This window comes from Vipera berus (genome assembly GCF_964194415.1).
Source record: "Vipera berus genome assembly, chromosome: 3".
In the NCBI taxonomy this organism is placed as follows: Eukaryota; Metazoa; Chordata; class Lepidosauria; order Squamata; family Viperidae; genus Vipera; species Vipera berus.
In genome coordinates, this window is record NC_138204.1 from 124,606,656 (window position 1) to 124,842,711 (window position 236,056).

General features: G+C 39.9%; 2 protein-coding genes and 1 long non-coding RNA gene across 3 annotated transcripts; 2 read left to right on the forward strand and 1 right to left on the reverse strand.

Annotated features, from left to right (window-relative positions):
• The first annotated feature begins 20,681 nt into the window (after nucleotides 1-20,681).
• On the forward strand, nucleotides 20,682-230,477 carry SEMA5A (semaphorin 5A). Its single transcript, XM_081324008.1, has 22 exons — nucleotides 20,682-21,082; nucleotides 116,353-116,545; nucleotides 129,104-129,203; nucleotides 136,703-136,748; nucleotides 152,544-152,606; nucleotides 155,812-155,910; nucleotides 157,308-157,521; nucleotides 158,764-159,049; nucleotides 162,654-162,789; nucleotides 164,801-165,005; nucleotides 178,356-178,563; nucleotides 179,676-179,793; nucleotides 194,514-194,695; nucleotides 195,555-195,698; nucleotides 205,700-205,847; nucleotides 208,970-209,195; nucleotides 214,779-214,988; nucleotides 222,159-222,329; nucleotides 224,211-224,366; nucleotides 225,385-225,432; nucleotides 228,452-228,663; nucleotides 230,135-230,477. Exons 2-22 carry the CDS (start codon nucleotides 116,422-116,424, stop codon nucleotides 230,252-230,254), a joined length of 3,216 nt encoding a protein of 1,071 aa, XP_081180134.1. The 5' UTR covers nucleotides 20,682-21,082; nucleotides 116,353-116,421; the 3' UTR covers nucleotides 230,255-230,477.
• Nucleotides 93,673-95,882, forward strand: LOC308665791 (protein CDKN2AIP homolog A-like). Its single transcript, XM_081324022.1, has one exon. The coding sequence runs from the start codon at nucleotides 93,807-93,809 to the stop codon at nucleotides 95,202-95,204; it is 1,398 nt and encodes a 465-aa protein (XP_081180148.1). The 5' UTR covers nucleotides 93,673-93,806; the 3' UTR covers nucleotides 95,205-95,882.
• Nucleotides 213,443-230,587, reverse strand: LOC308665792. The gene is made up of 4 exons (XR_014025961.1): nucleotides 230,477-230,587; nucleotides 228,437-228,646; nucleotides 226,394-226,482; nucleotides 213,443-213,476 (listed from the first exon to the last, which is right to left on the reverse strand). It is a non-coding gene; the product is annotated as an uncharacterized lncRNA (long non-coding RNA).
• Nucleotides 230,588-236,056: the final 5,469 nt, after the last annotated feature.

The following is a 236,056-nucleotide window of genomic DNA, read 5'->3' on the forward strand; positions in this document are numbered from 1 at the left end:
CCTTATATTGGAGACAGCTAGCAGGGCATGTGCATAATTACAGATTTTATTATTTTCATTTTAAAACTATATTATATATTTCTGTAACAGAATGGTGCCATGGCTGAAGCAAGTCACCTATGGGAAAGAGAGAAGAACTGTAAAATAAATTTGGGGGAAACAATGAGGCTTAGTTCTGAGTGGATGAGTAGGGCTGAATGGTTAGGTTGCTTTATAAAATATTCAGGTTTAATGAGAAGTTATAGGATCTCATGGAAACAAGGAGCCAAGCAAATCCTTTGGAGACGTGTCAGAGATAGGAAGAGAATATGAAGGAAATATAATAAAAGCCCCAATTAAAAAATATAAAACCACTGGATGAATATTTCTTCTTTGACAGAGGTTTTCTAGTAATCTTTGATTCATCGGCTTATTCATAGTCTTATTTCTCCTTGTTGTATATGTAGGCCACTAGGTTAGCTAAAAGCAGAAAAACCTTGATCAAACCAAAATCATTTTCTGCCAAAGAACCACAAATGCGTTACTTTGTACTTAGCATAAAGATAGTCTGTTCTTATTGACTCCCATCAATGGCTCCTTTCGATATATTTGTATTAAAGTTTTACAAAACACATAAAAGCTAACACAAACTAATAAAAAGCAGAAAGAAGCAAGGAAAAAGAAAAACAAAAGTACAAAAATAAAAAAATAGAAGCTTCCTTTTTTTCTTTGCAGCAAATACGTGTATTTTTACATTTTCTCTTACTCTATGATTGTAAAAAAACACCCTAATTTTTTTTCTATTATTCATTTTTTTTCTAATCATTAAATACTGCAAGTCATAAGTGCATTTCAGGTTTTGCCCAAAAACGCCTTTATACCCATTAGCAAATGAAGTATTCCATAGGTAAGAAATTATAAGTAAACATAAATAATTAACCTACAGAAAAATATTAGAATTTTCTCAAGGGTATTGTAAAATGAAATCAAGTGAAGATTTGATAACAGAAAGATATCCTTGCATGATAAAATGACCTAAAACTTTCAACTATTGAACCAATGGGAAAATATCTGGTTAAAAGGATTGAAATTTACATTATGTTCTAGCCTTAAAGAGGCTAGAACAAGATGTTGTATCCTTGGTATTTGTCATCAGAGAAATTGTCTAGAATGTATAAAGGTACTTTGAATCTTTGCTGGAAATGTGAACAACCTGAAGGGACATTTTTATCATTTTGGATACAAATGCATTAATTCAGAAGATTTTTTATGTATATTTTATTAATTTTTTACAGTAGCAATCTTTAGTATTTAATAAGCAACACATTGTCTGATTTTATATGTTTAACATTAATAGCAATACAATTTCCATTCCTACCCTTTATTCTGTTTTTCTAACCATTTATAAAAAAATTACCCATGTTTGAAAGTATTCTGAATCTTGCTTCCCCTTCATTTTCAATGTGAGCCTATCCATTTCTGCACAGTCCAAAATTTTCTTAATTATGTCTTCTTCAGATGGTATTCTTCATTTTTTCAGTATTGAGCAAATATAATTCTCACTGCTGTTAATATATGTAATATTAAGTATATACATTTCTTATCATAACTTTCTGAAATTATGCCTGAAAGAAACAATTCCGGTTTATAGTCTACATGTACTCCTATTAATGCCCTGTTCTTCCAATTCTTGTTTAGTTTGTAGTTTCCCATCAGTATTCCAAATATCTTTATAAGTCACAAGTTTCTCATAATTAATTATGTTTGGGTGTACAAATGTCTCCATTGACGAAATCCATCCTGGTATTTTCATGTAAGTTCTTGATTTTACCTTTTCCCATGTCAAAAGCAGTCCATTTCTTACATAGTGTAAGTATGTAAGTATTTGTGAATTTTGTTCTTCCCATACCATAGGAAAGCATGCCATCCAAGTTGTAGATCATGCTCTTCTAGTTGTCTTTTATTTCTAAGAGTTATCCATTGTTTTAACCATGTTAGTGTGGCTGCTTGATAGTACAAGACCCAGTCTGGTATGCCAAAGCCTCCATTTTCTTCTTGTAACATTTTCAGTCTGATTCTAGCTTTTCCCCCATGCCAGGTAAATTTCAATGTCAATGTATTTAATTCAACAAAAAAATTGTCAATTTTTATTGGTATTGTTTGAAATAAAAAGAGTAGTTTTGGTAGAATGTTCATTTTCACTATTGTTCCCAGTATTGATAGTTGTAGATTTTTCCATTTTTCCAAGTCTAGTTTTATTTGTTTTAATAATTTTACCTAATCATCTTTTATCTTGCTGTTAAATATATCTCCAAGTATTTAACTTTCTTAACTACTTGAAGGTCTATTTTTACTAATAGTTGTTTTTTTAATCTGTGAGGTTTTTAGCAATGTTGTTGTTAGTTGCGAAGTCGTGTCCGACCCATCGCAACCCTATGGACAATGTTCCTCCAGGCCTCCAGCAATAACTTTAGCCTTTTCTCTATTGATTTTCAGTCCTGCTACTTCTCCAAATTCTTCAATCTTTGCTAATAATTTAGGACTTGTCTCTAACAGATCCTCTAATATAAATACCAGGTTATTTACAAATGTTTGTAGTTTGTATTTTTCATCTTTTATCTCCATTCCTTTAATTTCTGGATCCTGTCTAACATTCCTGTTCAACACTTCCAGAGTTAAAATAAATAATAGTGGGGATAATGGACATCCTTGTCTTGTGCCTTTTTTAATATTGAAACTCTCCGTGAAATCTCCCTTCACAATTATTTTAGCCATTTGTCTATGATAGTTTGAATTATATTCATAAATTTTTCTCCAAAATCCATACAGTTTAGTTGTTGAACCATAAATTGCCAATTGACATTGTCAAAGGCTTTCTGTGCATCTAAAGAAAATCAAAGCTATCTGTTTCCCTGGGTGCCTTTCATAATATTGTTATTATAAATTGTTATTTATTTGTCTCTGGTAAAAATTCATTTTGGTCTGAATGTATAAATTCAATCAAGTATCTCTTTAATCTTTCTGCTATTATTGAAGCAGATTTTATAATCCACATTTAGTAGAGACATTGCTCTGTAGTTCTTTATCAGGGTCAAGTCTGTATCTTTTTTGGGTATTAGCGTAATATTGGCATCTATCCACGTATTTGGTAATTTGGCTTTTAGTAATTACACACTTATTGCATTATACACTTATTGCATTGGTAAAATTAATGTATCTTGTAAACATTTGTAAAATTCTGCTGGTAGCCCAACTGGGCCTGGTGTCTTATCATTATTATTTTTTTTTGTCTTTTTATAGCTTCTGTCAACTCCATCACTGTTATTTTTCCATTTAGCACGTTTTTGAAATTCTCTGTGATTTTTGATAGCTTAGCATTTTCTAAGTATTGCCTTATTTTTTCCTGAGGAATTTCTTCTGTATTATAAAGTGTTCCATAAAATTCTTTAATTATTTTTACTGCATCATTTTGGCATTGTAGATCATCTCTCACATGTTGTAGTTTATCAATTTCTTCTCTTTCTTTTTTCAGCTTATTAGCATTTTCAAAAAAAGGTTTGTTTTGCTCTTTTAATTTGTTGAGCCATTTCTTCAGCTTCTATTAGATTTAATTTATGTTTTATTATCTCCATTTGTTTTTTAAGAGTATTTTTGGTGTGGATCTAATTCTAGTTTTGTGAGTTCTTCTTTAAGCTTAGTTTGTTATTGTTTTTTGTCTTTCATCTTTTTCAACATATAGGTTTTGCTTTAGCAGTATCCCAAACATTTTGGAGTGCTGTATCTTCTTTCTTATTTTCTTTGAAGAAAAATTCCATTTCCTTTACAGCTTTTTGTATGAATACTTTCTCTTTCAATAAGAATTGGTTTAAAGTCCATCTTGTTTTTTTTCTTTGTTCCTCTCCAAGTCATCTTTATTGGGTTATGGTCTGCCCATATGTTGGTTTCTATCTTGATTTCTTGTATATCTCTTCTTAATTCAGGGGATATCCATATCATGTCAATTCTAGACCATGATTTGTGGCTGTTTGAATAAAATGTATATTGGGATTTCTTAGGATTTATTTCTCTCCATATATCCTGTATACAAATTTCTTCTGCCATTCTGAAAAAAAGTCTTAGGCCAGGGGTGTCAAACTGCTGGCCCGCGGGCTGGATGCATTGCCGGCAATGGCAAAACAGTCACAAGTTTGACATGTCTGTCTTAGGCAAAATGTTCCTTCCTTTTCTCCCATTTTACTACTCCTGTAATCTAAGTTTCCATCTAGAATTGCAATAAAATCTCCTACTAAACTAATATTTTGGTACTCCATTTCCACTATTTTCTTGTGTAATCTTTGGTAGAATTCTCCCTTTTTGTTATTTGGTGCATAAATTCTACCATCAATGTCTGTTTTTGATTTATTGTTATTTCTACCATTTGTATTCTTCCTTCTTCATCTGAGTAGATTTGTTTAGCATTCATTGTTTCTTTGATATATAAAGCTACTCCTCTTTTGTTGTGCTAATGAGAAATAAAGTTTCCCAATTTTCAGGGACTCCAGAAATTTTAATATTTTCTTTTAATATGTGTTTCTCATAGGCAAACTATATCCATTTTTAATTTTTGTAATCATGTAAAAGGTTTTTTCCTCTTTACGGGAGAATTGAGTCCATTTATATTTATTGAGAGTATCCCATTGTCCTTTGCCATCTTTTTCAATTATATTTAGGATTTATTCTCCAAGTTGTTCTAGTTTGTATGTGTTCTTTCCGTTTAGCCCCTTCTTCTTGGTTTATGGTTTCTATTTCTTCCACTTCTCTTTGTTTGGCCACTCCTTCTAATGCTGTCTCTTCCCATTTTCTAAATTCCCCTTCCGGTTGAAGTTCTGAGTTTCCTTCTTCGAGAAAAACTCTATCTGTCATAAAATTCCACTGCTTTGAAGATAGAATCCAATCTGTATCTTTTTTGTATCCCAATTGATTAGTATCCCTTCCGGTATCAGCCATCTAAAGGTCACTCCTTTCTTAATTAGTTTTTTGGTCAAAAATTGATAATCTCTTCATGAATCCCTTATCCTCCTGAGTATCTGCTTCAGCACCACAATTTCTTTTCCCTTATATTGCAGTGGATCATCTCTCACTCTTCTCAATATTTCATCTCTTATTGATCTTTTCACAAATCTGACATGGATCTCTCTGGGGACTTTGTTTCTTCTTGCGTAGCTTGAGTTAACTTTAAATATTTGATCTATTTCTCCTTCCATTTCTTGTTTCCCCACTTCCAGAACACCAGCCAGCAGTTCTAACATCAGGTCAGTGAGGTCCTCCTCCTTGTCTTCCATTATGTTCTGGAATCTAAAGAAACATGATGCCTTTTCCATTTCTAGAACTACTACTGAATCCTCTAGTTCTTTACTTGTCTGCATCAGTCTTTGGTTTTCATCTTTTATTTTTTCCATCTTTTGATCGGTTTCTGCTGATTTGTCTTCAATTGTCTGGATCCTTTGCTCATTATTTTCGATCTTCTGTTGGAAGTTTTCCATTTGGGATTTCAAATCATGAATTTCTTCCTTCACTTTGTCAAAGGTATCTTTTGTTTCTTCATGGTTTCTCTTTGTATTTTCTTTAAGTGATGTAATTGCCTCCTGAATGCATAGTAATGTAGTTTGCATATCCTTCTGAAAGGTATTGTTTTTTTCTTGCTGTGGCATTGCATCAATTGATTTCTGATACACAGTGCTGGGGGTAGTAGAAGATGGAGCCGAGGATGGTTTTTTGCTAGCTTTAGCTAAATTTGAGACACTCATTTTTATTCCCATCCTCTCAAGCTTTTTCAATTCTAGTATTCTAGTATTCAATTCTAGTTTTGAGTCGCCGCTATTTCTAGTGGGAGTGGTGTCAGAAGGAAAAAAAACCCTCCACCTTCTTGCTTCTGGGAGTGTTGCTTTTGGGATTTTTGGAGAGAAGGTTTTTACAGTTATAGAGCAGGAGAGTTAGTCTCACCCAGTTCCAGACGCGATTCTTTTCTGCTTGCTCATCCTTTTTCCCCCGGCTGTCAACAGCTTCCAGCTGTCTGCTTGCTTGCAGGAAGTCTTTCACCTGTTGGTTTGGAAGCCTTCCTCAGATCCAGTGGTTTGGCTGCTGCCTTACCACAATCAACAAGGGTCTTCTCCTTCCTTTTTGTCGCCTCTCCAGGGTGACTTTAGGTCCTTTTCAAACCCCGAGCAGAGCAAAATCGGACGTGGGAGGCAGAGCCCTGCTTCCCTACGCCCATCTCACTGTGACGTGAAACCAGAAGTCCTCTAATTCAGAAGGTTTTAAAGTTTATAGTGCAGTTGAAACCAGAAAGGAGTAATGGACAAAGAACTTGAAAAAAATCATGTAGATTTTTATATATGACAATTGCAGTGAGACTGTTGCATGCTCAAAAGTAGAAAGGCTCAACACTGCCTATCACAGAGGAATGTTTGGTGAAGGTGATGGAACTTCTAGAGAGGACTAAATTAACCCCTTTGATTTGAGGGGAAAAAAATCTACATTTATGGTCAACTGGAAACCCCTCACAGACTTTTTGCATGAAACAGAAAATAAAATCACTTATGACTTGTGTTTTTGATGATTACAGTCCGTAAGTGGCTTCTGAATACAAGCCATCTTTAGCCAAGTTTCTCTACCTGGTATGTTGGATGATAAGCCCCCTCATTCCCAACCAGCAATATTTATGTCCTCTACTTGGAATAAGAACTATATCCAAAATATAGGCTTAAAACATCCTTACTTGGATGCGGGGGGATGAGTGGTGGTCTTCGATGCAGATAAGGATGAAAAGGAAGTTGGTGTTTTAATGTAGATAAAGAAGATTGTCCCTGCTTGGCCTCCAAACCTGCCATTTTCCCTTTCTCCCTTTCCCTTCTATTGGAATTGGGGTGAGAAGTAATCACATCAAAAAGGGTAAACTAGAAGTTCTCCAAGTTTGTGTTGTGGCAAAAATTTGTCTCAACTAATCGCTTTGAAGACACTGTAATTTTATTTGCATGCATACAAATATATCCTGGGCCCTCAGCAAAACTTTGCTGAGTGACCGTAAGAAAATGCAGAAACAGAATACTGTATACCTTTGGCCCACTATACTGCAAGGCAAAACAAAGAAAAAAGGAGACAGGGTGAAAATTACAGTGTGTCTTTCAAAATATTTTAGATAAATCATTCCGTGTGACCTTATTGTTGTTTATCCCTATTAGGTCAGCATACTCACCATTCTATCTTTTGAGATATGCTTGGTGAATAGAAACAATTTGGTTTACTAGCCACAAGTTTTTAATTGAATTTCCTCCCTGTCGCTATTCAGGGTCAATTCAGCTTGCTGTGAAAGGTTTTTTTGTTTTTGTTTTAAACAAGGGCACTTTTAGCAGTTCATATGCATGGGGGCGGGGGGAGGAGGGCTCGTCAAACATTGTAGCTTATATGTATACGGGGGAATATCACCACATTTTAAATAGTTGTTGTCAGAGATTCACCTATTGCATTAAGCCATTCCTTTCTTTGCCCTCCTTCCCAAAGTTGCCCATAATCTACATATGCATCCATTTTGTCTTAGCACAATGGATGAACCTAAACATTATACTTAGTTAACCTTGATTTATGACTTAGTGTTAAATATACCCTTATATTTAAACTCTGGGGAAAGGAATAATTTTAAAACTTCCTTGGGCAGACTCCTCTTTTTGAAGAATTCTTTAGTAAACGATAATTATGATAGCTGCCACTAAACTTCCTGACACACCCTAGTCTGTTTGCCAGGGGAATTGTTAGCTGTCCTACCAAGGACGTATTCTTTCATGCCCTAGATAGAAAAACTAGAAAGTTAAGTGTTTTGGATTTTCCAGCCAAAGCCCAGAAATACAGATCTGAACAAACTTTTTTTATCACTCCTGAACACAAGCAGTAGCTGTATATCGTTAACCCTTGACTTATGACCACAATTGAGCCCAACATTTCTGTTGTTAAGTGAGACATTTGCTAAGTGAGTTTTGCCCCATTTTATGACCTTTCTTGTCACAGTTTCATTGCAGTTGATAAGTTAGTAACCCGGTTGTTAAGTAAATCTGGCTTCCCCATTGACTTTGGTTGTGAGAAGGTCGCAAAAGGTGATCACACACATGACCTCGGGACAAAGTATGAACCAGTTACCAAGCATCTGAATTCTGATCACGTGCTCATGGGGATGCTGCAAAGGTTGCTAACTGGGAAAAAACAGTCATTAACCACATTTTTCAGTGCCCTTGTAACTTTAAGCGGTCACTAAATGAACTGTTGTAAGTTGAGGACTACCTGTAATAAGTCAGTCTTGCATGCAGTAAAGGTTTTAATGAGAATTCCCCTTCCAAGAATGAAGAATGAAGGCAAATCTAAAGATATAAAGGGGTTCATGGAGAAAAGGGAAATATAGGGGGGGTGGAGGCAAGGCAGCAAACATACACAACAGAATTCAGATAAAAAGCAATGCTGTCAGCTTTGCTCAACTAATACATAAGCCTGCTGAATAAGCTCTGGGATTTCCACACATATTCATGCTGGTTCAGGAATTCTGGGAGTTGAAGTCCATGAGTCATAAAAGAGCCAACGTTGCCTACCCCTGACATAAGGGTTGGTTGCAGAGAGAGCATTTGAGTCTCTTGCTTGGTTGTTCTTAGGCAATCCATTCTTGTTACTATTGTCCCTCTTGCTTTCCCATTCCTAAGGCAGTACAAGCCCCTTTTGCTGCCAAGGCAAGCATAATCCATAATGCTACAACTGTAATTTAAGTTCCTGAGGTGAAAGTGCTACTTCGGGTTCTCTTGTTTGCTGATCCCACAGAACGTTCGTGACAGGAGAGAATCTGTTAATAATATCAACTGTTTCATAACAGGACAGGAGAAGATGCAGGAAGGGAAGTGAGCGATAACAACAGTGGCCAAATGGAGCAGATGAAATCCAGCAAAGTGAGAGTTTCTCTATAATGTTTACCGAGATTTCCACACAGCTGTTCTCTTTACCCCAGATTCTTCCAAAGCATGGTTGCGCTACCCGACAAGTGTTCTCAGCACTGGGACTAGCACTCCCAATGGATGGCATGCCAAAATCAGCATCCAGCATCTGTTCCCTTCCTTTTCCACCTTTCATTGTCACTTGTGGTTTTGATAAAAATTGAGAAAAAACAGTCTGAGAGAGGCAGGATGAATGGGATGAATCAATTTCTTCCTCCCTTTGAGATGACAGTCACCAGCCATTGGTTCCCACTAGCTTATCTCCAGGTCTTGGACACCAGTTGGTAGTTTTCTGCCACCAAGCAAAAATATGTTATCTCTTTTTTTGTAGGGGGGGGCATTGAGATGGTGGGAGCTTAAAACGACTGAATCTGTGTTTCCGCCCCCGCATATAAACTATCCCAATTCCTACTGTGCTAATGCAATGCTTTTCCAATATTGTACGTCTCTGCTTTTGTATTTTTTTATTTTATTTTATGCTTGTCTTCCCCCACTTCATCAGCTGTTGAATTTTATGGTCTCTCTGACAAAAAGCCACATTTTTGCTCATCTTACTCTGTAAACTGCTCTGTGCACTGGCAGTTGGTTGCATTTATTGCCTAGTGACTTGTTTGCTCCTGACTTAGCATTTGAATAATTCCATTGTCTTTTGATAATTTGAATATTTATATCCATATTTATTGAATATTTGCTGAAAAGAGAATAAATATTTAAGCATTTGCTTTGCCACAATTCCAAACATATTTCACATATTTTGTGAATACTGGCCTTATTCTACTGACAAAAGCTTTTCTAAGCTGCTACTGTATTCATTTAAAATGTATAAATGCCTTGTTTTTCAATAATTGCTATTAGTTTTTAAATCCATACTTTTTGTTTAACAGTGCATAAATGTTACAGTTTGAAAAGACTGAAGCTGGCCCATATTATAACCAATCATTAACAAATGGTTGAAATCATGTTAAGGTTCTTCTTACAGTTTCAAAGTTAGGTAGAGCTCCTAAGTAATAAAATAAAATAAAACAGAACACATTATTCAATATACAACAATAGCAGCATTCTTTTCTGGAATGCCATATTTTAAGACTTCTATTTAAATAAGTCTGTCATTAACCTCAAGTAGAGAAAACGACACTCTTTGTCATAAGAAATTTGTTCCTAACTAGAATATTATTATTTCATATATTCCTTGAATATGTTCTACTGTTACAGACAACTGCTGAAGTACTTTCTCAGTAAGTCCTATATGGTAGCAGTAGTGTTATGGTTTTATACAGTGCTTTTTTTGTAAAAAAAAAAAACCCTGCCAGAACTCATGCACAGCTAAAAGCTGTTTACGGAGCCAGGGGGGAGGGGGGGGAGAAGAAACTGCTTTAGGGAGCTTCTGAGGCGCAGATCACTCACCTGGAAAAGGTCTGTCTCCTCTCTGCCCCGGTTCCTGCTGCTGCTCCTGATCTGAGGCCAGGGGACGCGTCCACAGCCCTCTGTGGCCCGATCCGGGCTCAGGAGGCCTGGAAAAGACCTTTGTTGCCCAGATCTATGGCCACGAAATGATTTTGCACCCCCCCCCAGCAGCCTGATCAGTCTTTTCCAGGCCTCCGGACCCCAATTGGGTCGCTGGGGGGCTGCAAAATGGATCTGGGCTCTGGAGGCTTGGAAAAGGCCTCCAGAGCCCGGACCGGGCTGCAAAATCGTTCTGTGGCCATAGATTTTTTTGCTAAACTTGACTTAGCACAGGCCTAACAGGAATTGCCAGTTGACGAGGCCACAGCCGTGGCTCAAACGATTGTGACTCACAGAGGGGCATTCAAGGTTAAACGCTTACAGTTTGGAGTCAGCGTTGCACCGGGTATTTTCCAAGGGATTATGGAGCATACACTTAAGGGTATTCAGGGCATCTGCCCTTATTTTGATGATGTTCTTATTGCAGGGGAATCCCCTGAAGTGTTGGCCAGTAGGCTCAGGGCTGTTTTGCAGAGGCTTCATGAAGCAGGCCTCAAATTAAAAAAGAACAAGTGTAGTATTGGGGTTTCATCAACAGAATTCTTGGGTTTCCGCATTGATGCTAATGGCATTCACCCCGCTGATTCTAAAGTGAAGGCCATTAAAATGGCTCCTAGGCCCAAATCAAAAGGAGAGCTTCAAGCATTTTTGGGTCTCCTAAATTTTTATCACACATTCCTACCTCATAAGGCAGCAATAACAGAGCCCCTCCACAGGCTACTAGACAAAAAAGGTCCTTGGAAATGGACTAACGTATACGAAAAAGTTTCCAGGACTTGAAAGCAATACTGTCAGAAAAGTCCACTGTAACTCATTACATAGTGTCTAAACCTGTATATCTTGCATGTGATGCATCTCCCTATGGGGTGGGGGCAGTCTTAAGCCACATAGAAAAAAAATGGGAAACAGGTTCCTATAGCATTTTACTCAAACACCTTGTCCTCTGCTGAGCGCAACTATGCCCAGATTGATAAAGAGGCTCTGGCCATAGTTGCTGGAATTAAAAAAAAATCATGATTATTTATATGGCAGGGATTTCACTGTCTTCACTGACCACAAACCTCTGTTGGGACTGTTCACAACAGACAAACAAACCCCCCATATGCTATCTCTAAGAATGTTGAGATGGTCTATTTTCTTGTCTGCATACAATTTTAAACTAATTCACAAAGCGGGAAAGGAAATGGGCCATGCTGATGGCCTCAGCAGACTATCACTGCCACTAATGGATCCAGATCCAGATCCAGCTGCTAGAATACTGTCTATACAGGACATACCTGAGTTTCCCCTCCATGCAGGGGACATTGCTGCTGAAACTGCCACAGATAAAACACTTAGTAGAGTGTTGTCATGGGTATACACGGGCTGGTTGGAAAAAAGTCCAGGTTCTGAATTTCAAAGCTATTTTGTCAGGAGGCATGAGTTGTCTGCACATAAAGGGTGCATTTTATGGCGGAACAGTCATAATCCCCACTTCCCTAAGAGACAGGGTTTTACACTCATTACATGAAGGTCATCCAGGCATTGTCAGAATGAAAGTTTTAGCTAGAAGCTACCTTTGGTGGCCTGGCCTTGATAAGGCCATTGAGGGTCAAGTCCATGGTTGTTATACATGCCAACAATCTAGGCCTGAAATGCCACAGGCCCCAGTTCACAGGTGGGAGGAAACGCACACTCCGTGGTCTAGGATTCATATAGACTATGCTGGGCCTTTTCAAGGGCAGCTCTTCCTGATAGTAGAGGATAGCCACTCAAAATGGCTGGAAGTAATTCCAGTTCCTAACTTGACTACTGCTAGGACCATCCAGGTGCTGCGAAAACTCTTTGCCACACATGGGCTGCCAGATGTCTTAGTTTCAGACAATGGGGCCCAATTCACTGCTGCTGAATTTCAGCCCTTCCTTAGAGCTAATCTCATCAGACATGCAACATCTGCGCCTATTCATCCATCTTCTAATGGTCAAGCCGAACGCATGGTGAGGACAATGAAGGAGGCACTCAAGTGCATTGTCACAGGTGACTGGCATCACAGATTGGCAGATTTCTTACTCTGCCAGCATTCTACGCCCTGCACGGCCACAGGTAAAAGTCCTGCAGAAGTACGTTGGGGGAGGCGTTTGATTACTAAACTGGACAGGTTGCATCCAGACAGAGTGGCAGCAGAAGCCTCTCGACCAAAACCCCCGAGGGGGCTGCACATGGGTGATTGGGTTTGGGCCAGGAACTATGGTCAGGGGAATTTGTGGGTTCCTGGTCAAATCACCAAGGCATCTGGACTCCTATGTTATGAAGTGGGGTTGGAGGGAGGGCGAGTTGTCAGAAGACACATTGATCAGCTCAGGAAAAGGTTTCCAGAATGGCCACTAAGCAAGGACTGCATCATAAGTCCCTCCCAAGGTCCTCAGACTTGCGGCCAAGCCAGCCCTCACATAGACTACCAGGACTTTTCCTTCTCAGTGGAGATGGAACCAGAGGGAGAACTGGGGAGCTTGGGAGTGCAACATGGACCCCCTGACGAAGGAAGCCAACCCAACTTCAGCAACCGCTGTGCCTACTCTGCTGAACAAACTGACTCTGGGGTGGGCCAACCTGGTGAGGCCAGCCAGAGTGTTTCGAATCCCCTTGATTCTGGAGCACAAAAGGACACAAATCTACCCAGCCCACTGGGTAAGCTGGTAGACCACAAAGTGATGGGAACTCCGAGACGTTCCTCTAGGGCACACAAGCCTCCTTCGTACCTTAAAGATTACACTGTAAAATAAACAGATATATATTGTTGTGAAACCTGATGCCACTAAACTACAGAAACTAGTGCTTTGTGTAACTGCCTATTACTGCAAATGGAAGCCAGATCATTTAGACATTGTTTAATCTCATTGTAGTCCACAGTGATTTTATTATTATTATTATTATTATTATTATTATCACTTTATTGTGTGTGTGTTGATTAATAAGTCTTGACAACTGTCAAGACTAAAAGTTATTGTCATAGTTTGATCTAAGAGGGGAGGGGTGTTATGTACTGGGCTCTTGTGTTACACCACATGGGTTTCTGGAGCAGCTAAAGGCTCTCCAGCAACCCAGACTAACTGTCTTCTGTCCTGCAATTGGCTAGCCCCAGGCGGCAATGGGTGGTTCAAACGTATTGGCTGCCGCCTAAGGGCTAGACTATATATTGCGGCTGGTTGCAGCACTTGCTCCAGTACAGTTTCCAGCAAAAAATAAAAGTATGAGTTTTCCTGTACTCAGCCTCGCGTCGTCATTCCTGCACCCAAGAACCCACTATTTAACAATGTGTCTTTAACGTGAGTTGGTGACAACAGTAGTATAGATCTATATATAGGATTGTTTTGAACTTTTGAAAACATATTACAAATATGATACGATATATATGATATTGTATATATTATGACAGCTCAGTGGCTAAGACACTGGACTTGTCAGCTGGAAAGCTGGCAGCCCAGGTTTGAGACCCAAATGCCCTTTGATGGGGTGAACTCCTGTCCTTGCCCCAGCTCCTACCAACTTAGTAGTTCGAAAGCAACTGCAAATGCAAGTACATAAATAGGCACCACTTTGATGGGAAGGTAATGGCACTCTGTGATGTCATACTGCCCACATGACCAAGGAAATGTCTTTGAACAGTGCTGGCTCAATGCCTTGAAATGGAGATGAGCTACACTCCCTATAGTCGGTAACAACTTGCAGAGTAAAATCCACCGGGACTCCTTTATCTTTTTTATAATATTATGTTACATTATGTTATGTTGTTGTTATGTTACATATTGTATTGTATCATATTGTTTTAATTATATATATCATATTATACTACACTGCACTACAGTACAATATTATACTAATACTATACATTATACCACACTACACTATTATATAGCACACCACTATACTATACTATACTATACTATACTATACTATACTATACTATACTATACTATACTATACTATACTATACTATACTATACTATACTATACTATACTATACTATACTATACTATACTATACCATACCATACCATACCATACCATACCATACCATACCATACCATACCATACCATACCATACCATTTGTTGTATTATATTAGTTTGCCACACAATCAGCCAGATGTTCAGACTGGATATGGCATTTTTAACCACCTATCAAGTCCTTCCCAAGGACCTGGGACAGGCAGATGTTGATGTTTTATGGTGTTAGAGGTATTGTTGTGGGATGTAAGCTATTCCACGTGAAACTGCTTTTTTCAATTGACAGATGCAAAATATTATGTGCATTATTATTATTTTATTCCTAAATACTTCTGAAAGAAGCAAAAAGTTCTGTGCTGATTTCATTAAAGCAAGACTTTGTGCACTTGGCATTATAATAAGTAGACAAGTAAGTAAGCAAATATATGCAGCCAATATTCCTTTTTTTGTAATATGACGTTCTAGTCTCATATATAATAAATATATCAGTATTTTATGTGGCTGGTTAATTGTAATCCACAAAGCCTATGCTAATAAGTTGGTGTTTTTATTACTCCAAGTTAGCATCATAATTTTACAGTATATGTTTCCCCTTAAGCATACTCCATTCTATCAACTGAGATGTAATCCAAACAGTTGTCTAAACAACCACTGCATTGTTAATCCTTTATAATCCAATCACAAAGTCCTCTGGGATTTAATTCAGTTCCTCTCATTAACTTATCCTTATAGTTTTCTCTCTCCTCCCTTCCATTTAAATCTATGGGCACCAATCTCTAAGGACATTAACAGCAGGAAGTCTGGAATGCTCACACTGGGTATTTCCCATATACCTGCAGGGTCTTCAAACTGATAAATTAATCTACAGGACTGATATTTTTTAACGTTTTTTGCTCTTTACTCTCTTGGTCTCCTGGGTTGGGAATGTTTTCATTGTTGGTCTTGGATGGAATAGCATTTCCCCATTCAAGACCAGAAACTAGAGGGAAATAGTTGGAGATAGGCTGGACGTACAGCTAATCATTGAAGAGCTGTGGCCAAGAAGGGCCTTTGCTGTAGTGTTCGGCCCTTCAAGTCCCAAAATATTTCTCCAGTGCCACCCTGAGATTAGAGGCAGGCCTGATGAAAGTGGAGGCTTGAAGGTGAGTGACCATACTCAACTATTGGCTCAAGACTATCCTTTTTCCTCCTTGGCTTTGCCCTATTAACTATGAGAGATGATTTTCAGTCCACATAGAAAAAGGCAGTAGCAACTAAAATCTCATTCTTGGCTGCTCTCCAGTTCTTCTACTCCACATGAAGAAATGATCGGGCCAAAGTGTTTATTAAAACAGCTTGTAGCAGGCACAAAGCACTAACTGGATCTAGAAAGGTCCCCCATCTTTTTTGCCAGTGAAGAGCAGGCACTCTGCTTCCCCAATGACCTATTTAAATAAACTTTAGCTAACAACTGGAATACCTTTATTTTGTCATGCCCTGCCTTACACTGTCCTTGAGGTCTGACACAGGAAAATTGCCTACCTGGAGAGACAATGCTGTGGTGGCGCAGCAGTTAGATTGCAGTATTGCAGGCTAACTATGCCCATTCCGAGGAGTTCGATTGTGTCTGACTCAAGGTTGACTCAGCCTTCCATCCTTCTGAGGTCAGTAAAATGAAGACCCAGATTGTTGGGGGTAATATGCTGACTCTGTAAACCGCTTATAGAGTGCTGTAAAGCACTATGAAGTAGTATATAAGTCTAAGTGCTAAGTGCTATTGCTAATGCCCCTGTGACTCTGGGCATACAACTCCTCCAATGCCTATATTACAGAGATATTTGTACTAGCCTCATTTTACCATTATTACATAAATACCCAAGTCAATTTCATACTACTATTCTGCTTTCAGATACTAACCCTGTTACAACATATGCTGCCAAATTCTATGCATCAGCTTTTAAATTCTGTCAGATGATGACCTGTGTGCCATAATCTAGTCTTAAAGAACATCTAGTTTGTTATTCTACAATGTTCTGTATTATGATAGTTTGTCTGTCGTGTATTAACCTTTATGTTTCCTATACCCCTCCTTTTAGATTTTTTTGTTTTTATATATTTCTTTAGTTTTTTATCTATTATTTTTATACTATGATATATTTTATGCTTTTTAATTGAATGTAACTCACCTTCCTTATGCTAGTCTTTGACTATAATAAAGATTTGATTGGTTTCACAGAAGACACCTCCCCTCTAGTTTCTTGGGCTATAAATAGGAGGGGGGGAAAGTACTTTGAGACATGCAAGAATGATGTCAGTCTTGCAAAGCAGAGCAGAGAAGAAAGATGGCTAGATGAGTTAATCCTACTTTATTGTAAGGTTACATTAACAAAACTCTGTGTAAGGATTTGTAAAGTTACATTAAAAAAACTTTTATTAAAACATTTTTATCTGTTTTGGCTTAGTGTGTGATCTAGCTGTCATTGGGTAGGACGCGCAACAGGTACTATGGAAATCAGCCACTGAATCTTTTGCCGTAACGGCTGGCTGAAAGAATCGAAAAATGGCAAATCTTTTCCCCACAATAAGCAGAGATCTTTGGATAAATTTTCTAGTCAGGCTGACAGGGACAATTACTTAATTTTCACCTTCAGTTATACAAACCTCTTAACCCGCTAAGCCTCTTAATCTCTGAGGAATGAAGGCAGTTGGGAGCCTGCCTGCAATCCTTGATCGTTCTTTTACAAAGACTTTACTAAATGTTGTACTAATTCGATTTGTTAAGTTAACCAGCCAGAAAATATAGTCCAGTGAAACATCTAATGAAAGCAAAAGGAATTTAATTTAAATGCAATCCTGGTAGAATGCCTAATGTTAAGTTTATTTTAAGAATAAATACAGTGATGAAATTTTGTTGATTGAAACTGCAACCCATTGGACAACCTCTTGGGAGCAGCATACCCCAACAACCACAGTGGGACTTATTTCTAAGTAAACATGCATAGAATTGCTTGTTATCAACTGGGCAATCAGAAAGTTTCAGACCATTAATATAACAATAACATTTGAGTTTATAAAGCTCAAAATATGTATGTCTTTTAGTCAGACCCATTAGAACTCTACACTTCCTCAGTGTTCTGACATATTTTAATGTGAACAATCATTTAGTATTGAATAACATATACAGTATATAAAATCATGCGAACATGATTTCCCCTGAATGAGGTCAGATAGCACAGGGATAGTTCAGCCTTTAATCAGAGATGGCGATCTGTAGGGGGAGCTCTTTCTTCACACTGCAAAACTGATCCCAAGATTTGATTAGTCTGGCTGAAAACCCAGAAAGCTTCTATTAGAGCTCAACAGATATTACATTAATAATCAAAATTGTGAACCTTTCAGAAATAGCAATTAAGTAGTCATCCACTGAGTGATCTAAATCAATCAAACCATCAGAAGGTACCTGCATATTCATGGCTCTTACTAAAAAGAAAAACCCTCCAAAAATGAAAACAGTCCACTTAAAGTTCAAGATGAAGAGGAAGCAATTACCTGTTTCTCAAGACTGTCACTAAAACTGGAAAATAGTTTAGCTGTCTGAATAACTTGGTGAAAGTCTAACAGGGAGACATGTCCCAAAATACTATGCCCACTTTTTTCCTTGACTAATATTCCTGCAAGAATAGAAATATATTTGCAGGAAACAATTGGTAGGAACTCAACGAAAGCCCAAACAGTATCTCAAGAAAATTTTGGATTCTGCATCCAGTGCCAACCCACCTATCTACTCTCTAGTTTTATGGAAGAACATGCATGCAGACCACGAAGATTGCTATTTCACCTTTTTTAATTAACTACTGTACATATTACAAAGCCTTATCATCTAATAAACCCTTCTTATCTTCAGTCATGGGAAAGTATGGGCACACACCTGGAAAAACTGAGGTCCAGAGAAATTGAAAGTGTATGAGCTGATAACCATGAAGGTATAGCAAATCTTACTGAAGACAGTGAGATGTTTTTCTAAAGGAAAATCAAAAGACCAAACTGACCAGAAGGCAAGCACCTTGCATGTATATAAGAGCCAACCTTTAGATTCATTACTGGGAACACATTGTCATCATGTGTGCATGGAATTCATAGGACCCTTTACATTTATTACCAGGAGCATTCTAACCACCCATGCATATATTTCTAAGGGCTTAGGTCTCACAGGCACAGCAACCTAACTCAATTTTCCATCCCTTAATTGTTGTTGTTTGCTGCGAAGTCATGTCCAACCCATCGCGACCCTATGGTCAACGTTCCTCCAGGCCTTCCTGTCCTCTACCATCTTCTGGAGTCCATTTAAGCTTACACCTACTGCTTCAGTGACTCCATCCAGCCACCTCATTCTCTGTCGTCCCCTTCTTCTCTTGCCCTCAATCTTTCCCAGCATTAGGCTCTTCTCCAGTGAGTCCTTCCTTCTCATTAGGCGGCCAAAGTATTTGAGTTTCAGCTTCAGGATCTGGCCTTCTAAAGAGCAGTCAGGGTTGATCTCCTCTAGAACTGACCGGTTTGATCGCCTTGCAGTCCAAAGGACTCGCAGGAGTCTTCTCCAGCACCGTAGTTCAAAGGCCTCAATTCTTTGGCGCTCAGCCTTTTTAATGGTCCAACTTTCACTGCCATACATTGCAACTGGGAAGACCATAGCCTTGACTATGCGCACTTTTGTTGACAGGGTGATGTCTCTGCTTTTTAGTGTGCTGTCTAGATTTGCCATGGCTTTCCTCCCGAGGAGCAAGCGTCTTTTAATTTCTTGGCTACAGTCCCCATCTGCAGTGATCTTGGAGCCCTTAATTACTGGCACTTAAACTGCTTATCTGATTCCTCTTTCAAGGGCTGGCTGAAGGGATACCCAAAACTCATAGGAGTTTTTAAGGCCAGTGGATAAAACTGCAGCTCGACTCACTTACTTGGTTCAGGTTATTGCTTGGTATTGCAATACCATTCAAAGGTTCCCTGATGGAGTTCTGAGAGCTAAAAAAAAAAAGAGAGAGAGAGAGAGATCTGGGACGAACTAGGGTGGGGAAGAGTCTGAAAGGCAGCAACAGACAATTCTCTTGGCTTTGCTCCTAACTTTTATAAGTCCTTCTTCACAGGCTACAAGGCGGAAAGTCGCTTTAGGCCAGACCCTGGGCAACCCTGTTTGGCTGCTAAGATGGGATTAGGCTGCAGCCTCAAAGATGCCTCAAGATCGAATGCTGTAAATTATCCTAATTTACAGTCTAAATGTTGGAGATGTGGTAGTTTAGAAGCTACCTATTTTCACATGTGGTGGACTTGTAGAAATATAAAAGCTTTTTGGATCAAAATTTGGTGGAACATTCAAAAGATTTTTAAGAGAAAGATAAAGTTTTCTCCGCAATTGTTTTTATTGGATATTGTGGTAGATTGTGATGTTAAAGAAACTAACTTGATGTTGAACATGATAACAGCAGCACGGTTACTGGTGGGACAATATTGGAAGAAGGATAGTTTGCCCACTATAGAAGAATGGGTGTTTAAAGTTTTGAATCTTGCAGAAATGTCTAAGATTTCTGCTTATTTGAAAGATCATTCACAGGAAAGATATATTTCAGTTTGGAGGAGATGGATAAATTATATTCAGAACAAATATGGGACTAAAAAGTTCCATTTAGCTTATGAGTAGATTTTAGTGGGATATTGTTATTGGTACTTTGTTTGTAGTTATGTTAAAGGGGAGTTAAAGCACATTATGAATTTGGTTAATTGTATATTATGCATAATTTTTATTTAGAATATGATTATTGTAACTATAATCCTGTATTTAGCTCTGGGAAGTGGGGGGGGAAGTGGGTGGGTTTGGGGTGGGAGGGATTTGGGGATATATTGTAAAATTTTGTTTTTTGTAAAACTCTTTAATAAAGAAATAAAAAAAAGATCGAATGCTGAAGGGAGCACGCTAGGTGGGGAGCCCGTCTGGGCCCCGTCGCCCGCTTTCTTTGCCTCGGAGCTCTCCAGAAAGTAGGCACAGAAGGGAGACGTCACGACTTTCCAACGGGGAGGGAGGGCTGGTAGTCGAAAGCTCCCCCAGCGGTTCTCGGACGTGAAGAAGCGAGGTGGGCGAGGCCTTCCCTCGGTGACTCCCTCCGCGGCGGGAGGCGAAGAGGGCTGGTCGGCTCCAATTCCACATCCTTCCCCGCGAGGGCTAGAGGAGAGGAGGAGCAACAACCGTGCCAGCAACTGGCAGCTCGCACATGCAACAGCTCCGGCGCCGCCTCCCCGCCACCTCCAGCGGGGACCTGCTGCTGGCGGCGCCGCTCTCCGCTCCCTTTCGCGTCCCGCTAATTTCCCCCGGAGAGTGCTGCCGGCGGGTGCCTTTTCTTCCCTGGGCAGGCTGCCGTCCAGAATCTGCCCCACCCGCCTGCAGCCGCACTCTTACTCCCCACCTCGCCGGAACCTTCCCGAGCGCTCCGGGTTGCCTTCTTGGGGTTGGCTCGGCTGTGCAAGTACTGCTCGACCCGAGCCCCTTTCGGAGGATAGTTCCCGCGGTGAGTACAGCCGCCTCGCCTCGCACTTCTGCCCTTTCCTGGAAACGGAGGTGTGCCAAAAGTGAAGCCTTCCCGACAAAGGTGAGAGTCGGTGGCGCCCTACTGCCTCGCCCTCTCCCCTGTTTACCGGAGAGGATAAAAGGCTCGCTCGATTCCGGTCGGTTTTTTTTACTTGTCTGAAGTGGGCAGGAAGGTTGCTCGGCGGGCAGGCTCACGAAGGTATATATAACTTTGAGTTCGGGAGGTTCGCTCCTCAGACTTTGCGTGGCACTCACTGCCTTGCCAGGCTTTGTCGCGGTTTCACACCAAAACAAAATCCGCGCGTACGCGGGATCGCTGCGTGTGTGGGGGCGCCTCGCGTTGTCTTCAGAAACTAAAAACACGGGACACGCTGGATTGTTCCGTGTGTCAGTCCGAAGAATGCGAGGGTAGATTGAGAAGTGGAGGCAGAGACGCGGCCGGGTGGTGGTGGTGGTGGTGGTGGTTATAAAAGAGGTATACTAGAGTTCTGCTTGCCCTGTAGGCAGAGGAACTTTGGATTTGGGTAGGAAAAGGGAGAAATTGTGACTTCACACGATTTTCCAAACGGTCGTGGGTGTATTGTAGCTCAACTTTGTATCGCGCGTCTGCTTTGAAACGTTTGCCTCCAGCATCTTGCAGCTTTAAGCTGGGAATTTGTGCCCTTGTCGGCAGGGGGCGCTTGAAGTGAGTCTTCTTCCCGAGGATAATAAATTCGCGGCACCTCCTCCCCCCAAAAATACAAAACAAAACAACAAAACAAAACAAAACAAAAAACAAAACCTCAGGTCGAAGAAGAGGTTAGCGGCGTGAAAAGAAACGGGAAGAAATGCAGGTAGTTCCATGAAGCAAAACTGCTCTCTGTGCTCCTTTGTATTCCTGATCTTTTTTTTAAAAAAAAAGGGGAAATGAGGCATTGGCTTGCTTGGCTAAGTTCTTTTAAGATCCACACGCAGCAAATAAAAACGGTTTCTAACTTGGCTTCAGCAGTGGCACCTAGATTTATATACTGCTCCATAGTGCTTACAGCACTCTCTCAGCAGTTTACAGTGTCAGCGCATTGCCCCCAATAATTTAGGTCTCATTTTACCGACCTCGGAAGGATGGAAGGCTGAGCAACCTAGAACTCCAAGGCTGTGGGCAGAGTTAGTCTGCAACACTGCATTCTTGCCACTGTGCCACAAGGGCTCTTTAATAGAATACTATATACTCCTTGTTCTCAGTAAAAGAACAGCCTTGTAGTGGAGTCCTTTGTGTGCTTACTAGGATGTACATGAACCTGAATTTAGAGCGTCTTAAAAGCCTCCCGATGACTTTGAGAACATATCTGTGTAGTTAATAGCACAGAAAGGGCTTGCTATTTTCTGGATGTTTTTTCAACTTCCCATTGTGGGATTTCCTAGTCTAGCGGGTGCTGATTCAAGTACTAACCAGGCTTAAGTCTGCTTTGTTTGGGAAGATTAGTCAAGATGGCTACCGGTAGTCAATAGTGTTGTAAACTAAGAAACCAAAAAGCCAAGATACGTTTTAAAATTGCTAAGCACATTGGTTTGTGCTTAAATTGTAAGCCGCCCTGAGTCTTCGGAGAAGGGCGGGATATAAATGGGATTAAAATAAATAAATAAAATAAATATATATTTTGCATCATATAGGAAGCAAAAAAAAAGACAGTAGCCTCTCCTCCAATATCTTCATGCATACTCCTTTCATATTGTACTGTAAAGTTAAATTACCAATATTTAAGTCAATTTATATTATTTTCTATTAAATATAAGAACTAGAATATGCAGCCTTGAACTCTGGTCAAGATCCCATCATTAAAGACTTTAAAAATCAAAAGAGGGAAATGTTGTTCAGACCACTGTGTAATTCATAGGTCTCATCCTACCCTTTCTTGCAATTATAGAAGTATACATTATCTCATTCTTGTTATTCTATTAATCACCAAGCTATTGCTATGTTATGTTAAAATTGGGCATCTACAAGAATCTCTTGGAACCGGTATGCAGTATACCCTCAGATTGTTGGAGCTCAGTTTTGTCCTCTTTAGATACAATGGACAAAATTCATTCACCATTTTACACATCAGTAGTGCCATTTTATGCATATGTAAAACCCTATTCACCATATACAGAATAGCATTATACAAGCAAAAATCTCATTTTCTGCTTAACATTTATTTCATATATTAGTCTAGTGAACCAGTGTACGTAAAATAACTTATCTTCAAAAGGGAGTACAAAAGTAACACAAGACTATGTCATAGCCACTAGTGTCATATTCTTAATACCTCATGAAGTTATCTGCATTTATCAGTTTCTTTCAGTAGATATGAAATATTTCTGTTGAAATAATACACTTAAATTTATAAAACTACATTAATGTTCACTTAGCAAACAATTCAGTTCTTCACACTAAGCCTCTGTATACTCTCAAATATCAAGTTAATGTTTTCCAACAACTGTTTATAAACAGTTATTATTGGCTTATTACTTTATATTGAAGTCCTGTAATACTAGAGGGAATTCTGGGCATGCTTAATATATATATTTTTTTATTACATTTATATCCCGCCCTTCTCCGAAGACTCAGGGCGGCTTACAAGTTTAGCAGTAGCCTTCATTCTATGTATATGCCTGCTTGTTAGGGCTTTCACACACACCCCAAGCGGCATTATTACAAAGTCAGCTTATTGCCCCCACAATCTGGGTCTCTACACATTACAGGAAATGGTTCTTGGGTTCTATCACAAAAAATAAATATAACCTGATTCGGTTGATAGTATATGCAATGTTCTTCATGCCACCATGTTGATTCTCTAACAAAAGGATAGCTTTGCCATTCTCCAGTTTGGCTTTCCCCATTTCTTAGCTAAGCATCATTGTAAAAATCAAAAGACAGGCAGGGTAACAAAAATAGAAGAAGGAAAAACTCTATAGTTTTCAAGGAAATTGGAATCTTTGGGGGAGCCAAATATGCTCATTCTAAAATGGACCATGAGGCCAGTTTTCCAGTACAGTAGATTAACACCAAGATTAATATTGGGTCAACAATCAAGTAGCAAACAATACCCAAACAAGGAACTGCCAAGCAAGCAAACAACAGTAAACAACAGACCAATCAACTCAATGAGACCACTTCCATCAACAGTGACAGGGCAAGTTACTACTAGAATATAAAATGAGAGCAAACTCCACTCCCTATTAGCACTGATAATGTTACATAGTTTGGTAATGAAACATCTGCAAGAAAACAACCAAGCTCAGAGAGTACCAAGGAACCCATAATTCAGCCCTGAGCTACTAATATTCCCTTCTATTGGTACAATGGATAGATCTTGCTATTCATTCACTTGAAAAAGAAAACATGCCTTCCTTAATTGATAGTTTTTTGAAAGAAAATGGGATAGTTTTGCCCAACAAACTTCTGAAATAGCACATGAAACCTCTGTATGTATATTTTAAGAACATATGGAGGCATATTATGCAAGTATGGTATACATTACCATGGTGAAGTATTCCTTTTTCTAGTATTAGTTTTCCACACATAATCAGTTTAAATGAAGCTCAGCTGCCTAAATCTATTACTGTTTTTAATCACAATATATTTATATTCAACTTAACCATCTGAGTTAAACTTGAGGTATTCTCAGTCCAAGATAAGTTATTGCCTTTGGGCACCATGAGGATTGTCCAGAGATAGTTGATTTTGAAGACTTGACCCTAAGGTATCAATTCAGATGTAAACCAATTAATATACCCAGAAAGAGTTTCTAGATAATCAATTAACTTTGTTGCTTTTGGTTTGGAATACTCAACTTTTCAATAAATACCAACATATCATCTAAAAATGGGGTTACTTTGCTTTCTATACCTGTATGAAATAGAACATGAATTTCAGTGTAGCCTTAGATCTAATCACAGTTGCTAGTAGTTCCAAACCAAATCAAACAGCAAAAGAAAGGAGAACCTTGAGGGAAAATAAAAAAATATTAAAAATTAAAAATATGCATTGCCAATACATTTTATCAAAGGCCTTCTCAATATCCAATGAAATGTTGACATTTGGATCCACCTTAGAATTATTTAAAGCCGTAAGATTTACTGATGTGTAAGCATCTCATCTGCAACAAATAAATCCTGCTTGATCAAGATGTACCAGCTGAACTAGTACAGTATCTTCTTGGGTTGGTTGGCAAGATAATAAATTTTCTAAATAAATAGCATTTCTCCATTTTTATTCATTAATGAAATAGGTCTATTTTTAGTACAATATACCTCATCCTGATTTGGTTGAGGAATAACAGCCCTGTAAGCTGGTAGAGTACCAGATACAAACATTCCGATAAATACTGAATAGCTTAGAAGCTGACATACCGCTATTATACTATTATTTATGTAAATCAATTTGGCACTGGCATTATTCTTCATACTACGGTACCATACTGTGCTTCATCATTATCACACATTGCCTGAATAAAAAGGTAACGATGTCTTCAAGATGACCTTGGCTCCCTGTGATTGTATCCATTCAATTTTCTTGCCATCATTATGGAAATATTTGCTCTCATTCTTGCCAACACTTTGCTATTGCCTTATTCCATGATGGTTTTTCAGTTTTCCAGTCTAGTGAACAGCCATGGAATTCCAAGTGATTTTCCATCCAAGTTTTAACCAGGCCCAAGTTGTTTAGCTTTTAAGAATCGCCAGTGTAAGCTAGACTCTTCTACCTGGTGTGGGCTCAGTTTTTTGACTCCCCCTACGCCACATGACCACGGAGACGTCCTCGGACAAGCGCTGGCTCTTCGGCTTTGAAACGGAGATGAGCACCGGCCCCTAGAGTTGGAAACGACTAGCACGCATGTGCGGGGGAACCTTTACCTTTACCTTTTTATCTAGTGAAAACTGAGCTAACAGAAACATTCATTTCCTATCAAATCCTTATGGTTTTTTTTGTAAATAAAAAGCTTGAAATATTAAATTTGTGTCTTCATGCGTTATGCAGCATTTGTCCTAACTATTGAAATAAAAACCTGAGCATTGTTGCTTTACTGAAAATGCCAAAAGTTTACATGATTATTGTCTGACTTTCAAAAATCTCTGCTGTATCTGTGTTACTCACAGTCTGCCTTTCCCGAAAGCAATTTGTTTGCTCTTATATTTATCACTACTTTCAGTGCAATGGCATCAGAGACTATGATATGTAGCTACTTAAAAATTCAATAACATTAAAGCCAGATTGCGTTGCAAGTGGATTCCAGGTTATTTTACTTGTTCTATCCAAATACTTCATAAGGACACATAGATCAAATAATCAAATATGAACATTGCAGTGTAATATTAAGAGCTAAGTCCCAGAATGAAAAAAAAGCCACAGAATTAGGAAGATAGGATCTTAAAAGGAAAGAATCATATTTACCCTCAAATAGTGGAATAAATCACTATGTAATCTAAACAAATTCACACTACTTTCCTTGGCTTGACAATGCCTTATAGCCATCAGATGCTGGAAGGTGGCAGACCCCATAAGGCCAAATGGAATTTTTGAAACTGAAACAGTCCTTAAGGGGTGGCAAAAATCTCTCCCTTTGGATTCAGCTTCCAGTAGGAACTATCAATAACTAGGTTATATCAAGTATATGTATATATCTAATTCCAATTATCTAGGACAGAGGTCCCCAGCCTTGTGGGCACCAGGGACCGGTTCGGTGGAGAGAGGTTTGTCCATGGACTGGAGGGGGCGTGGTTTTGTGTGCTGCCAGCATCCCATGGATGGGGGGCTTTCCTTGTTTGTACAACCCGGTTGACTGGGGGTTGGGGACCCCTGATCTAGGAAATACTGTAGTCTTTTCATGGTATGGCATGGCTTTCAGATTTGGCTACTTATTTGCATTGATCACTGATTTTATTTATATATTTGATTTCTATAGGTGCTCATCCCAGCAAACTACTCTGGGAAGCTCACAGTTCAGGATCACATAATTAGAATCTTTAAAACGTTTTAAAACAAAAACAATAAAACCATCAAAACTCTAAAAATAACCGTTAAAATTTGGATTTGTCTAAACTCATCACTTGACTTTCAGACTAATACTATCAGGGTTTGTGATTGTTTTGAGACATAGTATAGCACACAATCCATATAGCTGCTGATAGCAGCTTTTCTTTCCTTTGTTGGTGATGTTTGAGTTTCAGCCACGGAAATTCCATTACAGTATCACACAGAGGAGCTGTATGGGTAGTAGCAGAGCTCTAATTCTGATCCTGAGGTAAGGGAACATGTGGGTAATAGTGTGATTTACATTGACATGATTTCCTCCCAGCTCTGGAACAGGAGGAGAGCATAGCCAAGCAGGTAAGGGAATGAGTCAGGATTTCCCTGAAAAGTAGTTGTTTTAATTTTTATTTTTAACAAGGCCATCTCTTATCACCCTCTTCTTTTTCTCATACAGCCACATGAAAGAGGAGGGGGGGAAAGGGCAGAAAGGAATTTAGTATAGTGGCAACTATCTGTAGCTTGGGTGTACGAGGAGGGTACATTCTCTGAGCTTGTGGTCTGGTTTCCGAATGTTTTGTTACCAGGCTAGGTAACAACTTCTGGAAGATGTTACCTAGCCTGTTAATGAAACTTTTGGAAATCAGCCCACAAGCCTGGAGAATGAACCTTCACTCTCAGGAGTTTAGTAAACTGACCTTAACTCTAACCACGATAGCATGGGTTGTTTTTTTTTTGTTATACCAAATCTTTGAGATAGAACTAGGACTTCATGGTCAGCACTTGATTGTCTGGGTCATCTGCAGTCATGCATTACCGCCACATGGGAGGGACTTAATTTCCCCGGGGAACTGCTGACTTAATCATTTTTGCCATCTGAACAAGCCCGATGAGTATGAAGCCCAAGACATTATGTTGATTGATTAGCCTTTGAAGTTCTGGTAGATTCTCTTTGTTTCTTTTGTGTGTGGATATTTTGTGTACTACAGTTGAATATCAAGTTGCTGTTGAGGGTGAATGATATATTTAAGCGTAAAACAATCCTCCTGGTGATTTAATTCAGTGTTTTTCAACCTTTTTTGGGCAAAGGCACACTTGTTTCATGAAAAAAATCACGAGGCACTCCACCATTAGAAAATGTTAAAAAATTTAACTCTGTGCCTATATTGACTATATATAAAGTAATTCTCTTGAATAGGAATCAAATAAACACAAAGAAAGTATTTTATAATTACTTTTCAATTTTTCCCACGGCACACCAGGCAACATCTCGCGGCACACTAGTGTGCCGCGGAACAATGGTTGAAAAACACTGATTTAATTGACAGAAAATGTGCTGACTCAGAATTCTGAAAATCTGCTAGGTTGATTTCTGTACCTATATATAGTCAAAACCCTAACTTTTTACAGGGCCAAAACAATAATGATCCTGAGAAGCAAATGGTTTAGATGGGTTTGTAACAAGCACACAATTAAAAACACTTCAGCAGCTTTCAGTAGTGCTATATTAAGGGAAATGTTCTTTGTGGCATTTTGTTGTTGATAAGCCAAACTGTAGAATTCAAACAACCTGTTAAAATATTCCGTTGAGCATAAGGTTTATGTACCCTATTTTAGGAGAGGCAGCCGTTTAATGTTATCCTCCCATCTTTTACCCCCCAGGGCAGGCCTGTAATTACTAAACATGAGCATTGAGAAAATCTTTTGTTTTATGTCTTCTATTTCTTTCTTTCTGAGGTAGTGCAGCAATTGGTAATATATTACTTCTTTCAAATGCAACAGGATTCCCCCAAAGGAAGGCAGAATGGTACTGTAGGTAAAGAAATTGTGTTGCTTCTATTAGATGAACAGTTTTCTTAAAGCATGAATGTTATATGTAATTATAATCTGGCCTCCTTCTTGCTTTTTGCTGCTGCTTCCTTTCACTGTTTAAGCTGCAAATACAGTAACTACTGAGGCACTCAACTGGTCCGGCGTCTCCATTGTGGAGCCCTCCAGATGTTGCAGAAGAACAAGCCACACTACTCCTTATGATTAGCCCTGCTGGCTAGGACTGCTGAGAGTTGTGGTTCAGCAGCCTCCAAAGGCGTGAATCTTAGAATATAATATCCTCTAACAAGGCTGGTTGAACAAGAGTTTAGCTCAGCCATGGCAAGAAAGCCGCCTTTAAAACTTGCTGACCTCTAACGTATACAGTTTAGGGCTGACCTCTAACCTATACAGCTTCAGGCTGGAGTATTTTAGGCTCTACCTCTCACATTGAGAATCTGACCTGCTGTTATGATTTGAAAATGTTCCTTGATGTCCGAGGGCTGTTAATCTGGCATGTGGGAGGGCCACTTTCTGAGTTACTCCCAGGCTATAAATACAGTTCATACAGAGTTGTGTTTGGTACCATCATCTTGTAAGAATGCATCTTCTTATTAGTGTTGTAATTATCTTGCTTTTAATTCCCTAATTCTGTACCTTTAATTTTTTTAATATGCTTTACATTGTAAGATGCCTGGAGTCTATTTTTGTCATTCCTTAGATTACCGTATATCCTACTCTTCTAGGAGTTCAAGGTAGTATGCATAGTATGTCCATAACCACAACTCTGTGAAGTAGGTTAGGTTAAGACTGAATGAGTGGTTAAATCACCTGATGAAATCCAAGGATGAAGGTTCACTTGAATATGGATCTCCCTAGCTATAATCCAATCCCTTAACCAGAACATCACATTCAAAGGTGTTTGCAAACAGAAAGGTAGCAGAAACATTACATAAATAATATGGCTATTTAAATCACTTCTTTGCTGCCCTGCCAAAAATATATTTGGTTCATTCATAAGTAAGTATAGAAAGTCTCCGGTGACCATCTGCAAAGTTGTCCTGAGCATTTGGCTGTTCCTTATTGAGAAATCCCTTGTAAAATGGATCTCAGCAGATGGTAGCGTGTAGCTGGCCTTGTCTACGTATGGAAGCTAAGCAGGGTCACACCTGGTTTAGTAAATGGATGAGAATACTATATGGAATACTAGTGCAGGAGAACCGAAAAGCGAGTCTGGGAGAAGGTTATGATAAACATGTCTATGGAGATTCTGAGTCATCCAGGTCATGGTAGTCCCAAAGGTGCTTTTTTGGGCGGCTTGTTATGTTATGATTGTTATGATAAACAATTACTGTATTCTCAAGAAAATTAAGTGACGCGGTGGTTCAGTGGGTTAGGACGCTGAGCTTGTCGATCAGAAGGTCGGCAGTTTGGCGGGTTGAATCCCGAGTGCCGCGTAGCAGAGTGAGCCCCTGTTACTCGTCCCAGCTTCTGCCAACCTAGCAGTTCGAAAGCATGTAAAAATGCAAGTAGAAAAATAGGGATCACTACGGTGGGAAGGTAACAGTGTTCCGTGCGCCTTTGGCGTCTAGTCATGCCAGCCACATGACCACAGAGACATCCTCGGACAAGCGCTGGCTCTTTGGCTTTGAAACGGAGATGAGCACTGGCCCCTAGAGTCGGAAGTGACTAGCCTTTACCTTTACAAGAAAATCATATGGACATGTCTATGAAGTTAGCTTAACCAGGCACCTTTCCTTTTAGTATAGCAGTGTCGACTTCAACTCCCAGAATTCCCCAGCCAGTTATGCTGCACTTCAGGGGAAGGCAAGCCTCCCAGAAGCAGCTAATTTCTAATCCTATTCCTTAAATCAGCCAAGAACCCTAAAATAGACAAATAGTTTTCCTGGCTGGAGAATTTTGGGAGTTGAAGCCCACATATCTCAAAGCTGTCAAGGTTGAGAAACACTGTAGTCTAGTACACAGAGCAAAGGAACTTCAGAAACTGAAAATTTTATCTGATTGCTCTACTCAGCAGTGTAAATTGTGATTTGGCTGATTCACAACCTTCTCCTGGAATTATTTGTTTTACTCATTGCCACTTTCATCAGTAACATCTGATGAAACACAGACATCAGTCTCTGGCTGCAGGCCAAGCATCATAGTTGATCTGAATATTCATCTCAGTGTTTTTAGTATTACAAAATACTTCTGAACTATATTTAAAAGTATTGAACTGAGAGATGAAAAATACAGAGAAATTTGGAATGCTCCCTCAGTAAAAACAAGATTGATCGTGAATCAGTATTGGTAGATGACATAAGGAGAATATTAATATATTAAAAGACTAACCCCCACAATTATTTGATTCTTATCCCTAAGTAAAAGTTGTTTTTTTTAAAAAATCAATGCATAAGATACAACTTCGGTATTATTGTACATCTTTTACTGATATTCCTTGAGCCCCCATAGACCCTAATTGGGCAAAGGTGTGATATATCTGACATTTCTGAGTATATTTTTTTACATATGAGTTTTTTTTAAAAATGATGAAACGGAAAACGAGCATAGAGAATCAATTTATTAGTGCAGGCCCACCCCATTACCTCATTTAAGATCTTTGGTCTAAGGCTGATTACTTAATGAAGTGTTATTTTTATAGCCTACTTATCTTGTCCCCTTTGACAATTCAGGATCATTGTGAAACTTGGTTTCCCCTTCTAAGTGGATTCTTCTGAGGTCTTATTTTTTCAGTATCGGTCCTCTGTTGTGTCTCTTGCATTCTTCGGCCCCAGTGCATCTTCAGAGCTGCTAGTCAAGCGTTTACTGTCATTACTTTATTCAGCAACTGAAACTTTTATTTCATTGCATTGTTTCTCAAAATACTTCTCTTTAGAGTGGGAAACCCATGACCTGTGGGCCATTTTGCATTTCCTCCAATACTCTGAGATAGAGACACCAAGATTCACCAGTCAAATGGTTGGTTTTCAGTGGTGTGAGCTTGTCTATTTTAGGGTTCTTGGCTGATTTAAAGAATAGGATTGGAAATTAACTGCTTCTGGAGGCTTGCTTTCCTCTGGTGTGTAGTTTGTTGGATCCAGTTTTACTAATTCTGCCTTAAATCTACACTACAGTATGTCCTTGTAACATTTGTAATAAAGATGGTTTAGGCTTTTTCCATTCTTACTCCATCTTATGTCAACTTGGCATTCCCTTTCTATGGCATATTTGCTCTCTAGAGGTTGCTCTAAGCAGTATTCTATGGCTATGGAGTATAGTCAGTTCTTATAGTGTTTTTTTCTTTTGGAATTTTTGACATTACTTTTGTGGGTAGGTGGCATCTTACTGAGCATTCTGGTTGTCCTCTCTTGCATTTCCATATTCCTTTTGGCTCTATAGTTGCTAACCTTGTATTGAATTTTTGTTTAGAGAGAATAATAATGCTTGAATTGGAGAAAACATGCCTTCAAATACTAGCTCCAGGAGAACCTGAGCAGGGTATGTTAGAGCGTGCACAGTCTTATTTTCTGAGATAACCCAGGAGTAAACATAGTAGTCTACATTAAATGGTGGTTTATCTTACACTATCCACAATATCATACAACAGGAACAATATAAATACATGTGCTAATACAGCAGGATCCAAACCAGTTACAGCAGGAAACGGAAGAGAGAGAACACATTAGCGGAGCCTTCCCTTTATACAAAGGCTCTTAAAGAGATGCAGACCCTGCTGAGTCATTCCCATCATTACATCTTAAATCTTACATTATACAAGCTGGTTAGCTGTTTAATCAATACCTTGTCAGGGTAATATGCTTCCATCCCTTCCTTGGGAATTCTCCAAAGGCACATGGTTGACCATGGTGAGAAATGAAGTGTTGGACTAAAATGGGCTTTGGCGTGTTCCATTAGGATAATCTTCCTGTGTAGTGCTCTGTGAAAATTTTATCTATTTTAGTAAGGCTTCAGGCTGGCTGTAGTAACTTCAGCCTCTTGGCTGTAGGCAACCCTCCCACAGCTCATGTGTGGCCCACTAAAGTTCCCAAGATTGGAAGAAACTAAAATGTTGGACTTGTATAGCACCCCAAATTGGATTATTACCTACACTTTTTAGGCAGAAAATAATAGATTCATTAAACAAACATTGTGATGATTGCACGGTCTTTTTTCTCTGCAATGATGGATAGGGATAAGAAGGAAGTTGACAGAATAATGCATAGAAAAAGATGTACTACATTCATCATGTCCAGTTAATATACAACAAAAATGTTTATTAATAGATGGAGATTTGCACAATTATGTTATATAAATATGGCCTTTTAATTACTATTAAGCTATTAGTACATAATATACAATTACATCATTAAATATGTATAATTACCATTATTACATAATGCAGTATTTTAAAATCTAAAATGGAAGCAAAGAATTCCTGTTTTTGTGAAATTGCAGAAAAGGGTGGGGGTAAAAGACATTGGATACAGTGGCAAAAAAAGCCAGGCTAGTATTAGCACCAGACCAAATTAGGGGAAGCTGGTGAAAATTAAGTCATGTTGAAGAACTGTATTTTAATCCCTTGCCCCGCTTTCTCTGTATAGTCTGTCATCATTTAGTCACCCACAATTGGATAAATGAAGAATTTTCCATGATTGGTTCCCGATCTCGCACCAGAAATCATGGCCTGCCTTAATGAAATTTTAACCTTTAAGTTGAAGTCAGATGTCATGTGAGTATTGCTTTCAACATTTTCATTGCAGCGTATAATTGCATTGCTGCTACTGTTGGGCAACAAATCACATTCGCCTTTGTTATGCAAAACACTGTTTTTAAAAGAAAAAAAAACTTGGCTCACACAGATGTGATCTGCTTCCACTGTGGAAAGTAAGAAGATGCAGCCTCTTTCACGGTTCTCTGACCCTTCAGATGGGTTGGACCTGGAATCCCATAATCCTTAATCAGGATGGGCAAAAGCTGAGGATTGGGGGAGTTTGGAAGGCATCCAGTTGCAGGGGGGGAGGGGCAGAAGATTTTAATTTGAGCAAAAAAAAAAAGCCTATGTTTTGGTAATGAATGAAAATTTTCCCTGAAGCTCTTCTCTTTCTCCCCTATTTTCTTTTTTCAACCTCTGCAACCATGTTACAAAGGCACCTGACTGTGATAAATGGATAAAGTGAAATGCTGCAAGGAGGTATGCCATGGAGGGGGGCGGGGAGGAGGGAGTGATAACTAGTTCACCTGCTGTTTTGCTCCTTAACTTAGATTTTCTAACACCCACTGGCCATGTGATTGAAGCACATCTGGATTTAAATATTGTCACATATTTAATCCTATTTTTTTTTTTTTGCATAATTGCCAAGATCAGAGTGAGGCTAAGAGAAAGCTTAGCGTTAGATAATTATTTGTTTCTCCTGTTTACTGACGTGCGTGTGTAAATACTTGAAAGAGGAGTATCATTTTCTGTTCCTCTCTGCTCTTATCCATCCTCTTTCATATTCCCTCATGAAATCAGTTATAAACCACTATGCACACTGTTTTTGTCTTTTCCAATTTGTCTCTGTAAAGTATTGCTGACTTGAAAGAATGTGTGTTTTATCAGCCATGCCAAAACATATTTCAAACTGACCTCTCTGTGACATAGAGGTTTTGCCAGCTGTTCATGGTAGACTAGTTTTTAACGGTTTTAGCCCAGAGCGTTGCCCAGCCAAGAACAGGTGGCAGATTACTGTTTTGAAACTCCCTAGAAATTTGAGAAGCCCTTAGAGTCTAAACAGACATTTGCAGGTAAAATTAGGAATTGTAGCCACAGCCTTTCATGAAGCTTTCTCCTTTGGTAACCCAGGAAAGCAGCAATATAAAGCTTTGGTGGTAGGGGATTTTTCCAGGAGCAGAGTAGATTATGATGATGATGAGGATTCTTCTTCTTCTTCTTCTTCTTCTTCTTCTTCTTCTTCTTCTTCTTCTTCTTCTTCTTCTTCTCCTCTTCTTCTTCTCTTCTTCTTCTTCTTCTTCTTCTTCTTCTTCTTCTTCTTCTTCTTCTTCTTCTTCTCCTCCTCCTCCTCCTCCTCCTCCTCCTCCTCCTCCTCCTCATCATCATCATCATCATCATCATCATGACTACTCCTAAGGAAGGCTTTGACTTTGTTGTGTTTGGGATTAGCATATTTATGACTTTGTCTTCTTTGGAATCTCAAATTCTAGCAAACAAATACTGGTAATCCTTGACTGATGATCACGACTGGGACCAGAATTTCCGTCGCTAAGCAAGGCAGTCATTGAACATCACGCCTGATTTAAGATCCTTTTTTTGCCAGGATTGTTGAGCGAATCACTACTGTTGTTAAGGGATTCACATGGTTGTTAAGTGAATCCAGCTTCCATTGACTTTGCTTGACAGAGGCTGGCTGGGAAGCTTGCAAAGGGCAATTACATGATAAATACATCCCAGTTGCCAAATGCCCAAATTTTGATCATATGACTGGAAATGTTGCACTGATCATAAGGGCAATAACTAGTTACAAGTCACTTTTTTTCAGTGCTGTTGTAACTTCATGCGATCACTAAATGAATGGTTCTAAGACGAGGACTGCTTATAGCTGCATGTGTTAGATCAGGGGTCTTGAAACTTGGCCCTTTTATGACTTGTGGACTTCATCTCCCAGAATTCCTCAACCAGCATGCCTGGCTGAGGAATTCTGGGAGTTTTAGTCCACAAGTCATAAAAGGGCCAAGTTTCAAGACCCCTGTGTTAGATCAATGTAGAGCAAGGGTCCTCAAACATGGCCACTTTAAGACTTGTGGACTTCAACTCCCAGAATTCTTAAAAGTCTTAAAATGGTCAGGTTTGAGGATCCCTGATGTAGGGTCTGGAATAGCATGCCTTTGAGAACCTGGCTCAGATCAAGAGGAATACCAGAAGTGAGTTTGTAAGTCTTTAACACAAAAATCCATTTTGGGACTTCTTTTCTACCCCCCCCCCCCGCTTTTTTGATGTTATCAGTTTTATTTACAGGGTGGCTTTAATGTTTTTATTGCTGAACCATTGGTAATTAAAAACCCTCACATATATACTGCAGAAATTTCAGATCTATCAATTGATTCTCCTCTATATTTTGTTTATTTTCATTACAGGGAAGCAAAGCCACATTTGCAAGAAACAAAACAAAACACCTTGTTGTTTACAGTGACTTCTGAACCTGAGGTTCTTGGAGACTTAGCTATGAAACTATTAGATACAACAAATAAGTTTCTGTGAGGAATAAGATTGCCTATAGGCTTCCTTTTTCTATTACCTGTGGAGTATCACTACAACCTCAATTAGACATTCCTATTTTCTGCAGAGTGGGGGCTTGGTCTCTTTTGTGTGTATTCTAAATATATGCCCAAGAAAGTATGTTGAAATTCTTTATGTTTTTATCATTATTTTTGCTAGAAAAACCAAATTCCAGAAAAGACTTGGAAAGGATTTCTTTTAGAGCAGGGGTGTCAAACTCAATTTCATTGAGGGCCGCATCAGCATTGCGGTTGCCCTCAGGGGGCCGGGTGGGTGTGGCCCAGGTGGTCGTGGCCTACTGGGTGGGCGTGGCTAAAGTGCGTATGGCCTACTGGGTGGGCGTGGCCAGCTCTACATCGTTCGCATCAAGGGTGCCTATGGGGGCCCGGGCAGGAATGGGATAGATCTGAGGGTCTCTGGCAGAAGGAGGGTCTCTGGGCCAGGGCCAAGGCAGTGGGGGCCGTTCCCTCACTGTTTCCAGGATGGCTTCGCGGGCCACATGAAACCACTTCGCGGGCCGGATCTGGCCCGTGGGCCTTGTGTTTGACATGTCTGTTTTAGAGTATAACTCAATGTTTAGAGAACTTTCCTAAACAACGTAGAGCTTAATAATACTCAAGCGTTCATAGAGAAGAGGCTGCTAAATTTTCTTGCTGAGTATTGCTAAAGGAATTGTTGTAAAGATGACAGCCTTAATTTTTTCAGCATGGCTTTTAATCTCGAACTTCAAAAACCAGCTGCGTATGTGGGCTATTTTGTAGTTCTTATATTTTGATCCTATACTCTCCACTGCAAATTGTTGGATTAACTGGTTACAAATAAAAAAAATACACGATTGAAGTCATTTCCTGGGACTGAAAGAGAGTTTCCCTGCCCAGAGACAGGGAGGCAGTTGTTTTTTGACCCTAGCTCCTCAACTGAAGAAGACTTCACCTTCCCTATTACAGTTTTATTGATTTCTTCTTGGCATATGTAATTGGTGTTGCACAGAAAATTTTGGATTCAATCTCAGTTGGGAATGTCATTCAAACTGCAGGTGAAGAGTGAAGAAATTGGACATTGGAAGTTCCCATTACCTTCCTTTATATAATAAGCTTTAGCCTGTGTTGACCTTGAAGAAAAATGAAATGTGCAAGTAATTCGGTTGTTCATGTTTATCTAAGGAACTCTGCCATGATTTGAAAGCCATAACAGGAATTGGCAGTGAAATGTCACAAAGCATCTACATTTTTAACCATTGTTTTTTCTGCTCTTGCCTGCCTAGAACAAGGGCTTTGAATAATTAATGCTCACTTTAAAGGGACTGAAAGGAGGGGAAATGATTAAAAGGTACTTTTTGTTTTCCATTTCCCTAGTAACACAGGTAGTCCTCGACTTACGGCCACAATTGAGCCCAAAGTTTCTGTTGCTAAGTTAAACGTTTTGCCCCACTTTACAATTTTTCTTGCCATAGTTGTTAAGTGAATCACTGCAGTCGTTAAGTTAGTAACACGATTGTTAAGTGAATCCAGCTTCCCCATTGACTTTGCTTGTCAGAAGGTCGCAAAACATGACTCCAGCAACCGTCATAAACGTGAATCAGTTGCCAAGCCTCTGAATTTTGATCACATGACTAGGGATGCTGCAACATTCGTAAGTGTGAAAAACAGTCATTAATCACTTTTTTCAATACTGTTGTAACTTTGAGCAGTCACTAAATGAATGTTGTTGCGATACCTGTATAACACACCAAATGGGAGTGCTTGCTCCCATTTCTGGCTTAATAAAGTTAGATTCAATCTCCATGTCCATCACCCCCTTCCTCAAGCAGGTGAATAAACCAGATCATGCCGACCTCAAATCCAAGCAAGCAGAGCATATAAATTATAAATTATGATGAGTGAGTGGTACAACTACCAATCAAAGGATGGCAACACTGGCTATTTCTTAACAGGTTATGTTTCATGGGGAGGAGAGAACTGGAAGAGGGGATGTTGGGAGGTGCAGGTGAAAGGATGGATGTAACACAAGTGCTCAAGCCCTGCCAAGGCTTACTTCCCCATGTCAGGTAGACAGTGCTCTGAATAATTTTAAGGCCAAGGCTGATAGCATTGATGAGATATTACTCTTTTATGGCAATAAGAGAACCTTTTAAAAATGCATTTTGTAAGTTGTATAATTTAAAAGTCCATTTGTTCTTTTGCACCAATTTCTTCTCTCTCTCTCTCCCCCCTCCCTGCCTATTGCAGAAGTGTTTCTGAACCTTGGCAGCTTTAAAGATATTGTTCTGAACCAGCCCTCTTCTCCCAACCCCTAATTAAGAGACGAGTCTGGAAAGCGTCCAAGGCTAAAAGGCTTCTGCCAAGGTTTATTTACGCAGATAACAAAACACAAGAGCTTGTCTTCTCAAACGAAAAAGTTGCTTTCAGCAACTAGCCCCTCCCCAAACACTTCTTTTATAGAGAGCTCAGGGCGTGGTCTCCCTGTGCCTCCTCCCGAGGAGTCCCATAGTCTTTCTTTGTTTGTCCCTGCTCGTCTGCCTCCTACGTCGGGCGTCCTTGAACAGGGCCAGCTGTGGGTCATCATCCTCCGCACTCTCGGGCTCACACAGCTGAGAAGAGGTCCCCGGCTGAGGACTCTGCAAAGCCTCCAAATCATCATCAGCCGGTTCGTTTCCCTCCTCCCCCACATCTGAGTCCTCCGATACATCGGACCCGGCTGTCGGACCCACCGGCTGGCCCTGAGTCACAACACTATCCCGCACCGCAGGGCCCTTCCCTCGGGTCTGCCGATCCGGATGCGGTCGGGATGGAAACTGTTCGTGAAAAGCAGTCACCAACGCAGGGGCATGAACGGCGGTCGCGTCTTCCCATGTGAAGTCCTCCGGCCCGTACCCTTTCCACTCGATCAGGTACTGGAAGCGACCTTTCAGCCAGCGGGAATCCCTGATGCTGGTGACCTCGTACTCGGGGGTGCTGCCTCCATCACGAGTTCCTGATGGGGGAGGTTCCGCTTGGCGAAGTGGACAGGCCGGTTGTTCGGGGACCAACAAGGACCGATGGAAGACGGGGTGCACGCGCAGGGAACGTGGCAGAGTTAAACGATAGGCGACCGGGTTGATGACGGCCTCGACTGGGAACGGTCCAAGGTAACGGTGGTCCAGCTTCCTCGCCGGCCGAGTGGATGGTAGGTTCCTGGTGGACAGCCAGACCCGATCCCCCACCGATAGTGGAGGCGTATCCCTTCTCGACCGATCGGCGAACCTCTTGTAGTCGGCCTTGGCCTTCTCCAGCTGCCGTCGCACCAACCGATGGATCGCCTGTAACTCCGCCATGAATTCGTTCGCTGCCGGCTCCGGTGAGTCCACGGGAGAAAGAGGGAAGAACCTGGGGTGATAACCCACGTTGGCCAAGAACGGTGTCATCTGCGTGGAGGTGTGTTGCGAGTTATTAAAGGCAAACTCGGCTATGGCCAAATAGTCCACCCAGTTGTCCTGCTGCAGGTTAACATAGCAGCGCAGATACTGCTCTAAGATGCCGATGACCTTCTCGGTACCCCCGTCGGTCTGAGGATGATGCGCGGACGAGAGGCAAACCTTAATGTCCAACGCCCGCATCAACTCCTGCCAGAAGCGGGCTGTAAACTGGGCCCCCCTATCGGAGACGACCCTGTCGGGAAGGCCGTGCAGCCGGAACACCTGTTGGATGAACATGCGACTAGTGGCGCGAGCTGACGGTAAGCCGCGACAGGGGATGAAGTGCGCCATCTTGGTCAACATGTCCACCACCACAAACACTGTCGTGAAGCCGGAGGATGGGGGTAGATCCGTCAGAAAGTCCATGGACACAGCCCCCCAGGGTCTCTTGGGCGTTGGCAAAGGCTGCAGTAAACCAGGCGGGGCCCCTGTCGCTGACTTGGCCTGCCTGCATGGGACGCAAGAGGTGACATAAGACTGGACATCGTGTCGGACTCGGGGCCACCAGAAAGTACGGGAGACCAGGTTCAGAGTCTTGAACAGGCCAAAATGCCCCGCAGCCGGGTTATCATGACATTGGCTGAGGACGAGTCCCCTGAGTGGCCCTCCTGGAACATAGAGCCGGTCACGATAATACAGGAGTCCATCCGTGACCGACCAAGGCGAATCTGGCCCCACCTCTTCCTTCCGCTGAGCCACCCACGCCTCCTGCTGCTGCGCCTCCCGGATCCGAGCCCGTATATCCACCGGCTCCCGTACCGCAGCAAAAGACTCGACGGGGATCACTGTCCTGGGCGGAAGCTTGTCTTCCACTCGGGTGTACTCGGGCTTCCTGGACAGAGCATCCGCTCTCTGGTTGTGCCCGCTTGGTATGTACCGCACCCGGAAGTCAAACCTCGCAAAGAAGAGGGACCACCGGATCTGGCGTTGGTTCAAATTCCGAGCGGTCTGCAGGCTTTCCAGATTCTTGTGGTCCGTCCGGACCTCGATTTGATGCCGCGCCCCCTCCAGATGATGCCTCCAAGCCTCGAACGCCGCCTTGATGGCCAGCAGCTCCTTCTCCCAGATGGTATAGTTGCGCTCCGAGGGATTCAATTTCCGAGAGTGATACGCGCAAGGGAAAAGGGTACTGTTGGGCGTCGCTGCCTGGAGTAACACGGCCCCAATGGCAATGTCGGAGGCGTCCGCCTCCACGACAAACGGCCGTTGCGGGTCAGGATGCTTCAAGATGGGCTCCTTCATGAAGGCGTCCTTCAAAGCTTGGAACGCCTGTTGTTCGGGGGCGTTCCACTGGAACCGAGTCTTCTTCTGCAGGAGCCGGGTGAGGGGGGCTGTCAAGGCAGCAAAGCCAGGGATGAATGTCCGATAGTAGTTGGCAAATCCAAGAAGTCGCTGAACATCCTTCACGCGACGCGGGGGTTGCCAACTCTGCAACGACTCAACTTTACTTGGATCCATGGCGATGCCCTCAGGAGAAATGCGGTGGCCCAAGAAATCAATGGTCACCTGGTAGAACTGGCACTTCTCCAACTTGGCAAACAGCCGATGTTTCCGGAGGCGCTGCAGGACCTGACGGAGATGCTGATGATGCGCTTCACGCGACGGGGAGTAAATCAGGATGTCGTCCAGGTAAATCACAACAAACTGGTCCAACAGATCCCGAAAGATGTCATTCATAAAATGCTGAAACACAGCGGGGGCGTTGGTCAGGCCAAACGGCATCACCGTGTACTCGAAATGTCCATAGCGAGTACCAAACGCTGTCTTCCACTCATCACCCGGCCGAACCCTGACGAGGTTGTAAGCTCCACGCAGGTCCAGTTTCGTGAAGATCTTAGCCTCCCGGAGTCGGTCCAAGAGCTCGGGGATGAGGGGCAGCGGGTAGCGGTTACGCACCGTGATAGCGTTGAGTTTCCGGTAGTCACAGCAAAGCCGTAACTCGCCCGACTTCTTTTTGACGAAGAGCACGGGCGCAGACACTGGCGAGGACGAGGGCCGGATGAATCCACGAGCCAAGTTCTTTGTCAGGAAGTCCCGCAATGCGGCCAACTCGGGCTCCGACATGGAGTACAAACGCCCCACTGGGAGAGGCGCATCAGGGACTAGGTCAATGGAGCAGTCGTAGGGCCTGTGCGGGGGTAATTGGTCCGCCTCTGACTCGCTGAACACGTCAGCAAAGTCGGACAGTACGGGAGGCAAGGAAACCCCTGAGGAACCCTCCACCTGGCCGGCACAGATATGGCGGGTGTGGTCCACGCACTGCAAACTTGGGAAGGTGACCAAGTTCTGAGACCAATAGATCTGTGGATCATGCGCCCGGAGCCACGCCAGTCCCAAGACCACGGGGAAGTGCAGATCCGAAGTGACGTAAAACTGAATGGCCTCCACATGGGTACTGATGGCCATACACACGGGTTGCGTGGCGGCCGTGATAGGCCCGGACAGGAGCACTCGACCATCGATGGTCTCCACAAGCATGGGCGGATCCACCGGACACTGGGGAACAGCCCATTTGGCCACAAAGGCCGAATCCATAAAGTTAGTGGTAGCCCCAGAGTCAATTAAGGCATGGACCGGAATCCCCTCTGGCTTGCCAGGAAGGATCAGTCGTGCCTCCAAAATCAAATGCCGTGGAGGTTCACAGGCACCGTCGGAACGGCGTCGCTCGGCGTGATCGTTGTGGGTCGCCCGATCTTTCACACCGTCTAGATCGGGCTCGGGCCGTATTCCCGATAGCAAAGCAGGGGACTTTCTCGGGGCAGGCTTGGTCACTGACGCCCGCTGACGCTTCTTTGGGCAAGAAGCAGCCAAATGTCCAGGGTCCCCACAGTAAAAACACAACCCCTCCGATCGTCGTCTGTCCATTTCCGTCACCGATAGACGGGACCTGGCGGCACCCAGCTCCATTGGCTCCTCCCTCTGGACTGGGGGCTCACGCACAACAGGGGCGGCAGGGGTCTGTGGGGTGGCACGGCGACTCTTACGCTGCTGCAGCCGAGCATCGATCCGCAGACAAAGATGGATCAGCCCATTCAGGTCTGAGGGAATGTCCACGCGGGCCAGCTCATCCAACATCTCCTCTGACAAGCCATCCTGAAAGGCATCCACGAGCGCAGCCTCATTCCAGGCGGAATCCTGGCTAAGCAGCCGGAAATCGCTGATATAGGCCTGTAGGGGGCGCTGACCCTGCCTCAAAGCTTTCAGACGTCGGGTGGCGGTCTGCGCCTTAATCGGGTCCTCGTACATGAGGCGCATATGGTCACAAAACCCCCCAAAGTTATCCAACAAAGGGCTAGGCTGTGCCAACAGAGGCGTGCCCCAACGAGCTGCATCTCCCGACAGAAGGCTCAACACGAATCCCACCTTATCACGGTCAGTGGGGAAATCAGCTGCTCTCACGCTGATATAAAGCTGGCATTGTCCCAGGAAGGCAGGAAACAGTTCTGGTTTACCAGCAAACTTATCCGGCATAGCTAACTGACATTTCCTCCTGGGTGGGGGGGCAGCATGTACCTGAGCCTGCAGTTGTGCCACCTGAGTGGCCAGCAAGGTGAGTTGCTGGTTGAGCTGGGCATTCTCGGCAAGAAGCTGCTCCATCGTAGTATTAAGGGGTGGGTGGCTGAAAGCAAACTGTTCTGAACCAGCCCTCTTCTCCCAACCCCTAATTAAGAGACGAGTCTGGAAAGCGTCCAAGGCTAAAAGGCTTCTGCCAAGGTTTATTTACGCAGATAACAAAACACAAGAGCTTGTCTTCTCAAACGAAAAAGTTGCTTTCAGCAACTAGCCCCTCCCCAAACACTTCTTTTATAGAGAGCTCAGGGCGTGGTCTCCCTGTGCCTCCTCCCGAGGAGTCCCATAGTCTTTCTTTGTTTGTCCCTGCTCGTCTGCCTCCTACGTCGGGCGTCCTTGAACAGGGCCAGCTGTGGGTCATCATCCTCCGCACTCTCGGGCTCACACAGCTGAGAAGAGGTCCCCGGCTGAGGACTCTGCAAAGCCTCCAAATCATCATCAGCCGGTTCGTTTCCCTCCTCCCCCACATCTGAGTCCTCCGATACATCGGACCCGGCTGTCGGACCCACCGGCTGGCCCTGAGTCACAACAGATATGTGGACTTCAACTCCCAGAATTTCCCAGCCAGCATTGCTTAAACAATTTATAAACCCTGAAAGGAATTTAATGATGACTGCAAGAAAAAAAGCGTAATAAAAGAAAAGACCCCGCTCGCCCCAAAATGTATACATAAGAGGTAGTTCTTTCTTATACCGAACCATGGTATAGAATAGAATAGAATAGAATAGAATAGAATAGAATAGAATAGAATAGAATAGAATAGAATAGAATAGAATAGAATCTGGAAGGGACCTTGGAGGTCTTCTAGACCAGCCCTCTGCTCAAGCAGGAGAACCTATACCATCTCAGACAAGTGACTTTCTAGCCTCTTTTTAAAAATCTCCAGTGATGGAGCGCTCATGATTTCTGGAGGCAAGCTGTTCCACTGTTTAATTGCCCTCACTGTCAGGAAGTGTCTCCTGAATTCCAGGTTGCTTCTCTCTTTGATCAGTTTCCAACCATTGTTTCTTGTCCTGCCCTCTGGTGCTTTGGTGAATAATGTGACCCCCCCTTCTTTGTGGCAGCCCCTCAAATACTTGGTGTGTTTAATAACCTTGAAGGTGTTGCGGTATGCTTTTGTTGCATCAAAATGAGTTGCCAAATAGATTTCCGAAAATAGCTGCATCTAGAAACATGTGCAAAGAACAGATTGATCTTCCTAGCCAGCATAGGATACATATATCTACATATAAAATACATATGTCTGTCTGAATTCAGGCAGATTATAAATCAATATATGGACTAAAGATAAAACCAGCAGTTGTTAAATGTCCCAGTTTTAAAAAATATATTTTATTCATTTTATATATACAAGAATATGCCCAAATTGAGTTTCCAAGCTTTAGGGAAACTTAAAATGGAACAGAAGCATTTATTTAATAACAAAATTTACAGAGATTACTATTGTAAATAATATTATCTGCCAAGGAATTTCTTTTTTCTTTTTTTGAAAATTTTATTAGTTTTTGTAGGGTTAAAAAGGAGGGTAGGGAAATGGGGGTTTGGGATAGGGTAAAGGAAGAGTTGGGGGTGAGGGTTGGGGTTTCCCCCAGTAACATTCAAAATTTGGCAATCAGCATGTTGTCTGGGTAAATGTACGTAAATAAAGATAATAAAGCTAACAATAACACTGATAGGTATAATAAATTATCAAAAACAATACTAAATTTTCAATGTATAATATCATTCTTACTCAAATAAATTCAAAATTGCATATCACATTCCTTTCTCTCTAACTCGCTTATCTAGCCATTGATAAAATTTATTCCAAGTTCTATAGTAAACTAAATGTTCTTTCTGTTTAATCTATAAAGTTAATTATCCATTTCTGCACAATCCAGTATTTTCTTAATTAATACGTCTTCAGTCGGTAACTTTTCATTTTTCCAATATTGGGCATACATAATTCTCGCTGCTGTCAATACATGTAATATCCGCTCCCCTTGTCATAGTTAGTGTTGTGTCTGTAAATTAATTAAAAGGGGCCTTTCTGGAAGCGGGAAGCTCTGAGTGCAATTATTGGCTGATGCAACTTAGGCGGGAGTTTCCGGGCTGGGGATTGGCCACTGTTTGAATGTAGCTAACTATATAAGGGGGAGTTAAACGGTTAATTGCCAGTTGACTTATGCTTGTGTTAATAAACGTTCTTGCATTAAACCTCACGGTGTGATCGTCTATTCGAACCTAACAATTGGCGACGAAGGTGGGATAGACGACAGATCGGTGAAGGAACGGCGGAATCAGGTGTGCGCGAGGCGGGAAAATTCGAACGCAGTCAACCGAAGTACAACGCTGCCGAAAAATTCACAATGGCACAAGTTGGTTCATTGAAAGAGTTTGACCCGCGATTTCCAGAAGACTGGGAAGAATATGTAGGCCAGGTTGAAGGGTTCCTGTTAGTAAACGGCATTACGGACGACAGGAAGAAAGCCGCGGCTCTTCTGACCATTAGCGGGACGCCTGTGTATCGGATTGCCGTCGGCCTGTGTCAACCGCTGCCGGTCTCTAGCGTCTCGTATGCAGACTTGTTGGCAAAATTGAAGGTACACTTCACGCCAAAAAGGTCTGAATTATTTTGGAGACGGGATTTTGAAAAAAGGAATCAGAGACCTGGCGAATCGATTACACAGTTCGTAGCAGCGGTTAGAGAGGCGGCTTTGAGGTGCAAATATGACAACCTCGAGATCCGGATCCGAGATCGAGTGGTGCTCGGCTTGCGGGACGAGAATCTACAAAATCGAATCATCGCTAAGCCCACGGGAGATCTGCAGGAAGTCCTCGATGAACTATTAACGTATGAACCGGAATGCGAGACCCCCCCCGAAACAGCATGGCTTCTGCAGCCGAAATCAACCTAGAAAGCCATGTGGACAGCGGGGAGGTGGACCAGCAATGGGAGGCCGACATAGCTGAGATCTCCAGACGATTTGGTAAGATGGCAGCCAGACCACCGCGGACCGAAGCTCCTGACCAGGCCCGAAGACAACAACCACAAGCAGCGCAAAGAGTGCCACGAGACAGCCTGCCCAGATCTAGAGACCAGGACACCAGATGTGGTAGCTGTGGGGGCAACCACCCCAGATCAACATGCAGATTCCGCACAGCGAAATGCAGATCGTGTGGAAAGACCGGCCACATCCAGGCCATTTGCCGCAACCGGACGCGAGACAACCGAATCCACGAGTTGGACGTCTGGGCCGAAGGTAAGGTAACCCCCCGGGAGCATGGCATAGACACCCTTAGACCTAGGGCACAACAATCCAACCGCGGGGAGGGGGCGAGAGTCAACCACATAAGACAACAAAAAATAAATCACGTACTGAGGCCTAAATTAAAAATCGTAGTCCAGTTGCAAGGAATACCCTGCAAAATGGAGGTAGACTCAGGGGCCTCAGTATCAATAATTTCATGCGAAACCCTGAAGTACATTGAACGGGAAAGTGGTCACAAAATTCCGCTTAAACCGACAGGAATCCAGCTAGCCGATTTCCAAAAATCCCCCATAAGCATTAAAGGAAAAATCTCCATTAGGGTTAGTTATAAGGGGTTCAATGGATCATTGGACCTGTTAGTGACTGAGGGCCAAAGGACTAGTTTAGTAGGCCTTAATTGGTTCCCTGCTTTAGGAATTTGGGTAGGGGGAATAAATACAATTCAAAGTAAGACCCTCAAATCTGTTTGCGATGAATTCGCAGACGTATTTGATGGATCTTTAGGCAAATATAAGGGCCCCCCCATTAATTTTAATTTGGACCCCGCTGTAAAACCGATTAGATTGAAGGCCCGGAGGGTGCCTTTTGCCCTTAAACAAAAAATCGAGGCCGAGCTTGATAAGCTTGTAGGCCAAGGCGTACTTGAACTGGTCGAGGGAGGCCTGTGGGAGACACCAATCGTCACACCCCTTAAACCTAATGGGGATGTGAGGGTTTGTGCCGATTATAAAGCCACTCTAAATTTAGGAATGAAAAAACACGCTTACCCGGTTCCAACGGTGAAGCAGGTCCTTGCGACGATCCAGGACGGCGCCATCTTTGCCAGGCTCGACTTGGCGCAGGCGTATTTACAGCTTACCGTGTCTAAGGAAGCCGCCGAGGCCCAAACAATTGTAACCCACAAGGGGGCATTTCGAGTTCACAGGCTTCAATTTGGAATTGCAGCAGCTCCAGGCATCTTTCAAGAGGTGATGGAGAGGACCTTAAAGGGCATACCTGGTGTATGCCCTTACTTTGATGATGTCCTGATTGCTGGAAAAACTGAAAAAATCTTAGCTGACCGACTGGAACAGGTACTGGGGAAATTTAGAGCTGCAGGACTTAAATTAAAAAGGGAAAAATGTTTTATAGGAGTTAAATCAACAGAATTTTTAGGGTTTAGAATTGATGAGAAGGGCATTCACCCAACAACTGAAAAAATTAAAGCAATTAAATTGGCACCTGAACCAAAGAATAAGGCTGAATTACAAGCCTTTTTAGGATTAGTCAATTTTTATCATACATTTTTGCCACATAAGGCTGCCATAGCTGAACCATTACATAGACTCTTAGAAAAGAAAACCCCTTGGCAATGGCAGGAAAAACATAGAATCAGTTTTCAAACGTTGAAGGACATTTTGTCTAGCCATTCCACTGTTACACACTTTATTGAAAATAAGCCAATTTATTTAGCGTGCGATGCTTCACCCTATGGTGTGGGTGCTGTCATTAGCCACTTGGATGACAAGGGTCAACAAAAGCCAATTGCTTATTATTCGAGAACACTTACAAAAGCCGAAAGAAATTATGCCCAGATTGACAGGGAAGCCTTAGCAATAGTGGCAGGTGTAAAAAAGTTCCATGATTACCTTTATGGTAGGAACTTTACTATTTACACTGACCACAAACCCTTATTGGGATTGTTCACCACGGATAAGCAGACACCTCAAATCATGTCCCCTAGGATGCTTAGGTGGTCCATATTCCTCTCAGCATACTCATTCTCCCTAAAACATAGACCTGGCAAGGAAATGGGCCATGCAGATGCCTTAAGCAGGTTGCCACTGACTGACACTGAGAGGGATCCTGCTCCAGTGGGCCAGATTCTGTCATTACATGAAATACCTGAGTGCCCATTGACTGCAAAGGACATTGCCATAGCCACTAAGAAAGATCTCACACTTTACAGAATTTCAGCATGGGTTCAGGGGGGATGGCCCAATAAGAATCCAGACCCCAAATTCACACCTTATTTTAGGAGAAAAGATGAATTATCATCTCATTTGGGATGCTTGTTGTGGGGCAGCCGAGTGGTGATTCCTGAGATTCATAGGAAGTCAGTATTAGCTGAATTACATGATGGCCACCCTGGAATAGTACGCATGAAGGCTCTAGCTAGAAGCCATTTGTGGTGGCCTGGGTTAGACACTGCAATTGAAGAGTGCGTAGCTGGTTGTTACCTATGTCAAAGATCTAGGCCGGAACAGGCTCACATTAATACACACAAGTGGGAGGCGGCTAGGAATCCATGGTCACGTATCCATATTGATTTCGCAGGCCCATTTCAAGGCCTAACATTCCTAGTTGTGGTAGACAGTTTCTCCCGGTGGTTGGAGGTTGTGCCTGTTCAAACCATGTCATCAGCTAAAACAATTCAGGTTTTAAGGGGCCTCTTTGCCACCCATGGGTTACCTGATGTGATTGTCTCTGACAATGGGCCCCAATTCATCTCTGCTGAATTTCAGGATTTCCTCAAGGCCAATTGGATTAGGCACACGACTTCGGCACCCTTTCACCCGTCCACCAATGGCTTGGCTGAACGCAACGTCCGAACAACAAAAGACGCTCTGAAACGCATCATCCGCGGCAACTGGCAACAGAGATTGGCACAATTCCTTCTGTCACAGCATACTACACCCTGCACAGCCACAGGGAAGAGCCCGGCTGAGATGAGGTGGGGAAGAAGATTAACAACAAAGCTGGACAGACTTCACCCTGACAGACTACCCACAGAAGCTGAGGCGGCTATACCAACCCGGTCTCTCAACATTGGTGACTTAGTGTGGGCCAGGAATTATGGTCCGGGAGACAAATGGGTACCGGGAGTGGTCATCGATGTCATGGGGCCTTTGTCTTATTCTATTGAGGGGGAAGGGAATAGAGTAATGAAGAGACATATCGACCAATTAAGGAAAAGGGCCCCAGAAATTGATATTGTAAAAAATGATGTGGGCAAATACACACTGGCTCAAGATGTCATACTCAATCCTGACCGCCTGAGCTCGACAGTTACCAGGGACGGTGAGGGTGGAGTTGAAACACAAACCAGGCTACCTAACGTAGTGCCTCAGCTGGGCAATGATGACGGGGAGTTGATTCCAATGGGTAGCTCAAGTGCATCTCATAGAGGTCAACAACAACAAACTCAACAACAACAGAACACTAACATTGTGTCATCAGAGCCCTTGGCCCAAACATCTGGGACAGGTGCCAATAGCCAGACAGCAAATGAGACGGTTGCCAACAAGAGTAATAGATACCCCGCCAGGGTTCACAAGCCACCATCATATCTGAGAGACTATGTTAATAAATAACATTAGTGGGGGGGAAGGGGTGTTGTGTCTGTAGATTAATTAAAAGGGGCCTTTCTGGAAGCGGGAAGCTCTGAGTGCAATTATTGGCTGATGCAACTTAGGCGGGAGTTTCCGGGCTGGGGATTGGCCACTGTTTGAATGTAGCTAACTATATAAGGGGGAGTTAAACGGTTAATTGCCAGTTGACTTATGCTTGTGTTAATAAACGTTCTTGCATTAAACCTCACGGTGTGATCGTCTATTCGAACCTAACAGTTAGGGCCTATCATTCCTAAGAGAAACAATGCTGGTTTAAATTCTATTTGTTTTTTAATCATCATCTCTAACCATAAGTGTATCTTAAGCCAAAACCTTTTTGCTTTAGGACATGACCACCAGATATGGTAATAAGTACCTGGTCTTTGATTACATTTCCAACAAACATTTGAAGTATTTTTAAACATTTTAGCTAGTCTCACTGGTGTCATGTGCCATCTAAAAACATTTTATACAAATTTTCTTTATATGATACAGCTTTGGTTAATCTAATATTTCTATCCCATAGCTTTTCCCATTCTTCAAGCTCTATAGTATGTCCAACATTTTTTGCCCATATTACCATTGTTTCTTTAACTTGTTCCTCCTCCATCTTTAAGTTAAGCAGTAATCTATAGAGTTTTTAAATCAGCTTTTCATCTGTTTTTAGCAATGTAAGATCAAGTTCTGTCTGTTCCTTATAGAGCCCCAGTGCTTTCACATCTTTTTCATATCTTGATTGAATTTGTAAATATGGCCACCATGATAGGTCAATACCTTGTTGTTGTAAGTCTTGTCTAGATTTCAATCTTCCTTCATTGTCTAGTAAGTCTTTATATGTTACAAGTTTATCATAGTTAATTAAGTTTGGGTAAGCAAAGGCTTCCATTGTTGAAAGCCATTTAGGTATCTTAATATAATTTTTCTTTTATTTTTCCCCATTCTAAGAGAAGTGCAGGAATTTCTGCATGGAATTTCTGTCTATATATATTATCCTAAGAAAGTTAACTGTAGAGAAACAGTTGCATGCTGGTATAAAATTGTTCTCAGATGTTTTCAAGAATAGGAGTGTTCTATCTGGGAGAAGAGATAGGTATATCTCATTACAGCTGTCAAGTCATTAGTGGAGGTGTACTTCATAATGTTTATGACATCTTCTGTTTATATGTCAGAAATGTGTATACAGTATTTTTTCTTATGCGATATTCTAATAGCTACGACACCTTAGTCCATGTCACAATCTGTAAATTTATAATCATCTAATCTTTCACAGCTTCTGATTTCCCTTGTTCCTATATTTATCTATTTATCAAAGTCAGCAAATCACCTTTAGCAAATTTAAATAATTTCCCAAGGAGATATATATTACATATTTAATTATTCTAAAGTATTTTAAAGAAATAATGTTCCAAATTTAGCTGTGCCTTTAATCTGTTTTTATCTTTTGTATTTCAAGCCCTAGGAAAACTTTTTTTTCCCTTTTAGCTGTCTTTAAATCCTTTTGTTTATTTCTTTGCTTTTTATTTTAATCTGTCCTGTGAGTTGAAGGTGCACTCACTGGGTAGTTTAAGAAACTTTGCTGCTTGGAAGATCTCTGAAAACTTTAAAATGTCTCTATTTTAGCATGCTCTAAAAAATGGAGTAAGCAAACCTATTGTTCTTTAGACAGGCTTTGGATGAGGCTGTGGGCATGATGTTTTCTTCCATGACTCCCAGCACTCTATTTACAAGTTCCTCTGGATCCTGCAGTTTCCTCACAAGGAGCTGTCTTCTGGAGCTTGAGTGAGTGATCTCTCAACTTCTCCTTGTTCAGAGAAACTCCATTTACTTGGGCTCACTGCCCAGCTGCCAGTCTTTCCTTGGCATCATCTGCGATGCTTGGTGACATGTTACTTTGCTAAATTCTCCTCCCAGAAGAATGCAGTTTCATTGGAGCACTATAGTATAGTACCACTTTTCCTTCCATAAGACATTGAACTAACATTTAAGCTAGCCTGATATGTAAGTTAACTAACATTTAACTTGAAAGAGGTTTAAGATAATGAAACTGGAAAGTGTACATGAAGTTTGGTAACATAAGAAGGAAATTAGCATTACAGTGGTGCCTTGGTACTCAATTGTTTTAATACTCATCAAATTTGGTACTCAACACAGTTTGACACAAAAATTTTGTCCCAATATTCATTGTTTGGTACTCAATGCACAAGCTAGAACTTGGTGATGACAGCTGTCTTGTGACTTACTACATTATTCCTTATGGGAAACATTTGTTTGGTACTTATCATTTTTGGTACTTTAGGGACGCGGTGGCTCAGTGGGTTAGGACGCTGAGCTTGTCGATCGGAAGGTCGGCAGTTTGGCGGGTCGAATCCCGAGTGCCGCGTAACAGAGTGAGCGCCTGTTACTCATCCCAGCTTCTGCCAACCTAGCAGTTCGAAAGCACGTAAAAATGCAAGTAGAAAAATAGGGACCACTCCGGTGGGAAGGTAACAGCGTTCCGTGCGCCTTTGGCGTCTAGTCATGCCGGCCACATGACCACGGAGATGTCCTCGGACAAGCGCTGGCTCTTCGGCTTTGAAACGGAGATGAGCACCGGCCCCTAGAGTCGGAAACGACTAGCACGCATGTGCGGGGGAACCTTTACCTTTACCTTTACCTTATTTTTGGTACTTATCGTGCTTCCTGGAATCAATCAATGATGAGCAATGAGCTACCATTGTACATTTAAAAGTAAATATATCATATGAGCAGTGAAGGTGATGAAACTGGAACAGTTCTGCAACAACTCATGTTTCTTCATACATATATCTCTACATGCCCTGAAAACTTGTTTTCAATTTGTTTTTATTGGCAGAGATACAAGTCTGGAATGAAATAGTTCCAGGAACACAACTGAAAATAAATCTGCACAAATCTCTCTTTTCCTGACCCTAGCAATTATTGTGGTATGATGTGTTATGAACTGTAGATATCATAAGCTAAGGCTGGTATGGTTATACATAGTTCGAGTTCATAGTTTGGTCAGTTGAATCAAGTGGGTTTGGAAGCCCCATGAGAATGGATTGTTACAAGATATAAATATAATACTTTGCTTGTGGGGTGTTCAGTTAAAACAGGAGTCTTCAAACTTGGCCCTTTTATGACTTGTGGACTTCAATTCCCAGAACTCCTCAGCCAGGCACACTGGCTGAGGAATTCTGGGAGTTGAAGTCCACAAGTCATAAAAGGGCCAAGTTTGAAAACCCCTGAGTTAAAATGATGCCTGGATTTATTAGTCAAAAGGTAAAGAAGCCCTCAGTTGAGTCCAGCTCCTGCTGATTATATAGACATAACTATGTTGGTATTTTTGGCAATAATGTGAAAATATCTTGCTATTCCAGTCTTTTAGGATGTTTTTCAATTGCTTAGTTTAGCTTACATCTCTAGTATTCCATAGATTTCTCCCATTCAAACAAGGCACTCCCCTGCTTACTTTTGGAGATCAAGCAAGTTTTTAGTAGGCATATGTACTTTTTCAAATGGTCAGTCTAATGCCTCCTTAAGTAACACCAGCTGCCTGCAATTAGTGCAGGTTCGAGTCCCACCAGGCTCAAGGTTGACTCAGCCTTCCATCCTTCCGAGTAGGTAAAATGAGGACCCAGATTGTTGGGGGCAATAAGCTGACTTTGTAATAATGCCGCTTGGGGGGGGGCGAAAGCCCTAATAAGCAGGCATATACATAGAATGAAGGCTATTGCTAAGCACATTGATTTGTGCTTAGATTGTAAGCCTCCCTGAGTCTTCGGAGAAGGGCGGGATATAAATGGGATTTAAAAAAAATGGTTATTGTGAGAGCTAGCTTGGTGTAGTAGTTAAGGCATCAGGTTAGAAATCAGGAGACTGTTCTAGTTCTGCCTTAGGCACAAAGCCAGCTGGGTGGCCCTGGGTCAGTCACTTTCTCTCAGCCCTAGTAAGAAGGCAATGGCAAACCACTTCTAAAAAAAATTGCTAAGAAAATTGCTGGGACTTGCTCAGGTGATCTCTGAGAATTGGCCATGGTTGAATGGAAGAAAAGAAAAGTGGTTATTTAGCAAGAAGGGAGACTGTGGCATCAGTACAGCAGTCAGGTTTTCTGACGAACCAAAATCAAATCTCAGGAATGATTTGATGTAACCCGATGGGCTTTGGGGTACATGGATAAGCCTTCCCTAATGCTTTGAGATACTTTGGCTTTTACTCTGCTGGATAGAGAGACATGGCAGGAATGCTGAGTGAAAGATGCAGCCAAGCCCTTTGCTTCAAATATGCCATAATTTCTCACTTGGCTATGCTCAGTGTAATTATACTTGCACAGGAACAAACAACTCAAAATATCAAGTTGCACTTGCCATGCAATAAGTACTACTTCAAACATAAAAATCAATGCATGAATGACACTTGGGCATTGTAACATTGTCAGCAGCTGCATCTCTTTCCAATTTTTAAGGCTGGCAAATACTTCTTTTTCTACAGTACTACTAGATACTTTGCTATGTCAGTTGTTGCTACAATTATGCCATTGTATAGCATGATTCTGGGAGTAGGGGAAGATTTATGGTCTTCAATTAAGAAACTTGTTTGGAGATAATGCCTATTCCTGTGGTTCTTAAGAATGCCCATGTGAACTCTGTAGAGTTCACATGGGCATACAATGACATCTTAATTGACTGGTCCTTGATTCAGTAGATTTTTCAATGGGTCAAATTCCATTGCAGTTTCTACCATTTGTGTAATGCCCTCTCTGATGCAAGTGTGTCATTAGTCATTAGGCAAATGAAGTAAATCCTCATGATGATGTGCCATCCAATTTATAGGATTTTTGTGAATCATGGATCTTTCCTTCCCCACTAAGTTTATAAAAACAATATTTCTGTGTAAATAAATCTCTAAAGGTGCATGGCCATCACTGGAGAAAAATTAAATTACACACAGTGAATTCCTAAACAAGGAATTTAGACTTGAAAAATTACTTGAAACGCAGTGACCCTGGGTCTCTTCCAGTGAAAAATTATGCTAGGGGGACAAATTAATACCAGATTCCATATATTAATACTGCTATTAGCATGGAGGTTTATAGCTAATTGTGAATAAACTGGGTAAGCTAATAGCTGTCTTGATTTAGGGCAGTTAATATTGGTCTGATATCCTGATCCTACATAAACCCACAAAATGGATGAATTGCTAATTCAAGCCTTATCTATATTGAAATTGGTGGGAACAGGAATGTTAAGCAGCTGTGTGACTTCTTGGTATGACTGGAATCTGATTAGACAACTCAAGAGTGGGATGGAAAACAAAGTTACATTGAGAAAGTTAATTTATGCAGTAGAGACTCATCACCAAGAGCTAAAAGCTTGGCAGAGTATCACTATTAGAACATTATGCCTCATGTTTTGTCATTTCTAGCAACATAGTGTAGAAAACAATATGAAAAAGTTCAGCAAGGAAAACAATTTCTGTAATGTATTTATTGGCAAGAGAAGGTATTGTCTATGTTAAGGCTATGCAGATATCTTGATTTTGCAACAATGCATGAAGAAACACCAAACTCTATACAGTACTGGATGTAGAATTCTGATTTATAGGTCTTCAATCTTTATTTAGAAATTTATTCTGAACACAGAATATTTTCTATGTTCTGCTGTAATATAATCTGGGGAAAAAAGCTTGTGAACTCTAAAGGTTTGAAGCTAACACTGAAATGGGTAGTGGGGACATTTGGCAAAGTGGACCATTTTAAGGTAAAAGTGAAGAGTCCTTTGAGTCAACTTTAGTTCTTGGTGGTTTCATATCACTTGTCTGCTGATGGTCCCCTACAACAGGGCTTTTCAACCTTTTCACCCATTGTTCCACTTTTAAGATATGGCAACATCCGAGTACCACCAGTTGCCTAGCAAGGTGTCAAAAACTTGATGATCAAAAAAAATAAAAGGAAAAAAGTGATGAAGTACAGGTAGTCCTCAACTTACAACAGTTCGCTTAGTGACTGTTCGAAGTTACAATGGCACTGAAAAAAGTGCCCCCCAAGCCACAGCCGAGCAAGACACCTGCCTGTCTGCCCAGTGGCACTCTTCCTCCTGTCCGAGGTTTTCATTGTTGTGAGCATTTCTGTTGAGGATTGGCAGTGGGGGGGGGTGGGGGGGGTGTTTGGTTTTTATTCCCCCCCCAGGTGGTTGCAGCAGGTTTTGGTCACTTCACTTGACCCTGGGACACTGTGACCATCATAAATATGAATCAGTTGCCAAGCATCTGAATGTAAATCACAAGACCCTGGAGATGTTGCAACATTCCAGCTGATTGGCGCTTCTTCTGGGCTCAGAAGTGCCAGGATCAGCGCTGAGCTCCAGCTGGAGCCTGGCGCTGATCCTGGTGCTTCCACTGAGCCCTGACAGCCCTGCGGCTCCAGCCATCTCTCACTCAGGCTTGTGTGGTGCTGCCACCGGTTCAGCTCATTCCCCTCCCCAGCTACCACTTTTCTAGGATGGTTGCATACCACCTGATTTATACTGTGATCCATTTGTTTGTTTTCTTGACTGTCCTTGATATTTTTAGTGGCCTTCTCCTACATCGGAGTTGGGGAAAAACATCCATGCTCATTGAGTTAGTCTATGTCTGATGAACGTAGAATAATCTTGCAAGGTAGATGGAACTGCCTATCTTGATATGTAGTATGAGATGGGAAGAAAGTCAGAAGCTGAAATAATAGGGTTTTGCCTGGAGCTTTTAGTAAAATGGAATATTGCCCTACTTTATAGAACTGCTGTAAGAATTACTGACATGCACATTGAACGTCTCCAGCTGGAGCCTGGCACTGATCCTGGTGCTTCCACTGAGACCTGACAGCCCCGAAGAAGCGTTGATCCTGGCGCTTCTGCTGAGCCCTGACAGCCCTGCAGCTCCGGCCATCTCTTGCTCAGGCTTGTGCAGTGCTGCCACCGGTTCACCTCATTCCCCTCCACCGCTTCCACTCTTCTAGGATGGTCGTGTACCACCTGCCAGGTGCCAATGTACCACAGGTGGTACCCGTACCACTGGTTGAAAAGCCCTGCCCTACAACCAGGCTTTGGAGGTATGCTTCTCCATTTTCAAAATCAAGTCTTGATTGAGTTCTCAGCTCTAATAGCCTTACAATAGTCCCATGTCCCTGGAATTTCTCTATCCCTTTTCAAAGCCATCAAGGTTAGTAGCTGTTACTGTTCCAATGGTAACAAATTCCACAGGTTAATGATGCATAATATACAACAATACCTATTATCTTTAGTCTGTGCTCATTCTTATGTCAGTCAGCTTCATTGGCTTACCTCTGGCAGTAGTATTTTGATTGAGAAAAGCTTCTCTCTGACTGTTACCCTTTATTAATAATGGTGTGGGGTAAAAGGCCCATGAACCACCCTGTATCACCCACCACAATTTCTGCCAGTCCACTCCACCCTGAGGATCAGGCTCCCCCTGGGCTGACAAATGAACAAAGAGATCCCATATGTTGAAACATATGAGGCTGAAATTTACAAAGTTCTTCTCCTATTAAGAAATCAGCAGATTCCGGGGCTAACTTAATAAAACGTGTAGACACAAACTCTTTTAGCCATGCAAAAAGAACTCTAGACACAAACTCTTTTAGCCACACAAAAAGAACTTTCGCATTCAAGTGGTGGCTATATTGCACGTTATGGTGTTGAATAAAACCACTCACTTCAAACAGTTGTGACCTGGCTTGGATTCAAACTTAGAACCTTTTCTTCTATCAATTTGGAAACCCAGATGGGATTCCAAGGCTAACCTGGCCAATGGACCCAGTGTAGGTAAGAACTCTCACCCAGCCAGCACCAGACCACTTGTCCGGAATGTGCTACCCCAAAATTTGCCCATCACAACACAGATAGTAAGAGTTTTTGGGTTTTAGCCAAATGGCTGCTTGAACTGGAGGACCTAATCAGTGAGAAACTTGCAAAAAAAGAAAAGAAAAAAAGTGTTTGTGTGCCCACAGTGTGTGTGTGTGTGTGTGTGTGTGTGTGTATGAGGCCCACCCTTTCCTCCTGTAATCCAGAATCTACATCCTACGTCATTCTTGGCCATACCCAAACTCTGACCTTGAGTCAAGTTGTGACCAAGAGACCTTGGAAAGCAAGGTTGTCTTAAGTCCCAGCAGGCAGCAGAAGGCTTAGTAAATGGTCTCCTCTCTATGCAATTATCAGCCTAGTTCCTGACTAAGTCCAAGTAGAAAAGGTGGTACTTGTACTCTGTGTAGGAGTCCCACCCACAAATGCACAGCACTCAAAAACTGACAGGGGGTAAAGATAGGGAAGCTCACTAGGAGATCTTCCAGGATATGTGTGACGCCCCAAATAGGCAGGGACACACATGTCATATAGGGTCAATGGGAAATTTTGCATCAGAAATTTCACCAGCTTCCCCCTTAGGGAGATTGCTTATTGCCTGGGATGGCAGGAAACTGCCCAGGCGGAGAAGAAAAAGGACTATATAGGGTGTGGACGAAGATACCAACTCAGGACAAAATGGATCACTGAATAAGGCTAGTAAAGATGAGGATGGAGAGAAGGAAGAAAAATGTGTTTTTGAGAAACAAGGTGGTGATATTGAAAATAGGGAAAATGTAATTTTAGGATCATGGTAATTTAGGTTTAGCCTGTCGATCAGAAGGTCGGCAGTTTGGTGGGTCGAATCCCGAGTGCCGCGTAGCAGAGTGAGCGCCTGTTACTCGTCCCAGCTTCTGCCAACCTAGCAGTTCTAAAGCACATAAAAATGCAAGTAGAAAAATAGGGACCACTCCAGTGGGAAGTAACAGCGTTCCGTGCGCCTTTGGCGTCCAGTCATGCTGGCCACATGACCACGGAGACGTCCTTGGACAAGCGCTGGCTCTTCGGCTTTGGAAACGGAGATGAGCACTGGCCCCTAGAGTCGCAAACGACTAGCATGCATGTGCGGGGGATCCTTTACCTTTACCTTTAATTTAGGTTAACTGAAAAAGAAGATTCTTCATAATCTAATGGTAGAAAATGTACTCAAAAGAAGCTATAAATACAACTGGATAGGTTCTGAACGATTGTTATATTGAATGAAAACTCTTCCACAATCATGAAAGCATGTTTTAATTTTTTATATATATATTTTTGTACTTTCAGTCCCTGAGTGCACAATTGCTCCAGAATGTGTAGGGACTATGCACTTGAGAAGGTCATTGTGTTGTGTAAAATGAAGCGCAGAACCTTCACGGAAGCATGAAATCAAAATGATAGGATACCTTAATTATCCCATATCTGTTAGGGGACAGGCTCAGCCAAGCATTGTCCTAGCAGATCAGCTATCCTTGAACCTCATTAATTGGGAAGACTTTGCTGAGAAAGTAGAAGGAAAGTGATCACATATCATTGTTTTTTTAAAAAAAGTAGTTGATAAGAGATAAGCAGTGATAAGCTAGATCTTATGGCAGGAGAAGTTAATGGGAAAAGGAACTCCCACGGACCATGAATGTCTAAGGCAGGGATCTTCAAACTTGGCCCTTTTATGACTTGTGGACTTCAACTCCCAAAATTCCTCAGGCAGCGTGCCTGGCTGAGGAATTCTGGGAGTTGAAGTCCACAAGTCATAAAAGGGCCAAGTTTGAAGACCCCTGGTCTAAGGAGTGCCTAAAGAAATAGGCACTAAAAATGTAAACACAAATAGTTTCATTCAGGAGGGGGAAAAGGCAGGACAGCAAAAGAAGCTGAAATGGCTACACAAAAAGACTGGAAAACAACATAGGATATATACCAAATGTGGAAAGCGGGGTAAGTTACACAAGAAGAATACAATCAACCCAGAACTGTCAGGAAAGCAAAAGCTCAAAATAAAGCTAGCAGATAAATAAAACACTATAGATATGTTAAAAAAGGTGTCGGTGTGTGTGTGGCTGTGTGTGTGAGAGAGAGAGAGGGAGGGAGGGGGAGAGGAATTACAAACAGATGCAAATGGAAACAGATAACATGGAAAACTCAATTTTTCTTGTTTTCCAACAAAAACCCTGTGTTCTACAGAAAATTTGCAAAGAATCAAATGCAAGGGCAGGATTGAAACTTGAGAATGATAGAAATATTTCTTCACAGGGAAAGAGCACAGTTCTCCACGTTCAGATGAATTGCATCCTTGAAGACTGAAGGAACTAGCAATTGGTCTGCCTGAATTCCTGTGTATTATTTTTTATACCTTCTGGAGAACTGGGGAAGTGCCAGCTGGCTGGGAGAGAGTAAATTGTTCCTTTCTTTAGAAGGGGGAAAAGGGAGGCTCCAACAAACTGCAGACCCATCACTGTGTTGCTGACACTTGGAAAGATTCAAGAGCAGGTCATAAAAAAAATGTTTCTAAGCATCTTGAAAACAAGATAGTAATCACCAGAAGTCAGCATAAATTTGCTGGATGCAGACTTTTGCCAGACCAAACTTTACCTTCTATTTCTGATCTATTAACTTTCTTAATAGACTGTCAAATGCTTTGCTGAACTCAAAGTATATTGAGTCTATACTAGTGCAGCCCCACAAAGAAACCAATGGAAAGCTATTTAAGTGTGGGTTAGACAGAATAACTAATAACTGGATAGGCAGAAGGCTTTGTGATGTACCTCAAAGCTTAGTCCCAATTTGGGTGAAAAGATGGAAGGAATGCTTATCAGATTTGCAGATTGTACAAAACTGAGTGTGACAGGCAACACCCAAGAATTTAGAAACAATATTAAAACATGATCATAATAGGGTATGAAAATTAGGTTAGGAAAGTAGATTAAAGGTAGAAAACAATTTAAGATTAGGAAGGGCAAAGTTCATTACTTAGGGAACAAATTATAATTTGCACAGATACAGAAAATGGGAGAGGTACTGGGCTGAGTAATAGTATATACAAAAAAGTCTTGGAACAGTTGATGTGCAAATTGACTCCTAGCCAGTTGCATAATAGTAAATACAGTTTTAGGCTCCATCAACAGATAAATAACAAATGTTAAATCACAGGAAGTAGTAATTTCACTGTATTTTGCTTGAAGTAGTGTATTGAGTTCTGAATTTGTTCTTTAAGACAGTTCTTAAAAATGGAACAGATTCCAAGAAAGGCAGTGAAGATGATCAGGTACTATAAACTAACTGCTATGAAGAGGAGTTTCATATGCTTAGCCTTGAAAAAAATAGCTGAGCAAGCATATGATAATTCATTTCAAATACTTGAAAGGAAGTCTCATTGAAGAAGGTCAAGATCTGTTGTCTCTTGTTGCAGAATACAAAACTTGGAATAAGGGATTTAAATTACAGGAAGGCAGATTTTGAATGGTTATTACTAGGGGTAAAACTTTCTAACAATAAGAGCAGCTGAGCATAGAACCACTTATCCACAGAGGAGGTGAATTCTCCTTCATTGCAAATGTTCACATGTGGGATAGACAACCATCTGCCTGGGATACTTCAATATAGATTCTTGCACTGAATAGCGGATTTGATTTGATGCCTTCCGTCTATGTGATTCTTTGTAACTGTTCTGTGGTTATCCTCTCTTTTAATTTTGAAAAACTCAATTACATTTTAAAGCACATGTGATTCTTTCCCAAGCTAGGAATGCTGTTTCCTGCTAGGATGAAGAACCAGATTAGATTCCATTAGATGCTTCAGGGGAAATGTTTTGCCCTGTTTTGTAGGCAAGTAATATGAGTGACCATCTACTTAGTTTGTATAAGGTGTCTCTAGGATCCTTGTCAGGAGTCTTACAGCAGTATCAGCACCAGCTGATCTTGACTGACCTTGAAAACATAGACCGGCCATGTCAAATGACATCACGTGACGTCGCGCAACGTATCGGGACGGTTTTGCCATTGCCGGCAATGGGGTGGATGTGGCTTCCGCACGACGCATCCGGCCCATGGGCCGGCAGTTTGACACCCCTGACATAGACCTTAATAGAACTTGAATGGGTTGTCATTGGAGTTTAGGCAAGAAACCGGACTAGGAAATAAATGTTCCAAAACAGGTGAGGGCAAATCAGTTCCTTATTGTTTCTAACATGAGTCTTTACTTTTATGAGATTGAATATTTATAAGCAAATACAATGCATTTCTATGAATACGATGGCACTTTACACGTTTTCCTTGGGTAAGGATGTCTGGGGAAGAGCCTCAATTTCTAATGTTTCCTCCTTATGTGGCAGTTACCAGAAAATGGGAAATGTATCCAATAACAGGAAAGAGCTGGTACTGTTGTACCTTTTCACAGATCTGTCAATTATATTGGGATGCTAAGAGTGTAGAGCAGTAAGTGAAGAGGAATGCTGAGAACAGATTTACTATGCCCTGGCCCTTCTGGTGAGAATACTATGGGTTGCTTCATAAATATGTACTTAGGTATGTATCTTCAGTGCAGAAATGGGACTTCAATAAATACAAGTGTCATATACAGTTGTAAGGAGAAGCAATTGGCTTCTGGTTAAGTAGATAGTATATTTTTTATATTAACTCAATACTCAGTGAAATATAATTCAGGTTTCCCTTGGCAGTGAAACAGCTCTGAGCAGTGAAGAGAAAGGGTGAAGTCCTCTTTTGTATTTTTCACAGGATATTGGGATTGATTGCAGGTGGATTTGGGCACTGGAGTTGCTTTGGGCTCATATCCCCTCCAAATGTAGCATGAATATGCTCAACAGCCACTTATTTCTACAATGTCCTCACGACTTTGCCACAATATCAAGATGAAGCACCCCAATCACTTCTGACAGAACTGCTTGCAGCACAAGTTCAAGATACCACTTATTTACTATGGATTGCAAAGTCCTCCTAGCCTGTTACCCTTCAGCTGGGTAAATTTTGATGACAAACTGAGATTCTTTCAGAAAAATGTTAGGCACAATTTAAAAATAAAATCTGATTTGTAGGTCACAGATGAATAGGTGGGATTATGTCAAGCAGAAGCATCCCGCTTTGCTTACCTTCTTTCAATTTATCACCTGGGCTACAGTATTTGGACCATTTTTAATGTTCTTTCTGAACTGCACCAGAGCCATGTTCAGAAATTGATTGACAGGACATGGATAAGGAACACCTCTGTTGGTGCCCTATTCTGCAATCCAAAGTGGATTTCTCTAAGAAATAAAATCTTTAAAGCCTCATCATACAATCTTGATCAAAAATAAATCCCATTAACAGGTAGCAGAACACAACATATATCCAATGGATTCCCTTTATAAATAATCTCTTCCATTTTTCAAAAATCTTGACCTTTAATCCCATCAGGTAGTGTCCCACAAGTTGGTTTCTTTTCATTTTCTCTTTTTCCATAAACAGTCTGAGGAATTTCATTTTTGCCTCTTCTCAGAGAGAGTTTCCTTGATTCCAGTCATTCCTTTTGTAAATCTGAAGAAGGTTTTTCCAAGTCACTTTTCTGATTTATTATTTTTATGTCCCCTTTAATTATTAAGACATCAATTGGTTTCCTTTGTAAATTCATTTTGGCATGGTTTTCCATATCACTCATATATTTGGACATTTGAAAATCCATTTTCAAACCCACATCTGTTTCCACGTAACCTTTGTAATCCAGCATTTTTAAAGCTTCAAATCTACATTCAAATCGGTCTGTTTTATGTCATAAAATCTGTTCTTCTTCTTTATCCTCTGCTATAGTATCAAGCAATCTTGTAAGCAATTTCTGAGTAAATTGATACCAAACAGCCCTAATTTCTTTTATAGTCAGATAGAGTTACTCCATTGTATTAATTGGTCTGTTCTCCTATGAGAATAATTCTTTGGTTGTTTTTTTTCTTCTGATTCCCTAAGCCAACCTTTCAGTCCCCTCTTATCATTTTCTTATTTTCCAAGAACAACATTTTCGCTCAGGAGGATTTCTTACATTTAATTTCAGACTTCATATTCAGATAGCCCTTGACATCTGAACACCATTGGGACTGGAATCTCAATCACTCAGCAAAATGGTCATTAAGCAAGATGCCCGTGCTTTATTCAGTGACTGCAAACCTGACTCAGTTGTGGTCATTAAGTGGATGGAGCAAAAGAGCTGCCTGCCAAAGGAAGACAGGCAGTTCCTCTCCATCTGTGGAAGGGAACTCCAGCGGTGAAGTGCAGGAAAGAGCTCAGATCTTCACTAATGTGGAAGGGAACTCCTGTACTGGGCTGCAGATTCTGAAGATCCAAGTTTCATTTCTGCTGCTCAACAGATGTTTCCCACCCCCTGTGCATGAAGGAGAGACAAAACTCTTCAGCATGCACCAGCACCAGCTTTCAACCTTCCCTGAAGGCTTTCCCATTCACTTTCTGGGGAAGCTGGCAGAGAAGAGTGCAAATAGTGACCACATGATCATGAAGTGCTTGGCAACCAGTTGTAAGTGTGAACACATTGCCAAGCACCCAGGTTATATTACATGACTATGTAGCTGGAAGTGCTTTACGTAAAAAGTGTTATACGTTTGAATGGTTGTTAAATATGACTGTCTGTAAATTGAGGACTATCTATGCAACATGTCCAAATAAATCAATACTAAGCAGCTTTATAAGGTAATTGAGAGAGTAAGAAGGCATACCCAGTGTTTTTTTGAAAAGTGTTGAGTCCCTGGATCTCTCATAACTTTTGGAGAATGCTGTTTTGTGACCTTTTCACAGGGAGTATCTGTAAGGAGCCAAGCATGGGTGATCCTTGCCTTCTTCTTAACCTGGAGAGGAGTTCCAAGGAGCTCATGCCTGCACGAACTCCTGCATTTGTCGCTCTATAAAAAAGCAGTCATGCTCAGTCCGCTATGCTGTCACAGAAGTTGAAATTGCTCAGCTCCTTAATCACGTTGATTGCCATTTTCATCGTCTTTTTCACTGCTACAATATTCTTTTTGAATTGTAATAATATTGCAGTTTTATTTCGGTATCGATGCTATTTCTCATATCTTTAGAAAAGGAATTTGATTTTTTTTTACTGCAGCCACATGCAGGATCAATGCTTTTATTGAGTTGTCTCCTATAGTCTTAAGATTCTTTTCCTGATCAGCCATAATCAACTCACATCTCATCAGTGTACAGGTGAAATTGGGATATTTAACCTTAATATGTATCACTTCACTTTTTGTCTACCATGAACTCTGACCGTATTTGCAACCCTAAATATTTAGGTGTATTAGCTAACTTGGCTATTTGGTTTGCTCCTAATTTCGAATCATTTTTTTCAAAGTTAAAAATCATTAGCCTCAGGAAAGTTTCTTGATAGGCTCTACTATACAGGTCCATTTACTGCAAATTGGCATATACAGTATTTATTCATGTTCTTTTTTCTGCTCAACCAGTTAGCAATCTGTAAGCAAACTCATCTATTATCACGTCATTATAAATTTCCTCAGTACTCTCAAGAAAAACAAAAGTGTTTTAGAAGTCCAGATAAATTATAGCATCCAGGTCATTCCTATCTGCATGCTTATTAATTTTAGGAATTCTAACGGATTCCTGAAGCAGAACTTGCTTTTGCAGAAGCCATTTTTGTTCTTTCTTCCTTCAACACAAACTTGGCCTTCCATCTGCTTGTCAAGGTCACTTTTAATAATATTGCTCACTAATTCCTAAGGCAGTGATGGTCTCTTTTAGAGACCAAGTGCCCAAACTGCAACCCAAAACCCATCGGGTGGGTTTATCGCTGGGTGCTGGATGGGCATGGCCCATTGGGTGGGTCTGGCCAAGGTGGGCATGGTCACCTCAATATTGCTCATGGGGATGGACGCCTGTGGGGGGGTGGGCAGGGATGGAGGAGATCCAGTGGGTCTCTGGCAGGCCGGACGGTAGGCAGGAGGCTTGTCCTGCGGGGTGAGGGGAGACAGGGTGGGAGTGCCATTGCCATGGGGCAAGGCAAGGGCCAGGGCAGCTGCTGCCTGACACCTTCAGCCCTCGCAAACAGAGGCTAGCGAGTGCATGGGGGCTGACGATGTCCATCAGCAGCCACAGGGCTCTGAGTGCCGCCTCTGGCCCGCATGCCATAGGTTCACCACCACTGTCCTAAGGACTTGAATTTGCCCCCATGACTTCTGGATCCTTTTTTTTTTAAAAAAAATCCCTATAACCATAGCCACTTTTCAAGGCAGATGAGTGCTTCTAAAGATAAATTACATATTTTTGTCTGACAGCCAAAGTCATCAGTGTATTCCAGGGAACATAAGAGAAGAAGGTCTGTTAGGGTGAGCTTTGAAAGGCTGATGTGATGTTGAATTGCCCTGTTAAGTTGCTCTGATGCTCTTCATAGGAAAGGGGTACTTTTATGACACTCTGCGAGAGCTCCTGTCTCTGGAGAGTTTATGGCTGAATTTGAAAACTGCCTTTGAGTTATGGCAGGAGAGTCAGTTGGGAAGCGCTATGTTATGCTTTCAATTAATCATTGACTGTGTTTTTATTATAGGTCCTTTTGAGAAAATGCACTATTTTTCCCCCTCTGGTGTCAAAATATCATTAAGAACTTGATGATTAAGGGAGCAATTAGCACATCTTTTGCAGAAGATGGATGTTAGAAAGCTATGTGATGCTACACTATCTATATTGATAAGAATACACTCGTATCTTAAATAGCTTGTCATTGTTAGGATTTAATTAATCACACATGAGTGAATTTCTGAGCACCATTAGTAAGTAGCATACAGTGGTTTCCATACGAATATTCTTCATTTCATGACACTTTTTTCACAGATACTACACTCCAAAGAGCTCATTCTTATATTCCTTTGTTGCTATGCTGATTCCTTCTGTAAAATGGATATTTTTTATTGCTGTATGTAAATTTACCTGGATTGAAACTCACTACATAACATAGAAGTAAATCATAATTTTATGAAGAATAATAGCCAATACAGTTAATTTAACTTCCCACATGTATGCATTCTTTCATCCTTCATCCTCTGTTATTTTCCCTTTTTTTAAAAAAAAACTTTTTTATTGGTTTATCAAAATATAAAATACAAGGAGAAATTAAAAAAATAATAGAAAATTAAAAAAGGGGGAAGGGAAAAGAAAGAAGATAGTGTAAGAAAAGAAGATAAAAAAGGTATCACCTTCTGAGTCTCTTTAGCACAGTAGAAGATAGCAACATTATTGTCACAACTTATTCCTTTTACACAACAGTATGCACAAACCATTTTGACACCAAGCTGGCAGGAATAGCCAATACTCCAGAAGATAGGCTTAAGATACAGGAGGATCTGGACAGACTCGAACACTGGGCGCTATCTAACAAAATGAAATTCAATGGTGAAAAAGTAAGGTTCTACATTTAGGCAGGAAAAATCAAATGCACAGGTATAGTATAGGTGATACCTTGCTCAATAGTAGTAACTGTGAGAGAGATCTTGGAGTCCTAGTGGACAATCACTTCAATATGAGCCAACAGTGTGCTGTAGCTGCCAAAAAAGCCAACACAGTGCTAGGCTGCATTAACAGAGGGATAGAATCAAGATCACGTGAAGTACTAATACCACTTTACAGTGCCTTGGTAAGGCCACACCTGGAATACTGCATCCAGTTTTGGTCACCACGATGTAAAAAAGATGTTGAGACTCTAGAAAGAGTACAGAGAAGAGCAACAAAGATGATTGGGGGACTGGAGGCTAAAACATACAAGGAACGGTTGCTGCAATTGGGTATGTGTAGTTTAATGAATAGAAGGTTGAGGGGGTGACATGATAGCAGTGTTCCAATATCTCAGGGGCTGCCACAAAGAAGAGGGAGTCAAGCTATTCTCCAAAGCACCTGAAAGCAGGACAAGAAGCAATGGATGGAAACTAGTCAAGGAGAGAAGCAACCTAGAACTAAGGAGAAACTTCCTGACAGTTAGAACAACTAACCAATGGAACAACCTGCCTCCAGAAGTGGTGAATGCTCCAACACTGGAAGTTTTTAAGAAGAGACTGGCCAGCCATTTGTCTGAAATGGTATAGGGTTTCCTGCCTGAGCAGGGGCTTGGACTAGATGACCTCCAAGGTCCCTTCCAACTACTTCTTCTTCTTCTTCTTCTTCTTCTTCTTCTTCTTCTTCTTCTTCTTCTTCTTCTTCTTCTTCTTCTTCTTCTTCTTCTTCTTCTTCTTCTTCTTCCTATATTATTATTATTATTATTATTATTATTATTATTATTATTATTATTATTATTATTATTATTATTATAACAAAAAACAAAATCAAGTTTTCATTTTCTTTTTATTGCAAGCACAAAGTTTGGAAGCAGTTCAAAATAGAAGCTAGCTTAAATATATTCTCATATTTGGATAAAAGGATCAGTTTAACCATCTCTGCTTCCCATTGCTGTGGGGAATAATGTATACCTCCATTGACTCATTAATCTTTATCCTAATTCATATTAATACAGTTTTTTTAACCCTAAAGGGAGAAAACACTTTCCCTAGTTTTGATACTTTACTAACTTTAAGCAATACTCAAATATTATATATAGAAATGAAAACAAAACAAAAAGCCCCCCTTGATTTTAAACCCCAAACCCAAAACTTACATTAGGGCTTTCACAGTATTACAAAAAGAACAAAACAAACAAAATAAACAGAAAAAAACAAACTCCAGAGGACATGCATTTACAAACATATTTTTTTTAAATTCCATTTATATCCCGCCCTTCTCCGAAGACTCAGGGCGGCTTACAAGCTTAGCAGTAGCCTTCATTCTATGTATATGCCTGCTTATTAGGGCTTTCACACACACCCCAAGCGGCATTATTACAAAGTCAGCTTAATTGCCCCCAACAATCTGGGTCCTCATTTTACCTACCTCGGAAGGATGGAAGGCTGAGTCAACCTTGAGCCTGGTGGGATGCGAACCTGCACTAATTGCAGGCAGCTTAAGGAGGCATTAGCCCACTGCTCCACCAAGGCTTAATGCTTTCTTTCAATACATATGTCAATGCTTATAAAAATCCATCCTAACTCATTAAATCATTAAATTTAAGTCATTCCCTCCTCTGCTATTTTTCCTAACTCTTCAGTCCAAATAAGAATGCCACTTAAGGAAATGAAAGGTCTCCTCCTCTCTCATATTTTAACTCTCATTATTTTAGGCAGAAGTACTTATCATTTCTGGCTATTTATTATCCTCCCCTTCTGAGTGATTATTTCTATATGTTGTACATCTTTTAGAGGGACCCTGAAGAACATCATAATTTACGTAGGAGTGACTATATTAAATGCCAGAACAATTGAGACACTTAAAATACCAACAGAGTTATTTTCTGTGTGAACATTCATAAGCTACTCTCACCTCTATTAGATGAAGTTGGGGAACGTATAAATTCAAGGTTTAAGTTGGAGGTAGTAACCAATAGAGATATGGGGAAACAAAATACAGGACATGTGAAAAGTAAGAATAATGTTGTTGAAAACATTAGGCTTCATAGCTTACTTCTTTGTCCTGTACAATACATGGTTTCATTTGTTAGAAGTGTTCCACCTGACTCTACAGCACAAAAGGTCAAACTGTCCAGTCCCTTCAGCAAGGATAGATGTGTTGAAATTTTGCCATGCATATTAAGTATTCCAAAATCAATGAGGAAAACGCTTTACTTGGATCATTCTGTCATGACCTCATAGCTGACCTCCTTAAGCAAAGATTCTACAAAAACTAATCTTATGAAATTGTTGACCTAAAATCCATTAAGAATGTCAACTTTAATTTCTCATGGATTAAATGGAAGATAAAGGTTTTTTTTTATCAAATATGGTTTAGTGCGATATGTGAACCCATTTATTAATCCACTGATCAGTGTAACAACATCTACAAATATTAGCACAAAGATGAAATCGTGTCATCCTTCAATGTTATTGCTTTATTCCCATCCATACCTGTATTGAAGAAACGTGTCTGCAAACTGCCACACAAGTATACAACACAGAAACAATATAACAAATGTTTAATTCCCAACCTAATGAATTTATTAAAATTCAGACCCATTACCTACTTCTGATCTAACAGTTCTGTATACCAACAAATCACAGGAGCATAAATGGGATCTGCCATCATTGGGTGCATAGTAGAAATATGCAACAATTAGAAAGCATGGCCCTTTTTTGACATTCTTATCACAAAACTGAAGGATGGCATGTTGTAATCCCAAATTTATTTTTTTTTAAAAAACATGCAGGAACCAAATTTTAAATTTCTGCAGGAACTCCCCCTCCCCCAAACTCATAAGATCAGTTGCATCTCATCAACAAAGTATATCAACACCAACACTCAATAAAGTGGAATTTAATTTCCTCCAAAATACATTAAAGAAGTTACACAGTTTTATTAAACAAACATACTAGGAAATGAATCAACATAGGTAGTCCATAGTTTAGCAGCTACAGTAAGGAGTTACAAATTTATAGTTAAGCAAAGCAGTTATAAAATTAAACTGCACTATGCTTACGGTTTTACTTTTGCTTTCCTTTGGTTTACAGACCTGAAAAGAACATAAATGTGAGGATGTGTCATAATCTTACTTTTTCATCTCTGTTGTAACTGTGTATAGTTACTAAATGAGGCAGTTGCTAAACAAGGGCTATTTGTAAACAGAAACATACCACAGAACTATTATAATACTGGTATGCACAAAAATGCATTTAGAAAACATCAGTTGGTACTCCAGCTATGAACATCCTACAAAAACAACATAGAATTCTGTACAAACCAAAAGACTGCATACATGACCAAGGCTAATGTGATGTTGTTGTTGTTAGTTGCGAAGTCGTGTCCGACCCATCGCGACCCTATGGACAATGTTCCTCCAGGCTTTCCTGTCCTCTACCATCTTCTGGAGTCCATTTAAGCTCATGCCTACTGCTTCAGTGACTCCATCCAGCCACCTCATTCTCTGTCGTCCCCTTCTTCTATTGCCCTCAATCTTTCCCAGCATTAGGCTGTTCTCCAGTGAGTCCTTCCTCCTCATTAGGTGGCCAAAGTATTTGAGTTTTAGCTTCAGGATCTGGCCTTCTAAAGAGCAGTCAGGGTTGATCTCCTCTAGGACTGACCGGTTTGATCGCCTTGCAGTCCAAGGGACTCGCAGGAGTCTTCTCCAGCACCATAGTTCAAAGGCCTCAATTCTTTTGCGCTCAGCCTTTCTTATGGTCCAACTTTCACTGCCATACATTGCAACTGGGAAGACCATAGCCTTGACTATACGCACTTTTGTTGACAGGGTGATGTCTCTGCTTTTTAGTGTGCTGTCTAGATTTGCCATGGCTTTCCTCCCGAGGAGCAAGCGTCTTTTAATTTCTTGACTACAGTCCCCATCTGCAGTGATCTTGGAGCCCAGGAAAATAAAATCTGTCACTACCTCCATTTCTTCCCCATCTATTTGCCAGGAATTGAGAGGGCCGGATGCCATGATCTTGGTTTTCTTAATGTTAAGTTTCACTCGCAACAAGAGACTCTTCAGTTCCTCTTGTATGTGATATACAATCTTAACTTCCTGGATTATAAACAATAGCTATTATGGTAGACAAAAAGGGCACCAGTAGCTTCAGTGAATGATGGAATACAACATTGGCATAAAGAGCCAAAATTCTAAGTACCTGACAGCCACCCATGCCCTTAAAACTGATCATGCATTTGATTGGGAGATTACTGAAGTCCTAGACCACGCAAAGAAGCAAGAAAGCAAGAAAATGTCTAGAAGCTTACTCAAGAAACAGATCCATTGAGCTGGATGCCACTCAAGCAGCCATCTGATCCAAAACACTCAAAACAAGCAAAAGAGAACCAATCAAAATGGAAACCTTATTCCCAATAATCTATTATTGGATGTTTCCTGTGAGGTGTAAAAATCACCAGTCAGCCCCTGCTGAAAAGAGCAGAGGGAATGGCCTTGGGGGGACAGGAGGAAGAGAGAAAGGATGGCAACGGTCAGATAAAGGATGTCTGACAATGGGGCAAGAATGTAACGTGAGTAAAGTTCTTTTCCTAGTTCTCATGAAGATAAAGGGACAGAGGGGGAAAGAGCATTCAGACTTGCACGATTCTATTACTGAAGCTTTATAATAAATGTAGTACTGACTATATGATGTTGGTTTTTTAGTCTGATCTACCTTGAATGGTTGACACATACCCCCCCCCTTGAACCTTTTTACTAAGTAAGACTTGCACAGGCAAGAGGTGAAATTTCTACAGAAAACCCAGTTAATACTTTGGCATTAATCTCACAACACCTGGAGTACCTAATCACAAGGTATAAATATCTACTTGGTGAATAACGTCTACCTAAAAGTCATTTTCTCTAATTAAAGTGCCTTCATTTCATCTTCCTTGTCCTGTTTATTATTATTATCCCCATGCATATAATAATCCATGCATCTCATGAAGAAAATAGTACTTGCATGTATGCCATGGTTAATTTTAAAATGCCATGAAAACAAATGATCTTTTTTTATTATTAAAGAGTTTTACAAAAACAAAATTTTACAATATATCCCCAAATCCCTCCCACCCCAAACCCCCCCACTCCCCCCCCACTTCCCAGAGCTAAATACAGGATTATAGTTACAATAATCATATTCTAAATAAAAATTATGCATAATATACAATTAACCAAATTCATAATGCGCTTTAACTCTCTGTTAACATAACTACAAACAATGTACCAATAACAATATCCCACTAAAATCTACTCATAAGCTAAATGATACTTTTTAGTCCCATATTTGTTTTGAATATAATTTATCCATCTCCTCCAAACTGAAATATATCTTTCCTGTGAATGATCCTTCAGATAAGCAGAAATCTTAGACATTTCTGCAAGATTCGAAACTTTAAACACCCATTCTTCTACAGTGGGCAAACTATCCTTCTTCCAATATTGTCCCATCAGTAACCGTGCTGCCGTTATCATGTTCAACATCAAGTTAGTTTCTTTAACATCACAATCTACAACAATGCCCAATAAAAACAATTGCGGGGAAAACTTTATCTTTCTCTTAAAAATCTTTTGAATGTTCCACCAAATTTTAATCCAAAAAGCTTTTATATTTCTACAAATCCACCACATGTGAAAATAGGTAGCTTCTAAACTACCACACCTCCAACATTTAGACTGTAAATTAGGATACATGTTGGACAGCTTCTTGGGATCCAGACGCCATCTATAAAACATTTTACAAATGATCTTGTATACATTCACTACATTTCTGGGATCAACTTTTTGGTCTTGTGAAGAATACAAAATTGTGGCATTATTTTATGGGTTGCAATATTATGATTGTTCTCTCTGAGACACACATCTTTTAAAGTGTTTTTTAAAACCTAGATACTGTTTTGATGTTCAAGGATATGTATACATACACTTCAAATGATGAACAAATATAAAACCAGAACATTCAGTTATCTTGTAGATATTTACTTAAAACACTTAAAAAACAACAACAATAACTCAGACCTGGAATATGGAAACAATATAAACAAACAGTTAAAAAAGGTAAAGGTAAAGGTTCCCCCGCACATGCGTGCTAGTCGTTTCCAACTCTAGGTGCCGGTGCTCATCTCCGTTTCAAAGCTGAAGAGCCAGCGCTTGTCCGAGGACGTCTCCGTGGTCATGTGGCCGGCATGACTAGACGCCAAAGGCGCACGGAACACTGTTACCTTCCCACCGTAGTGGTCTCTATTTTTCTACTTGCATTTTTACGTGCTTTCGAACTGCTAGGTTGGCAGAAGCTGGGACGAGTAACAGGCGCTCACTCTGTTACACGGCACTTGGGATTTGACCCACCAAACTGCCAACCTTCTGATCGACAAGCTCAGCGTCCTAACCCACTGAGCTAAATTCCTGGTAATTTTGCAACGATTAAATTGGGATGAAAACAACACATCCCATTTTAGTTTAGTGATTTGTTATTGTTCCCAACCATTTGATTTTTTTTGCTTATGAATTAATAAAAGTTGAACAATATAACTATTGGTTGAGTTGAATTTTTAATTTTCCATAACAATCTCTAGTTACAAGAATTAGATCGCGTGTTCCAAATTACTTTTTGTTTCTGTTTGAAAAAGAGAGAAACTTTCATTGTTTCCTGTGGTCTTCTGTATATTAAGAAATTACTGTTTTCTTGTAACTCCAGTAGTAAAAAGAATATTATGTCTTGGACAGTGCAGTTGTCCGACTTCCGGTAGACGTTGCCCCAGTTTATCCTTATCGGCAACATTAGAAAACCAGCAAGATTCTCCTCTCTTCTTTTTAACTTACATCATTGCAAAGGCTAAGCATATGTGCACGTAATATGAATCTATGTCAGGAATTATTTTGATACTTATACATATAAATAACTTCCTCTACAAGTATTTTATTTTTAACATTATGGTAATATGAAGCACTGCAAGGTGATAAATTGAGACCAAAGCCTGTTACGTGCATTTTAACATTTGAAGACAGGCTGGCATCAAACAACTTAATGACATTTGATAATACAGGATGGATTAAAATCTCGAAGTCTGGAAAATCTGTCAAGTACCTGGTCTCCTTGTTACCCAGAAACCTGTTGCGTGTACCTGAGAAGCTATTGTGCTTTCTATCTGTGGTAGTACTTTTGTATGTTACCATCCAGCGTTCAACCTACTGTTCCTTGGTAAAATGTTTGAGAATATTAATGATCTCCAACTACAGAAGGTCCTGAGTGGAATGGATGATCTAGAACAGACATGTCAAACATAAGGCCCAGGGGCCGGATCTGGCCCGTGAAGTGGTTTCATGTGGCCTGCGAAGCCATCCTGGAAACAGTGAGGGAATGGCCCCCACTGCCTTGGCCCTGGCCCAGAGACCCTCCTTCTGCCAGAGACCCTCAGATTTGTCCCACTCCTGCCCAGGCCCCCATAGGCACCCTTGATGCAAATGATGTAGAGCTGGCCATGCCCACCCAGTAGGCCATATGCACTCTAGCCACGCCCACCCAGTAGGCCACGCCCACCCTGGCCATACCCAGCCGGCCCCCTGAGGGCAACCGCAATGCTGATGCGGCCCTCAATGAAATTGAGTTTGACACCCCTGATCTAGAACCTTTTCAGTCAGATTTAGGCTTGGCAATGAAATGGAGACTGCATTTGTTCCTCTTCTGGATGAACTTCAATTAGGTTTGGAGAGGTGCCTCTTTCCTGACCTTGTCAAAAGACCTCAGTGGTATTGTTGTGTATGTAAATAGTTGCAAACAGGGAAGATTGCAGATTGCAAAGGTAGTGGGGTTTGAGCGGGAGATTCTGTTGCAATCATTGGTTGCCATAAACAAGAAGCGGGAAAATAGTCTCTAACGATTGGTTACAGTTCAAACAGTTCCACTATAAAAAGGTTGCAACATTTGACAGTTGCCAGTTGACTTTGTGTATTCAATAAACTCATTCCTTGTTAAAACCACTCTGAGTCCTCGTCTATCAGAACCAAACAATTGGCGACGAAGGTGGGATAGACAGAAGACCAGAGAATTGGCGGAATTGTCGCGCAAAGGCGGCAAATTCGAATACGTGTCAAAGTCAACCGAGCGGCCGCGGCAGAATAAGAAAATTCTCCGAATGGCGCAGATTGGGTCATTGAAGGAATTCGACCCAAACTTCCCCGAAGATTGGGAAGAATACGTCGGACAGGTCGAAGGGTTCCTGCTAGTGAACGGAATCACCGACGACCGGAAAAAAGCGGCAGCATTACTGACGATTTGCGGCACACCGGTCTATCGAGTCGCTGTCGGTCTGTGTCAACCGCAACCGGTCTCAAGCGTGCCGTATGCCGATCTCCTTGCCAAACTAAAGGTCCACTTTACACCTAGGAGATCCGAACTATTCTGGCGGCGCATCTTCGAGAAAAGAAACCAGAGGCCGGGAGAGTCCATACAAAAATTTGTCGCTGCCGTCAGGGAAGCCGCAGTACGATGTAAATACGATAATCTTGAAATAAGAATTCGTGACCGTGTAGTACTGGGCTTGAGGGACGAGCAGCTACAAAACAGAATTATATCCAAACCCACTGGCGATCTGCAGGAGGTGATCGACGAACTTCTAACGTACGAATCAACCGGGTATCGCGACCCCCCCCGCAGTAGCATGGCAGCATCGTCCGAGATCAACCAAGAGGGCTATGTGGACTGCGGGGAGGCGGACCAGCAGTGGGAAGAAGATATCGCCGAAGTCTCCAGGCGATTCGGAAAATTGGCGCCAAGACCACCCAGAAGCGAAGGGCCCGAACCTAACCGACGTCAACAACCCGCAACTCCACAAAGACAAGCGACAGGGCCACAACGACCATGGAGGGACACCGCAACCAGACCGCGCGAAAATGAACCACAGAACCGGTGCGGCAGCTGCGGCGGCAACCATCCCCGCGCATCTTGCTGATTCCGCACCGCAAAGTGCAGGGCGTGTGGGAAGACCGGCCACATCCAGGCCATCTGCAGGAGCCGTGCTCGAGACAACCGCCTCCACGAAGTCGATGTGTGGCCCGAAGGTAAGGTAACCCCTAACGTTAGTGGCAAGGAGTCCCTTAAACCCTGGGTAAAAATTCCAAAATTAGGGGAGGTGGCTCGAGTCAACCGCAGGAGAATTGGGAAAAATGGCAATTTTCCAGAAGGAAAATTAAAAATCATAGTCCATCTGCAAGGGGTTCCTTGCAGAATGGAAATCGACTCAGGGGCTTCAGTATCAATAATTTCCAGTGAAACCCTTGATAGGATTGAACAAATAAGTGGAAGAAAAATTCCACTTAGTTCAACAAAAATTCAATTAACCGATTTCCAAAAAAGCCCAATTAAAATAAAAGGGAAAATTAGTCTTCGCGTAGAATTTAAGGGATTTAAGGGGAATTTAGATTTAATAGTAACTGAGGGTCATAGGACTAGCCTAATTGGCATTAACTGGTTCCCTGCCCTGGGCATTTGGATCGGGGGAATAAATTCAATAATTAAAAATAAGACCCTCGAATCAGTCTGCAATGAATTTGCAGACGTATTCGACGGATCCCTCGGTAAATACAAAGGACCCCCAATTAAATTCAATCTAGACCCCTCAGTAAAACCTATCAGGCTTAAGGCCCGCAGGGTGCCTTTCGCCCTGAAGGAAAAAATCGAGGCCGAGCTCGAGAGGCTTGTAGGCCAAGGCGTGTTAGAACCTGTTGAGGGTGGTTTGTGGGAAACGCCGATTGTCACACCCCTCAAACCCAATGGGGATGTGAGAATCTGCGCTGACTACAAAGCCACCCTGAACATTGGAATGAAAAAACATGCTTACCCGGTCCCGACGGTGAAGCAGGTCCTCGCCACGATCCAGGACGGCGCCATGTTTGCCAAGCTAGACTTGGCGCATGCGTACTTACAGTTGACTGTTTCCGAAGAGGCTGCAGAAGCACAGACGATAGTTACCCACAAGGGGGCGTTCCGAGTCCACAGACTGCAATTTGGCATTGCAGCAGCTCCAGGCATCTTTCAAGAAGTGATGGAGAGGACCTTAAAGGGCATACCAGGTGTATGCCCTTACTTTGATGATGTCTTGATAGCTGGAAAAAATGAAGAAATGCTAGTGGAGCGGCTGGAACAGGTATTGGGAAGATTTAGAAGGGCTGGTTTAAAACTAAAAAGGGAAAAATGTTGCATTGGGGTTAAGTCCACTGATTTCTTGGGGTTCAGGATAGACAAGAATGGGGTCCATCCTACCCCTGAAAAAATAAAAGCAATTAAATTAGCTCCTGAGCCTAGGAACAAGGCTGAACTACAAGCCTTCCTTGGCTTAGTAAACTTCTACCATACATTTGTACCCCACAAGGCTGCCATTGCAGAACCTCTCCATAGGCTCTTAGATAAAAAGACTCCTTGGCAGTGGCAGAAGAAACATAGAATTAGTTTCCAAACGTTAAAAGACATTCTTTCCAGCCAATCAACTGTAACCCACTTCATAGAAAATAAACCAATTTACCTAGCGTGTGATGCTTCACCTTATGGTGTAGGGGCCGTGATCAGCCACTTAGACAACCAAGGAATGCAAAGACCCATTGCATATTATTCCCGGACACTAACCAAGGCAGAGCGAAATTATGCTCAGATAGACAGGGAAGCATTAGCAATCGTGGCTGGAGTTAAAAAGTTCCACGACTACCTGTATGGAAGGAACTTTACCATACTGACAGACCACAAACCCCTGTTGGGACTGTTTACCACAGATAAACAGACTCCCCAAATCATGTCACCCCGGATGCTTAGATGGTCCATTTTCCTCTCAGCATACTCATTCTCTCTTCAATACAGACCGGGCAAGGACATGGGGCACGCAGATGCCCTTAGCAGACTGCCCTTAAACATCACCGAGGGTGACCCTGCCCCAGTGGGACAAATAATGTCCCTACAGGACATCCCTGACTTGCCTCTAACTGCTAAAGACATAGCTGCGGCAACAAATAATGACCACAATTTAAAGAGAGTAATGGCCTGGGTCCTGAGCGGGTGGCCAAATGCCAACCCGGATGAAAAATACATTCCCTATTTTAGAAGGAAAGATGAACTATCAGTTCATCTGGGTTGCTTACTGTGGGGAAATCGCGTGGTTATTCCTGGGATCCACAGATCAGCTATTCTATTAGAATTACATGAAGGACACCCAGGAATAGTACGGATGAAAGCGTTGGCTAGGAGTCACTTGTGGTGGCCAGGTCTGGACAACGACATTGAGGAATGTGTCGCAAATTGCCATTTGTGCCAACGTTCTAGGCCAGAACAACAACACACCCGTACGCATAAGTGGGAGTTAGCTAGAAATCCTTGGTCCAGGATTCATATTGACTTTGCTGGACCTTTCCAAGGGTTAACATTCCTGGTGGTGGTTGATAGTTTCTCTAGGTGGCTAGAGGTAGTACCAGTTAGTTCAGTAACTTCTGGAAGAACAATACAGGTATTAAGGGGCCTCTTTGCCACTCATGGGTTACCGGATGTCATCGTGTCTGATAATGGGCCACAATTCACATCTATTGAATTCCAGGATTTCCTCAAGGCCAACTCGATTAAGCACAAGACATCAGCACCCTTCCACCCATCCACCAACGGCTTGGCTGAACGAAATGTGAGGACCACGAAAGACGCCTTAAAAAGAATCATCCGAGGTGACTGGCATCAAAGACTGGCCGAATTTTTGCTGGCCCAACATTCGACCCCATGCGCTGCTACAGGAAAAAGCCCAGCTGAAATGAGGTGGGGAAGGAGGTTAACCACCAAATTGGACAGATTACACCCTGACAGACTTATACCAAGCGCCGAATTGGACATGCCAAATAGAACATTTAAAGTGGGGGAATTAATCTGGGCCAGGAACTATACCCAAGGGGACAAATGGATTCCAGGGGTGGTTACTGAAATCTTGGGTCCCTTGTCGTACATTATTGAGGGGGAAGGGAATAGGATCATTAAAAGACATCTAGATCAGCTGAGGAAGAGATCTAGTGGATGCTTGCCAGAAGATGGGGACCAAAATATATTGGGGGGAAACAGTACATCCAGGTTCAGTAATAACATCATGCCAGAGAGTGAGGGAGAGGAAAGGCAAAATAATTCACCCCCTGGTACTCAACAACAACCATTTAGTCAATTTGACTGGGTAGCGCCCCTGCGAGGTAGGCCAGTGACCACTAATCTTCAAGCACAAACAAATACACAAATCAGCAACAGGGAAACATCAGAGTCGGGTAGCCAAGAGCCCAGGTCCAACAGAGACAATCAGCCAAGCATAAATTCTGGAAAGGGGGTCCCTTGCAGCCAGAGCAATAGATACCCTTCTAGAATCCATAAGCCACCAAAATATCTAAAGGATTTTGTTCAGAAATAACAACAACTGGGGGGTAAGGGGTGTTGTGTATGTAAATAGTTGCAAACAGGGAAGATTGCAGATTGCAAAGGTAGTGGGGTTTGAGCGGGAGATTCTGTTGCAATCATTGGTTGCCATAAACAAGAAGCGGGAAAATAGTCTCTAACGATTGGTTACAGTTCAAACAGTTCCACTATAAAAAGGTTGCAACATTTGACAGTTGCCAGTTGACTTTGTGTATTCAATAAACTCATTCCTTGTTAAAACCACTCTGAGTCCTCGTCTATCAGAACCAAACAGGTATATAGTATCATTGACCATAGTATCCTTTTGGACTGCCTTCAAGGGCTGGGGATGGAGGCACAATTTTGCAATGGTTCTACAAAGGTGCTTTCAGTGGAATTTCTGGGAGGAATAGGTCAAGTCCTTGCCAACCTAAGTGTGGGGTGTCCCAGGGCTTGTGTTTCTTCTCATTTGGTTTAGTATAAACCAGTGGAGAGGTCATCTATCAGTTTGGGATCAGGTATGATCAATCCGCTGATGATATCCACATTTACATCTCTACCTCAGGCTTAACAGGAGATGTGTTAAAATTCATGACCGGGAGACAGTAATAAACTGGGCAAAATAAACCCCAGAAATATGGAGGTACAGTTGGTATAATTTTCTAGGAGTAGAGATGTTCCATTTACTGCTATGGATGGGATTGTCTTTTTGTGAAAGAACTTCTGCGTAATCTGGGGTCTCTCTCTCTCTCTCTCTCTCTCTCTCTCTCTCTCTCTCTCTCTCTCTCTCTCTCTCTCTCTCTCCTTCTGGGAGAGCCTTTGGCTACCTTTTTTATTGACTCATGCGCTTGTCATCTCTGTAACACAGCTTATATCAGGTTGCATTTAAATACTTTTTGCAAGCTGCAGCTAGTACAGAATGCAGCTGCCAATTTGCTGACTTGTGTGAGTCAGTTCAGCAGGAAAGCATCTGTTGATTGCTAGTAGACTTCTGAATTTAATTCAATATGCTCACAACGCCTGTAAAGTTTTGTATAGCTCTGTATAGCTTAGTCTAGCTGCTTCATGTAGAATTGTGCCCTCTAGGTTTAGCAGAGACAGAATGCTTTGGATGTTGATTCTAAAAAAGATAAGGAGGCTTGGAGTTTGGGGATAGCTGAGGTAGTTTTGTGGTAGGAGGATTTCCCAAATGCAAAAATTATTTTTATGAATGGCTTTGTTTTATATATTTTTTTTAAAAAAATGTGCTCATCATATGTTTCAAGGAATAGGTCACTTACAAACGTGGGCAAATAAATTACGTTAAAATTCTCCCTCAAAGAAATAACTGGAATGTAAGAACGTGAAATTGTGCAAGTTTTCAACACATGATTTCTAATGAGAATTAATCACCAAATGCATCTATTACATACTGTATTTGCATCCCCAAAATGAGGAAATATAATAGAAAATCAAGTTAATGAGAAGAATACTAGTGTAAAGTGAAAGTCACGTCATAAGAATGTTGCATAAATAATGTAAATGTAATAGTTGTGATCAAAGTAATTATAACCATGTTCTTGTTCCACTGATTTAGACAAAAGAATTAAACTTATGCATAAGTTTTATAAGTAGAAATGGCAACCATGGCAGATGATTGATCATCTCTCTGGAAACTTCTTCAGATTATAGTACCTTCAATTCCTCCATCAAATGACAGAAAGAAAGATCTAAATTTTTTGTACTTCATTCCTATGTAAATGAAAATGGTAATTTTATTTTATTTTATTTTTTCATCAGTAAATTACAACATCCTTTTCATCAGTAAATTACAACATTTTATCTGTGTTTCAGTTTGGGGAATAATCTATGGTAATAAGTTAATATGGTAACTTCTTCAGACGTTATTGTCTGTGCTTTAGAAAAATTAAAGATAAGATGAACTGAATAAATTAAAATGTAGTTGTAAAAAACTTTGAAGGCTTACCTGAACTTCAGAGTTGTTATATTGAGTCTTATACTAAGAAATGGGGTGGGGGGGAGAGAGAGAGAGAGAGAGATGAAATGAGGGCAATCATAAAAAATGGAAATTATGTTGAAAAATAAGTATGTAGATAAGTAGTGGAAGGCTTAACCTGGACAGTATATTTAACAAGTTGCATTATTTTGATCTTTTAAGAACTATTTTATGAAAATATTTTTCAGGGTCGCTTTGGGGTGATTTTTTTTGTGTTAGGAAGGAATGCTTTGTTCTCTCTGCTGCTAATTCAGCTAAAAAGTGAGATTCTAATGTGAAACCCCTAGATTAATATCAACAAATACAATTCAACTCAGTTGGATTTAGTTAAGATCGTGGATTACTGTCTTACTGAAGGTGCTAAATCAACAGAGGCAAAACTATTAGTAAATTTTATTTCTCTGTGACACTTTTGGGGAATAGGAATTACTCCTCTGTATTGTTGTTTGCAGAATAGTATAGTCCTAGTGTAGCTCTTCTATTTCTGCTATTTATTTATTTATTTATTTATTTTATGTTAAAAAGAAGTTTGGAAAAACAAATGAGAGAGATGAAGTGGGCAACACCTTGTAACTGGGTAGTTTTCAATCGGCTTCTCTAGAAGAGATACATCACATTGCTGGCACTTAACTCCAACTACAACAGTCATTACTTAACAACTGGTCACTTAGGGACCGTTCAAAGTTACAGCGGGCTCCTGCAAAGTTACTTATGACCTGGTTCCAGATTTCCAATGACCTCACACGCGGTCATGTGATTGCATTTTGGGCACTTGGCACCCAGCTTGCATGTATTGCCATTTGCAATGTCCTGCAGTCATGTGGCTGCAATTTTGAGCAATCAAGATAATGGCACATTATCAATCAGAGGTATTAACTATTTTTTCCCTTTTAACTAAGCAATAAGTACGGTAAATAATTTATTACTAGAGCGTATGGGTATATAAATTTCTGGTTTAAAATTTTCTGGGTTAAAAGGAAAAAAAAAATATAGGATTTGTAACCAGAATTGTTAGAGCTGGGGAATTTAGTCCAATCTTTTCCTTTGCTTTAGAATGAATTATGATACACTCATCTCTTAAAAAGCAAGCAGCAAAAGTGGCTAGTTAGATCCACCTCCTTCCCCCTCTGGTCTCCTCCCTCCCCTCCTCCCCCCCATTGAGAAGCTGCAGCAGAAATTGATTAACATGTTTTTAAAAGGAGACCCAAAATTAAGCTTTTTCCTATATACTATAGGCTATTCTACAATATCTTATTGCAATTAGATAAAATTTAAAAACAGGATATTGATATGTATTAGTGAAAATATATTTTAAATTTTGTTGATTGACTAGGTTATAACTAGAAGTGTACTAACTTGTTTATGTACTAACGGAATTAGAGAGGGCATCTCTGTTGATGTAACCTGGACTATTTATAACTGGTTATTTCTTATTTTAACTACCCAACCACCATATTGTTTCACAAATACATGTTTATGTAAATATTAAAAAATCAATAAAACTTGCATATATATATATATATATATATATATATATATATATATATATATATATATATATATATATATATATATATATATATATATATATATATATATATATATATATATATATATATATATATATATATATATATATATATATATATATATATATATATATATATATATATATATATATATATATATATATATATATATATATATATATATATATATATATATATATATATATATACATACATACATACATACATACATACATACATACATACATATAGGGGGGGAAATATAGGATTTGCAACCAGAATTGTTAGAGCTGGGGAATTTAGTCCAATCTTTTCCTTTGCTTTAAAATGAATTATGATCCACTCATCTCTTAAAAGGCAAGCAGCAAAAGTGGCTAGTTAGATCCACCTCCTTCCCCCTCTGCTCTCCTCCCTCCCCTCCTCTCCCCCCCCATTGAGAAGCTGTAGCAGAAATTGATTAACATGTTTTTAAAAAGGAGACTTTTAGGATGGAAATCAGCAATTTTCTCTGCTGCTTTTTTGGGAGGCATTTATTTACTTATTTATTTTCTTTGTGCTGTAGTCTGACTGCCACTGCAATTTACTGGAAGATTCTGGAGCAGAGTTCTAGGTGTCACAAGTTAATCTTTGTGCATTTGCAGGTGAGCTGCTGATTGTGCTCCTTGAATTTAAATAGTCAGTTATGATCAGTTCCTGGTCTGGAGTTCTAATGTCACCTGTTTATGTACCAAAGTAAGTCTCATCCTACTTGCGGTCTAGATATCTATTTTCAAATACACTGTCATGTCTAACAACCAGACAAGGTATGCCATACATTTGAGGACAAGACCAGATAATGCAATATAGCACAAATGCAGGTAAATATTAAGGCATTGAAAAGACTACCTAGGTTAATAGAAACTTCCACAACCTGAAGACAACGTGAATAGCTGTAGTACAGGTTCTCTGCTTCCGGATGTCATATATTGAATAAGGCTTCTTATTATTTAACACAGTTGCTAGCAATCACACACTAAAATTTACTTACAACAGTATTTCAGATGAAGAAGTAGTATTGTGAGTTGCCAAAGGATATTGTCAGTAAACTTGCAGGAAAGATGTGTAGGTTGAGACTAAAGGTTTCAGACAACTGAACAAATGATGATAAAACATATTGGTAAAATAATTACCAATAAATTTAAAGTGCTTGTTGTCAAAAGAATATAAAAATCTTGAAAACAGGAAACTCTTTAAAAGTAAGATTTTGAATTCTGCTTTTGGACTCTATACGTAAGGCAAAATTCACAAAGTTGTTAATGCAGAATATTCTATTCTCTCAAACAACTACGCCTACTGGGTGGATCTTTCTGTTGACTTTAATTCAGACTTATTTTCATCTATCCAGGATGGGTGGGCCTGAAACTACTCCATTCCAAATCTGGGCATATTTTGGTCCCAGTCTGTTTCTTTAGGTTTGTGACACATCATGAATCATAGCACTGTGACGGCTTCCCCCTTACTCCCAGTATTGGTTGCTTATAATGGAGAGGTTGCCCCTAGCATGCATCCACAATAATTCATTCTTTGGATCTTGATGGATTCACAGGAAGATAGAGAGTTTATATCCAGTAATTGACAGATTTGCTCTCAAATCAAAGAAGACTTGCAATCAAGCCACAGTTGATTCTCCCAATATTAGAAGGTCAACAACCAACATTTCGAAAACATCCATTGAAGAATCTGAATTCTGAATTTCTTATATATTATCTGTATTTATTTTACTTACATTTAAAAATAAAAAAACCAAATGACTGGTTTACTATCTTAAAACTCTTCGTCAAATACATTCAAAACTGTAAGTATTTCTGAGGCAACCTATATATCTGTCTGAATACTTTGCAAAAAGAGATCTCTGACTCAGTAAAAATGGTGATAAGAGAAGAAAATTGAGATACATAACCTTAGATACTGTGCTGGGCCATGGCATGCCAGTAACTGGGCCGTGCAAACAAGTGCAGAGAAGTGAAGCCCCATATATGAGATGCAGGCAACACACAAAAACATGCCCCCTCCTGTCCATGGCACCAGTCCCCGGTGCCCAAAAGGTTGGGGGCCTCTGCTTTAGCATTTCCTGGCCTCAACATGGAAGGTTTTATTCGGCATCTCATAAACAATCATTATCATCCTTTGGAAAATTCTGTCCAAGGACTGACAAAGATTTTTGCTTGGTTTAGGTGGCTATTGGTAATTGGGCATTTTTAACTCAAACTTTGTGGAAGTGCATAAAGATGAATTTCCACCTGCTGTGTCTTGAATCATGTGTTGAAATTTTATGTGGGAAAGGATGTAAGCTGGTGCATTGACCTTCAGCTTCTATCTGTCCGTATCTCTCCCAGTCAAAATGGCTTGTGACGAAGGCTAGTGGGAAATGTAGTCCAAACATTTGGAAGATACCATTTGTCTCCCCACCTATGCTTAGGACAGTGTCTATGCATGCCTGAAAATACTAATATTTAGCCATCCTGGCTCCAGGGATAATCTTTGTAGGGGGTAAGGGTTTCTTCGTCTGGATTTTAGAAATCTTGTAATTTTCTTACCAATCTTTAGAATATTGTAACATGAAAATTAGGAACAGGTTTTCTGAGCTGTAAACATATGTCCAGTGCAACTGTTCTTTCTCTTACTTCCCTGTTCCTCTTCCTCTTCCATGCAAATATTAAAGGATCTACAAATGGATATCCTTGTGATTAGTTATAACCAGAAAGGGATAAACAGGAGATAAATGAAAAATCGCTGCACCTCGTTTATATTGATATGGTAGACCATGAGCTAAAGCAGGGGTGTCAAACTCAATTTCATTGAGGGCCGCATCAGCATTGCGGTTGCCCTCAGGGGGCCGGGTGGGTATGGCCAGGGTGGGCGTGGCCTACTGGGTGGGTGTGGCTAGAGTGCGTATGGCCTAGTGGGTGGGCGTGGCCAGCTTTACATCATTCGCATCAAGGGTGCCTACGGGGCCTGGGCAGGAGTGGGACAGATCTGAGGGTCTCTGGCAGGAGGAGGGTCTCTGGGCCAGGGCCAAGGCAGTGGGGGCCGTTCCCTCACTGTTTCCAGGATGGCGTCGCGGGCCACATGAAACCACTTTGTAGGCCGGATCCGGCCCCCGGGCCTTGTGTTTGACATGTCTGAGCTAAAGAGTACTGATGGAAACGGCCAAGTGTACTGATGGAAGAGAGGGTCACCAGGGCAGTTTCTTAGTTAATAGCTAGTTAATATTAATGAGTAATGTGTTTTTGATAAAATCCTCTCTCAGATGGTTTGGGGAAGTAAGTGTTACAATGATCAAGATAAGTTATACTTAGGAAAAAGTATCGAAAGGGTATTTTTTAAAACATTTGAACAGATCTTAGTTCTCTGCCTTCAGAATTCTTTCTGAACTAAAGGATACTTCTAGGATCTCATGAGCAGACATGTTTCTACCAGCTGTGTCGCGCAAAATATGTTGGGGAAATTGTGGATGAATATAAAAAGGGGGATGATATTGAGACAGATAGCTCTTTTTTTTCTTTCCAAAACTCATTAGAGGCATGTTTGTTTTGGTCACAAGAATATTTCTGATCTCTTTATTTTAAAACAAGATAACATTCAGCAGGAAAATGACTAGTGCAAAATTCAGAGCCAGTTGGGACATTGTAGTTGTTATTGCCAATGAAAGCAAGCTTACAAATGGGAGCAAAGGCTGTTGTCCATCCAAGCTTGTCGGCCCTTCACTCCCACTATTGCTTCACCACCATCTATTTTGGACTAGATACAGGGGTAGGCAACCTTTGCTCTTTTATGACTCATGGACTTCAACTCCCAGAATTCCTGAGCCGTCCATGAGTCATAAAAGAGCCAAGGTTGCCTACCCCTGGACTAGAAGCTCCTTGGAGTCCGAGATATCAGTGCTGCTAATGTAACCCTACATGGGTGATGGCAAAATATAAATAATAAGTAAGCTAGGGCATCTAAGGTTTAAATACAGGTAGTCTTCGACTTACGACCGCAACTGAGTCTCAAATTGCTCAAAGCCTCAGATGCTAAGTGAAACATTTGTTAAGTGAGTTTTGCTCCATTTTACAATCTTTCTTGCCCAGTTGTTTAGTGAACCACTGCAGTTGTTAAGTTAGTAACCCGGTTGTTAAGTGAATCTGGCTTCCCCATTGACTTTGCTGGTCAGAAGGTCACAAAGGGGGAATCACAGGAGCCTGGGATACTGCAACCGTCATAAATATGAACTGGTAGCCAAGCATCCAAATTTGGATCGTGTGACCATGGGGATGCTACAATGGTCGTAAGTGTGAAAAAGGTCATAAGGTCACTGTTTTAGTGCCATTGTAACTTTGAACAGTCACTAAATGAATGGTTTTAATTCGAGGACTAGCTGTATTATTTTTTTCTATTTCATCCTAGAGTTCTAGGGCTGGCAGGTTTATACAGTTAGGTCTCAATGTATGACCATGGTTGAGACCAGAATTTCTGTTGTTAAACAAGGCAGTATTTTTTGCCATGGTCGTTCAGTGAATCACTACAGTTGTTAAATGAATCGTGTGGCTGTTTAAGTGAATCTGACTTCCCCCATTGAATTTGCTTGTCAGAAACTGGCAGGGCAACAAATGGCGGTCACATGATCCTGGGATGCTGCAACTGTTGTAAATACATGTTGGTTGTCAAGCACCCAAATTCTGACCATGTGACTGTGGGGATGCTGCAACGGTCATAAGGTTGAGGACTGGTTGTCACATTTTTCAGTGCTGTTGTAAATTTGAATGGTTGCTAAAGTAACGGTTATAAGTCAAGGACTACCTGTATAAACTAAAGCAGGGTCTCCAACCTTTCCTACTCTGCAGACCGGTGTTGGGGGGCAGGGTGTGGTTTCACGTGCACGCCTGCCACTTGTAAAAATGGAACTTTGCATGATTATCTACCACTTGTGTGGCCTGATTTCCAACGGGTGGCGAATTGGGGGTTTAGGACCCCTGAAATAAAACAATTAAAGTATTATTGTAATGGCTTAGTCCAGGGGTAGGCAACCTTGGCTCTTTTATGACTCGTGGATTTCAACTCCCAGAATTACTGAGCCAGCTTGGCTGGCTCAGGAATTCTGGGAGTTGAAGTCCATGAATCATAAAAGAGCCAAGGTTGCCTACCCCTGGCTTAGACTTATCATTTTGGGGCTAAGGATCATTCACGAGAACTTTCTTTATTTCATTTTCATCCTTTTCATCAAGCAGTATAAATGTCATGCTCTCATAACTTTATAATATCTTGTGAATATTTATTTACTATGGAAGTTTCAGGTGTCTCTTGTTCTGGAGATTGATACTGTACATCTTACTTATGTATAAGCGTCACAATATTTTTGCTAGGAAAGTAAAAAATGTTCCTCTGTCTAGTATATGCCCTTACTGCTGAAGTGATCACTATGTGCAATAAAATGTTTAAGGCTTCAAATGGTTAGTGATTACTTTCTGTGACTAAAATAGAAATTGGGGAAAAATGCAAAATATTTTTTCCTGGTCTAAAAACTAGTTATTAATATTTTCCCCTGAAACGTCTAGCAGACATATTGTTTCCCAGTGAAATAAAACAAAATATCCCTGCTGCATTCCCAGATGTATTAAATGAATGTTTGCCTGGCCTTTGGCTTCTGTTGAAATAAAAGTTCTGTGAATTTCATGGTTGCTGTGGATACAGGTAACTGCCTTTGGTTGAAGGGACACTTGCACAAAGCTTCCCTTGTCCTCTAACAGATTCCTGGACAAATAATTTCAAAAAAGAGGTAGAGTTATTTGTATAGGGGAAACTGGTTTTCCTATACTCATGTAAATGCAGTATCCATTGTGCTTGCGAGGGCTAAAGGAGACCTACATCACTGCTGGAATTGTGACTTTGAACACTGCTAGTTCTAAAGGCTGACTTCTAAGAGAAATAGTCATTTATTCTGTGCCATGGCTGGCTTCTTAGCAGGGTGCTGTGGTTGAGCTGGAAACATTTAAAAGGGTTTGTGTGTGTGTGTGTATGTGTACACCTACATATAAGCATTCTGATGTACTTCACCAGCTTGTCTGATTTTAAAAGACAACAAGGAGATGTTTACAAGACGCCTGAGAATAACAGACTGGCCAATAAAGAGATTTTTCTATTCCCAAGGTGTTACAAAGACTTGTCCTCATAATCCTTTGAAAGGTGGCGGGGGTGGGGGTGGGGGAAGGAGAGTGGGAACTGAAAGAGCAGCAGTTCTTTTGTTTTGGAGTCACTCAAGGGACATAGACTGAATAGGAAAACTTGGGTTTTTTAAAAATGTCCACCTTTAATTATAAATCTTCAATTATAGATCTCAAGCTGATTTTGCTCTTTAAAAGGAAGTTGACATTTCTGGAATGGATTCCTAGGGGGATAGTGAGTACGGTGGAAACACTTCGCTTCTGACATACTGATGATGCATCTGTTTCATTTTGCCATGCTAGCTGAGAATTCTTCATGCCCAGCAGATCTGAGAGGCAACAGGCTGGAGAGGTCTGCAATAATGCAAGCACTGGCGTTTGTAAGTACAGACATGATTATAGATACGCACGATCAGTGGCAATAGAGTTTTTCAAATGCATTTTGAGCTGCCACTTCTTTGATACAGCTAGACAGTTTCGCATGTATACATACACTTCAAATGACGAACAAGCGTAAAACAAAAACATTTCAGTTATCTTTTCTATCTAGCTTTCCCCCCACTAATCTGCAGTTGTAAAAATCATGCTGAATATTTGCATAGAGAACACCACTTGAAAAATAAATAGAACCACCTAATAGCCGCCTAAACTATTTAAGTGACCTACTGTTTTCACGCCATTAGGATGCTTTAGATTTTAAATGATTCTGTAATAGCTGCTGGCTGCTTTGGGGCAACTTAATCACAGTTTATCATAAAAGCTTCCCACCTACCAGAACTGCCAGGCATAATTGGCATGGCCATGAGGAGAAGACAGATTAAAAGTATTTACTTAGACTAATTTTAACTTGCTTCGTTCTCCAAAGCCCAACAAATTTTAACGGAGTGCAACAAATCAACCAAATGATAGCTTGCAAAGATGACTTGCCTCTACGACCTGTAGTTAAAATTAGCTAGTGATTAAGAGGCAATGTTAAAGTGGTTAGTCAAAAGTGAAAGCATTTGATTTTATTGCTGCCATGCTAGTAAAGAGTTTAGTGCCATAATTAATTGTAGTGCCCTAATTATGAGGAAGATAGTTGGGCTTGTTTGTTTTATAATGTGCCCTAAATTTATAGGGTGCGTATATAGGCTACTTGTAACACTGCAGTAGCAGAAGAAATGGAATGTCACTAGTTCGTATTATGTTGTTTTGAAATATTAACAACATACATTGCTTGGTGTGAAGTCTCTTTCTAGTAAATTTCATTTAGGCTGTTTTTGATGTTGCTAGTTTTAGAAAACATGCAGTTTGGTATTGAAGAGAAACTTCAGCAATGAAAGTCAACATAAAAATATTTGGGGCAAAAATGCAAATACTGAATAGCTGGAGAGAGTGTCATGTGCTACATTAGGGAGGAAGAAAAAGTAGTGTGGGTTACTCCTTGATTAGATTTGAAAACGTAGAATACTTATGCTTCTTTAAAAGGGAGTTACTTTAGAACAGGTGTGTCAAACTGCCGGCTCGCGGGCTGGACGCATCATCCCAAAACCGCACCCACCCCATTGCCGGCAATGGAGAAAAAGCTCCGATACGTTGCGCGACGTCATGTGATGTCATGAGTTTGACATGTCTGCTTTAGAACATCAAAGACATACTTTTGTGTCCTATCTTATTAGATCTCAGATTCCACGTAAGGGCAAAATTATTTTCAAGTAAGGATGGAACAATTAGTTATTTGAATAGAGTACAATAAACTTGTATTAATTACTCTTTCTATGTCACCATGCTGTTTAAATTTGGGAAAGTACTTTATTGGCCCTTTCCATCAATATTTGTTTTAGATAATATTGTTACAGTGTACTCTAACAATGGCTCATATGTTCATCTTAAAATCATATATATATATATGTATATATGTATATATGTATATATATATGTATATATATGTACATATATATATATATATATATATATATATATATATATATATATATATATATATATATATATATATATATATATATATATATATATATATATATATATATATATATATATATATATATATATATATATATATATATATATATATATATATATATGATTTTAAGATGAACATATGAGCCATTATTAGAGTACACTGTAACAATATTGAGCTTAAATGGACTCCAGAAGATGGTAGAGGACAGGAAAGCCTGGAGGAACGTTGTCCATAGGGTCGCGATGGGTCGGACACGACTTCGCAACTAACAACAACAACAATATATATATATATATATTAACAAACAAATGAACACTGGGATAGAATTAAAAACTAAAACAGTTTTTATTGCTGAAAAATCAAGCTTTCGTTGGCCAACTGCCAACGTCATCAGGATGGAGATGCTGGGGTGGGGAGATTCCGTTTATACTGTTGGTGTCTGCACTCTGCTCATGGAGCATGCTCAGATCTGTTTGTTGAGGTCTGCCGTATTTCTTTGAGTTGTCGCGCATCCGTTTTTGGGATGTATTTGTCTCTGGGTATCTGTTGTTAAAAGTGAATTGTTTATAGCTCCATGTGTTGTAGCCATAACCCTGGTCATTGTCCGTGTTCTCATGCCAGGGATCTTAAATGGTTGTTGCTCTTCTTCCTTGTGTTCGACATTGCAGAGTGGTTGTGTGCTGGTGCAACCTTGGATTTGATGCAATGAGATAATTTGTGAATTCTTGCGCTGTTTGTCTTCATGTCGCGCACGTCGTTGCTCTTCCCAATTTTTTAGTGCCTGGTATGCAGGGGGGAGGTCTATATGCCGGTTGATGGAGGAATGGTTTGAAAACCAGGCTTCCTTAAACAGGCGGCCGCCTTTAGTGTTGTCACTGGCAATAGCCTCAGTCCCTGCTAGATTAAAGGCATGGTTGTGTGTAGCCATGTGCGTCCACACCTGTGAACGTTGTTCTTGTCTTCTAATAGCAAGCTTGTGTTCATGCACCCTAGTCCAAAACGACTGAGGACTAGGGTGCATGAACACAAGCTTGCTATTAGAAGACAAGAACAACGTTCACAGGTGTGGACGCACATGGCTACACACAACCATGCCTTTAATCTAGCAGGGACTGAGGCTATTGCCAGTGACAACACTAAAGGCGGCCGCCTGTTTAAGGAAGCCTGGTTTTCAAACCATTCCTCCATCAACCGGCATATAGACCTCCCCCCTGCATACCAGGCACTAAAAAATTGGGAAGAGCAACGACGTGCGCGACATGAAGACAAACAGCGCAAGAATTCACAAATTATCTCATTGCATCAAATCCAAGGTTGCACCAGCACACAACCACTCTGCAATGTCGAACACAAGGAAGAAGAGCAACAACCATTTAAGATCCCTGGCATGAGAACACGGACAATGACCAGGGTTATGGCTACAACACATGGAGCTATAAACAATTCACTTTTAACAACAGATACCCAGAGACAAATACATCCCAAAAACGGATGCGCGACAACTCAAAGAAATACGGCAGACCTCAACAAACAGATCTGAGCATGCTCCATGAGCAGAGTGCAGACACCAACAGTATAAACGGAATCTCCCCACCCCAGCATCTCCATCCTGATGACGTTGGCAGTTGGCCAACGAAAGCTTGATTTTTCAGCAATAAAAACTGTTTTAGTTTTTAATTCTATCCCAGTGTTCATTTGTTTGTTAATTTTAACATGCCTGGGATTCGTATTTTTAATCTTATCAAGGAATATATATATATATATATATATATATATATATATATATATATATATATATATATATATATATATATATATATATATATATATATATATATATATACGTTAAATGCTTGTTAACAATTTAGATTACCTTGCTACGCCCCAAACATGGGACAAATCTTTATATATATTATTCTATGAATTCATGCTCTATCTTTCTTTCATAGAGTCTGTGACTATGGCAGACCTGCGCATTTTACAGCCCACAGACCATATCCAGCCTACAGGTTCTCTCAGTCCAGCCTTTGGCAGCAGGTGGCATTTGGGGGGGGGCAGGGCATTATCAGAGACAGGGGTGGAGTATCAGCAGTGGTGGAGGGCAGGATGGCGATAGCCCTCCACAACCATCCGAGTTTCTCATGTGGCCCCTTGGGAAAATTAATTACCTGGACAAAGGGATCGAATAGGAAGGGTGGAGATAAACTGAATAAATATATAAGGTGGCATCATATAATTCCCTCCAGATCTTATTTATATTTAATTTCAGTTTATCTCATTATATGTTTATATCTATTTGAAGTTTATATAACTTGTGTAATTCCTCAGTTTTGTAAAAGAATATCGTTTTTGAATCCATATGTATATACTGATGTATATACATAGTCCTTTTTAGCAACCACCTCATTTAGCAGTTACTAGCAGTTATGAGGATCACCTCCGGGGGATGGGGGCGATGTTGAGCGGTTTTTGCGCTAGGGCCGGTTTAAACGGGAAGCCAGTTCCTATAACGTAGGCCGGAACTAAATATTCCTGTGTCAGAGAGCGAGCTGCAAGCTGCCGGTTGTTAAGTGCTATTTCCCTGCGGCCCATGGCCGAAGGGGAGGCCGCCCCGGTAGCGGGGCCCGCCGCGGCGTCTAGCCAGGGGGACGAGGAAACGGGAGAAACGGGCGATACCGGCGTTGATTGGGTAGAAAAGTTGCGCGACGAGTGTGAGCCTGAGCAGCACTGGCAGTACCGGCGGGAGTTCTTGATTCGCAATGCGGAGGGTCTGTCCGTAAGCCGAAAGGACGACGCCGACCACGCGGAGCTCCGTCGCCTGGTCTCTTTCTCCAGGGTGTGGGCCAACCACGTCTTCCTGGGGTGTCGATATTCTCCGCAAGTGATGGAAAAGGTGATGGACATGGCTGTAGGCATCACAGTGACCAATGCTCCAACCCACACTGTGAGAGATGAACTGGTTGCCAAGGTGAAACGAGGCATATCCAGTAGCAATGAAGGTCCTTGCAAGAAGCAGGCTGTTGGTGCTGACAAACCGTTTGAAGTTAATAATGAAAAGTCTACAAAGGCAGAGTTGAGGGTGGAAACAGATAAGGAATCTCTAAAGAATCTAGAAAAAGATATATCAAAAACCCCAGAGAACTCTCAGTCTTTGCCTACAGCAGCTTCAGCCTTGACCCAAAAGGTAGAGCCTACAACAGCTTCAACTGTATCTCAGAAGACAAAATCTGCTTCAGCTTCAAAATCAACTCCCAATGTTGTGCCTGCAGCAGCTTCTGCTGTGACCCAGAAGATAGCTCCTGCAGTATCTTTAACTGGAGGAAGAATAGAAAGCAAAGCTCCTAATTATGAATCTACACCAGCTATTAAGCACAAATCTGAAAATATCTTACCAGTTGAAAAGAAAGTTGGCTTGGAAAGTACTACAGTATTAGCTTCAAAAAGTAGTTCACATACAAGTGTAGCCCCTATTAAAGTGCCCTGCAAGTTGTTGACAAATGAAGATGCAAAAGAAAGGCAACCATTTTTCAATAGACTCTACAAAGCTGTTGCTTGGAAGTTAGTTGCTGTTGGAGGATTTAGTCCAAGTGTCAACCATGTAGAACTCTTAAACTCATCCATTCAGTCTGTAAAGGTAACATTAGATGTTGAATTTATTCCACTGAAAGAGCTCGCAGATTTACCTCAAAATAAAAGCTCTCAGGAAAGTATAGTTTGTGAACTGAGATGCAAATCTGTATATTTGGGCACTGGCTGCGGGAAAAGTAAGGAAAATGCCAAAGCAGTTGCTTCAAGGGAAGCACTGAAACTATTTCTCAAGAAGAAAGTTATTGTGAAATTTTGTAAAAGGAAATACAAAGGAAGAGAAATTGAAGATTTGGTGCTTCTTGATGAAGAATCAAAACCATTAAATTTACCTCCTGCTCTACGAAATCCTCAAGAAATACTGCAGAACAGTGAACCTGTTACAGCCTATACTAGCAAATGATGTTTTATCACAATTAACTGAGTTATCTTTGTACAGTAAAGGAGAGTCCCAGATATTTTTTATTTCTTGGTTCTGTTTTGCAGAATAAATACCATTATTATTTTCACTTGGTAGTAAATGTAAATAATTCTTTAAAGATGTAAAGTGTGCAGAGATACGCCTTAAAATTTAGCACACTAGTGTGCTGTTTTATTTGCTAAATAGACTACTGAACTCTTATATTTTTTAACTAATCAAGGTACAGTTTGCTGGTCAATGCAGTCTCATTTTGTAACTCCTACAATTTGATAACAGTAATGCTCATTTTTGAACCCTGATCCTATAAACCATTAATAAAACACAGTCAATAACCATTGTACCTAGATGGTAAAATGTTATTTAAAAATGGAAATATTTAATCACCTGCTTCATGTGTTGGTCATACTGTTCACATGCCTGTTTAAAAAAGCAAAGTATTGATTTGGATTGTTTTAATTAAGTAGTAAGTAAGGGACGCGGTGGCTCAGTGGGTTAGGACACTGAGCTTGTCAATCAGATGGTCGGCAGTTTGGCGGGTCGAATCCCGAGTGCCGCGTAACAGAGTGAGCGCCTGTTACTCGTCCCAGCTTCTGCCAACCTAGCAGTTCAAAAGCACGTAAAAATGCAAGTAGAAAAATAGGGACCACTACGGTGGGAAGGTAACAGCGTTCCGTGCGCCTTTGGCGTCTAGTCATGCCGGCCACATGACCACGGAGATGTTTTCGGACAAGCGCTGGCTCTTCGGCTTTGAAACGGAGATGAGCACCGGCCCCTAGAGTTGGAAACGACTAGCACGCATGTGCGGGGGAACCTTTACCTTTAGCTTAGCAGTTATGATGGTGATGAAAAAGTAACTTTACAACCCATCCTTGCATTTACAAACCTAGCATGTCTATAAAACAAAGAAAAGCTAAAGGAAGATCATGAGCACAGTCATGGTTTCACCTACTGACCACTTTGCTTAGTGACTGAGTTGCTGGTCCAGTTCTAATGGGTAAATTAGGACTACTAGCATTGTGAATTGAACCGAGAAGATCCTAATTGTAGCTTGATACATCATAAAGGCTAAGTAATGAGCTAAAGATCCTATAAGAAAAGCAAATATTGCAGCTTTATTAATGTTTTCAAAGGAAGTTGTCATAGCAGAAGTTTTCTACGCCTTCGGATTTAGATACGAAGTTTCCTGGATTGTGGATCGTGTCCATTTTATCAGATAAATGGAAAGTACTGTGAAAAAGGATTTTATAAGTAGATACAACGGAAGGACAATAAGAGAAAGAGATCAGAACTTAGCAGACAGTAATTGTAAGTAATACAAGGCTTTCTGGAGTTTATCTGAAATATCCATTATGTGAATTTTTGGTTTTCAGACTATTTGTCTAATGAAGTAGACATGATCTACAAAAAATTATGCAAAAATAAATTGGTCAGCATTATTAATGTAAGTTTTTAAAATTATGGTCCAGACAATGTTCACTTAAAGGGTCTCCTGAGAAATTATTTTTAGACCCCCCTCCACCATAAGCTAATTAGTATACATAGACTAAAACAGGGGTCCCCAACCCCCGGTTCGTGGACCAGCACTGGGCCGCGGCATTCCAGCAACTGGACCACACAAACAAGCGAAGCCCCATCTGCCGGATGCAGGCAGCACACAAAACCACGCCCCCATTGGTCCACAGAAAAATCTTTCTCCATAGAACCAGTCCCTGGTACCCAGCAGGTTGGGGGCCTCTAGACTAAACCTTTGTTGTAAGCATTCATTAAGTACAGCCTGGCAGTAGAACTTTGATGGCTCTATACATGGACAACCGATAGGTTAGTATAAACATGTAATCCATTTGGCATGAAGACTGTTGAATATTTCCTATAGCACCATCTCACTATCATTTCTAGAGAATAAATAGAATAATTATATAGTTTTACTAGTATACATCTCCTTCAGATATACTTGAGGGGAAAAAAGCAAAATAGCAGGCAGTACAGGAGGAGCTGTAATTGGGCCACGCAGACCAGTGAAAGGGCTCTTAAATTTTCTAATATGCCTAAGAGGATTTTACTTTAATTAAGAACTAGCCTTTGGCAGTAGCAAATGAAATGAGCTGGACTGTTCAGGGTTTGAAATACTCCAAGGAACTTTAGCTACTTAAATAAGATCAACAGTTTAAACAATTCTAGCAAGAAATACTTGTTGCAAAAAAAAAAGTCAAATTCACAAGATAGAATTAGAAATGGAAAGAAGTGCTAGTTCTTTCAACTAAAAGGAGATTTTAGTTAAGATACCAAGTGCTATAAAAAGTTAGAGGTTGTGTTCACATATCATGCTATACCATAATTTGCTTTAACTACAATTTATTATTTATTTATTTATTTTATGGGATTTATATGCCGCCCTATCTCCCAAAGGACTCAGGGTGGCTAACAACGATAAAAACACAAAATACAAACATTAAAAGGTATTAAATCAAATTAACATAAAAACCCCCGTAACTTCCTCTTTGTGCCATGCCACCTCTCGGGGTCCCAAGACCTGTCATTAAGAAAAAGGCGACACAGGTCAGAAGGCCATTCCTGAGAGAGGGGGGACTCCCTCAGGGCTAGCAATTCAGCTGCAGAATAAACCCATGTAAAGGCCAGCAGTAACAATCAGACAGCCGGGAGGGACGAAATCGGCAAAAACAGATGGAAACGTAAATGATGGAAATAAGCCAAAGAACTGGACAGTGTAATCCCGAGCATGGTCGCTCTCTCACAGCAACCATGTGCTGTTCCAGCTGAGTAAGGTTGTCGTTCTCTCACCACGGCAAACCAGATGGCAAAACTCAGCGACCCCTGAAGAGACACCAGCAACAGCTCAATGTACTATCAAGTCAGCGTTGACCCTTAACCACATGAATATATTTTCCAAATGACAATCTATCCCTAACCTGCTCCTTCGGGTTTTCCAAAAGCAAATCCATTGTCACTGGAATTGAATCCATCTACCTTGCTGCTTGCTTTCTTCTGTTTCCTTCCACATTTCCCAATATTGTAACCTTCTCCAGAGAGATAGGTCTTTGCATAATGTGTCCGAAGTAGGATAATTTGAATCTGCTAATTTATCTTTTCAGTAGGAATGAAAACATAATTGTTTGTTTGGTGGCCATTTGTTTGTTTTCTTGGCTGTCCAATCTATCCTCAGGAGTTCTCTCCAACACCAAAGTTCAGAAGTCTTAATATGCTTCCTATCCTGCTTCTTCAGAGTCCAACTTCTTCTTCCACAGAACATCACAGGGAATACCATGGCTTTAACCAATCTGATCTTTGTAGGTATAGACGTATCACAGTATCTGAGTATTTTTTCCAAGGCCTTAATGGCTGCTCTACCAAATGCTAGTTTGTGGCATATTTCTTGACTGGTTCTTATTTTACAGTTGATAGTTGATCCTAATAGGCAGAAGTTATCTACCACTTCCCTGTGTTGATTGTCAATTCTAAGGCTGATTATTGTCATTAGTTTCCTCTTCTTTATATTTAACTATATTCCCATTTATTCATGTACTCCTTGACTTTCATAGTTTATTACGTATAACAAAAATGAACCGATGACTATATATTATTCACTTGATGTGGCAAATTAGGTTCATTTCTTATGGATCGCTCTTTCCTATGAACAAAAGTGGTATAGAAACAGCTCTCTCTGGCTTGTTTAGGACTTACTGCATCATCCCCCAGGGGCTTCATACTGTGAATGTCTCCATAAACAAACTTCATACCATGGAGATATTCTCCCTCCCACAGATGAACTGCATTCATATCTTATATAAGCCTTAAACAAAATGTTAACAGTTGTTTCCAAGCTCTGCTACTGGGAGGGAAAGAGTGATCAGACAGGTGTATTTGTCAGTAAAGAGGCTTGTATCGTCAAAAAATTTTTTTTACAGAGAAGTAAAAATGGCTAGCTTAACTACTTCTTAATTGGCATTTCCTCTTTTTTCCAAACTCTTCTGCCATGGACTTCTGTGGTTTGTGGTTAGCTGAGGCTTTGTCCAGACTCCAACCCAATATAAAATATGTCAAGAAATTGCATGTAGTGCCAAGTTATATTCAGATTTAGCAAGCTAACAAACAATGGTTTCAAACTAAGTTCTGATCCTTTGTTGATTCAATGACCTCACTGACGTTCATGATAAAACACATACATTCGATTATGGCTTAGCATGATTTGAATACCCAGAATAATAGGACTATTGCTTGAACAAAATGGGCAAAAAGGAGAGATAGACACTAACATTCAAGTCATGTTTCAGAAATATGCGTAGCAGCACAGTTTCCGTTTCTCATTGTTTTTATGTCTTTTGCATAAATTGTATATCTCATTGGAACATTGAACGTGGTGGGTAATGGTAGATGACAGCAGCAGTCAGCAGGTTTTTCCAACCAAAGAGACTAAGAAGAATTTTGGATTTCAGAGGCAGTATTCTAAGAAATGCCTTTAATTTTTGTAGTGCCAGCCTTGCAAGGTAGTCCATACAGGAAGCATCTCCAGATGAACTAATCCTATCCCATATTCTTGGGAAGAGCTGGATAAGTGGGGAAGAATGCCAAATTCAGTCTAAACATCTGGCTGATTATGTAAAGAATCATGCTAATAAATAAGATAAGGGAGAAGACGTAGGGATGTCCCCCGCCCCTTTGTTTGTATCATTGTAGTATATCTAAGTATAGCCTTTCCTCTACAGCTGGTAGGGAAGAGGGTATATAGAAAATGGATATGTACAGAGGTTTGAGCCAGACTGCCATCAAAGTACTGTTTCTATGGTGAATATTGTTGCATGCAATTTCTGATATTATTATAAATGCTTAACTAGAGCTACTGTGTCCTTCAGACTCCCTCCTTCTTCTTTCTGCTTTATTTTTCATAGAGAAGGGAAGACTAGATCTCCTACAGAGGAAAGAAATGTTTCTCATTAGGAAATTTCATTATGAATCTGACACACCTTGAATTGGCTGTTCATATATTCAAGATCCAATCTGGAAGGAAGAGAAACTGACTGTTGTCTTGTGGTGTTCACATATTGTATCCTCTGGGACAATGTTTGGCGTGGTCTCTCTGTATGTCTGCTTGTGACTTGGTCTGTTCTTTCTGGGTTGGCATTTGACTGCTAAGGAAGCAAATGCACTGGGAAACAAGAGCCAAGAATGTATTTCAAACAGATCTTAGCGATGTCTTTTTAAGGGAATCAGCCTAGCCTAGACTACCATTTCATATTACAAGTTTCTAAAACTGTTTTTTATTGAAAGAATGGTAAAGCAAGCAGTGTACAACTGCACTTTACAGATAGCTTCAGTTTAAGAGATCCTATGCATATTTTCATGGGGGCGCATTGGCTCATGGTTAAGGATGCTGGGCTTGTCAGACAGAAAGCCGACAGCCTGGGTTCAAGAACCGAGCACTGCACTAATTTTGTTTCTATTTGGAAACCACTCTTGGACTTTGTGCTTGAGGTGGAAAAAAATTAAAACCTTAATAATAACAATAACAACAACAACAACAACAACAACAACAACAACAACAATAATAATAATAATAATAATAATAATAATAATAATAAGTTGGAAGGGACCTTGGAGGTCATCTAGTCCAACCCCCTGCTAAGGCAGGAAACCCTATACCTTATTTTTGGGTTTTGTTGATTACATAAATTTGTTGTTATAGAAATGGCTAGTGTATACTATTATATAAAGTAAAATGTTGAGCGTTTTGTGTTACTGCCTTATTCTGCTGCACCAAAAAGGAGTTGGAAGTCAATGTTTTTTTTCTTTTTACCCTCTACCCCTACACTTTTCTTTTTTCTCCTTTTCCTTCCTTATTCTCCCATTATTTTCATTTTTCCTTGTACTTCTGCATTTTATGTTTTGATAAACTAATAAAATAATCTGTTGTGATTCAGCGTCAAGCCTGTGGTTCCGGCAGCTGGGTCGGATGATTCTGAATAGGAGGAGGAGGAGGGGTTTGGAGAGCCTTTGGTGTCAGAGGGAGGTTCTGATGCACTGCAGGACTCTCAGCCTGGCCCCTCCCATCTTGTTCAGACTCAACCGTGTGAGCATGAGGGATTGGAAGAAGACGATCCACAGCTGGCTCTGCTCAGGGACGCTAGGAGCAGGAGGCAATCTAGCAGAGCAGAACAAAAGAAGGCAATGAGGCAACTCGGGAGAAGGCAATGAGAAGCCACGCCTTGGGACTGCTGATAAAAGGGGAAGGTGTGGGAGGTGCTGGCTGCTGAAGGCAACCCTTTGAAGATCTTCTGCTGGAGTCCTGGTCTGTTATTCTTGTTTAACTCTTGTTTAACCTTTTGGTTTAAGTCTTGTTTGAACTTTTCGTTTCACTTTTGTTTGAACTCTTTGGAAATAAATTTGGTTGGGTTTTTTCCAGCCTGTTGATTATAAAAAGGGGTTGTCCCTGACATTCAAACAGGGCCGGTCGTAGGCTGGACCAGAATATAATCTCCGGGCCATGGACCAGCATCTGGAAACTGATCCATGCAAACAAATGAAGCCCTATCCGCACACACGTGAGATGCAGGCAGTGTGTGTAACCATGCCCCTTTTGGTCCATGGAAAAATCTCTCTACATGGAATTGGTCCCTGGCGCCCAAAAGTTTGGAAGCTGCTGCTCTAATGAACCAGGGCAGCTTTTGCCTAAGCTACTTCTGAGCATTATTTTCTTTCTTAGGACACAATAAATGTTTCAGGTAACAGTTCTTGCATATTTCTGTCGAGGTCATCTTCCTTACAGTCTCCAACAACATTGCTCCAGAAATTCTGAAAATGAGGATCAACATCTCTGGGAAGCATCAGATTTGAGAAGGCTGTTTTAGCCTCCCACAGTCACTTCAGTTTCTTAAAAAAAAATAGCTAATCAAAATGACTAGTAGCCGGTAAAAGCAAGATCTTCATGTAATTAGCATTTTAATGGTGAAGGAAGGTGTTGGAGATTAATGAGAATATTTAAAAGAGACACTAAATTGGTTGAACTGCCTTTCCATTTCTTACAGTGCTGCATGTAGTCTAGCATTGAAATGAACTACCTTCTTATTTCTTCATAATTGCTCATATCATATTTTGGGATGACACTAAAGAAATTAAAATATAAATAACCGATTCCTATGGGCAAAGTTCCTGTTCCCTACCATCCCATCCTTGTTCCTGGGCTGACATTTGTTTTGGAAATTATGCTTGTGTTTCTCAAGAGCTGGAATGGTTTGTCTTGAAGGCATCAAATGTAGGAGGAGACTCAGCAGACAGTGTACCTTTCCATTGGTGCTGTCCTGTACTTATGCCAGCTCGTTAATAAGCCATCTTTAAAAGATTATTTTAAGACATTTTGGCAACTTTCAGTTTGGACAACACAGCAGATTGCTTTTCACAATAGTCTGGCAAGAAAGCAGTGGGTGTAATGCCTAGAGATTGTTTTAATGGTGGGTGAGTGCTGAGTTCTGGGCAACGCTGTCTGTGCCTGCCTGTATTGGTGAAGAAGCAACCTGGCGGTTGCTTAGTTAATTGGCAAGTAGTGAAGTGAGGGCATCATATGGAAAATACTGAAATCTGTTTTTGATTTTACTACTGGTGTAATGTTTATGGAGATCTGGGTAGGTAAGCCACATTCTGCATGTGTTCCCAACTCCTTCCATAGTCTTCAGAGCCCCAAGAAGTGCTACTGAAGTCCAACAGCAAACTGCCTATAGGCTTTTTGATTTTCCATGTCAAATTAAATAAAGTATGTTCATTTTCTAAGCTTAATGATAGGATACATTTATTGAAAATATTGAAAAACACAACCTAAGTGAAAGTGATTACTTTAGCATTCCCGTTCCTTGGGGTCCTTGGCTACTAGAAGAAAAATCTGAATAGTGCAGGCTCCAATTGCAAAATGATTAACCACCCCTGATTGTGAGCAGAAATTAGCCTTTATCCACAGAAAATGAGAATTAGAGGAAACATTGTAAAGTGTCTACTTTAATCTCTGGGCAATGCAGGAAACTAGCCAGGTCTACAGATGATTATGCAGCTTCTGCTTAACCTCCTTCAATAAAAAGAAGGCCCTTCATCTTTTCAAGCAGCTTGCTCTATAGCCACTAGTTTTCACTGTTAGGATCTCTTTATTAATATTTAGTATAAATTCAGTTTCTTTGTTATTTCTACCCATGGGTACTAGCTGTGCCCTCTGGAACAACTCTGGTCTGTTTTGCATAACTGCCTTGCAGTTATCTAAAGATTATGGTCATATCTCCCCAGTGCTTTTTTTGTAAAACAAAAAGGTGCCGGAACTCACACATGTTATACAACCTGCCTTGCCTACCCTACAAAGTTCCATCCAAAAAAGGTGCCGGAACTGCGTTCTGAGCGTTCTATGAGAAAAAAAGCCCTGTATCTCCCTCTTAAATCTTTTCTTCCCAGGCTAATCTTACTCAGCTCTGTCAGGTTTTCCTCATATAATTTGGTTTCCATACCCTCTGTCTTAATTGATCTTTTCTAGGTATATGGTTCAGTCTTCCTTTAACTGTGGTGCCAGGAACTGAATCCAGTTCAAAATATAACCTGGTTAAGACAAAATAGTACATGGCATATTCAGACGTCCTGATCTAAGTAAATAGTAGTTACAAAACCTGATGGATAAAGAGTTTCAGATCACCAAAAATAATCTAATTTACTACTACTACTACTACTACTACTACTACTACTACTACTACTGTATCTAATAGACACCGCACTGAATGTGATACATCCAACTTACATTAACATGAACATGAATAATTTGTTTCATAAACTCCCTTTGAAATTATCTCACATGATAGTTGATGAGTGATTCCTCAGTTCACACATGTTTATAAGCCTTCTTTCTTGAATAACCCACAGCATGCTACAAATGGTGGTTTACAAATAAAGTGATTGGGATGGTACAAAATATTAAGTTAAGGCCATATCTGCTGTGTTACACTTAGCAGAGAGGTTCTCAAAGTGTAGACCAAACCACAGCAGTTAAAAACGTAAAGGGAGATCACTGAAAGGAATAAAAGTATTATTCAGAAATTTCTAAAGGTTGAAGCAGAAGCCAACTGAAGATCAGAAATAATATTTTATCTAAGTATTGATAGGTACAAATGTGAAAATCAGAAGTTACAAATTGTAAGAGGAAATATCAAAACAACTATAGGAGACAGACTGTGGTAACAGAAAATTAGATGGTGAAAGATAGGATATGGACAAAGGGGCTTCCTGGAACATGGGAAGGACAGTGGTTTTAGGCGGTCCAGAAAGTTTATCAGATGATTAGGGAAGGGGCGTTGAGTGCGATAGGGGAGGGGGAATCTGCATCGGGGATAGGATTTAAAAATGTGTCAAACAGCTCTGTAAGGTGTGGCTGAACTCCTGTGTGTGTTTCAGTCCACCAAGCCTTTGCAAACGCTTCTTTTGAAATAAAACTTTGTTGCTGGAATTCCAAGTGAGTTTGTTTGTTTGGGATCTTGAGCCACATTCCAAACATCACCATTTTCAAAAAACCTGATCAGTCTTGCGTCAGTTTAAATTTGCTTTGGGCTTTGCTCTTTATTTTTGCCTGTGCAGGCCTGCAGAATGGAGTTGTACAATATAGTACTGTATTGTAGAGTTTAAGACACCCTGGGATATGTAAATGGAAATGTAACTATTGAAATGAAGTGGTATATTCCTTTGTTGCCCAGCTGTAACTCCGATGAACCATTGGTTTTATACATGGGACCACAAAAAAAATATTTATTGTGTTGTATGCTATCAGGCCACTGCTTAAGGAATAGTGCTGTCCAAAGCTTGTAATTGTAGAATGAAGGAGATGTATATGTCTCCTGCCCAAATTTGGGAAGCCAACTTTTCTCAAATGATAAACTATGAAAGGATGACACTATCAAACTCAATAGGTAGCTCAGACCAGGAAATCAACTCCACGGGAGGACTAAAATTGCTTTTATTGAGATTGGCTATAACAGACATGTCAAACACTAGGCCCGGGGGCCGGATCCAGCCCGCGAAATGGTTTCATGCGGCCCGCGAAGCCATCCTGGAAACAGTGAGGGAACGGCCCGCACTGCCTTGGCCCTGGCCCAGAGACCCTCCTTCTGCCAGAGACCCTCAGATCTGTCCCACTGCTGCCCGGGCCCCCATAGGCAACCTTGATGAGAACAATGTAGAGCTGGCCACGCCCACCCAGTAGGCCATATGCACTCTAGCCATGCCCACCCAGTAGGCCACGCCCACCCAGTCCATTCCCACCCGGCCCCCTAAGGGCTACCGCATTGTTGATGCGGCCCTCGATGAAATTGAGTTTGACACCCCTGGGCTATAACAACAGAATTTTCCAACTTGGATTATACTGGACCTACTTCTCATTCTACTGTGGATTAGGGAGGTGTCTGCCTGAGCCACATTAAAATATTATATCTATTCAAACAGCTTAAAAATGTTGCAGTCCCCTTTGCCCAATTAATGGTTTTTGCTTATTTCTATTACCTTCCTTACTCCCTACAGGTACCGAGATAGCTATTCAGGCTGGTTTCTGGTCTCTTCTGTCTCTCTTTTTCCTTTCTCCCCCCTCAAAAAAAATGTTTTGAGTGAAATTTGCCTGAACAAAGTTGAAGCTACACTAAGTTTGAATGGCCTTACAAGTAAAATCAGGATTTTCTTGCAGGGTTAGGCTTTTTTTAAAAAAGCTCAGTGAGAACTACAGGTTACAACCATTTGTTTAGTGACTGTTTGAAATTGCAATGGCACTGGAAAAAGTTTACAACCATTTTTCACACTTACAACTGTTGCAGCATCCCCAGGTCATGTGATCAAAATTTGGATGCTTGGTAGATGGTTTATATTTATGACGGCTGCAGTGTCTTGGCGTCATGTGATCACTTTTTGTGACTTTCTGACAAGCAAAGTCAATGGTGAAGTCAAATTCAGTTAACAACCGTGTTACTAACTTTAACAACTGCAGTGATTCACTTAATAACTGTGGGAAGATAGGTAGTAAAATGGGGCAACATTCACTTAACAAATGTCTTGCTTAGCAACGTAAAGTTTGAGCTCAAGGTCATAAGTCAAGGACTACTTGCACCTGTTCCAACAAAGCTGTCTTAATCACTTATGCCAGTAACAGAATATATATAGCCAAGAACTAAACAAAAGTTCTCTCTCTACTTGTCAGGATGTTAACACCTTTCTCATAAAATGTGCATGTTCTTCAAAAGTTGATAATTCATAAGAAAATGCTTTAAGATGAGCATGACTGAACTGAGATATTGTTTTTTCCCCCCTTAATCAGCTAACTTGAGAAACATTTATTTTGAAGGAACTCTTCCTAATTAAGATAGGCTTATATCTGGAGTAACAAATAGTTAATATGATTGTTGATTGATTTTTCTTGCCTCGCCTTTTGACTTTGTCATGTCAGCATTTTCTAGATTGGGAACACCCAAGAAAATGCTCCCATGTTAATGTGTTCAAATACGAGCTGCTGCTTCTGCCTCTGTTATTTCCGAGAGTTACTGTCTTACATGTTTGTGCATCCCTTCTATTTTAAGTGCCGTATACCACACTGGAAATGCACCCTCCAATTTCCTAGCCTTTGAACTTTTAAAATTGATTCTGAATTGCCGAGAGTACCACCAGTACAATACAAGGGTTGGTTTTATTTCTCTAATCAGTCTGTGCAATTATGGTAGCTCTTGTTAAGTACGGGTTTAGTTTTCCCTCAGAGGCAAACAGTGGAAAAAGAATTCAAACCAGTGTTGATATCAATAGTTCAGTGCTGTAACGTATTCCTTTTCTTTTTCAGAATACATTGGCAACACTAAGTTCAGGCTGTGTTAATTAAGTAGGAGCTCTGGTTCAGTTCAGGCTTTATATCAAAACATAGATGACACTCAAAAAGCAAAGTTTGGTTTCAGGTTCCAAATCTACAACAGGTTTAGTTTTACTTGAAGCTGATTTTGCTGCCATTTCTGATCCAGTTCCGATCCAGCTGAAAGGTTTCCAAGAAACAGCTACTATAAGAAGCAGTGATAGCAAATATGATTAGTCTGTACCACAGGCACCCATCAAACTGTAGTTAAGATTATTTTAACCAAACCTCAAGATGATCTTTTAATTGAGCCCTAGACTCTACCTCCTCCCCACAACAGGTTATATCGGTGTGTGAAATATTTGCCCAATGTTACTGCCATTATAAAGGTAAAGGTTCCCCTGCACATGCGTGCTAGTCATTTCCAACTCTAGGGGTCGGTGCTCATCTCTGTTTCAAAGCCGAAGAGCCAGTGCTTGTCCGAGGACGTCTCCGTGGTCATGTGGCCGGCATGACTAGACGCCAAAGGCGCACGGAACGCTGTTACCTTCCCACTGTAGTGGTCCCTATTTTTCTACTTGCATTTTTACGTGCTTTTAAACTGCTAGGTTGGCAGAAGCTGGGATGAGTAACAGGCACTCACTCTGTTACGCGGCACTCGGGATTCGACCCGCCAAACTGCCGACCTTCTGATCGACAAGCTCAGTGTCCTAACCCACTGAGCCACCATGTCCCTGCCATTATATCTCTATACAAATCTTGGATTGTGTTATGTATTGTGGTTTAAGCAAAATACTTAAATTGGAAACCAAGCAATATAATGCCAAGTCAGCTACAGGTACTCCTCAGCTTACTGAGCCCAAACTGACTGTTGGTAAGTAAGACATTTATTAATTGAATTTTGTCCCATTTTACAACCTTTCTTGCCACAGTTGTTAAGTGAGTCACTGCAGTTGTTAAGTTAGTAACATAGTGGTTGAGTGAATTTGGCTTCTCCATTGACTTTGCATGTCAGAAGGTTGCATGATCCCAGATCACTGCAACGGTCATAAATTTGAGTCAGTTGCCAAAGCATCCGAATTTTCATCACAAGACCATGGGGATGCGGCAGTGGTCATAAGTGTCAAAACAGTCATAAGTTACTTTTTTCAGTGTCATTGTAACTTCAAGTGGTCACTAAATGAACTTGAAAGTCAAGGACAACCTGTACTTAAATTTGATCAAGAGAGGGATTAACTCAGGGCAGGGGTAAAGCAATCTTGGCTCTTTTATGACTCATGGACTTCAACTCTCAGGAATTCTGGGAGTTGAAGTCCACGAGTCATAAAAGAGCCAAGGTTGCCTACCCCTGACTTGGGGGAAAGAAAAACAGTATTGACACATCTGTTCATTCATTTATCTGCTGGGCTTGTAGGTTACTCCAGTTGTGAATAACTCTTTTTTTGGGAATGGCTGTTGTCATTTTCATAGATTGTTTTTTTTAAAAAAAAAACATGCAATGAAGAAAAAAATCAAGAACATTGTACAACCTGGATGTATTTTATTTATTTCATCTACTAATTTAAAACATTTGTATAGCTGCTTATCTTAGGTCATGTTCTGGGCAGCTCCCGAGCAAGAAGTAAAATAATATCAGTAAAAACAGTATAATAACATAAATCTATTACAACTAAAAACATTAAAAACCTGATGCCTTACCCTATCCCAGTGCTTTGGGGAAAAACCAGATCTTAACTGCTTTTTGAAAGGCTAGATGGGTAGTGGCCTGCCAAACTTCAAGTGGAAGCGTGTTCCACAGGGCAGGGGATGCAGGGCAGGGAAATCTCACAATTCCTAGAGTTCATAAAATGGCAAAAAGGCATCAACTAGGAGTGTGCCCACCCTATTTGGGATGGGTAGATATCCTTAGAGAGAAGCAATCCCACATACAGGAATGCTGTGCCATACAGGACTTTAAAGGTAATAACCAGCACCTTGAATTTCACCTGGAAGGAAACTGGAAGCCAGTGCAACTCACACAACAGAGGTCTTACATGAGTAAACCTGGGGACGCCTGTCACTGAGCACCACATTCTGCACCAGTTGTAGCTTCAGGATGGTTCTTCAATCCAAACAGGAGGTGATCAAGGCACGAGTGACTGTGAGCAAAGCCGCCAGGAAAGGGCACAATTGGCACATCAGATGAATCTGTACAAGGCCCTCCCACAGCCACCTCAGGCAGGAGAAATAAGAACCACCACTCCCAAATTGCATACCAACTTACTCCAGGGAGTATACCCTCGATCCGGAGCTAGAGGTGGAATATTATATGGCCCTGAGTAGGAGCACAAGCCTAGAGTCACTGTCTTGCCAGGGGTGAGTTGAAGTCAGCTCTTCCCCATCCTGACTTTTATAGCTTCCATGCACTTGGCCAGCCCTGCCACAGCCTTATCTGTCGGGCTAGGGATGGAGATATATAATGGGATATCATCAGCATATTGATGATACTGCACAGACCCCCACACCAGTGGATGACCTCTTTCAGATGTTTCATGTAGATGTTAAAAAGGAGAGGGGAAAGCTTCAAGTGCTAGGGCACCCCACAATACAGGGTCCCCAAACCTGACCTCTCCCCTTCCACTAACATTGACTGCCTCAAGAGAAGAACCACTACCGACCCCAAAGGCCAGTCCAGAAGGATGCCATGATCAATGGTATGGAAAGCCACTCAGTGGCCCAGGTGGGCCAGAATGGTTGCACCACACAACACTGCAATATTCATCAATGTAACCAAAAATCAAAAAGCATCGTAATTAGCGGAGGGGAAAAGATCACAGTTTTAAAGTCTAGTGGAATAACTATGATTTAATTGTCTTCCTTTTTAGATACATTTTAAAAGAGGAATCATTTGGATATATGGCAGAATTCTTTCCCAGAAAAGAGACAGAGATTGAGGGAGAGTCAGGATTTCTCATTCCAGCTGAGGGAATCAATACTATGGCAATTAAATTTTGGAGCAGCATTTGCTTCTTCCAACACTTCTGTCTTTTTAGCAGACTTCTGTATCCAGTCTTCGTAGACAGGATTGGAAAAGTTCTTAAATTAAAAAACAAAACCCAAAATTTGTGACAACAAAATGGTTAAAAACTTGACAGATGAAATGTAAGAGCAACCCCCCACCCAAATAACAATATACAGTACTTGTTTCACTTTAAATGCACTGTCAACGTAATTGCTTTTTTTAAAAAAATACATTTTGTGGGAGACAAAAAAAAGCCTGAATGTGATTAATTGGTGAGTTCTTTATGTTGCTTTAGTGTTCCTGTACTGAAATACAACAGAACTGTAGAGCATTTGAAAGAAATAATTTTATACTTTTATTTTTACGTTGCAAAGAAAAAGAGTCTTGATGCTCTGAGTTCCTAATCAATCACAGGTTACAACTTGGTAATGGGCTTAGCCCTAGAGGGTCCTTTAATAAGACTGTAGAAGTCCTTTGAGACCTGTTAAAGAATATTGGAAAAGGTTGGAGTAGAGAACAATCAGCTTCTTTTATGAGCTTGCTTGGAGGAGCTTGTCAGAATGGGCAGGAGCAATGGTGAAATTTATGGACCATCCATTGATGCAAATGATATTAGTATGTTAAATGTCACTATACTTTATGGTACTAAACAGGCTGCAGTCTATATTGCTTTTCCACCACTCTACAAGTGGTGAAACTAAAAAACCTAGCATTTTCCTTCTATTTTTATTCTTTTGAAAACAGAACATTTAAATCACACATGTCCAAACTATGATTTGTATTAGTTTACTCCCACCTTTTTCAAAGGAGAAAAATTGGATAAATATTTCCAATTTAAACCTTGCTTGTTTTTGGCTGCATGTCATGCTTTTGGTTAAATAATTCTAAGAGGGAGCATTAACTTATTTATAACAAATTTGTATGCTCTCCAATTCCAAACAGCTCGGCATTGCTTACAGACATACAATACTAAAGGCATACAGTCATCAGCATAACATAATATTCTAAAATATTCTAAAAGCCCTTGTATGTGTTTTAACACATTTGTAAAGATATTTTTGTTTGTGAAAATGACAGTTGTAGAATTTAAAAAGCCTTCTTCAACCCGACATATCGAGTCGTTTGTAGTCACTAGGTCTATACTGGGCAAGATGTTGATGACTTAAGTTCAGAAATATCAAGTGTTTCAACCTGTTTCTATTACAATGGTTTCTGTCTGTGGTTGAGATGAGGCAGTAGGAAAGTGTCTCTTTTTGTTTGAGCTCTTAGTAGCTTTTGATATTATTAAATATAGTATTGTTTGGGTTCAGATGGAGAGCATGATAGTTTATTGTTTTTTTGTTTTTCAGTCTTTTCTAAAGAATAGGTTCCAAGTAGACTTTATCTCCTGAGTTTCGACTTATGAGATCTTCCCCCAGCCGTTTCTTTTAACCTCTTCATGAAACTATGAGAAGCAACTGTCCAGGGTTTTTAAATTCAGTGTCTACCTCACTCTAAGGAGATATGAATTATTTGTTTCTGAATGCAGTAATTATATGGAATAATAGATTGAATCAAACTCAAAATTCCTTTAAGAGAACATATGATTGCAGGATAATTCTGTAACTTTGATGCGTTTGGATTGTTCACTTCTTAAAAGAATCAAATTTGCCATTGTACGGTTTTTATTATTTAGTTATAATTTATATGGTTGCTAGTCATTCTGTGTAGTTTTGAGCCAGAAAGATGAGGAGCAAAAGCTTTTATAAATAAAAGTAGCACATAGAATTAATGTAATAACAAAACTCCAGAGCTATCCAATTAAATGAATGAATTGAATTACAAGCCATGCATTAATGGATTACAATTTTTAAAAATGTAGCTTTGACCTATTTCTCAATGTTCAATTAAGTTGTGTGGTCAACCTATGGTAACTATTGCATTTTCTCATCTACCATTATTACAATCCAGAGACAAAAAAGGGAAATAAGAAACCTTTTATAAATTCATTAGTATTATCAGTGCTTTTTTTGTAAAAGAAAAAGGTGCCGGAACTCACACATGTTATACAACCCGCCTACCCTACAAGGTTCCATCCAAAAAAGGTGCCGGAACTCCGTTCTGAGCGTTCAATGAGAAAAAAAGCCCTGAGTATTATTATTGTTGAATGTTGCACATTAAGGTTGGTGTTTTATCATTCCTATCATCAATTGTAAAATATGAATGGTTTTAAAGTTGATTCATAATTCAATGGCGATGTCATTAAAATAATATGAGATTAAATAAATAACTACTCAACTCCTTTGTTTTGATTTATTTGTTTATAACCTGATCTTCCAAATTAATAGCTGGTAATTTGCTTGAGGCTCTTCATTCAGTTTTCATAACATGAGCTATAAGCTCTGTGATGGTTCTTATATGAACAGTCATTTCATCTGCAGAAATAATAGTAGGGAAAACAGCAGGAGTAGTAAGATGATATATAACCAAAGGAAACAGTTACTTAGAATATTTGGGCATATGGGTTTGTACTCCATTTTTATCCATTTAAGAAAATCTATGATGAGGTAAAGTTAAAAAAAAAAGCAAATAAGTATGTTTTTTGTAAATGTCACATTTTGAACTTTCTCAGTGGCCATAAGGCATAACTCTGTGCTATTAGGGACCCTTCTTATTCAAAGGTCCACAAATTTCAGCTGCGTATTCTAACCAAACACTGTTTTTTCTCATAATGGGACAACTCGCCACGGCCAACTTGCCATGGGACATCTTGCTGAGGGACAATTTAACAATTTAATTTTTTTAAAAAAATAATTTTTTTGTCATTCACGTTTCATTTTGTCCCTCCTTTTGTATCCTTTCTTTAATGATTCTATTCCACCATTTCTTTGATATTAGTGTAACTCTTGTCCTGCAGCAAGTTGTTGCATGATGAGTTGGCTGAGGTAAGCTGGCTGTGGCCAGCTGGCTGTGGTGAATTGGCCATGGCAAATTGTCACAGACCTGTTTTTCCTTGGGATACTTGCTCATCATTTCTCTGGAAAGAGGGCTGAGAACACAATTGGACATGATAAAGATTTTGGAGAAAGTACAAAGTAGCCTCTGTCTTGGTTCTTTCAAATTTCCCCAGTGGCTGGTTATATAAGAGCCACTTGTGCCAGATTTGAAGGAAAGATTACTGAGCGACATATGATATGTCAGTTTATTACTAGGAATCAATGAACTTAGCAAAACCATTTTATGGTTGCCAATGCTGGCTGGCCAACTGTGGTTGTTAATCCCATACTTTTGTTTGTCTAGGGATGTTCTTTGACAAATCATTTTCTCCTGCTGTTTTTAGTGTTGTAAGATCATCAAGTACCACACATAATATTTTTTGCGTGTATTTTTCTTATCTGGGGGAGGTTAACAAAGAGTCATATGAAGTCTAAACTCTGATTACCTTTGAAAACGCTCAGTTTATGACTTTGGCAAGAATTAACTGACAAAATATTGTTACTTTCAAATAATTTGTAGAATGAATGAGTTCATGTGAATTAAAATCTGAACCAGTCTGACTTTTGAGATGGCTAAATATTCATGAAAGTATTTACATTTTTTTAAATATTCTCAGATTATTTACCTAGGATGTTATCAGAGTGATGCTGTAATGGACTTTAGTAAGCTTTACTTTATGCCAATTTATAGTTTTGAATTGGAGCAGTATCAGATGATAGCTGAATATCTGACAGTCATGTGGATTCACATGACTCTTGACACATAAGAATAACTTAAACCAGGGCTTTTCAACCTTTTCACCCATTGTACCACTTTTAGGATATGGCAACATCCGAGTACCACCAGTCGCCTAGCAAGGTGTCAAAAACTTGATGACCAAAGAAAAAAAAAGGAAAAAAGTGATGAAATACAGGTAGTCCTCGACTTACAACAGTTCACTTAGTGACTGTTTGAAGTTACAATGGCACTGAAAAAAGTGCCCTCCAAGCCACAGCCGAGCAAGACACCTGCCTCCCCGCCCGGCGGCACTCTTCCTCCTGTCCGAGGTTTTCATTGTTGTGAGCATTTCTGTTGAGGATTGGCAGCTGGGGTGGGGTGGGGTGGGTTGGTTTTTATTCCCCCCCCCAGGTGGTTGCAGCAGGTTTTGATCACTTCACATGACCCTGGGACACTGTGACCATCATAAATATGAATCAGTTGCCAAGCATCTGAATGTAAATCACAAGACCCTGGAGATGCTGCAACATTCCAGCTAATTGGCGCTTCTTCTGGGCTCAGAAGTGCCAGGATCAGCGCTGAGCTCCAGCTGGAGCCTGGCGCTGATCCTGGTGCTTTCACTGAGCCCTGACAGCCCTGCAGCTCCAGCCATCTCTCGCTCAGGCTTGTGTGGTGCTGCCACCAGTTCAGCTCATTCCCCTCCCCCGCTACCACTTTTCTAGGATGGTCGCATACCACCTGATTTATACTGTGATCCATTTGTTTGTTTTCTTGACTGTCCTTGATATTTTTAGTGGCCTTCTCCTACATCGGAATTGGGAAAAACATCCATGCTCATTGAGTTAGTCTATGTCTGATGAACGTAGAATAATCTTGCAAGGTAGATGGAACTGCCTATCTTGATATGTAGTATGAGATGGGAAGAAAGTCAGAAGCTGAAATAATAGGGTTTTGCCTGGAGCTTTTAGTAAAATGGAATATTGCCCTACTTTATAGAACTGCTGTAAGAATTACTGACATGCACATTGAACGTCTCCAGCTGGAGCCTGGCACTGATCCTGGTGCTTCCACTGAGACCTGACAGCCCCGAAGAAGCGTTGATCCTGGCGCTTCTGCTGAGTCTTGACAGCCCTGCAGCTCCGGCCATCTCTTGCTCAGGCTTGTGCAGTGCTGCCACCGGTTCACCTCATTCCCCTCCACCGCTTCCACTCTTCTAGGATGGTTGCGTACTACCTGCCAGGTGCCAATGTGCCACAGGTGGTACCCGTATCACTGGTTGAAAAGCCCTGACTTAATACTTTTTCAACAAACATACAGTGAATTGGTTTCGTTAAGCCTTGTAATTTTTTTTCTGAACTGGTGGCTTTAAAATGTTTGTGTCTAATGATGAACAGCTCTACATTCACCTTGTGTAGGTGTCTGGGAAATGTTCTTAATATCTATGTAGCTTTAGAAGATGCAGTCCAAACCTGGTGAATCTCATTATTGTGCTTCCTAAACTAGAGAATAATTGAATAAGCTTTCTCACAACTGGGCATTGTAAGAAAATGTTATTACCCAGTGAAATATATCTACCAGAAGCTTTTAACAAACTTCCAACTAACCCAGGGTCCTCTGAAGCACAGATCAAAAGCCATTGCTCATAGCAATTGTCCTTACTAGACACTAAGCAAAATAAAGTATGTTGAATCATATCCTACCAAGAGTTAAAAACAAGCGTTGCTGTGATGCAAATGGTAGAATTCTTTAATAGGTCTCATTTATTCTTATATTTCCCTTGGGCAATCTATATAAACTGGATGACAACAATGCCAGGTATCTAACAGAGATATATAAAAAGATGTTCTCCCAAAGAAACTCTGAACAGAGCTTCATAGAATATTCATATCAAACATGTGCTAGCCTAGAAATGCAGACCATTTGAAATGGATATTTTTGAAAAGAAAAATAATGATGATTTTAAAAAGAAATGATGGTGATTTAAAGAAAAATATCATGATGCTCTTGAAAATAAAACATTATGGATAAACCACAATTTTAACGATTTCTTTGCAAAAAAAATACCATGTAGTGTCGCTTTCTTTAGCGTCATTTTCTGCTCCCAGCATTCCAGATAACATTAGTCTTTGTATTCCAAATATCTGGCAGTTCTGGAAACAAAATCCCATCTTACATAATACAGTTTAATATTACGCATTTCTGTAAGATGCAAATACACTATCTCTTAATAGTTTTGATCTGTCTGACTGGTAGCTTCCAAATAAGGACAGAATGGTATTATGGTCTTGGCAAAATAATTGTTGGAATCATCATCAGAAAAAAGACAATAGTGTCAAGTGTATATGTGAGAAAGAAAGAGGCGGGAAATATTCTTTGTATCTTTTGTATCTTGTATCTTTTATATACAGTATTATGTAACATACAACATTTGTATGTCACCAGAAGTGTTTATTGTTTATTGCTTGCTTGAATAAAAGAATTGGGATGCTTTAGAGCAAAAATCTGGAAAATCAGATGTGTGCCAAGAATAAACAAGTTGATAAGCCCTGGTCCAATGGTAATTCTGGTGTTGTTTCTTTTACATTTTGCAGGCTGTTTTTGCATCTGAATACCTGAAGCATTTCTGATTAAGGGAGATGTGATTGGTGCACAGGATCAATATGCAAGACACTATTCTGACAGCAGTTTTGATGGTCACTAGTCTGGAAATAATATGTTTGGGAAGTGTGGCAATGGATGATTCACAGTGCCAAAGGATTGAGCATCCTATTATTACAAGTGAAGGTAAGTAGCTGAGAAAGAGCTTTTCCAAATAATTTGGTAGGAAAGAAGATCAAATTTGGATCTTTATATACTAAGACAAATGTCTGATCTTTTGTGCATCTTATTTATAGATATCTCAGAGCTGTAGGGAGCTCTGTTTATAATCCTCTAGAGTTTATGGAATTGTCAGTCAGCATTTATGGAATCATTTGGTAGAAGCCATTATCAAAATCTTTCGGTTTGCTTTTGACTGCCATAAGGCTAACAGAGTTGCCCTTGAGCTAATAGTCATTCTATGTTGTTGTTGTTGTTGTTGTTGTTGTTGTTGTTGTTGTTGTTGTTGTTGTTGTTATTATTATTATTATTATTATTATTATTATTATTATTATTATTATTATTATTATTTAGTTTTCCACTCATCTTCAAAACTCCTTGGATTTGTTTTTCAGGACACTTTAACTTCTTCTTTTTGTCTTGATGAAAATTATGCAATAAATATTTGTAAGTGCTGCTAGGTGTTGACCAACAAGCTGATTGCTATGATCCACATTTGCATATGGATCTGGGACAGTTTTAAGGGTGGCAAAATCTGAAGATATTGTAGGCCCCTTCTTTTTATCCAGGTCATTGACTGGTGTCTGCAAAATTGTCTAGCAGTGTCCTCCCTTTGAAATTCAATTCTTTGTGTCCTGCCAAGAAGCCTACTGCACACTGATCAACACAGAATAAACAGTCTGTTAAAGGTTCAGTAGTCTATTAAGAGTAAGTGGCCTATCCATCTGATTCCAGCCAGGAGAAAAAGGAAATGGGATCCTTATTCATAGTTCCAGTTCCAGCAATTTTGAGTTCCTGTACATGGTGGTGTCCTTGAAGTACGCTAACATTGGTTCTGTTTTGACTGTCCAGTTCTTACCAGCTTAGTGATTTTGGATAATGAGAGTAGAGCTGCATCTCTTTTAGACGTATCTTTGGACTGTCTTGTTATTCATCAAGACAATTGAAATCAAGGACTTTCCCTTCAGCTATCTTAGGATCACACAGCTTTGGTTACCTCATGCCCACTGCCCTTCCAAAGAGTGTCTGTCTCCATTTCAACCATTTCCATGCTGTCCTGTGGATGGGTAGTGGAAACCTGCAGATTTTGCTATAAGCGGTCTAAATATATGTCTCCATTTCCAAACTGTACTTCCTCCCCAAGAGCAGTGATAACACCTGCAACCTTCCTCTTCCAGTGAGTAATCCTCTACTGGAGGTATGCTGGGTAGTTATATGGGTTCACCTTAACCCAGATGTGTAGACTGTAAATTTGTAGATATTTCAAAAGATGCAGCTTTTGGAAAAGCTGGTTATCATATGATGGCCACATCCTCTGTTTCCTATTCAATTTGCTAATCCACATGTGAATCACAAAGATCATTATGAAGAACTGGTTACTATTTGAAACTACAGATAGGTTATGATGCCAGTTGGGACTTGGGTTTACTGTTGCAAAGTGATGTGATCATACGTGATCACATCACTTAGAGGTGGAAATCCTGTCTGTCTGGTTGCCATCACAACCAGACAGCCAGGAGATCCTAAGCAGGAAGAGGTGGAAGGGGTAGAGTCTATGGCACTCACTCCCCATACCTGAGATGTGGTACAGCAGGCTCCTTGGGAGAAAAACCATGGAGCTGAGCACTCTCTTTCTAAATCTAACCTGTAACAGAAATGCCACTGTTGCATTGTCAGATTACGGTATTTGACAAAAATCTCAGGTGTTGTTTTTTTTGCTTAGTGATAGTTAGAAATAGTTTATATTCTGTCAGACCAAGATTTGATTAAGGCAAATTTTAATGCATAGTTCATGCTAATTAAGGAAAATATTCTTGTGGAGGAGGGTTGATTATCTGTCTAAGCTTATCTAATTTCTTTTATAACTTATTTGGTAGTGTCCTCAGGAAAGATACTATATCATCTGAGAAGTGAAAGGCAAAGGAAGATAGCTAGAAGTACTTGGAGCAGCAAGTATTAGTGTGAGAGTGAACATCTAGAGCAAAAAAAAATGGAGCTTCCTATGGGTTGGAGTTGGGTTATGGTTTGGGACCAGTTATGAGGTTTACTTAAGTCTCTGTCTTTGGTTTTGACCACCTCTCATTTTGTTTAGACTGCGGAGGCACCTGGTTTAGCCTTTTACTGTACAGGGCCTTCCTTTGTTTGTTTTTTTTCCTCCTCTATTTGCTTAGGCTGATAAAATATTTTTACACACTCACACACACACACACACACACACACACACACAGAGAGAGAGAGAGAGAGAGAGAGAGAGAGAGAGAGAGAGAGAGAGAGAGAGAGAGAGAGAGAGAGAGAGAGACCCCACTGAAAATTCCTCTTTTAGATCCTGAGGTTGTTGTGGAGATTTGACTAACTATGTCGTATAATTTGCCCCTTTGCCTCTGCTTTTGGCTTTTGTCTCTCTTTGTGCTTGCTTGAGCTTGCTATTGTGGTTGTAGGGTGCGTTTGCTCTATCTCTCTAGGCTACTTTGTGAGCTGACTCAGCAATCAGGCTGGGCATCCACAGGCTTTGTGTAGGAACAGATAGAGAAAGCAAGTAATGGCGGAAGTGCAGAAAAATGCCATTTTCATTGCGGCATCCAAGGCAGATGTCAAATTTCCGATGTATGGGCTTTTCAAGTGACTCTGAGGCATTGTTTACCTTAAAAGTCCTTTATTTAGCCTAATAGACCGGCAAATGTTTGCTCAAAGGAAGCTGGAATCTGAAATCTCCGCCCCATTGCGCAATATATTAAACACAATTCTCCACCTTTCTAATTTTGTCATTAATCATATTCTCCAATTAATTTAAAGAATCAGTTTCCCTTCCGTTAGAAAACCCGCCAAGTTCTGATCTTCTTTAATTTCATATGGCCTTGAGGCACAATCTTCCTCCTCCCTCCTCCCAGCCTTAACCCTATCTCTTAAAGCAATACACAAGGTTAACGTATGAAATAGCTGCTTCTTCATCTCTTGTCAAGCAAGACCATTCGATGTTAGCGGCATTGACAGCAGATAGTTGTTCAAGTGACCTGCAGAATTTGTATTAGCCTTTTTTTTTACCCCATGCCTGAATGAGAAGCGCAACAAGTGTGTGCAACTGGTTATTTTAGAACAGAAGGTGGAAAGGTTGGAAGCGTGTCATTCCAATTTATCAGGGAGGGAGCATGGCTTTGACATGAAAGACTGGAGTTCTCTAAATCAAAGCAATAAAAAAAGAGTAAGAGGCAGAGGAATGAAAACATGACTAATAGGACCAAGAGAAAGGAGACCTTCCAGAAATGCAGTAGAACCCACAGCTGTTATTTAAACTTTTGACTTAAGGAGTGACACTGCTAAGTTAAAAGAAGAAATTTTAAGGAAAACACTCAGAATCCTGTGGATGGAAAGTACTTAAGTGCCAGCTTAAGAAGGAGCAGGCGTATGGTTGTCAGCAGTGCTTTTTTTGTAAAAGAAAAAGGTGCCGGAACTCACACATGTCATACAACCTACCTTGCCTACCCTACAAGATTTCATCCAAAAAAAGGTGCTGGAACTCCATTCTGAGCGTTCTATGAGGAAAAAAGCCCTGGTTGTCAGACATTTCCTTTGGAGAGGAACAGAAGCACCTATCTCTAACTCAGGGGTCTTCAAACTTGGCCCTTTTATGACTTATGGACTTCAACTCCCAGAATTCCTCAGCCAGGCACGCTGGCTGAGGAATTCTGGGAGGTGAAGTCCACAAGTCATAAAAGGGCCAAGTTTGAAGGCCTCTGCTCTAACTTGAGACCTTTGAAAGAGCATTGCCTTCCTGGACCTTGTATTCCAGATGCGACAGCAGAGGCTCTTCAGAATAATTGGTTACTGTTTTCCCTTGCTAATTCACATGGGACAAAAGATCCAGTCAGAGGAATTGTTGAATGTATCTCCAAAGACCGTAAAGCTCAGGATAAGAAAATGAAGAACTCGGGAGCAAAATGCTGTTTGCATCAGTGCTTACTGTTAAAGGTCAGAATGCTGGGAGGAAAGACCAGAACATTACAGAAGAACAGTTGGCACCTGAGCCTAGACCAGGGGTGTCAAACTCAATTTCATTGAGAGCCGCATCAGCATTGCGGTTGCCCTCAAGGGGCCGTGTGGGTATGGCCAGGGTGGGCGTGGCCTACTGGGTGGGCGTGGCTAGAGTGCATATGGCCTACTGGGTGGGTGTGGCCAGCTCTACATCGTTTGCATCAAGGGTGCCTATGGGGGCCTGGGCAGGAGTGGGACAGATCTGAGGGTCTCTGCCAGAAGGAGATGGGACCGGGGCAAGTGCCAAGGCAGTGGGGGCCGTTCCCTCACTGTTTCCAGGAAGGCTTTGCGGGCCACATGAAACCACTTCACGGGCCGGATCTGGCCCCCGGGCCTTGTGTTTGACATGTCTGGCCTAGACAGTCTCATCGGCAAGAGATTAGGGTTTGTAAACCTTGCTTTATAGCTTTATACCAAAATGGAAGTGCCTTATAGCTGACAGGGAGGCCTATCACAAGATGTTTACTAGAAGCTTAGTCAAAAAGGCCTGGAACTAAATCTTGGGGTTTGGGTAGGTGAGTATAAAATTTTGGGACAAGAGAGATTGCAGGAAGACACTGGCACTGGAAGCAAATAAATTACAGGCAACAGAGATCAGTAATTTACAAGGTAGAAGGATAACATTGATGTATATCATTATATTTTTATGCTTTGAATCCTAACAGTGTAATAATACAATCTGAAATTTATTGACATGAAACTACTGATAAAAATATTGTAGGCAAAGGATATACTTTGCTTCAGAGAAATAGACTTCACAGCAAGGAAAAGGGGGGCATTATTTGTAAAGAATATGTAAATCTGTGCAGAATTCCCTTCTGAGAAAGCATCTGGGTAAAAATGAAGAGAGTCACCATAGCCTTGTTACAGAAAATCTACTCACCCAACCATCCAACCGGACAACATATAGATGATACTTTCCTGGAGCATAAGATAAGATAGACATGTCAAACACAAGGCCCGGGGGCCAGATCCGGCCCGCAAAGTGGTTTCATGTGGCCCGCAAAGCCATCCTGGAAACAGTGAGGGAACGGCCCCCACTGCTCTGGCCCTGGCCCAGAGACCCTCCTTCTGCCAGAGACCCTCAGATCTGTCCCACTCCTGCCCAGGCCCCCATAGGCACCCTTGATTCAAACGATGTAGAGCTGGCCATGCCCACCCAGTAGACAACACCCACCCTGGCCATACCCACCCGGCCCCCTGAGGGCAACCGCAATGCTGATGTGGCCCTCAATGAAATTGAGATTGACACCCCTGAGATAAGACTTTCACATGGATGAATTTTAGTTGAAATCTTCCACTTACTACTATCTTAACATCTCCTTGAACCTTAACCTTAACCTTTACAACAGTAGAAAGCTTGTTTATATTGTCTGTTTGATTGATTGACTGTCACCCTGTCTATCCTCCAGCAGCTCAACCAGCATAGTACTTCTTTCCTCAGTTTTCTATAGCAAGAATGAGGTATGATTCTGAATCTGTGCGGTAGTTTCAGTTGAAAGATAGTAATTAGCTCAAATTCACCCAGTGAGCTTCTATGGATGAGGGAAGTTAACTGTCTGTTTTGCTTTTTAAAGGCCTCATTTATGAACAAATTATTTCCTTGCCTTGATTGCAATTTCATTTCTGGAAAAGTGGAGGAAGAAACAAGGGGATTTGTTGCCCTAGCCTAGACTTAATGTTAACAACAGAAAAGCACTTGCTGATGACGTAGAAGAAGCAAGAATATTGGAGAGAAGAATTCATCTTTTGTGTAAACAAGATCTGTGAAAAGATACTAATTAAATGTATCCCCTGGACAATAGGAAAAACTGATTTTGAAAGCTTGGAGAGAGAAAAATACTATTCTGGACAACTTTCATCCAGTTCCCTACCTTGGAAAGCTGTAGAAATGATGGTTGTGCTTCAGCTTCAAAGGTCTCTGGAAAAAGTGGATTATCTGGACCACATCCGTCAGGGTTCAGGCCTCGGTGGGAAACTGAGATGGCTTTGATCACAGTCTTGGATGTCCTCTGGTGGGAGCATGATGGGGGTGGAGGATCTGTCCTTGTTCTTCTCAAATCTCTCAACAGCCTTTATTACAGTCTGTTATGGTATCCTTTTGTGCAGTATTTTAGGGACTGGAGGAGTTTTTTAAAAAAAATCAAGGTGCATATGCTTTTCTCTTTAATTTTGGAATTAGGTGGCCTTTTAAATTAATCAAGTAAGTGTGATTTATAACTGCTGACCCAGAGAGCTAAGCAGATGGTTAAGCAGTCTGCTTTCTGAGAGCTTCTGTTTGGGCATAAACTGCTTAATCTCCTGTTTTAAAGATTTTGTTGGGGAGGTTTTTGGCTGTTAATAATCTCTTTTCTCTTAGAGAATATAATTACTACTAGTTTGTTTTGGATGAACAGTGGTGAAATATAAGTTCAGTTTTAGTAACTTAAAGATTTAATAATGGTGCCAAGGAAAGGAGAATCAGAATAGATGAATGAGGGCAATAAATAGCATTAAGAAAATAGTAATTCCTCAATGGCAGATATTAAATGTGTAACACCGATGGAGAAATAAAATCCAACTTTTTGTCTCCATTCATGAAATCCAACTAAGTTTATTTTGAATACTTTTTTTTGAGCACGAACGAAGGCAAATATACATGTCCCCAGATAATGTTGTAAGATCCAATCTGGGTCGGTCACTGGGACCAGAGGTTATTTTGAATAATTGGTTAAGAAACTAAACCATAAAATGTTGTTGACAGTTGCGGTGTAGCAGCTCATGTTCTCTTGGTTATTGATTCATTTATTTGGCAAAGGCTGAAATTGTGAACTGAATGGAGGCTGCAGAGCTAAAGGAAGAATTAAGAAAGGGATGATTTTCCTTTCAATAATCAACATTTAATGAAGAATCAGCAGCCACTCTGAGGCCATGGTTTCTGCAATCCAGACAACAAGCACAAGGATGATGTTTCCTCAAGTAGCAGGATTTTGATCAACTCCAAAACAAATGGCAGAGTTGCTGCTGCAGCAGAAGACAGCAGTTGCCTTAATTGTCTGGACTTAGAAACTGCATAGGACAGGGCTTTTCAACCTTTTCACCCATTGTTCCACTTTTAGGATATGGCAACATCCGAGTACCACCAGTCGCCTAGCAAGGTGTCAAAAACTTGATAACCAAAAAAAAAAAGAAAAGAAAAAAAATTATGAAATCCAGGTAGTCCTCGACTTACAACAGTTCACTTAGTGTCTGTTTGAAGTTACAGTGGCACTGAAAAAAGTGCCCCCCAAGCCACAGCCGAGCAAGACACCTGCCTGCCTACCCGGCAGCGCTCTTCCTCCTGTCCAAGGTTTTCATTGCTGTGAGCATTTCTGTTGAGGATTGGCAATGGGAGTGGGGTGGGGGGTGTTTTGTTTTTATTCCACCCACATCTGCTGGGTGGTTGCAGAAGGTTTTGGTCACTTCACATGACCCTAGGACACTGTGACCGTCATAAATATGAAACAGTTGCCAAGCATCTGAATGTAAATCACAAGACCCTGGAGATGCTGCAACATTCCAGCTGATCGGCGCTTCCTCTGGGCTCAGCAGATGTGCTGGGATCAGCACTGAGCTCCAGTTGGAGCCTGGCGCTGATCCTGGTGCTTCCGCTGAGCCCTGACAACCCCGAAGAAGCGCTGATCCTGGCAATTTCGCTGAGCCTTGACAGCCCTGCAGCTCCAGCCATCTCTCACTCAGGCTTGTGTGGTGCTGCCACCAGTTCAGCTCATTCCTTTACCCCACTACTACTTTTCTAGGATGGTTGTGTACCACCTGCCAGGTGCCAATGTACCACAGGTGGTACCCGTACCACTGGTTGAAAAGCCCTGGCATAGGAGACCTCCAAGGGAGGTAATGTTGCCTGAGAAGTTAGAGATGACAAGACAGTAGCCATCCACTTCTGTATTACTGCCAAGAAAACTACACATTTATTTTCATGAAGTCACTGGGAATTGAGCATTACCCAAAATGTATGCACGAGGAGCTTTTGGGTGCCTCCTGCTGACAGCAGTTTTTCTTAATGCCAATTCCTTCCTCCGCTTACAGCGATTCTCCCCAAAGACTTCTCCAAAAGCTGTTCATAAATTAGGGTAATCTTCAGTGTAGCATTAAATATAGCACAGCAGGAAGGCTGTTATAAAAGAGACAACAGACACTCACACACACTCACACACCCACATGCATGCCTTCGGATACACACATCATGTTTATGTTAATATTTAAATTTCAGAGATTTCAATTTTAATCAGAGTGTTATGTATTTTTCAGTCACTGTTTGCAGTTTAACATAGTGTACATTAACAAAAAAGAAGCCCAACACAGATCGTGCTTGACTTACGATCACAACTGGGACTGGAACGTCAGTCACTAAGCAATGTAGTCCTTAAATAAGTCATGCCTGATTTTACGACCTCTTTTTGTCATGGTTGTTAAAGGAATCTGACTTCCCCCATTGGCTTTGCTTGTCGGAAGACCCCTGGGAAGGTTTTAAATAGAAATCATATGACTAAAGGATGCTGCAACTAACCAACCAACCATCCATTCATCCATCCATCCATCCATCCATCCATCCATCCATCATTCATTCATTTATTCATTTATTTATTACTCAAAGTGGCAAACATACTCCTTTCTTCTCCTGTTTTCCACACAACAACAACCCTGTGATGTGGGTTGGTTTAAGCCAGTGTAACTATCCCAAGATCACCCAGCTGATTTTCATGGCTAAGGTGGGAATAGAACTCAGAGTCTCCTGGTTTTTAGCCTGGTGCCTTAACCACTAGACCAAACTGGCTCGAAATACATACGTACTGGTTGCCGAGCACCTGAGTTATGAGCACCTGAGTTATGAGCACCTGAATGTGTGGACACTGCTATGGTAATAAATATGAGGACAGGTCCTGAGCCACTGTTTTCAGCTCTGTTGTAACTTCAAATGGTTGTTAAATGAACAGTCATAAATCAAGGACTACATATTGTGGGACATTTTGAAAACCCATACAGAGTTGAACTCGAGATAATCTAGGACAGTTTCCAACCTGGGTGCCTCACATTGTATACATTTTGAACAAAGGCTGAGAAATCAATGTCACTCTGTGGCATAAATGTAGATTAATTGAAGGAGGACTCCTGGATCTGGAAACAGAACAATTTTGCCACATTTTTCAAAGACTCCTGGAATTACCCTGTTGACATATGGAAAGGGAAAGCATTTTGTTTCACTGCTTGTATGAAACTGTAGTTTTGATTGAGCATGTAGACTAGTGAAGGTGACAAATATGTCACTTCACATTGAAGCTTTTGGGTAACTGGGGAACATTCTGTTATGCTGGAAGGGAGTTGGCATATTTCAAAGCGTTAAGTGTTAAATGTTCCACTTCACTTTTCTTTCTTAGCGTAGCAGACCATTTGCTTTCAGCATCAAATCTGAGTTGAAAAACAATAACTGATAAGGCAAGGAAATGGAATAGAAATGGAAATTGCAGGGAAATTTGTAGGTAAACAGCAGATTGGAAGGGCTGCATTCACACCCTGCAGTGCTACTTGTGTACCATATGTCTTTAAAGACTGTTTGGAAGCTGCACTTGGTGCAAAACATCACTTTATCTTCTCTCCAGGGTGGAAACCAAAATAAGGGAAGACAGTTTCTTAAGCACCAATAGCAAATAATTATTTATTGTCTAGAAACACATGTTTTGGACTGTTCCTTCATCAAGGGCATTCTACAAGAAACCTTTACAAACAGTTTATGTGGTTTTATCCATGTAAAAACATCTGGGTCTAAAAGCAACATGCAGTACATAATAAACATGTTAAATAACCAGATAGCCTCTTGTGGAGAGGCAGGAATCTGAGCAAGCCACTGCTGAAAAGTTACCAACCCATGAACTAAATTAAGCCTCTTAAGAGTAATTACCCAGAGTTTTGGGCTGGAGACCATTACTATCCTGACTTCTTAGGAGAAGTTGAGCTTATTCTGAATTTATATCCAATGTAGCAACAAAGTATATGAGGATAGTAAACTGAGTTTGAATCATATCAAACAGTCCTGGTTGGGTGTGTGGTTCCCAGTTGGACAGTTTGCCTATTAAATTAGGTGTATTTATTTTAGATTTAGATTTATTTTATCATATTTAAGAAAGAACCACCTATCCCCCTCACAGAGCTGCATTCTCTCTCTTTTTAAATAGTATGGTATAGTATGGGGGTGGGTGGGGATTATCCTAAAATTATTAGCCTCACTGGAGTCCCAAATGGCCAAGTTAAGCTGCACTGTTAGTCTCCAGTTTAGATTATGAATCTGAATATAAATAACCAAGGAGGAAGTTCTACAAAAATAGAAACGACGATGAATAATTCTACAATTTCTCACATTGACTTTATCAAAGCTACAACTCTGTAGATAATTATAATGTACATTCAGGAGGCTATCTGAGTGCTTTAACATGCTTAATCTAGAGCAGGGGTCCCCAACCCCTGGGCTGCAGCCCACTACTGAGCCATGAGCCATTCGGAACCGGGCTGTGGAAGTGATGGGCGAGCGCACATCCTCACTGGCGCAAGCAGTGGCTGATCACGCACATGGTCCATTTGCACAGACAGTGGGGAGGTATGCCCACTGTTCACACAATGGAGCTCTACACACGCACATGCTTGCCCACACCCCTCACAGAACCACCCCCTCTTCCCTTCCTTCCTGCCAGTCCACAAAGCCAGAAAAGTTGGGGAACTCTGATCTAGAGGCTACAGCTGGTCCAAAATATGACGGACAGGTGCTGAGTCTGTCATATCTGTGCCCTGCCTGCAAATAAACTAGTGAGCCAAAGTTGCGGATTGGCTTGAAGGCCTTGAAGAAGTAATTCCTGACAGGATACCTTCTTCATTACAGCCCTTATTAGTTGCTAAGATCTGTATGAGCAGAGAACTGCAGAGAAGCATCTGGTGATTGCTTGTGGCAAATCCTCCCTGTGGAATGTCTTCCCTGCTGACATCCAGGGAGTTTCTTACTATTCTATATCCGAGGCATCTGTTGGAAACCTATCAGTTTACCACTGACTTCCCTTTATGAATGCCAGATGGGTCTTCTGATTTTGTCCCCCTGCCTTTTAATGAGCAAATGTTATATTGTTTTAAATCATTAGCTTTTAGTACTGCATGTTATGTTTTGAAAATTGCTCTGAAATGCATTTCCACAGGAAATGGTATAAAGATGAGTTTGGCAAATTCTCAGTATTCCAGATGTGTCTACCCACTCAAAAAAGTTGGGATTCCTGACTTAGAACTTCCCTGTTTTCAAAGGAGGCTCTTCTGAAAATGGATCTTTTTTTTTTAATCCCATTTATATCCCGCCCTTCTCCGAAGACTCAGGGCGGCTTACAATCTAAAGCACAAATCAATGTGCTTAGCAATAGCCTTCATTCTATGTATATACCCCCAACCGGCATTTTTACAAAGTCAGCTTATTGCCCCCAACAATCTGGGTCCTCATTTTACCTACCTCGGAAGGATGGAAGGCTGAGTCAACCTTGAGCCTGGTGGGACTCGAACCTGCACTAATTGCAGGCAGCTGGTGTTACTTAAGGAGGCATTAGCCCACTGCTCCACCAAGGCTCTTTTAGGCATCTAGTTTTGCAGGGCAGTTTATTGAGCAGACATGAGGCAGTTTTCCCTAGCATCACTCTTGAGCTAGGGCACAGGTCTGCAACCCGCGTCTCCGGAGCCGCATGCGGCTCTTTCAGCCGTCTCCTGCGGCTCCCAGTCCTCTGCCATGTGCAGTCCAAAAAAAAAAAAAGGTGGGACTAAAAAAGTTCAACCAATCAATTCAAATATGCAGAGTAGGTGCATATCTCGCCTTGGCTCCACTCTTCAGTCAAACCCTGTTCTGTGCATGCGCACATGTACGCGCATGTGCACACATTTTTTGCGGCTCCCAGTTTTTCCTTTTGTGAGGGAACCGGTTCCGAGTGCTCTTTCACTGTTTCAGGTTGCTGACCCCTGAGCTAGGGAATGCGGAAGTGGAAATGTGTATGCTCCTAAGATGGTCAGAAGTATTTCGGATCCGTCATCACCTCTTTGCTGCTTGTCTCTTTTCAGTGCAAGTCTAAAAGTGTTATCTGTTTATTAAAGTTAACATTAATATTAATATTACTTAAAGAGTAATCTTGTTCTATAAAGCAGAGGATGGAGGGGGGAAAGGTTGTCAAGATGGGGTTGAGCACCTTATAATTTCCCTTAGGTCTTAATTCTGATGCTGACAATATTTGTATTTATTAAGAGGCTCAAAGAAAAGAAATAAGAAGGAAGATAAAGTCTGGGTCTACAGAAACCCAGAACAGAATAGAAGCCATTAGTCACTTCTTTTAATTTTACAGAACTGTTGGGACAATTGGTATAGATAAAATGATTTGATAACACCAAATGAAAATAAATGCTAATAGTATGAATATTATTATTACTATTTTCTTTCTGTTCTTGTAGAACTTGCTCCTTGGTTACATGTGTTCAGATCGAAAAGTGCTGTTGACTTCTCTCAAATAACATTTGATCCAAGACAAAAAGAACTGATTGTTGGGGCAAGGTGAGATGCTATTTTAAAAATGTACCTTTTATTTTTCAAATACGTTTGTGATAACATAAGTGGTTTATATTTCTCTGTTATCCTGTGTTTTTAAGGCATGGGTAAGCAAGCTGGCAGTTTCCTGAGGTTTTGGGGTTTTAAGTTTCCATCAGCCCTGTGTGGTTGTTACCCAAAATGTTGGGGGGGTTATATTAGCTGAATTAAATTTGATGTATAAAAAAATGGTGACTCTTGTTATTTATGATTTTCTACACTCGATATATGACAAAGGTCCCTTTCCAATTTTAGTATGTAAATTCAGGCATTTCTCTGAATACATAAAGGATGAGCCTGCATGTGCTGCGTCATCTCAGTGCTTCTTTTGTCTTTTATTACCATGGTGTAAATTGCATTATAGATTGCATTATTTCAAAGTAGTTTTCAATGCATTGTTTATATAGTCTGATTAAAATGGTTAACACATTATTTGAAAAGGTAGGGCGTGCGACGGCTCAGCAGTTAAAGACGCTGAGCTTGTCAGCTGGAAAGCTGACAGCCCAGGTTCGAGATCTCAGCACTGCGCAATGGGGTGAGCTCCCGTTATTTGCCCCAGCTCCTGCCCACCTAGCAGTTCGAAAGCAGGCAAATGAGAGTAAATAGGTACCACTTCAGGGGGAAGGTAACAGCATTCTGTATGCCTTGATGTATAGTCATGCTGGCCACATGACCACAGAAACGTCTTCGGACAGTGCTGGCTCCCTCAGCTAAGAAACGGGGATAAGCACCGCCTCCTAGAGTCGGACACCGCTGGAGAGGGGAAACCTTTACCTTTTGTTACCTATTTGAAAAAGTTACAGGATTGAAAAAGAAAGGAGAAAGGTAAAATTCTTTACTAACTCTCAGGAAGTTAAGAAAGTAATTTTGAAAGTTTCATTTCCCTCTTGGCTTCCTGACTTTCAATGCCTGAAAATAATTGCAGGCTTCAGGGTGAGCTTAGAAAAATAACTGCTTTAGAAAGTCAATAGAATCTAGTTTTCTTAGAAATGTGTAGAACTTCAGGCAAAGCTATACAATCAGGTGAATTACATGACGTAGTAGTTCTGGCTAGAATATGTCCATTCTGACTGGTAGCATTGAGTAACAAGTTTGAATGCTCCCTTGCCCCCTCCCAAATAATCAGCCTAGCTTGAACATGTGGCACCTTTTATTACTTTAGCTGAGAATCGTTTCTGCTGACTTAGTAGCTTTCAGAGAATATTTTATAAAGGAAAGTTGTGAAGCATCTCATCTTATTTTAAAGCAGGGGTGTCCAATCTTCTCAACTTTAAGACTTGTGGATTTTAACTCCCAGAATTCTCCATCCAGCCATCCATGCAGGCTGGGGATTTCTGGAAGTTGAAGTCCATAAGATTGGGCACCCCGAGTTAAAGTGAGGACAGATATGCCAGCTTAGAAAGATTCACATCATCTTCAGTGAGTACCAACTTGCCTACCTCTCCTGAGGTGATTAGTGGAAACCAGACACATCAGGTTTGAACCTAGTTATAAAGTACACACCAGTGCTCTCAAAATAGTTTTGAAATTGTATTTTAAAAGTTTGCAGTACTTTTAAATTAAGTGAATGTGGATTATAAAATGGATTATAAAATGTGGATTATAAAATGTATTACTGATCTGAAGCAAGGGATGAGGGATCAGAATAATGGATGAGTTAGTATTCTCCTGCTAGTATTTCTACACATATAGTAACTTGCATTGTGAAGCTGGCTAAAATGGTAGAAAAACCTACCAGAATTGTGCAAGTTCTTTTTTTAAAATTATTTTTCTCCTCCCTCTTTCTAAACTGGCAATTTCCGTTGGGGTGAATTCTACCATTCTGCTCTAAATCTTAGGTTCTTGCTAGGTTTAATCAACCCAGTGAATGAAAGCTGCAAATAGTAACAGAGCTACCTAAATCTGCAAGGCAGAATCTTAATTTATGATTCAGTTCATGCGGATGTCAGCATGCTGGTGTCCCCCTCTTATTATCCTAGCTTTGGTTTGAACTGTCTTCAAATTCTACCTGTTGTCCTAGAGGTTTCAGGTCAAACTGAATTTTAATAATAGTGCTTTCAGGAAGTGGCTTTGGCTTCAAGATGATTGAAGGTTTGCTTTGCCAGTTGGTTGATTTCTTTCTTTCTTTTTCTGTTCCTTTTTTTGCAAAAAAACCCAAGAGTTTTTGCAGACAGACAAACAAACAAACAAACAAAGACAAGAGTTTCCCTGAAATGTTTTGATTTAAATAGAGTTTGTGGTATCATCAACAGTAGCATGGACAGACCGAAAGCCTTAATTGCATATGTTAAAATTGTAGTTCTAATGAAAATTTTACGTCATCCTAGAGACATTACACATAGACCTCAACTTACAACCTCAACTGAGTCTGCCAATCTTGGTCATAAATTGTAATGGTTGCAAAGTGAGTTATCCTGTGACTGTCCTGATTTTACAACCTTTTTTGTGGCAGTGATTTGGCAAACATGGCAGTTGTAAGGGAAATGCGTCAGTCCTTAAGCAAACCCATTGTTTGCTATGGGGCGTTTTTGCTGGAAACCAGAAGTAAATATTGGTTTTCCTCAGAAATTTTGTAAATTATGGTCCCAGGACTGTGGGATGCTGCAAATGGCCAGAAATGTGGACCAGTCGCTGGGTGCCCAAAATGGCATTGCATCATAACTGTGAAAGTCACTAAGTGACCTTGTTGTAAGTCAAGGACTTACCTGAACAGTTATGAAGGAAGACAGCAGAGGGAATTACTTTTTAGCCTAGTCGTGTTTTCAAATGCAACCTCACTTTTAAAATACACTAAGAAAGAATTAGTTTAAACTTGTAAGCAAAATAATAATAATAATAATAATACAACGATCAATCTATATAGTCAGTGTAGTCATAAAAATGTCTAACTTTATCCCAGTGAATAGCTCAAAGCCCCCATGAGAAACTGGAGGATGAGAAGAGACTGTTTTGCTGTTAATGTAAGAAAACCGTATGTTTTGACTTTCCAATGGCAAAAACATCTATAGATCTGCTTTTTTTTGACAGCTGCCTCCCAGCAACCCCTGTTAAAGGAAGCCAGAAACAGCTCTTGCAGACTGCTGGATATCTCCTCTTTCAAGCTTCCTGAACGGGCGGTGAACCTGCCTGCCCTGATCCTCTTTTAATCCTACTTGGCTCACTCATCTATTCCCTCTCTGTTTGTCTTTGGCTTTAGCCCAATCTAGCTTTAGCTCTGCTGCCCTGGCTGGCGACCTATACACAAATCAAAACCGTCCAAAATAACAGGCTATAAAAATGATTCTTTTGAAATAAGTGTCCAAGCCAAATGCTCACAAGTATAAAATTGGACACATTTGCAGCGTAAATGGTAGGATATCAATGCTTGTAATAAATACGGCTGCATATATTCTCACTTCCTTAAAACAGTGGCAAGTTTCAAGAGCAATTCTGTTGAAAATTTGCATTGTTACTTAGCCTCTTTCATATGTAACCATAGAAGGAAGAGTATTGGTGGGCTTACCGCTGAATTCTGGATTATTGTGTGTCTCTTGAAAAGGTGAGATCAGAAAAGCAGCTGAATGATGAATGTCCAGCATGAGTTTGCCTTGTAGTTTTAACACATTACAGATTTATTATCCTTGGAGAAAGAGTCCAATTGAAACAGAAAGCAGAGTTTTTATTCCAAGTTATGTTGGACATGAAACTGGTCTTCAGCTGGATATGACTAGAGTGGTTTGAGGGACAGAAAAGGTGAAGATTGGGAAGACAATTTTTGAGACTGAGAAGTGATGAGAAAAGTGCTTTTCTTCTCTGACTTTGTAATGTTTTCCCAGGTGCAAAAAAACTACTGCAAGAAAAAAAAATCTAAGTAAGATTTTCAAACTGAAATTAAATCTTCCTATTCACAATTTTATAAACAGTCTTTGTTCTGTGCAATTGAGGATTGGTCACCTATCGGAGATTCTTTAATCAGTGGGTTCTACACTGAGCAGAGGGATGGACTAGATGATCTCTAAGTCATCTGTCAAAGCAAAAACATCCAATGTTTGCCTGAAGATCATTTGAAGTGTTTCGTTAGTCGGAAGCATGACATCATCTTTTGAAATGGATAATTATTTGATGCCTGTCTAAGAAAATGTTTAAATGGCTGAATAAGAAAATGCTTAACTAAATAGACTAAATTAACTTGAACCAAGCTAAACCATCCATGTGCAATGATTTTTCATGCTTGTTGTCCCATAGATTGTACCTAATAAAAAAAAATATTAAATGAATTTTTAAATGCTCTAACACTGTGGTAGTTGTATTACAATCTAGGAGCCACACGGGATTGTATAAATAATGCAACTTTACATTGAACTGGGACATAGATACTTTTAGCCAAGTTCTTTGTTTTCTCCAATTGACAAAAAGGGCCTATCACATTAGTTCCTGAAAAAGAATCATAGCTGTGTGGTGAAACCTATCATCTGCATGCAAAGAGTCAGACTGAGGCTGGCTATTAGCACTTAGGAGAGCAGGTGGCTGGTAATGAGAAATACCCCTGCTGCCAATCATAGTAAGACATGGCAAGGACAGACGGGCCAATAGTTTCATTTGGTGGAAGGCAGCTCTCTAAGCATCTGACAATGTACCCCTGGAACAGCTGAAAATTGAAATGCGCTGGAGCACATGCATTCATCACTTAAATGTAAATCTACCAATGAAAACATACTTATCACTGAAAAATGTTAAATGTAGACTTTTAATTAAAACATTAGATCTCTCCTTAATGTTTGGTTTCATCACATTTCAGTGTTCTGTATATGTTAGTAGATAAAAGTAGAAGCCTATGTAGGTATAGTTCTATAGAATTATACACTCAAAGGGAAAGCTCAAATTAAAATCTGAGTTTGTAGAAAATAATATGCCAGAGCCATCTTAATTTAGGGTTTTCCTGTCATTATAAATTTTATACAACTGCTATCTGATTTCATCCATATACTGTGTTTCCACCCTTACATTCTATGTCAGTGATGGCGAACCTATTAGAGACCGAGTGCCCAAAACCCACCTTACCCCTGCCCCGCCCCCACCTCTCCTGCCCACAGGGCCACCCACCACCTCCATGGCCCACCACACCAGATCGCCCAGGCGGTCCAGCAGCGTTATGGCGGCCATACCCTCTGTCCACGCCCCACAGCATCATCTGCACACGATGGGATGCGAGGGCAGAGTCTTGTCCTTACTTCCCGGCTGCCATGTCCTTGACTGCGCTGCTCCGTGCAGGCTGTGCCCAGGGCGACTCTCCTCTGGGGGGGGCTGCTGGTGAGGAGGGGGCCACGGGGTGGTGGAGCTGGGGTGATGGCGTGCGTGCCCACAGAGAGGGCTCTGACTCCCACTTCTGGCACGCGTGCCATAGGTTCACCACCACTGTTCTATGTGAGAATGTGCCACCACTGTTCTATGAGAATGTTGATTCTCATATCCCTATCGTTCTTAGCTCGGTCTTTTCCTGTATTGACTATTTTTTAAGCTCTGAAAAGTTCTTACTTGCTCATGTCCTCAGCTCTTGCTGCCAAACACAGTCCACGTACACGTGAAAACTCTCTAAGGACTTGCAGCATCTGAGCTTTTCCTCTCCCCTCTTGTCACATTCCCCCCTCCAGCCCCCCGGTCCTTTCTTCCTGGAGCTGGCTTGTGCACCTCTGTGCTGTTGCGCTCAGAGTGGACGGTCCATTTTTGCAGATGTTAGTTGGGCTCCGCCCTGTGGGTCTGGCTATTGGGCAGCTGTTCCAAGGAATGGCATTCCTTGTGATATCCTGGGAGCCCACCAAAATTGAAACTCCAGATCTCGGGAGAGAAGAAAAGGGCTTGCATATTTTGAGGCATCTTTTCACACCAGGCTGCCTTTTTAGTGGCTACCATTTCCATGTGCAACTAAGTCCTGTGCATTCCAGTCTATAACAGTGTTATTAGCAGAAACCTTAGAGCTGAAGAATCTTTGCGCATCTCTTCCTTCCCATTCTGTTCTCCTTTGACTTTGTATTGCCTCTTGTCCTGTGGCTGCAATCTCTAAATTGAGGTTTAGGGTACTTGAACAAAGGGTGGAGCAGGGACTGACTTCTGTTTTAAGTAACTATTCTTCACCTCATGTTGTAAATGAGGGCAGAGGGCAAATTTGTACCAGGCTTTTCAGTGGCATGACATGAGCAATAATAATGAAAATGTTTATAGAATGGCTCTTTTTCAATCCTAATTGCAATTAAAATGTGGATGAATTGTCTGGAGTTCTCTTCCTCTCCACTACCCCACAACTGAGTAATAAAAGCGAAAACAAAAAGCCATAACTACACACTTTCAAAATTCAGTCATTTTGTTGGTGAATTTTCTGCTCAAGATATTGGAGAGCTTTGGAGACTGGGTGTAGACCATGGTTCACAGCTTCCCCACTGTTATACTTTGTTATATATTAAGGATGTGGGGGTTTCCATAGTCACTTTGTTTCAGTCTTCTATAAATGATGGCTTAGGAAAGGAGAGGAAGAAAACAAAATAAATGGAAAAGCAAAAAAAAAAAAAAACAAACCACTATCTCTTTACTTTGTAAGATTAGGACCTACAGTGAATTAATTTCTAAAACAATTGGTGTGTGTTTTCTAGAAAGCCAGGCTCGTTCTCTGAATTAATATAGTTGTGGAGAATTGCAGGAAAAGAAAAAAAGGTAGAGGTGGGGAATGGAGTGAACCGTCAAGGAATTTATTTTTAAATCTGCGTTCCTACAAAACTGTGATGATCTGCAGGTTGTTGGAGTCTTAGAAAAAGCAACCTGCAATAACAGCATGACTTACTTACATCTCCCACACTGCTGTGATGAAATTGGCTCTGGGTATGTCCTCATTATATTAATGCAAATGAGAAAATACCTGTGATCTTTCAAACTGTGCCTACTTCCTTTAGAATATAACGGTGTATCTCACTAGGATCTGTAAAAAGTACAATAAGTACTGAACTGCAGCAATCTTTACCAGTAAAGTGACAGTTGTATTAGGAGGGAGGGAGGGAGGGAGGGAGGGAGGGAGGAAGAAAGGAAGGAAGGAAGGAAGGAAGGAAGGAAGGAAGGAAGGAAGGAAGGAAGGAAGGAAGGAAGGAAGGAATCCAGAGTAGGCTCTGTACTTGAGAAAATATGGGGCTCCTAGTCATGCTTCCATCGCTGGGAATAACAAGATAGGAGCTGGTCCATTCATAATGCTAACTTTCTTTTTTTGCTAATGAGCCTCAGGTATTGAGGTCACATATAGAGGGATGAAACTCGATGGCTCTGTGGGATTGTTAGCAAACAACAAAACCAGAATTCTCTAGAAAATTGCCTTACTTTTTTGTGCCAGTCAAACTACTCTGTAGAGGGCTTCAGTTTCAGAACCAAGAATATCTTTATTTCTTATAATTTCAGTTATATAATCTGCACAGTTTGAATAACTGCTATTTCCCTCTTTTTCACTCTAGAAATTACTTGTTCAGGCTGCATAGTGAGGATCTTTCTCTAATCCAGGTAAGCTTACCCATATGGTAATTTTAAAAAGTACAATTTTCATCTTTTTAACTTCATCTTTATTTATAAAGTCAGTTAAAATTTCAGCCTATGATTTGACTTACGATGTATATTGGGGTGGGCAACTAGGGCTACTTTAACTACCTGTGGACTTCGGTTCCCAGAATTCCTGAGCCAGCCATGGCTCAGTCCAGGAATAAAGAACTTGAAATTCTGTTCCTGTTTCTTCTTAGTTTGATTCCTTTCCATGTAAATCGATTTTTATTTTATGATAGAGAAGCTATTTTATGATAGAGAGGCTACAGTAACAGTCATATATAGCATGGAATTGGTATAGCTCAGAAAGCGTAAAGGTAGTAAGAACAGATTCAGTTTCCCTTCTAATTTCATTCTATTGAAAAATGAGGGGGGGAAAGCATCCATTTCAGTTATTTCCTTGCCAGGTAATGAGGAAGCAGGCCTCCATTTTTTGTAATTCCACTCCAGAATTTGAGATTGACAAAGATTCACTTTCTCATCGTCACCACAATTCCAGATGATCCAGAATGGATTGGGCCAATTTATGGAAGCATTGATTTGACCCTTGAAGTGCATTGTGTCGCCTTTGCATAGTCCCAATGATAATTTAAATGAAATTGGAAAGGCTGTAACTAGACAAGCAGTTTAACACTTTGTCTGCTCTCCAAGAGTAAAGTGTTAATGCATAATTTCAAGGTCTCTGCTCTCTTTTCTTCTATCTCGTTATATTTACTTTAGATTCAGATGGGCAACCCCTCAAATAGATGGGTATCTTCTTTTCCACATAAGACCAGCATTTTATTCATTCATTCTTCTTTCGAACTGTGGGAGGCATGAGGTTTTGTTGAATATAATGGAGTAAGTGGATTGAGAGTGATTGATCTATCCTCACCTGCTTACTCCATAAAATGCCAAACTAGACTATGGGTTTGTCTTAGTTTGCTAGTGGTCTCAACTTCAGACAATATAACAGTTACTCTGGATAGAATTGAATTTGTAGTATCTCCAATATTGGGATTGGATAATCTTCTGTTAAAGTTTAGTATTATAGCTGTTTTCCTCTGCAGGGCCGGGGGGCTGATATAGACAAAAATGGCAGTCTCGGTTGCATTATTGTGGCCACATTGTTCACTTTTGTTGAGTACAGCCTTGCAAGGTTCATTTGATAGTTTACTTCATGAGCTGTCCATGCCTTGATTGGTTGTTTAGAGCTTTCATGCAAGGGGTGTTAAGAAAAATTTGGATTTGCCAGTATGGGGAATCAATTTTGACAAAGCCAATATAAGTGTCAATTGCCAGGGAAATCAGGAGATTCAGGCAGTTCAAATGAGTTTAAAGATTTATTGCAAGCTTAAGCTCTCTACAAGAATCTGAACTACTAATGGTCAAGGTAAATTAGCGGGGAGTTAAGAATAGAAAGGAATTCAAGGTGGGCTGGACTTAGTTCTCGTGTGGGCGTGTAGGGACTCATGACTGATGATGCATTTGACCCCTCCCTCAGGTTCAGCCTGGTCATCTCTTACAATAAGCTCCATCATGAATTCTCTTGCCGTTCCTACTTTTCCTCTTTAAATCTACCTTCAAACATAGTTATCTTGTTTGGCTCATAACTAATCAAAGTATCATAAGGTTAGTGTTCTTATTTTAAAACTCCACATAAACTAATGTGATCATGGCAACAAACTGTAAGAGTCTGCACTTAGTAATTTTCATTGTAGAAATTGGATATTACTTGTACAGACAAAATCTCCCTCTGGATTTAATGTGTCATTGAATTATGTTTACCTTCGGTCTTTAAAGATGCCTTTGTATGCACATGCAACACCTGCTTACATATGCATCCAAGGACAAAACCAATGAATAAGCCCCTTCATTACAAAGAAACTTTTGACTCTGGGCATGAGTTTGTTTGCATTGCGAAGGTAGCTGCCATTGTTATACGATGAATGAGTGGAATTCTGATGTGCCTCACATCAATAGAATAAGTTAGTCACTGTTAGCTTAAAACCTATTGATTTTAACAGAACTCAAACATAACATTCTGGGTGGCGGCAAGTATGTCCAAAGCAGCTGCCTGTACTTAAATTCTCATGTTCAAAAAAAAAAGGAGGGCGGAGTCTACTGTTGTGCACAAGTTTTATGAAACAAATGCTTAGGGCTACATATAATAAAACAAATATTTTCATTGCATATTTTCCAGAAGATTCACCTATGTTCTATAAATATTTGACAGTATAAACTCAACTGAAGTTTGGTCTAGTGCAGGGGTAGGCAACCTTGGCTCTTTTATAACTTGTGGACTTCAACTCCCAGAATTCCTGAGCCAGCATAGCTCAGGAATTCTGGGAGTTGAAGTCCACGAGTCATAAAAGAGCCAAGGTTGCCTACCCCTGGTCTATTGGTTAAGGCACCAGGCTAGAAACTGAGAGACTGTGAATTCTAGTTCTGCCTTAGACAGGAAAGTAGGCTAGGTGACTTTGGGCCAGTCACATTCTCCCAGCCCAGCCCACTTCAGTGGGTTGTTTTTGTGGGGAAAATAGGGAGGAGGAAGGAGTATTAGGTATGTTTGCTGCCTTATTTATAAAAAAAATAAAGATGGGCTAAAAATTAATGCATAATAAAATAACAATGCTAAGTGGACATGCATAAAATTACACTATAAGTATGTACATGTTTAGGAAAACCGTGATTCAATCATGGCTCCCTGCAACATGTACATTTTTTTGGTGTATTTCCTACGATACACATTAATGACCAACTCTGATGGACACTCTGGCTTCCACTTTCAAAAACAGAGTGTATGTGAATATGTGAGAGGTGAGGAATAATTGGATTACCCCCTGAATTGTATTTCATGATACGATAGTTAAAAACTGGATGTTTTAATTTTAATTTTAAGTCAAAAATTCAAATTGGATGTAATATTTATTAAAAATTGGATGGCGAATTAAGTGGAGTTTAACTTTTCTTATGTGCTTGGAAGACACTTGGTCATGTCAGAACAACCCATTTTGAAGTTAAGTTGAAATTGCCTCAAACTCGAAATAAGGCATGCTGAGCTTAAAATATTTTGATAATTATTTAAATGCAATTTAATGCTCTACTGTGTTTAATTCCAGTTGTTGTTGTTTTACTGATTATAATAGATAGTTTGCAAATTTGTTGAGGAGGGATATGTTTCAGAGGTTGAGAATTTGGTTTTATTTATCCTTATTTTATTTTTGATCTTGATAGTTTATAATATTGGGTGCAGCACAAGCACACCTATATATTGTGCGATTCTGGACTTTAGAGAGATATGAATATGAATTTAAATTTCCTTTCTTCCCTCCCTTCCATCATTTCTAACATGTTTGTAGTTTGGCTGTGTGTTTTTTTTTTGGGGGGGGGGGAGAAAAGAATAAAATACTATTTACCAGTCCTGATTAATAAATATTACAGTAAACACATGCAGGTTTCACAATCTAAACTTTATTAATATATCTTCTGCTGCTTTTTCTTTCTCTCCCCCCACCCCCTTTCCCTGGCATCATGCCAATCCTTTCTGGGATAAGCAAAACACACAGAAAGAATCAGAAATCATAATGCAAATAAATTAAAAGATGAGTTAAAAAAAACAAGAAAACTTAAAATATAGATTATGCCAGCATCAGTCACAATACTTTTCTATATATTCCTCTAATTGCAACCCAGTCTTGCTTCCACTAGATTAATACACTGTTCAAATGTTGCCTTTTGTTCTTTAAACTTTTCATTTCTCTCTTTTTCAGGATCTCATCACCTCTGCTCAACTGTATCTTTCTCAACCTTCTGCTTCCTTTGAAGCCATTCAATCTTCCTTCATGTATTTGTTTTGTGATTCAATCCTTGTTCATTCTCTCTGTATGACAAACAACTTCAACATAGCTACTTTGTATTTGTCACTTCTTTTGTACTCAACCTGCATTCTTGTTTGATGTGCTTTTTATGTAACCAATTCCCACTTCTGACACGTTCAAGTTTTGTGTTTCTCTTGATACCGTATACCCAATGCTCACTCCCATAAAACAAAATGGGCAAAAAAATTGCCATTTTAATTTATTTAATAGATTTCTGCAATACATCATATGCTATCCACTAAACATCTACCAGAATTTCCTATTAAAATCTAATAAATTATTTACAATTCTGTTCATTTTGTTGAACCCTGTTTGTTTTTCTTCTCTTTTCCTATTTCCAGAAGACTTTTATTTCCATCAAAATCACTCTGCATTTTCTTTTCCTCTTTATTTTTACTTTGCTTTGCTCTCCATAATTATATTCTTTGCAGCTATCTTTTTTCCCTTTTCCCTATAATAACTTTTGTAGCTACCACCCGCTAATGTGTTTTTTTCTCATCCACAGTCACTTTTATATCATCATTCCACTGAAGATTCTTTTTCATGCTTTCCATTACCACATTTCACACTCGTCTGTGACTTTGTGTAACTTAATTCATTTTGCTTCTACATCCTTTTTTAATATTAGAAAAAAAGAGATTCATAGATTAAATAAAATAGAATGACTTTCCATTCATTCTGTTGGGAGATAATTCTACCTTCAAATATATTTTTCACAAAAAAGCTCATACCTTTTTCTGTAGTCATTCTACTTTTTCTTTATTATCACTTCTTTTTCCCCCCTTCATATCTCTTTTTCCCAAGATCTTCTCTTGGCACCCTGAAATAATAGTCCCACATTTAGAACCTCTTATGATCCTTGTATCCTTCACTAATTCTCCAGTCACTCATGCTTTTTAATTTGTTATTTTGTTGTGTGCATATGTGAATAGATATATGCTTTAACAACATGCCTGAAACATACTTTTTCTAAGCTGATGGTTACTGAACAGTTAACCATTAGTGTTCATTTTTACTCCTCTGGAAGGCTGAATCACTTTTTCTGTGTTCTGATTTTGTTCCAGTTATCACAGATTATTATTTTTTTTGCTTTGATTGCATTCATTCAGAATGTTATACTTTTTCTTCACCCTGTCCCTGGTTCTTCCACTGTTAGTGTTCATTGAAGCATAACATGCAGTTAACATCAGCCTATGGATTCCTATTTTCATATACACCTGCATCGTTCTAAATAACATTAATTCATATATTCTAACATACATTTTATCTCTTTCATTCATCATTAAACTGATACATTTCCTTCCATTGTATTCAAGCTTACATTAACAAATCACACCACCTTCATTCAGATATATTACATCCTTTAATTTTGTAGTTTTTTTAAAAGTTTTTTTTTAGTTTACGCATCCTACTTATTTTTCTTTCTTTTCTTTCTTTAAAATTTTTGGGTTTTTTTGCTTTTTATTTCTTTTACATTCTAAATCACAATCTCCTTTTTGATGTGCCAGGATTAACACCTGATGCACACATAGAAATTTACTTTCATATCAAACTTTTCAAATCAAACTTTTCAGCAGAGCTACAAAAGGTGTAGACTAAGTTACGAATTTTATTCGTACCCATGTAGGACTAATAGCAAAGATGGTGTCACTCAGTTCTGGCACATTTTGGGCAATGTGCGACAAGTGCACCAAAGCCCAATTTTATCCAAAGTGTGAAACAGAAGGGAAATATAACCAGAATGGAAGGAAAACTTCATGGAGGAAAGATAATATAAGTATATATTATTTAGATTTTGTTTGGTGTATTTGAGTGACTAACCATGGAGCCCAACATACTCACTTAAAGATGGGATCGTAACTGGAGTAATGTAACTAATGTAAAGACTACAATTCTGTTGACTTTTGCTCTAAAATTTTGTGACATGGAATATTATATAGGGAAAAGCCAAATATGCTTATGTTGAACTCATCCCTTGGCAACCGTATCATTTTCTTGGCAGCAGCATAGTAGTAGTCTTCCATTATTTTTTTCTTTATTATTTTTCAATATCTCCTTCTTAAGGTAGAGCCATTGCATTCCTGCTGGTCTCTTTACTCAAGTACTAAGCAGTCCTACTTTGCTTCTAGGCCAAGACAAGGTTGAACAGAGGCTTTCATTTGCTAAGGTTTTCGTGTTACGACCTAACCTTTATTGTGATTTTTTCCCCCCTGGTAGCTATTGTTGCAGGTTCTTCACTTAATGAGACTGTGGTACAAAGTAACCCAGATGTTTGAAGGCTTCATTTCATTTGCCAATAGCTGTGTAGCCTTGCCTCGTTCTGATTACAGAATTTTCCTGACAGAAGATTGCAACATGTGCCACCAGTTCAGCAGTAGTGCTTGAGAATCCTGCCAAGTCCTGCTAAAGGGTACAGCTGGAATTAAATGCCAAATATGTTCGAGGACATTTTGACACAGCTTGAAGTGTTTTTTCATAGTTGCTTCCCAATTGCATATTGAATAATGTCCAGTGCATCTCTGAGATGCTCAAAACTGATAGATGTTAGCACCCTAACTAAAAGAGAAATAAAATGAAGTGAAGATTGTTCCCAGGTCTTTGAATGAACGCTAAGCCACGTGGTAGGCTTTTTAGTGAATATATCCAACAGCATTGAAGAAGACAGATCCCATGTTAAAGATTATTATTGCAATATTGGCTATTATTCAAATGCCTAACTACAATTCTTTATTGCATTTCTCTTTGCAATAAGATCATACTGACAAAAGATAACAAAGATCAAAAAGGGCAATCAATATAATCAAGGGTTTAGTTGTTTTTTTAATTACATGAAAAGGTTAAAATATTTCAACTTTTTAAAATATGGAAAAATTACCACAAAATAGGTAATGACAGATGTTTATAAAATGATTTCATTAGAATTATGTGATGAAATTATCTGGCTTTCGGTATTTAGGCATCCGCTCCCCTGAGGAAACCTGGTTTTGATATCTAGAATACACAATTTTACAAATAAAAATCAAGTGATTTTTTTTATACTATACTCCACCTACTACGTAGAATAAAATTTATTGCCAAAAGGGTATGATAATGCCTTACACCTTAGTTCTCTTTTCAGTGGATTTAAATGTATTCTTGGAGGAGTCCCCATATTCCTTGAACATATAATCTTGTTTGCTATGCTTACTGGTATCTTACAGCATCTAGCAAATCAATGTGGGAAGCAGGATGCTGGGTTTGATAGACCAGCAGGTCTCATTAGCTAGGATTCAGGGATCATAAATCTCTTCCTGCTCCAGCCTAGCACAAAGGCAACCATTCTTCTTTTGAGTTGTCCATACATTAAACAGTAACACCAGGGAGAAAATACATCTTCCCAGGGAGGAAATCAGAGCCTGCCTTTCCATTTTTTCAAGATCTCCAGCACATACGGAGGAGGAGGAGGAGGAGGAGGAGGAGGAGGAGGAAAGCAGAGTGTCACCGTCTCATTTTCTACTAAGGTCTAACATTGCATAGAGCCACAAAACAAAATACAAAGGGGGAAAAATGACTCCTGCTCCAAGCATTTGGAGAAATTGCAGTTTTCACTCTCTTCCCATGGTTCCTTGAAGGTACTGAAAAGCTGTTCTCCACTGTTCTCAGCTCTCACATCTTCCAACTACAAAGTCTACACAAACTGAAAAAGAAATAAAAGACATTGCCTATGCTGGGGTGATGGGGAAGAGTAGGGTTATAGGCAATCCAGAAATCATATCTGCCCAGCTGAAATATGCGATGCCTGTCTGCACAGTGTAGTTCCATCCTGGCAGTGCATTTAACAATTGCATTATTGAATTTCTACATGAATGTCTGTCATTTTGATTGACGGTATGTGTGATTTGCAAGAAAAAGATCTATTCATTACAGCTTTCAGCGGAAAAGGTTTCCAGACTCTGCTCTCAGTTGTTCTGTGATTGAGACTAGATCAAATGGACTGGAGTCCAAGCAACCAGAACATGAAGTCTGGTGGAAGAAATAAACCAGGGAGCTGTTGGTCTGCAGAGAAACCTTTGGAGATTCTTCTGGAGCCCTTCACCTCCATTCTATTATATTGGAGTACCCACAGCACAGTCCCAGAGTTTCCAGGTGTTGGGTGACATATGAATAAGTAAATATTATGTCCTTACTTATTTCTTGGAATACTTGGAAGTGAATGCTCAGAATTACTCAGTTTCTCTCGTTTAGAGAAACCCTTATCAACCTAAACATCCCAGATTTCTTTGATGATACAAACATTGGAATAAGCCAGAAATGTTTGTAGAGCCATTTGCCATCCTGCCTGATAATATTCTACTGTAAGATTATCATACAGTAAAAATGCAAGTATAATGGTAGTGGCTGACATGAAAGTTTTTAAATTTATTTGATTTTTATTTATTAAATCAATTTATTTAACTGTTCATTTCACAAATGAGTGTCTTTGAGCTATACATCAGAGCTAAAAACAGTTAAGTACATTAAAAAGTATAAACACCAATCTTCAACAGGGAATAATAGATGAAGGGCTTTAGAAATAGTAGATAGACTACTATTTCACTATTTCACCCATCCCTGTTGGCAAAACCAAGTCTTCAGAGACATCTGGAAGTTCTTGTCAGATAGGTCCCTGTCAGGAAAACTGAGTGATTATATCCATTGAGTCACCATGAGTTGAGTTTGCTTCAAGGGCACAATTTCTTTTTTTTTTCCATATAAGGAAATTATTTAATGAAGAAACTGCAGGATGGGATTTTCCAGTTTTAAGAAGAAATAAATAGCAAGATTATCAAAACAAAGTTACTTTGCACAGACTCAGATCATTAATCCATAAGCTCAGAGCTGTCTTCGGGACGTCTTGAAGCTCCTGGAGAACTAGGAATTATTTTCAGCCCTAGCAATGCATACTTTTTCATGGAGAATGTATGCCTAAAGTTTGTGTGTGTCAGGGGAGAGGACTTTCAAAGTTTCTGTGATTGTTCTTCCTTCCTCATTGGCTTCAGTTTGACTGGCTAGATTAGGGGTGTCCAATCTTGGCAACTTTAAAACCTGTGGACTTCAATTCCCAAAGTTTCCCAGCCAGCCATGCTAATGCTGCCAAGGTTGGACATCCCTGCCCTAGATATTGATCTTCTCGTTTTTCTTTTCCTCATTAGCTCATAAATTTAGTTACCATGCAATTCACCATACTTTATTTTGGTTCCAAGATTTTTGATGGATGTGGAGGTGGTCACACATTTAAAAACAGAACTTTGATAGGTAAATGAAAACTTCATGGTTAGAAGGGAACTATTTCTGAATTCCTGTTGCAACAGGATGAATGAGGAATTATCATAATTCTTGTACTCTGTGTTTTCCCTAGCTGACCTTTTCTTACCCGATTATGGTTTAGGGTTGCAGTTGGAAAGGACCTTGGAGGTCTTCTAGTCCAGTGTTTTTCAACCTTTTTTGGGCAAAGGCACACTTGTTTCATGAAAAAAATCACGAGGCACTCCACCATTAGAAAATGTTAAAAAATTTAACTCTGTGCCTATATTGACTATATATAAAGTAATTCTCTTGAATAGGAATCAAATAAACACAAAGAAAGTATTTTATAATTACTTTTCAATTTTTCCCACGGCACACCAGGCAACATCTCGCGGCACACTAGTGTGCCGCGGAACAGTGGTTGAAAAACACTGTTCTAGTCCAACCCCCTGCACAAGCAAGAGACCTATACCATTCTGAACAAATGGCTGTCTAATCTCTTCTTAAAAACCTCCAGTGATGGAGCCCTGTAACCCCACCCCAATGGTGCCAGCACAATTTACTGCCAATTGTTGATGATCATTTCTTTAATGCGTTTTACCTTAAAATCCTGTTTAAATACATGCATTTGATGAGAATGCAAACAGATAACAATAGTAAAAAGGCAATGACATGAAATTTGAAATTATATAGCTAGTTTTCTGGCACCATGTAATTAAACCACCTTTGGAAATGCTATGTTTTGCCAGTATCTAATTATCAGAGCCATCTGTCGCCTAAGGCACACTCTGCCATCTGTCTGGAATTTGGTTTCATTACTGTTTGTTTTCAGTTTTTAATTTAAAGAAATTGATATCTATATATGTTTGTATGGATTTGTATGAAAGTAGATGTTATGTCAGTATGTCTTTTATTACATCATCCAAACACAGACCATTCTTTCTTCCCTCTCTTCTTCTCCCCAAATTTAAGAACTTGACTAGGTATTAGCCAGGTTTTATACTTCATTATTTGTTTACAAAGTTAAGTTTTTGGGCACTGAAACCATTAACTGAATGAGGAGATACATTAACTAGAAAAAAATAGTCTCGGAGGCTATTACATTTCCAGACCTAATCAAGTGGAATTGTAAAATAATAATAATAATAATAACAACAACAACAACAACAACAGACATAGTGAAATTTAGGCTGTCAATTTTTTTGCTCATCTTAGTACCTGTGCCTTTTAACAATGAATTGTTTTGAAATAATTAAGAGTTGAAAGTGTTTTTATTTTTGTGGCCTGGAAGGTCTGTGTTATCTATGCTTGCTGCTGCTGCTACTACTACTGCTAGAAGAATGATGAAGGCTTAGCTTCAAAGGTCACCTGAGGGCTAGTTAATTGTTACGCAGTGGGTTTCTCAGAATCATAGCTATTCCTGGGCCCAGTTCAAGTATCCATGCCTATCACACCATTTCCTTCACATGTTGTCTTTATATTGTGATGAAATGAAGATGAATCTCAAGAATAGGTTCCTTTTCCTATTCACGCGTAACACTTCATAGTAGTGATTGTTTTTGGCATGATAACCTCACATTATAATGTTTAGTATTCTTCTGTGTTAGTAGCTGAAGGAATCAGTGGACGCAGGGCTCTTGGCCTCTGGCTCCTGTAACATTTATCCATTTCATGGGTCTTTCATTTTTTCATTTCCTTCCAATGTGTCTGGCTGCTTTACAGAGACTTTTCATCCTCACCTTGTGTCCATCTTAGTTTGCATCATTTTAGAGACTTTAAAGGGGCCTTTGATTCCTTTGGGGAACAACTTTCTAAAGTGAATAGGGACATTTAATGTCTGAATCTGGGCTGTAAGATAACCTAGAGTCTTTGGGTTTACTTTAGAATACCTCTAGTGCTCAGGATAAGCCTTGCTGCTGGGGAAGACTTTTTAACATGATGCTTAGCATCAAGGGAGCAATCCATCCATCAGAAACACTTTTTGTTTTTAATAGTTCATGCTGCTTTAAAGGATGCTCTGTAATTGGACTAGTTAATCAGGGCTGGATCTTTCTGAAATGAAGAAATTATCCCTACTATTTTCCACAACAAACGAGGGATATTTATGATGGAGGAAATCAAAATGGCAAGGTTCTCTCAAACCTTCCTTCCCAAAAAAGGAAATTTGAAAATATACTAAAGAGAATATACATGTTTGTGCTCTCACCCTCCCCATTAATATTAGCTCTCAATCTATTGAATAATACGAATTAATTTTAATTTCCAATAAATTAAATTTCACTTCAAAGAAATGAAGATCATACAAATTATCTGCATGAAATTATCTGCCAGATTTTTGCACATTTTTTGGCAGGGCGGGGAGAAGGATATAGCTAAGAGGTTTTCAATTAAAATGCTGTGCCTCTGGTTTCAAAGCAGCCTGTAAGGTTGCTGATGTCATGTCAAAGCAATTGCTTTGCGCTCCTAAGAGCTTACACTAGAATCAAGTGAAAACTTCTAAAGATGTTATAGATTACCAGATCATGGCTAGAAAGCAAATGCAAAGGATGCATCCATCTCCTTTTGCTACTGTCTGTTTCAGCTGACAGGAGAGATAGTGGACCATGTCTCCATGGAAACTGGTCCCTCAGCAGGCAAAGAAGACTGCAACTCTCACTTAAATCCTTCATTTGTCAAGGGAAGAATCTTTTGAAGTAGTGTGGTATGTCAATCCCACATGGGGATATGAGATTCTCAAATGTCTTTGACAGCTAACGTCTTATTAATATATTGCACAATATATGTCGGTGATGTACTACTGATCTCAGAAACATGCTAATCTTAAATTGATTATTTTAATCAGCTGTAACTTTAACAGAGTGTGATGTTTCATGGAGGGAATTGATTCTCTGTTATAAAATGAGGTTCACTTAGATTTTGATGCAGAAGTTTCAAAGAAAGGGATGTGAATGTTAAAGGAAAACCAAGTATGGACTAAAGCCCTTGGTCTAATCCGCTGTTCCTAACGCATCAGTTCTGCACAAATTGGATGGGAAAGGTTTTCATGGCATAGGGACAAAAGCTTTATCCTCTGCTGATGTCTGCACATTAGAAAGTTGATCCTGTTCTGTTTACTGAAACTTTTCAGTTCAGTTTATAATACCTCAGTCAGTAACTCTCCCTCTCTCTCTCTCTCTCTCTCTCTCTCTCTCTCTCTCTCTCTCTCTCACACACACACACACACACACACACACACACACACACAGAGAGAGAGACAGAGAGAGAGACAGAGAGAGACAGAGACAGAGAGAGAGAGAGACAAAGACAGACAGACAGACAGACACAGACACAGACACAGACACAGACACAGACACAGACACAGTACAAGTTAGATTAAAGACCTGAGACTTCAGCTGTAGGCAAGGTGGTTTATGAGTCAATGTTAAGACTTGAATTTATTACTGCAGAAGTCAAAGACATACAACATACATTGAAAATGAAAGAAATGCAATTGACAAAACTAGCAGTAAAATAGTAGGGGTTTTTTCTTATAAATAACTACATGGATTATCTAGTGATTGATTAAATTGTTGTTTCCTTCTTTACTTCTTGAATTTAAATCAACAGATAATTAATGGGAAATTGTGGCCTTCTAGCAATTGTAGACAACTGGATTCATGGTGAAAGATCCTAGAAGCTACCATATAGCTACATTTGGAGGTTCATATCCTCTCATCTTTGCTATAGGCTGAAGTAGAACATTCTCTTACTACTAGTATGCAAGCTAATGGTTAAATAAATACATAAATAAAAATCCTAAGCAAAATAGTACAATGTGAGAATCTAACCTAAAATATCAAAGATCTCCAATTATATAAACCTCTGAGTCAGATGGTTAGATATTGAACTTCTAGCTGAGAGACAAAAGAAAGTAGTTGGTAACAGCTGCATTCATAAGGTTTGTACCTGATGGCCTTTCCAGATGACCAGCCGTTACATCGACTAGATTTTTTTAATCCAGTTAAAATGCATTTGAGATTAATCCTGGCTGTCTTGATTTAGTTTCATTTCTATATGAACACAGGGTTGCTACGAGCGTTGGTCTGTTTATATTTTTGCAAATCTGTTGGATTCACTGAGAATCCCCAGACAAACATTGCTTGCTTGCCAGCTTGCCTTATAGCAACCGAGTAGTTTGTCCTTCCTCCATCAGGGCTTAGCTGTACTGTCATTTTCTTTTGGGGGTAAGAAAAAAAGGAGAGAGAGAATAAGAATTCCCCAGGCTTCGGTGCTTGCCAAGATACCCAAATTGCTGTGGGTTTCAAACCTGTCACTACTGATATGCTGGGAGTTTGGCATTTGGGCTGTGTTTGAGTGCCATCACATTTTATTCATACATGTTAAATTGGAACTTACATTCCAGTATTCCAGTTCTTGTCTTTTCAGCATATCCTCCGGCAGCCCTTGAAACTTTTATGTATTTTATCTATATTTTTCTTTTGTAATGGCATTCATGAAATAGCACTCTTACAGTATGATTAGGGTTTTGCTATTGCTAGATTTTCTTAGCATTCTCATCATGAGTTATTGATCAATATTCTTTTCCTTGTTACTCTTTCTGTGCATATGTTGATACATCATTTGTTTTCTCTAGCTGGAAAAATGTTTGCTGTTTTCTTTATAGGCTTGCCAAAATTTGAAACCAAATCACCCATTTCATCTTGGATGTAGATGAGACAAAATCATATGGATTTGTTATAATATCATAATTCTGAGAGTTCTGTGGTCATTTTCCAATACCTTTGAGATGTTTCTTACATCACAAATATGAGTTAAGAGAGCTCCTAAAATATGATTTTAGAGTTCTTCAAATTGGGTGGCCTAACTGATCACTGTTGAATAGAAAGTCAGTTTTATCTTCTTTAGTTAACAATGCATTTTATTCCTATGATTATGATTATGATTATTGATATTATTATATAATTATTAAAACATCAAGCTAACATTACTGGAATAGCAGAAGTGATAATCGAGAAAGTATTAAGGGTAGAACTTGACATTTGAGATAGTGTTTTGCATCATTCAGGTTTTAATTTTAATTTTCCCCCCCAAAATAATAAAAAAGATTGTGTTGCTCTAGGTGGCTCACATATGGTGGTTGGTCTAAGACTAATATCCTTATACTCTATGTGTGCCATCCTAAGGATGTATTCAGAACTAACCAATCACTAATATCTCCTTCAGGGGCCAGGAGTTTAAAAATGCACAACTGTATCAAACCAACTTCTGACTTCGTACCAAGACTGTTGTAATAGCCCTGTTAGAAAAGATGCAGGAGATAAAACCTTTCTCTTCTTGAACCCTACGTATATTTAGATAGGTTGGTAGACGTGGTGGTTTTGCTTCAGCCTGCAGAACTTTCTGAGAATGCAGTTTTGTCAATTATTACCTCGCTAATAGCATCTTTGTTATGAAGCTCCTGCCAAGTTTTATCTTATATATGATTTTGATGAACCATAAGAGGTGTCAAGAAAGATCATTCAAACATTTGTAGCGGTGTGTCATTGGTATTTTCTGTTTCTACTTGTCGCTTAAGTCACATGAATTAGAGCTATGCTGGTGGTGATTTTTCTCATATTGGGATGATACTTTGTTAATCTTCTGATTAGTCTTCTGCAAATCTCAAAAATGGCTCTTGTATTTGAGGATTGCTGCTGGTAATATAAAGTGCAGTTTCTAGACTTAAATTTCTTTGGAACATATTTTATCAGTTGGGGGGGGGGGAAATCAAGACTATTTTAAAGTTTTGGTGCTTACCTAAACTGTTTGAGATAACAATCACTTAAACATATGCACCCACCCATTATAAAACTGCCTGGATGCTAAATTTACCTGTGGATGTTTTGCTTTGGGTCCTTTCACTGTCAAATGGAATAGATATTTTAAGAGCAGTTGCTTTATCTGAGGAATACCTTCCTGGGGAAAAAAAAGGTCCAATTATCTCTGAAGAACCTATGTATGGCTAAAACTCATATATAACTTTACAGATGCCCATATATGTGTATCCTATTACTTTCATTTTATTTTTCTTTCATGGTTTAATAGTTTTAATATATTGTAAGCTGTCACGATATAATTTGGAAAGAATAGTGTAGTAATATTTGTCTCTCACACAAGAGGCACATTTTGTCTGCCATTTTCACATGTGAAATAGAACCAGGGGTGTGCATTCAAGTGGTGAAAAGCCAAGAAAAGCTGAAGTTTCAGCCCACTCTTGAGTTCCTTTGCTATAATTAATTCAGGCCTTTCATTCAACCTGGCCAAGAACTTCCACATCGAAGTGAGACTGAGGAGAAAAAGAATAGGTAGTAGGCAATTGGAAGGACAGACATAAACATTCTTTCAGTAAATGATTTTACTTTCATAATTGAACAGGGACAATGAAAGAACATTGTTAATCCCTATCTTCTGTAGTTTGATCATAAATCAACAAATATGCTGCATGTTCATTTCAGTCTGTATCATAATTTTTGATTTTCTTTCTAATTTGACATTGATGTGGTGGATTTCAGTAGAAAATTATTATCTTTCAATGGAAATATCAGATTTTATTTTATTTTATGAAGAAATAACCATTATTTTTTCTGAATATTAGGGTGTGGAATGGCATTGTGATGAGACTACTAAAAAAGCTTGCTATAGTAAAGGAAAATCAACGGTAAGTCCTTAATCAGTTTTCTCTATCTAAAATATTGCTATTTCTTTTTTCTAGCTGTCTTGGATATGATAAAACTGCATCCGTATTACGTGTAATAGTTATTCCCAATGTTCTGCCTTCTGGATTTACTATGATTTCTGGACTTTTATTGTGAATTTTCATGCCAAGAATGCTCAACGGATAGACACAACGCAGGATTTTCAAGGAAAATAACAACAACAACATCAACAAAAAAACCAGAAACATGCCTGTAGAATAAAAGGTTATAGCTTTTTTTAAAGACTGAAAACAAACAAGCTGAAAATGGCATTTGAAGGCTGTTAGTAATAGGGCTAATATCCTGGAATACTGCATCCAGTTTTGGTCACCACGATGTAAAAAAGATGTCGAGACTCTAGAAATGGTACAGAGAAGAGCAACAAAGGTGATTGGGGGACTGGAGGCTAAAACATATAGGGAACGGTTGCTGGAATTGGGTATGTGTAGTTTAATGAAGAGAAGGGTGAGGGGTGACATGATAGCAGTGTTCCAATATCTCAGGGGCTGCCACAAAGCAGAGGGAGTCAAGCTATTCTCCAAAGCACCTGAAAGCAGGACAAGAATCAACGGATGGAAACTAGTCAAGGAGAGAAGCAACCGAGAACTAAGAAGAAACTTCCTGACAGTTAGAACAATTAACCAGTGGAACAACCTGCCTCCAGAAGTGGTGAATGCTCCAACACTGGAAGTTTTTAAGAAGAGACTGGACAGCCATTTGTTTGAAATGGTATAGGGTTTCCTGCCTGAGCAGGGGGTTGGACTAGATGACCTCCAAGGTCCCTTCCAACTTCTTCTTCTTCTTCTTCTTCTTCTTCTTCTTCTTCTTCTTCTTCTTCTTCTTCTTCTTCTTCTTCTGAACAATAACAATAACAATAACAATAACAATAACAATAACAATAACAATAACAATAACAATAACAATAACAATAATAATAATAATAATAATAATAATAATAATAATAATAATAATAATAATAATAATAATAATAATTTGGAAGGGACCTTGGAGGTCATCTAGTCATCATCAATACCTCTGTGTAATCATTGAGATTATCTGAAGATGTGGAGTGTGGTGGCTCACAAGGTTAGGATGCTGGGCTGATGATCGGCAAGCTTGCCTTTGAGACCTAGTTGCTGCCACAGGGTGGGGTGAGCTGCCATCATACACTCCAACTCCTGCCAACCCAGCTGTTTGAAAGCAGGCAACTGCAAGTAGACAGATGGGTACAAATTCAGTGGGGCAACTTAATGGGGACCTGAAAGGAGTCCCCAACTGGGCATCTCCTGGGCAACAGTGATGTTATTGTTCAATCCTTTCAGCCTGGTGATCCTGGCACAAATATAGTTGTAATCTGAAGTTTATAAGCTCACTCTAAAACCTGTACTTTCCTATTTTAGATAGAAATTGGGCTGATTGAATAAAGGTGTGCAAATAAAACAAGGTGAAAACTTTCAGAAAATTTAACATCCATTATTCTCAGCTGGAACAGCTTCATCAGAGATGTTCCAACTTAGGAACAAGTTGTTCTGACCTTATTGAAAGACATCTGACCTTGAAATGGATGTCAAAGGAAGGCATTTGGCCAGAATATCTCTACATTAAAACATTTTACAGCAGGGGTGTCAAACTGCCGGCCCACGGGCCAGAGCGTCACGGAGAAACCGTGCCCATCCCATTTTCGGCAATGGGAAAAAGTTCAGATACGTCGCGCGACGTCACATGACGTCGCGAGTTTGACATGCCTGTTTTACAGAATTCTGCAAATCCCTAAAGTCTGTTTAATATTGACATGAAATCAGCTGCTTGGTGTAGCTGTTGGGTGCAAAACTGAGTCATTGATTGATTGATTTTCTTATACTGCCTTCTTCATACAGACTCCCTGTAGTTTACAACTGTAAAAAAAATATAAAACTCTTATCAGTCAAAATAAAACAAAACCCTAACCCTCAAAAAGGCTGCCAAGGAGATCTTTGGACAATATTTGTTCTATGATGGTGTAGTATTTTACCAGTTCTCCAACATTTCTTAAAAATTACCCTTAATATTGGCAAATTTCTGCAGAATTATTTGGTGGCTTATTAGGACTGGTTCATATATCATCTCTGTGTTTATAGAAAGCTATGTTGAATAAAAGAATATATGAAAAAGAATTAAAGCTGAATTAAAGAATTAAAGTGCTGCATTCTAAACAGTTACAAAATTTGTGTAGTAAAATAAATGAAGAGGCTTATGTTTCAGGTTTTGTATTAGTTTATCAAAATATAAAATACAAAGAAAAAATGAAAAACAGTGGGAAACTGGGGAGGAAAAGGGGAAGAGAAAAAAAGTGTAGGGTTAAAGGGAAAAAAGAAAAAAGGCATTGACTTCCAGCTCTTTTTAGCGCAGTAGAATAAGATAATACCATACAGCCTCAAGTTTTTACTTTTACATAATAAGATACACTAGCCATTTCTATAATGCTAAACCTATCTAATCAGCAAAACCCAAAGTCAAAGTTTCATTTTTTCACCTCAAACACGAAGTCCAGAAGTGGTTTCCAGATGGAAACAAAGTTAGCTATATTCTTTTCTTTGTTTAAGGCAGTCAATTTAGACATCTCTGCTAATTCCATCAGTTTTTCCAGCCAGTCATCCATTGTTGGAATTAAAACATATCAACTAAGTGCCAAATTTTTGTTCATGTTCTTTGTCCATTAAGCCTAAAAGAAAAGTCTCTGGCTTTATCTTTATATTCCCTTTAAGAATCTTCTGTTTAAGATGTAAATGTTACTCCAATATTTTTTTTGCTTTGTCGCAAGTCCATCAGAGAGGGTAAAAAAATCCCTTCTTTACATTTACAATTCCAACATGTATTTGAAATATCTTTATACATTTTTGACATTTAATGTAAATTTTAAAGTCTTTGTAATAAATGAAGTGGCAGCGTCAGATAACAGAATGTTCTTTTTCTATATAAGTCCACACATACTCCTACTGCACAATGATCATTGCTGTAATTTGTAATCAACAGCTGTTGTAATAAGTATATATGTTGATGTATTAGTGCTTACAGAACACATTGATGGATTGTGTTGCTGTCATTAGGAATCAATTGTAAATAAATTCTGACTATATAGAAGTTTCTTAATATATATCATTATACTAATAATATACTTTGCTTTGGCAGGAAGAGTGCCAGAATTATATTCGTGTTCTCCTGATTGGTGGTGATAGACTGTTTGCATGCGGAACTAATGCATTTACACCCATTTGCACTAATCGGACGGTAAGAATATGAGTGGATCTGCACTACAGTACTGTAGATTTCATAATTCAGTAAGAAGACTTCTATGATTGTGGAATTTCTTGTACAAATGCAGATAAATTGGGTACTCTCCATTTTGCACTAGGTGGCCATCTATCGGCTGCATAATGTAATGCAACTGTAATGCATAATTTCCAGTATTTCATCCGTTCTATAATTACCAATATTATATCAACAGAGACTTGAGAATGTTATTACCAATATACTGGCTGAAGAAAAAAAGCAGCAAAGAAACCTGGGAATTTCTTCATTAATTATATTTAGGATGAGAAATTCTCTGGTCTGCCATGGTCTCTTTCATGGAGTCTGATCTATAGCTGTTCTGAGATTAGAAATTTCCCCTGTCCTGTAAGGCTTTAAAATAGCCCAACCTGAATATTGTGACTGTTTTAAGCATCATGGCCATGGAGGACATTCCAAAGAGGGAGATACTCTGGATAATGAAAACTTCTGCTGCCCAGTCCTACGATATTGGTAAGGAGTTCCTATTGTTTATAATAAAGCTTCAAAATAAGCTTAATTTATGATAGCTCAGGCTATTTTAAAGCCTTATTGTGGTATAGGTGGCATTTTCAAGGAGGAGTGACTAGAAGTGGAAAAGGGTAATCTTCTCTAATATTATGATTTTCTCTCCAATGTTTGTTACCATATCCTGCAAAACCTGAATGCTAGTAGATTGCTTTAAAGGTGCTATGATACCATATTTATTTATATTGTGGTTTAATTGAATAGTGTGTCTAAGATGGAAGGAGTGAATTGATTCACTTAATAAAATAATAATTTTCAATATTTTGTAGTTTGGCTGGAGTTCTATTGACTGAGCTCCTGCAGTGGAAGCAAGGAGCAAGCAATTTCCTTTCCTCTTGCAACCCCCAATGTTCTTCCGAAACCTGGCCAATAAATTAATAAATCTGCATATTTTGAATAGTGAACATGTTGTAGAGATCACCTATGTGATGGTCATTGTGAACAGTAAATCTGTATGGGTTGAATGAGATCTAGTGTACTGTAGGTATATAACCCTTTATGGAACTTGTAGTCCCTAAAGCTAGTAAGAAGTCTATATTGATAAGAATGTACTTTAAGACATCATTTTTGATTCTTCACATTAGAAGTCAGTTTTTTTCTTCCAGTTATTTGTGTGTGTATGTGTATATTTTTGTATTTAATATAAGAATAGAGTTAGAGTTATATAATAGTTAATTCAGGGTTGATATGGGTGGAAATTGAAGGAGTTCCTGACCAAAAGCAGGACACGTGTACAAATAAATTCTTCAGTTTGTGTTCAGGATTTGTGGGCTTCATGTTCTGTAATGCAGTTTGTAATAATTCTTCCTCTCCCCAATATTCTGATGAAGCTAAGCAACCTGGAAGAGACACATGATCAGATCAGTGGCATGGCACGCTGTCCTTATAGCCCTCAGCACAATTCTACGGCTCTCCTTGCAAGCACTGGTGAGTTGTATGCAGCAACGGTCATGGACTTTCCAGGGAGAGATCCTGCAATTTATCGCAGTTTGGGTATTTTCCCTCCACTTCGGACTGCACAGTACAACTCTAAATGGCTCAATGGTGAGTATACGGAAGACACTTTTTTTTCTGGCTAGGAAACGCTTTGTTTTAAGAACTTCCACTTATTCATTTTGAAGGAAAAAGCTTCATTTTTACAACTTAATGCTGCTTTGTCCATGCTGAATGTGGAGAATTACAACTAGCCCTCCTAGTTGCAGCTATTATAGCATTCCTATAGTCACATGTTCACAATTTGAGCACTTGGCAACCTTGCAGTTAGAATAACTCAGTGTGATCAGGTGATAGCCATTTGCAACCTTCACTGCTGACTTCCGACGAGCTGAGTCAATTGGGAAGCTGGCAGGAGATTGCAAATGGTGATGTCATGTCTAATTATTTATTTATTTTATTTATTTATTTATTGTATTTTTATACCGCCCTTCTCCCGAAGGACTCAGGGCGGTGTACAGGGCAATAAATACAAAACAGGATACAAAAGTTAAAAGCAATTAAATAAATGCCCAAGGTTAAAACAATAATTAAAACGTATTTAAAACCCCAACCCTAACCCATCAGACCAGGTCAGACTGCTCAAATAGATACGTTTTTAGATCGCGCCGGAAGGAGCGAAGGTCGGGGGCCGTCCGGAGCTCAACCGGCAAGCGGTTCCATAGGTCTGGCGCGCCCACAGAGAACGCTCTCCCCCTGGGGGCCACCAATTGACATTCTTTGATCGGAGGCACCCTGAGGAGGCCCTCTCTGTGGGAGCGCACTGGACGGAGGGAAGTTGACGCCGGCCGCCTAATTATCACATGAAGCTCACCTAATAATGGCAACTAGAATGGCCAGAATTGCCATTGTAAATCAGTGCAGTCACATGACATTCCAGTTTACAACTGCATTGCTTAACGATAGAGTTCCCCATCTGAATTACCACAGTTCACCAAGGACTCCCTATAACTGTAACTAATGAGATCATTGGTAGTATTTGGACAGTTAGTACAACCTATATGTATTACTAAATTATTGTGCTTAATCTTGGCATTATTTGAATGAACATAATCTTGGCAGAAAAAAAGGGCGTCATACTAAAACAGACAGATGTAAGTGGACTCTTGTTGAGTTCAGGAATGGAAATTTCAAAAAATGTTACATAAAAGTTGGAGTTTAAGGAAAGGTATTAGGGGGAGCAAAAACAGTAGCCTATTGCATGAATTCTAGGTACGTGTGTGTAGATGGATGGAGTCAGTTTAAGGAGCAAAGTTATTTTCCTCAATTTTTGTTTTACAAAATATATTCCAGAACCAAATTTTGTGTCTTCATATGACATTGGAAACTTCATCTACTTTTTCTTCCGAGAGAACGCAGTGGAACATGACTGTGGGAAAATAGTTTTTTCTCGTACTGCTCGAGTTTGTAAGAATGACATTGGTGGCAGATTTTTGCTGGAAGATACTTGGACCACCTTCATGAAAGCGCGTTTGAATTGCTCCCACCCTGGAGAAATTCCATTTTACTACAATGAATTACAGAGTACGTTCTTCCTGCCAGAACTGGAATTAATCTACGGGATCTTTACCACTAATGTGTATGTAGTTTATGTAGTATTTTCTTTCTAGAATATTCAAAATTAACTTGGGGAGGAAATCTATTTATAGCCAGGAGTGGGCAATCTTGAAAACAAACCCATAATTAAAAAAAGTCTAAGATAAAGATTTTTGAAAAAGTGTAGAAAATGATTATATATTTATCACTTTTAGAAGGGTAAAAACCCTAACAACTAGAAGAATGTGAGTTTTTCAAGCCTAAAAGCTTTGTTTGTTTGAACTTTTAATTTGACAAGATGGTAACTACTGGCAAAAATGGAGACTATTATATACTGAAAAATATTGGCATCCGCCACATTAATGAATTAATTTTCAAGACAACAGTTCCATTAGTAAATGTGGTTTAATTTTTTTTAAATATACAAAGAAGTTAAGAAAACAAGCCTTGTATTGCAACATTGAATACTATAAATTGTAGGAGAATATTCAACTGGGTGAGATATCCTATGAAGTATTGTTTTCATCACACCATGAAAATGCATCCAGGAAAGAGTCCAGACCACTCAAGACAGGCAGTTGAACCTGGACGAATGCCATGATGGAGTAACTCTTGTCATAGTCGTACAAACAGTTGCTTCTGGAGACACATTGCAGGGCCTTTTCTCTTACAAGCCCTTTCTCAAAAATCTGAACAATCAGATCTTTCTAAGATATTTAAAAGTAATGACTAACATTTTAAATTTTATGTAACAATCAGTTGGAAACCAGTGAAGTCACTGTGAATTGATAGTTTTCTGATTCAAATGACGGCAAATTTCCTGATTATTTTGGTAGTGTCAAGGGTATTCTATAGTATGTTTATTTCCTTCTGGCTGTCTGGCATTTGAAAGTCAGTTTTTTTCAGAAGTGATTTGCCACTGCCTTCTTCCTAGGGCTGGGAGAGAAAGACAGGCCCAAGGTCACCCAGCTGGCTTCCTGTCTCAGATGGGACTAGAACTCCCAGTTTCTAGCCCGATGCTTTAACAACTACACCAGGGGTAGGCAACCTCGACTCTTTTATGACTCATGGACTTCAACTCCCAGAATTCCTGAGTCCCCTGACTCAGGAATTCTGGAGTTGAAGTCCATGAGTCATAAAAGAGCCGAGGTTGCCTACCCCTGCACTACACCAAACTGCCTCTGTTTTCAGTTCTTTACTTACCTTTATTTATGGTTGGATGTCTGTATCTATCATAATCATCATCATTCTTGATTATCATTTTAGCCATTGTCTCTTTAGCCTCTTCTGCATGTTTCCAACCTCTACAATCCTGAGCTTTCTTTTGCCAATTGGGCCCACAATACTTGCTCATGTTGTTGATCCATCTTCTTTTAGGTCTCTTGTGGATTGACTCTCTCTGTCTCTGTCTCTCTCCCTCCCTCCCTCCCTCCCTCCTTCTATATATGTATATATATCTAAATATATCTATATATGTATATATATCTAAATATAAACTTATTCCACAATTCAGTTTGATTTTATGCATTGCATGACTGATAGTCAACATACTACAAACAAGATTTTTAGAGAGCTAGCTTCATTTGTGTATTGCAGCAAAACAAATAATCATAACATTCATAATGGTTATAATATTCACTTATAGCCACAAAAATGAATCAAATAATATCTTTGTCTTATTCCCCTTTTGCTTTTCTATGGGCTGACAATTCATTAAGCACCTTGAAATATAAATGAAGCAGGTCTTGGTGGAGGAGTTCTTGGAATTTACGTTATCCTAAATTTGGGGACTGACTACCTCTAGGAAGGCATTTTTAAAATTTCTACAGCACTCCAATTTGTATATTGCTTACACAGTACTCCAATTTGTATAAATTGAATAAGTTATTGCTCCCAATTCTGTAAGATGGCTCTCCAGCATGTGAAGGTTCCAGGATATGAAGAGCAAAAAGAATACATTTCTATGGGAGAGCGAAATCAAATATGGGTCTTTGTAAGTGGAGGGAATCTCCCAGATACATTTAACTGCATATTTTTAGAGACCTCATACAGGACCCTCAACTCTAAAATCTGGCTTTGCAAGGCATGTGCAATGTACACTATAAAGGAAAAATAATGCTGGTATTTGAAACTGTCAAGCGGGAACAGTGCTGGGACTATTATTTGGGTTAGTTAGTAGAATACAGGATGCAAGTATGGGCAGAGTACAAGTGAAGTAATTAAATACTTTTAACAGACTATTCTCTAGGAAACAATATGGAATTGGATGCCCAGTATATTTGTATTATTTGAATAATTTATTTTCTAAAGTTCTATCTAAGCAGCACTGAGTTAGGGGTTATGTACATTCTCTATAGGCATATATGTGGCAATTTGGTCTAAATTAATTACACATTTATTAAGTCTTCTAGCTTTTATCTGTTCCCTGCTTTAAGAAAAAGGTGTTATTTCATTGCAAGAATTACAGAATGGAAATACTTCACTCAGCTACTTTAATTCTGCATTTAATATCTTTTAGTTTACTTTAGCTAAATGTTTTATGAATATTACTAAACCGTCGCATTCAATCTTGTATTCTGCTGAATTAAACCTACCTATGCTTTTATCACCAAATTAGCTTGTCATTTGTTCTCGTTTCACAGCTGTACAGTGTGTTGAATTCTTGCTTAGCTGATCAGCTTACAATTATGTAGTGTATTCCCTTTGAGTAACTAGGCTATTAATTTCAATGATCTTAAACACTTATAGTTTAACACTTTAACATTTATTTAAGAATCAGGTATGCCGCTTTGTCACAAAAGAGATACTGCTGTCTAGTGACATAAGGAATCTATGAACATGTACTCAGTTTCCAGGCTGAGCAACTTCCAGATGTGTGGGCTTCTAGAATTCCCAAGCCAACATGGATGTTGCTAAGAATTTGGGGAACTGAAGCTTGTACATCTGGAGGATATCAAGATTGGGAAAGGTTGACCCTAGGTAATTTGCAAATAATTTCAGAATGAAAGATATAATTCTTACTGCTTACATACATAAATTATTGTTGTAAGAAAATATCTGATATTTTAAACAGAAGAGTGTTTATCCTTGCTTATTTTTATGATGATGGGTTTTGGTTTTTGCCCAAGTATGTGTAGCAAGATTTTAGACCTCCACATTTTTAGCCACCTCAGCTAACCAACTGGTAATTTCCAAACGACTTCACTTTATTCTTTGAGGAATAAATATCTACATGCTGTATTCTAGTTAATGTAGCAATATCACAATACTTTTTAAAAAGCTAAGCTACTTTAGGAAAAGGTACAATGTTGGAGACTCTTATTATAGAATTTACAACAAAGTAATGTATGTGATATGTACTCAGTAGTAATTGCATAATGCATAATTTATATAATCTCAGATACCATGAGATTGTTAATTATAAAATAATGTTAAAATATAAAGAAACCTCTCTCAGCTTGGTCCCTCCAGAGATATTGCTCTAGATCTTACAGTATTATTATTCTAGGAAATTCTAACTTAATAACCATGATCCATACTTCTATCTATTCAGAGGTGAGATGCAAAGAATTATAAGTGTTATAGAAAATTTGCATTGGCTATCAAAAATAATCTCTTTTCTCCATTTCTTTGGTTTTTTTTTAAAGGAACAGCGTAGCCGTTTCAGCTGTTTGTGTATTCAACATGACTGCAATAACTCAGGTCTTTAGTGGGCCATTCAAATACCAAGAAAACTCTCGTTCTGCCTGGCTTCCTTATCCCAACCCTAATCCTAATTTTCAGGTAGATAAAAATAAAAAGGTGTTCTTAATGTATGCATGTCCTTCAAATTGCACTCAGTTTTAGGAAGTTATAATATTTACAATCACAAGGGATCAATAGAGAAATAAAAAAACATGGTAAAAATTATAACACCCCCTGAATTTAACATTTAACTGACAGCTTTAAATCCATGGTAATGATGATGTAAGTTGCAAACTGATAACATTGGGCGGGCAACACATTGTCCATTGAGCAGGGATATTTTTGGTTCCTGCTGGAAGCTATGAAGGTCTGGATTAATCTATCCTATCATACGCAGGGAATGTATTCCACAATCTGCTACTGCTAAAAACTCATCATTCTGTGGTTCCATTGCCTAGATTCTTTTTATTCTTAGATATATAGCATGACCCTAGACATAAACTGTAAACTGTACAATATGTGTGGAAACGAGCTTTCAGTTTTCTTGTCCTAAACTATTTATGGTTTAATAAGAAGAATCAACACTTTAACTTGGGCTACAAACAAACTGAAAACTTGTACAACTGATGTAGAACTGGTATTAGGATGATGTATAAACTGTGACACCGATAAGCAATCTGGTTAAGAATTTTACAGCAACTGTAGTTGAAAAATACACTGTGGGGGCGGTTCCTGTGATATGTGCTATATTAATGTACAAAGGACATTAATGGATCACTGTTGCCAGATCAGCTTTCTCCAGGGGATAGAACTAGACTAGAGTATGAAGTAAAATTGAGTAAAAAAAAAGAAAAACTTTCTCACAATTACCCTCTTGACATCCAGGAACAAAGTTGGATTTCCACCCCTCTTTTTCAATTTTGTACTCTTTTGAAACAAAGCAAGACCTTGAGGGCTAAAATACAATGGTAATCTTAATTATAACCCTAATAACCTAACTCTTGAGGAGGAGTTTCCTGTGGGAAAAAATAGATGCATAACGAAGTCCTCATGGAAAAACAAGAGCCTATGACCGTGGTGGCGAACCTATGGCATGCGTGCCACAGGTGGCACGCAGAGCCCTCTTTATAGGCACGCACACTGTCACCCCAGTCCTAGGCCTTCAGCTGGGTTTTATAAAATCTTTTCGCTTTAGGGCTCTGCTGCTGTGTGCAAAAAAAAAAAGATTAAATCAATCAATTTCAACTTCTTGCGGGAAAAAGATCTCGCAAAGTTGGAATTGGTTAATTGAATTTTTTAGTCCCACCCAGTCTGCCGTTACCACTGCAGCCACGCCCACCCAATGGGCCACACCCACCCAATGGGCGACGCCCACCCTGCACCCGACGATACATAAGTGGGTTTTAGGTTGCAATTTGGGTACTCGGTCTCTAAAAGGTTCGCCATCACTGGCCTATGAAGCATGAAATATCAAGACCACACGTGAAATTCCAATTAAACTGATTTATTAGTACTCATGCCTATGTACAGGAATCTACTCAACTAATAGCACTGTTGTGCAGCTAGATAAGGGTGAAAGAATTATAGAGGGGTTGCAATTAATCCATTTGTGTTACATAGAGAATCTAGGCTGATTTCTTTTTTGACTCTGCCCCCGGGTTCTTCTCTTACAGAGTCTGAGACTCCCTTTATAATTATAACTATAGTTGTGGCTAGGAGAGGGGCCATTGTGCTTTTAAGTTACAAGTCTTGCTGGTCCTATCCAGGATGGACAGAAATAAAAGAGTATATCTGTGTGCTATGTACTTCTTGTTTGTGGTATGTGGGTAAAAGGAGCAAAACATCACTTATCTGTTATTTCTTTTTTGAGATATCTTCATTGCAACTGTTCATATATTTGTATGTGTGGAAATTTAGAGTATATATTGATAATCTGCTAATGAGAAAAAGATTGAAGTACATTATATAGCTGGATGACCAGTCAGTTGTGCACAGCTTATTATAAGGGTTAGCCTTTAGATTGCTATACTCTCACAATACATATACTATGTGTCTTAAGTTCTTAAAATCTTGAATTAATGTTAACAGTGTTATATGTATACATTTTCAGTGTGGCACCATGGATCAAGGCCTGTATTTGAATCTGACAGAGAGGAATCTCCAAGATGCCCAAAAATTTATTTTGATGCATGAAGTGATCCAACCCATCACACCAGTTCCTTACTTCATGGAGGACAATAGCCGATTTTCTCATGTGGTTGTTGATGTGGTACAAGGAAAAGAAATGCTTTTCCACATAATTTATTTGGCCACAGGTAAATTATATCTTTATTTCCTCATTTTCTTTATTTCTAACATGCATAGATTGTCCAATAATTCTTCAGCTCAGATTAACAAACAAACAAACCCTAAAGTACAAAGCCACTTTAAAACACCAATAGTAAAATAACATAAAACCAACAGCAAGGGGGAAATAGTGGTATATGTAATAATACAAAAGTAACAATATCAACATATACTTTTAATTAAGATATTTATTCAGCCAGCCATTAATCCAGACAAATTAATCTGTGTTTGTTAATATTTACATGGATTTATCCAATTGTCCATGAGATTTGCTTTATTAGAGAAAAAAAATTGTTTAACATTTATATTTTGTTTGCCAATCAATTATGAACTGAAAGTTGAAATGGGAGACCTATGGGCTGTGTAAAGGTTATATCTGATTTTTTCTTCTTAGAAATTTAGAAAAGCATGTTTGATGTTCCAGCTTTATTTCTAAGGAATAGAGAATCATCATAGATTTAAAAGATGTAACAATTAAAGCAGGTTTTAAAATTCACATAAACTTACATGGTCAGCTAAATAATTCCTATATTTATATCCTGATTTGCAGGAATAAAATTTTTGACTTAAATACCTGGGTAGTTTTGATGGATGTTGCCTTAGTTAGAAATGTTAATATCTAATTCTAGTACCTGTATTTAATTAGACTGTAATTTCTGTTGCAAAACATTGGAATGGCTAAGAAGGGGAAAACATATTTGTGTTTTCCCTATTGAGAGTTATTAAAGCTACTTGCACAAATATGTTTTCCCCTTCTTAGCCAATTCAATTTACTTGCATGAAACTCTTGTCAAACTTTTGTACATTAAGTGAATTAGTGGCAATTGTAGAGTTTCATGCAAGTAAATTGAATTCTATTCATGTATTCACATATTCTTTCTCATTTTTGCTCCTTCTCCATCCCCACAATCTCTTCTGTGGGTTTAGGGCCCCTTTGAAACTATATGTAGTATGGTACAATGTCTTTTTTTTAAAATCAAAGCTGTTAGAAGTCAGCAGTTCTTTCCTGAATGCCACTGGTTATACACAATAGGATCCAAGCTGATATGACCATCAACTCTTTAAGAAAAGTAATAAAAAGAGAAGAACATTTCTGTTTCATCTCTTCATTCCACTGTTAACTTTATTGGATTTCTAAACAATCATTGTACTTAAACTGAATTTAATATTTTTGCTAAAAGGCTTGGCAAAAGAAACTGAAGAGTAATAGCTTCATGATATAATTGCTAGCATGGGAATGTAGACATGTTTAATGTTTTAAAAAGTACAGTGATTTATTTCCCAATATACTTTTTCTTTGAGGAGTATGGATCTTCAAATACACTAGTAAAAGGATAAAAATGGAGTAAGTTAGAAACAGGATGATTGAATTGCTTTATTTATAAAATAATATTCACCATACAATCATGAGTTCACAAAGGCAGAAAAATGACATTTAATATGAATGTGAGATATAAGAAGCAGGATATAATATTTATAATTAGAACTAATATTAATTCATTTCCACATAATGAAATTTTGTATAGTATTTGAAATGTCTTAGAATGAAGTTTTGATTCTTTTAGGTTGAGTATATGCTGTTCAAAATCTGACAAACCTGAGAAGAATATAAAGCAAAGCATGTGTATAGTACGATTAATCAATAAAATTTGGTTCTAAAATCATCTTGAAAATATGTGAGTTTCGACGACACTGAAATGCCAATATAATATAATTTTGTCTTCCTTTTTTTGAGTTAAAACTGGCAGAAATGAAATGCCAAGCTAGTAGTTAAACAACTAGTAAATGTCTCGTAGTTGTAGCAATGTGCTTGAATGGAAATATTTTCAAGAAGCAAATCTGTTATTATGTCTTTGCACTTGGCTATTATTTATAGACAGTTCAAGGGGTTTTAGTCCTTGTCCACTACTTTTTACTTGCTTGGTATGTTTTTTTTAAAAAAAGCCACATGCTGTTCTGGCTCACAATAAATGAAAATTGAATGGTTGGTACATAGTGTATCTAGTCTGAAGGAGTCCCTTACATAAATTAATTTACAATGACCTCAACTTTCATATTGCAATTTGTTGAAAGCAGCATCTTCATGATACTGATATAAGATGATGTATACTTACAGTATATGATACTATTAGTTATGTTTCAGGCAGTAGTAATGTTTTAAAAAAATGAAAGGAAAGATAGATTCTTAATAATTAGCTATGTAGTCTGCTGTATCATATTTTAGATAAAATGAGGCATGTGTCAGTTTTTGCTTTACTCTTCTGCTTTGCTGAATGACCATTTGGAATCCCATGAATTTGAGAGAAAAAATCTCTGTTGTGAAAGGGTATGTAGGTTGGATCTAAATTCATGTACAAGTCTGGATGTGTAAATGCAGATGTTTTTAGTCTGCATGTGGCCTTCAGGCAGAATTAGGAATGAACGTTGAACTGTCAAAGAGTTCTGAAAGGACTCATAGCCTGCAGTTATTTATACCTTTTACATCGTGTTTCTTAGTTCTTTTACCTGTGCTATGTGAAACTACTCAATTATGTACAGGTTTGGAAGATTTCTGAAAAAAAAATGCAAGCTACTTGTAATGTATAATAGGCTGTTTCACTAATTTATAGTTTTACATAAACCAGCATTGTAATTACCTTTATAATAGCTGGGTAGCGTAGATATGTCTTATTGAAAAATAGCCAGGTTCTTGTGGTATTACTTCTTTGTATTTCTATCTTTATCTCTCTGTTTCTTTATATGTGTGCATAAAAAAATGCTTGTCCCAAAGATGTTTCCCCCCCCCCCAAAAGCAACTGTACTTTCTTGGTGTTTTGTCGTTAGAAAATGTTTCACTAAACTGAAGAAGCTTCTTGGATAAGAGGTGAAATGTTTTCAAAGGAAAAAAATAAGAAAGTCCAGTTATCCTTTGGAAAAAGCACTTTGGGGACAATCATCACCTGGATGATTGAGAATCTCCATAGGCTTAAAAACACACTCAGACTTTTTTTTAACCAGATTGTGAAAATTTTATAAATTGTAAAAGATGTGTATGCATGTAAGATAATAGAATCATACCTGACAGCCTATCAACCTTTTAAATTTCTTAACTTGTTTTGGATTTAAAATTGTAGTTATAGTTTTCACTACTGGAATGAAAACACGAACATACATTGATATTCATCATCCTTTTCTTTTTTGTAGTTAAATTTAATACATAGCAGAGAGAAAAAAAAGAATAAGATGTTAGCTAAAGTAATTTATCACGTGAAGTGTTAATACCACTTTATAACACCTTGGTAAGGCCACACTTGGAATACTCCATCCAGTTTTGGGTCACCACAATGTAAAAAAGATGTTGAGACTCTAGAATGAGTACAGAGAAGAGCAACAAAGATGATTAGGGGACTGGAGGCTAAAACATATAAAGAACAGTTGCTCGAATTGGGTATGTCTAGTTTAATGAAGAGAAGGACAATGGGGGACATAATAGCAGTGTTCCAGTATCTCAGGGGATGCCACAAAGAAGAGTCAAGCTATTCTCCTGAAGGCAGGACGAGAAGCAACGGATGGAAACTAATCAAAGAAAGAAGCAACTTAGAACTAAGGAGAAATTTCCTGATAGAACAATTAATCAGTGGAACAACTTGCCTCCAGAATTTGTGAATGCTCCAACACTGGAAGTTTTTAAGAAGAGACTGGACAGCCAGTTGTCTGAAATGGTATAGGGTTCCTGCCTGAGCAGGGGGTTGGAGTAGAAGACCTCCAAGGTCCCTTCCAACTGTATTATTATTGATCATTGCACAGTCAGCCAGATGTTCAGACTGGATTTGGCATTTTTGTCTACCTATCGAGTCCTTACCAAGGACCTGGGATAGGCAGATGTGGATGTTTGATGGTATTACAGATATCGTCACAGGATGGAAGCAGTTCCTAGTAAGGCCGCCTTCTGCAATTGACTAATGGCGAATTTGTCAATGCCAATAGTGTTCAAGTGGTGCTCCAGTTGTTTTGGGATTGCACCCAAGGCGCCTATTACTATTTGTAGTGTATGCAGCATAGCATACACGTGTGACAGCTACAGAAGAAGTCACGGAGCTGGACAGCTCCGGGCAGGAACAGCGTTCAGTAGGAAAGCAGGATTTAAAGGGACAGCGTTCGGCGGGAGAGCCGGATTTAAAGGGATTGGCTGACCTGCCGGCGGGAAGCAGGGGCTTAACTATATTGGCCAGGTATTCACCTGGCCAGGTATAAAAGAGGACTGGTACCCTTTGTTCCCTCTTTCTGGACCACATTTCCTCCAAATAAAGTCTTTGCACGCCTGAAGTCTGAATCTCTCTGATTACCGAACCGACACAACAATTGGCGGCGAAGGTGGGATCCTGTTCTGAAGGGCGGTAGGACACCCTGTCTGGCAGGGGAATCGTTGCCTGAATCAGGACAGGATTGATCAGATCGCTCGAGATGTCTCAGGACGGTCAGGCTCCCACGGCTCAGGTCGGTCAAGCTCCCTTGGCACCGGTCGGGTTAGCTCCCATTTTCAATAGCGCCCAGCCTGAAGAATGGGAATCGTTCGTGGGGCAACTAGAGTTTTACTTCATAGTAAACTGCATTACTGAGGACAGGATAAAGGTGGCAGCCCTACTCAGCACATGCGGAAAGGACATTTATAAACTGGCAGTGGGTCTGTGTTCACCCACGGCCATCGGGGAGATGAAGTACGATGACCTCATTGACAAACTGAATCAGCACTTTAACCCGCACATGTCGGAAATGGCATGGACGTTCCAGTTTGTAAAGAGGAACCAGCTGCTGGGTGAGTTGGGGTCAGCATTCATGGTGGCAGTCCGACAGGTGGCTCGCCTTTGCAACTTCGACAACTTAGAAAGGAGGTTGCGGGACAGAATTGTCTTCAGCTTCAGGGATCGAAAACTGAGGCAGAAGCTGCTGGCCAGACCAGGGCTGACCCTCAAGCAAGTACAGGAGGAAGTACTGGCCTGGGAATTAGCTGAGAAGCCAGAGCAAACTGAGACCAACCAAGGCAACCAGGGTATCACCGTCCATCAAACGCACGGGGCTGGAGGAAGCAGCATGGACGGTCTGGAGTTGGAGGTGGACGCACTACAGCTCAGAGCCTCCTACCCGATGGGACAACGCGATAGCCCGAGGGGTCAACGGACCATAGCTGTGGCCAACGGCCAGGACAGGAAATGCTCCAGTTGCAAGTGCGGCTCGACCAAGCAGAAATGTGCCGGCTGTGGGGGAAACCATCATCGTTCCGCCTGCAAGTTCAGAACAGCCAAATGTCAAGCGTGTGGCAAGACGGGACACATCGCGTCCGTTTGCCGGAGCCAGAGCCGGGACACGCTGCTCGAGGTGGATGCTGAAGCTCACCTGGCATCAGGTACTGGGGCTCCGAAATGCATCGTGTCCATCAGCCACACAGAGAGCAAAGGGGCGGTGTGTAATACGGGGGCTCATCAGCCACTCAGCCCCAAAATTAAGCTAGTAGTGCATCTCCAAGGGGTTCCCTGTAAAATGGAGCTGGACTCCGGCTCTGCTGTCTCAATCATTTCGTACGAGACCTATAAGTTAATTTGCAGCCGGAGTGGCCAGCAGGTTCCCCTGAGACCATCTAGCATCAACCTCACCAATTTTCAGAATTCCTCAATACAAGTCTGGGGGGAGGCTACCTTTCCTGTGAGGTACAGGGAGTTCCAGGGGCCTTTGGACGTCCTAGTGGTCAAGGGGCAAAGGACTAGCTTGCTGGGGTTGAGCTGGTTCAAAGCACTGGGAATTCGCATTATCGGAATTCACCAGACACAGTCACAAGTGCACAGCATCGAGTCCGTGTGCAAAGCTTTTGCAGACGTGTTTGATGGAACGCTGGGAAAATACACAGGTCCACCAATTGCATTCAAATTGAACCCCAACATACAACCCATCAAAATAAAACCACGGAGGGTACCGTTCGCATTAAAACACAAAATAGAGTGGGAACTCAACAAGCTCATGGCGCAGGGGGTGCTGCATCCAGTCGAGGGAGCAGAGTGGGAAACCCCCATTGTCACGCCTCTCAAGGCAAATGGTGACGTCAGAATTTGCGCTGATTATAAATGCACAATCAATAAAGCGTTAAACCCACATGCATACCCAGTGCCTACAGTCAGCAGCATCCTTGCATCACTCCAGGGAGGCGCAATCTTTGCCAAACTGGATCTTGCTCAAGCTTACTTGCAGCTCCCGGTCAACCCAGAGGCCGCTGCTGCACAAACGATAGTCACCCACAAGGGGGCATTCCGGGTAGACCGGTTGCAGTTCAGAGTTAGTGTAGCTCCAGGCATCTTTCAAGAGGTGATGGAGCATACGCTAAAGGGTATACTGGGAGTCTGCCCGTACTTTGACGATGTTCTTATAGCAGGGGACTCAGAGGAGGTTCTGGCAGAAAGTCTGCAGGCAGTTTTGGGTAGATTCCGTGCTGCTGGCCTTAAGCTAAAGAGGGATAAGTGCAGCATTGGGGTGCCAGAGACGCAATTTTTGGGGTTTAAAATTGATGCTCAGGGAGTTCACCCCGCAGCATCTAAGGTGAAAGCAATCAAAGAGGCACCCACACCAAAAAATAAGGCGGAGCTGCAAGCCTTCCTGGGGTTACTTAACTTTTATCACGTTTTTTTACCCCACAAGGCATCTATTGCTGAACCTTTGCACAGGTTATTGGACAAACACTCCACATGGAACTGGACAAAAACACATGACTCCAGCTTCCTGGCACTAAAAAACCTCCTGGCAAGCAATGCCACTGTTACCCACTTTATAGAGACCAAACCAATTTGCATTGCTTGTGATGCATCCCCCTATGGAGTGGGGGCTGTATTGAGCCACCTTGCATATTACTCTAGGACGTTGTCAGTGGCTGAGAGGAATTATGCACAAATAGACAAAGAAGCCCTGGCAATAGTTGCTGGAGTAAAGAAATTCCACGACTATTTGTATGGTAGGGATTTCACTATTTTTATAGATCATAAACCGTTACTTGGTCTGTTCACCACAGACAAGCAAACCCCACAGATCATGTCACCCAGAATGCTCCGGTGGTCCATTTTCCTTTCCGCTTACTCCTGTAAATTAGTACACAAGCCGGGCAAGGAAATGGGCTATGCTGACAGCCTAAGCAGACTTCCTTTAAACAATGCGGAACCAGACCCAGTGCCTGCAGCTCAAATACTGAACATTCAGGATCTGCCAGAGTGTCCTCTCAGTGCCACAGACATCGCAGCTGAAACATCAACAGATAAAATATTAAGTAGGGTCCACGTGGGTGAGCACGGGGTGGCAGGACAAATCTCCTGGGCCAGAATTCACGGCATTTTTCACCAGGCGGCATGAGTTGTCATCACACAGGGGCTGCCTATTGTGGGGATGCCGGGTCATCATACCTCAAACATTGAGACACAAGGTATTACACTCACTACACGAGGGTCATCCGAGGGTAGTGCGGATGAAGGCGTTGGCAAGAAGTTATCTGTGGTGGCCGGGCCTGGACAAGGATATTGAGAACCAGGTAGCAGGCTGCTACGCCTGTCAAAGATCGCGGCCACCACAGCCCCACGCCCCAGTTTACAAATGGGAGGAAACACACACACCCTGGTCCAGGATACACATCGACTATGCAGGTCCCTTGCACAGTCAATCATTCTTGGTAGTGGTAGACAGTCACTCCAAATGGTTGGAGGTGGTGCCTGTGAGTAGCATGACCACAACAGGGACAGTCCAGGTGCTCTTGGGGCTTTTTGCCACTCATGGCTTTCCTGATGTATTGGTCTCTGATAACGGTCCACAATTTACCTCCTTGGAATTCCAGGCCTTTCTGAAGACCTATGGGATTAGACACGTCACCTCTGCTCCCTTTCACCCTTCGACTAACGGCTTGGCTGAATGCATGGTGCACACCACAAAAGACGCATTGAAGCGCATCATCCAAGGGAACTGGAAACAATGCTTGGCCAAATTTTTACTACATCAACACACCACTCCCTGCACTGCTACCAGGAAGAGCCCAGCAGAACTCCATTGGGGACAGCGCCTCACAACCGCCCTGGACAGACTACACCCTGACAGAGTAGCAGCAGTCACATACCACCCAAAAGTCACCAGGGAATTTTCAAAGGGGGAATCTGTGTGGGCAAGGAACTACAGCTCTGGGGATGCATGGGTGCAGGGGGAAGTGGTGGAGCGAAAAGGGCCACTGTCTTACATCATAGGGGTGGAGGGGGGCCTCCAGTGGAGGAGACACATTGATCAGCTCAGGCATCGAGCACCTGAAAAAGGACTTGACAGCAGCATTCAGGGGGCCCTACCTGACTCTGAGTCCACTCAGAGGGTCCAGAGAGACACAATAATCAGGGAAGCATTTCCCAATCCAGGGGGATTGGAGCAATCCCGACCCCACCAACATCTGGACCTGAGTAACGGAACTACCTCAGCTGGTGGAAGTCCTGGGAGCCCCCAGAACTACAGGACCCAGGTGGACCAGCATTCCCCCTCACCGGGAACATCATCACCTGAATTGGGGGAAACCCCCAGCCCCAGGCCAGAGACCTTCAAAAGCAACACCAGGCCTGAGGGGAAAAAATCCCTGAGGCGTTCTGGCAGAGCCCACAGGCCTCCTGCCTACCTCTCAGAATATGTACTATCGTGAGGGGGGCAGGGAAGGATTGTGGGAAATCAATGGGTACATAGAATGTTGGGGGAGAAGAAGTTGGAATGGAAATAGGATATTGTTCTGGCTTATGGGGGAAGGGGTGTAGTGTATGCAGCATAGCATACACATGTGACAGCTACAGAAGGAGGTGCGGAGCTGGACAGCTCCGGGCAGGAACAACATTCGGCAGGAAAGCAGGATTTAAAGGGACAACGTTCGGCAGGAGAGCCGGATTTAAAGGGATTGGCTGACCCGCCAGCGGGAAGCAGGGGCTTAACTATATTGGCCAGGTATTCACCTGGCCAGGTATAAAAGAGGACTGGTACCCTTTGTTCCCTCTTTCTGGACCACGTTTCCTCCTAATAAAGTCTTTGCACGCCTGAAGTCTGAATCTCTGTGATTCCCGAACCGACACAACACTATTGGTACTACCGTTGCTTGCCTTTGCCACAGTCTTTCTATTTCTATTTGTAGGTCTTTGTATTTTGTTATCTTCTCCAGTTCTTCCTCGTCTATTCTACTGTCTCCAGGCACTGCCATGTCCACTATCCACACTTTTTTGTCTTTCTTATCGACAATTGTTAAGTCCAGGATGTTATGTTGCAGGTGCTTGACTGTTTGAATTCTGAAGTCCCAGAGCAGTTTAACTTTATCATTTTCTATGACTTTCTCTATTTATGATCCCACCCAATATATATATTATAGGGACACGGTGGCTCAGTGGGTTAGGACGCTGAGCTTGTCGATCAGAAGATCAGCAGTTTGGCAGGTCGAATCCCGAATGCCGCGTAACAGAGTGAGCGTGCTAGTTGTTTCCGACTCTAGGGGCCAGTGCTCATCTCCGTTTCAAAGCCGAAGAGCCAGCGCTTGTCCGAGGATGTCTCCGTGGTCATGTGGCCGGCATGACTAGATGCCAAAGGCGCACGGAGAACTGTTACCTTCCCACCGTAGCGGTCCCTATTTTTCTACTTGCATTTTTACGTGCTTTCGAACTGCTAGGTTGGCAGAAGCTGGAACGAGTGTATCACGAGATCATCACTCACCTATAAATTCCTATTTTTGTACAGATCCATAGCATTCTAGGCAACATCCATTTCTTTATAATGCAGAACATAAACACATGTGACTAAAAGAACTATTTTAATGGTGATATAACAAACAATATCTATAACAAAATAACTAGTGATTACACAACATAAAAAACTATATATCACATAGTGATTAAAATAATATAAAATAATCCACCCATCTACACCTATGAGAGAGAATCAATTTATAAATATATTAGTAATTTAGTTCTTAAACATGTCATTAAATCTAGACCACACGGACATAATTAAAAACCGTTTGTGATGTGGCCTAGCATGGAAGAATTGGTTCTGTTGTTCCAGAAAAAAAAATCTCTATATAGCGTACCTAAATCTTTGGGGAAATTAAAGTAATTCTTCAGATCCTGACCTACCATAGCTACCGAGGTATACTGTATAATTAAATTTTAAACCAGTTGTGCAAAAGAGCAGTGTGACTGAATTGGGAATCAATAGCCGGTTTCCTCCCATGGCTTATAATTTCAAACATTTTTTTAAGGAAATGACAGGAAAAATAATGCTTTTGAGAGAGCAATTATACAATGTCTGGTTTGGGATTTCCCCTATCAATGGTTGCATAGCACACAAAAAGATGGTGCGATTGTGTGAAGGTAATTGACAATTCTGGGTCAGGAGGCTTGTTTCCTTTTAAATCATATATATTCTGATCATAGAATTATGTAAGCACCAATCTTTCCCCTTTTTTATTCTGTTTTTTTCCTTTGTAGTCAGTTCATTTTAGCAAGCACAACCCTCCATTTTACATAATACTTGGATATACAAATATAAGCAATAGAAAAATACAAAATAAAGGCCTTCAGAGGTGTGAAAAATATTCATAGCTATAATATTTGGTATAGTTTAAGCTTTTGTACAGAAATAGCAAGTAGTTATAAAAATACTCGGTTCTTAAAATGTATACCTGATTATCTAATGGCATTCTCAAAATGGAATTGAAATCATACATTTTCAGGCATGAAATGCATGACATATTTGTCAAAAGTCTGCACAATTTTGAAGCTTGTGTGGATCTTTATTTTCATTTAAAAATAATAATTTCCAGTGCAATATTTAGCTTTTTTACAGCAACTGCACACTGTGTTGACATTTTCATCGAACTATCGAATACCTTTCCTGGTCAATCACCACCGTTACAGATCCCATCAACATCAGTTTATACTTGTTAACCTTGAATATTTAGCATTTTAATGCTTATTCCCCCAGTTCAGAAAAAAAGCATCTGATTGATTGACTGATCACTATTAATTTCCTTTTCGTAGTTGCTAATCTTGCGGTTGTGACTCTGGGTGGCAAACATATGATTCAAAAAATTAAAGGAATTAAAAACAGATAATTAATATATAGCATAGTAACAGTGACATGATGTTAAATAATAAACACAACTCACATTAATGCAGAATCACAATGACCCTACCTCCAGACTCCTATGCCCATGGGAATTACAATCCTTAAATGTTAGTTAGATCAATTAAAAAAAAAAGAACAAATGCTTGGAAACGTTCATTTCCAATTTTTGTTATTTTTAACCAGCTGCTTCTCCTTTGACAGAATACCTTATAGTAGGCTACACTAAAACTTCTGCTAAATTGATAATAGAATCACTTAAATTAAAAAAAAAAATCTTCAGAATGAGAAGTCAACAACATTTGTTCCTACTGATTGTGAAGTCTTACATTTCAGACTTAGCCTAATGTAATATGTAACATATCAAGAGAATACTTGGTTATTTGACCTGTTTGTGTGGCAATTCCTTGGCTTTAATACTTTTTTAATACTTTGTATAAACACAAAAGTATAGCAGGAAACAATATAGGTAAGAATCCAGCACATGTATGTTTATTATGAATCCTGCTCTGTTTTCAAATAGGCTATGCTGATCTTGCAGTTCAGCCAATATTTCTTCTTCCGGAACATATTTTCAAGTTGATTTTGCTTACGGTATATCTGTTATATTAATGTCTTGATATAATTCTTCTTCTTCACAGTATTACCTTTGATATAAATATTGATCTTCACAGTATTACCTTTGAAGATTGGGAATCATGAGTTAATATAGTGACTCTAGGCAGCTTACAATATAAATTATTATTAATTATGATCTATCTGTGATCGTATTAGAATAGCTTTTGGGGAGAGCATGTGCAAAATGATAAATTATATGATTTTTGCAAGGCTGGAAATTGTATGTTGTATGAAGGCTATTGCAGAAGAAAAGGAGCTAATGTAACCCCCAACAGAATGTATTCTGTTTTAAGGTCAGGTATCCTCCTAGGTACAGTTTGGAGTGGGAATAGCAAAACAGGGCTCTCTTACATTCTGTAGGAGAGTTCCTCTGTGCACACTTACAAATGATATGCTGAATTATTCCCCTGGTCCACTTCATCCACCACTTGCCAGTTTTTACTGAGCGCCGTGGGCTGGATAGGAGACGTGCACAGACCTCTTGTTCCCTTGTTATATTGTTTGGACCAGCTGTTAACAAATTGTATACTGTTGTTATGACTGTAATGGGAACCGCTTTCTACATGGATATTGTGCTTGTGTCATTTTTTTTTGTCTGAAGGAAAAATAGTTGCCTGAGCAGGAGAACCTTTCACAAGAGTGATGACCTACCCTTTTTGGCCCAAGTATCAAAAGTACAAAAAAAGAATATAAGCGCCGTATATGCTAGAATCCGTAGTAAACTCTAGTGCCTTGCAATACCTTCTGCTTCTAACTGTTTAAGGAACAAGCAACAGGGCGATGCTAGGCAGAGGAGCCAGTCAGATTCAATCATATTCCTTTTTTTAATATGTACATATTGTCATTGATATTTTGGTACCCGTGCAACAAGTTGAATATGCTTAGAGCAAGAAATAGGCTATGAATATCTGAGGCAATAAAAGAGAGTGTGGTTTTAAAGGTATCACAGTAGTAAAATTTACTGTCTTTTAAAGGAATGGGCAGGTACTGAGGTTACTTTCCTGTTCTTTAAATGATCTTCTGATAAACCTAATGTTACTATCCATACCTTTCAAATATGAAGCTACAATCTTACATTGCTAGGCAATTTTCTTGGACCTGATGTCGCACAGATGTGTTGTCGATCTGCAAAACACCAGATTGAGAAAAGTTCTGCTAGCTCATATTGAATAACTTATCTGCTTTCCTCTTCCTGTCTGCTGTAGCCCTGGCAGAGTAGGACACTTGTGTTTGGGAGGAATCAGTTTTGCACTCGCAAAGCTCAGCCATCACTATCATGTTTCAGTCAAAAGGAGGTATACCAGGTGGATTGGGGAAAAAGCTCTGTCAAAGTGTTAAAATATGGCTTCCAGCTACAACAGAAAAGCAGGTTGGATCAATGACATAAAGCAACTTATTCATTCATTTATTTATTTATTTCTTCAAAGGATGGGAGTATTCGGCTTCTACCTCACTTCCTCAGTATAGTTTCCTTTCTCCTCCCTCTCCTGAAATGTATGTGAAATAAATTGTGAGAACAACATTTCAGTAAATTCTGCTTCTTTGATCTCACCCACTTGTTTTTACAGATCATGGGACAATTAAGAAAATCCTCGCTCCGGTTAATCAGACAGCCAGCAGCTGTTTGCTAGAGGAGATTCACATCTTCCCAAAGAAACAATGGGAGCCCATCAAGAGCCTGCAGATTTTACACAGTCAGAGTGCTCTCTATGTGGGCCTTCAGAGAAGCGTGGTGAAGATCCCACTGAAGAGATGCCAGTTTTACAAAACACACAGGTATCTGTCTGATTAGTTGACCTTGAATGGTCTGTGTAGAAAGATGAGAAAAATATAATTACAGGGTTACTTAATTTAAAATTATGTTCATTAAGTAACTAACTCAAGCAGAACAATTTTCAGTTTAATGGAGGAAAGATGTCAGTTGTAAAAAGGGTATATTATTGTTATTCCTTCACCAAAAAACAATATTGAATGGCAACCTAGCCCTAATGAATTGAATTCACTTGATTAAACTTTCAGTTAAACTCTTCAGTCTCATAACTCTTTTACCTAAAGCAATGTTCCATCTTAGGCAATGTAGAACATATCCAGAAAGTTGTTATTATTACCAGCAAATTACAATTATCAGTAGGAAAATTCAACACTTAGGTTGAGAAAAGTGCTATCTTCTGTTCAGGGACCTGAAGAAGTATTTGAAGAGTTTGGGATAGATTGTAAACAATAAAAAAGAGGGGGCTAGCCCTTCCTTTTGCTTTTCCTGAAGAATAATAGTCTCCAGGTTATAGTTAGGTGGTTATAGAATAAATAAAACTGGGGAAAAGAAAAAAATTCTCCACAGACAGTCCTTGACTTATGACCTTAATGGAGCCTGAAAATTTCCATTGTAAGTCATGACAGTTGTAAGTCAAGGTACCCGCATGACAGGACCCAATTTTCTGACCTTTTTTGTCATGGTCATTAAACAAATGCTGCAGTTGTTAAGGAAACACCACAATTGTTAAGTGAATCAAGGTATTCCTATGGGTGTTTTCTGCCAGAAAAGGCTAGAAACTAGCAAAAAAAACCTTTGTAAATCGTGGTCACATGGTCATGGAACACTGCAACCGGCCACAAAGGTAGGCCAATTAACAAGTGCCAAAATGCAGTCATGGGATTGCAGGGGTATGTACACCCTTTGGATCTCCAGAATTACATCATAAGTAGCTTTTGGAGGGTCCTTCATAACTTCAAACAGTCCTAAGGCAACAGTCATTAAACAAGAACTACCTATACCTCCATCTTCAGACAGCTTGTCCTACACAGTAGGTCTTTACATGGCACATTAAGGAATCCTTTCCGATGAAGAAAAATGTGAGAATTTCTGTGATGTTTTCAATTTGATTTTTCAGCACATGTGTTGGATCCCAGGATCCTTATTGTGGCTGGGACTTGGTGCTAAGGAAATGCACGCCATTGGAAGAAAGCTTGAGCATGAGTCAATGGGAGCAGAGCATCTCTCTCTGTCCAGTAAGTAGAAATCAGATACGTTATACTTTTCAAGTTCTGTGAATCCAAGGGATCTCCATGGAGTCAGTTGTATTCATGGTAACTATTTATTTCATTATTCTAATTATTTATAATACTCTCCTCAAAGCAGTTTACAATTTAAAAAATCAGTTTAAATGAGAATTCAAAAATATTCTAAACCAGAAAAGGTTCAAACTGAAGCATTGAAACCAGAAAAGAAATGTTTAGGAACTTTTCACAGAGCAATTGGTAGTAATTGCTAGAGACTTTTAGGGTGATTGTAGCCCCACCCACCCCACTCACCGCATCTCTTCAGGTATCCTGCATACAGGGCAGCTAGTGGCAAATGATTTTATAAAAATAATATCAATTGGTGTGTTTTGTCTATCAGAGTTGCGTACTTAGTGTTTTTCTCTATTATTAGCAAGCTTTGTAAGGCATAATTTGTATGTATGAGTCATAATGTTACCCACCTAGAATTTTACATATATATAATCACTGAAGCAATAAAATATTAACAGGGGGATTAGTTAGGGAAGCCTTTGGGAAGTTGGAAACTGATTTAAGACTGAAGGAAAGGCAGGAAAACTCTGTTTAGAAACAGAATAGAACGTGAGTCCCCAGAGCATAAAGTTCATAGCAATGAATGAAGATGGAGGTCACAGAATATGTGGGTGGAGAAGATTAGGAAAGAATTGAAAAGATAAAGAAGGACAATAGCAAAGAAAAAGCTGCAGCAGTGGTAACAAAAAGTGCCATATGTCTTTGAAGTTAGGTGTCATCAAGATGGGCTCAGTTCCTGGTAAATACAAGGATAAATGCTCCCATTTTAACCTGCCCAAGCATTAACTCATAACTCCTCCAAGGACATTCTAGTTATCTTTGTGATGCCATCTATTCATCTTATCTGCTGTTCCCTCAATCTTGCCAACCAAACTTATTTTCTTCTCCTTCATCATCCTTCCCATCAGATGCCTGAAGTATGTGAGCTTCTGCTTGCTGATCATTACCTCAAGGGAACAATCAGCCTTTATTTGATTCAGGACTGATCGGTCATTTTTCTTACCATCCGTAGTGTTATGTGTTGGGCTTAATTGTAACACCACATGGTAAGCTGGAGCTAGCTAACAGCTCCCAGCAACTCAGACACCCCATCTTCAGTGCTGCTATTGGCTTCCCCTAGGCGGCAATGGGTTGCTTTAAACCTATTGGCTGCCACCTAGGGGCCAGGCTATAAATTGCTGCAGGCTGCAGCTCAGTTTCTTAGTTCAGATCCTGCAAGCAAATAAACATGACCATTGCTGAACTCACTTGCTTGTCTTCATTCCTGCACAACAAACTCACTACACAACACTGGCGATGAGGGTGGGATCCTGCTTTTCCGAAGGAGCTGAAAGTCACTAGGGGAGAGGCAGCGCACGCCTGGTGTGAAAGGCATTTTCCCCCCTACGGTCGGTTAGCCAGACACGCTAGCGACCATGCGCTCAGTGGATCAGTCCCTGGGCATCGGAGAAGCAGGATCAGAAGACGCAGGAACCAGCCGAGAAGACCAGAAGAATGCCCAAGGTTGGACGGCTGTGAGAGTTTGACATCAAGCGACCAGAAGGATGGCCATCGTACCTGTCCCAGGTCGAAAACTACCTCCGGGTGAACCAGGTTGCAGAAGATGGACTGAAGGCCGCCATGCTGCTCTGTGTGTGCGGCCCAGCAACATTCAATCTGGCTGAAAACCTGTTTGCGCCAACACCGCTGGAGTCAGTCTCCTATGCTGAGCTAAAGAAGAAGCTCGGAGAACATTTCCAGCCGAAGATGTCGGTGATTGCTTGGTGCTACGCCTTCGAACAATGATTGCAGCAGCCCGCTGAGACCACGTCGGAGTACATCGCGGCCTTGAGGCAGGCCGCATGCCTGTGTAAATTTTCTGATGTCGAAGAGTGACTTTGAGACCAGCTCGTCTGTGGCCTATGAAATTGAGAGCTGCAGCAAAAACTTTTTGCTAGACCCAATCTGTCGTTCACTGAAGCCCAGATGAAGCCGTCGGGGGAGCCGTCTGAACAATCTGGCCCGCCAAAACAATGCAATGCGAAGAAACAGTCCACCACGAGGACGCCAAATGTACAGAGGAATCAGAAGATGAAGAAGATGCCGAAGTCGACAAACTGCATAGACAGTCCTACACACAGCACTGCAGCAGCAAGCAACAAGAGACTCCATACAAGGCAGATATCTTACCTAGATGTGAAGGTTGTGGTGGCCACCACCAACGTGCAGACTGGTCAGCCACGTGCTGGGCCTGTGGCAAAACCAGCCACATTGCAGCAATATGCAGAGCTTGCCAGAGGGACCGGCTATCAAAGCGCCAGTCGGAAGATCTGACCAGGAGAGGTATTGGGGCCCAGGGGCCATTTAGTGTGTGGTTTTGTGCAAGCTGAAGAAGTGTATGCCGCACTAGGGCCCGACGCCCCCTCAGACCCAAATTTAAACTTCAGGTGGAGCTACAAGGCATCCCCTGTAAAATGGAGTTGGACACAGGCTCAGCCATTTCCATCATTTCTCTGGACACATTTAATTTCGTGTGCAGTCGCAGTGGAAAATGGGCCAAGCTAAGGCCCTCCGACATAATTTTAATGGATTTTCAAAACGCTAAAGTCACAGTCAAGGGTGAAGCTACCTTGGCCGTTAAATTTAAGGGATTTTTTGGGCACCTGGATGTCGTAGTAGTAGAGGGCCAGAGAACGAGTCTAATTGGACTCAATTGGTTTGATGCATTAGGCATCCAAGTATCAACCAGACATAAGCCGCGAATGTAACGTCAGTTTGTGAGGACATATTTGCAGACGTATTTGATTCAGCCCTAGGAACATACACAGGCCCGCCTATATCATTCAAGCTAGACCCCAACGTGGTCCCCATTAGGATTAAGCCTGGAAGGGTTCCCTTTGTCCTTAAACATAAAATTGACACAGAAATAGACAAGCTTGTAGAACAGGGCATTTTGCAACCAGTTGATGGTGGGGAGTGGGAAACTCCTATAGTAACACCACTTAAGGCCAATGGAGAAATTAGAATATGTGCAGACTACAAATGCACAAAGCCCTTAAGCAACACACATACCCTGTCTCAGTGGTGAACCACATCTTGGCATCTTTGCAAGGGGGCACCATTTTCGCAAAGTTAGATTTGGCACAGGCCTATCAGCAACTGCCAGTTGATGAGGCCACAGCCGCTGCTCAGACGATCGTGAGTCACAGAGGGGCTTTTAAAGTGAAGCGTTTACAATTTGGGGTTAGTGTTGCACCAGGCATTTTTCAGGGAATCATGGAACGCACACTTAAAAGCATTCAGGGTGTTTGCCCTTATTTTGTTGATGTGCTTATTGCAGGGGAATCCACAGAGGTGTTAGCCAGCAGGCTCAGAGCCGTCCTACAGAGGCTGCGTGAAGCAGGCCTCAAATTTAAAAAGAGTAAATGCAGTATTGGGGTTTCTTCAACCGAATTTTTGGGATTTCACATTGATACTAACGGCATTCACCCAGCTGAGTCCAAAGTGAAGGCCATTCAAATGGCACCTATCCCTAAATCAAAAGGAGAGCTACAAGCATTCTTGGGTCTCCTCAACTTCTACCATGCGTTTCTGCCTAACAAGGCCGCATTGGCAGAGCTCTTAGATAAAAAAGCTTCATGGAAATGGACCAGCATTCACGAGAAAAGTTTCCAAGACCTAAAGGCACTTTTGTTGGTTAAATCTACTGTCACTCATTTTAGGGAGTCTAAACCAGTCTGTTTAGCATGTGATGCATCCCCTTATGGGGTGGGGGCAGTCTTGAGTCATTTAGAGAAGAATGGAACACAAGTTCCTATTGCATTTTATTCAAGGACACTGTCCTCTGCTGAGCGTAACTACGCTCAAATTGACAAAGAGGCCTTAGCCATTGTAGCAGGAATTTAAAAATTCCATGACTATTTATATGGCAGGGACTTCACGGTCTTCACAGACCACAAACCACTACTGGGACTCTTTACAACAGACAAACAAACACCCCACATACTTTCCCCAAGAATGTTGAGATGGTCTATTTTTCTATCAGCTTACATGTTTAAACTGGTTCACAAACCCAGCAAAGAAATGGGCCATGCTGATGGCCTGAGCAGACTCCCACTGCCACTAATTGAACCAGATCCGGCCCCAGCAGCCAGAATCCTGTCCATTCAGGATTTGCAAGAATTACCCCTCCATGCAGGGGACATAGCTGCAGAAACAGCTGAGTGCTTCCATGGGTGCTTCCATGGGTAGAGTGCTTCCATGGGTGCACACAGGGTGGTTAGATAAAAGCCCAGGCTCTGAATTCCAGAGTTATTTTGTTAGAAGACATGAGCTATCAGCTCACAAGGGTTGTATCCTATAGGGAAACAGGGTCATAGCTCCCACTTCACTGAGAGATAGAGTTTTACAGTCACTACATGAAGGCCATCCAGGCATTGTCCATATGAAAGCTTTAGCAAGAAGCTACCTATGGTGGCCAGGCCTAGACAAGGCCATTGAGGCACAGGTGCATGGATGTTATACATGCCAGCAATCAAGGCCTGAAATGCCACATGCTCCAGTTCACAGGTGGGAGGAAACGCACACTCCCTGGTCTAGAATTCACATAGACTTCGCTGGGCCCTTTCAGGGACAGCTCTTCCTCATAGTGGTAGACAGCCATTCTAAATGGCTTGAAGTAATCCCAGTTGCAAACATGACTACTGCTAGGACCATCCAGGTGCTGAGAAAACTCTTTGCCACACATGGGCTGCCAGGTGTCTTAGTTTCAGACAATGGGGCTCAATTCACTGCTGCTGAATTTCAGGCTTTCCTAAGGGCAAACCTCATCAGACATGCAACGTCTGCCCCCTTTCTTCCGTCCAGTAACGGTCAAGCTGAACGTATGGTAAGGACCACAAAGGAGTCACTTAAACGCATAGTAACTGAAGACTGGCATCACAGACTGGCAGATTTTTTACTTTGCCAGCATTCCACGCCTTGCACCGCCACTGGGAAGAGCCCTGCAGAACTACGATGGGGGAGGCGCTTGATTACGAAACTGGACAGGCTATATCCAGATAGAGTGGCAGCAGAAGCCTCTCAACCAAAACCCCCGAGGGGGCTGCAAGTGGGTGATGGGGTATGGGCTAGAAACTATGGGCATGGGAATCTGTGGGTTCCTGGAACAATCACTAAATCATCTGGTCCCCTCTCTTACGAAGTAGGGCTGGAGGGAGGGCGAGTTGTCAGACGCCACATTGACCAACCCAGAAAGCGGTTTCCAGAACAGCCACTAAGCGAGGATTGCATCATAAGTCCCTCCCAAGGTCCCCAAACTGGCATCCAAGTCAGCCCATGCATAGACGCTGAAGACTCTCACAGCACAAGCAATGAGAAGTTGGCCGTAGAGGAGGGGAGTCTGGAAGTGCAACATGGATCCCCTGATGGAGCAAGCCAACCTGACTTTCACAACCGCTGTGCCAACTCTGCTGAACAGTCTGACTCTGAGGTGAGCCAACCTGGAAAGGCCAGCCAGAGAGCACCAAATCCTTCTGGCTCAAGTGCATCAAAGGACACTGGTCTGCCCAGCCCGGTGGGTAAGCTGGTAGACCAGAAAGTGACTGAACCCCTGAGGCGTACCACAAGGGCACGCAGTCCTCCTGCTTATTTAGCAGATTATATAGTAAAATAAAGGAACTATAATGTTGTATGTACTTGTGATAATTGTTGACTATGAGACTACTAAAACAATGATGGAGCTATAATATCATTAAACTGTCTTATTGTATTGTTAATGGAAACCTATTCATACTATTGTTAAATCTGGTAATTTGTTATTTTCATGCTTATTGTTGCTATGATGTTTGTTCATTCTAAGAGGGGAGGGGTGTTATGTATTGGGCTTAATTGTAACACCACGTGGTAAGCTGGAGCTAGCTAACGGCTCCCAGCAACTCAGACACCCCGTCTCCAGTGCTACTATTGGCTGCCCCTAGGTGGCAATGGGTTGCTTTAAACCTATTGGCTGCCACCTAGGGGCCAGGCTATAAATTGCTGCAGGCTGCAACTCAGTTCCTCAGTTCAGATCCTGCAAGCAAATAAACATGACCATTGCTGAACTCACTCGCCTCGTCTTCATTCCTGTGCAACGAACTCACTACACAACACGTAATACTCTCCAGATCCATAAATTGAAGATGTCTGTCTTTTTCTCTCCATGTCCTGCTTTCAGAGCCATACATTATCACTGGAAAGAAGAGTGCCTTAAGCTGTTATTGTTGAAAAACCCATAACCTAGATAAATAAATAGGTCTTATCTAGGTTTTTTATTGCCTTCCATCCTAAAATTAATCTCCACCTTACTTCTCTGTCACATTGTCCATCTTTATCTGTTCCCTTGGACCAAGGAATCAAAACTATCTACCATCTTCAGTTCTAGGCTGTCATTTGTAAGTTTTCTAAGTATGCAGGTTGACATTACCTTTGTATTCTTAAAAAAGGAAGAGGTTGAATTACGTGAAAAGAGGTCCCAGAGGCAGAGCTTTGTATGAAATAAAACAGAAAGATAAAAGGTTAAAGCTAACAGATAGTAAGGAAGAAGCGGAAAGCCAAAAGAATTTTAGAAAAGGAGATGGGCTGAAGATCTACTTCACAAAGAGTTTAGGAACAAGATTTCCTTCTGATACTGTTAGCTAAAAATTTTTAGTTCCTTTTTAATTACATTAATGCCAGACGCTTGGAGTTCTGCCCAAAAATTTAAGAAGGGCAATAAATGTTGTTAATATTCTATATTCTGAGATAAAACCTTAAAAAGAAGAGAGAGTAGAATTTTGGAGGTATCTGGCCTTGGCTACTTTTCAGAAGCCTTAAATACTCTTCATTTGTGTCTGTTGTTCCCAAATTCATTCAGCCAAAGCATTTATTTGATCCATTCATACTTGTTGAAAACCCCATATTTCGTGGGATTGAACAAAATGGTATTGTTTCCTCAATATATTGGGATAACTCATGCTATCCATTCCCTTTTTCCAGAATTGAATATTTCAAAATCACTGCCACAAGAGCAGAAGTCTCAACTTCTACAGCTTACCTATGATGGTTCCATAGACAATTGAGTCAGTCTATCTTATTTTTTGGTAGGGGGTGCGCTCAGGAAATGCAGAAATAACACACATCTCTCTTGCTATTAATGCACACATCAAAGTTTTGTTCCTTCCTTAAACTCACAAGGACTTTCTTGTTTTAGTGAGCAGACTCCCCCCTTACAACAGATGGCCCTAGATGTGGGTACACTTATACTTAAAAGCTGTCTGAAGTATTTGTAGATAATTTCCCCCCTTCTCTTGATTTCCACATTGACCTTTACAGAGTTTGTTTGAATATGCTCATTTTGTGACTTAGTACAAAATGTACTAGTGACTGATGCTTTTCATATAGTAATATTGCCAAGACAAAGGAAGACAGAAATGTGTCTATGTATATATACACCGGTATATATATATATTTCTGTCACACATGTTTTCAGGACAGAGAATATGTACGGAAACCACTTTCAGTACATTACACAGGCTCTCTATGTTGAAGATGTTTTCACTTGGGTCACTGGATTTCTTTCTGATTTATACATAGGAATCAAATGACAAAACCGAGAATGGAACTGTTCTAATTCAGCCCCACAGAATCAAAAGTAAGACTGGTGGAGCTAGAAAGCAACTTTCGGATGCCCAATTATAATATCTGCAGATGGTAGGCATCTAGCACAGTTGCTCTGCCACTGGAATGATTTGACGGCTCTGGCTGTCTCTACCTTGAGACAGCTGGCATGGCAGGCAGCTGGCAATACGTCTTCCTTGCAGGGTGGCCACGATTCAGCAGCTTCAGCTGCCACAGTGACTCCTGGGTAGAAAAAAAAATCCCTCTATTACGATAATAACTGCAACCTTCAAACTAAATTATCTGTATACAGAGAAAAGGTGAAAAAGGCATTTGTTCTGAAATGTTGAAAATTTGTCATGGTGGATGAGAAAAATCCATACAATAATCCTCCAAGGGCTGTAAGGTATGTTACCCATTAAAGTCCTTACAGGATTATTTTACAGATTTTTAGCCTGCCTTTCAGGGCATAATGACCATTTGCTCCATGTAACTATTTCCTTTATGTGGAAATTTAGTGTGTCAGGAATTTTAGCTACAAACCTTATCTCTGATGTGCTAATTTTCTGTAGCAGAATGTAGGGTTGTTGTTTTTTTAAGCGGGAAGATTAATTATGATTAGCTATTCTCTTGGAAATACTATAGGTTAGCAGTAAATGTATCTCATCATTCTTTTAACTCTGGCTCAGCTACCATTCTCCTTCATGGATTACTGCCTTGTTGTGGCGAAGGGGCTTGCATAATTCAATGAAGCTATGAGCTATGCCATGCAGGGCCACCCAAGACGGACAGGTCATAGCAGAGAGTTCTGACAAAACGTGATCCACTGGAGAACGAAATGGCAACCCACTCCAGTATCTTTGCCATGAAAACCCCATGGACAGTAACAAAAGGAAAAAAAGATATGATGCTAGAAGATGAGCCCCTCAGGTTGGAAGGCATCCAATATGCTACTGGGGAAGAGCAGAGGGCTAGTACTAGTAGCGCCAGAAAGAATGAAGTGACTGGGCCAAAGCCGAAAGGACGCTCAGCTGTGGATGTATCTGGTGGTGAAAGGAAAGTCTGATGCTGTAAAGATTTTTTCTCCATAGGAACTGGAATGTAAGATCCATGAATCAAGGAAAGCTGGACGTGGTCAAACAAGAGATGACAAGACTGAACATCGACATCTTAGGAATCAGCGAACTAAAATGGACAGGAATGGGTGAATTTAATTCAGATGACAATCAGGTATACTACTGCGGGCAAGAATCCCTCAGAAGAAATGGAGTAGCCTTCATAGTCAATAAAAGAGTAGGAAAAGCAATACTGGAATACAATCCTCAAAATGACAGAATGATCTCAGTTCAAATCCAAGGCAAATCATTCAATATCACAGTAGTCCAAGTCTATGCCCCAACCACCAGTGATAAAATTGACCAGTTCTACGAAGCCCTACAGCACCTTATAGAACTAACACCAAAAAATGATGTCCTTATCATCATGGGGTATTGGAATGCTAAAGTAGGAAGCCAAATGATAACTGGAATAACAGGCAAGTTTGGCCTTGGAGTACAAAATGAAGCAGGGCACAGGTTGATAGAATTTTGTCAAGAGAATACGATGGTCATAGCAAACACTATTTTCCAACAACCCAAGAGACAGCTCTACACATGGACATCACCAGACGGTCAACATAGAAATCAGATTGACTATGTGCTCTGCAGCCAAAGATGGAGAAGCTCTATACAGTCTGTAAAAACAAGACCAGGAGCTGACTGTGGCTCAGACCATGAGCTTCTCATTGCAAAATTTAGGCTTAAACTGAAGAAAGCAGGGAAAAGCACTAGTCCACTCAGATATGAACTAAATCATATCCCGGACGAATATACAGTACAGGTGACAAATAGATTTAAGAAATTAGATCTGATAGACAGAGTGCCTGAAGAACTATGGACGGAGGTTCGCAAAATTGTACAAGAAGTAGCAAAACCATCCCAAAGAAAAAGAAATGCAAGAAAGCAAAATGGCTGTCTGAGGAAGCTTTGCAAATAGCTGAGGACAGGAGGGAAGTGAGCGACAAGGGAGAAAAAGAAAGATACACCCAATTGAATGCAGAATTCCAGAGAAGAGCTAGAAGAGATAAGAATGCCTTCTTAAATGAACAGTGCAAAGAAATAGAAGAAAACAATAGAATAGGGAGGACTAGAGATCTCTTCAAGAAAATTGGAGAGATGAAGGGAACGTTTCATGCAAAAATGAGCATGATAAAGGACCAAAATGGCAGGGATCTAACAGAGGCAGAAGAGATTAAGAAGACGTGGCAAAATTACACAGAAGAACTATACAAGAACGAGCTTAACGTCCCTGATAACCACAATGAGGTGGTCATTGACCTCGAGCCAGACATCCTAGAATGTGAAGTGAAATGGGCCTTAGGAAAGCTGAGCAACAACAAAGCTAGTGGAGGTGACAGTATTCCAGCTGAGCTATTCAAAATCTTAAAAGACGATGCAGTAAAAGTGCTACACTCAATTTGCCGGCAAATTTGGAAAACTCAACAGTGGCCACAGGATTGGAAAAGATCAGTTTACATTCCAATTCCAAAGAAAGGCAGTGCCAAAGAATGTTCAAACTATTGCACCATGGCACTCATTTCACATGCTAGTAAAGTTATGCTTAAAATCCTACAAGCTAGACTCCAGCAGTATGTAGATCGAGAACTACCAGAAGTACATGCAGGATTTCGAAGAGGCAGAGGAACTAGAGATCAAATTGCTAACATACGCTGGATCATGGAGAAAGCTAGAGAGTTCCAGAAAAACATCTACTTCTGCTTCATTGACTATGCTAAAACATTTGATTGTGTGGATCACAACAAACTGTGGCAAGTTCTTAAAGAGATGGGAGTACCAGACCATCTTATTTGTCTCTTGAGAAACCTATATGCAGGTCAAGAAGCAACAGTGAGAACTGGACACAGAACCACTGATTGGTTCAAAATTGGGAAAGGAGTCCGGCAAGGCTGTATACTGTTACCCTGCTTGTTTAACTTATATGCAGAGCGCATCATGAGAAAGGCAGGGCTAGATGAATCAAAAGTTGGAATTAAGATTGCCGGGAGAAATATCAACAACCTAAGATATGCAGATGATACCACTCTAATGGCAGAAAGTGAAGAGGAACTAAAGAGCCTCTTGTTACTAGTGAAGAAGGAGAGTGCAAAAGTTGGGTTGAAACTAAACATTTTAGAAAACCAAGATCATGGCATCCAGCCCTCTCAATTCCTGGCAAATAGATGGGGAAGAAATGGAGGTAGTGACAGATTTTATTTTCCTGGGCTCCAAGATCACCGTAGATGGGAACTGCAGCCAAGAAATTAAAAGACTCTTGCTCCTGGGGAGGAAAGCCATGGCAAATCTAGACAGCACACTAAAAAGCAGAAACATCACCGTGCCAACAAAAGTGTGTATAGTCAAGGCTATGGTCTTCCCAGTTGCAATGTATGGCTGTGAAATTTGGACCATAAGAAAGGCTAAGCGCCAAAGAATTGAGGCCTTTGAACTATGGTGCTGGAGAAGACTCCTGCAAGTCCCTTGGACTGCAAGGTGATCAAACCGGTCAGTCCTAGAGGAGATCAACCCTGACTGCTCTTTAGAAAGCCAGATCCTGAAGTTGAAACTCAAATACTTTGGCCACCTAATGAGAAGGAAGGACTCACTAGAGAAGAGCCTAATGCTGGGAAAGGTTGAGGACAAGAGAAGAAGGGGACGACAGAGAATGAGGTGGCTGGATGGAGTCACTGAAGCAGTAGGCGTGAGCCTAAATGGACTCCAGAAGATGGTAGAGGACAGGAAGGCCTGGAGGAACATTGTCCATGGGGTCGCGATGGGTCGGACACAACTTCACAACTAACAACAACAACAACAACAACTACCATTATTTTTTTTCTGAACTGTAATATGAGAAATTATATGAAAATGAACAGAAAATATGTTTTTTTATTATTAAAATTGGAAGAAATGCATCAAATACATATGCCTTATTCTGAAGTCACATTAAACCAACATTTAACATAATAAGAATGAGCCATAAAGACTTGTACACCTTTCATTTAGGAAGATTTCAGAAATATTCACTTTTCAATTGAGTTAACCGTGATTTGTCATCTGACCTCATAATTTATTTGAAAGAAAGTTCTTGATTAGAAGTCTTCTATTCACTGGTGAATTATAGCATCTTCATTTCATCACCATCCCTTCCCTGCAATGCTGAAATCTGTGTCCTTATTACTTTCATTCTGGCCTAACAATGGTTGGGTGATTCTACAAGACAATATAAGTAACTTATATAGTATAAGGGAAAGGACTGTAAGTTGTGAAACCAAATCATTCAAAGCAACCATCATGCAGACAATATATAAAATATAGTTAGCTGAAAGCAAAAGCACAATCTTTGGAGTTTCCCGTGGTCTTGCTGGATTGATGGGATTGTGTAAGCCATTACTTCCCAAACGTTTTTCCTTCATTACCCAAAACTGCTTATCAGAAAGTCATTTTTACCACTTACCAGAATGTCTTTGTTATGTTTAGATAATGGGTTTATTATTATTACTCAAAGAAAACTACTTCTACCCAATTTTGGGTATTTAGCTAAATTTGGGAGGAACTGGTATAATCTAAATATTTGCTCCACCTTGTTGTTATACCCAAAAAACAGTACTTGCATATTTGCTTATTTATTTGTTTATTTGATAGAAATGGCCACCCCCACCCCCCATAGCAATAATTGGGCAGCATACAAAAATTAAAACCATAAAATTAAACCAGGAGTCTAGATAACAAATGCCCAAGGTTGAAAAATGTACAACAGAAAAAAATAACTAAAAATAATCAATTAACCAAATTTGCTTAATTTCCTTGCCCAGATGCTCAGTGGGAGACATCTTAGCAGGCTACATGAAAAACAGAACAATATCTGCTACGAACTCAAATACTAAGCAAGAGTACTTACCGTACTTAGTATTTGAGCATGTATTCATAACTGCAGATCATAATTGCAGATGTAAGAAAACCTGGCGAGGCCATGTGGTTTTGGCAACCAACAGCATGACAGTTGCAAGGTCTGTTTGTAATTCTTTTTCTTTTCTTTTGGTTCATTACTCATTGCACTCTTAGCTAAATCTTAGCTAAAAAGTGTGGAAACAACATTTAATTCTCTGTCAGTGTGTGTACATATTACATTCTTTAATTCTGCAACTTGATGTAGGAGTTTTCCCCTCAATGCTTTTCTTGCCCAGTAAGTCCTTCAAGAAAGTAATGACTATACCTGTCTTTCTGCATATAAATAATCTTATTAAACACACACACACACACACACACACACAAACCACTCTGCTATATAAGCACTCAAAGGAGCCTTATAATGCATTAAAATTATTATGGTTAAAGTACCAGCCTAGAAAGCAGGAAACTGTGAGTTCTAGGCTTCCCTTCGTCACAAAAGCTGGCTGGGTAATTTTGGGCGAGGACCAAAGTTAAGTGAGGACCTCTTAGGAACCCCATCATCTGCCAATTTCCCCTTTGCCTTTGCTTGTGAAGAGCTGGCAGAGTATGTTGCAACTTGTAATTATGTGACACAGGGACTCTTCGATGTTGTAATTGCAAGCTAGGTGCCAAGTGCCCAGATAACAATCATGTAACTGCAGGGACGCTGCAACAACCCTAAGTACAATGTCCCATCGTAACTACCATTCATTCAGTATTGTCATATATTTGACGGGCACTGAATAAGTGGTTGTTAAATGAGGACCACTTGTAAATTCAATTTAACAGTTAAAAGCTTGATGAAACAGATATCTTTTTGCCCACTCTCTTAAATCCTGGGAGAAGGTTCTTGAGAACATTCATTAGCTAGAACAGTGATGGCGAACCTTTTAGAGACCGAGTGCCCAAAACCGCTTTGCCCCTGCCCCATCCCCACCTCTCCTGCCCGCAGGGCGACCCACCGCCTCCATGGCCCACCACACCGGATCGCCCAGGCAGTCCAGCAGCGTTATGGTGGCCACACCCTCTGTACGTGCCCCGCAGTATCATCAGCACGCGATGGGGTGCGAGGGCAGAGTCTTGTCCTTGCTGCCCAGCTGTCATGTCCTTGACTGCGCTGCTCCGTGCAGGCTGCGCCCAGGGCACTGCTGGTGAGGAGGGGGCCACATGGGGTGGTGGAGCTGGGGCAATGGCGTGCGTGCCCACAGAGAGGGCTCTGAGTGCCACCTCTGGCACGTGTGCCATAGGTTTGCCACCACTGAGCTAGAAGCAAGACAGGAGAAAGCCATTTTTTGCATACCAGATAGCAAAGCTTCTGGCAGGAGAAATTCCATCAAAAGGCCCTGTCCTGGTGCTCTAAACATACCAGTTGGTACTGACAGAAGAGAATATATGTAGCTGAGGGTTGAACTATGGAATCCTTGGTGCTCTCTGAGCTTGGTGGTTTTCATGGAGACATTTCATTACTAAACTACATAATATGAGTGCACTGATGGTGTTACCTACCTTGGCAATGAAACATCTGCAAGCAAACAACCAGGTTCAGAGAGCACCAGGGACCCCTCATAGCAGTTGGTTGATTCATAATGGGAGAGGTGGTCCCTCCGACAGCACAAGTCCATATGAAAGTAGATGGTTCCTTAGACAACCTGGTCATAAGATGTTTAAAGCTTTATAAATTAAGAATACCAATTTAAAATTAGTTTGAGCTAATTCATAATTAGAACATAACCGATAGTACAGTTGTTTGTACATGTATACAAAAAGAGCCTCCCCTGCATATCTTAAGAGTATGTATTGGCTGCAATCAGCAATACATTAAGCCTCTCACAATTATCCAGGTTTGACATTATCAGTGCAAGGACAATTGTGCTAAGCTGTGCTTGTCCAAGAAAAGTTGCCAAAAACAAGGTGCTCTTGATCAGTGAGGTAAGTTGGACCTGTAATTATTTATATAATGACTATCTGTTATCTTAAATAAGATCACTGGAATTTATTCTTTTCTCCTTTGGTTTCCAGAAGAGGAATTTGACTGTGGATGGCCATTTTGGTTCCTGGTCAGAGTGGAAACCTTGTACACATGTAGATGGATCAAGTGTAGGCATTTGCCTCTGTAAAACACGTTTATGTGACAATCCAGTTCCAAAATGTGGGGGTCGCCAGTGTGAAGGGTCAAGTATTGAGATTGTTAACTGCTCTAGGTATGTAAAAAGTAAAATAAACATTGTAATATTGAATTGTTGGGAAAGTATTCCTAAATCCTGATCATTGTTGACAATAGAGCCACTTCAGATTTTATATGTTTAAGGTAAGCCAGTGTAACGCAATATATTACATGCATTGTACGTTTGACAACAAGTAATTTTAGTTGCAGCTGGTGATAAAGTGTGCCACTTACAAGTGTTCCAAATGTAACAGTAAGCACAAAAATGCTTCAATTCCCACTTTTAGTGCAGGATAAAATATAGATCTTGCAACCAATTTGATCCAGTCTTACTTTACAGTTATATTCAGATTCTGCCTTTTCTGGATTAACAGTCAGTTCTAGACCCCAAACTAAACACACACACACACACACACACACACACACCAGAATCCATAGAAGATTGTCACAAAGCAAACTTTTGGTGGGAGCTGATATATATTTAATTCTTTTGTTGATCATCATTGTTCTTGCTCCAGGTACCCTACAGAGACTTTTTTCCCCTGGGGAACTCAACTATCTCTTTGGACATGTGTTATGTACTGGGCTCATTAGTAATACCACGTGGGTTGGTGGAGCAGCTAACGGCTCTCCAGCAACCCAGACTACAAGTCTCCAGTGCTACAATTGGCTATCCCTAGGCGGCAATGGTTGCTTCAAACCTATTGGCTGCCACCTAGGGGCTAGACTATATATTGCGGCTAGTTACAGCCATTTGTTCAGTTCAGATTCTGCACGAAATAAACTATGAGTTTCCCTGTACTCAGTTACCTTGTCTTCATTTCTGTGGCAAAGAACTCGCTACTTAGCAACATGCACACCTAGAAATTACTGAGCATGATCTATTGTTCTTACAGAAATGGAGGGTGGACTCCATGGTCATCTTGGTCTCCTTGCAGCACTTCTTGTGGAATAGGCTTTCAAGTACGTCAACGTTCCTGCAATAACCCAAGCCCTCGCCATGGAGGCCGTGTATGTGTTGGGCAGAACCGTGAAGAGAGGTAACAGGCTAATATCTCCATCATTTGATTCCCCTTTGTTTGTATCTGTGTTACCATGTTGTATTTCTTTAATGTCACTTATCCTTTGTATAATTTGCTGCTTCCATTCTTGGCAAATAGAAAATAAATTCCTGAAGAAGTCATCCTTTAACTGAGTAATCTTAGATTATTGTTGGCTCATCTCCAGCCTTCCTCTTTTAGGTATTAAGAAGGTGCTAGACTTGTAATTAAAAAGAAAACTATTGGGCTGGATTATTATCTGGACTCTTTTTAGTACCAAACCCACACTGATCATTCTTGTGGATGATCTGTATTAAAAATTGTTATTGGATAGTGCTTCTCTTCTTATCCCACTGGATTTCTCAGCAACTTTGGATACCCATCAGTCATGATCAATCCATCAATCAATGAACTGCTTCTGAGGGCTCATAGTGAGAGGCAGCGTTTTACAGTGGTGCTGCTAACTGAACTTATCTTACAAGGTATAGAAAAAATAAATAAAATCAAAATAATTAAAATTAAACAGACAAAATTAAAATTACACAAAAATAAAATTGAAGAAAACACTTTTTAGACTTACATATTAAAGTGGAGATCATCGATGTTGGAAAATATAAAATATGGAGTTATTCTGATCTGGAAATCTGCAAATGAATGGGGGAAAAGCATCCATCAGAATATACAAAATTAATGCAAGAAGATGGTATCGATCTGATTCCACTGGTTTGCCAATCAGGAGTTGCCCCAATTTAGTATTACCAGCTACCCAAAACCAAACTCAAATGATATAATTTTAAAGGCAAATTATTGCATTCATTCATGGATGAAACGAGCTGATATTAACAATGATTTTCAAAGTTAATCCAGAGATAAATAACTACTTTGCAACACATAGATAAAACAAATCAAAATTTTCTAACACACTCCCTGATTAAACTTTTTCCTATTCTTATAGAAAATAATGTAAGTGTAAAGAAGTAATTACCTGGAAATTTCTTTTTCTTGGAATTAAACAGAGACTGAAGGAGAATTAATGTCAGTTTTAAAGGAAGAAAACATTTTTCATTTCTGGGAATGAAGGTGTTGAAAGATTTGATTGCATCTAGATGCTAGAATTCAGCCTGCGAGAAAAGTGTGTATTTTCTGTTCAGATGCTGTCTGTCATTAGAGGGCCAGCTGTGATTGTCAGACCCAGACCTGAAGATTTTATTTTACAATTTAAGCACTATACGCTGCTCACCAGATGTCTATGAGCATACATACATGTATTTTTTAGAGCAGAGAAAAGGGCAAAAATGCCACAAGAATAACAACCATGTGCTCATTTAGGGTGTTTTAGCCGTGCAGCTTAAGAAAAATGTGAATAAACACAACTGTAATTTGGAAAGACATAAAGTAAAGAGATGTTTTTCAAAATGTAGATGTGAGAAGAAGCCAATGAAAACAAACGCTTACGAATTTTAGGACCTTCCTTACACGTCATGCATTCTGAGCGTGGTGTTAGCATGCTACATGTAACGCTGAGCTGGAATACAGACAACAGTAGGGGGACTTGCAAGGGAGTCCATTAATTCCAGGTGCTAGCTTACCTCAGACAAAACTGGAATTCAGTTGTGGTTGTGATATGCTGGCCAGAAAAAGCCAGACTGATTAATACTGTCCTTACCATAGGTAGAGAACACTGTATTGCATTTAACCTAGATATGACTAAAGCTGGTAACTCACCCTACACTTTATATTATTAAGAAAGTTGTTTGACACCCTTGATTGACCAAACCCTGATGGATGATAGAACTCAGTATTTGTGGGCCCATCTGGAAAAAGAACGGCTAAATGGTAAAGAAACAACAAATGAAAAAAAAGAATTTGTTGTGTCTATGAAACTAAGGGAGTAGGAAGGATGTAATAGATCTTAATGAAGTTTAGTCTGATCATGCAGAATGGAGTTGATGGGTAAATGCAGGGAAAAGTGTAGGTTTAATTATGAATGCAAAATATATGTAAAAAATACAAACTGTTACCATTTGGGTTGCAAGTACATCTGAAAATAGCAATTCTTAAGTGAAGATAGCCGGTGTACAGTGATAAAGAAGGAATGCTAGAGGTGTTTGGGGGAAATTGTGCAATCTAAAAGAATGAAATCTGTTGTTGGGGGGAGCTCATTCTTCTGGGTGACATGAATAGATTAGTTGGAACAAGAGAAGACAAATGGTCATTTGGAGTTCCATTATGAATATGTTTGGAGCTGCTAACAAAAAAATCTGTTTCATATATGTGGTTTAAGTATTAATCTGTTCATACAGATACATGGAAAAGCAGATTTATAAAACTAAAAGCAGATTTGATAATTTACAATGAAGGTTCATAGAATTAGTTAAAATTATAATAGCGAAGAAGGGTTATAAATGTGGGATCTTTAGGGGAAAATGCACATAGAAAAAACTCTCTGGAGTGTGAGTAGGATGATTGAAAGGAAAGTATGGATCCTATATGAATAAGTATTAGAAAACACATTAATTTCCCATCAAAATGGGTGAAAAATGGAAATAAGAAAAGAGAGTGTGGAAACCGCTTGGAATAAAGAACAGTTAATTTGTATTGTAATAATGTACGATGTATTGTAAAAAGTTGTTTTGAAGATAAGTGAAGAGAATTAAAGAGGTTTCCAGTACATTGAATAAAATTAAAAATAAAACAGATGAAGTGATGTAAAAAAAAGAAAAATGATAAAATTGAAATGAGGGAACGTTGGAAAGAGTATTTTAGAGATCTCCATAGGAATCATAGCATTGTGGCAAAGATCAGAACTAGAAAAAAAATGGTAAGTATTAGCCTCTGACCAAAAAGTAGTGGAAACTATAGATTAACTAAACAAGTGCTGTGAGAAATGATAAAAATAGCAAGTGTGTTAATCAGTTTAGCCTATTCAACACCATCCTCTCTTTCATTTGGAGATGGATTGGTCATATACAGAATGAATGAAAATAAAGTCAACAGGTGTGTGAGAAAAGGGCAAACGTCTTCCAAAAGAGAGTGGTGGGGAAGTAAAGAATAAAAGGAACTGATAACTGAATAATTGCCATTTTATGAATTTCAGCATCATATTACCATTTTTATTATGACTGGTGTGATTCAGCCATTGGTTCATTGTCACCAGTTGCACACCAGTTTGAGAATCGTGGTGAAAATATTGATATCCATAAATTTGGATTGATTCATAAGGGGAAATTAGGCAAATCCATGACTATGAAGAGCTGTCACAATGCATATATTACTTTTATAAGGAAGATGGCAAACTTCATACATATTGCTGATATAAACATGTGTTTATGCCCTTCCTAATGTTTCTATTTAGGATTGCTGATTTCCTGGTCCATGATTTACTTGGGCAAATGAGGAACAGTGAGTCAATAACCTGATCTATCCCAAAATAAAAATTTGCTCTTTCTGCCGTGATCTGAAAACCTACTTATTTGAACAGGCCGGCCTGGTCTAAGGGTTTGGGGTATTTTTAACTATTTATTGTTAGGGCTAAATTAATTTAATCTTACTTTTAACTTTTGTATGTAGTACTTTTATTGCCCTGTACACCGCCCTGAGTCCTTTGGGAGAAGGGCGGTATAGAAATTCAATTAAATAAATAAAATAAATAAATAAAATGCATGGAGAGAAGAATCACTCATCCAGGTTTATTATTTTGCTCAAGGACCACACTTTACACCTGCTGCTGTTAAGTTGTTTGCAGCTAAGGCCTGAATAAAACTATTATAGAGTTCAGCTAGGACCAAACTAAATATGTAAAAAGCAGGTGCATCCTGAATACAGTACTTTGTAGGAAGCAGGAGTCAATAAACCTGAATCCAGTCCAGTCCTCAACTTTCCCCAACTAAGCCCAACATTTCTGTTGCTAAGGATGACAGTTAAGTGAGGTTTGCCACATTTTTTATGATCTTTCATGCCACAATTGTTAAGTAAAATCATTGCAATTGTTGTTTTTTTGGGGGGTGGGGTTACTTCTTAATTAACAACAGTTAAGTATATAGTTTCGATAATTCTATTTGTCATTTTAGTTGCCTTATCGTAAATCCTGTTACCGTGTTTATTTCAGCTTATTTCTCCCCCCAAATTCTAAATATGCTTACAAGTGACAAGCTTTTCAACATTTAACTATATTTACATTGGTGGATTTAATTCTGTTTTTTCCATATAGACCCTCTCATGGTTTTATATTTCTTAATAAGTAAAAAAGTAGAAAGAGAAAAGAAAAGAGAAAGAAAAAAAAGAAGAAAAAAAGAAAAAGAAAAAAAGAAAAAGAAAGAAAAGGGAAACAAGAAAAAGAGACAAGAGCACTGAGATACAAAAAATAACATATAACTTAAAATATGTATCCCTCCTAATTTAATATATATTTATTCCCTCAATTTCTTATTCTTTTTTACCATATCTAAGAATGTATTTAATCTATTTAAACTTTAAGCATTCCATTCAATAGTTCTAATCATCTAATCCTTTAACTCTCATTCAAAGCACATTTTTTATGCTTTTCTTATCGTCACATTTAAATAACTAAAACATTTGCTTTTGTTTAAATCATTTCAACTTTTTTCAGAAGGAAAAAAAACATATTATATTAGTTAAGGGGGAAAAAATTCATCCCTCTAAGAGTAGTATATTTCAAAGTTTTTCCATTTCTTTAGCCATATTCAAACAAATGTTTCTTTTTAAAGTATTCTTTCTGATAAGCTCCATCTTCTATTTTCTGAATTTCCATTTTAGTCTTTTTTCTCTGGCCGTTGCCTTTCTTAATCAATTTGTTTTGCTGCATCATTTGTTTCCCTGTAAGGGATTTTTTCTCATTCTTTTCCTTATCTTCAAAGTTGCTTAGACGTGTTGAAATATTTCCCATTTGGATTAAATCATAATTTTTTATTTTATATGGTTCCATCTTCAAGTCTCTATCCTCAAAATTATGTTTAGTCATCTCTACTGTATTTTCCTGGGAAATTTCTTGGAGTGAAATTAAGATGAAAATAAGTTGACTCATGCTCTCAAGGTTATTCTGCATTTCCTTGTAATTTAAAGTCATTGTCCTTTGAAATTTTTGCCGCTTATCATATGTTTCCTTTTGTGAAGTGATCATTTTATACGGTTCCATCTTTAAGTCTTATCCTCAGAATTTTGTTCAGTCATCTCTACTGTATTTTCCTGGGAAATTTCTTGGAGTGAAATTAAGTTGGAAATAAATTGATTCATCCTCTCAAGGTTACTCTGCATTTCCTTGTAGTTTAAAGTCATTGTCCTTTGAAATTTTTGCCGCTTATCATATGTTTCCTTTTGTGAAGGGATCATTTTATACGGTTCCATCTTTAAGTCTTATCCTCAGAATTTTGTTCAGTCATCTCTACTGTATTTTCCTGGGAAATTTCTTGGAGTGAAATTAAGTTGGAAATAAGTTGATTCATGCTCTCGAAGTTATTCTGGATTTCTATGTAATTTAAAATCATTGTCCTTTGAAATTGTTGTCACTTATCATATGTTTCCTTTTGTGAAGTATTCATTGCTTCAGCTTTGTTACTCTCACTTTGTTTACACAGCTGCATTTTCTAAAATCATTCCAATTGTTAAGTTAGCAACATAGCTGTTAAGTGAATTTGGCTTCCCCGTTGACTTTGTTTGTCAGAAGGACACAAAAGATGATCACATGACCCCGGGACATTATAACCATCATCCAAATTTTGATCATGTGACCATAGAGAAGCTCCAGTGGTCGTAAATGTGAAAAAACAGTCATAAGTCACTTTAATTATTGATGTAACTTCAAACAGTTGCTAAATGAATGGTTGTAAGTCAAGCACAGTTTTATTTATTAGCTGAAACTAATTCACAATTCTGTTGGACCAGTCCACTTTTCAGTATGTGTGCGTGTCTGTGCATGCACACTGAGTCATTATTGATTCTGGCGACAACCTGGACTAGTCCCTGTAGTTGAACCTCAGTGTGGATAGTCAGAAATGGCTCAGGATCAGCATTAACCATTGGTATTAGGATGTACATGCCATGTCAGATATTATATTTTTCTCTTATTTGACAGAGCTCTGTAAGAGAAGTTATAATTCTTACATCCCTTTTGGATAATTTTATTTTCAAATGTGCATGTGTATATATGCATGTGTATCTATATGATATATATGTGTGTGCATGTGTGTCTGTGTTTTATTTGTATTTTATACTGCTATTTCAAAGTTTATTCAGATTGCTAAGTTCAATTTTTCCTTGTGGCATATTTGTTGCCTAAGCAAGCCCATTAGTGTATTTGATATAATATATTATGCAATGCAATGCAATGCAATGCTATGCAATGCAATGCAATGCAATGCAATGCAATGCAATACAATACAACATATTGTCTTTTAACCATTTTTTTGTCTGCATGTGCTTTTCTTGGCTATCTTGACATTGTAAATTTGGATTTCAATAATTTGGATACCTGAATACCAATTCTCTTCTGATGATTAATTAGTTAAGTTTTTTTGGCAAGATTTAAAAAGTGGTTTGCCATTGCCTCCTTCCTAGGGCTGAGAGAGAGAGACTGGCCTAGGGTCACCCAACTGACTTCACGCCTAAAACAGGACTAGAATTTAGTCTTCTGGCTTCTAGCCTAGTGCTGTAACTACTACACCAAACCCGTTCTTGTTTCACCTAATACTCAAAGGCAGTTGAACTATTACAGCTTTTCTAGTGATGCTATTTTACCATTAGGGCCAGATCAAGCTAAATTAACTTTAAGACAGAGGATTTAAGAAAAAGAAGATCACACTGCTGCCCTCCCATAGAATGTATTTATAAATAATCAAATTTTAACTTCCAAACCAGCTTCATACTTATTCCAATATTTTACTTCTACATTTAAGAGTTTTAAATAAAGCCTGTTTTAATGCCCTCCCCAAATCTGATTTAGAAGGGTAATATAAGAACATTCCTTCTGAAGTACAATATTATCCCTGTACCATAGGTGTAATAGAAACCACAGCTCATTTTTTTTCTTTATTGTCAGCATTATAGTGTCACCACTATATTTCTTTTAACTAAATTTTCAGGGCATTCTGCTAATTTCTGATAGACAGTCTAGATAGATTGTTAAATTTGTTACCTTATGTGTAAATTCCATTCAGAAATTGCCAATAACAGTTATCATCAGAGTTAGTGCTAATTTTATTGTTTTAAGAGATAGATTGATATAGATATAGTATGTCCCTTGCAGTTTACACTAAACTTTCTGTCTTTTTAAGATTAAACCATTTGTGGAGGGGAAAAAATAAGTAAATATTGCTTCCTGATGAATTTGGAGCAATGTCTGTTATGTTTTACTGACTGATTTAATTTATTAAAACAAATATCTCTGGGCTGGGCTTCCCTGGGTGTATTATAACATACCTCTCATTATTTCAACAAGTTTGGTTGTTGACATTCTGGCTGGAAGTGATAGGATCTGTAGTCAAACCTATTCCAACACACTAGAAGTGAAACAGGCTGGGAAAGTCTGGATAGTTGTGGGTCTCTGATCAATGAGGTAGAACTCTTTTGCCTAGTAAGAGTTAGTAATAAATTATATAACCAAACAACAGCATTTTTCTTTTTTTATGTTTAAAAGGGGTGTTCCTATTCTGCCAGTAGAAAAAACTAGCTTGTTGTTTTCTTTCTCATTATTTAAAACTGTTGGAAGCTGAGCATGGCCTGTTGGATATGTCAAAGGTCATATTACTTGCTTGACAGTTTTTCCATGTTACCTTCTCAATTCTATCTCATCATTTCTGGACACAAGGTCAGTGCAGAGGTCTACCAGTCAGAGACTAATATTCTTGCATTGTTTGTTTTGTAGAATCATTGCAAACCATAAATCCTCTGGGTTTCTCGAAAAGGGAAAAAAATAACACGGAGGGGAATATCAGCAGGGGGAAAGCATGACCTACTAGTTTGAAATGCTTCCAAGAGGATTAATTGGATTTTGCTCAGACTCCTGTGTTCCAGCAGATTCATTCTTGAAATGAGACTGAATCATATTTGAGATTTCTGGGGCTTGCTTGCTTTTTGCTGCAGGGAATGCAGTTGTGTGCTGTGCATACAGGGAAGAAAATATAAAACCGGCATCATTTTTTTCCCTTTTATTAAATGCAAAACACTTTTCAAAAATATTTGGGAATGTTCCAACTCCAGTTGTCAGCTGTTACTGTCTAAACTGTGTGTGAAGTAGAGTGAAATGTAAAACAGGTCAAACGGCTTGGCTATCCATAAGGGGCATAAATTGATAAAGCCTGGCTTGAATAAGGCTGACATTGAGGCCTCCTGTGGTTATAATTAAGGCTATGCAGAAGCAAGCCTTTCTAGTTTTGAGGCCCAGTCCGGAGTTCCATAAATGGTTGGATATAGTCAGAGATGGTTTCTCCAGAGATGGCTCAATTCTACTTTTTGCCTGGATTAAAAAGATGCATTTTTTTTTCAGCATAGGAAGGTTACAAACCTACTGATATCACTTTTTCCAGCAGAATGAAAAGATGTTTGCAAAAAACAGGGAGCTTTACAAGATTGTGAAGCATGTCAATTTTCATAAAAGCTGTTGTTTCTCTAACTTTGTTATGGGACAGAATGCGATAAAAGCTTGTAGTAAGTAGCCTTGCAGCGGGTAAGAAAGAAGAAAGAGTTTCTGAAAGAACTAGTGATGTCTCTTCTTGAATATGATGGAACTGATAGCTGGTTTATTTATTTATTTTATTTTGTTTTAATCCCATTTATATACCGCCCTTCTCCGAAGACTCAGGGCGGCTTACAATTTAAGCACAAACCAATGTGCTTAGCAATAGCCTTCATTCTATGTATATGCCTGCTTATTAGGGCTTATTAGCCCCCCCCCAAGCGGCATTATTACAAAGTCAGCTTATTGCCCCCAACAATCCGGGTCCTCATTTTACCTACCTCAGAAGGATGGAAGGCTGAGTCAACCTTGAGCCTGGTGAGATGCGAACCTGCACTAATTGCAGGCAGCTGGTGTTACTTAAGGAGGCATTAGCCCACTGCTCCACCAAGGCTCCTTTGAGGTGGAAATAACCATTGAGTTATTTTTTTCTATTCAAAAAGTCATTTGGCTAGGTCAGCTGGCTGGCAGAGTTCACACAATACCATACATAACTGAAAAACTGGGCAGAGTGAGCTGGAAGAAATAACAGAACTCAGGATCTCTTTATCTTTCCACCATATTGGAGAAGTCAATGTTTATCTGAATACGAAGGTCACTCTGATGGGATGGCAGACCAAATCTAGTATTCCCACCCCATGCCATTTTACATTAGTAGTATTCCTTTCTAGATGTGGCTGCTATGGTACCACTGTTCTTATAGTATTTTGGAGTTCCAAAGAACCAAGTGATGTTGTCAATGTCCAAAATCAAGATGGAACACATTATGACCCATTCTGTATGCTCTCTTAGTTGCAGTAGATTTCACTGAGCTAGCTTCATCACCAACCATGCAGCAGTTGGCCATGTTCTTTGAGTACCTGGTTGAGCAGAGTTGTGTTAGCTTCTCTGCTCCAAACAGCTATTTCACAATCACAATGGAGAAGCCTCTTGATCACTCAATCAGAACGTAAGCCTATCACAAACAGCTTGTGGCAATCTCTTGTTCGCACTACTGAATGCTAGTACTGTCCTGTAGCCTGCTGGCTTAATGGTCCTAACAGACTGTAAATAATTTTCAAGGGGAAAAAAAGGAAAGATGAAAGAACTCTGGGGGTGGGCGGGGGAGGAGAAAATCTAAATAATGATGTGAATATCAAATCATGTTTTTATTTTGCATCCAAGGCAAAATTATCTGATTCAAGCTCAAAAGGAGATGTTTGTAACTGAATTTTCTTTCATTTCCAGACCTGTGTCGTATATTGATAAATCATATTAATACAACAACACATTAAAGACCACATTAAATCTGATATTGTTTTCCTTCTTACAGGTATTGTAATGAGCATTTGTTGTGTTCTCCGCATGTCTTCTGGACCGGCTGGGGTGTATGGGAACGATGTACAGCTCAGTGTGGAGGAGGCATTCAGGCTCGCCACCGAACTTGCGAAAATGGTCCAGATTGTCCGGGTTGCAGTGTTGTGAGTACTGTCTGCATTTTGTTGTTTGCTTTTGTATTTGTAGGACTTTGTGAGTCCTAAATTTGTGAGTCAAGAAGGTGATGTTGTATGACCCAAAGAAGAATTCAGAAATACACTAATTCATCAGTAGACAACAAATATTATCATTTTTAGAAGTGTGCATGCTTCGAATATTACCTCCAAATGAGGCTGTGGAGCACATGGGAACATGAATTCAGTGCCTCAGAAAGTGGCTGCTCCACGTTTGCACACACTAGACGTTTGTGCTAAAGGTTCTGGCTGCTCCATTTTTGCACACTGTAGCATGGAAGTTTGTGCTTAAGGTTCTATAGGCTGCTTCATGTTTGCACACTGTAGCATGGAAGTTTGTACGCCTGTTGCCAAATTCTCCTTCCTGCATGATGGTGGAAGAGTGCCGTAATGCCAGCTGGGAATCCATTCCAGTCCCTGGTGAATTTTTTTTTGTTCTTCCAGTATTTCAGAGTTGTCTTTAATATTAATTCTATAGTTTTACTCAGTTCTGCTGCTGTGGTGATCTGGGCTATATTCTGATTTACGGATTTCTTTCTTATTGTTTGGTATTTTAACTGAGCAAAACCAGAAGTGTCCGCGATAAATAAGATCTATTTATATTCTGTCCACACAAACTCAAGTTAAGAGCATTCTCCGTTTCACTTTACCTTTCAGTGGCCTCTGTATTGTAGACTTCAAGGGGAGGATTATTTTGATCTCCCTTAGTGAACCTTTAAATCTGAGTGGTAAATAAAAGGTCAGAGCAGTCCTATCATAACATAACAGATCAAAGCAAGTTTTCTCTTGTGATTTTTACTGAGGGGAGTGATTTGGCATTAACCCATGAGAAGTCAACCATCACACATATTATGTAGGAGAAATGTGTTTCATTTTAGCTGCTGTAATTACGGCTCTCTTTTGATTCAGTCATAAAGCCTGTTTGTGCTAACTGTATACATAGAGTGAAAAATTAAATGCTGTGAAATGAGCAACTAACCTGAGGACCTAAAATGAGGCTATTTAATGATGAACATCAGTATTGCAGAAACCATTAGTTTAGATGGTGCATTTTTCAGTAGAGGAGGACTCCAGAATCTACAACATCACGTTTTTAACTAATCAGAGATAGCTAGTTTAAGAGCTATGCCCATACTGTATATTTAAGGACTAAATTCCCCCTAGCCTCTTTCTCTTGCTATGGTACTACTGGGGTATCTGCCATTCTTAATCCAGCACAGAAACCAGAAAGAGATTCTAAACATGTTATGATTTCACTGAGGAAGGGAACAGTTAGGTGAGAGTTTAGTTTCACCAATTCATGACAAGATACAATTCTGCTTGCCAGTAAGCATGAAGGCCTTCAGCTCCTCATCAACAGAGTCACAGAAATATCTGAAAAATACGGCTTGAAGCTTAACACCTCAAAAACCAAGATCATGGTCGTCAGCAAACAACCCGTTAATTTACCGCCAATAAATTCAGAAGGAATACCATTAGAAAAAGTTGAAAGGATCACGCACCTCAGTTCTAATTTACATGAAAGCTGTGACATGATCACTGAAGTAAAGACAAGGATACAGAAAGCTCGAACACCATTCTTCAAAATGAAAAAGGTCTTCTGCAGTCACGACATAAGCTTAAGATCGAAAATTAGGCTTGTCAGATGTTATATTTTTTCTATCCTGTTCTACAGAGTAGAGAGTTGTTCTCTGACAGAAGGCCACCTGAAGAGACTAGAAGCACAGGCGGCTGTTACGTATAAGCTGGGTTGACAAGATCAGAAAAGAGGAGGTGATAAGCCGCCTGGGAAAGCCAAGGAAAATCATCAAAACAATTAAAAAACAAAAGTTAGAATATTTCGGACATGTGATGTGACACCCAGAAAAATATGGCATACTCCATTTAATCCTCCAGGGAAAGATTGAAGGCAAACAAGGTCCAGGCAGAAGAAGAACATCATGGCTTTAAAATTTAGGGGACTGGTTTGGAAAAAACTCAGCAGCACTTTTTCGTGTGGCTCCTGATAAAAACAGGATCGACAATATGATCGCCAACGTCCGATAACGGATATGGCACAAGAAGAAGAAGAATTCATGAGAAAACTTCATTGAAGTTTTGGCCAAATTAGCTGTATCAAACCAGAATGGGCTGTGCAATGGAGCTGCAAAGAAGCCGGGTGTTATGGTGCTGGTATCTCATCATTATAACTGTCAGGAAAACCTATTCTTCCCATGGAATTTCTTGTGTTGGAGCCCTATGTCATTTCAAACTTCCTTGCTGTTCCCTGACAATAATGGGCAGGAGGGCCAAAATAAACAGAACAGTAGAACTATTTCTAATATACATATGCTGTAGGTGTTTACTTTTGTGGTGATGGCTTGCCTCATATGTAGTTTTAACCATTCAAATTCTGAATGTTTTGGGACAAGATTATCCAAGAGAAAGATCTTGATAGTTGGGTTTTCCTCCCTTTCGAATTCCCTTTTCGGAGCGATTTGCTTGTGATTTTCTAAAGCTATGTTTTTACTACTGTCAGTGGATTTTATTTTTAAAAAATAAGTGTGGATATAATTTAAAATACTCAATTCAAATAATCAAGTGTATCCTAACAATATAAGACCATAACATTATATCTTATATAAAGTATATTCCATTATTTCTATCATGCATTGGATCTGGAATTTACGAGATAAATTGCTTTGTTTATTGCCTACTGTAAGTCTATTAGTATCCAAGTGATAATTTCTGCAGTTGTTAATGTTAATTGTTAATGTCTTTTTTAGCTTCCAGTTCAGGATAATTTGGTCCATGGAAGGCTGAACCCGTTGCAATCTTTCAACCTCGCATATTAACCATACTATAACAATCTGTCACCAGACAGTAAGCTTTGGCAAGATCTGATCTTAATTATCTGAATTATCATACAGTATCATACATTTATTACAGAGTATCATAAACACTGGAGGTTTTTAAGAAGAGACAGGACAGCCATTTGTCTGAAATGGTATAGGGTTTTGAGCCTGAGCAGGGGGTTGGACTAGAAGACCTCTAAGGTCCCCTCCAATTCTGCTATTCTGTTAAATTCTGTTAAACCATGTCATTTCTTATAGGAGTATCAGGCTTGCAATACCAACCCCTGTCCAGAACTGAAGAAGACAACTCCTTGGACTCCATGGACACCAGTGAATATCTCTGACAATGGTGGGCACTACGAACAGCGATTCCGATACACTTGTAAGGCACGTCTTCCTGATGCAAGTTTGTTAGATGTGGGAAGGCAACGGATTGAAATGCGCTATTGTTCAAAGGATGGTGCCACTGGATGTGCAACTGATGGTAAGCAATCATCTACTACATAACCACTGTCAATCTTTTAAGCTTGTTATAATAGAAGGTCTTACAGACTTTAGGTAGAAACACTAAGTGCTTCTGTCAACAAAAGTGCGTATAGTCAAGGCTATGGTCTTTCCAGTTGCAATGTATGGCAGTGAAAGTTGGACCATAAGAAAGGCTGAGCGCCAAAGAATTGAGGCCTTTGAACTATGGTGTTGGAGAAGACTCCTGCGAATCCCTTGCACTGCAAGGCGATCAAACCTGTCAGTCCTAGAGGAAATCAACCCTGACTGCTCTTTAGAAGGCCAGATCCTGAAGCTTAAACTCAAATACTTTGGCCACCTAATGAGAAGGAAGTACTCACTGGAGAAGAGCCTCATGCTGGGAAAGGTTGACGGCAATAGAAGAAGGGGACGACAGAGAATGAGGTGGCTGGATGGAGTCACTGAAGCAGTAGGCGTGAGCTTAAATGGACTCCAGAAGATGGTAGAGGATAGGAAGGCCTGGAGGAACGTTGTCCATAGGGTTGCAATGCGTCGGACACGACTTTGCAGCTAACAACAACAACTAAGTGCTTATCATTACAGTAAATTAAGTGATGGAGTATGAATTGCAGGGAGCTTTTTTAGGGCTGATGGTTCACCAGGCAGCAGTCCTTCTCTCTCCCTGGGTTTCTTACTATCACTACCTATGATTGAAGAACATATCTGGCCTCTGCAGTGGAGCAAATGTAACCCACCTCTGGTGTGATCCCTATTATCTTTCCATTGTAGGGAGTCATAGAGTTGACACTATTTAGAGTTTGTTACAACAACACCGCAAAAGGATGTGCTGAGTGTGGGAAACAGAGAAAGTGTTAGGAAAGAGGCTCAGAGTGGCTCTTCCCTGGCTCCTTGTGGTATAAGAAGAAAGAAAAGGAAAATGCAATCAGGCTCATAAATCTATTGCAATAACCAATCTCAGTAAAATTCTAGTCATTTTGTGGTATCCGTTTCCTGATCTGGACAGCCTCAAAGAGTTAGCAGCAGTTGAAGGGAGTAATAACTGCTAACATCTGTGTTAGTTTATTGCACTTATACATAGTGTCATGTTGCTTTAGAAAAACATCCAGGAAATATGAACACAAAAGACATCATTGTAAAATTAACTGCTGCCACTCAGTTCTCCAGGAAAAAAACAACAAAATTTTATCTATCTATTTATTTATATGTCAAATTTACATGTCATTCATCTTGTGATACAAGGCAACACTGAGCTGTATTTTTCTGTAGAAACATGTTTTTATGCATAAAGGTATATGTAATCTGCTTTGGAAGAGATTTTAATGTTTTATTTTTGCAAATCACCCTGCCTGTTTGTTTTTTTAAAAAAATCTCCCTATTAGCTTGATAGATCATTGAAAATATCTGATAATTAGAATATATTTTTAGAATTGAAAAGGTATTGCTTTTTCTGACATCTTTTGTTTTATCTGAATAACAATTAATTGTAATTTATAATGGCTTTTACCTTATTGATAAAGGAACGCGGTAGCTCAGTGGGTTAGGACGCTGAGCTTGTCGATCAGAAGGTCGGCAGTTTGGCGGGTCGAATCCCGAGTGCCGCGTAACAGAGTGAGCGCCTGTTACTTGTCCCAGCTTCTGCCAACCTAGCAGTTCGAAAGCATGTAAAAATGCAAGTAGAAAAATAGGGATCACTACGGTGGGAAGGTAACAGCGTTCCGTGCGCCTTTGGCGTCTAGTCATGCCGGCCACATGACCATGGAGACGTCCTCGGACAAGCGCTGGCTCTTTGGCTTTGAAACGGAGATGAGCACCGGCCCCTAGAGTTGGAAATGACTAGCACACATGTGCGGGGAAACCTTTACCTTTACCTTATTGATGTCCGAAAGATGCTTTTTCAAAAGGCAACGGGACTTTCTTGTTTTTTTCCTTGAAGTCATTACATTTCTCATCCAAAAAGCTTCTTCAGTGCTGACTGAATGGTGGAGAATGGAAGGACTTTAATTCCTTGCAGTCATCTGGTCCTTAGCCCTAGATACCTTATTTATACTTAACAAGCTCCCTGGCCTATGATTTGCTAGAACTTGTATCTTAGCCTCTAAAACTGACACTGTTATCTCATTCTTTCCCTGTGTTGGTCCAATTTCTTTAGCTTATATGTTGCTTTTATTTAGTGAGTGTTTGTCTAATAACAGTTTTGTCAAATCCAAATATCTTTGGATTTCTAGGGAAAACCCCCTCAATTCTTTGTTTTCTGGAAAGATAAATGAGCCAGATATTTATAGGATAGAAGTAGAGGATAGACTAGAGAGTTGTTGTTTGTTGTTTTCCTTATCATTTGTCCTGCATGCTAGGGCTCTGCTTCTTTTAATACTGTGCTTCCCTAGCTCTTGCAGCAAGGCTATCAATACATGCTATGACAAGGGTGTTTGTTTATCACCCAATATCACAAAATCTGATCATCATTAGTACAAAGAAAATGTGACTGGCCTGAGATTATCCAGCTAGATTCTTGCCTAAGGAAAGACTAGAATCTGGATCTTTGCACTCCTAGTTCTGCATTTAACTAACATACAACACAGTCTAAGTCAGGGGTGTCAAACTGCCAGCCCACGGGCCGGATGCGTCATGAAGAAACCACACCCACCCCATTGTCAGCAATGGCGAAAAAGCTCCTATGCGTCGCGCGATGTCACATGACACCACAAGTTTGACATGTCTGGTCTAAGGGGTTGATGTGGAGTATTCGTGGTTTTTTTCCTTGCAAATATCCCTTCTGAGGACAATGGCTGGGGCAGGAGCAGTGGGAGAATTAACACACGTTGCACCTTCTGACTGATTCTTCAGTATAAGATTTTGCTCTCATGAATGTTTTCTCTCAACATAAAAGGTTCTTGATCTCTATGTACACATTCCCTTTCCCTGGGCCCTACCCACCCACATACCAGTTGCTTTGCTTTTTCTGATTGTCTTCCAGTTGCACAGAGTTGTATACAGACCCAAGTCTGTGAAATAAAACTTTATAGCCAGCAACAACTCATTTGAAATGCCAGCAGGACAATTGTCTTCTACCATCCTCCCTGCAGCAAGCATTTTGCAATTAAAACTTCCTTTAACGTGGCTTGTGTGCCTCATTCTTTACATCTTGTAGAATAGCTCTTCTGCTATGGTGCCGTTGTGACCATTTTAACATTCCTAACGCTGCACCTAAACACAAGTTGTTATAACTCGTCCATCTTTTCCCCTTTTCTCGTCTTTGACTCTTGATTCTAGGCCAGGAGACAACAATGGCAACCTCTGTCTGGCAGAATCTCAAGCACTTGAAGGCTTTTAATCATTGTCTCCGTTGACTTTGCGTTGCTTTAATTAAAAAGGACCTGGTAATTGCATCTCTCGCAATTATTGTTGTGAATTGAATAGACTTGAGGATAAAGATAAAAACAGAAAAGAGCTAGTGTCTCACTAAAAAACCGAGGCAAGAAATATCAGATTTAAAGCTCCCTTTTCCCTTTCAGCAAGCTTTTCTGTACAAATGCTACATTTGCCAAGTGAGGATCCACCTTGTAGAGTTATTGTAAGGATGATTGAGATGGTGCTTTTGAAGTGGCTTGGATTCACCATGCTGTTCAGGTGCTAAGAACGGTAACTTGCATAAAGGGAAATGACCACAAACCGTGAGATGTTTCTTCTGTTCAGATAGCCGCCCAGCTTTACAGTGCCCTGTTCATTTCATTTCCCCGTACACTATAAATAACATTCAGTATTCTACAATGATTGGGCAAGTCCCATCTCCTTCCTAGCGGGGTTTTCCCCCCTCCTTAATATGTTTCCACTTTGTACTTTAGTCTTGTTCTTAACATCTTCTTCTGCACGTTGTTGTCAGTATTGTAGACTCTGTTAGATATCTTTCTTAAACTGATGAGGGATCCCTGCAGTTGGAGGTCCCTAATTATTCCAGCAAGAGGAGGTACAGACTTTTTTGACAAAACAATAAGGATGCCATCCTACATACTGGGAGTTAATGAGAACACACCAGGTTTTATCTAAACAAGCATGCCTAGAATTTGGCTGTAAAGTAATTTATAAAATAAAAGGAGTGGTGAAAAGGCTTTTGATGAAGCTTGGTTACTTGTTTTGCAGAGTAATGGGTGAAAATGCCTCTACATGTGCAGTTTTCTTTGTAGCCATTGCATCTGGAACTGGCACTGTTCATTTGTTTACTTCTTACAAAGACTCAAAATTGATATGGCTGCCAAGAGTTGTATTGCACTTCTGTCTCATCCTTAAAAAACAAAAACATTTCTGTTGTGATCAATTGAAATTCATTTGCAGTACAAACAAAAAATAAATGTGCGTCTAAACCACAGTTCACTTTTCCTAAGTCATGGATAAAAACATGCAGCAAAAAAGCGAGCATGACAAATATCCTAGACTTAAAAGTCACAGGACTCATTTTAAATGAAGTTATACTGTACATAATTCATCCTGGTCATTGAGTTTTTACAGAAGATACATGCTACAACAGATGCCCTTATTTGTTGTGTATTGTATACCTGTTGGAAGAGAGTCATTTTGATAAAAAGCGGTGGCTTTTAAATTTTACTTGTCTATTTTGTTTTTTATTTGGCTCATTATTTTTTTTTTAACATAACCATTATAACCTTTAACATTATTTATTTATTTATTTTATTTTAATTCCATTTATATCCCGCCCTTCTCCGAAGACTCAGGGCGGCTTACAAGCTTAGCAGTAGCCTTCATTCTATGTATATGCCTGCTTGTTAGGGCTTTCACACACACCCCCAAGCGGCATTATTACAAAGTCAGCTTAATTGCCCCCAACAATCTGGGTCCTCATTTTACCTACCTTGGAAGGATAGAAGGCTGAGTCAACCTTGAGCCTGGTGGGATGCGAACCTGCACTAATTGCAGGCAGCTGGTGTTACTGAAGGAGGCATTAGCCCACTACTCCACCTGTTTCAGTGCAATTAAATTAATATTATTAAAATCTGTTTAAGAATTTACTCTTCTTCATGAGACATCTTTATTTTTATTTGCTGATTTTGCCAACCATTCTAAGGTCTTCCACATTTTAAACACGGATAAACCACATTTGTCACAAATTATATATTCAAGACAGATCTGTAGAGGGGAGACCAACTGAAGTCTGTTTGAAAACCACTCTATTTTCCAAGCAGTAGCCATTAGTTTGGCAGTGTCAGACTTCACGATAAAGTTGGATCCAGTTAATAGTAAAGGGTTTTTTTCCCTATTATGAGGCATAGCCAGACCTCAAAAAGAGTTATAACTTTCAAAAGTGGAGTATCTACTTTGGTAAAGCCACTAAGAGCCTAATTAAATTGCTTTGGGAATAACACTTACACAGATTCCTATGAAGTATAACTCTCGGTCTTTGATACCATATTATAATCCATATGACTCGGTACGAAAGTTACTCGGTCAGATGCAAATTAAATTAGAACAATGTTATCAATACATTTGCAGATTCCAACCATAGTAAATTATTGTCTTTGGAAGGTTCACGTTTTACTTCTATTTATTCTGTTTATATTTGTATTCTTAGGCGATCTTTTGCACTCTGGGCATCGTTCCAGTCATACCATCAATGGTGCTTGGTCCCCCTGGTCCCCCTGGTCTCAGTGTAGCCGTGACTGCAACAGAGGTATTCGAAATCGCAAACGAATTTGCAATAATCCTGAGCCAAAGTATGGGGGATTGCCTTGCCTGGGACCTCCCCTGGAATACCAAGAATGCAACATCCTTCCATGCCCAGGTAAGTAAATGACCATAGAAGTTTGAGTTATTTGTGAAGCATTCAACATTGTGTAACCCTACCAGGAAGTAGTAGGAGACTTGAGTGCTTTTATCTTTTATGTTAGTGCCCTCTGCTTTATTTTATGCAATTTTTCCCCAAATGTGCATTATAAAAAAAGAATTATTTAGTTTTATTTCTTTAATTATACTCTCTTCTGCATGAGAGCAGAAGAACAACTGTGCTGAATTAAATCAAGCTCATCTTATTCCAGCATTTTCTTTATTTCTCATGCTGGTCAGCTAGATGCCAATAGGATGCTGCAAACAAAAAATGAAGGCACTTCCCTTTCCCACCATTTTCCCTTAGATGTTTTATTTGGAAGCATCCTGTTCCCAGCATGGAGACAATATTGAGTCCTCAAGACCAATAACTCTTGATAAACCTTTCCCTATTTATTTGTTAATTATAAACCATTCTAATCCCTTAATTTATGCAATTCCCACTTTTAAAGCTACACACATTAGTGGCTTATATTATCCTATAGAAGTGTTTCTTTTTCTGTCTTCCAGAGCATCATTGGATGACCCATAGTTCTAGCAGTTCTAGAAAGAGAAATTCTCTTATCTTTTTCTTCATGCTGCATTTGATTACAAACTTCAGACATGCAAAGAATTTAAAGCATTTTAGCCTTTTCCAGTAGAGGCGTTTAAGCCTTTACTTGAAAACCTGTTTAAGCTGGAAGGACCTTGGAGGTCTTCTAGACCAACCTTCTGCTCAAGCTTTTTCATAGGACAGGAAGTATAAACATGCAACACATGGGGATGGCTTGGTGGCACGTCTTATGAATGACTGGGCAACAATTCAGATTATGGACCAATGATCAAGGATAGTTTTAAGTGAGATACTGCTTCCATTACACACACCTAGAAACATACTTTTTTAAAATTATATTTTATTAAAATAGTAAAAGATTCTTACTGTATAAACTAGAAAGAAGAAATAGAATAAAACTTCTTTTGCGAGAAAGCCACACAAGGAGAGGAAAAATAGAGAAAGGGACAAGAAAACAAGGAAGCAACTTCCCACCCTTATCATAATCTAAACAGTTTCATAATCTCTTTATCTTCTTTTAATTAACAGATATAAAGTTCTTGATCCCATAAATCTACTCTAAACTATAGCCACTCTAATAAGCAACATATTTTCCAGTCCAGGTGTCAGCAAAAGGTCCTTGTGAGTCACATGTCATCCAGCACCTATTGGTATAGAGGGCCATAGGGAATGTCTTTGAAGGACAGGAGGAAAAGCTGTTACTAACAGTCGGATCAAACCAATTTGATAAAAATAGCTCAGACAAGCCTAAAAAGATAAAGTGTGTGGGGGGGGGGGGAACTGCACATTCAGACTTGCAAAATTTTGTTATTATAGCTGTTGCAATATAAATTAGTCCTGGCTTATATGCCATTGGCGTCTCCATCTTTTCTACTTTGTAGGGCTGACATTTTCTCCCAAGGAGCCGTTTAAAATCTGTGCCAATTTTTGTTTGTTTTCTGTACTTGCATCCTGGTTTTATTTTGGTTCAAGTGTAGCCTGCCTTTCCAATCTAAATCCTCCACCTGACATTTCTAAATCCGTACATTGAGACCCCTGAGCTCTGCCTGTCTAACTAGCCCTGTGCATGGATCTAGTGGCATCTCTAAAATGCTACTTTGGCAGTCCTGGACTTGAATTTGCTAACTGCTTCCCAATGTTACCTTTTGACCGTAAATTCTTCCTCTTCTCCAACAGTATTTAGTAGTTTATCTTGATGGCATATGACATTTATCGCCTTCACACCAGTCATGTTACTCTGTGAGGTTGATATTTGTCTATGTATTGAATGATCAAATCCTTTATAAAGAAGTATCCTCCACTCCCCCCACCCCCGAGGAATATCCTTGAAGTGAGAGGTACATCACTCATGAATTGGGCCCCTTCTATAGGAACATCTTGTTTGTTCTTGAAATGATATCCTCCTTCTCCAAAGCCCTCCTTCTCCCTGACAACAAGGGATTGTCATTGTCAGAGTGGGACAAAGCTAGCGTGTCCCATAAATCTCATCTCATCTATCTGGTTGCCTAAGCATCCTTATCTCAGCTGATGTGGTCTCCAGGGAAAGAACTTGCTCTCTGAGAGCTAGGAACTTACTGCACCAAGTAGAGCCCCCAAGAGGCAAATAGTTACCTATCTGACACTATGTAAAGTAACCTGGAAAATCCCTCCTCGCCTGTTGGCCTTCTCCTTCTATACTAGTTATTAATGGTAACTTCATATTCTCCTTCTTTAAAGGTAAAGGTGAAGGTTCCCCCGCACATGCGTGCTAGTCGACCAGTTAAAGTAAAAGATGTAATACCATTTCAGAAGGCAGGGCCTTGACATCTTTACCCAGTAGCTAATTTCACTTCTGAAGCTTATGCTTTGGGAATGGACAGCCAGTGTGTTTCTCCCCTGCCAAAATCCATCTCCAAACTCCCCTGTTCCTGCATGACCTGCTCAAGCTTTTTCCAAGCTACCAGCTGCTTCTCCTATTTCCAAAGAGTGCTTGGATGGGACAGAATTCACGTTTGGAAACATAAAACTTCATGGGTGGTGGTAATTGCTGTTACCAAGATGTGAGGAGGAATTCTTTTTTTTTATTAAAAAGTTTTACAATACATTTTATCTTTAACAAACCAAAAAAAGAAAAAAAACCCTCCCACTATGTAAAGTAACCTGGAAAATCCCTCCTCGCCTGTTGGCCTTCTCCTTCTATACTAGTTATTAATGGTAACTTCATATTCTCCTTCTTTAAAGGTAAAGGTGAAGGTTCCCCCGCACATGCGTGCTAGTTGACCAGTTAAAGTAAAAGATGTAATACCATTTCAGAAGGCAGGGCCTTGACATCTTTACCCAGTAGCTAATTTCACTTCTGAAGCTTATGCTTTGGGAATGGACAGCCAGTGTGTTTCTCCCCTGCCAAAATCCATCTCCAAACTCCCCTGTTCCTGCATGACCTGCTCAAGCTTTTTCCAAGCTACCAGCTGCTTCTCCTATTTCCAAAGAGTGCTTGGATGGGACAGAATTCACGTTTGGAAACATAAAACTTCATGGGTGGTGGTAATTGCTGTTACCAAGATGTGAGGAGGAATTCTTTTTTTTTTATTAAAAAGTTTTACAATACATTTTATCTTTAACAAACCAAAAAAAGAAAAAAAACCCTCCCAACCCCCTCCCCCCCACCCTCTTCCCCCTCCCCAACCCTCCCCAACCCCTCCCTCCCTTCCCCCCCCGGCTTCCCAGAGCAAAATACAGGGTATAAAAATACAAACAATCATAATCTAACTTACGCAAACAATCCTAAACTATTTAAACTACCGAACTTTAACTCATATAAGAAAACTCCAAACATATATATATATATCATATCAATAATTATACAAATACAAAATAATACTTTCCAATCTAATACCAAAACACAGGATATAAAAATACAAACAATCATGATCTAACTTACGCAAACAATCCTAAGCTATTCAAACTATCAAACTTTAACTCATAAAGGTAAATTCCAAACATACATATATATATCATATCAATGATTATTCAAATACAAAATAATACCTTCCAATCTGATACCCAATAAAAACAATCTCAAATAAACCAATTTATATCAATTGTCTAAAACTATTCCTCATTCCAACTAAGCTTTAAATTCACATTATCCTAATGTGTTATACAACTTAAAATACCATAGATTACTTTCCAAACTTAAGAAATTTTTATATAATCACATTATTCTTATATTCTTATATTCTATTACCTATTCCAATATTACCCATAAAAATATTACAAATTAACTTCAATCACAAAGAAAACAATTTATATCAATTTTATAAAACTATTCTTCTATCCAGCTAAAAGCTTAAACTTTTTCATCCAAATAACAAATCATAACCTACAGAATATCAATAAACACTACTACAAATCTTCCCAATTAACTTTTCATAATCATCTTAGAACTAAAGCAACACGAAATATTACATAATTATTTTATAAGGGTAGAAAATATATCCCCAAATATTTAGTCCTTCTAGCAATTCCAATTCCCATAATCCTTATTACATTATTGTCTCTTACAATTATGTGACTAAATCTTCAGGCTTGATTCATTCGTCCAGAAGTAGCACGCCTCTTCCAATTTCTGGCCTTCTCCAGTGATAATGAAATTTGACCCACTCCTGTATCTTTCACATCTGTCTGCGTTAACCCTTCAGCAACTTGCGGATTCTTTCTGGAACGTTGAGACTCTCTCTCACCTTTTTTCTTTGTAGATTCCAAAGATGGTATGGGGACTGCTTTTAAAACATTACTGTAGAAATCACGTGCCTGAATCTCCGTAGTAAAACAGTACCTCGTACCTTCATAGGTCACCACCATACCCACTGGTATTTGCCATCTAAACTTAATATCACGTCGTCTCAATTCTTGTGTCAAAAAAGCAAATTCCTTCCTTTTTCTTAAAATCTTTGCAGGGATCTCTTTTAAAATCAAAACTTTTTGCTCAGCAATTACAAAATCAATATTGTAGGAGGCCTGGATAACTTCATTTCTAATCATTCTCTTTGTAAAATAAACCACCACATCTCTGGGTAGTTTCCTTTGTCTTGCGATCCACGAATTAACACGGAAGATTTTATCTATATCTTGCATTATTTCATCTGCTGGTCGCTTCAACACCCCTTCCAAAGCCTCAGAAACCATTTTCTCCAAATTTTCCTTAGGATTTTCTATTAGGCCTCTGATTCTTAAAGCAAACTCCATCTGAGAATACTGTGTCGAAATCAAATCATAATCCATTTTCTCTATTACATTTTCAGTTTCTGTCATTTTGGCTTCCAATCTAATATCATTTTGAGCAAGATCTTCCACTCTTTCATCCAAAATCTCAATACTTTTAACCATGCTTTGTATTGCAGATGTGATGTCTGCTCTCATTTCTTTTAATTTCTCTGTAAACTTCTCCTCCAACTTTTTCTCCATTATCTCAACAAATTGCTGCATTTGCTTTTCCATAGTCTCTTGCAACAGATTCTGCAAATCTTTTGCTGTAAAAGCTGATACAGATTCAGATGCAGAGGACAATGAAGTTTTCACCGAAGACTGCTGCCTCAGGGCAGGAACTTTAGAAGATATAGCCGCCATTTTCACCCTCTATTGTTAACTACGCACTTTCACTTACAGATTCAGCAAAGTCCATTGAGTTAAAGATCAAAACATCATCTTCACCAAAATCTCCTGCATCGCTCTGCCTGCGTCCTCGTTCTCAAAAGCTCTTCCTTGCTAGCAGGGATGGTTGCGAACACCCTGTTCTGCTCCAAAAAAACCGGAGCAGAGGCGCCTCGCAGTCCGGAGCATGCCCAGGCTTCGGGGGGGCTCAATCCTTCCGCCGCCAAAACTCTAAGTTCTGGCGGCCCCGGAGAGCTCTACCCCTACCTGGACGCTCACCCCCTCCTCTTCTCCCGAGGTGGGGGCTTCCGAGCCACCAAACAGCTGATCGACGCTGTTTTCGGCAGCTCTACGGAGCCGCGAGACTGACAGCCAAGAAATGGCTGCCTCCGGCGTCGCCTTGCCATCCGGAAGCCGTGAGGAGGAATTCTTGTGCAGTGAAGTGTGAAGATAACTTCAGAGTTTCCTGACTTTGCTTTTAATCTCTGGTATACTCACAAGGGTTCATAATATCCCAACTTACTGTCATTTTAAGCAAAATTTGAAGACGTGGCTCTTTCTTCAGGCCCTGGGATAAGGAATTGTGTTTTGGACACATTATTATTATTATTGATCATCACACAGTTAGCCAGATGTTCAGATTGAATTTGGCATTTTTGTCTACCTATCAAGTCCTTACCAAGGACCTGGGATAGGCAGATATGTATCTTTGATGGTATTACAGATATTTATTTTATTTTTATTTATTTTATTTTATTACATTTATATACCGCCCTTTCCCTGAGGACTCAGGGCGGTTTACAGGGAGTTAAAAACCGGCAATACAAAAGTTAAAACCGATTTTAAAAAGATTAAACTAACCCTGTGCAATTAAAAAACCCCCGATTAAAATAAATTACTCCTCAGCCTGGGCCCGAGAGCTCGAAGAGCCAGGTCTTCAGGCCCCGGCGGAATGACCGGAGGTCGGGGGCAGTCCTCACCTCATATTGTCGCAGGAGGGAAGCAGTTCCTAGTAAGGCCGCTTTTTGCAATTGACTAATGGTGAATTTGTCAATGCCAATGGTGTTCAAGTGGTGCTCCAGTTGTTTTGGGATTGCACCCAAGGCACCTATTACTATTGGTGCTACCCATGCTTGCCTTTGCAACAGTTTTTTTTTAAAATTATTATTATTATTATTATTATTATTATTATTATTATTATTATTATTATTATTATTATTATTATCATCATCATCATCATCATCATCATCATCATCATCATCATCATCAGACCTTCAACCTTCTAGGTTTCTGTCATTTTTATCTGTCTAACTATCTTAGTGGAGGATTTATGTTGGCTGTTTTTGTATTAAACTGCCCCAGTATTGGTTGACTTGAGGTTGCCCTATAAATATGATTGATCAAATAAATAAAAAACAAGGAGTTGCTCTTTTTTTATCACAGCACCGATGCTGTGGTACAGCCTCCTAGGCGAGATCAGGCTAGCCCCCCGCTTGTTAATGTTTCAGAAGCTTTTAAAAACAGTTGTTCTGGAGGGCCTTCTCTTGATTTTAGCATGCCATTTTCATTTTGTTATTTTGTAGTGTTCCATATGGGCGGTGTTATTGTTTTACTGCTTTTATAGTTATGATAGCATGGGTGTTTTACTTTATACTCTTTGTAAGCCATCAGGAGTCTCAGGATTGCCGTAGGGCAGAAATGAAGAATCATAGATTTCAGCGTAGCTGTTGTGATATAATTTCCATTTGGAAGTGATAGCATTGGCTTTGGTTTGGGCTTCCTCCCATCTTGTCATAAATGAGTTACCTTTCTAGAAGTGATACTTCAACAATATATATTTGTATTTGCGGGCTTGGGGCTTCAGACTTACTGCAGTGGTCTACATTATGTGTTTATCTGCTTTTTGAGAAACAACGAACAATAGCACTGCTTTTCTTTTTCTAGTTGATGGAAGTTGGTCCTGTTGGTCATCGTGGTCCATGTGCTCTGCTACTTGTGGAAGTGGCCATTATATGAGGACTCGCTCCTGTACAAACCCAGCTCCAGCTTATGGAGGCGACATCTGTTTAGGGCTCCACACCGAAGAAGCACTTTGTAATACAGAACAATGTCCAGGTTTGAAACATCCTGTTTGTTTCCTCAGCAATTGTAGAACAGATATTATTAAGAATTAGATTAAATTAGGCAGCGTGTTGTTTTCCTTTACAAACAAGTTATACTGAGGAACATAATGCTGAGATCTTTTAGCTTACCTAAAGCCGTAAGTTAGATGGTGTAGGAATATGGAACTCAGCATTCCAATCTAGCTTCAAATCTAGAAGTAGATTTCATTCATCCGATTGAGATAGGCCTAGTGCAGGGGTAGGCAACCTTGGCACTTTTATGACTCATGGATGTCAACTCCCAGAATTCCTGAGCCAGCCATTCTGGCTCAGGTATTTTGGGAGTTGAAGTCCATGAGTCATAAAAGAGCCAAGGTTGCCTACCCCTGGCCTAGTATGATGCCCTCACCTGTTAATCTAGCTTGGGCCCTTCCTTAGGAGCCCATTGTAGTGCTCTTGTACTCATTGTTGAGCTATAATCCATGCCAACATGCTCTGAAGATTTCTCAGGATGGAATTGGCCACAACAAACGATAGCATACAAGGCGGAAATCATGTTTTCGTTCATAAAAACTGAGGATGCTGAAGCAGAAAACTCAGCAGTTTTCTGAAAACTGTGTGAGCTGTCTAATCCCCATTAGCAGCCACATGGAAAGCAGTGGTCAGACTGCTTTAGCCATATTTTCCACCTACATGGGCAGGTCTTGCCTTTTCCATTCCTAATTAATTCAACTGTAAAGCACTATGGGGCAGTATATAAGCCTAATTCCATTGCTGTTGCTATCCTTTTGCATTAGCTGGTGATAGTGCCAGTCTCATTTTGTAAAGCCTGCGAAATGTTCTTGCCATGGTAAGACACCTAGTGCTAAGAGGAAGAAGGCTGGATGGAAGATATATCTATAGCTGGGGAAGGGGATGTTGTAGGGCAGAAAGAAGATGAGGGCTCCTCCCCACTTTTATCATGGGGTCATAATAATTCTGGCTGCTTCACCAGCCTTCTCCAGATGTTTAGCTTCTAATATCAATCTTTCCCAATTAGGATAGGCCTTAACCTAGGCTAAAACTAGACCTTACAGTCAATAAGAGCAGACAGTGCTTCTCCATATTAGCTTCTCCCCAGTTGAACAGAACTGATAAACTCTCCAATTCCTGCACGATCATGATGTCCTTTTCTGCACTTCTTTGCCATCACTAGCAGCAGCCAATAATGTGGAGCACGAACAAGATACGTGATGGGAGATTAATATTAATAATATTAATCTTTAAGTGACATGTATGTAAGCCTTTATTCTGGTATAGTGTATTTCCCAAAAGCTAAAGGTATTTTAATTTAGAGTTGACAGAATTTCTGTATACGCTTCCCCCGCCACCTGTCTCCCTTGCATAAAAAAGACTCTGCGGATCAAAATCGAAACATTTGCTCACGAAAACAGTTCCATTGTTTCTCTAAGGATGTAAGGTGTGGAAACCAGAAAAAAAAATTGAGCAGAAGAAAGTGGCTGAGAGTTTAGTTTGTTCCCCTTCAGGGTAGGTGAATTGCTGAAACTCATACTGTTGATCCATCCAGATCCAACAAAGAGCACCGAAAGATGCAGTATCAAATATAAAATGTGCATTTAAAAAAAATTGCACATCCTTTTATCAACATAATGATGGTCCAAAACGGGGCTCTTCAGACTTGGCCCTTTTATGACGCCTGGCTGAGGAATTCTGAGGGTTGAAGTCCACCAGTCATAAAAGGGCCAAGTTTGAAGATCCATTGATTGTCCTTGCAGAATCAGGTTAATATGCTAAAAATAGAAAAGACTGAAGATTGGGATAGGAGGAAATTTAAAGGGAGCACATGGTGAACGGTTGGTCCCTTCACACGCCGTCAATTTTTTGTCTGTTGCAGATAGTTGGTCCGAGTGGTCTGAGTGGTCAGGCTGTGATGCATCTGGAGTCCAAGTCCGCACTCGGCAGTGTAACGTTTTATTTCCTGTGGGTCAGCAGTGCTTTGGGAATACCACCGAAAGTCACCCGTGTGATTCTGATTCCAATTTAATACCAGGTATGAGCAAGCACTGATGATACCCTGATGTGATTCCTGAATAAGAGGCCTGGCTAGGTGGCTGCACATTTGTTGAAAGGAGATTGAGATATGTCTAAAATGAAGAATTAAAAGCTTGTCTCAGTTCAGTAAGATGGAGCTGGAGGGAGGAGACGAGGTTGAGTTACTTGTAGCTCCTTAGTTTTCCCTCTTACCCCAAATGTTCATGTCAGCCCAGTTGATGGGATTTAAATACCTTCTGCCTTGGTTTTTACATTCTGCTGATATTACTGTATGGCAGTGTCTCTCAACTTTGGCAGCTTGAAGATGTGTGGACTTCAATTCCCAGAATTCCTCAGCCAGCTCTTCAAGCCGCCAAGGTTGAGAAACACTGCTGTATGGCATACCAGTTTACTAAAATTATAATGATTGGTTGCATTGTCAGGCAAATCTGATCCACCTGTCAAGTCCTTCCCAAGGACCTGGGTTAGGCCTTATTTTTAAGTAGTTGCTGGGTTTGAGGGCATTATTGTTCTGGCAAATTAGCAACTTGTATTGTGTACTTAAGGGGCGCGGTGGCTCAGTGGGTTAGGACGCTGAGCTTGTCGATCAGAAGGTCGGCAGTTTGGGGGTTCGAATCCCGAGTGCTGCGTAACAGAGTGAGCACCTGTTACTCGTCCCAGCTTCTGCCAACCTAGCAGTTCGAAAGCACGTAAAAATGCAAGTAGAAAAATAGGGACCACTACGGTGGGAAGGTAACAGCGTTCCTTGCCCCTTTGGCGTCTAGTCATGCCGGCCACATGACCACGGAGACATCCTCAGACAAGCGCTGGCTCTTCGGCTTTGAAACGGAGATGAGCACCGGCCCCTAGAGTCGGAAACGACTAGCACGCATGTGCGGGGAACCTTTACCTTTACTTTTTTTTATTGTGTACTTAAGGTATCATTTGAGGAATAATTGGTTTGCAGTCAGATGAAATTTACTTGGAACAGATATTCTTCACCATCCAGCTGTTAATTCAATTATTTGCTATTGCAGATATAAATGTTGCAAGAACCAGCAGTATCAAAGAAAAAAGATGTGGTGGTAAGATTCTTCCCTTTTGTCTTATCTGTGGTAATTATTCGTCTTTTCCCACCCTCGACACTTTCATGAGAGCTTCTTCTATTTTTTCTTGCACCAGTCAAAACTGGAATTGCACATTTCAAATTTCTGTGACTCTCCTGTGCTCCATTACTGGAGAATAGATACAATGCAGTATTTAACCCTTGGGCCTTTTGTGCGCTCTGAGCTTGGTTGTTTTCTTGCAGACATTTCATTTCCAGGAGACCTAACATCATTGGTGTGAATGGGAGAGTGAAGTTTGCAGATTTAAGTTTATGCATAGGGCTTGCCCTGACAGCCTTGACGGGGGTGTAATTTCTTCCTTAATGGTTCCCTGATTAAGGTGTTGTTGCTTCCCTGATTGTTTATCTGGGGCTGTTTGCTGCTTATCTGAGTGTTGGTTGCTATGGAGAGTTGTTCTGGGATTTGGGTTTCCTTCCTTGGCTTTTGGTTATATATTTTAAATGGTATCTAGATGGGGTTTATCTCGGTGTGTCTGTTGACTTGTCAGAATGCCAGTATTAATTGCACCATTCACTATTCATGTTAGATTATGCTAGGTACCACTGGGAATCTTTTCATTGTGGCATTTGGAAGCAAGAGTGAAGGCAAAAGGTGAAAGAGCCAGAATGGCCCAGATTGGAATTTTCTGAAATAATAGTTTCCTACTTCATGATGCAGGGATGGAACACTTCTGTGAATTACTGCATTCATGTTCCAAAATGTACACACAATTGATTCAGCTGTTTTTCACCAGCTTTTCCCCCCAGTTTTGATATAGTTGATTATTTGGTTAATTTTGTAGATGAGTTTCTCATATTTCTTATTTTTAAGGATTTTCTTTTTTACAGCAGTTTTATCTGTTAGCTGCTCAGGGCCTTCAAGAATGGACAGTGTGCAAATGAGCATCTATTTCAAGTAATGAAAATAGGTTTATACTTGCTGAAACTGTTGAATCCATAATCATTGGTTAATAATCTTTCCAGCATATTTGGTCGCAATGCGCCACTGAGTTTTTCACCCTATTCATGACTAAGAGAGAGAATATGTTTTGTAAATGAAAATAATTCTACAAGTTTGCCAGTTTTGGAGAACAGATACTTGGTGCTCTTTATGTTATCAATCTGATACCAAACATCCAGTCTCCCAAAAGAAATTGCTTCCTGCTCAGGAGGACTGCAGGCTGTTCAAGGTTTGATTTGGGTGGACTCTTGTGAAGAGGAAAGCATGGGTTTCATCGATCAGAAGTTTCTCCAGTGATTTATTACTCATTCAAGCATCTTTCCCAAGATGATATTAGTTGTGAAACAGTTCCATTATATAACAGCTTTTGAGAGCAGCCTCTTGATCCTAGGCAAAGATGTTGCTGCTTTAAAGAGTTGCTGACAGATGCTACATTGGTGATTCTCTGCACTCTAGAGAACCTTTTCTGACTAATTTCTGAAGTGCTATATAGTGCTGTTACTAGGGGTTATGTTCATTTTTCAGGAATAGATTCTCTTATTTCCTTCTTATTTGACTGTTGCCTGTATAAGAGGGTGAGAGACAACCTCTATATACCAAATGAATGACCCATTGGGATCCCCATATCAAAACAACTTACCTTATGTCCGGCCAGAACTTGTAAATAACATTTAACATAGCACTATACTTAAACAAAATGGTTCAGTTGACATCTACATATGTGGGACTGATTGGGGTAGATGGCAATGGCGACTCCAAAATATAATTTTATCATATTTTATCTATATCTTAAATTATTGTACACTATTACAATTTCATTTTAGATTGTATTTTATTCCCATTTCATTTTAAATCATATTTTATTCTAATTCCATTTTAAATTGTATTTTATCAAATTCCATTTTAAATTGCTTTTATCAAATTTTAGTAACAATTTGTTGCTGGAACTTTGCACTTTGATATGGCCCAAGGGCTAATGAATAAAGACATCATCATCATCATCATCATCATCATCATCATCATCATCATCATCATCATCATCATTATTATTATTATTATTATTATTATTATTATTATTATTATTATTATTATTATTATTATTATTATTTCCTTCTTCCTTCCATTCACAACTACAACAGAGTAGACATAGTCAAGATTTTTTTCTTGTATTTCTTTAGAGTTGGGATGAATTCTTTCACCTACAGTCTGGCTCTTTCCTGCTTACTTCACTATCATTAGCATGGATAAATTAAGGACTTGTCCAAGTCTTGTCAAGTTAAGAGGGTGGTCATAAGTAGTCATGACATTTGATGATCCCAGTAGTTTTTTTATTGTGTTCAAACCCAAATCTCTGGTAAAGTCTTCAATGAATAATTTTGGCAACTTAGTCATGATGCTGATGGTAGTCGGTATGTGAAATTTTACTGCAGCCACTGATCAAATGGCCAACTGTTTCATCCTTTTCCACTACAAAGGCTGCATGTGCTGTTATTTTACATGTTGAATTTTCACCTTCCTGCAATCAGTTGATAAAGTTTGTTCTTGAGATGCTGAAAGAAAGCCTTCAATTTCTTTAACACTCCTGATCTTAACCAACTCCATATGGGATTTTTATTGGTATTACTATTTTATTCAGACTATTTATCTATATAGTACCTCAAGGTAGCAAACATATTTAATACTCCTGCCTCCTCATCCCACCCCCCCTCCCCAACAACAATCTTCTGAGGTGGTTGGGCTGAGAGAGAATGACTGGCTCAAAAGTCAACTTTAAGCTTTCATGCTTAAGGCAGGCCTACAACTTAGTTTCCCAGTTTCTAGGCCAGCACCTTCAACTGGCTGTCCATATAATTGTGGTGACCTTGCAATCTTGTTCTGCTCTGAAAATATATCTGGCAGGAAATTCAGAAAGCAGAATTCTGTAATCAATATACAATTTAGCATTTTCCCCTGCTCCCGAAATAAGTAATATACAAAAATTATAACATGTAAACTAAAACAGGTATTGATTTTCTTTTCTCACTCATTTAATTTGTAGAATTTAATCTGTTCCACATGACTGCTGTGGGGCTGAGTAGCTCAATTCTTGGGTGCCTTCTGACTCTTCTGGTTTACGCTTATTGCCAGCGATATCAGCAACAATCTCATGATGCCACTGTCATTCATCCAGTATCCCCTGCACCTCTGAACACCAACATCACCAATCATCTCAACAAACTGGACAAGTATGATTCTGTAGATGCCATTAAGGTAAGGAATCAATAATGGCCATGTGTTGTCAAATGAAGATACACAAATTCCATTGCAAATTAACAGAATAACAGAGTTGGAAGGGACCTTTGAGGTCTTCTAGTCCAACTCCCTGCTCAGGGCAGGAAACCATATACCATTTCAGACAAATGGTTGTCCAATCTCTTCTTAAAAATCTCCAGTGTTAGAGCACTCAGAACTTCTGGAGGCAAGTCGTTCCACTGATTAATTGTTCTAACTGTATAAAAAACAGCAGCAAGGAAAATTAAAACAGAAAAAACACCCACACTTCACTAGTGCCGCCTCATTCACAACCCACTCTGGCCTTGTCCTACTCCATCACCCGGGGCAAGGGGAGGCAACCTTGGCTCTTTTATGACTTGTGGACTTCAACTCCCAGAATTCCTGAGCCAGCATGGCTCAGCTTGGAAACCTCTCCCTTTCCCCTCAGCATGGCTGGCTCAGGAATTCTGGGAGTTGAAGTCCACGAGTCATAAAAGAGCCTAGGTTGCCTACCCCTGGGGGAAGAGCCAGGTTTTAAGGGCCCTTCAGAAGGACAGAAGATCCTGGGGGAAGAGGGTTCCATAGGGCAGGGCGGAGCAGGGCAGGGACTGTTATTAGCCATGCTGGCCCGTTAGACCTTAGCATCTTCTGAGAAATCAACCAATGCCGCACCGCTGCCACAAAATGGAATTAATGATCTAGCAAACCTACGAGATTCCCAGTGTCACACAGTCAACTCCACAATCCTCCAGAATTCTAATTTTGATGAGACAGATGGACATATTTACATAATTCATGGAGCTTTTCCAGTGGATTTAATTATTTGACGTTTGTTTTAGCCATGCCTGTTTTTGGTAGAGTGACCTCAGGTATGCCATACAGAATATTAAGTGTGGCTCTCAATTACAAAAAGTAGGGTGTGTTCCTGGTGTACATAAAGGAACAGTTTTAATACCTAGAACTAGCATTAGAACTGATTCTGTTTCTAGAGTTGGATCAGGCAGAACGTCTCTTGAATTATATGGCAGCACATTAAAGCAGCTTTCACATCCTGATTATACTTGCTGACTTCTAAAGCCATCTGTCATGTCATACGGAGCCTGGTATGCAAATTCTGCGGCCTCTCTAGTGATATTCAAATCTTTAAAATGTTAAAGTGATGTCATTTATGGTTTCCTTCTCATCATCTGTTTTATATATTTTTCAACAACTATTTGTGCTTTCAAGTTACCCTCAAATTGACAACAGAATGTCAACGAAGTTATTGTTTTTAAATCCCTTCCTATTTTACTTGATTATATCTTTTTACTTGATTTCCCTTTCTCTTTTTTCATATCCCCAAATTGCCACCATAAGGTAGCTTTTCACTCTCTTCTCTTCACTGCACACCATAAATATTCATTTATTTTAATGAGAATTTACTTTAGTATTTACTAAACTCTTTTCCTTTTCTTAATTCTTTTCCCAGGCATTTAATAAAAATAATCTCATCCTAGAAGAGCAAAACAAGTACTTCAATCCACATCTCACTGCAAAAGCGTATTCCAATGCCTATTTTACAGATTTGAATCATTACGATGAATATTAAAAAGGCATCTGCTTCATTTCATATGGTTCTCCAAGATGTGAACCCTCTGTGTGAATATCAAATTGTTAATACCATGTTGTTGCCAGCTTTAACACAACAAAAAGCACTTAATTGTGTTGGTACAATCTTGCAGTAAAGAAGCAACTTTGGTAATGCAATATTTGTATTGTGTCGTACATTGAAGCTAGACAGACAAGAAATGGAACGTCTTGTATAGGATACTTTGAGGCTTGCTACCATCCTACTAATTCATCTCTTCAGTTTCTCAGTTATGTGTGGGAAGGGCCATAGACTGCCTACTGGACACAGCATTCTCTTCCGTGAATGGAAGGCCAAAAGAGAGAAGATAACAGATTATTGAGTGAAATTACTCTTAGCAGCAGAAGCCTTAAGTACTTCACCCTCCATGCCAGACCTGGGATATTGATGCGGTTTATGTCCTAAAGAAGCTGGTAACTGGTATGGCTACACCATCATTGTTGCAAGCAACGTAGCTGGCAGATGCCACAGAGGAACAGAAAAACAAGCAGCAGAGCAGACCTAGAAATAGGCAGGCATTGTTGTTTCAGTCGGCAGGATGGGACGATTTGTAGAAAATAAACAAGGGCTCACGGAATTCTGCATGATATTGGCATAGATAAAATCCCAGAATACCTGCATCTTGGGCACCACTTTGCAGCCTGTATGTAAGGATCCACCTGGAATGTTCATTATGAAATTGACAAACTTGTGTTTTTATATTTTTGTTGCATTTATGTACTGAAAGAAAAGATAAAAACTGCAAAAGGGAAACCAAAACAACAACAAAAACATCACTCCTAAGGCACATCAAATTTCAAATAGCTCATTTCTTAAACTCGGCCCTAAACTTTCTGTATGGGATAACATTGTTCAATTATTCTATTACAATTCTAAAGAACCAGGGTGGTGCTCTCTATCTTTCCAAAGAGTAAATTGTTTTTGCAATACTTTCTGTCTCCTTCTCTGCTATTAAATTGTTTATTCCCTAGAATATTTTAGGCCATTAGAATTTCATTTGAAAATTACTTTTTGTATTTTTACACTGATAATTTTTCCCAAAAACTTTCTGTGTACCCCTTGTTTTTTTTTAATGTTCCCCTAGGAGGGCATATCCCTCAGTCTCTAAACTCTGCTGTATTATATTTAAGTTTGTTGTATATCCACCAGATTAAACTCCCACCTCCAAGTTTCAGAACTAAATTTAGTTGAAAAAAATATCATGAGCCAACAAAGGGCCCCAGGTTTTATTGAAAACTCCAGTCTTAATTATCCACCACTAAAACAAAAATAAAAATGGTACTTATTAATGAATTAATGAATATAAATTATTATATAAAGAATATAATGTGGTTGTTAAAACTTTTAAATGCCAGTATTTAAAAAGTACCTAGATCAATACAAATTTTGAAGTTTTGCTGATTTAAATTACTCCACCCTGGCAGATTTTGAATTTTCAATCATAAATACTCAACCAAGAAATCTTTTGAATAAAATATATCTCCTGTATATAAGAATATAGATTTGGGGGGTGGGGAGTTGTTTAATGTTTTCAATTTGGCAAGCAATTGTTTTTTAAATGTCCATCTAAGATTTTTTTACATTCCATCATAAAGACAACATACTTTTTTTTTAAAAAAAGAAAAACATTAAAATTTAGCCAAGGAATTTAAAAAAAAGCTGAAACATCCTATTTAGGAACTAAAAACTCCATAATAAATCACAAGTACAAAAAGAGAAAAAATTTAAAAATGAGACAGAAAATTTTAAAAAACTGAAAAGAAAAGAAATAATGATAATCCTAGTGAATGAGATGTGTTGTATAAACACACACACACACACACACACACACACACACAAACCCCTCATCACAAATCAAGTGGTCCTTCAAACTCTGAAAGAAATAAAAAATAAAAATATTAATTATAAAAACAACTTAGCTATGAATAAGCAATGAACATCTGTATAGCTACTACATCAATAAGCAACCCTTTGGAGCATACTCCAGCAATGAACACACACACAAAAAAGGAAAAAGAATAACTTGTTTAATTCCTTGAACTTGCTGAATGATTTCATTTATGGAAACTAATCTGGAAAAGTAATGATCATCTTTGCAATTCAATTTGAAGACTTCATTTGCTGAGATTAAACGCAGGATAAGATTCCATGCTATACTGTAAATCCTAAGAGACTCATAACAATAAGAGTGGCTTTCTCTGCTGAGCACAAATGGAAACCTCCAGTTCCAATTTCCAGTTTGACTGCAAATCAAGTCTAAACTCTCCATGTAATTACCCTACACCGACCTTACTCAGTGTTGTCAGGAATGTTTAGAAATGGTAAATTATTTCTACGAAATAGACCTTATAAACAGGTCGCTTCATCTTGAAGATCTTATCTTAATTTCAGCAGATGGCTTCTGCCTGCATGCAGATCCACTTCTGCTTTTGCCCTGCTTTTCTTAAGAGCAGATGGAAAAGCACAAGTGCTTCTATTTTTAATACTGTTTTAAAAATCAAGCTGAAATGTAAAATGGTGACATTATTATAATTTGACCCTCTTACTTTTTTTTGTCAGGGAATACGTCCAGTGCACTGTGGGAGTGATTTCTGAGTAGATATAAGTATTGTGCCGTACAATAAGTGAACTTTTCATCAGCATGTAAATAGAGGAAGTACTTACTTGTATATAAAACTTATTTTTATCTTGGTAGATTTAGTATCAGCCTGGGGAGAACAGCTAGTTCTATTTTGCCCCCGTTCGCCGCTGCCTTGTCACAAAGCAGCATTATCCATAGCGATACCACTGTCTTTAACAAATAATTCAACTATTCTGTTCCTAAAAACTTAGGGTTTATATCAAATATGTTGGCCAACTAGGGCCAGAAATCATAAAATAATTTTCTCTTCCTTAAGGATGCATCAAATAAGAAGCTGCCTATTTTACATTTATATTCTCTTGGCTACGTGCCTTTCATTTGACGATGAGGATCTCAGGTCATCTCTTTTCCTACAATCCAACCAGCTTGAATTCAAGCCTGGGTGGCATGGTTTTACCTCATTGCAAAAGGCCTCTATCCCAACAACATGGGAATGATTACTACCCATCCATAGTGGGGATGCAGTTGCAAAGTTGCATTTAGATGTGGGGAGACCCTGTTTTTGTAAATTGAACAAGTGAGCAGAGCTGTGGCTGGGGCCACAAATGAAATATTGTCAGCTTTTTTTTTGGTCTATTTAAATTTTTTTGTCTTATTAAAGATAGACCAGACCCCAAAAGTGATACCATACATTACTGATAGGCTGCAATAATACAATGTTGCAAGATGCTTTGTGCTTTTCTCCCCCACCTCTCTCTTCAATCCCACCAAGTCAGGGAGGGCTATCCTGACTCTCTTCTTAATACTACCTCTGTTCCTGATATTCAAGGTATGTTTTTGTCACTTTTGCTTACATAACAGCTTATGAATATTTGTTTCCAGGCACCTCCTATAAATATAGATGTCTATTAATGTGTCATGGTAAACATAGATGCTAGCGTTGCATTTGAAATCTGATTGCATGCAATCCTACTTCTGTTGCCTAATTCTCTTCTGATTCTACAAACATCTTGGACTTTGTGAATCAGGGCAGAACCAGAAAGCAGAATCTTCCTTCCCATGAAATAATAGGCTTCACGGAGGGCAGAGTACATTAGAACACACAATGGATTAATGTCAATGTGGAGGATTAAAGCATCTGACTCTCTCCTTAAGGACACTTGTGGAAAAGGAGCAGTTAACTTTCCCCATGGTATGTTTGCTACACCCACCATTATTCCACCAGGAAAATAGGGGCAATGTTCACCCATAATCAGAGGCTGTAAAGAACCACCAAGGGCCATATATGGTCTAGTACAGGGGTGTCAAACTCACAACGTCATGTGACATGTCGCGACGTATCACGACTTTTTTCCATTGCCGGCAATAAGGTAGTTTCAGCATGACGCATCCAGCCTGCGTGACGGCAGTTTGACACCTCTGGTCTAGCACAAGGATGTCCAACCTTAGCAGCTTTAAGACTTGTGAACTTCTACTCCCAGAATTTCCCAGCCACCCATGCTGGCTGGGGAATTCTGGAAGTTGAATTCCACAAGTTTTAAAGTTGCCAAGCTTGGACACCCCTGCTGTAGCACAGGGCTTTTCAACCTTTTCACCCATTGTACCACTTTTAGGATAAGGCAATATCCAAGTACCGCCAGTCGCCCAGCAAGGTGTCAAAAAGTTGACCAAAAAAAATAATGATAAAGTACAGGTAGTCCTCAACTTAAAACAATTCACTTAGTGACCGTTTGAAGTTACAACAGCACTGAAAAAAGTGAATTATGACCATTTTTCACACGTGACTGTTGTGGCATCCCCAGGGGCATGTGATTTACATTCAGATGCTTGGCAACTGATTCATACTTCAGTGTCCCAGGGTCATGTGATCAATGGCCAGGGGGCGTGGCCAGCTCATCACTCAGGTTGCGGGGTGCCTGTGTGTGGGAGAATCCATGGGTCTCTGGTGGAGGGGAGTGGGACTGGGATGAGTGCCTTTCCTCTCTCCCGTTGTCCCTTCTTTCCTTCTCTCCCTCTTTGTCCCTTCCTTCCTTCCCTCCCTCCCATTGTCCTGTGCTATGCCGCCCAGATCCCAGCTCACTTGCGGAAAATAGGCTGCTTGCTAAGTGAGCCGGGCAGGAGCCTGGGATCAGCTGAGCCACGCTCAGAAGTCGCGCTCAGAAACACTGATCCCGGGCTCCTGCCCAGCTTACTTAGCAAGCAGCCTATTTTCTGCAAGCAAGAGAGCTGGGCAGGAGCCCGGGATCAGCATTTCTGAGCGCGGCTCAGCTGATTCCGGGCTCCTGCCTGGCTCACTTGCTTGTGGAAAATAGGCTGCTTGCTAAGTGAAGCCCCAGGATCAGCGGGCTACCTGGCGCTGATCCTGGGGCTTCACTTAGCAAGCAGTATGTTTTCTGCAAGCGAACCGGGCAGGAGCCGTTCGCTTGCTAGCCCTTCTGCCCCATACACACCACTTGCTCACTTACCCTTCCTCGCTGGCTGCTCCGCTCGCTGTTCCTCTGAAAACAGACCTGTCTGCCCCTTTTATACCTTTTCTTCTCTGCCCTCCTCTTCTCTTCCGGGTGCACCGGAAGCTCCAATTAGCATGTCGCCACAGATCCTGGGGATTCTGGCAAGCTCTGCAGCTCCAGCTGATCTCCAGGTCTGTGCGGCTCTGTTTTGACTCATTCCCTCCCCCACTATAATTAGCTAGTCTGGGCTCGCGTACCACCAGCCAGGGGCTCGCGTACCACTGGTGGTACATGTACCACCAGTTGAAAAGCCCTGCTGTAGCAGAAATGCTAAAATTCACATTTGAAAATTCAAAACCTAAAGGGCGGTCAGATCTTCTCCATGCTGTAGAAGATACTGCATTTTCTTCCTGCCGCTTATATTGGGTAGCAAGCTCACATCTCTATGCCCAAAGCAAGGAAAATTTAGTAAGGGAAATTAACTCACAAAGTAACTAGCAAAGCCTCTTCCCCTTGCCCACTCAGCTAACATTGACAGGAAGAGTTCATGATTTAGGAAAGCTGTAGAAAAACAAGCACCTTAAACAGAATTTTATTAGAAAACTTTCACTGAACATTGAAAATGCAGTAAAATTAGATTTTATATTTGCAGCAAAACTACTACTCTCCCTTTTCATCCAATGGGAAAGGACTGTACAGAAGTCTAGAAAGTTCGGTTCTTAATCTCACATC

What these genes read in the sequence shown, in the direction of transcription:
- LOC308665791 (XM_081324022.1), top strand. Translation starts at nt 93,807, where the DNA reads ATGGCCGAAGGGGAGGCCGCCCCGGTAGCGGGGCCCGCCGCGGCGTCT.
- SEMA5A (XM_081324008.1), top strand. Translation starts at nt 116,422, where the DNA reads ATGCAAGACACTATTCTGACAGCAGTTTTGATGGTCACTAGTCTGGAA. An exon ending in TCCTATTATTACAAGTGAAG is followed by an intron (nt 116,546 to 129,103) that starts GTAAGTAGCTGA and finishes CTGTTCTTGTAG; the next exon opens with AACTTGCTCCTTGGTTACAT. An exon ending in TAATACAGAACAATGTCCAG is followed by an intron (nt 222,330 to 224,210) that starts GTTTGAAACATC and finishes TGTCTGTTGCAG; the next exon opens with ATAGTTGGTCCGAGTGGTCT.